The 278731-nt window shown below is 55.7% G+C and overlaps 5 protein-coding genes and 2 long non-coding RNA genes across 17 annotated transcripts in view; 3 read left to right on the top strand and 4 right to left on the bottom strand.

Moving 5' to 3' along the window:
- The window catches only part of UNC13A (unc-13 homolog A), a 37926-nt gene extending 6573 nt beyond the window's left edge, over window positions 1–31353 (top strand). The window contains exons 8-42 of the mRNA XM_050986056.1: window positions 636–671; window positions 1206–1416; window positions 3364–3981; window positions 5595–5688; window positions 6655–6701; window positions 7786–7864; window positions 9350–9421; window positions 9724–9943; window positions 10470–10697; window positions 10880–11021; window positions 11394–11563; window positions 11954–12069; window positions 12173–12336; window positions 13072–13222; window positions 16049–16117; window positions 16229–16318; window positions 16467–16601; window positions 16873–17006; window positions 17448–17533; window positions 17770–17896; window positions 17977–18073; window positions 18197–18340; window positions 19491–19574; window positions 19792–19869; window positions 20151–20239; window positions 20357–20509; window positions 20628–20751; window positions 23934–23972; window positions 24937–24966; window positions 26053–26109; window positions 26252–26332; window positions 26454–26601; window positions 28952–29044; window positions 29121–29280; window positions 29539–31353. Of these exons, the coding sequence (XP_050842013.1) occupies window positions 636–671; window positions 1206–1416; window positions 3364–3981; window positions 5595–5688; window positions 6655–6701; window positions 7786–7864; window positions 9350–9421; window positions 9724–9943; window positions 10470–10697; window positions 10880–11021; window positions 11394–11563; window positions 11954–12069; window positions 12173–12336; window positions 13072–13222; window positions 16049–16117; window positions 16229–16318; window positions 16467–16601; window positions 16873–17006; window positions 17448–17533; window positions 17770–17896; window positions 17977–18073; window positions 18197–18340; window positions 19491–19574; window positions 19792–19869; window positions 20151–20239; window positions 20357–20509; window positions 20628–20751; window positions 23934–23972; window positions 24937–24966; window positions 26053–26109; window positions 26252–26332; window positions 26454–26601; window positions 28952–29044; window positions 29121–29280; window positions 29539–29827 (4655 nt within the window). The 3' untranslated portion in view covers window positions 29828–31353. The remainder of the gene's footprint in view (window positions 1–635; window positions 672–1205; window positions 1417–3363; window positions 3982–5594; window positions 5689–6654; window positions 6702–7785; window positions 7865–9349; window positions 9422–9723; window positions 9944–10469; window positions 10698–10879; window positions 11022–11393; window positions 11564–11953; window positions 12070–12172; window positions 12337–13071; window positions 13223–16048; window positions 16118–16228; window positions 16319–16466; window positions 16602–16872; window positions 17007–17447; window positions 17534–17769; window positions 17897–17976; window positions 18074–18196; window positions 18341–19490; window positions 19575–19791; window positions 19870–20150; window positions 20240–20356; window positions 20510–20627; window positions 20752–23933; window positions 23973–24936; window positions 24967–26052; window positions 26110–26251; window positions 26333–26453; window positions 26602–28951; window positions 29045–29120; window positions 29281–29538) is intronic.
- A 14668-nt stretch (window positions 31354–46021) lies between these two features.
- MEX3D (mex-3 RNA binding family member D) lies at window positions 46022–58527 on the bottom strand. Its single transcript, XM_050986048.1, has 2 exons — window positions 58080–58527; window positions 46022–48310 (listed from the first exon to the last, which is right to left on the bottom strand). Exons 1-2 carry the CDS (start codon window positions 58525–58527, stop codon window positions 47058–47060), a joined length of 1701 nt encoding a protein of 566 aa, XP_050842005.1. The 3' UTR covers window positions 46022–47057.
- Window positions 58528–59950: 1423 nt separating this feature from the next.
- On the top strand, window positions 59951–67963 carry LOC127060922 (uncharacterized). Its single transcript, XR_007780276.1, has 2 exons — window positions 59951–60249; window positions 66777–67963. It is a non-coding gene; the product is annotated as an uncharacterized LOC127060922 (long non-coding RNA).
- MBD3 (methyl-CpG binding domain protein 3) lies at window positions 67822–83937 on the bottom strand. 4 transcript variants are annotated; one of them, XM_009096842.4, is made up of 8 exons: window positions 83866–83937; window positions 79592–79648; window positions 77524–77683; window positions 75350–75487; window positions 72652–72742; window positions 71581–71758; window positions 70196–70393; window positions 67822–69054 (listed from the first exon to the last, which is right to left on the bottom strand). In XM_009096842.4, the coding sequence occupies exons 1-7, from the start codon at window positions 83919–83921 to the stop codon at window positions 70201–70203; spliced, it is 873 nt and encodes a 290-aa protein (XP_009095090.2). In that variant the 5' UTR covers window positions 83922–83937; the 3' UTR covers window positions 67822–69054; window positions 70196–70200. The 4 variants fall into 4 exon arrangements, with proteins under 4 accessions (XP_009095090.2, XP_030089477.1, XP_018777195.1 ...); XM_030233617.2 differs by lacking the exon at window positions 83866–83937 and adding an exon at window positions 83485–83626; XM_018921650.3 differs by lacking the exon at window positions 83866–83937 and adding an exon at window positions 80011–81024.
- A 5203-nt stretch (window positions 83938–89140) lies between these two features.
- LOC103821991 (cytochrome b-c1 complex subunit 10) lies at window positions 89141–92837 on the bottom strand. The gene is made up of 3 exons (XM_050986055.1): window positions 92716–92837; window positions 91439–91573; window positions 89141–89368 (listed from the first exon to the last, which is right to left on the bottom strand). The coding sequence occupies exons 1-2, from the start codon at window positions 92763–92765 to the stop codon at window positions 91453–91455; spliced, it is 171 nt and encodes a 56-aa protein (XP_050842012.1). The 5' UTR covers window positions 92766–92837; the 3' UTR covers window positions 89141–89368; window positions 91439–91452.
- A 2658-nt stretch (window positions 92838–95495) lies between these two features.
- On the bottom strand, window positions 95496–177687 carry TCF3 (transcription factor 3). Of its 8 annotated transcripts, none has more exons than XM_050986040.1 (20): window positions 177546–177687; window positions 175386–175487; window positions 168288–168360; window positions 135273–135346; window positions 134172–134268; window positions 124879–124946; window positions 121861–121990; window positions 120231–120280; window positions 114341–114443; window positions 113656–113795; window positions 113403–113529; window positions 112507–112565; window positions 111760–111838; window positions 110958–111031; window positions 110133–110336; window positions 108620–108743; window positions 107753–107900; window positions 106588–106826; window positions 102709–102853; window positions 95496–101754 (listed from the first exon to the last, which is right to left on the bottom strand). In XM_050986040.1, the coding sequence occupies exons 2-19, from the start codon at window positions 175458–175460 to the stop codon at window positions 102711–102713; spliced, it is 2007 nt and encodes a 668-aa protein (XP_050841997.1). In that variant the 5' UTR covers window positions 175461–175487; window positions 177546–177687; the 3' UTR covers window positions 95496–101754; window positions 102709–102710. The 8 variants fall into 8 exon arrangements, with proteins under 8 accessions (XP_050841997.1, XP_050841999.1, XP_050842000.1 ...); XM_050986042.1 differs by lacking the exon at window positions 106588–106826 and adding an exon at window positions 103546–103772; XM_050986043.1 differs by lacking the exon at window positions 106588–106826 and adding an exon at window positions 103546–103769.
- A 294-nt stretch (window positions 177688–177981) lies between these two features.
- On the top strand, window positions 177982–182000 carry LOC127060921 (uncharacterized). The gene is made up of 3 exons (XR_007780275.1): window positions 177982–178818; window positions 181312–181409; window positions 181539–182000. It is a non-coding gene; the product is annotated as an uncharacterized LOC127060921 (long non-coding RNA).
- The last annotated feature ends 96731 nt before the right edge of the window (window positions 182001–278731 follow it).

The raw sequence follows: 278731 nt of genomic DNA, 5'->3' as shown, positions 1-278731 counted from the left end.
TAAGGGGTGGGCTCCACATCTGCTTTGGGGCATTGGATCCCAGCCCAAGTGGGGTTCAACTTCACCCCATACCCTGTCCCCATCCCCATTCCTGTTGTCCTTCCTGTGTTTGCCAGTGTTTCTCTGCTGTCTCCCGGCTCCACAGTGGCTGAGCTTTACTGTGGGTGGAGGGGAGCAATAGAAGCAATGGGGCTGATGAGGACAGTTCCACTGGGGCAAGGGGCAGCAGGCTGGTGTTGGGGGCTGCTGGATAGGGGCCCTGCAGAGGCACTTGGGGTGGCAGCTCAGTTTGTCCCAACACATGCCTCAGTTCCCCCTTCTGTATCCACCCCAGGGGCATGTATGGTTCAGTGCCCCTGTGCCCAACCCCAGGCCCCGTCCCCTGTCAGTGCCACCATGCCTGGCCATAGCATTGTCCCCAGCCTGGGTCAGTGACACTATGCCCACCTCGGGCACTGTCTGCAGTCCAGCTTGGTACCATCATGTTCAGGCCCAGGCAGTGTCCAGTGCCAGTGTGCCCTATCCTGGATGCTGTCCCCAGGCAGTGTCCCCAACCCAGTGTGCCCTCTGGGGAGATGCTGGTTCCTTCCAACCAGCTGCCTCCATCTTTATTGTCTCTGCCCCTTTCTTTGTAGGCAACTGGAATTATTTTGGCTGGGGAGAACAGCAGAGTAAGTATCCTGCCCACTCCTCTCTTCCCAGCCTGAGGGTTCCCAGCACACCCCTCTTTGCCTGGCCCAGGGCTCAGAGAACCTGGAGCTTGAGTCTAGCCTGTGGCCTTGTGCCATGACTGTACTGGGTGAGGACAGTGTCACCAAGTGCCCTGTCCTGGGCACGGCTGTCCCCATGAGCTGGTGGGGATATGGCACCATGGAGCTCTGTGCTCTTGGGGTGTCCCAGTGGCAATGAGCAGCTCGGGCTTTGCCTCTGTGGTGGAACATTGGTGGGGTGGGGCAGAGGGAGGGTTCCTGCCCCCATCCTCTTCCCCCTACTGTATGTCCCAAATTCCCCCTCCACCTTCCCCTCATCCCCCCAAACCCTTCCTGTGCTGACAACATGTCAGCTTGCCCCTCATCCTGCCCTGGGCCCACCTCCCCAGCACGGTCCCACAGCGGTGGGGACATAGTGGTGGGACTAAAGGGTCTGTGCAGGGTGGGGGGCAGATTTGGGCCATTCCCTGCCCCACTCACTGTGGCCCCTTGCAGATGATGACCCTGACAGTACCGTGGATGACCGGGACAGTGACTACCGCAGCGAGACCAGCAACAGCATTCCCCCACCCTACTACACCACGTCCCAGCCCAACGCCTCCGTGCATCAGTACCCTATGAGGCACCAGCAGCAGAGCTCCCGCAACTCCTACACTGACTCCATGCAGAGCTACGAGATGGACTACTCGGACCAGGCTCCCATCAGGTAGAGTGGCCACAACCAATTCATCCTGGGCCCGGCTCTCTCAACCTCCCCCGCAGGTGACAGAGGCCAGCAGGTCCCCACGGTGACGCCAGGGATGGCGCTCCCAGTGCGGTGGGTGACAGAGGGAAGGATGAGGTGAGGAAGAGCGGGGTGGTGCTAGCCCCATCCAAGCCTTTCCTTCTCTCTGGGAAGTTTTCAGACTCTTTTGGGTCACTGCCCTCCTCTGTCCTCACTGGGTTTGGGGCCCCCCACCCCTGGCTGTCCCTGCTGGGAGCTGGACAGTGGAGTGTGGGGTGGCTGGGGACACAGACGTGGCAGAGCCCACTTTGAGCCCAGCCCAAAGTGCCAGCCCCATCCAGGTGGACAGAGCCTCCCTGCCAGTGTCCCCATGGCAGCAGGGGGTGGCGGGTGGCGGTGGGACCTCGCTGACCATGTTCCTCTCCTCCCCTGGCAGACGCTATGGTAGCGTAGACTCTGCCGCAATCGGACGCAGCGACGCTGAGTCCGGTTCTGAGTCGAGCAGGCGGACCAGCCGCCAGCCTTCCCTTGAGAGCAGGCGGTCCCTAGACCTATCGGATAGGTGGGTCGCTACCTGTGTGTGCCGTGTGCCGTCGCAGAGTGCTGTGGTCGGTCCTTGCAGCCATGGTGAGGCCAACACCAGTCCTGGCAAGGGCGGCCTTGTGCCACCCTCCCCGCCCTGAATCAGCCTCCTACGGGGCAGCTTTGGGATGCTCCAGGTGCCCAGGGACAGCTTTGGGATGCTCCCCCCAGCCCCTCTTGCAGCTGTACCCCAGTTCATGGGGTGACATCCCGGCATCCTGGTCCTGCTTGCTGGCACTGTGACTGTCTGGCAGCACTGCTGCCTGTTCCTGTTGTGTCAGCAGGTGTGGGACTGGGCCCTTGGGGACTCAAATGCTACTCCCTGTTCCTGGTCACCTGGCAGGGCGTGACTGCCTGGGCAAAAGCTTCATGCAGTGATTTGGAATCCTGCAATGTGCCTCTCCCAGCTCTGGCCAGGATCAGGATGGGGAAGTGTGGGGTTTCCAAGCGTGAACTGTGTCTCCTGCATCCCTGTGCCCCAAGTGCTCCTTCCCCAGGTACCTGGATGATGCCAGTACCCCTCCCAGCTGGGACCAGCCTGAGCCACCCCCCAGCACTCTCCTCCCTGTGGTGTCCCCTGGCTTCCCATAGCCTGGCTCAGCCACTCTGGGCTCTGCCCAGCCCAGCCCCTCACCTTTGTCCTCTCACGCACCCCTTGAGCCCTGGCTGCCAGTGCTGGAGACATGGTGTCGGCCTCTTCCTCGGCATGTCCCTGTCCTGTCTGCATGTCTGCTTCTGTCAGCCTGTCCCCACGGAGCCACGGGGCTGCCCTGTCCCTGGCAGCCTCCCGGGCCACAGGGCCTCTGCGGGCCTCCAGTGCAGGCAGCTGTGAGAGGAGGGGGCTGGGAGGGCAGCTGGGGTGGGGGAAGGAGTCTGGCCTGGCAGCAAGAGCAGGAAGGGGCCCCCTGGGTAGGGGTGGTGTCAAGAGGAGTGAGGGGGTTGAGGGGGTGTCCTGGGGTGGGGGTGCCTGGGAGGGCTGTGCGGAGCACAGGTGACAGATCTGTGTGTCAGGGGCAGGACAGGGTGAATGGCAGCAGCAGGAGGCAGGATCTGGCTGGGGCTGCTGCTGCCCCCGCCCCTGGCTGGGATGAGCCTAGGAGACAGACACTGTCAGCCCATCCCCACTGTCAGCCCAGGCATAGGCAGGGAGCTCGGAGTGCCCCTGCTGAGGGGCTGGTTCCAGCCGATGGAATTTCCTGGTTCTGTGCCTTTGGCTCCCAGGACGAGGAGCCCAATGCTCCCAGTGGGAGCTGCACATCCTCCTGCCCCTGGTGCAGGTCCTGGGGCTCTGCCTGGGGTGACACGGACCCACGGGAGCCCTGTCCTTGTGTCCCCTCGCCCCCTCAGCCCCACAGGGAGCAGCCGCTATGCCTCGTCGGCCGAGCTGAGCCAGGGCAGCTCCCAGTTGAGCGAGGACTTCGAGAACGAGAGCCTGAGGGACTCGGAGCTGGACGAGAGGGACGGGGACTCCTACCACTCCTGCCACAGCTCCGTCAGCTACCGCAAGGACTCGCCCCGCTGGGAGGAGGAGGATGATGATGATCTCTACCTGGAGGAGGAGGAGGAAGAGTTCATTGAGGACTACAGTGAGACTGAGGAAGGCTACCCCAAGGAAGAGGAGTTGGAAGAGGAGGAGGAGGAGGAGGAACTGCGGGAGCCGGACACCTATGAATCCCCTGAGCATGAAACATACCCACCACCACAGAAACCTCTGCCACAGCAGCCACAGCAGCAGCAGCAACAGCAGCAGCAACAGCAGCAGCAACCCCAGCTGGTCCCACAGCAGAAGCCTCAGCAGCAGGAAAGGAAGGAGGAGAGGAAAGAGGAAAGGAAAGAGGAAAGGAAGGAGGAGGACACCTCTGCTCCCCAGGAAGCCCCTGAGGCCCTCCAGGCCCAGCGGGCAGAGGAGGAAGTTCCCCTGCAAGAGGCAGCCCTGGAGACTGAGCCCCCAAAACCAGCTGAGAGGTACGAGGGGAAGCTGTCCTGTGGTGTCTCTGGGATGGCACTGTGCCTGGAGGCACTAAGGATGCTCTGGAGGTGGCTCAGGGATGGTGCTGGTGCTTGGCGCAGGACCAGGGACCTCCTGCTGTGTCTGGAGCTTTTCCAGGTGCCTGAGCCATCGAGGTGGGGGAAGCCCACCTTGTGCCACCCAGGCAAGAGCCAGCACCCTTGGCATGCTGCCTGGGCCCAGCCACCCCCTGTGCTAAGCATGGCTCAAAGTGTTCAAGAACCTGCTGGGGCTGCAGGTTTATAACCTGGGATCTCGAGGCTGTGATTCCTCTCCTCTGGCACAGGCTCTTGGCACCCTGGGTGTAGCTTGGTCAGAGGAGGAGATTTGCTTTACAGAAGTGAGTCCTCTCCCTAGGCCTGGTAGAAGCTTATCCATGGCCTCCTCTGCTGTACAAGTGAATGAATTGGTGGTCAGGTTCCTGATGCAGCATGTGAATAATTCATGTCTTGGGGACAGATAATTCAAATATCATTATTGATCATTTCCATTTTCAGTGAGTGTCACTCCTCTGTGCAGAGGTGAACTGCTGTGATGGGCTTTTTCAGCCTTTTATTTAGTTTAAATTACACACCAGGAATGGAGAATCTCAAATTTAAACTAATGTGTAATGAGCTGTTTTTAAAAAAACTGGATATTTAGGCCCAAGACCTAGCAGGAACCTGAGGGCCTCAGGTCATGTCTGCCTGCATTACCCACTGGGCAGGGGACTTAGGGGTCCTGTGCTAGGATTTGGAGACTGTGGATTAGTGCTGGGGACCATGGATTGTGCTGAGAACCCCAAATTGTGTTGGGACCCCCAGATTAGTGCTGAGGGCCTCAAATTAGCACTGATGACCCCAAATTAGCTTTTGGGACCCCAGAGTAGCACTGGAGACTGTGGATTACTGCTGGGAACCACAGGTTAATTCTGAGGATCCCAGGTTTGCTCTGAGGATCCCAGATTAGCACAGACAGAGCCCCCAGGTCTGAGCAGGTTCATCTTCTGAGAGGCCCATGGCCTCTTCCCAGAGCGGTTCTGGGTACTTCTCTCCAGTGTTGCATCACACCAGGCTCTCCAGGAGACTGGTATGTTTGGAGCATTTCTTTGCTTTTCCTCCATGTCTTGATTTTGTAGGAGAGGAGAAAAAAACCCACAACACTTAGAATGTCCAGGCAGACACTTTTCCCTGGGCTTGGAACCATTTGGTGTTGAGTGCTCCTTACTCAGGAAGCTGTGGTGGGAAGTGGCCAGAGAACATTGTGCTGGGGAGATGGGGGTCAAAGGATGTTTAGTTCACATGCTTGTGTCACCTACTGTCACTTAGGTGCCTAGGGCAGGGTCTCCTGAGGGTGGGGAAGCTTCTGGCTTCTCCCCAGTGCTCTGCCCTGATTGTGGCTGCCCTTTGCAGCAGGAGCTGCTGCATTTTCAGTCCTTCCTGGTACCAAGAGGCAGTTTTGCCATGGCCACACTGTCTCAAGGCACATCAGGAGCCCCCATTTGCAGCCTCAGACCTGCTGGGGGTGTGGGGGCTGCTCCCCACTCCGTGGTGCTGTGCTGGGAGGTGACAGGGGATGTGTGTGCTTGCAGGGAGCCAGCAGAAGAGGAGGTGCAGGACCCCAAAGCACGAGCCAAAGCCAACTGGCTGAGAGCCTTCAACAAGGTCTGCATGCAGCTGCAGGAGGTGAGGACCCCCTGGTCACTGCCACGGCTCAGGGCTGGGGGCACAGCCTCTTTACACACCTGGGCAGCTTCCAGGGACATCCACAGACTTGGTGGTGCCAACAGTGGTGCCCATAACCCCATTGCCACCAAGTGGGATGCCCCAGAGGGGCTGGGAGTGCTGAGGATCCCCCGTGTGTGCTGCATGTGTGTGCTGGTGCGAGACCTCCCCCCTCCCCTCTGCTGAGTTGACAATATTTTGTTTTGTTTTTAGACTCCATCCTCCATCTTTTCTTTTTGTTTTGGCTCTGGATTCGCTCCCCGGGGTCTCGGTCCCCCTCCCCACCGCTTCTCTTTTCAGTTGTCCACCACCATGGCCCTTGTACCCGCGTCTCCCCTTCCTGCAGGGAAGGGGTGTAGCCTGCCTGCAGGTAAGCATGTCCACCTGGTACCTCCCAGCCTTGTGTGTGCCTTCCCTGTGTGTGTGTGTATGCTCAGGGATTGCCCATGAAGGAGGGGTAATGGTGTCTGTCTGCCTTTCTCCTCTAAAACAATCCCCTGCCTGCAGGGGTAGCTGACACTGCTGGGTGATCCCTGCACACACACCCTCTTCCATGTGCTTTGGCTTTTCCCTGCTCTTTTTCCCAACTGCTGTGGGTCCCTGAGGACCTGCTGAGCTTTTGTGATGCTTCTTCACTCCCCCAAGCCCTGAATTTTCACACAGTGTAGCCATGTCCCCTGCTTTGCCAGCCTCATCCCCTTTTCTGAAGCCCACCCACTTGCTCACCCAGGTCAGCCTCCCAAAGAGATTTATTCCCAGTTCTGGCTCTTTGCAGGGAAGAGCCCTCTTGGTTTTGGAGCACAATTTCTCTGCCCACCCTGCTCATCCTTCCACGCTCCCCCAGTGCTGTGAGCATTCACTGCCCTGGGGGGCTGTCCCCATGCTGGTGGCTCTTGCTGTGCCCTGACACTGTCCCTTGTTTTCCAGGCCCGCGGGGAAGGTGATGGAGAAAAATCCCTGTGGTTCAAAGGCGGGTGAGTACAAGGGGAAGCTGGGTGCACTCTGTCCCCTGGGATCTCAGCCCCCCTCCTTATTAGGATGTGATTAATGAGCTCAGCATCAAGGGGCTTGTGTGGGGAAGGGCTGCCAAGCTGTGGGCATTCAGGGAGGCCAGTCTTTTGGAGCTGAATTTTGGGGCTGGTCAGTGCTTTTGGAGCAGCCAGCAGACATGACATTGCTCTGTGACCCCAAGAGCTGCTGCTGAGGAGGAGAGTGAGATGGTGAGTTGAGATGGGGATGAGGAGGGGTGGCAACTCCTGCTTCCCTCATGGAGTAGTGTCATGGGGAATCCAGAGCCTCTCACCTGGACAGGCTGGAGTTCTCAGTCCTGTCTTGCCCTCACAGACAGCCCTGCCATGGACATAGACATGCAGAAGCTGGTAGGTTGCCTGAGAACCCTCAGATAACTCCAGGGATTTCTTTCCAGCAGGGCTGTGAAGTTCCATTCCTGCCTTGGATTCCCTTGCAGCAAAACTTGAAGCTTACCTGCTTAGTGCTCCTCTTTGGGGTCCCAGAGGGAACCCCGGCTCTCCAGCCTCACACTGCAAAGCCAAAGCTGACTAAACCAAATGGGCAGGTTTTCTCCTGGGTTTCACTTCATGGTTAAGCTTCATGTGGCAAAAAATCAGTTTTTTACCAAAATCCCTTTCCTCTTAGTTTTTAGTTCAGTCATCCCTACCCTGGCTGGGGTGGTGGTGGGGATGGGGATGCCATGGGTGGGACCCTGGCCACACAGGGGTTGCTTTGCAGCCATATTCACCAAGTCCTAGATATTGAGAAGAAATCCTTTCCTGTGAGGGTGGTGAAGCCCTGGCATAGGTTGTTCAGAGCAGCTGTGGCTGCCCCATCCCTGGAAGTATCCAAGGCCAGGTTGGCAACCTGATCTAGTGGAAAGTGTCCCTGCCCTTAGCAGGGCATGGAACGAGATGGGCTTCAAGGTCCCTTCCAACCCGAACCATTCCGTGATTCTCTGAAGTGCTGAGTGACCATGGGGCAACAGCAGGAGGCCCCTTCCTGCCTCAGTTTCCCCTTGCCCGCTGACTCTCCTCTCTCTTGCAGGCCTGGTGGTGGGCTGATCATTATAGACAGCATGCCGGACATTCGCAAGCGAAAACCCATCCCCCTAGTTAGCGATTTGGTGAGGTTCCTCCCAAGGCACGCCCCCACAGCTGCCAGCTTTGCTCCTGCTGCGCCCCACCAGACTGCGCCGCCCGTGCCCCGCTCCCCAGCTGCCTCTAACATGGCTTGTGTTCTCTGTTTTCTTTCCTGTGGCCTGGCTGGGCCTTCCCTGCGGCAGGGGGGCGGCTGTAAGGTTTCTGCGCTGCATTAACAGCATGCCCGACATTAAGCCTGGACGCAAATCTCTCCCTCTAGTCAGCGATCTGGTGAGCGCGGTGCGAGGGGTTAAAGAGACAGCGCTCTTGGGGCTGCCGGCCAGCCCTCCTGCCCCCAGCCCTGCCAAAGGGGGGCGGGGGCGTCCCACACTGCCCAGGGGGCTCCTGCCCCTCATTGCAGTGGGGAGCTGGGCTCTCCCTACCCGAGGGTGCTTCTCTTTAACGGAGCTCTGGTCCCTACCCCAAGCATCAGCCTGAGGTTTCCCAGGGCTGTATCTGGTTTCCCATTTTCCTCACTGATGCTGGACAGACAGACCCCTGTACCAGGGGAGGGCTGGCAATGGCTTTTCCAAGTTGCCCAGACCCTGTGCTCCTGTCCCCACTGTCCCAGTGTATGGGGCTGGAGACCCCCAGTGTATGGCCCCCCCATGACGGGGTCCCCTCCAGTCCCTGGGCTCTATTGCACAGGGTCACTCTGCTGGTCCCCCCTTCCACTCCTGATGACAAGAGACAGCAATTTTGGAAACAAAGATACCCTTGTCCCCCAGAATTATGTGCCCTTCCCCTCCTTCCCCCTCTCTTTACACCTTGTCATCTCCACTGTGTGCCCTCCCTGGGGTGCCACCCTTCTGTTCCCAACCTGTCTCCCTACATTCCCCCATCCCCTTGCTGTCCCCAACCTGGTGCCCCACCCCAGCCCTCTTGGGCAGCTGCTGATGCTTCTGCACTGTGCTGTGTTGGTGTTTTGAGGGTGGGGGTTTATGGGGTGGGCAGTGTGTGGGGTTTGGGGGTCTGTTGCCTTTCCCTGCTGGGATTCGCAGGCTGTAACAAGTGCTGTGGCTTGGGGACACAGTCTCCCCCCACCACAGACTGCTCAGTGCTGGATGAGGGGGTATTTCCCCAATTCCCACTGGTTCTGGCAGGGAAGGGGCTCTCCTGGGAAGTGTTTGCAGTAATGGCTTTTTATTCCCCCCTTGCTGGCCCTGGCTGCCCACAGGCCATGGTAAGTGCCCCCCACCCCATCTCCCCAGGGGTCTCACATACGTGGTGAGAGGCTCTGCCTCACTGGCGCTGAACTGGGAATGTCATAGGCTGCTGCACTGGTTTCAGTCCCACTGCACAGCAGTGCTGGCATCAGTGGGGGCTGGGATGTCCCCACTGCCCCCCATGCAGTAGGGTCCTTCCCTGTCTGGGTTTGGGGTATGTTCTGGGTGTCTCACAGCCTCTGGGGGTGTAGGAGGGAGCTCTCATCGTCTGGTGGATCTGGGAACTCTCTTTCTTCCTCACAGTCCCTGGTCCAGTCCAGGAAAGCGGGAATCACATCCGCACTGGCCTCGAGCACCTTGAACAATGAGGAGCTGGTAGGTGCTGGGGTGGGCTGGGTTGGGGATGGTGGGGAGGGGGAAACTGAGCCTGGGGGGCCTGGCCAGCAGTGGAGGTGCAGAGTGTGCTCCACCAACATCCTCTGGTGATGCCTGAGCATCCGGGATGCTCATGGCAGCCCCTGGGGATAGAATCATGGGATCATTAGAGTTGGAAAGAACCTATAAGATCATCAAGTCCTACCATCAACCCAACACCACCACCATTAAATCAATGTCCCCAAGTGCATCCTCTGCCCGGCTTCAGCGTTTCTCCCCCTCTCTCCCCTGTCCCTGCACAGAAAAACCATGTTTACAAGAAGACCCTGCAAGCCTTAGTGTACCCCATCTCCTGCACAACGCCCCACAACTTTGAGGTGTGGACGGCCACCACCCCCACATACTGCTACGAGTGTGAGGGGCTGCTGTGGGGCATTGCCCGCCAGGGCATGCGCTGCGCCGAGTGTGGTGTCAAGTGCCACGAGAAGTGCCAGGACCTGCTCAACGCTGACTGCCTGCAGAGTAAGGACCTGGGGCCCACAGCCTTGTCCCTTCTCACCTTGCAGAGGGAGGAGGGAGCAGCCCCAGAGAGCTCCGCTCCTGACTTGGGCATGGGAGAAGTGGTAGGCAGAGCAGACTCATCCTGGGCGGGGGATAGATCCCTCCAGGTTTGGATTAATTCATGCATGGAATCGTAGAATTGTGGAATTCTTAAGGCTGGAAAAGACCTTTAAGATTATCAGGTCCAACCATCAACTCATCACCCTTGTGATTACCACTAAACAGTGTCCTCGAGTGCCACAGCCGTGTGTGTTTTGCTCACTTCCAAGGGTGACTCCACCACTGCTTGGGCAGCCTGGCCCAGGGCTGGACAACCCTTTTGGGGAAGAAGTTTCCCCTGATACCCAACATAAACCTTCCCTCGTGCAATTTGAGGCCATTTCCTCCTGTCCCTGTCCTCAGGCCCACCATGCCAACCTATCTCTTGTCTCTCTCCTGGGTACCACCAGCCCACCAGCCCATCTCACCCATGCCTGTCCTCTCCCAGGAGCAGCAGAGAAGAGCTCCAAGCATGGAGCAGAGGACCGGACCCAGAACATCATCATGGTGCTCAAGGACCGTATGAAGATCCGGGAGCGCAACAAACCAGAGATATTTGAGCTGATCCAGGAGGTGTTTGGGGTCAACAAGACCACACACACACAGCAGATGAAGGCGGTCAAGCAGAGCGTCCTGGATGGCACCTCCAAATGGTCAGCCAAGATCAGCATCACAGGTAGGCAGCTTGTCACCTTCAGTCTTGGGGACCATAGGAATGTCCCCATTGCTCAGCCTCTCATTCTGCCAGGCAGCTTCAGCCCGTGGGGGGACACAGGTGCCTGTTTTGGGGATCTTCGTGTGGCCGTGGCACTGACATCTCTCTGTCTGTTCTCTCTGCTGTGTTGTGCTGTGCTGCAGTGGTCTGTGCCCAGGGACTGCAAGCAAAGGATAAGACAGGTTCCAGTGACCCCTATGTCACTGTCCAGGTTGGAAAGACAAAAAAAAGGACTAAAACTATCTACGGCAATCTCAACCCAGTCTGGGAGGAGAATTTCCATTTGTAAGTTCATCCCCGGTCTCCCCATTCCCCTCCCTGACCACTCGTGGTTGTGCCAGGCTGTGCTAGCTCTTGCCATGTCCCAGTAGGGTGGGGGGAGCAAGCTGGGCCTCGTCCTGCCCCCATTGAGGTGCTGGGGTCCCTTGGGGTTCTGTTTTATGCCATGAGGATGTGACTCCAGGAGCTGATACAGCTGTGCTGTAGCTGCCAGGGTGTGGCATAGAGCCTGCTGGGAGGGGATTGGTGCCCCTGCATCTGCTCTCTTCCCTGGTTCCTGCTTTGTACTAGTCCCTTTTGTTTTGGGAAGCAGTGATGGAGAGTAGCTGGAAAGATTTCACTGCTCATGCTGGGGCTTGCCCTTTGTCACCTCCCCAGCGAGTGCCACAACTCCTCTGACCGTATCAAGGTCCGTGTGTGGGACGAGGATGATGACATCAAGTCCCGCGTCAAGCAGCGCTTCAAGAGGGAATCTGATGACTTCCTGGGCCAGACCATCATCGAGGTCCGGACCCTGAGCGGGGAGATGGACGTCTGGTACAACCTCGGTGAGCAGCACAGCCTGGGACCCTTGCCCTGGGCTCAGGGGGTGCCACATCCTGCTCAGCCTGGGACCCCGTGCCCTGGACTCCAAGGGAGAAGTGCTGCCAGCCATAGGCTGAAGGCTATTGCAGTAGGGTCTGCTCTTAGAAATATTTAATATCAAAAGCCATCAGGATAAAGTGTTCTCCCAGAGTCATTTTCAGAACCCTCTACCCAGGAGGTTCTAGAACAGCAGCCTCCTGCAGAAGGGAAACCAAGGCACAGAAAGGCCAAGTCTCTAGCGGCTGGAAATGCGGCCAAATCACACCGCAGCATGACTGCACACCCTGCTGGGGTGTGATTTCCCTGCTGCCCCAGGGAAGCCTCACACCTTATCTCTCTCCCTGCACCCACAGACAAGCGCACAGACAAGTCAGCAGTGTCAGGAGCCATCCGGCTGCACATCAGCGTGGAGATCAAGGGCGAGGAGAAGGTGGCTCCCTATCACGTTCAGTACACCTGCCTGCATGAGGTGAGCAGCCCAGACAGGCACAGGGGGCATGGCCCCCTCCCCAGCAGTGCCACCCTACCACCACCTGCCCTGGGGAGCTGATGGGACTCATTTGTACCTCCAGAACCTGTTCCACTTTGTGACGGATTTGCAAAACAACGGGGTGGTGAAGATCCCTGATGCCAAGGGGGACGATGCCTGGAAAGTTTACTTTGATGAGACAGCACAGGAGATCGTGGATGAGTTTGCCATGCGCTATGGGGTGGAGTCCATCTACCAGGCCATGACGTGAGTCCTGTGCCCCAGTCTGGTTCAGAGGGGCTGCACCCACCCCCCAGTTGGAGGGTTACTGTCCCCATCTTCCTCTCCTGCTGCCATTGGCACTCACCTCCCTGCCATGGGTGCAGACTAGCCCCAAACCTGTGCACCCATCCTTCCCCTTCCCAGCGCACTCTGGCACAGCCTCATCTCAAGTCCTGTGTCCAGTTTGGGCACCACAAAATCAGAAGGATCCAAAGCTGTTGGAGAGTGCCCAAAGGAGAGACATGGAGCTGGGGAAGGGGCTGAGGAGCTGCTGAGGGCACTTGGCTCCTTCAGCCTCGAGCACAGGAGACTGAGGGGAGGCTCCTCAGGGGCTGCAGCTCCTCCCCAGGGGAGGCACAGGGGCAGGGGCTGAGCTCTGGGACAGGGACAGGGACAGAAGGCCAGGAAGGGCTGGAGCTGGGCCAGGGCTTGGCATGGAGCTCAGGGCAAGGTTCTTTCCCCCGAGGTTGCTGGGCACTGCCCAGGCTCCCCAGGGAATGGTCCCAGAGCTCCAGGAGCATTTGGACGGCACTCTCAGGGCTGCTCAGGGTGGGGGTGTTGGGGTGGCTGTGCAGGGACAGGGGCTGCACTGATGATCCCTGTGGGTCCCTTCCAATTTGGGATGCTCTGGGATTCAATGGGATTCAATGACTTATGCACCCCAAACCCTGCATTCCCTTCCCATGGCCCTAAACCCTCTGCTGCCACCTCTCTCCATAGGCATTTTGCTTGCCTCTCCTCCAAGTACATGTGCCCTGGTGTGCCTGCGGTGATGAGCACCCTGCTGGCCAACATCAATGCCTACTATGCCCACACCACGGCCTCCAGCAATGCCAATGCCTCTGACCGCTTCGCCGCCTCCAATTTCGGGGTAAGTCCCATGGTACGTAAACGCTCTTTTTTTCTTCTCTCCTTTCTTTGGGAGGGGGTGGGGGGCTCGAGAAGCAAAACGAGCTGTGCAAAACACCCCGCTCCAAACTGCAGCCAGGCAGCAGTGGGGTCAGCCCCTGCTTGCCCCAAAAGTCATCCTGCTCCTGTACTTCAGGAAGGAAAAGAGCCACCACCTTCCCAGGAGAAGGGCTAAATTTGCTCCCCTATTTATTATGGGAGCCTGAACAAACTGAGTGGCAGCCTTCCAGGAGGGGGGGCCACCTTGGTGGCAAAATCAGAAGCATGTGACCATGACCCACGTCTACACTTCCTGGGAGGTCTTGCACAGCCTCGTGGGCTTTGGGGGACCCCAGCCTGCTGCAAACTCAGCCGGTTGTGCCAGCACCACTGTGTGCCAAGTGGGACGAGTTTGTGGCAGGGCTGGGTGCCCCTCGGGGACGTGGGCGACGAGGGGCTGAGCCCTCACCTCGGCTCCCCCAGCCGTGCCATTCCAGAAGCCGGAAATGGTTGCTCTGGATGTGCATGGGTCGAGCCAGGGTCAGTGCCCAGCCCCGGGTGCAGCAAGGTGCTGGGTAGCCAGGGACACAGCCAGGACCAAGCACAGCTCCGGGCAGCTCTGGCTCACCTCCCCGTTCCTGTTGCAGGGGGTAGCTAGAGCCGAGAGAGCTGTGCCTCCGGATCATGCAGGAGAAGGAAACCAAAAACCCGCCTTTTCTCTGACATGGAGAATTTTAAAAACTTGTCTCTTTCTCTTTTTTAGAGAGCCTAAGGTTGGGTCCTAAAGTGCCCGGCCGTGTTGCTTTAACCCTGAGTACCGTCGTGTCCAGTGTTAGAGTGCTGCAGCCACTCCTTGGGTGTTGGGGACGCACGGCCCGGCCCAGGGCCCGGCTGGGCCATCCCCGCCAGCGCCAGAGGTTTGCAGTGTCCAGCACAGGCTGTGGCCATGGCCGAGCCATGGGCTCGCTGCCCATCCCACCCCTGTGCTCTTGTCCAGGACTCAGACGCTGCTCCGGACTCTCCAGAGCCCTGCGGGTCAGCCCTGACCTGTATAGCCAGTGCTGAGGGGGGAGCCCAGGGCTCTTATGGCAGGCCCACATGGCTGTCCAAAGCCTCTCCACCAGCAGGAACGCAAAGGGAAATGCTCCCCAACAACATTTTGGGGCCAATATTGGGAAGAAATTCTTCCCTGTGAGGGAGTAAGGACTGAGGTTGACCTGAGAGCAGCCATGGCTGTTTCATCTCTGGAAATGTTCAAGACTAGACTGGACAGGACTTGGAGCAACCTGGGCTAGTGGAAGGTGTCCTTGCCCATAGCAGGGGGTGGGACAAGGTGTTCCTTAAGGTCCCTTTCAACCCAAACTAGTCTGGGACTCTGTGATGAGTTGCTTTGCCATCAGCTGTGACCCCTGATCCAATCCACAACCCAAGATGGAATTTGCATCCTTCTGCTCTGTGCTCCCTGGGTGGGAATTGGGCTGAGCTGAACTACAGCCCCTCAGCCCCAGTGGAGAACCCCCACACGGGGTGTTCCCTGCCCATGTCCCTTGATGCAGCCCAGTGGGGTGAGTGAGGAGTCATGGAAATGTCCAACTCCTGGGGCCACCCTCAAGATGGGCCACCACTGCACATCCTTTCCCTGCCCCTTTTCCTGAGCTCTTGGAAAGCCCCAGTCGAGGGGCTACTGATCCTGCAGCCCCTCTCCCAGCTCTTGTCCTGAGTGCAGGCTCAGGAGTGTTCTAGTGGGCAGGGCAGACAGAGCAGCCTGTCAGCCTCCCAGCAAAGACAGTGGTGTCGCCTCTCCATCCTGAACCTCACCTGGCACGTCCACATGTGCCCCAGGAGCTGCTGAGGGCTTCAAATGAGCCCCAGCCACCAGCAAGGAGGTGCTCTTCTCTGCAGACATGTCCTGCCCTGCCCATTCAGGGGGAAGGAAGGAAGGAAGGAAGGAAGGAAGGAAGGAAGGAAGGAAGGAAGGAAGGAAGGAAGACGATCCAGGAAAGCTAACGGGAAATAGGGCACATCAAGCAGTTAAGGGAAGCGCGAGGAGGAGAGACAAGAAGGAAGAAAAGAGGAAATATTCAGGCTAACGGAAGGTAGGCCCGGACTCCACCCCGGAGGACCCAAAGGAACGGAAAGGAAAGGAAAGCAAAAGGAAGAGAAGGAAGGCAGGGACTAGGAAAGGGAAGGAAGGAAGAAGGGATAGAATCATGCAGCGGAAGGAATGGAGGAGGAGGAAAGCGACAGGAAGGAAGCAGGAACGGAAGAGGGGAAGGACATGAGAAAGCGAAGGAAGGAAGGAAGGAGGAGGAACGGAAGGAAGGAAGGAAGGAAGGAACTGCGAAGCGCGATACGGAAGGGAAGGAAGGAAAAGGAAAAGGAAGGGAAGGAAACGGAAGAAGGACCCCCAGGAAGGCAAGTGAAGGAGGGAAAGGGAAGGAGGGAAGGAGGGGAGGAACGGGAAGGAGGGAGCGGGAGAGGCAGGAGGGAAGGAGGACGGAGGGAAGGAGGGAAGGAAGGACGGCAGGAAGGAAGGCAAGGACGGACGGAAGGAAGGACGGACGGAGGGGAAGGAAGGCAGGCAGGACGGAAGGACTGGACGGGAAGGACGGAAGGCAGGACGGCCGGAAGGAAGGGGCAGGAACGGAAGGACAGGCCGGCAGGACGGAGGAAGGAAGGAAGGAAGGAAGGAAGGAAGGAAGGAGAGGGATGAGTGAGGGCTGAGCTGAGAGCAGAGAGAGACAAGGGTGGGGGATCGGTCCCTGCCGCCTTTCCCCTGCTCATCTGCCCCCGGGGCGTCTCTCCACAGAAAGATCGCTTTGTCAAGCTCCTGGACCAGCTGCACAACTCCCTGCGCATCGACCTCTCCATGTACCGGGTAAGGTGCCTGCCCTGCCTCAGTGTCCCCACCTGAAGCAGCAGGTGGCTGCTCCCTCGCCCTCACTTGCCCTTGTGAATTTTGAGGGCAAGTCCCCTGTTTCCTTTCCAGAACAACTTCCCTGCCAGCAGCCCCGAACGGCTACAGGACCTGAAGTCCACAGTGGATTTGCTGACCAGCATCACCTTCTTTCGGATGAAGGTACTGCTGGGGCCCTGCTTTCCCGGTCCCTCAGGGGATCTGACTCCCTTTGGCCCTGGTTCTCTGTGGGTTGGGGTTGTGCTGGCCTGTGGTGCTCCTGGGTGGGGTGTGGGGGTGCTCTAAACACCATGCCCACTCTGCACACCAGGTCCAGGAGCTGCAGAGCCCCCCACGAGCCAGCCAGGTGGTGAAGGACTGTGTGAAGGCCTGTCTCAACTCCACCTATGAGTACATCTTCAACAACTGCCACGAGCTCTACAGCCGCGAGTACCAGACAGACCCGGTGCGTGGGCAGGGGGATGCTGGGCACTGACCTCCCCATCCCATGCCCATCTCCTTTTCCTCATGCTCCTGCTCCCTCTCCAGAGTGCTCAGTCCTGTGCAGAATGATCCCCAGGCCTTGGAGTTGGAGCTGTGGGGTTGAGATCAGGACAGACAAAGGGGGTTGCATGGGACCTCCAGGGTATTCCCTCCTGCTCCCTTGTTAGCCCCAACACAAAGTTGATCCCTGCACTGGGGTGACCAAATTTTCCACTATGTCCCTACCCCTCCAGACTAAGAAAGGTGAGGTGCCCCCCGAGGAGCAGGGCCCCAGCATCAAAAACCTGGATTTCTGGTCAAAGCTCATCACCCTGATTGTCTCCATTATTGAGGAAGACAAGAACTCCTACACACCCTGCCTGAACCAGTGAGTAGGTGCTGGGGAAGGGGACACTGCTGTGCCCACAAAGGGTGCCCATGTGGAGGCAGTAGGATCTTGAGGCCTTTGGAACTGGTTATGACATCTATTCTATAGATGGAAAAGCTGAGACTGCTGGGAGGTGTGTGAGGGATGTCTGTCCACATGGAGGGCTCATTCACCCTGTGTTCATAACCTCGAGCTGTGCTGGGGAGGTTCAGGTCAAACATAAGGAAGAATTCATGGAAAGGGTGGTCAGGCATTGAATGGGGCTGCCCAAAGAAGTTTGGAGTCCCTATCTCTGGAGTTGTCCAAGGAAGGCCTGGATCTGGCGCTCAGTGCTTTGGGCTAGGTGGCAACAGGGGGATCATTCACAGGTTGGACTCGATGACCTTGGAGGTCTTTTCCACCCTCAGTGATTCTGTGATTCACACTCTCCCCTCGCCCCAGGTTCCCCCAGGAACTGAACGTGGGGAAGATCAGTGCTGAGGTGATGTGGAACCTCTTTGCTCAGGACATGAAGTACGCCATGGAGGGTGAGTCCCACCTGCCACTCTCAGCCAGGGGGAGGAAACCAGGCAGGAGCTGTCCTCAGCTCACACCTCACCTGTTCCCTGGGCAAACCCATTTCATCTCCTCATCAACACCATGCATAGCTTACCACCACCCCCCCCCCCCAAGCACTTCAACCTTTTTACACTGGAGCTGCCCCTGGGGAGCCACGCCCCAGATTTGGGACTCAGAGTGAGCCCCAGGCTCTTTCCCCATGCAGAGCACGAGAAGCACCGCCTGTGCAAGAGTGCAGACTACATGAACCTGCATTTCAAGGTGAAGTGGCTATACAACGAGTACGTCACGGAGCTGCCCTCCTTCAAGAGCCGCGTGCCCGAGTACCCCGCGTGAGTGCAGCCCTGGGGCCGGACAGGGGACTGGCACCACGAAGGCTGCTGGCCTCACCACGGGTGGGTCTCTCTTCCAGCTGGTTCGAGCCCTTTGTCATCCAGTGGCTGGATGAGAATGAAGAGGTGTCACGGGATTTCCTGCACGGAGCACTGGAGCGGGACAAGAAGGATGGGGTATGAGCAGGACTAGGGGTGCAGTCTCAGAGGAGAAGGCTTGTCCCTTGATACCCAGTATGTCCTGACTGGGGCCAAAATCTCCCCCACACATCCTGCTGACACCTCGTCTCACTCCTACAGTTCCAGCAGACCTCGGAGCATGCGCTCTTCTCCTGCTCTGTGGTGGATGTTTTCTCCCAGCTCAACCAGAGCTTTGAGATCATCAAGAAGCTGGAGTGCCCTGACCCCCAGATTGTGGGGCACTACATGCGACGGTTTGCCAAGGTGGGCACCTGCCAGGGTAGGGGTCAGCACCATCCCTGGGACCCCAGTGCCAGGCCTGCCAGGGGCTCCTGGGCTACCTGTGCCCCCTCCATCCAGCTATGGGCAGCCAGTATGCTACCAACACACACCAGAACACTCCCAGCTCTGCTAGCACAGGATATTAGTTAATTAATTATGAGATAATTGATAAGTTATTTGCTTAATTAATATAGATTAATTAAATCTAATCTTGCTGCAATGTAGGAGGGAGTTGCATGCAGGCTTGGTGGCTGTTGCCTTCGCAGCTGTGCTGGAGCAGCCCATGGAGACCAGCTGTGCTGGATCTGACTTCCAGTGGCTGTGCCCATGTGGCTCCTGAACTACAGGAGCTGCATGAACATGAGTCATGTGTGCCCAGGTGGGCAAGAAGGCCAATGGCACCTGGTCTGTACTAGCAGTGGTGTGGCCAGTAGGACCAGGGCAGTGATTACCCCCCTGTGCTGGGCACTGCTGAGGCCCTACCTCACATCCTGGGGTCAGTTTGGGGTGCCTCATTACAAGAAGGACATTGAAGAGCTGAAGCATGTCCAGAGAAGGGAACGGAGCTGGGTAAGGGTCTGGAGCACCAGGAGCAGCTGAGGGACCTGGGGAGTCTCAGCCTGGAGGAAAGGAGGCTCAGGGGGGACCTTCTGGCTCTGCACAACTCTCTGACAAGAGGGGACAGCCAGGGGGGGTCAGGCTCTGTCCCCAGAGAACAGGGACAGGAGGAGAGGAAACGGCCACAAGTTGTGCCAGGGGAAATTTGGGTTGGATGTTGGTAAAATTTCTTCACTGAAAGGTTTGTCCAGCCCTGGTACGGGCTGCCCAGGGCAGCAGTGAAGTCCCCATCCCTGGAAGTGTTTAAAAAACATGTGGATGTGGCACTTGAGGATATGGTTTAGTGGCGAACATGATGGTCGTGCTGAGGTGATGGTTGGACTTGAATTTATAGGGCTTTTCCAACCTTAATGATTCCATGATTCTGTGATCCATGAGGCCAGAGGGTCTGGGGGCTCCCTGTATGTATCCAGAGGTTGTTTCACTGCTGTTGGACTCACGGTTTCCTTCTCTCCCTTCTTACCCTTTGCTGCTGCTGTCTGGGTGTCTTCCTTGGTGCCCTGTTTGGCTGCAGACCATCAGCAATGTGCTGCTCCAGTATGCTGAGATCATCTCCAAGGATTTTGCCTCCTACTGCTCCAAGGAAAAGGAGAAAGTGGTGATGTACCTCCCTTTTGCTGTCCCCACATGTCACCTCAACCCCAGGGTGGATCGGTCCCTTGCTGATGGCAGTTCTTGACAGACTGCCAGGGTGGCTTCCGTGCCATCCCTGTCCTCACAACCCCCAGTGCAAGGTGGGAGGGTCCTGGGGCTGTGGGCAGCTGTCCCAGCCTTATTTATTGGTGCTGACCTCCCCCTCCATCCCATCCCTCCAGCCCTGCATCCTGATGAACAACATCCAGCAGCTCCGTGTCCAGCTTGAGAAGATGTTTGAAGCCATGGGTGGGAAGGATGTGAGTATGGGGAGGGAGGCCGCAGGAGGGAGCCCTCTGGGGAGTTGGATCATTCCCTTTCCCCCTGAGGTAGCCCCGTGTCCAGTTCCCCAGTGTTGGGAGCAGACCCCTTTCTCACTCTTGTGTGGGGTCACACTGTCCCACCCCATGGCACCCTGCTCTCTCACCATATCAGACTGGGAATGGCTTCACCCTGCCCAGGGATGCATTTGGGATGCAGAAACTTCCCTGAGGGCTGATTCAGGAGGCCTGTTAGCTTCAACAACCTGTTCCTCCTGCAGCTGGACACAGAAGCCAGTGATATCCTTAAAGAACTGCAGGTGAAACTTAACAACGTCCTGGATGATCTGAGCCGAGTCTTTGCCACCAGGTACAGCTGGGTGAGAGGGCAGGGGCAGTGGGCAAAGGAGAGCTCTGGGGGTCCAGAAGCTGTGTCCAGGGGCTCTGGGGGGGATATGCTGAGCTGCCTGCGTGTTGTGGTCCCCAGTTTCCAGCCACACATTGAGGAGTGTGTGAAGCAGATGGGTGATATCCTGAGCCAGGTGAAGGGCACCGGCAACGTCCCCGCCAGCACCTGCAGCAGTGTCGCGCAGGACGCCGACAATGTCCTGCAGCCCATCATGGACCTGCTGGACAGCAAGTGAGCGTGGAAGCAGCTGGAACCTCCACCCTGCCCCTCCTGGCCTTGTCAGGCAGTGTGGGGGACCTCCAGAGTCTGAGTGCACGGGAGGGGTGACACATGGGATCTCCTCTCGCAGCCTGACGCTCTTTGCCAAGATCTGTGAGAAGACGGTGCTGAAGCGGGTGCTGAAGGAGCTCTGGAAGCTGGTGATGAACACCATGGAGAAGACCATCGTCCTACCCCCACTCACAGACCAGACGGTGAGTGATGGGCAGAGGGACCAGGGACCCTGAAACACAGGTGACTGACTGGGGCCAGTGTGGGACATGGCTGGCCAGGTGCCCTCATGGCATGTGAGAGGGTGGGGACTTCACTGATGTCTCCAAACCCATGTCCAGCTCCTGGCCAGGGAAAGGATGGAAGAGAGATAGGTCATCCTTGCTCCATAACCTTCTTGATTGGCTTTGGCGAAGGACCTTCCTGCCACCTCTGTTGTGGCATCAAGAGGGGACACTGGCCCTTTCTTATCCATCCTTCCCTCAGAGCTGGGACAGCATCCCATGCCACACTGATCTACACTGGCTGTGGGCATGCTCCCTGTGCCAGGAGGTGAATCCAGGGGCTCCTGGAGTGTGGGGAGATGCTGTCTGTTTGCCTTGTTGAGGGGCTGGGGGTTTCATGAGGATGGGGAGACATATTCTCCAGCAGGGCTGAGCTGTTCCTTGCTCCTGGGGGGTTTAGGAAAGCAGAGCAAGAATGATCCCTTTCTGAGGCCATATCACATTGCTGTTTGTCTGCCCTCCCCCCTGCAACTGAAGCCTTCTGAGGTGGTTCCTTCGAAGTCAGACAGGAAAGGGTGACACTGAATGCTCTCAACCAGCCACACACCTGTCACTCTTTGGTGGCTTTTGTCACCATTACAAAGCTGGGCTCAGGCTCCTTCTTGGAGTTCCTGGAGCTGTCAGCCTTTATGTCACCTTTCTGGGACTGTGGAGCTCCTGTGCTGTGTCTGTGAGGGACGGCACAGTGGTGACATGTCAGCCCTCAGTGGTGCCACTTCACTGTCACCGTGTCACAGCCCTGAGCCTGGCTCAGGTCAGCCCCGTGTCACTTCTGACTGGGCTCACACACCCTTGGCCAAAGGTGGCCAAATTTCATAGGGATGCTGGTGCCACTGAGTCTCAGTCCCCATCCCAGTCTCTTTCCAGCCAGGCTGTCAAGACAGCGGGGTCTGTCCTAGGGCAGAGGAGGGGACATGGACATGTGGCTCTGTTGGGTGATTTTCCTGAGGGCAGAGAGTCCCTGGAGAAAGCTGTGCTGGGAGTGGCTCCTTGGGCAGGGGATATCCTGCCCAGGTGTCCCTGGGTGCCAGCCCACAGGGTGGCTGGACAGGTTTGTGTTTTGGGAGTCCATGTCAGAGCCAGGTGTTGACTGGGGTCCCTGGAACTGAGCCCCCCTGGGCTAAAGCTCCCTGCCCACAGTCAGGAGGGACTGGGCAGGTGAGTCTGGGGCTCCTCGGGGGCTGTGCAGGGCCTGCGGTGCAGTGGCAGGGCAGTGGTACTCAGTGCTGCGGCCGGGGAACAGCCGTGGCGCTGCTGGGGGTGGGGGGCAGCCAGGGCTGGCGCTGGGGAGGATGGAGGAGGCGGGGGCCGACACTCACGTCACGGTTGTTCTCTCCAATTGCTCCTCTCGCCTCTCAATGGCAGATGATTGTAAGTACGGCAGCTCCCTGTCTGTCTGTCTGTCTGTCTGCTCTGTGTCGGTCCTGGCCTCGCCGGTTCTTGTCTTGTGTGGCTGCCCGTGCCCTCCCCACACCCTCCTTTGGCTCCTGACCTGGTCCAGCTCCTGGTCCCCGCCCCTGCCTGGCACTGGCTCCTGGCCGGCACATGCCAGCCCCTCCGGGATGTGGTGGGTGGAGAGGCCTTGGACAGATTGGCAGTGCCGGGATGTGGAGAGGGACAAGGGGGAGTGATGGGGTGGGAGGGGACGGTGATGGCAGTGCCATGTCATCGGGGACTGCCAAACCTGGGCTCCGTGCTGAGGGGAGGAATACCGCGGGAGGCACGAGCAGGGAGCGTGTGTGCCTGCAATCAGGGCTGCTCGTCCTTTCCCTCGTGCCTCAGTTTCCCCTCGAGGCCCTGGCTGGGGTCTGGCTTTGATGGGGGTGAGGGCAGAGGTTTTCCCTGCCAGGAGGAGGAGGAGGAGTCTCTCGGGGGACGCGGCGGTCCCTGGCCCGGGGGCTCGGTGTTGGGGCAGGCTGCTGGCACGAGTCGTGAGACTCCTTCCCTGGTCGGGATGTGACCCTGGGAACCCAGACTGCTGGTTCCCTTCTCGGCATTGCTGCTGGGTCCTTGCATGGCTTTGACTGAGCAGTTTCCTTCTGTCCTCTTCTGACCAGTCTGTGGCTGTGGGTTTATGCCCCTGGGGGCAAGGGAAGGGCAATTCCTCTCCACTCCAGTCTTGTCCCCACCCCTGTTGTGACCCAGGACCTGTGCAGGAAGAGCACTGGGAGCCAGCTGCTGGGTGCTGGTGTCAATCCCTGCAGGGACAAACACCCCTCTGCGGTCCCCCAACACTTTTTGTGTCCAACAGCAGCATTTGGGGAAGTCTTGGGGGCAGCCTGTGGCTGAGTATCCCCTCAGATCTCATGGGAACCTCATGAGGACCTCATGGGGACCTTGTAGGAGCCCCATGTCCCAGCTTTGCTGAGGCTCTGGGCTACAGAGCAGTGTCAGCTCTGTGTGGGACATGCTCCTCTTGTTCACCCATCACCCTGTGCCAGGGCCAGAACCCCTCCTGGCAGCCCTATTTGGCTGTACTTGTGCTGCTTGTTCCTTCTGAGGCTTTCCAGCCAGCTGACTCCATGCTCCCTTTTCCTGACTCCAGCAGTCGGTGCTGAGAGCCGAGCTCATCCCCACATGGCACTGTGGCTCATTTCACACAGTTCCTCTTGCCTGGGCCAGTGTGGGGCTGACACTGGACCCAGCTCCACAAACCAGAGCTCTGCGTGCCAAAGCCAAATCCCAGCTACTCCCTCCCTGCTCCCTCCCCAGTGCTGGAAGCACCTGCCAGAGCTGAAGCAGGATGTGTGGGGGCACCAGAGCCTGCCCACACACAGCTGGATCCTGTATTCCAGCAAGGATCATCCCTCACGGATTCAGCATCTCTGTATCCCAGCAAGGCTCATCCTCATAGGTTCAGCATCCCTGCATCCCAGCAGTGTCCCAGTGTGAGGACAAGTTCTCCAGCAGTGCAACATCCTGCTTTCCAGTGGTGATCCAGCACCCTGATGACACCGGGCCCTCACTGAGTATCCCGGTGGGGACCAATCCCCCACTGGCTATCCTTCAGGAGCTTGTGATGTCTCTGCCACCTGTGCCCCTGTGTCCTGTCCCATGCTGTCCCCCCACCCCACACTCAACCTCTGACATTGCTTCTACAGGGCACGCTCTTGAGAAAACATGGCAAGGGGACAGAGAAGGTAAATAGCTGTGGGCTCCGTGTGTGTCACCACCCCGGGGCCACACTCGTGGTCTCACACCCGCCTGCTGTGCAGGTCCAGGCTTGTCCGTGCTTCCTCTGTTGTGCTGTCTGGATGTGCTGTTGCCTGCGTGGTGTTGTGGTGAGGTGTGCTGTGCTGTGTGCTGGGGACAGCCCCAGTTCTGTGTGTCCCCGGGGTAGGGAGTGGGGGCTCTGTGGTGTTCAGTCCCCGTGGGGCAGATGTGGGGTGTCACCCATCCCCGTGGGGAACAGTGCCCCACAGCCCTCAGCACCAGCTGCCTGGTGGGACAGCAAGGGGGTGAGACCCTGTGCATGGCAGACCCTCCACACACCCCCATCCCACTGTGGGAGGCTCAGGAAGAGGGGACCCCCTGTGCTGGGCCTTGCTGGGCACAGTGAGGGCCCTGGGGCTGCTGGGATCCCCTGGATCTCTGAGCCTGCTCCCCCTTCCTTTGCTGAGCCCCAGCCCTGCTCCAAGGGCTTTCCTCCAGCACATGGGCTCTTGCCCTGGCTGAGGCGGGGGCAGCAGTGACCCCAGCCTGCTCCCCAGATCCTGGTTCCTGGGAAGAGCCATGCCAGCATCCATCTGGGCAATGCCTGCGGCTCCCCCTCCTCTCCTGGGGGACACTGGCTCCTGCCCAGTTTGCTGAGTGTGCTGGGTGAGCTGATTCCCTCTGATCTCCCAGCCCCAACTGGGGTGGGGAGCAAACCTGCCCATCCTCAGAAGAGACCTGGCACACTCATCTCAGTTCCACCAGCGCGGGCAGGGGCTGAGCCTTTGCAGCTGTGAACTGGTGCCCAACCAGTGCCACCAGCAGAGAGCTGGGCAGAGCCAGACGAGAGTACAGGGCCAGAGCCCTCCTGGCCAGGGGATGGGGGGGCCTGGAGCCGCGGCCAAATGCTGCTGGGGCCACCAGTAACTGTCCCTTGCTGTTCTCTTCCAGAGCAGGGTGAAGCTGCCCAGTCACACTGAAGTAAGGACATGGCTCTTCTGCTCCCCACTTGGCACTGCTCTCTCCTCTTCCCTCCCCTTGTCCCTTGTCCCTTGTGCTCTGGGTTGGGGACTCTGAGCTCAGTACCGTGTCCTCTTGTGCTCTGTTTTGGGGACACCAGTGTCCCCTGCTCCCAGACTGTCCACTGGCTGGGAGAGATGGGAACAGTGAGGGTGGAATTAATGGGACAGAACTGGGTGGGCAGAGGGGTGGGCACAAAGGGTTAATGGGAGCATACCAGATGTGGGCATGGAGGGGGCAGACCTCTGTAGAAGGTACTGGTTAATGGGAGAGATGCTGAGGTTCCTGTGTTGGGAGGGACTGGAGCTACTGGTGCTGGGAGAGGGAAGATAGTGGAGGTCTCTGGGCCCCAGTTTATCCAGTTGCATTTGCACACTGGAGGAGCTGAGGAGGAGAGCTTGTGCTCAGCCCAGTCAGAGATGCCAGCCCAGGGCAGCGAGCACAGTCTGCCCATTCAGGGAGCTGCTGTGCCTGTGGGCCCCACAGAATGGTCCCATGGCCCCTGCCATGGTGGGGGCACAGGTCAGGCAGAGGTCTCCCACCTGGGGGAAGGGGCTGGGAACATCCCTGGGTCTGCTGGGGCTGGGCAGGGCTCCATGTGGCCAGGGGCTGTTTGGTGGCTGTGGGGTCCAGGCCACGTCCTCCTGTGCCCGCTGTCCCTCGCTCTCGTGCTCTGCTCCCACTGGGTCTGACATCCGAGTAGTCAGTTCCCTGCTGTGCCAGGCCCTGCTGGATGCTGGAGCAGGTGCCTGGAGCACAGGAAGCAGGATGGGACTCTTGGGTCAAGCTGCTTGTGCTGAGCAGAGCCAAGGGTGATGCCAGGGTGGCGTCCTGCCCTGGGGTCCCCAAGCCTGCAGCCTCACAGCTGTGCTGAGAACTTGGGGCTGCCAGCCTGGTACCTGTGTCACCTTCCTGGCTGCTGTCCCCTGGAGCCTGGAGGAGCCCCTGGATCTGCAGGAAGCTTCTGGCAGGATGTGCCCAGCCTGGCCATGCTACCCCCCGCCCGGCTGCTCACTGTGGCTGTCCCTGTTTCTTTGCTCTCTGCAGGGCACACAGATGATTTTCAACGCGGCCAAGGAGCTGGGGCAGCTTTCCAAGCTGAAGGTGAGGGCTGGGGGGCTGGCTCTGTTCCAGGGTGAGTGCCAGTACCACTGCTGCCAGGACCCCAGCACTGCCCCCTTGCTGGCTGGGCTGGGGTCGGCAAGGGTCCTGGTGCTGTGCTGAGAGCAGGATCTGTGTCCCCCAGGACCACATGGTGCGTGAGGAAGCCAAGAGCCTGACCCCGAAGCAGTGTGCCGTCGTGGAGCTGGCACTGGACACCATCAAGGTGAGGGCACTCTGGGGCATTTGGTGTGCCCACGAGGCTCTGACCCTGAGGCCCAGGCATGGGGACAACCAGGGGGACCCTCACAGAACTTGTGAGCATCCTGAAGCCTTTCCCCCTCCAGCAATACTTCCATGCTGGTGGCGTGGGGCTGAAGAAAACGTTCCTGGAGAAGAGCCCTGACCTGCAGTCCCTGCGCTACGCCCTGTCCCTCTACACCCAGGCCACAGACCTCCTCATCAAAACTTTCGTGCAGACCCAGTCGTCACAGGGTAGGACATGCTGCCCTTGTCCTCCCCAGCCTGCCCCATGGCCAGGACCACCTTGGCTCTGTCCCAGTGGGCTGGGGGCCCCAGCCAGGCCTATGGTGGGGAAGAGAAGGGTGGGGAAGGAAAGGGCTTTTTTCTCCCGTGCCTTGCAGGTGAAGAGGGGCCCGTGGTGCCCAGCAGCAGCCTGGCACTCCCCAGCTCCCCACCAGCAAGAGCAGTGGGTCCCCATGGAAATGGGGCCTGTGGGTGGGGGGAAGGTCACCCTCTGGCCAGGTGTCACAGTGTTTGTCCCCTCTGGATGGCCCCAGGCACCCAGCACAGACCAGTCACAGGGTCCATGGGATCTGGATGCTGTGCCAGGGCCTGTCCTGGGCGTGCTGGGTGCCCAAGCCCCTGATCTGGGCTCTGGTGTGCAGTGCAGGATGCTGGGCACCTTCCAGGGTAGGATCAGCCCTCAACTCTAAATTCTGCCCTTTATTCTATTCCTTGGCTGCTGGAGGTGGGCCCTGAGCTGCTCGGTGGTGGTCATGGGCCACCGCAGGGTGCCCCAGCCAGGCTTGTCTGCGTCCTCGGGGAGTGGGACGTGCGTTTGCTGTCCGTGAGTCTCCTTCAAGGGACGTCTGTCCTGTCTGTGCCTCCTGTGCCAGCCATGTTGGGGGCGTGGGGTTGGGTCTGGTGGGTGCCAGCACCCCTGGGTGTACCCTGTCCCCAGGAGCCCACACTCGGAGCTGGGGGTGCCTGGCACTCCTGTGTCGCTGCAGTGTTGTCCGGGTGCTTGGCCGTCAGTCTGTCTGCGAGATCTGATCTCTCTTTCTCTTTGTTCCCCCCCCCCCACCGCACTGTTCCTGTTCCCCACATATATCATCTCCTTTGTCCTGTCTTCCTCATCTCTCTTCTTCATCTCTTCTCTCCTCCATTCTTTTGCATCTCTTCCCTCCTCTCTTTGTTGTCATCTCCTTCCTCCTTCATCTCCTTCCTCCTCTCTTTGTGTACTCTGTGCCGTCTCTGTCTCTTTCTCTCTCCTTCCCACTAGTTCATGGTGGGAAAGGGATTAGGTTTACCCTTAGTGAAGAGGTTTATCCTGAGAAGGGTACGTGTGCTCCTCACCCGCCCCTGCACCTGCCTGCCGCCGGCCTGGGCTAGTAACAGTCCCAGCACTGCGGGCTGGGCTGGCCTGGGGACCCCCCAGCATCGCCGGCCTTGGGGACCCCCAGAATGGGCAAACTGCCACTCCTGGGGCTGCTCTGGGGGAGTTTGGAGGAACTGTGCTCAGCCATATTGACCATCCCCCAGAGCGGGTCAGGGGCTGTCCCTGTCTGCCCGCACGCTCTGGCCACCCCACATTTTCCCCAGTACTGCTGCCTGGTGCAGCACATTTGCACCCACTGTGACCTCCCCCTGGGACATGTGGCCCTAGGGGAGGCCATGCCACGTCCTGTGCCCTTCCTGCCCACCCTGCTGCCCTAAGGACCATTACTAGCCCTGCTCCGGCGCGCTCCGCCTGCCTGTCCTGGGGCGCAGGGAATGAGCCCCCCGCGGGCCCTGCTTGGCCTCCATCACACCCTGCTGGGGCCGGGGCTGCACTCCCGCTTGGCCTTCCATGCCCAGCCCCCCTCCCCACCCACCATCCCCTCCATCCCGGCTCAGCATGCGGGGGCAGGGCTGGGGAATGGAGGGGAATGTGCCATTGCCAGCCCTGGCCCGGCCTGGCACCCTCAGTGACATGTGGGGACATGTCCTCCTTCCACTGCTCTTCCCACCCTGAGAGCTGCCCACTGAGCCTTGTTGGATCTCTGTCGCCCCATCAGACCCACAGAGTTCCTCTGCCTTGCACCCCCATCCTTCACCCATGGGTGCATGCACAGCTCTGGGGTGGTGTGGGGTGGGCTGACCTGTTGGTCCCCAGGCTCAGGGACCCCTGGGCTTGGTGTGGTCCCTGGGATGGAGGGGTACAAGGGGGCGGGTCAGCCTCGAGACACTGCTAGGGCTCTGGGTGCCTCCTGTCCAGGGCTGTGCCCATGACAACGTCACCCCTCTGTGGCCAGAGCATGAGGAGCCGGGCCACTGTCCTCTGCCCCATCCTGGACAGGCCCCTCAGCCCTGCCTGAGCAAGGGGGGTTCACAGGGGTGGGGTAGCAGAGGCAGTGTGCTGCTGGGGGTGTCCTGCCATGACCATCACAGCTGCTGCACCCACAGTGCTGTGCCCACAACCCTTTGGGACACACCCTAAGTGCCCACCCCTTTCCACCCCACGGTGGGTGACCTGCTTCCTCAGAGGGGTTAGTGTTGGGCAGGGCATGTCAGGAACATTGGGAAAACAGGCACTTCCATCTCCTCCCTCTGTCCGTCACAGGCTCTGGCGTGGATGACCCAGTTGGGGAGGTGTCCATCCACGTGGAGCTCCTGACCCACCCCAGCAGTGGCGAGCACAAAGTCACTGTCAAAGGTGGGTCCTGCTGGCCAGGTGCTGGGGTCTGGCAGGTGACAGTGCTCTGTGAGCCTCACCTGTCCCCTCCTTGCAGTGGTGGCTGCCAATGACCTCAAGTGGCAGACCTCGGGCATCTTCCGGCCCTTCATTGAGGTCAACATCATCGGGCCCCACCTCAGTGACAAGAAGAGGAAATTCGCCACCAAATCCAAGAACAACAGCTGGGCCCCCAAGTACAACGAGAGCTTCCAGTTGTGAGTGGCACCACGGGCTGGGGATGTGGGGACAGGCTGGGGGAAGTGACCCCAGTGCATGGGGACCTCCTGGGGTTTGCCATGGAGTTTGTTCATCCCCGATGGGATGTTTTAGGTATTTTCTCATTGGTAGAAGCAGGGAGAGGGGAGCAGGAGTAAGAAGGAAAAGGCTTTTCTATAGGTGGGGACAGCAGCCACGTAGGGGCTGTTAGATGGCCAGGCTAGAGGTGAAGTGTGACCCCATCTTGCCCCCCTCAGCACACTGGGGACGGAGACGGGCCCCGAGTGCTACGAGCTGCAGGTGTGTGTGAAGGATTACTGCTTCGCCCGGGAGGACCGCACCGTGGGCATCGCCGTGCTGCAGCTGCGGGACATCCTGCAGCGCCCCGGCTGCGCCTGCTGGCTGCCCCTGGGACGCCGCATCCACATGGACGACACCGGGCTCACTGTGCTCCGCATCCTCTCGCAGCGCAACAACGACGAGGTGGCCAAGGAGTTTGTCAAGCTCAAGTCGGACACGCGCTCGGCCGAGGAGGGCAGCAGTTAAAGTCCTTTGGCCCCCCAGCCCTCGCCCCCCACTCCCGGCCCCTGACAGGATCCTCCAGCCGTGTATAAGCCATAGGAGTGGCCACAGAGGCGTCGCTGCCCCGGCGCTGGGGAGGGCGTGCTGTGGCTGCACTGACAGACCCTCCTCTCCCTCCCCCCGCCACCATGGCTGGCTGACAGCGGTGCTGAGCACAGCCGGGCCCCGGCACACCCCGCAGGAAGGTGCTGGTGTTGGGGGGGCTGCAGGGAGGGACTGGAGCCGAGCCTGGCTGAGGGGTGTAGTCTGCCCTTCCCCAGCCTGTCTGAGATGGAGGAACCCCAGTGGCTCATTTCTGAACCTCCACTGTCCCACCCAGCCCCACACCTCACCGAGTGACATGAGGAAAGGGCTGTGGGGGGTGTGTGTGTGTCTTGTGCCATATGTGGGTGTTGGTGAGTGGCTGGCGCAGTGTGATGGCCCCTTGTCCCCATCCCTGAGCGTGCTGATGTGTCCTGAGGGCAGGGCAGCTGTCAGCCCTGAGCACATACGTGTACATATGTAAATACCTGTACATACAGGGCAGCTGGACAGGCTGTGTCCTGCCCCTGGAAGGGCTATTGGGGCTGTTGGGTTGGTGGGTGCAGCCCCCACAGGCCCTGCACAGGGTCCCCTCCCTGGCTGGCAGCAGCATCACCAGGGTCGGGAGCAGCCCCCGGCCCATATCCTGTCTTCCCTGTCTTGCTGCCACCGTGGGGGCTACCCCACTGCCCCCCACAAGGTGCCAGGGCTTGGGGAGGCAGGGGCTGAGGGCACCTGAGCAGAGGGACTCGTTCCTCTTTGCTCTGGCCAGTGGGGACCGGCATCCCTGAGCAGTGCAGCTCATGGGATCTCTTTGGCGCAAGCAAAACCCTTCCCACCCCACCCCAGAGAAGCCCTCCCTCCAGTCCCCCAGTAAGCACCAGTTCTGTGCCCCCCAGTTCCCCAGTGAGCACCATTTCTGTGTGCTAAGTGGTGTGCATGTCTCGTGCGAGTGCGTGGGAGGCTGGGTGTGTGGTGTTGGGGTGGCCACCCCGGCTGGCCAGTTTGCTCCGAGTCTGGGGCAGGCAGAGGCCTCATGACCCCACAAATCAGTACAGCTCTCTCAGCCCCCTCCCACCCCAAAACAGGGTACCCCAAACTGCCCCCACGCTCCTTTGTCTCGAGGGTTTGCCTGGGACCAGAGGGTTTCACTTTGCTCTCTCGTTTCTGTTCAATGTTTACACCCTTTTCTAGCGGCTGCTCCTGCACGGCCGGGCTGGGGCTCGGCCCCGCAGCCCCACCGTGGTGCCCTGGCCCTGTGCCCCCTCCCCAGAGCGTCCTGTTTGGCATGTGATTGAACTGACCAATCCTGCTCCTGTAGCACAGTGTCACCGATGCCTGTGTGTCTGTCCCGCCCACCGCGGCGGCTCCCATGGATGCATGACAGTGAGATGTTTTGCACTATTTTGAATTTTTTGGGCTCTGTAAAAATATTTTATTATAACTGACATTAAAAAGCACACCCTTCACTGTGGCTCCTGTGGGGAGTTGCGAGGGGATGGGCACCTGGGGGCATTCCTCAGTGCAGCACTTCCACCTTTAAAGGGAAAACCAGGGATATCCAACCTGAAGGTTAACCAGCTCCAGGATTAACCAGCTCCAGGGTTAACCAGCTCCAAGGATAACCAGCTCCAAGATTAATCAGCTCCAAGGACCAATAGCCCAGGGATGATCCTTGTTGCCACTCAGCCTCCCTGAGGGCACCTTTGCAAAACCAAGGATAGGTGTTAAATGGAACTTCAGGAACACAGAATGCTGGGATCTCCTGAGCTCGAAGGGACCCTCAGGGATCATTGATCCCAGGCCCTGTCCCTGCACAGCCACCCCAACACTCCCACCCTGAGCAGCCCTGAGAGTGCTGTCCAAACGCTCCTGGAGCTCTGGGACCATTCCCTGGGGAGCCTGGGCAGTGCCCAGCACCCTCGGGGGGAAGAACTCCATGCCAAACCCTGGCCCAGCTCCAGCCCTTCCTGGCCTCCTGTCCCTGTCCCTGTCCCAGAGCGCAGCCCCTGCCCCTGTGCCTCCCTGGGGAGGAGCTGCAGAGCTGGTACAGTTGTGTCCTCTGAGGTTGCACAGTGCTGATAATTGCTAGGCATGGGAGTGATCAGGGATAGCCAGCACAGCCTCATGGAGGGCAAAGACCCCTCACTGGTCTTGTGGCCTTCCCTGATGGGGTGACTCCATCAGCAGATAAAGGGTGAGCTGTTGATGGCACCTGCCCAGACTTCTGTGAGACTTTTGACACAGTCCATCAAAACACTTTCCCCAGTAAATTGGATTGATGTGGATTTGATGAATGCAGGGCCCTGATGACCTGCAGAAGAGCTGGAGCTGTTCCTGGGCTCTGGCAGAGTCCTGCTTCACCCTTGAGAATTGTGGCGCAGCCACCAGGCTTTGCTAGAATCATGGAATGGCTTAGGCTGAAAAGGACTTTAAAGCTCAAGTCCAACCCCACCCTTGTTCTTGGGCTCTTGTATTTTTTTCCAGTGATCCCTGATGGATACACCATTTCTTAGGGTTTTCTAGATTAATTACTTTAATCATCATAGTTTCACATGGGGCTCCTGTGCCTATGTGAAAAGAGAGCAGAGGTTCCCTGGGAGGCCCGGGTAACACAGGCTGTGCCCCTGCAGCCCAGGGAGGTGCACAGGGAGCAGGGATGGACCTGCAGCCCCCGCAGGAGCCTGAGCAGAGCAGGGGATGTGCCCTGAGGGAGCTCTGAGCCTGTGCAAAGGCTGTGCTAGAGCAAGCCCCTGGGGCTGGAGCAGCTCATGCAGAACCTCAGGGATCCGTCCATGGTGGAGGCTCCTGAAGGGCTGGACCCATGGGAGGAACTCCAGGCTAGAGCAGGGGAAGAGGAAGAGGAGGAGGAAGAGGAAGGAGCAGCAAAGACAAGGGGTGATGGACTGAGCAAAACCCCCATTGCCCATCCCCCTGCACAGCTGTGGGGGAGGAGGTGGAGAATTTGGGATGGAAGTTGAGCCTGGGGAGAAGAGAGAGGTGAGGGGAAGATGTTTTATGATTTACTTTTATTTCCCATGATCCTCACAGGAGTTGATTAACAGCAATTTAAACAGTATAATAATTTATGCACCAGCTGCCCACTGTAAACAGGATAATAAATCCAGTCCATGAGAGAGCTGCCCTCAAACCCTGTTCAGGAAGTCCAGGTGAAGCTCTGAGTGAGCCTGGTCTTGGTCTGTGAGCTCTGGGATGCAATGCTGAGCACTGGAAAACCCAAACCCACCTCAAGTGGGAAAATTGAATCCCTCCCAGCCAGCAGGACCTGGTGTAACCAAAACCCTTTAAGCCTGGAGAAGAGAAGGATCCAGGGAGATCTCAGAGCCCCTTTTAGTGCCTAAAGGGGCTCCAGGAGAGCTGGAGAGGCACTTTGGACCAGGGCCTGCAGGGACAGGACAAGGTGAAATGGCTTCCCAGAGGGCAGGATTGGCTATTACTGGTCCATCTTCCCACCATCAAATCTCACCTCAGTCACAGAGTGGAAAATAGTTGGTGTCTTGGTTTTGGACTGGGCACATTGCCAGTGCCTCCATGAAAACACATCCACGTAGTGCCTACTGTGAGATGTGACCAGAAACAGAGCAAGCAAACACCAATTTAGGAATAAAAGGAAAAAAAAACTTTATTAACACACACACACACACACACACACACACAAAGAACAGAATGGAAATCTTTCAAACACATTTCTCCTCCCCCTCTCAACCCACATTACAACATACAATACAAATTCCAATCTTCCTTCAGTCCCCATCTCTCAGGTGTTAATTCTCAGTCCATTATCCTTCTTCTAACAATCAATACATTCTATTAAAGAGGAAGGAGTCTTCTCCTTGTGCCATTTCTTGACTAACCCCTTTCCATATTCCATGCTCTCACCATGGAAATGGACCAGAAGATTGCTTTTGGGGTTTCTCTTTTTAAGGATACTTTGGTCAGTTCCACAAAACGACAGTCTCTCCATTTTTGGGATAACAAAATCCCCCCCATTTCCCCCGGGGCAAGGGCTTCACGACAGAAATCTTCTCATTTCTGATTTCTGCCTACCACTACTCTTCACTGCCTTTCTTGGGTCTGAGCCATTGCTTTCCCCCCAAAACCGCAGTCTCTGTGTTACAATAGAAAGTTAGTCCATCCACAGCCGAAAAAAACCTGCTCCTCCGTTTATCTCTTCCCAAGTAAATTCTTCTCATTAACTCCACTACTCCCTACTCACACAAACCTCTCATTTCACTTGTCCATTTCTTCTTGTTCTTATCTCTGTCCTCCGGGAGGATCAACGTCTGGAAGGTTTCCATCGTGAAGGAAAAAAAGTTAAAATCATCTCTAGGTGTCGGACTCTCTTCTCACTCTTGGCCGACTTCCAGGAGCTGCCCGGCGCGTCTTATCTCTTTCCTCTCTTCTCTCTCTCCAAGGTCCAAGGCCTCCGGCCTAGCTCACGGCGCCTCGTGGCCTTTTCCCCTCCCTCACCCGGCCTACAGCCGGAGGGGGAGAGAGAACTGACCTGATCCCTTTGCTGACCGACAAGCAAGAGAGCGTCACTTCCTGGGAGTTCTACCTTTATACCCTGTGTTCTCAGAGGCGGAACCATCTCCTCATTGGTCCAAACAGGTGCCAATATTCACACCTGAGCCCCCACTGGGCTAACCACTGTCTCCAAAAAAAAACCACTTCCAAACCACGACAGTTGGGTTCTTGAATTTAAATCCAAATCCCTCTGAGGAACTTGAGGGACTCTCATGACACTTCATCCTACAACCTTCATGCAGCTCTCAGTCCTAAGGCTCCCAAAGCCATTATAACTCAAGACCAGGACACAGCATTTTCATGGGATTTTTTCATCTGCTCCTGAAATAGATCCTGTTTATGAGGAAAGGGGAGGTTAGTTTCAGGAGATTCTGCAATTCCTCAGAGGAATACCTTGAGAAAGGATGCTGTGGGACAGTGTCTAACTGGAGCTGCACAGGTGGTTCAGGGAGGAGTGTACAATTCTTCACTCCTGCTCAAGAGAAGCTCAGCTGTGATTAACTGCACCATACCTTTCTAGAAATGCTCCTGTTCCAGCTGGTGACATTATGCTGCCAGCACTCCTAACCCTAACAGGCTGAGAGTTAAAGTCTGATGTCATCAGCTAAGCCAGGTCATTCAAATAAATCCTCCCTGTCTTGATAGGAAGCAGGTAAGTCTGTCCCAAGCCTGTTGACCACCCCTTCTCTAGGGGCTAAAGAGCTCCATCACACCTCCCTCCCTCCTTGAACTCCCTCCCAGCATCTTGCAAACAGCCTCAAGGCCAGAGTTACATGGAAAGAACTCTTTTAGCTTCAAAGGATTAAAAGGTGGGCAAACAACCCACTGAAAACTCAAAAGGTGCTGAACCCCCACCCTCACAGCCTTCCCAAGCTTCAGAGGTTCAGACCCCTCGAAATGGGACAGTGGCAGCAGCCCAGGGGCAGCACAGGCTCAGAGGCAGCCAGGGAAGGCCAGGCTGAGGGTCACAGGGCCGTGGAGCTCCCCAGGGGCAGTGGGGAGGGGGTGAGGGGCAGCTCACAGGGAGGATGAGGCTGGTGTCCCCCAGGAGTTGCTCAGGTCCCTCCCCACCGGGTCCTGCAGCTGCCTTTGAGGGGACAATGGTGAGAGGGACTGCCCCAAGGTGGAAGCAGCCTCTCCTCACTCCCTGCTGAGGAGACTGAGAAGTGCTACTCCAGCCCCAAGGCCGGGGTGTGCCCGGGGGATCTTCACAGCCTGGAGCAGAGCGTGGGGACACGGACAGGGACAGGGACAGGCTGGGCACACCCTGCCATGTCTGGGTGCAGCCCCAGCCCAGGGCAGCCGAGGAAGGGGCTGCCTGGAGTTTCCCTGCCAGGCCCTGTGGAAGAACCTCATCCCACAGGTTCTCCTAGTCCTGCTCCAGGTGGGGATATTTCTGCACCAGGCTCCAGCAGCAGCCTCTGCCTCTGCTGCTGGTGCAGCTCTGTGGAGACAGAGAGCCCACGTGGGGACAGCTACAGCTCTGTGGGAAGAGCCACACCGTGACCCCTCGGGAGGGGCTGTGCAGAGACACACCCAGCCTGCAGGACCTGCCCTTACCCAGGGGGATGAGGGGGTCAGACCCCCTTTTTCCCTTTCCGACTCTGGGACTGCTCCAAGGTGTGCTGGATCAGGGCTCTCCTTCCCCAGCTGGATCCATCTCCCAGCCTCCATCTCCACCAAGCGCTGCAGGTAGGCAGAAGGGAGGCACAGCCTGAGCCCTGCCCAGTGCCCTCCCCCAAGGGACCACCACATGTGCCCAGGAGAGCCCTGTGGAGCCCCAGAAGAGCAGGAGCATCCCCCAACAGACCTGCCCAAGCTCCTTGACCTCCTGGCCCAGGCAGCTGTGCCTCTCCAGCTGTGCCTCTCCATCTGTGCCAGCTGCTGGACCTGGGCATCACAGGCTGTGTCCTCCTGCAGCTGCTGCATCTCATCCCACAGCCCCTGCAGCTCCTCAGCCCCAGGAGCTGCTCCTGCAGCTGCTGCTTCTCCTGGGCCTGAGGAGAGGGGCTGAGCTGGGGCCGTTTAGTTTTGCCTCTTTTTTCTTTTCTACCTTATCTGTATTTGTCCTACAAATATCTGTAACTCTGTAGCCTATTGTATTACTGACTCGTTTTCCCAGTACTTTTCCATGGCCTTTCCCTAAGCAGAAAGACAAAACAAATTCCAGAGTTCTGAGCCCCTCTGTGCTATCTTGGTCCTTCCTGGGAACCAAGGCCGAGAACAACTCTGAGATACATTTCATGGACAAAGCACAGCTGGTACCAAGGCAGGGGCTCCAGAGGAAGGGTTTGAATTGAATCACCACTTGTCTTCCTAATTGGTGCTTTTTATCAATTATGCTAACTTCCTAAAATCTACAAATATGTACTCATCCCTGTGGTGTTGGGCTTTTGTAGACAACTTTCCATGACTCCCTCTGAAGGCCTTTGTGATGGAATAGAGAAAATAAAGATCTGCTCTTGTATTACGTCCTTACTAAAATGATCTCGAATTTCATTTCCGGGTTGGGAAAAAGGCAACAGAGCATCAGGCAGGGCTGGGAACAGGGGCAGGGACACACCCCCGTGTGTCACATCACCGAGAGCGCCATGGACTCAGAGCCTGCCTCTCTGTAATGAGAGCCTATTTCCCACCATCTCTTTGGAGTTCTGAGCCTGGGGATGCCCCCACACAGAGCTCAGGCCTGGGAGAGCAGCTCTCCCGGACCTGCCACCACCTCGGGCTCTAAAGCCGTGGCAAAGGGTCCCTTCCCCAGCCCCAGGCTGATCCCCACAGCAGGATTACCCTGCCCTGTTTCCTCCAAGTCCCAGACAAGATTACACCACCCCCCTCATGCCCCAGAGACACCCCCGGAACTGGAGAGGTGACAGAGCAGAGAAACCCAAATGGTGAAAAGGGACACTGCCAGCACAGCAGAGTGGAATGTGTCACACTAGAACAGTCCCTGGCACACAGGGACATGCCAGAACTGTCCCTGGCACATGGCACTGCTGCGAGGCTGCACCCGGGAGGGTGCCCCAGCCACCCCCATGTCACAGAGGAGCACAGAGATCCAGGAGCACAGAGGCACAGAGGTCCTGGGGACCCACATCAGGCAGCCAGCTCCTGCCCCAGGCCCAGGAGGCAGCTGGGACAGGGCCAGATAAGAGGTGCTCAAAGCCCCTGCAGCAGCATCACCTCCATCTCCGTGCCCTGGTGCAGCGCTGGACCAAGAGAGGGGCCTGGACCACCACGGCCCTGTGCTGCCACCTGTGGGGACAGAGACAGCACTGGCACTCCCAGAGGGGACCCAGGCACTCCCAGCCCTGCTGGGCTCCCACCTCTGGGTGCTGGCCCTGAGCAAAGGCTGGGATGGTGACGGTGGCCTGGCACAGGGGCAGGAACAGGCCCCAGGACCATTCCCAAGGTCTTCTGCAGCATCACGGCAGCCCTCGGCCTCTGCAGCATCCCCAGAAAGCTGCAGGGAGCAGGGCAGGGATCACGGAGCCAAGAGGGGGAACAGGGAGCTGGGCAGGAGGTGGCAGAGCCTGGAGGGGGAACAGAGCTGAGCAAGGGGCGGCAGAGCCCAGAGAAGGGACAGCAAGGGCTGACAGAAAGGGCAGAGAGCAGAGCAAGGGGGGTCTCCCTGGGCAGAGGGAGGACAAAGCCCTGGGCACAGCCTGCCCCCATCCCACGGGGCCACCTGTGCCCAGAGCTGGCAGCACTGCCATCTGTCCCCAGCCCTGTCCCTGCTCCCCTGCAGGCACAGCAGGGCCCGAGGAGCTGCTGCAGCCGGGTGCTCCTCCAACACAGCCATCTGGTGGAAAAGACAGGTGTGTGCCAAGGAAGGCAGGAACCTCCCTGAAATGGAGAATATAAACCCTTTCTCTCCAAATTATTATAAATTTGAAATTAAGGGGCTCTCAGGCAAAGATATGGCAATAGGAATAACAGTTCTTTAGTAGGAAAATTAAAATACAAATGCAATAGTACAAAACCACCACTGCCAGAGTCAGAGCAGGCCCTGACCCCTGTGTGTCAGGGTGGTGGCACAGTCCCATCCCAGGGGGGCTCAGGGTGGTGGCACAGTCCCATCCCAAGGGGGCTCAGGGAGGTGGCACAGTCCCATCCCAGGGTGGCTCAGGGTGGTGGCACAGTCCCATCCCAGGGGGGCTCAGGGTGGTGGCACAGTCCCATCCCAGGGGGCTCAGGGTGGTGGCACAGTCCCATCCCAGGGGGGCTCAGGGTGGTGGCACAGTCCCATCCCAGGGGGGCTCAGGGTGGTGGCACAGTCCCATCCCAGGGGGGCTCAGCCCTCCTGCAGTGCCAGCTGTGGTTCTGCTGGAGCAGGGATCCTGCCCAAGGGGGGAGTTTTCCTCTGCAGCTCCAGGGCTGCTGGAGATGGGCCTGCTCTCCCTCTGGGAATGCAGGGCAGCAGAAAGCTGCTCCTCTGGGAATGCAGTGGGCAAAGGCTGCTGGGCTGTTCCCAGGGCAGATTGGATCCAGGTAGGAATGCTTGGCTCCTCCCCTGGGCAGAGCATCTCCCATGGGATGGTGGAATTTGATCAGCCCTGCAGGGACACTCAGTGGCCATGGACAGCAGAGATCTCCTGGAGGGAGGGTTGTCTGTGGGAGAGACAAAGAAAAAACTGCCCAATGGACAGGAGAGAACTGCCCAGCTCTGACAGATGGGAATAGAACACACACAGCCCCACTAACATCTTCCAGCCTAAGACACCTGGCCAGCCCACAAAATCACCTTGGGCTTCCCACACCTGTACTTGCTGGGGTCCTGCAGCACAGGGAGAGTGAGTGCCAGGACAGCACCCCCAGGCTCCTCCAGGAGGGATCCTTCCCATCCAGGCTCCCTAGAGGCAGAGCTCATCCCCAGCTCACCCAGTTCTGTGCCTCACGGGGCACCAGCACACAGGGAAACCACCTGCAGGGGATGCTCTGCTGCCACAGCTGCACCCCCAAAGCAGGAGCTTCACTTGAAGCAGTCTCCCAGGGACAGTGCTGCAGGTTCATGCTGGTGCCCTTCAGCTCCTCTCTGCTCACCACAGACCTGTCCCTCTCCAAGAACTCTGGTACATCCATCTGTGGGGGCAGAGGGGGGGTCAGTGGTGTCACAGCTGCAGACAGGGCAGCACCAGGGTGCTCTGGAGGGTGTCCTAAGGTGCTGATCTGAATGGTCCCCAGGACCCTACAGGCTCAGAGCTGCTCCACCCCTTGCCTGGAGTCAAACCTGGGGCACAGAGGTGCTGATCCAGAGCAGGTCCTGGCCAGCCTGGCACACTCCAAACCATGCAGGGCAAGAGAGACAGAGAGTGAAGGGGCTGCAGGGCCCCAGCAGTTCCCCATCCCTGCCACCAGGCTCTCACACAAGGGGCTCTTTCCCACTGTGGGCGTTGATGCTGTGGATGTAGGGGTGGTGCTGCCCAGCTCCTCCATCAGCCCCCTCAGGGAGGCTTTGAGCTGCAGGGGACAAGGCACAGGGGGCTGAGGGCCAGCAGGAACCCCTGGGGGCTCAAGGAGCTCTCCAGGGCACACAGAGCTCCTGGTGGAGAGGGACTTCTTGCTCTTCTGGCTCCTGGGCAGGGACTTGTGGCCAGAGCAGCCTGACCAGGACATGGGAACATCCCTGTCCTCTAGGAAGAGCTTGGTGAGGAGGGCAGAGTGCCCAGACAGAGCTGTGGGAGCCAGGCAGTCCCTGCAGAGCCACCACCAAGATCCACAGCCCCACAACCCACCCACCCAGAGACAAGCCCAGATGTGCTGCATCCAGCTGTGCCCCACCTGCTCCCTGCCCCAGGAAGAGCCCTGTGCACCTTCCCAGGTGAGCTCCAGAACCTTCCCAGGTGTTCTTTACCTTCTGCCAGGTGCAAGGAGGGTGGAGGGGAGAAACACCACCTTACAGACATGGAAGCAGCAAGAACCTTGAGGGCTCTGAGCAGGGACATGGACAAGGTGGATCCCAAAATGGGGGAGGCAAAGCAAGGGGAATGCAGTAGGGAACACCCACAGCTCCTGACACACACACAGATGGCTGGAGCTGTGCCAGGGCTTGGCATGGAGCTCGGGGAAAGGCTCTTCCCCCCGAGGGAGCTGGGCACTGCCCAGGCTCCCCAGGGAATGGTCCTGGCCCCAAGGCTGGGAGCTCCCCCAGGAGCTCTTGGGGTGGATTGTTGGGGTGGCTGTGCAGGGCCAGGGGCTGCACTCGATGCCATTGGTCCCTTCCCAACCAGGACATTCAAGGACTCTGCTCTCAGGGTACCCTGACCAAGGCCAGCTCTGCGTGGGGCTGCACACAGGGATTTACCTCCTGCCCTGTCAGTCCCTGCCAGGCTCCCACAGCCCAGCCAGCTTTGCCTGCTCAGCACCTGCCCAGGAGATCCCACCTGGCTGGGATCCCACCTGGCTGGGATCTCACCTGGCTGGGATCTCACCTGGCTCACAGCAGCCCCACCAGCTCCTGGGGAGCAGCATCCCTGTTCTCCTCCACAAACCATCACAGTGCTGTTCACTGGCAGCACACAGCACCCTCACAGCCCCAGCCTGCAGCTTTCCAGGGCAGTTTGGTGCAGAACTCTGCTCAGACACAGCCCAAGCACCTGGGAAATGTCCCTGCAGTCAGAAGTGGTGCTGGCCACACGGCTTCTCTTGCCCTGCTGTGAGGCTGCTGATGGGAAGCAGCTCACAGTTTCCATAGTTTTACCCTCAGATGAGGAGTTTCAGCCCAGCAGGATCCACCTCCCAGCCTGGGAGGGTACAGAAGGTGCCACCACGGTCTTCAGACAGGGCACCACTTGTGTAGAGCCTCTGCCCAGCCCACCATACCCACAGCATTCCCTGCCTGTCCAGCAAAGTGGGACACAAGGAAAGCATCCATGAGGCACTTGTGTTTCTGGAAGTGGGAGCTGCTGAGGAGGGTCTGGGAAAGCTCCTGGGCCCAGCTCCCATCACTGCCTTGAGGCATCTGGAAAGCAAACGGGTCAGAGGGGGCCCTGGGGGGCTCTGGGTGGTCACAGCAGCCCTCACCCCCCTTGCTCTCCCCATTCAGCAGGTCCAGGATGCCAGGCTGGCCCTGGAGGAGCTCCAGGCACGGCTGTCCCAGAAGGTGACAAACGCCAAGGGATCCCCTCGGTTACATTCTCCTCCTGATCCAGCTGGAAGGCAGAGACAGGAAATCAGAAGTGCCAGGAAGGGACAAAGGTGCTCAGCCCCCAAGCAGCACCTTGATTTCCACAGGAGCCCTGAGCAGCCCTTTGTGTAGAGCACTCTGGGGAGAGCAGTGAGTGCTGAGCCCTGGGCTTGCAGGGGCTGAAGCACAGCCACGATGGACACAGAGCACAAAATCAGCAGGGACATGCAAGGCTCTCCCTCAGTGGCTCACAGCAAAGGGACACACCTGGGGACACGCCTGGGTGATTCCCACCAGGTTAAAGTGCTCCTGGAGGTTCTCGTTAGTGCAGCTGATGCAGAACTGCCCAAAGCTGTTGTGCTCACACATCTCAAAGCTGCAGGCAGCAGAGACCAGAGTAAGGCACCTCCCAGGCAGAGCCACCCCAGGCACCCAGCTGTCCCCTCTGCAGGGACAGGCATGGCTGAGTTCCAGCTGGAGCAGGACAGGGACCAAGTCCTCCCAGGCAGCCCAGGAGAGGGGAGCTGCTCTTGCCCACAGACTTCCAGGAGGCCAGTGGAGGTGTGGTGACCCTTCAGTGACCACAGGGCAGGGCTGACCCTCCTGTTGGAGATGAGTGACGAGCTGGTGGCTCTCACAGTGAAGGGTGAACATTGTGTGTGTGTTCAGAGAAGTTTTGTATGGTTGTGTTACTGCAATGTGTCCTCCCCCTCATTGCTGTCATGGGATGGCCTTGGTCCTTGGGGCATTTGGGAGGGTTGGCTCGTTACTATGGCAACACCTGAGCTCTAATCCAGGTGTAAGAAAGGGATCTGCACCCCTGGACAGCGAGGAAGGACCTGACTGACAAGACTTTAGGATGAGCTAGAAGTACAAAAGGCAGAGCATCCATCTTGAAGAGGAGCACATGGCTGATGGTCACGGGGGCTCCCAACACTGTAATTTTCCCTTATTTAGTCCTTTTGTTGAATTTTTGTTAAGTTTTAATAAACCTTTATGATTTTTCAAAGTGAGCAGTCGTTTCTCACCCTCCTCACCATCCAGCTGAAGACCTGATTGTGCCTGTCCTTGGCCAGGGCACCCTGGGCATGCAGCACCTGCTGCCTGGACAGTGGTGTCACCTGGTCAGTGACACTTTGGGGTGGCAGAGCCAGCCTGGGACACCTCCAGCAGAGCACAGAGTAGCCCCAGGGCCTCGCTGCCTGGCTGCAAAGGGACAGTCCTGGTCACTGAGGCCTGGCCTGGCTGCAGCTTTGGGGACAGTTTAGGGTGGCATCAAGTCCTCTCCTCCCTCCAGGCACAGCTGTCCCCACGCTGGTGCTGCCCTCTGGTCACTGTGTGTCCCAAGGACAGGATGGCAGCAGGATCCTGAACAGCTCCAGCTGCTCAGACTCAGTGACACCTGTGGGCAGGAGAGGGCTCCCTCTGATGCCTCAGGTTTGAGCTTTTCTATTTTTCAGGTTCTGTGCTGCTTTAGTGTTTGGGTCTGGGTTCACATTATGGGATGGTGAGCTCTGTGCACAGAGCAGGGAGACAAAACAATTCCTGCTCCAGCTGGGCACCAAGGACAAATGATCCAAATCTCAGCCCAGGAGCACAAACCCCGTGGGCTGGAGAGAGAAAAACAAGGGTGGGACTGGATGGGCTGGGGCTGGAATGGGACAATGAACTGCAAGGTGCAAATGGAGCAGAACTGATCAAAGTGAGAGACTGTCACCGACATAGTTCATGAAAAATCCTTTACTTAGGAATTTTCCTCTCCTGAGAGCTGAGAAGCCTCAGGAACGGACTGTAAACAATTCTTATCTGCTGCTGTGGAATGCAACAGGGAGAAATCTGTGATTGGCCCCGTCAGACTGTTTTCAATTAAGAGCCTATCACAATTCACCTGTTCGGCCCGTCTCGGGCTGAGAAGACTTCAGTTTACACATTCTTTTCTATTCTGAGCATAGCCTTGTAGTGAAATCCTTCTCTTTATTCTTTTAGTATAGTTTTTATATCTTATATATCATATCATAATAAATCAAGCCTTCTGATGCATGGAGTCTACAATCTTGTCTCTTCCCTCATCCTGGGACCCCAGAAAACCACTGTAATAAGAGACCTCGTGCCTGGTCGAGCATTTTGGGACCATTTTGGTTCATCTTGGGAGCAGCCCTGGCTGGGCTCTTGTGCTGCCCAAGGTGGGTCCATTGAGGCCTTCTAATAAATCCCTGCTTTATTCTTTAGCTCTGTCCAGTTTCAGTTCTAGCTCAGCCCTCACAAGGCATCCCTCATCTCTGGCCACACCAGCACAAGGGCAGAGCCAGGCCCCATCCTGTGCCTGCTCTTGGTCCATGGTGGGCAGAGCTGGAGCAGCTCCAGCCCAGCCCCAGGGCGGAGGGTGAGCAGGGCAAGCAGCAGCACAGGTGGGTGCTCAGGTGACACAAGACTCTCTTCTCACCTGTGTTAAACCCCCTGCAAGGTGCCGCAGGCCACCAGGCTGAGCAGCCCAGAGGTGACCCAGGGGACACCCAAGCCCCACAGCCCCTACAGCTGCAGGGTGTGGAGACCCCCCAGGTCAGAAATGAATGCCCCAGACCCACAGGAAGGGGTGAAGCCCCTCCAGCTCCCTCCAGGGCACCATGGGTGGGAGCCCTGAGCCCCTCAGAGCCATGGGGTCTGACCCCCCCACTGCTGCTGCCAGTGCTCCTGATGCCTTTTCTCTGCCCCTAAAAACACAACTCAGACACAACCAGAGGGATCAAAGGGTGCCTTTGTATGAGGAACCTCAGGTGCACAAACTCAGCAAAGGTGGAAAAGGTTGAAGATGCACACTGGGCCTGACCCATGGACAGTTTTTGGATTCTACAATTAGCATATCTGACAAGAACCCTCCAATTAGAAACCCCTGGTGAAGTAATTCCCCAGATCTAGCACCTTGGAGGTTCCCCCCTTAGGATAAGGGTTTCCCTGTTTGGGTTTCAACCTTCTAAGTAAAACCAAGACAGCCAAACCAACAGGTGTTGGGTTTTTTTTTGTTTCTTTTCTGCCTGGGTTAGGGTTGGGAGTGGAAGCATTTGAGATGCTATTTTGTGTTTGGACTCAGATGTTTATTAGTTCTCATCTATATTACAGACTTGTGAGTTCTACAGTATTTCATAAACAAGCTGTAAAATGGCTCTGTATTTATTTCTGCAAGGTCTTTTAAGGAAAAACTATCTAATTAAGAAATAACACTTAAATTATTTTTAATTTTTTACTTTTACTTTTAATCTAATAACTAATCATCTATGTGGACTTTTCTATCTAATTACACAAAACCACCCAAACCCATGAAGAAGAAGGTTAAGAAGAAGGACTGGCTACTGACTTAAAACTTTTATCTTAGTTCTATATATATATTACTATATTCTAAAACTTCAAGTTTTCTATCACATAATATTACCCACTTCTATTCAAACTATGTACTCATAATCTTAGTTCTAGCATTGAATTTTGGAAGCCTTCTCCACAGCCTGAGGTCAAATGCAATGTTCTCCTGGGGGTCTGTGCCTTTGAACACAGAAAGTCTGTGATTCTCAGCAGCCAGGGTTCCAGCACAGGGGTCCTGGAAGTTTTGTCTTTCTGCCTGGGAAAAGCGTGAAACTAAGCTACAGCATGAAGCTGCAGATCAGCAGCTGAGCGTGCAAAGGATATAGAGAATATATAAAAGCAAAAAAGGGTAAACCCCAAAGGCCATCACTCCCCCTGCCCCGCCTGCCGCCCTTTAATTAGCCGTTAATTGCCGCTAATTGGAGGCGGAGGGGATTATGTTCCCCACCCTGGGGGTGCTGGGGTTGGACCCCCCAAGACCCCTCCCAACTCGGGCACCTCGGTGCCCCGGATTCGGGACACCACAAGAGCTCCCTCGGGGTGTACAAAGAAGCCTCATCAGGCACCCCCGACTCTGGTCACCCCAAACTCTCCGTCCCTCCCGCCTGGGACACCCCAAGTTCCCCTCGAGGCCAGCCAAAGACCTCTCCTGTTTGGGATCCCCCAAATCTGTCCCCACTGAAGGGCACCCAGGGCCCCTCCAGGTCCCTCCAGGGGTGCAGGACACCCCAAGGCCCCCAGAGCACGGCCCCCTCCCCTCATGGCAGGGACTCCAGGTCACCCTCGCCCTGCTGGGGCTCCAGGACCCCGACTGTCCCCACTGCCCGTGGGTGCCACTCTCCAGGGGTGTCACTGTGTGCAGATCCCTGTTTGCCATGGCCCCTGTGTCCCCTCAGCCCTGGCTGCTGCTGGCAGCAGGTCTCTGCTGCCCCACACAGGGCCTGAGGGGCCTGGCCAGCCCTGCAGGGCCAGAGTGAAACCCTGGTGCCACAGAGAGTGGGGACAGCTGGGACAGAGTGACAGGCTGGCACCTTCTCCCTGGGCCCAAGGAAATGTGAACAGGTACCAAGAGGCTCCAGGCAGGGAGACACTGGCTAGCACAAGGATTCATATATAGTAAAAAGTCTTTATTAAGAAGGCTTTGAAGTCAAAAAATAAAACTCTTGATACAATTTTCATAACCGTCAAGTCAGCTCAGCAAATATATAATCAGTACTTTAGCCATGTAAGGTTAAAGGTCCGTTATTTTCTTTTTAAAATAAAATATATTTTAGTTTTTAAAATTTATTCAATAAAGTACATATTTTCCTATAAATTCCCTACATATACATAAAGAGGTAAAAAAATAAAAAAATAAAACAAAAACAAAGAAACCTAAAAAAAAAAAAAGAAAAAGAAAAAAACAGCCCCAAAAGAACCCTCCAAAGTAACCCCAAAATAAAATAGAGATAGAAATCTGTCTGTTCTTTGTGACATGATGTGTTAACTGTGCCCCCTCCATTCCATGACCTCCTGACCTCACATCACACATTTCTGGGCAGTTTTCACATTGGCAAAATACAAGATAGACCTGCATTTGGAAAAAAAAAAAATTATAGAACCACTGAGAATCATCAAAAAAAAAAACCAAAAAAAAAACCTACATACAAAAAGAACCACAAAAAATTATTATAATAATAATAGAATGATTTTAAAAAAATAAAAGACAACCCTTGCGTGTCCTAAAATAAAAAGTGCAACCGGACCTTTTCTTTCTGGTTATTTCAGTTTGCAAACGGAATACTGGTATTTGGGAAGGACTGGTGGAGAACAGCCGGGCTCCCTCCCCAGCCCCACAGCCAGGTGAAGAGTTAAAGCTATTCTGTAAACATCGGAGTTTCCTCCTCGCGGAATTCACGCCCCTCTTTCCTCATCCTCATCTTCTTCTTCTTCTTCTTCGGCCCCTTGGCCCCCACCCTCCCGACCCCCCGCTCGGCCTCCCCCCGCCCCGCCGCGCCCTCTGCGCCTCCAGCTGCCGCCGCCTCTCCCCCCTCCCGCCCCTGCGCCCATCGCATCTGGTATTAAATAAAAAGCTCGATTTCAACAGTAGAAAGTCCTTAAAACGCCGTGGTGTTGGGGTGGAGGGGGGGCCCCGGGCGAGCCCCCGGGCTAGGAGAAGATGTGGATGGCTTGGGTGGCGGGCACGTGGCACGCGGGGCACTGCGGCTGCGCCCGGCCGCAGATGCGCAGGGCGCACTCCATGCAGAACAGGTTGTGGCCGCAGGGCACCAGCGCGGCCATCACCTCGCTCTCCAGGCACACCATGCACTCCCGGGAGCTCTTGCGGTGCCCGTCCGAGCTGCTGGAGTCGGTGGGCGAGCCCGAGGCGGCCGAGATGCTGCCGGGCAGCGAGGAGGAGGAGGAGTAGCCGGTGCTGTTGGAGAAGGAGGAGAGCGAGCCCTGGGCGGGCAGCCAGGCCAGGGCGCCGCTGGGGTCGCTGGGGATGCGCCGCGCCGAGGGGTGCTCCAGCCCCGCCGCCCCGCTCTCAGGCAGCGTGGGCGAGTGGCGCGGCGTGGCGGGGCCGCTGTTGCGTCTCTGCGAGCTGTTGATGGAGGAGCAGCTGCTGAAGGCCTGCAGGGGGTTGCCCGAGCGCTCGAAGGGCGACCAGATGGTGGTGGTGGGCGTGGTGAGGTCGAGGGCCAAGAAGTCGAAGCCGAAGTCGCACTCGTCGGAGCCCAGCGGGGCTGGGGGCTCGCTGAAGGTGCTGTAGGGGCTGGTGGGGCTGGCGGCTGCCACGCGCCCACTGTAGAAGGACTCGGTGGAGCCGCTGCCCAGGGAGCTGAGGCTGTCGTTGCGCAGCGCGGCCGAGGGGCGCTGGGCAGGGTGCGGGGCCTTGGCCCACGGGGCGGCCGCGCCGCCCTGCAGGTCGAGGCAGACGTCGGTGCCGTTGGAGTGGAAGTCGTTGTCGGCGTTGACGTCGATGAAGGAGCCTGTCCTCATGGTGATGTGCGCCTCGATCTCCTCGCGCGCCCGGTCCACGTTCTCGGGCATGCCCGTCACCTCAAACACGGGCTCCTTGTCCCGGCTGGGCGTCACGATGTAGGTGTGCGTCTGCTGCTGGATGCGCTTGATGGTGGCACCCTTGGGTCCCACCACCAGCCCCACCACGCGGTAGGGGACCCTCACCTGGATGGTGGTCTGGCCCGGCAGGTTGGGGGGCCCCTGCAAGGCCCCCGTCAGCCCGTTGACTTTGTTGCGCGTGGCCCGGATCATGGAGAAGTGCTCGGCGGCCGAGAGGATCTCGCGCTTGGCCATCTCCACGTCCTCCTTCCTGCCGGTGACGATGAACACGGGCTCCTCGCCCCTGACCGGCGTCTTGATGTACGTGTTGGTCTTGGCACGCAGGGCTTTGATTTTGCAGCCTGCAGGGCAAGGAGAAGGGGGAAAAATGACACATCGCCTCACGGCAACCCTCTGCTCACCCAGGGTGAGGACTCAGTGGACCAGCAGGAACCAGCAGGTCCCTCTGGCTCTGCACCTGCAGCATGGACACCATTGGAGAACAGGGTCCCTCCTGCCTCCAAGGCAGATGGGGGCTCATAGTTCAGTGCTGGGGGGCTGCCCTGGCTTCTCCCAGCTCCTGGCACTGCTCTGAGCCTCAGAGGTTGGGGATCAGCAGGATGCAGCCCGCAGCCCTGCTCCAGAGGGCTGGGACAGCCATGGGCAGAGGTGCCAAGGCAGGCAACCATGGGGCACCATCAGGGCCACTGAGCAGGTGAGAAGCTGGATTCACTCCAGAGGTGTTTAAGGAGGTACAAAGAGAATAAAGATGTCAAGATGGAAAGAAAGGAAAAGGCTGTTTGGATCCTGCAGGTCCTGAGCCTGACACCTCTGAGCCAGCAGCTGAATCTGAGGAACAGCCCTGGATGCACTCCTGGAGGGACAGGGGAGCTTGACCTTCCCCAGGTGGGGGACACGGCCACCCCCTCCTCTCCCTGTCCCACGGGAGGGATCCCCCGTGCCTGGGCTGGGGCAGGGGTGCTCCCAGGGCTCCTGCTCTGCCTGTTCTGGGAAGTCCTGCTTCCTCTGCAGGAGGAACGTGATTCAGCAGGCAGAGCTGCCCACAGCTGGCTGTGGGATTGCAAGATGGGGCTGCAGCTCTGCCTCGGCCCCATGCAGCCCTGAGCACAGCCCTGGGCTCTGGCCTTGGTCCTGGCAGCATCGTCCAGCCAAAGGCTCCTGCTCTCCTCTGGGGCTGCAAAAGGCTCAGCTCTCCTCCAGGGCCCCTTTGCTCTGCCCCACTGAGGAGCAGTCTGTGGCTGCCAGCCAGCCCCACTCCCTGCACCCCCAGCCCTAATTGCATCCACTCTCAATTAAGTCCCTGCAAACCAGGCACAGCTTAACCAAGCTGAGCTCAGTGACCACTGGCACACAGCAGTGAGGGACCACTCTGTCCCCTGCCAGCCCTGAGCTTTGTAGGGCATCCAGCACAAAGCTGGGAGCCAGCAGGGATGGAGGGGGCTCCACTGGAGCCCTGGGCTTGTCCCTGGCCATGGCAAAGGCTGCTGCAGATCCCTGTGGATAAACAGCTCGGCTCCTCCGGGCACAGCCAAGCAGCTGCAAGGGCCTGGCTGGCTCAGGGCACTCCTTCCCCTCCTCCTCTTCCCAGATGCTCCCTGAGGAAGGGCAGGGCTGCTCTTCCAGCTGTGAGGCTGGAGAAGGAAAGGCCTAGAAGGCTGAAGGGCCTCAGTATATGAAAGATGCAGAGCTGCTGGAGAGAGTCCAGAGATGCTGCCAGGGCTGGAGCCCCTCTGCTCTGGAGTCAGGCTGGGAGAGCTGGGGCTGCTCCCCTGGACAAGAGAAAGCTCCAGAGAGAGCTCAGAGCCCCTGGCAGGGCCTGAAGAGGCTCCAGGAGAGCTGGAGAGGGACTGGGGACAAGGCCTGGAGGGACAGGACCCAGGGAATGGCTCCCACTGCCAGAGGGCAGGGCTGGATGGGATCTTGGGAATTGGGAATTGTTCCCTTGGAGGGTGAGGAGTTGGGTTTTTGTAGCCAGGCTTTGGTAGCAGCGAGGTTAGAGGGGTGGTTTCTGTAAGCCAGAAGCTTCCCATCTCCAGCAGAGGCAATTCCAGCCAGCTCCAGCATGGACCTGCCACTGGCCAAGGCCCAGCCCAGCGAAGATGGTAGAGACACCTTGGGATCATGGGTTTAAGAAGGAAGAAAGGTCTTGAGCAGCTGTAATTGGGTCTGGAGCAGAGCAGGGTTAGAAGCTGATAGAAGCAGCTCTGCAGACGCCCAGGGCAGGGCAGGAGGAGGGGCAGGAGCTGAGATTCCCCTGCGGCCTCCAGAGAAAACCATGGTGAAGGCCATGGAAGTCCACAGGGGTGTAGATGCACCTGCAGCCCCAGGAGGAGCCCACAGGGAGCAGGGGCATGCCCAAGGAAGGCTGTGAGCCTGAGGGAAGCCTGAGCTGGAGCAGGGTCTTGGCAGGGACTGCAGACCCCTGGAGAGAGGAGCCAACGCTGGAGCAGCTCTGCTGGAAGCACTTGGGAGCCTGAGGGTGCCCAGACTGGGACAGGGTGTGGAGACCTGTGTCCCCTGGGAGGGACCCCACATTGGGGCAGGGGCAGTGCTCCAACTCTTCTCCCTGAGCAGCAGCAGGAACAATTTGGGATGAAATGACTATGATCCCCATTCCCACCTCCCTGCACTGCTGGAGGGCAGAGGAAGAGCCCAGGAAGGAGAGAGGGGTAAGGGGAAGGTATTTTAAAGATTCGTTTTCTCATGGTCCTGCTCTGATTTTGTTAATAATAAATTCAATTAGTACCTCCAAGTTGAGTCTGTTTTGCCCTTGTCCATACTGGGTGAGGGATTTCTCCCTGCCCTTATCTCAACCCATGAACCCTCTCCTGTATTTTCTCTCCCCTGCCCACTTGTGGAGGGCAGTGATGGAGCAGCTTTGGTGGGGGCCTGGAACCAGCCAGAGGAAACCCACTACAGTGAAAGAGGCTGCCCAGAGCAGCTGGGGCTGCCCCTGGATCCCTGGCAGTGCCCAAGGCCAGGCTGGACAGAGCTTGGAGCAGCCTGGGACAGTGGAAGGTGTCCCTGCCATGGCAGGGGTGGCACTGGATGAGCTTTAACATCCCCTCCAACCCGAACCATTCTGGGATTCTGTAACTCAGCCAGGGCTGGAATGGCACAAGAAGTTGAATCATGTCTGTCCCAAGCAGGCAAATCAATCCAGGCTCTCCAGCAGAGCAGAGGGGGAACAGGAGCTCTCCGGGCGCCAAGCCTTGGGGATGACAAGAAAAAAACTGTCACAGTAAGTGGTGTCAAACTGGGTGGTGTCACAGCCAGGCTCTTTGGCACCACCAAGCCCAGACAGGTGGATTTCTGGCTGGGACACACAGTACAGCAATGGCCCAGGGACTGGGGCAGGGCAGAACCATCAAAGGTGACATTTACTGAAGCCATTACCATGTGCCAACTCCTACAGGGCTGTCCTGGGAGAGGCACCTGCAACTCCCACGTTCCCCTCCCAGATTTATCCTGGTGCCTGCTGTAGGATCTGCCCCTGCTCCACTGCTGGGCAAAGCAGGACAAGCCCAGGGCAGTGGGAGGAGGCTCTGCTGTGCCTCCCACAGGCACCACCCTCATGCCCAAGGTCCCTTCATCCTCTGCAGCATCACAGAACCATGGAATATCTCAGCTTGGAAGGGACTCACAGGGACCATTGATCCCAGCCCCAGTCCCTGCACAGGCACCCCAACACCCCCACCCTGAGCAGCCCTGAGAGCTCCTGGAGCTCTGGCAGCCTTGGGACCATTCCCTGGGGAGCCTGGGCAGTGCCCAGCCCTTTCCCTGAGATCCAAACCCAGCCCTCAGCAAGTGGCAGTTTCAGGATGCAAAGCCACTGGCAGCTCCAGGAGCTGCTCACAGAAGCCACTCAGGAGCCACATCCCACGGGGACATGGCCCAGTGAGGCTCCTGTTCACCCCACTCCATCCCACCAGCAGCACCAGAGGGACCCAAACCATGCCATGGCAGCACCAAAGAGAGGAAGAGTTTGTCTGGCTGCTCCTGTGAGCTCTTCACATAGACAAAGCCAGAAACCTTGGACAGAAATCAAAGGGTGCCTGGCTTGGCCAGTTCCACCCTCCTCAAACCAGGAGCACAGGAAAAATGCCCCCAGCTCGTGGCTGCTGCATGCTGCCAGGGTCATGGATGGCACCAAACACAGCTGAGGTGGGAGATGGGTTTCCCAGGGGAGGGCAAGGAGAGGACGTGGCAGGTCTGGGAGGGGTGGGGGGATCACCCCTGCCTGTCCCAGAACCATGGCAGGAAAGGCTGGAAAGGGAGGCACTGCCTGAGGCTGTGCTGGCACCAGCACCAGGAACTGCCCGAGACTATCCCCAGCAGTGGGACACACCAAGGGGCCAATCTGTCCCGCCCTGTCCCCAGGCCCAAACTCCTCCTGAGACATCCCTGGCCACAGGGACTCCCCAAAGGTCCCAGACTCAGAGCAGGCAGGATGGGCACTGCCCACGCTGCATCCAGGGCAGTGTTTAACACTGGCACAGCGAGTGATGGCTCTGAGACACTGGGGACAGGTGACACCAGCTCTCAGCAGGACACCCCTGTCCTGCAGCACAGGCTCATGGCTGAGCTCCCAGAGCCAGATGGACTTGAACTGCAAACTGGGATTTAACCAGCAACTGCAGCTGGGGAATCATGGAATGGGTTGGGCTGGAAAGGACCTTAGAGCTGATCTTGTTCCACCTGTGCCATGGCCAGGGACACCTCCCTCAGTCCCAGGCTGCTCCAAAACCCATCCAGCCTGGCAGTGGGCACTGCCAGGGATCCAGGGGCAGCCCCAGCTGCTCTGGGCACCCTGGGCCAGGGCCTGCCCACCCTGCCAGGGAACAATTCCTCATTCCCAAGATCCCATCCAGCCCTGCCCTCTGGCAGTGGGAGCCATTCCCTGGCTCCTGTCCCTCCAGGCCTTGTCCCCAGTCCCTCTCCAGCTCTCCTGGAGCCTCTTCAGGCCCTGCCAGGGGCTCTGAGGTGTCCCTGGAGCCTTCTCTTGTCCAGGTGAGCACCCCCAGCTCTGCCAGCCTGGCTTCAGAGCAGAGGGGCTCCAGCCCTGGCAGCATCTCCGTGGCCTCCTCTGGCCTGGCTCCAGCAGCTCCACATCTTTCTTGTCCTTGGAACGATCTGGACCAGCACAAGACATTTTAGATGAGCCCCTGCAAACCTCCATCTCCCTTTACCCCAGCACACTGTCACTCCACCCTGGGTGGCACATCGCTGTGAAGCTGCTGCAGGACTAGGGTCATGCCCGAGGGGGCTGTGGAAAGGACCTGGAGCTGCCTGCAAGTGCCAGTGAGCTCCCAGCCCAGGCAGTGCCAGGGCTCAGCCCAGCAGCAGCAGGTGGCACCCACACATTCCCCTGGCCAAGGGCTGCAGAGCAGAACTAAGTGCCAGACTGCTGCAAGTCTCCACCCAAGTGGCTCTAAAGATCCAAATAAAACCAGCCCCAAACCAGAGGACACAGGGGACAGACCCAGGGATGCTTTAGCCCCAGCAGCCCTTTGTGAACACCAGAGCCTGGCTGAGAGTGGCTCAGCTGCAGTTACATCTCTGGTGGAGCTCTGAGTCCCTGAGGGCACAAACTCGTCCTGACACCCAATGGCCACACTCAGCTGCTAGGAAACCCCAGCATTCCAGAGGTGTCCCCCAAGTGACAGCCCCCTGTGCCACTACACCCAGCTGTGCCTGCAGGAACAGCCCCACTGGGGGATGAGCAGGACACTCCTCCCAAACTCTGTCTCAGCTCCATGCCCTCCTCCTCTTTCACCCTCTCCCCATCCCATACAGCTCCCATTTCTTTTCACTCTGCAGAACTTCCCTGGATGAACCCATCCCACCAGCCCTTGGGATGGGACGTGGGTAATTTCTGACAAGGACCAGAACCCAGGGAATTCTCCCCAGGATAATGTGCTGATGGAGGCAGGAAAGGCAGCTGCTTTCCCTGGACATCCTCACTTGGCATCACCACAGAAAACTTGGCTCTCTGTGAGAAGCCCCAGACAGATCAGGGCTGAGACCACTGCAAGAGCCCATGAGAAGCAGTACAACCCTGGGAGAGAGGGCTGGGAAGGGCCTCTCCATCCTCTGGGCTCTGGTGATGGATCCCACGCAGCTCATCCATGCCCTGATCCCAGCTCAGCCCGGGCAGCCTCTGCTCCCACATCAGGTGCCTCCTGCCACGAGGAGGACAGAGCCAGCTCATCCCCTTCCAGACCACACCTCTGCTTGACCAAGGAGGTCTGTGCTGGCAGTGCCCAGCTCTCAGCTGGTAAAACCCAAAATGCACCAGCAGAGCTTTTTTGGAGCAGCCTCTGATGGCACCAGGCAGGAGGATGGTGTCTGTCACAAACTCAGGAACCCTCTGGTGCCTCACCCATGGCTCTTCCTCTTCCCCAGCTCTGCAGCATCTCCTGGCCTCTGATCCAGAGTTCTGGAGCTCCTGGTCCCCTTGGTCCCCAGTGGATGGCACAGGATGGGTAAGGAGAGGGGCCAGGTGTGGAGGAGTAAAGGCTGCACCTCCAGCTCAGCTCCTGTCCCCTTGCTGAGTGCTCCTTCCCAAATCTGCACACAGGAACGAGATCATCCCTGCAGCCCTGCTGCAGGAAGCCAGCATATCACACCTTGGCTTCTTCTGCAGACACTGAAGAGAGGGACGGGGAAACTGGGCTCCTCTCCTTGGGACACAGTGTGCAGCCAGTGCCAGCTCTCAGATGCACAGGCAGATCCTTCAGCAACCACATCCATCTGTGTGACCAAGCTTAGGATTTCCCAGCTCTGCTATGACCCAGCTGGGAGGAGACAGCCAGGAAGATGTGCCAGGTGCCTCCAGGGACATGGCACCTGGCAGGAGAAAACAGAGAGCAGCAACCCAAGGCTCTGAAATGAGAGGATTCCTTGCACCCCTGTGACCCATGGCAAGGTTACAGGTGCCCAGGCTGGCACAGAGGGGCCCACGGTCACCCTGTGCATCCTCTCAGCACTGGCATGCCAGCCACACTCCAGCAGTGAGGAGAGGTGCCATGTGCCATCCTTCCCTGGATTTACCCTTTGAGCATCCCAGCATCTTCTATAAACAGCAACTTTCCTTCTGTAGAGCTGTGACAGTCCCCAGGTGTTACAGATGGGGAGAGGAGCTGTGGCTCCATCCATTGGGAGGCACCTGGTGTGGGAGGGAAGAGCAGACATTGCTGGAAATGCCCCTCCAAAGCTGGAGCAGCAGGAACCCACAGCAGCTGGCACAGCAGGAATCCACAGCAGCACAGAGCCCCCATGCCAGAGTCAGGGCAGCTCCAACACCTGCCCAGTGCTCCTGGTGACTCCTGTTATCCCCAAGGCTCTCTCTGCTGGATGGCAAGAGGAGCCCACGCTGCTCCAGTCAGTGCCACAGCACTTTTTCCAGTCTCTCCCACAGCAGGAGTCATGACTAGGCTGGCAGGTAAAGGCACAGCCAGGGAATCCCACCCCAGCCATGTGGACAGGGGGAGAGGAGCCCCAGATCCCAGCTGGAAGTGGAGCCCCAGATCCTGGCAGGCAGATTCTGCTCCGTGGTGGCACCGATGCCAATCCAGACATGGGCTCATGACAAAACCTCCTCCAGCTCAGGGAAGAAAACACCAATTTAGAGAGATTTAGAGAACAAAGATTTACCTGATGGGCTGCTGCTGCTCCTTTGTGAAAGGGTTAAATTAGGGCATCTGAAGGGGAGAAACTGAAGAAAAGAAGTAGGAGAAGTTGTGCCCAAGTGCCTGTGTCCCACCTGAGCCTGCACAGGACAGGACATCTGTGTGCTGGTCCTGGCTGCCAGGACCTCCCTGGTCCCCACTTGCCACAGCAGCCAGGTCTGGGCAAAGCAGGACGGGTCCCAACAGAACCCCAAGTTGAGATCCTGAGCCTTGTCCCGACTCCAGCCCCTTCCATGGCACCCAAGATGCACATCTTCATCCCTTCCCATGTTCCAGGCGTGGCAGCACCACAAATTTCTGTTCCCTGGGTCACAACCAGGCTGGGCAGTGAGGGAAAAGACAAGAGTGACAGGAACATGGTCTGGGTGACCCAACTCAGCCCTGCAGTGTCACCAGCAGGGCACATTTTGTCACCACGATGGTGATGGTGCAGCCAAACACCCCAAGGCTCAGCTCTACAGCCAGACCTCACTGCCATGGGGCTCCCAAAACTGAGGGAGACTCGCAGGGAGGCCCTGGGAACCAGAAGGTCTGGAGGGGGAGAGCAGCACAGGGTGAGTGAGAAGGGCTCTACTCAAATGAACTCAATATTGCTCAGGCTATACCTGAGCAATATACCTGAGCATCCCTGCTGTGCTCCAGCTGCCAGTGGCACAGAGAGCAGCTGGAGCACAAAGCCACTGCTGCCAGCCCCGTGCTGCCCACTGCCCGTCCCACAGTGGGACCAAGGGTGCCGAGTGCCCTTCCTCAGCAAAAACCCAGAGCAAGGCCCCCAGACTGGGGGGGTCTCCCAGCATCCCGGAAGGCCAAGAGAGGAGAGGGGTAGGAAACACAAGGGGAAGCCCCAGTTCCTGCCCAGGGGCTGCGGCTGCAGCAGGGAGCTCCAGCTCACAGCTGGCCCCAGGTCACCTCCAGGCCCACACGATGCCCCTCCAGCAGCCCTCCTCAAGCCAATATAATAATTTCTTTGGCAGTATTTTTTTCCGTAAGTTTCATAAGCCCGTGAAGCTTAGCGAGCACCCAAACTCCACCGAGATGTTTGGGCAGGTACCTAGCTGAGCCCCGAACTCCTCGGGGTGCTGGAAGGGCAGCACCGGGGTCTCACAACACCGAAAAACACCCAGGGCAAGGAAGGCACCGACCGGCAGCTCCAGAGCCAAACGCAGCCCTTCCCCGGCAGAACCAGCGGGCTCCCAGCAGAACCCAGCTCCGGCACAGGCTCTGCTTCACCCCGCGGCTCGGCTGAACCCGGCGGCGAGGCCACCAAATCCAGGTCTCATCCAGCCCGGGAGGAGGAGGAAGAGGAGGAGGAGGAGGAGAATCCCCGGGAGCAGGGCGCGGTGCCACGCTCCGCTCCCCGGCTCTGCCCCGGCGCTCGCCCGGCCCGGCGGGGTCCGGCAGCCCGGGGGGACCCCTGGCCGGGGCGGCGGGACCGCAGAGGGGTGCACGGAAAGTTGGGAGGCCGGGAAGCGGGGCCGGCTGGGAAGCAGCGCAGGCCAATGGGAAGCGCAGAGCATGATGTCACCGCGCTCATCACAGCATGGCTCTGGCTAACAAAGAGAACAATGAGGCTGCCCAGTTCCCCGCTTCCCCCCTGGAAAAAAAAAAACCCCGACCCCCAACCCGCAGCCCCCCCGGGCACGGAGGGCTGGGAGCCGCCGGGCAAGGGCAGGGCTGGGGTGCCAGACCCCACAAGGGCAAAACAGCCCGGAGGTCACGCTCCCTGCCAGGGGATTCCTGCCGGGATCCCTGCGGGCAGCAGCTCCCTTCCTTTTCCTTTTTTTCCCCTTAAATCCTCCGCCCTGGGTCTTTTCTTTTTGATTTTTCCAGGTGAAAGTTTGGTTTATTTGGTACGTCCTGAAGACAAAGCCCACTCCAGGCACACCCACCCGACGGGGGTTGGGGCGTCCCTTTGTGACAGGTGGGTGCGAGGGGCTCCAGGGCCACCTGCGGTGCTCCGGCCACCACAAACGAGCGGGTTAATGACCGTTTATATCGGATTTATCAGTAGGATTTGTAAACGAAGTCTGAGATAAGGGGCACCGTTTACACGCCGGGTCTGAGATACGGAGCTGGAGGGGAGGGGGCAGAGGCACAACTACAATGAAAGCGAAGCTCTCGCCTCGCTCCGTGTCCTGGCAGCTCCCACGGACTCGCGTGGCTCCCGGGAACTTTCCGTGGGCAGCCGGCGTTATCCCACCCGGGCCGATGGAGTTTAATTGCTATTTCCAGGCAGTTCGCCGGGACCGGAGGGGAGCGCTGCTCCCGGGACCCGCGGCCGACTTTCGGGGCCGCGGATCAGTCGCCGTTAAGGTTCCGCCTCCGCAGGGAGACAAAGCCCCGAGACTGCCCCAAATCGCGGCGGGCGGCGCGAGGGAGGAGGGTGCCCGTGTCCCGCCGTGTCCCCACGCCGCGTTACCTTGCCGGCCCACGATCTCGGCGACGTGCTCGGAGCTGGGCACGGGCACGCACTCGGTCATGTTCACGCTCTTCTTCCTGCTCGCCGGCGGTTCGGGCAGCAGCGCGGGCGGCCCCAGCGGCGGGGCCAGGCTGCCGAAGGCGCCCGCGGCCGGGGCGGGGGCCGGCACCGGGGAGCCGCCGCCGCGCTCCCGCTCCCTTAGGCCGCCCGGCCCCGCGCCCCCCGCCGGCTCCTCCGCGCCCTCCAGCCCCAGCAGCGAGAGCTGGTCCAGGGTGAACCTCAGCGCGGCGGCTTCGCCCTGCGCCGGCGGCCCCTCCCGCTCCCGGCCGGGCTCGGGCTCCGGCGGCGGGTCCTGCCCGGCGGGCGGCGGCGGGCTGAGCAGGGTGAGGCAGCGCGGCGGGCCGCGGGCCGGCTGCCCGGGCTCGGGCTGGTACATGGAGCCGGGCATGGCGCGGAGCGGGCGCGGAGCGCAGCGGGCCGGGGCCGGGGCGGTGCCGCTGCCCGGGGCCGCCGCCGCCGCCTCCCTGCGCCCCCCGCCCCGCCCGGCGATGGGCCGGGCCGCACCCGCCGCGCGCATGCGCGCCACAGCCCCGCCCTCCGGCCTGGGGCCCTCCCCGCCGGAGCCACGCCCACCGGGCCACGCCCTTCCGCGCCACGCCCTCCCCGCGGAGCCGCGACCCGGGCGATGGGTCCGGGAATTTGGGGGGGGTCCGAACATTTGGGGGGTTCTGAGCAGCCCGGAGGGGTCCGAGCATTCGGGGGAGGTCCGAGCGTGGGGGGAAGGGGGCCCTTAGCATCGCAGGGGGAGAGGAGCGGTCCAAGCATCGCTGGGGCGTTCTGTGCATCCCAGGGGAGCTCTGAACATCCCGAGCGTGCCCGGAGGGGGTCTCCTAAAATTGCAGGGGGTACTGAGCATTCCAGAGACACTCCAGCAACGCAGATGGTTCCAAGCATCCCGAGAGCGTCCGGGTATCCGAAGGGGATCTCGACCAATACGGGGTGTCGATCATCCCGAGGGGTTCGAGCAGCCCCGGGGCCACGAGCGTTCCCGGGGCACGGCACCGCCGCCCTCCCCCATGCGCAGCTCAGACACGGCTGTTCCCATCGCGGAGCGGGGCTGAGTGCCTGAAAAGCGCCGCCGAAACCGAGGGAGGCGGGAAGCACTGGGCGCGGAAGGAACAGCCCGGCAGTACCACCGCTGCCGCCGTCCCTCGGTCGGTGGGTACCGCTCGGCACCGCAGGGACCGGAGCGGCGGCAGCTCCTCCCGGCACCGAGCAGCCGCTCCCCCCGCCCCTCCCAGGCACTCGGGGACAGAGCTATGGCACAGCCCCGCACCAGGACCGCTGGATTCCTCCTTCTCGCCGAGTTACTAAACTTAGAAAAACATCAACTCTGTCTTTCCCCCCACCCTTTCCCCTTGGATCTTCAGCTTATTTCACAGGGTTATTCCGCAGGGTCCCAGAGCACTCCGGGGTGGAAGGAACCGTCCGGTTCCAAGCCCCCGTTCTGCAGCTCCCCTCAGGAGCGTCACCAGGTTCTGCCTGACAGAACCACAAACCCCTCAGCTGCCTGGACACCCCGAGTCCAGGGATCTCCATCACCCTCCCAACCAGGTCACCACAGCAGGTCCCTGCTGCCGTGGATGTCCCCCCATGGCTCACTGCCAAGCAGTCTCCAACCGCTTTGTCCCCGCTTTGTCCCAGGGCTTTACAGGGCCCTTCCACAGCCAGGACTTCAGAAAACCTTCCCTAAGAGTGCTGGGCCAGCACACTCCTTCCCTGGAAAAACCACAGACCAATTCCCAGCTCCCCCAAGACCCCACATGCCCAGACATTCCCACTCCACATCACATTCAAGTTTAATTTTCTCCATTTACACAGAATTGTCTTTCCCAATCACTGTCTTTGGGATTAATTCAACCGTTTGGCTTGGGATTGTTTTTAATTGCAGGAACCATCAGTGTCTGGGCTAGAAACCCCCCCCTTCAATCCACCCACTCTGTTCCCATTTCAGATCCCAGGAAACTTTAACTCTTGCTTCTCCATGGCCCCAAAACAAGCCACATGGGCTGGCTCTGTGCTTCCAAGCTGGTGACTCTTCTATGGACAGACACACATTCTGATACTTTGAAAAGGACACCTGAAACTTCTGTGGGATCTTTCCAACAAGGTAACAGCCACCAGGAACTGTCTCCTTAATTCTTTCCCCTCCTCTCACCTGACAACTAACTCATCATCTTCCAGATGCTAGAAAGTTTAATGAAAACAGTTAACAAGCTGCTTCTCTTCCTGCTTTGCCTCTTCTTCCTCTTCTCCTGCTTTCTCTCCAGAGGACTCAGCTGTGAACTCCCACCAGCTCTTTCCTTCTGTGCTGTTGCAGAGAAAGCTAAATAACTTCTGCTTTCCCCCAAAAAGCTCAATTTCATGGAGATGTGTCCATATCCATCCCAATTCCTCTGTTTACACAGACCCAACAGCATCAGCACAGCCTTGGGAATCCTCCCACTCCAGACCTGCCTTCTCCATGCCATGAGCTGTTCAGAGAGATGGCAGGCTCCAGTATTATTGCTGGAATCCTTGAAAATCCCAGCTTGGAATGGACTCACAGGGAACCCTGGCCCTGCACAGCCACCCCAACAACCCCACCCGGAGCAGCCCTGAGAGCTCCTGCAGCTCTGGCAGCCTTGGGGCCAGGACCATTCCCTGGGGAGCCTGGGCAGTGCCCAGCGCCCTCGTGGCTAAGAACCTTACCCTGAGCTCCATGCCAAGCCCTGGCCCAGCTCCATGCCAATTTTGGCAAGAGGGTTTGCACCTATTGAGAGAAGCTTCTCCTCCAGGGACAGACGCAGGAAATCCAAGTCGGAGCTTGAGGCATCCCCCCTCCTATCCCTTCCCAAAATATTTAACATAGTAAGTTGAAACAACTAAAACTTGTGGGGTCTCCATAACTTGAGACAGAAGGGTACAGCCCCTCCTGTCTGAGCTCCTTTTGTTCCCAGATAATGGAGGAAACTCAGACATGACCAACACTGGCTCTGGTAACTCCACCAGGCAGCCTTGAGCAAGCCAAGAGGACTTCACAGGGACCTGAATGGCTCCTCAGGGATGTCCTTGCTGCAGTTCCAACACCAAACACACTCCTGGCACCACAGGCCACCAGCAGCAGCTCTGAAGCCAATGACAAATCCCTTTCAAAACCCCCTCAGGAGCTGCATGCCCAACACTGCCCTTTCGGTCTCTGCTCTCTCAGTCCTTTTGGGAAATTTCTACATCAAGTCCAACAACACTCAGGGAAGCTGTCAGTTGTTATTTTAAGCACTTTGGCAAACCTGGTTTGTAGATGTTGTGCCGCTGATCTGTTCCATTTTCAGCAGAACTAGCTCACACTTTCTTCTGAGAGTCTTACTTCCACACATGACACCCAGCGGCCTTTGGGGTTTTTTTAACCTGAGCAATTAGCAGTTCTTAAAGAGACTTGTGTCTCCCATTAACAGAGGAAACGAGTCTACAAAGCAGGGAATTTGTTCACCACGACTCTATTTCTTTACCAAAACGTGACCATGCAGAAGAACCAACTTCACTGAACACAAGAGGAAAGAGAAGGCACTTGTTTGCTGCTTCCAAGCCTATCTGTCTAGGTGCTTCCCCATCTCCCAGCAGAACTCATTCCCAAAAGTTTGTACCACCTGTAACAATTTGGTGTCTGACCATTAAAGCAGTAGCTGTCCCATCCCTTGCAGTGTCCAAGGCCAGGCTGGACAGGGCTTGGAGCAGCCTGGGATAGTGGAAGGTGTCCCTGTTATGAGAGGGGTGGCACTGGATGGGCTTTGAGGTCCTTTCCAACACAAATCATTGTAGGATTGTGTAATCTCCAGAATCAAGATATCCCTAAAAAGAACAGAATCCCACGTACAGACAGGGGGTTCCAGAACACTGGACTGAAGCACACTGGGTGTCACAGCCCATTAAGGGGTTTCCTATACAGAGAAAAAACAACACAAGTTCAGCAGAACATCAGTGCCACCACAGCTCCAGCTCCCTCAGGAGCAACTCTGCAGCTGCTGCTTCTCCAGGCCAAGTGTGCAATGGCAGAAGTGACAATATTTGAGCTGGAACATTTATTCTGCATAGAGAGTATCCTTTGTAGATGCACCCATAAAGATGGGATTAGTGAACACAGACAGGGGAACCCTTGGGCTCTCCCTCCAAAAACCCCCACATTTGCCATTGAATCATCCCAGAATGATTTGGGTTGGAAGGGAGGCTAAAGCCATCCAGTGCCACCCCTGCCATGGCAGGGACACCTCCCACTGTCCCAGGCTGCTCCCAGCCCTGTCCAGCCTGGCCTTGGGCACTGCCGGGGATCCAGGGGCAGCCCCAGCTGCTCTGGGCACCCTGTGCCAGGGCCTGCCCACCCTCCCAGCCAACAATTCCTGCCCAAGATCCCATCCAGCCCTGCCCTCTGGCAGTGGGAGCCATTCCCTGGGTCCTGTCCCTCCAGGCCTTGTCCCCAGTCCCTCTCCAGCTCTCCTGGAGCCCCTTCAGGCCCTGCCAGGGGCTCTGAGCTCTCCCTGGATCCTTCTCTTGTCCAGGGGAGCACCCCCAGCTCTCCCAGCCTGGCTCCAGAGCAGAGGGGCTCCAGCCCTGGCAGCGTCTCCGTGGCCTCCTCTGGCCTGGCTCCAGCAGCTCCACTGCTCCTGCTGTTGTTGCCCAGGGCTGGGGCAGTTCTGCAGGTGGGGTCTCACCTGAGCACAGGGGCAGAGGGGCAGAATTCCCCCCTCCCCTGCTGCCCACGGTGGGGGCTCAGCCCAGCACAGGGGGGTTTCTGGGTCAGTGCCCATGGCCGGGGCAGGCTGAGCCTCTCACCCACCAACACCCTGAGTCCTTCTCCTCAGGGCTGCTCTCTGTACTTTACCATTTGTCTAAATCACAGCACATTGGCCAAATCCTATAAAATGGGATCCAAAATTTAGAGGAAAAAATACTTTTAAAGAACAATTATAGCTGCTCTTCTCGTCTTTAGGAGGTCAAACTCTGCTTTCTGCAGCTCTCCAAGCACAGAAAGCACAGGCTTGGAGCACAGCACAGAAGAGGTGCTGCAGCTCCGAGCAGAATCACAAAAAAGCCCTTACTCTGTGTGGGAAGGCTAAAGGGAATATTTCAGCACATCAGGAGCTGAATCACTGCATGTGGGTGGAGCCAGACAGATTGACAAGATGTGGAACTTGAAAGATGACCTCAGCCTGAGATCAATCATCCCACAAAGTCGCTGACTGAGGGAACAGCACAGGGGGACAGCTCAAGGTGAGGAGGCTCAGTGTCACTGTGGTGCCACAGCTGCAGTAGAAGCACAAGCTGAGGTCACCCGGAGTCTGGCCCACTGTGAACCCTCAGTGCAACCAGGCCCAGCAGCCCTTTCTCTGTCACTCTTGGCATCCCTGGCACAGCACCTTCAGAGACTTCCTCCCTACAGCAGGATATGAAAGAGGCACCTTGGGGGAAGCCATTAGCAGAGGGCTCTTTTTCATGCATTAGATGAATGAGGAATTGAGCTGTCAGATAATGACTTTGGAGTTGTGGAGAAGCCAACTTGATGGAAAGCTAAGAATTAATCGCAGATCAGACAAAAGCATGAAAAAATAAAAGCTGGTACACCATGCTTTCAGGTTTTACAGCCCTTCAGATCACTAAGGCCCACAAAATGTGCCCAGCAAACTAATCCAGGACATGGAACTGAGCTCATCTTGCAAACAGAAACACGCAGGAACTTCTTAGGATTCAACTTTTCCCAGAAGCTCAAGGCTGAGGGTCCAAAGCCCACCTTGAGGACCATGTCCAGCTCTGGGCCCCCATTCACCATCAGGAGGATGTGGAGCTGCTGGAGCCAGGCCAGAGGAGGCCATGGAGATGCTGCCAGGGCTGGAGCCCCTCTGCTCTGGAGTCAGGCTGGGAGAGCTGGGGGTGCTCCCCTGGACAAGAGAAGGCTCCAGGCAGAGCTCAGAGCCCCTGGCAGGGCCTGAAGGGGCTCCAGGAGAGCTGGAGACGGACTGGGGACAAGGCCTGGAGGGACAGGACCCAGGGAACGGCTCCCACTGCCAGAGGGCAGGGCTGGATGGGATCTTGGGCAGGAATTGCTCCCTGGCAGGGTGGGCAGGCCCTGGCCCAGGGTGCCCAGAGCAGCTGGGGCTGCCCCTGGATCCCTGGCAGTGCCCAAGGCCAGGCTGGACAGGGCTGGGAGCAGCCTGGGACAGTGGGAGGTGTCCCTGCCACGGCAGAGGTGGCACTGGATGGGCTTTAGTCTCTCCAACCCAAACCATTCTGGGATTCTGTGTATCACAAAACTTGTCATTTGTAAATGCAAATGAAACCTGATTTCTTTAGCAAAGCCTTTCTGAATTTTGCCACTGAAGACAAACCTGTTCAGGTCACTCATTGCCCAGCTCTGTGCAGCCTCCAACTGCTGCTTTTGTGACTCTGCAAGGTAAGAAAAATCCAATCTGAGACTTATTTAATGAATTGACTAAAAGCTTTCCCTTTAGAGGCCAGTATTATTTCTTACTAGGAGTTATTGTTATTAGCTAGTCAGCAGTAGTTATGGATATTGGTAAAAAATCAGCAATACTAAATGAGATTGCTAAGCAATGCCCTGACAATTCCAAGTGCATTTGGTGGGTCATTCTGGAGTTCAAAACGTTTTTCTCACCCCACCCTCCCAAATGTTCTGTCACTGTAAATACCATTTAGCACACACTGTTCTGTGCTGTTCTCTCCTACACTCCAGCTACTCACGGGATCAGCCTGAGGAGGAGGGGGAGAAAGGTTTTCCCTCATTAATTCAAGTTGATCCCTGCTAATCTGAGAACAAATCCAAATTTTCAACTCACTACAGCCCATAGAGGACATTATTTTCTGTGCTGCAGAATTAGGACACCACCTTCCCATGGCTGTTTCATTAAAGCAGGAAGGTAAAATAGGCAACACTGGGATCCTCAATCGACCCCAAAGTCTGGAGCAATTCCAGCAGATGCAGAAATTCCTGTTCAGAGTGACACCAGTGAGGAATATGCATTTTATGTGATAGGGAAGAAGCAGTATTATCCAAGTATTTGCATGGGCATCTGGACTCTTGGAGATTGTTCTTATGCACATAATCCAAATAACTAGGATTTCCTGACTGGAGAGTTATTACCAAAAAACTTCTTTTTTCTCCATTAAGCATTCTTCTGCCTCCTCCCCCTTTAAACATTATCCCACATTCTTCCCAAGGACCAGGACAATCAGTCCAGACAGAATGGTCCCTCCTTAAAGCAAGACAAAAGCACATGACTCAGGAGTCCTTCCAGGTGTCCTGCTTCATTCATATCCCACAGAGCAGCAATGAGAATTTAGATGGATATTGGGAAGGAATTCCTGGCTGTGAGGGTGGGTAGGCCCTGGCACAGGGTGCCCAGAGCAGCTGGGGCTGCCTCTGGAGCCCTGGCAGTGCCCAAGGCCATAGTGAAGGTGTCCCTGCCATGGCAGGGGGTGGCACTGGATGAGCTTTAAGGTCCTTTCCAACCCAAACTCCAGCCATGACATCAGAGCCTCCCCAGGCAGGGTTTAACATGCCTGCACTCCCAGAGTCCAGCCATGTCATCCCTGACTCTCTTCTCTTCCTGCTGGGCTGAGTTTACAAGCAAGAAAACTCGTCCCTTTCCTTGCTCAACAGCCAGTTCAGCAAGTTCAATTTCAGATGTGAATCGAGCCAACTTTTCCTGGGCAGAACCACCTCCAAGAGCTCTGCTGGCCAAATCCAGACTGCACCAATATCCTTTCCAATTCATTCCATGGTCTGCACAAAATTTAATCCAGCTAGAATTCAGGAAAAATAACACTCTCCAAACAGCAGGAAAATGACATTCCCTTTGATTCTTGAAGGTTTGTAAAACAAAGTGGAGAGGAAAAAAACTGTAGCCATCAACACCCTGTGCAGCAGAGAATATTAATGAATGAAGTATAAGCATTGCCTCAATTCCACTCAATTGCTCTTAAGTACATTATTTACTAATCATATGGCTAACAAGTCCTCCCTCAAAGCAGCTTTCTCCACCCTGGGGATAGATCTGATGATGGCAGACACTTTATGCCCGTCAGTCACGTCCAGGGCTGAGATAACACCAACTAATCCAGTTGTTATTGCAGCAACATGAAACAGACATCATGGTCAGTGAAAACAAACACTTGATTTCCTCACCTTGGTAAGCAGGTAAAGTTATTTCACTTTCACTGGCTGTGAGAGGAGTCCTGGGTCCCTTTTTGGCACTTTGCACAAGAAACTCCTCCATATCAATGAAAACATCATAAACTTTGTAAACTGAAGGAAAGAGCTGAACTGGAAAAGGGGAGGGGGGATGAAACAAGAGAGTTGGCAGCAATTTAAATTGATATTCAGTGCATCAAAATATGAGTGTCAACATTTCAATCACCTGTGGTATGGTGCCTCAATGGTACGTTTAGATCCAAGTAAAAGTAGGTAAAGACATCACCAGATATTAAACAGGTTTTCAAAAAGCCAGTGTCAGAATAAGACTGCTCTGGTCACAAGGAGACCTCTGGGGTGGGATATGAACTGCTGGAGCTGAGATTCTATGGAAAGAGACTCAAGTTGAGCCAGGGATGTTCACATTTGATATTACGGATATTTTTTTTTTTCCACAGAAGGCGTAGTTCAGCCCTGGCACAGGCTGCCCAAGGCAATGGTGGAGCCATCATCCCTGGGAGTGTTCAAAAGCAGTGTGGATGTGACACCTGGGGACAGGGTTTAGTGGTGAGTGTGGTGGTGCTGGGCTGATGGTTGGACTTATCTTAAAGATCTTTTTTCCCACCTTAACAATTCTGTGACTCTATCAGCAACCTGCCCAAGAGATGGGACACCCTGGCAGCCTCTCCCCCTTGGTGGGGACACAGGAGAGGATTCTGCAACAAGATTGAACTGCTTTCCACAAATTTCCCTCCACGTTTCCCTCTGCCAGGCTCCAGATGTCCAGATCCAAATCTCAGACTGGAGCCCCCAACTGAACCCCCAGAGCACCTCCGCTGTGAGAAGTGGAAAGGGCAGAGCACAAAACTTCAGGCTGGGGCTTGAGGCAGACTAGAAGAACTTCTTCTTTGTGAGAAACATTTAATTCAACACCATGACTTACAAGAGGACAGATTTACAGAGTAGTAACTGTAACAGACTGTTCAGAAAGGAAAATAATGGTCGCTGCCTGCAGTGCCAGGTAAAGCTCCCCAAAGCAGCACCTGGCAGAGCATCAGCAAAGTACAATTCAGTCTCCTTGCAGTACTCAAATGAGCAATATCAACCAATTTTGTGTTTTCAAACCTTTAAGAAAAGAGTGAATAAAGGATCAATCACTTTGGCATGGGCTATTTTTCAGGGATCACTAAGCTGCACTACTCCCAAAGGCAATTTCCTGGCCCCTGGCTGTCCCTGCTAATCTTTCTCACACAATAAAGGCTCTGGGAGCTACTTTCTTCCCCAAGTTTTGGGATACCAACAACTTGTACAATTGGTTGGTGGCACAATATTTAATGCACCACTTTGTAGTGTTCTCTCAGCTGAGACGTCCACGCACGGTTATGCAATGGATACCCCTAAGACTAAAATAATTCTGCAACCCAGTCAACACATTCCCCAAGCTATCAACTCTCATCTTCCTCCCCTCTCCTTGTCTCCCTTCCCAGAGAAATCCATTTTTAGCCACAAGTTACCCCAATATGCTCAAAGATGTACTGGAAGAGACTGAGGGATCAATCAAGGTACCCATGGTGAAGCCCAATACTTATAAACACATTAAGGCAGGTTTCACATAGTCCAATTGTTGACACAAAATGCTGGTCACTTCACTGCACATGCAAATAAGAAAGATTCAATACTTAATAAAAAGCTTTAAATTCCTTTTTCAGATATCAATTATAGAAAAATCAACATTTTACTTTTTTTTTTTTTAAGAGGTCAGAACATTACTGCACACAAAAGCAGGTGTGTAGCCACACCTGTTGGAATGGATCCCCTTCCCTCCACACTGAGAAACAGAGGGCAGGTTCTTGGCACCAGAAGAGAAAAAGGAGGAAGTTTTCCTCATTATCAGTCAGAAATGAGTCATCCTTCCATCCCCAGTTGAGAAAGTCCTACTGACTGGACTTAAACCAAAGTAAAATATACCTCAGGCTGGGTATATTCTGAACAGAGTCTTGGAGGCAAATGTCTGGACACACAGAGCTCTGGATCCAAACTGGTGTGGAATAACCAAATACCCAAATTCCCAGAGCTGGCAGCCCAAGTCCTCGAGTGCAGCTTCCCCTCCTCACCGCAGCACAGGTGGGAGAGGCACTGGCAGCTCAGCTCTGAGACTACACTTCCAAACACTTCCAAGACCAATGTGGTCTTGTGAGGAAACAGCAATTCACACATGGAATGAACCATTCACAACATGAAATGACCTCACTACAGTCAGGTACAAACAGGTAGCCCACAGCAGAGTAGCCAAGGAGTGAAACATCATCTCCCTCCCTCGGGTTAGAGAGAAAATTGTTTCTGTGGGTCATTAAAAGTACTTTGATAGAAAAGCTTAAAAATGTATCACCCAGCACTGACCCACAAAAAGTAATACCAAAAAATAAAAAACAAAAAAAAGAGCCAGCAAATTCAGTTCCTAGGATTTTCCCTCCCACCATGTGATATTCTTTATCCCCTCCCATTTTTGCATTCCCAGTAACCCTACCCCTTTAGAAAAAGGAAGGGGATTAGAGTTTAGTCAAGTTCCATCTGCAGAACTCCCCTGCAGTGAATGAACCATCAGCTTTCACGTTTCCTGAAGTCCATCCAAAGGCTCTGGGGTACACTTGGACTGATGGTGCACTCTTGGCTCTGCAGATGGTTGTGCTGACCCTGCTGAATGGGTTTATACTGGGAATTCTTAGATGGAACTCCCTGAAAGAGTAAAAACAAAGACCTTGTAAGTCAAAAAGAATTTTTGTATCTTTTCTTAAAAGGAGAAATCCCACTGTCTTAACACACTCATGTCTTTATCTCCTGGGTTTTACCTGCAGCAGTCAGTTTGTTCTGGCTCCTGCCTGTTGCCAGACCTCTATAGAGAAAGGAATTCAAGGTATTCACTGTCCAAATACAGCTACTGCTGGTGATAGGGGAAAATGGGAAAAAAGAGCCCAGACAAAAGATGTGACCTCCCAAAGGCCAAGCAGATTGCACGTTAGAATCAATCCTCCAGCTTCAAGGATTGCTTAACAAAATCAATCTTCCTCCCACCTGAAATCCCCATTCCCTCCCAAGGAGCTCTTCTGCTATTCATCCTAAAAAGTCCATTTTTTCCCCCACCACATTCTTGATTCTTGTCTCAGAGGCTCCAGAGGAGGCCACTAAGTTGATCTTAATGCTGGAGAACCTTTCCTATGGAGACAGGCTGAGACAACTGGGGCTAAACCCTGAGCCTCCTCTCCTCCAGCCCCCCCAGTTCCCTCAGCCACTCCTGGTGCTCCACAGCCTTCCAGCCCTGTCCAGCCTGGCCTTGGGCACTGCCAGGGATCCAGGGGCAGCCCCAGCTGCTCTGGGCACCCTGGGCCAGGGCCTGTCCACCCTGCCAGGGAACAAGTCCCAATTCCCAAGATCCCATCCAGCCCTGCCCTCTGGCAGTGGGAGCCATTCCCTGGCTCCTGTCCCTCCAGGCCTTGTCCCCAGTCCCTCTCCAGCTCTCCTGGAGCCCCTTCAGGCCCTGCCAGGGGCTCTGAGCTCTGCCTGGAGCCTTCTCTTGTCCAGGGGAGCAGCCCCAGCTCTCCCAGCCTGGTTCCAGAGCAGAGGGGCTCCAGCCCTGGCAGCATCTCCATGGCCTCCTCTGGCCTGGCTCCAGCAGCTCCACGTCCTCCTGCTGTTGTTGCCCAGGGCTGGGGCAGCTCTGCAGGTGGGGTCTCATGCCCACCTCCCCCATTCCTGGCCCAAGGCCCCCACATCTTTCAAAGCCCAGGCTAAAAAGTGAAGATTCATCAATATTTAAGGTTCCTCCTGAAAACCTTCCTGTCCCCAGTGTTTTAGCTGAGACCCAGCACAATCATCCTACCTGGACTATACATTTTCCATCTCCTGGTCATGGTCCTGCTCCTCCTCCTCCTCTTCTTCTTCTCCTTCCTCCTCTGCTCCTTCTTTCTCCGAGGGAGGCTCCCCATCCCTGGCGATCTCCTCCACATGGGCCAGCATGTCAGCCATCAGGGCCTCCTCCAGCCTCTTCCTCACCTGCTGCACCAGCTCCTCCTGCTTCCTGCCCAACACAAGGACACCCAACATCAGCCCCCTGGGCTGCCCCCGTCAAGGGAAAAGAGTCTCCAATCCCTCCAACATGAGACAAGCACGGACTGGAAAAGTCCTCTAAGGACTCCATTGTATCAGGAAAAAAAAAACACCAAGAAACCCCACCTGGCATTGTTCTCTGAGCGAAGATGAAAAACGTTTGAAGAATTTGTCCAGTATTTATATTATGTGTCCTGCACCTGTTGATGTCTAGCTGAAATTTGGCTGACCTAGCAGCTGACTTTTTTTTTTTTAGCCTAATGCTGATTTTTGACTCATACTACTAATATCTAACAAGTCAGCCTACCCTGAACAGACTTTCAAAAACGTGACTGGAGAAAATTAAGTTTCAGGCCATTTCTTTCTGCTCATTTTCCTTTTGAGTCCCAACCCTAAGAAGTCAAACCACAACAAAGTGATCAACAATCAGTGGCTCATGGGGCTCCTATTTCAGCTCAGCCACAGGACATCAAAGTTACAAACAGACTCTTTTTCCTGGCCATTTATGTCTCAATCAAGCCCAGAAAAGTCATCCTGCAATTCCAAAAGATTTATCAAGCAGTCAAAGCAAGGATTGCCTTTAAACACTTAATGAATGCAAATTGCATGCTGGAGGGCTTTGGTATATTCAGTTCTCAATCAAAAGCTTAAAGCTGAGTTTGACCAATCCTGATTTATCAAGATTTCATTACTAAAGCAGAATAAGCTGCATCCTTGTTCCCTGTCACCACAGCAGGCATGGTTTGGGTTTGGTCAAGCCATAAATTTTATTTAATTCATTAACTGACACAGAAGAAGGTGAAGAGAATCCAATCCCCCTGTACAGATTTCTCCAATGCCATCTCTGCTCAGAGGTGTCTCAGTCAAGGTTCCCCCAACTCAGACACTTCTGTAATAAAAGGAAACTTGACATGAAAAACAAGCATGAACCTGAAACTAATAATTTAGTAACTGAGCATGACCAAAATAAAAAACAGTGAGCTTTAAGCACATGACAGAGCTTAATGTAACTACTTTTGTCTACTCTCTTGCTAGAGAGCCATTCCAATTAATTCCCAAAGCACAGTGTTCCATCAGACATTCAGAAAGAAAAGCAAAGCACTGACTGAGCACAAGGAACCTCTTTCCAGAACAGCAAGTGCTATTTCCAGCTCCTACCTGATATCTTCATCTGTCACCATGAAGGCTTTGCAGAGAGGCTGGGAGGTGTTCAGCCAGACCCCAGGGTTCTTCTCCACAGCTGCAGAGAGCTGGCCAGTGATGGGCATGGTGCTGGTGTGCAGGGCGCTGGCGATGGCAGAGAGCAGAGTCTCGTCCGTGCAGCCGGGGCCAACCCCTGCAAGGGGGAGGGAAATCCATGAGCAGCACTGCCCCAGGCAGGGAGCAGGAAATCAGGACAATGGGAATTAAATTTTAATGGCAAAGCACAGGCTGTCAGTTGGAAAGCTCACATGACATAAATCTCAGACCTAAATGCTTCTAACAGCACCTTTGCAGCTCTCTGAGGGTATTGAAACTTAGCAATTTGTCATTGTTAGAACCAAAAAGATAATAAAAATCACCAAACTGGGAAAGGAAGATGTTTCCATTCTGCTTGAACAAGGTTTAGAGGAATGGAGGTGCTCCCCTGGACAAGAGAAGGCTCCAGGCAGAGCTCAGAGCCCCTGGCAGGGCCTGAAGGGGCTCCAGGAGAGCTGGAGAGGGACTGGGGACAAGGCCTGGAGGGACAGGAGCCAGGGAATGGCTCCCACTGCCAGAGGGCAGGGCTGGATGGGATACTGGGCAGAAATTGTTCCCTTGGAGGGTGGACAGGCCCTGGCCCAGGGTGCCCAGAGGAGCTGGGGCTGCCCCTGGATCCCTGGCAGTGCCCAAGGCCAGGTTGGATGGATTGTGGAGCCACCTGGGACAATGGAAGGTGTCCATACTATGGTAGAGGGTGGAATGGGATGAGCTTTAAGGTCCCTTCCAACCCAAACCCAAACAGCAATCTGAGATGCTCCGCTGTTTCTGGAAAATGAATCCCCCAAAAGGCTGAGAGGCTTTGCTTCAGTGTCCTCTCAGAACAAAGGGCACTGGGACCCCAGGCAAGCACTACAGCTCCTGCTGCAGCAGAAATGGCCAAGGCCCTGACAGGCTCTGGGAACAGGGAGCTCACCCCCAGCACCTTCACTCCCTCCCTGCTGCCAGGTGCCAAATGCCAGCCCCGAGTGAAGGGCACCCTCTGATTACCTTGCAGCCCTTTGGGAAGGTCCATTGTCTTCACCAGCTCCTCTGCAATGTCAAAGGCATTCAGTCCACTCAACTTCTTCTCCCAGAAGAGCTGCAGTCAAAGCAGGTGGTTATTGGTGCTTACTGGCACAACCAGGAATGCAACTGACAGCTCCACACAATCCCTGCTTCCTCTGCAGACAGGGAACAGCAGGGCTGAGGACACTTTAATGTGGATTTACCACAGAAGGGATCTGCCACCTCCAACAGCAGGAACAATCCTCATTGCCAATCAGCCCTGTCCAGTCTTAACTTCTTTTTGTCAGGGATGGGATTAAATGTGTGAGATGGTATTTCTTGTTGGGACTCAGACGTTTATTAGTTCTTATCTATGTTACAGTCTCACAAACCCTGAGTTCTAGAGCACTTCAACAAACTAAAAATGGAGCCCTATCTCTCTCTCTACAAGGACTTTTAAGGATAAACTGTCAAATTACAAAATGACACCTAAATTATTTTTGCATTTTACCCAATAACCAAGCATCCGTGGACTTTTTTATCCAATTACACAAAACCACCAAACCCATGGAGTAGAAGCTGAAGAAGAAGGACCAGCCTCCACTCTAAAACCTCCATCTTGCTTTAGATCTATTACTATATTTTAAAACCTTAAACTCCAAGTTTCCCACCCTGTGCTATCACACACTTCTATTCAAATTTCACACCCACAATCCCAGTTCTGTCATTCCATTTTGGAAGCCTTCTCCACAGCCCCAGGTCAATGAAGTGTTCTCTTGGGGGTCACCACAGAAAGTCTGAAATTCCCAGCAGCCAGGGCTCCAACACAGCCCCACAACTCCTCTATCCCAATCTGCTGCCTTGGAAAACTCACTTTTCTTCCAGGGCCTGGAATTTTCACTGCTCTGAGCTGCAGCAGCAAGGCCAGGCTTGCTGACGTTCAGCTACGAGCCCACAGTGTGAGACAGCCTTGTTTACACCCTATTTTTCTCCTATGTATCACACAGAAAGTTAAGGAATGCAAGAACTGTATTCTAGGTAAAGCATTATTTTCTTCCTGTCCAGCAGTTTGGTCCTTTCCCCCATGCCTGGTCCTTTACCAGACTGAGTCACAGGCTCTGCCCAGGCTTAAAAGGCTGAATGTGTGGTGTGGTAGACATTCAAATACATCACTCTGATACACCTTTAACTTTGCAGCTGGTGCAGGAGAGGTATAAGGAGGATAGCAATGCCTAGCTGGATGATCAACTATCTTGCAAAAAATCCCATTTTTATCAAGGTTTTGAGAAATCAAGAATTCACCTCAAACAGACAATGCATATCCCACCCCTTTTTCCTGCCTGTCAAAATCCAAGTGCAACTGACCCCATGTGACTTTTCCAAAAAGGAGAATGAGGCAGTCACAGCCCAAACACAGGCTGGATATTCCCTAGCCTACAAATAGGTGATTTTTTTTTTTTTTCTTTCTGTTACCCAGAAAAGCTGTGGCTGCCCCAGTCCTGGAATTGTCCAAGGCCAGGTTAGATGGGACTTGGAGCAACCTGGGATAGTGCAAGGTGTCTCTACCATGAGAGGAGGGTGGAATGGGATCATCTTTAAGATCTCTTCCAGCCCCCAAGAATTCTGGGATTTTTAAGTCAGTGCATGATGGGACTTGGCACTGCTTTCAAATTTTGCAGAAGCATCTGGAGTCTGCTGATAAAAAGTCAAAATATTCTGCAATTCTGTAAAATATCTTACACAGGAACACAAATCCAGCTCAGAACTGGGAGAGGGAATTTTATCTTTAGTGTTCTCTTTTATTGCCTTAACTATAAAAGCTGCAGGAATAGCAACAACACTGTAAACATACAGGATCTGCTTCCTCAGAAGACCATGGTAAGACCTTGCCAACCTGCTTAAAAAACAAAAAACCCACCCCAACCACCAAAAAAACCACCCATTTCAGCTAAGTTCTATCCATCTCCCACCTGGATGTTCTAGTTGAATTGGGTTTATGAAGTTCTTAAAATCTGTCTTCAAAAAGGGGTTTTTGAAGTTTTCAGAAAAGGTTTTCAGTGTTCCAACAGCTACAGCTTATTTTACCTTCCCTTGTCCTGAGCACCCTTTCCTTTAATTCTGGTGTGTTCTCTTCCTTGCTAATACACATTATGGTAAGAAAACCACTTTGATTTTGTATTAACAGTAACATTCTAAGTGAATTTATGATCTTATAGTGGCAGAGTTTACTCCTACTAATGTACAGTCTTGCACTGCAACAAACACCACAGTGGATGTGATCCCTGCAGGAACAAGGATTTAATGGAACATGCAATTCTTACACAACTGCAACATTTGACAGTGACTCTAAACCCAAGTGTCCTCTGAAGTGGCTACAATGTCTGATTAGTTTTGCACATAATGCTTAATTTCAGCATGAAGGAAATTCAGGTTTAGCTACAACAGAATTAGGATCTAGCCAAAGGCTGGAGTTTGTAAATCTCAGTGTGCAGAGTCCATAACTAGAGATTGGGAATGGGATTTGTTCTGATTTTAAGAGCTGGGAGCACTGCAAGCCACTGCTTCTGAAACATCAGAAGCATCTGAATTCTGAATTGCCAGAGATCAGGAATTGCCAGGGAGTATTTATTCAGCGTCACAAAATAAAGTAGATTATTTTGGGATCCTCCCAGCAGGAAATCCAGGAGTTTCTCAGCCTTACCTGCCTGGGCTGGTCCACAGCTTTCTGGGGGTCACTCTTCACCTTGTTGCTGGGGTGGTTTGTGATCTTGGTGACAGGCTGTTTGAAGATAGAGGCTGTCTGTCTCACGGGCAGGGCTGTGTTCAAATCAGGCTTGCCCTGTTTCACACAAAAGGAAAACCCACAAAAATATTTTCAGTTTGCTAAAATGCTACTACAGCCACAAAGAAGTGCAGCAGGGAACAGTTCCTGGGCTTCAAATGTTGTCTAATCTCAAGTTATACAAGTTGGGCTGCTAAAAATACATAACTAAATTCAAATCTTGCCTTAGACCTATCAAAGTTTTCCACTCATTCTGTTTAACATAGCAGCCTCCTCCCATGTGAGTTCACACACATCAGTTTTACTCCCATTTTTAATGACTTTAGGGGTCAGAACAAACCATGTGGAATCACTAAAAGAGAGGATTACAACCCAATATTTGTAATAAATAAAAAAAATGACAAGCAGGGCTTTTGGCTGGTTTCTGAATCCAGAAACCACTCCAAACCATTCCTTCTAAATCTAGTTGTGACCAATAAACAAACCAACACCACTGAAAGCTGAATCCCTTTTTTTACCTTTGGTTCTGCACAAAGCTCAGCTTTTAAGTGAAGCTCATAATCAGTTTTGCACTACATGACTGCATTTGCTGTTAGGGGAAGCATAGGAAGGCTGTTCCTTATTCCCAAAATCCAACACACAACTCTTGGAATGGCTGTAGGACATGCTTTGTTCTCAGGGATGCAAACACTGTCTGCTTCACAGATTTATTCATGAGATGTAGAAAAGATGTATTCAGGACAAATATAATTCTGAACCATCTGGATGCTAATCCTTTCAGAAGCCAGTGATAACATTTGTACATTTATTGAGAGTTTTGGGCAGAATTTTTAGCCTGAGAGGTGTGTGAGCTTCTGGTCTCTGCCTCAAGGCAGGTCTCAAAATATCACTGCAGCACCAGGACTGTAAGAAATGTTCCCAGCACTCTCATGATGATGATCCTTGACTGGCTGATGTATTTCAAAAATGAGCATTGTGCCTTTTCCACATTCAGTGTTTAGGTGCATACACAGCAGCTGTTGGGTTCTGGGAAAGATTTTAGCATCTGATGAAGATCCTTAGGAATGACTTGGGACAATCAAACCAGACAGGGAGCCTGTCACTGCCATCCTGACACCTCGACAATCTGAATTAGCAGCTAGAGAATCTTTTCTTTTGTTCTACAAATAGGCCTCACAGTCCTCCTCCCTCTTACACCTTTTGCCCCAAATGCCACCTCCCCTTCCATCAGCGCCAAAGCTGGGTCAGCAGCACAGCACTGGCAGGAGCTGCAGCATCTCCTCATCCCTGTGGACCCAAATCCCTCCTCTCCTCTCAAACCAAAGGCAAGGGCAAGGCAGAGCTGCTGCATAGCTCCAGGAAATGTGGGGCTCTGGAGCAGATTGTGCCGGAGGAGGTGAGCTCTCACAATCCTGGAATGGTTTAGATTGGAAGGGACCCTGAAGCCCATCCCATCCCACCCCTGCCATGGCAGAGACACCTCCCATCATCCCAGGTCGCTCCACAGCCCTGTCCAGCCTGGCCTTGGGCACTGCCAGGGATCCAGGGGCAGCCCCAGCTGCTCTGGGCACCCTGGGCCAGGGCCTGTTTACCCTGCCAGGGAACAATTTCTGCCCAGTATCCCAGCCAGCCCTGCCCTCTGGCAGTGGAAACCATTCCCTGGGTCCTGTCTGTCCATGCCCCAGTCCCTCTCCAGCTCTTCTGGAACCCCTTCAGGCCCTGCCAGGGGCTCTGAGCTCTGCCCGGAGCCTTCTCTTGTCCAGGGGAGCACCCCCAGCTCTCCCAGCCTGGCTCCAGAGCAGAGGGGCTCCTCTGCACTCATTCCCATAGGGCAATGCCTTTCTTGTTCTGGGAATTGAAGAAGGTGAGAGTCTCTTCCCTGCCCTCCTCCACAGAAGACTGAGCAGTGACACAACTCTCCTCCACAGCACCAACCCCCTGGGAGCAGCATTTGTCCAACCCCCACCACCAGAGCTGTTCTGACACAGCTCCAATTCACACTCCAGCTATGAACTGCTGCATTTCCCTCTCTCCCAGACTGTTCTGGCAGTTCCTAAGCAGGGAGGGGGAGCAGCAGTGCCTCTCACTCTTACTTTGGCTTGGTTGGAGCAGTCATAGCGCATCCTCTGTCTGTTCTTGTTCATTTTGTTCATCAGCATCTTCCCGGTGCGGAAGTCGAAGGTGCCCAGGTCCATGGAGCTGCCCAGGTACCGCGCCAGCTGCGGCTTGCTGCGGAACTTCTTCCCACTGGGGCTGCAAAACAAACACCAGGCACATGCAGGGACACCTCCACCCTCTGCACCTCCTCTGCAACTCAGGAGGGAGAATTTTTATTGCCATCCTGAAAAACACATGCTGGACTTCCCAGAATGAAGCTCATGTTCAACTCTAAAATGTTTTGATATTGACTGCTTCTCATGTGGAACACACAAATTAAGTTAAAATGGTTTTGTATGTCAAGAGGAAGATTCAGATCAGATAAACAAATGTAGCATAATGCACACAATAACCATCAGGGGAGATCTCAGCACAGATGCACTTTTCATTCAGCTGTCTCTCACAGCAAATGCACATTTTCAAGTATAATTTCTTCTCCCAGGACTGTTGCATTTGACCAGCACCAAAAATGCTCCTTGTCTCCTCTCCCTACCCCTTCAACAGCACATTCAGGTTTGATTTTATGTCTTTTGTAGCATCCTGAAGACTTCAGAAAAAGAGAAAACCAGAAGTTAACTACTGACGAGCTGCAAAACAAAGAATCACAAAGTGATGCAAAGACAAATGTCAAAACCTTGTAAAACTTTCTATTAATGGCAAAAGAGAAGAGAGATTATTCTATAACACCTGGGTTTCCACAAAGACTCAACCTGGAGAGCAGGCACTAATTATTCCAAATCTTTACTGATGTTTTCTTTGGGGATTTTTTGGGGATTTTGTGGCTTGTTTTTTTTTTTTTTAATAATCCATCATAAGCTATTTTTTTATTCATAAAGCAAAAATAACCCAGTGTCTTATGGCTGCAGTGTAGGACTGTAAATACAATAAACACCAAGTATTCTTCACCTGCTCACTGAGCATCAAAACACCTCTTTATTCTGTCAATTACTCTCACTTCTGGTTTTCTCCACTTTGCAACTTGCATATTCAATCCTAGTTCACATCCAGAAGAAGCTCATTTCCTGTATATCCATCCCAGTATCACAGTTAATGGGCTAGAAGGCATATTAAGACCAAATATGCCAGTTACCACCTTATCTCATACTGGTGAGATACTGATAACCTTACCAAGGTCTTAACAACAAAACAAAACAAAAGGAAAAGTCTATTTTCACATATTGTCTCCTGCCCTGAAGCTTTATTAGGGAAAAACCAGCCTAAGCAGAGAATTTGGTGAATTTGAAACTGGAAAGTACCGAAGTATTAAAAGATCTCTGAGATCAATTTAATATAAGTTACACTAAAACTGAAATTAGAAAAAGTCTCTCGAAGGAGTTAAGACTGAAAGGTTGTGGTGATCCCACACAGCATCTGCTGAGGAAGCTCCTGGCTCCAACTGCTCCCAGGCTGCTTATCCTGCCTGGATCTCCTCCCTGCCACCACCACTGCTCACACAGCCCAGTGTTCATGCAAATGAACCAGCTGAGGAAAATAATCCATCTTTGGAGGGCAGGGGAGGAGGAGGAAACACTCCTCCACTGGTTATTCCTCAGATGGACCAGCTCCCTGTGGAGCTGCACTTGGGCCAGGAGACAACACAGGGTAGGACCAAGGAACAGAGGCTGTGTCCAGCCCCAAATTTGAGAATCACTTTTTCAAACTATAAAGGGAGTTATTTGCCTCAATCCAGAGAGAGGAATAACCAACTCCAGCAGCTTTAGGGCAGAGCTGTCGCTGCCAGTGAAGCCAGGAAGAAAAACTCCTGCTACATGAAGAACATGGCACTGCTTCCTCTTCCAAGATCTGCCGCTCTAATTTAGGGTTTAGTGTCTTAGCAGGTTTAAAAATAATGCATTAAAGTGCAGAGTAACTTCCAGAACAGTCAGTACAGTCAAAGACAGGATTTTAAGTGAACAGAGCCCTTCATCTCTGTGTGTTTAGTATGTGCTGTGGTCATTTTGCAAGGAAGAACTGAAAAGCTGCTCAGAGTCTCAAAAAACCCACCTGAAATGACTGAGAGTCCTGTCTCTTCCTGGGGAAGCTTGGCCCAAAGGAAAAGCACTGAAATGTTCAGAAGAAAAACTTTTATTCTGATTAGGTCTTGCAAAAGGCAGGATCATCCCCAGACTCTCTAGGACAACAGCAGACCAGGGAGCAAAGCTATGACCAAAAGGTGACAGTGAACTGAGAAAGGAAGGGATGGGGTGCCCTGGAGCTCCTGGGGACCCTCTGGCAGGACCATGCAGGACATTGGGGTACCTACACACACCTGGGAGGGTCAGAGGTGTGGGGGGGAGCCAGAGGAACCCAAAACTCGAGCAGGATTCCTGATGCACACCAGGACACACAGAAACTCCCCAAGTACCACAGAACTCTGAGCTCTGTTGAAGTGCTCTTTAAATGTCACAAAATACAGAATTTACCTCCTTTTGCTCCTCCTGCACTCCTGATTTTGCACAGAGGCTCAGAAACGAGACATTTTGGTACAAAGCTGCAAAGCTCAAGATCTGCTCTGTAACACCCCCCCAGGCAGCGACGCTGAGAGCCCCGATTGATCCCAGGCTCCCAAATCAGGCTCTGCCACAGTTCCCCCTGTGTGAAAGGCAAGGATACGGCCGAGTTGCAAAGGAGTTTACAAGTTGCAAAGGATTTTCCACGCTCGTCCATCACCAGCTCCGGGGCTTTATTCGCCTGGCTCCCGCTAACAAAACAGACCTGGCTGCCGGAGCCACCCCGGGCCACCCCCGGCTCTCATTCCCAGACTTCTCCGGGCAGATTAAGCCGCGTTCGGGGCAGCCCATTGAAGGGCCAGGCGTGCCAGGTGCCCCTGCTCTCCATGTGCAGCTCACCCTTTGTTTCCTGCCTTATATCCTTAAGGAGAGAGCGGCTGCCCAGGCCCTCTCCCCTCCTCCCTCATCAGAGTCTCCTCCCCTCCGCTCTCCCATTTAGCCTGCACAGGATCTGCACAACTTGGGAAGCAAGGGACAAAAGACAAAAAAAAACCCAAAAAACCCTGAGCAAACCCAGCCACAGCTTGCCTCTGGAAGGAATGGAGGCAGGAACAGCCCAGGGAAAACGGGTCACTGAAAGCAGAGCCTTGTGTCCTCGCTGGAGGGGGCAAGGGAAGAATACAAAATGATTCTCTTCCTTGCCTTCCATCGTGCTCCCTCCCTCACTCCGCTCCCGAGCACTGCTCCAGGCAAATCCCGGCAGCAGGGGCTCCTGGAGGGCTGCAGGAGCTCCCGATGTCCTCGCAGGTAGATGGGGACCCCAAAAACACCGCACAACCACCAGTGCCAGCGCCTCTGTCGCAGCATCCCCACGGCAGCCCTGGATGCAGCGTCCACACCCAGCCCTGCCCCGGGGTCCCACGCTCCAGCTGGGCCATCCTGGAATGGGCTGGCATGGCCATGAACACCACGCCAGGTGGGTGACACCTCTAGCTGCCACACCCCACACCCCTACACATCCACAGCCCCACCCCAGGGAGCAGCCTAGGGGACCAGACCTGTCCCTGTCCCCGTGGGGTTGTCCCAAGGGAGGATGCTCCCAAGAGATGATGTCCCCTACCCCGCAGGGCAACAGCGGGGTCTTTGTTCAGCAACTTGGACTCCAACCATACCAAAATAATCCCCCCCCCCAAAAAAAAAAAAACCTCAAAGAAAGCACTTGGAGACACACAAAATCTCCCAAATTTCCAGAAGCATCACGTCCCTAAAGAAGTGCTTGGGACAAACACAATTACAACCAGATGATTTTTTTAGGGCTCAACTTGGGCATCATGGAATTGTTTATGATGGAAAAGACCTTTAAGATCATCAGATCCAACCGTCACACCAGCACCACCACCATATTCACCATTAAACCATGTCCCAAGTGTCACACCCACATGTTTTTTTGAATATTTCCAGGGATGACAACAATGACTCCATCACTGCCTTGGGCAACCTGTTCTAATCCTTTACAACCCTTTCCATTAAAAAAAATCTCCCCAATACCCAACCTAAACGTCCCCTGGTGCCACTTGAGGCTGTTTCCTTCTCATGTGAGAAATGATGAGTTTCCCTGCAGGCAAACCAGAGCAACAGAGGAAAAGCAAAGCACAGACTCAGTGAAAGCATTTTGCTCCACAATTTTTTTTTGGAAAAGACTGTACCGATCAAAATATCCTTGGAGGAACGTTAAAAACATTCCCTTTCAACTTCTTACATTTGTGCTGCAAAGGTAAGGAATTCTCAACAAAGTAAGTTTCACACAAGAGTGTGAAGTTTCCCAGCACAGTGATGTCAATATCCTGAGGCACAGATGAACAGCAATCCCAAATTTCTGACATTTGGTCATCAAACCTTCAGGAGAAAAACACTCTGAAGAAAAAAGTCCCATAAAGCAGCACTAAATTCTCCTTCTCCCATGTGAGAACCCTGAGTTTGAAGAGAGCCAGAACTCTCTCAAAGACAACCTGCCACTCTGACAAAATCCCTGACACGATTTTCTTCCTGAAATCCTCCATCCCTGCAGTCCAGCCCAGAAGTCTCACCCTATCAGCAAGAAACCCTCCTAAGGATGAGGTCCAAGGACTGGCTGTAAAAACCTGCCCACGTACTCAGACTTCGAGGAAGGTGGAATTTCCAGCCAGAGGCTGGCTCACACACACATCTCACGGGGGGTTTTCCACAAACCCTCCCAGCAGCTGTACCCTGGGAGCTGGACAGAACAATCACCCAGGTAAACAACAGGCAGAACTCTCACAGGTATTACTGAACTGCCACACCTGTATTTGCCACTCTGAGGTAATGCAAAATGTAACAGAAACCAAAAATTAGTGCAACAAAGCTCTACTCTACCTTTGATCTCTGTCCAAATTGATACAAAGGGAAAACCCATAATAGTTTGTGAATAAAAACATGCTACTTATCCTCTCTCCCCCTTTTTTTAAAGTTCATCTCCGACACTGCAAATTAACAAACAAGTTCTGGGAAAAACAGAATCTCTGAAGCCTTCAGCTGCTGCTGGTGGTCTCATCCTGCCCTCAGCCTCTGAGCTGTGGCAGCAGAATCGGCTTCACATTCTCGAGGATGGCACTTTCTGGTTTACTCCCTCTTTTCTCACAACCATAACCTGATTCTAAAAATGAAACCTGGAGCTAAAGCTGTGTCTGTCCCATCCCTGGAAGTGTTCAAGGCCAGGTTGGACAGGGCTGGGAGCCACCTGGTCCAGTGGAAGGTGTCCCTGCCCCATGGCAGGGGGTGGAATAAGATGGGCTTTAAGGTCCCTCCCAACCCAAACCATCCTGGGAAGATTCTGTGTCAGAGGCAGAAGTTGATGGTATGGATTTTCCCGATAGGCAGGGCCAGGTGAGGACACAGGGACAGCTCCTGCTGCGTTCCCAGCTCCCGCTGGACCCGAGTTTCACACCTCAGCCCGCGGGTGCCTCGTGGGTGCGGGGAGGATCCATATGGCCACCTACAGCCATATGAGCCATGCAGGGCTATAAATAGAAACCCTCCGGCTCCCGGGCCATGTGCTCCCCCCGCAGACACACTCCCGGGAAGGCGCATCCCGAGCCCGCCCCAGGGCCAGCACCGCGAGCAGCCGAGGCTCCCTCCCCACAATTCCTAAGTACACGCCAAAGGCAGCCGAGCGAGCCCCGAGGAAAGAGGAACACCCCCCCGCGCTGCTCCTTCGAGAATAAAGAGCCCCGAGTGCTCGCAGGGCAGAAGCCGCTCTGAGGGGACGCGGGGGCTCCTCACGGCGCTCCCCGATCCCTGAGGAGGGCCGAGCATCCCCGACCCCCCGCGGCCGCCCCGGGCCAGCTCCAGGCTCTCTTCCCCTCCACCTGTGGCTGCAGCCCCGGCCCGGCCCCCCGCGACCGGGGCGGCCCCGCCGAGCGCTCCCACCTCTTCCGCTCCATGGCGGCTCCTCCCGGCCCGCTCCCGCCTGGCTCCGGCCGCCTCCCGCCGGCTCCTCCCGGCCGCCGCGCTCTCCTGCCGCCGCCGGCCCTTCCGCGTTCCCGCTGCCCCCGGGAGGCGGCGCCGCGGCCCGGCTCGCCCCGCTCCCGCTGCGCTCCCGGTGCCGGTCCCGGCCCTGGCCCCGCTCCCGCCGTCCGGTGCGCGCCGCTCCCTCCGCCCGCCCCTTCCACCCACCGAGCCGCCTCCCAGCGCCCGCCGCGCCCGGATCCCTCCGCCCGCATATAGTCCCTCCCCCCGCCGCCCCCGCGTGGTGCTCCCCCCTCGTCCCACCCCGCTCCCCTCGGCGAACCCCCACGGTCCCAGCCTTACCCTGGCGCCGAGCGCCGCGGGCCCCCGCGCTGTCCCGGCAGCGCCGCTTTGGGCATCTTCCCCCGCGCCCGCCCCGGCCGCACTGGTCGCCCCGCGACCCCCGGCCCCGCCCCTCTCCCCAGGGACGCGGACCCGCCCGGACCCCCGGGCAGAACCGGCCCCTTGCCGTGGGGCTGCCCCCGGCGGGGCTCGAGAGTTCCTTCGGAGCAACAGAAGCATACCAAAAAAAAAAAAAAAAAAAAAAAAAAAAAAAAAACCCCCAACACAACAAAAAAAAAAAAAAAAGGGGGGGCGGAAATCTGCACACGAGGAACTGGAGTGAAGACAAAGCAATGAAAAGTTTTTCAGAAAAGCGTGTAAACCAACACCTACTGCAGCTGCAGTGGCAAATTCCCGGCTGTGGTACCGCCAGGAGAGGTGTCTGCCTCCCGCTGCCGAGGAACAGCCACCTGGGAACCCCAGCTTTGGGAATGAGACACCACCCAGTACCTGAATTCCAGCTGCTGGGTTCCTCACCATTCCATTCCAGTATCCACATGCTGAGAAACACCACAAGGCAACCTCCTTCCCAAAGCAAGTCAGAGAAATCAATTTTCCTTTAATGAATGAGGTATTAGCTTTTTGTTAAGAATCCTACTTGGAGCAGCAGTTGGAAGGGATCAGTGCCGGACACTACAGCAGGGGTGTCCATAGCAGTGTGTCCACTCTCTCTGGCCACCGCTCTGGTCTGACATCAAACCCTATTTGTGCCAATAACCAGTACTTCCTCCAGTCCTCAGCTGGCAGTAACTTAGAATCCTGGAATATCCTGAGCTGGAAGGGACCCTCAGGGATCATTGATCCCAACCCCTGTCCCTGCACAGCCACCCCAACACCCCCACCCTGAGAGCTCCTGGAGCTCTGGCAGCCTTGCGGCCGGGACCATTCCCTGGGGAGCCTGGGCAGTGCCCAGCACCCTCGGGGGGAAGAACCTTGCCCTGAGCTCCATGCCAAGCCCTGGCCCAGCTCCAGCCCTTCCTGGCCCCCTGTCCCTGTCCCAGAGCTCAGCCCCTGCCCCTGTGCCTCCCCTGGGGAGGAGCTGCAGCCCCCGAGGAGCCTCCCCTCAGTCTCCTGTGCTCCAGCTGAAGGAGCCAAGTGCCCTCAGCTGCTCCTCAGCCCCTTCCCCAGCTCTGTGTCCCTCCTTTGGGTACTCTCCACCAGCTTTGGATCCTTCTGATCTTGTGGTGCCCAAAGTGCCCCCAGCACTGGAGGTGAGGCTGCCCCAGGGCAGAGCAGAGTGGGACAATCCAATCCCTCCCTGGGCCTGGTGCCCCCCAGGACAGGGTGGCCCTTTGGGCTGCCAGGACACAGCAGTGACTCAGATCCAACTTGCCTCTGACCAGAACCCCCAGGTCCCCTCCCAAGGCGCTGCTCTCCAGCCTCTCATTGCCAGTCTGTCCCAAGGGCAGGGACCTGCACTGGCCATCGTTAAACATCACATGGTTGGGGATTACTTACTGCCTTTTTTTTTTTTCCAAGTCGTGCCTCACTCGTTTCAAACTCCCTCGTTTGAAAAGCAGCAGGAGATTGAGGGAGGATGTGAGACTTATCAGGGATGCGAGGGAAGCCCACACCCCCACAACGGGCTGCAAATTGTCCAGACTCGGGAGTAGAAACTGGAAACAATCTCCAAGAGCCAGTAGCACCTGTAGGTGCTGGGTTACATTTACTTTGTTTTGAAAGGTTTAAGATCCGTGCGGGTGGAGGTGGTGTCTTTAATGTGATCGATGCTGAGCTTTGCCCTGAAGGCATTCCAGCTCCCCAGGGACCAGGTGTAGTAGTTTATGTTGTCTCCTCTGGGCTCACAGGTAGGAAACGTCTCACTCTGCCATTGCTGTTATTTCCTATAATCTTGCACAAAAGAGAGGGAAAACTTCCAATTCCCACTATTGATCAAACCCACACTAATTTCCATAAATGCACCTCCCTGTTTTTTGTAATAAAAACACTCCAAACCTCAAATCCAACTCAATGTATGGTGTTGTAACCAAAAACTTGTACTGATGTGGAGCTCTGGAGTGCAAAAGGGAAACTGAAGCATGATGAAACCTTCAGTGGTGTTTTTTAAGAATGAACTGGCAGAGCTGGGAGCAAGTGAAACTGTGGGTTTGGATGTGGAAGAGTGTCACAGCTAGTCTGTGGGAGGATCCCTGCATGTCCTTTGGACCTCGAGCTGAGGGTATCAGGAGGTAGAAAATCAGTTTTCACTGGCAGCTGGCACTGGTTTGTGGAACGGAAACATTTACTCTCTCCTAGGTCTGTGTGAAATTTTTTGGGTAGAAATAAACTCTTGAGCTGAAGGGAAAATATTCCAGTGTTCCTCTGGGAACACTGCCAAGGTGAGGTATTTGCAGGTAGAACCACCAGCTGAAAGTGGATTCAGCTGCCAGAGACTCTGTGTTGCCCGAGATGAGCAGATAATCCCCAAAATCACCAAAATCAGTTGTCAGACATGGAAGGAAGCAGCAGGATATCCTGACAGAAAAACTCTTGATTTCACTCTACAGGTACCCCTGGTTTGAAGCTTCCTACTCTGCATTCCCAGAGCCAATTGAGGAGCTTACTCCAGAGCAGGATTTGCCACAGAATTCCCAGGCCAGGAGCCCCAGCAGAGGCTCCTCCAGGAGCAGAGACCACCAGGGGCTGTGTGGGCTCCCAGTGCTGAGGTGGCTGCAGTGAATGAAAAAACCCTATCCCGCCTCCACTTGCACATTCCAGGAGGGAAGTGAAGTGGGGCACCACCACAAGGGCAAACACTTGGAAGAGGCAGGCAGGAATGCAAAGCCTCCCTTTTCTTAGGGGCTGTTTCAAAGTTACATCATCAACCCACAGCTGTAAATCCAAAGCTACCTCTGTGCCCTCTCCAGGTTTGGAAGGGAAAGCTTTTTCCCCCTCTGTCATGTCATTGTTTTTATTTTGTTCCAAACATATCTGGCATTCATAGCTCATTATGAAAACAATTAACTGTTAAAGAGAGGCAATGCAAGGATAGTAAAAATTAGAAAGACCACCCATGCCACTTGAACAGTAATTATTTGAATTTTAACAGACACTTGCCCAAGAATGCAAAAGGTATTTTCAAGAGTGTGTTTCTTGCTCTTGTAGAAATACAGCAATTAAATCAGTTATACACTAATTCTAGGGTTAATTAGCAATAAATCCATCACTGGAAATGCTGCACAAAAACAAGGAGCTGAACAATCCCCAAACAAATCCAAGGTCTGTACACTCCTTGCAGAGCTGCCTGTGCACACAGCTGGGATTTTAAATATGTTTTATTCCTTTCAGTATCTCATCTCACTTGCTGGGCACACCTCTGTCACTGGGGCTGTGTAAAGGTGACTGTCACCAGTGACTGGCAGCTCGGGGACCCTGGGGTTCTCAGGGGGATGGACATCACACATCCCCAGCTTCAGGTTTCCCAAAGATCTCCAAGCCATGGGAACAAGGCAAAACCAGGGAATTTCTGAAGCAGTAGGTTACACCCATCCTGCCCAGGTGTGTCACACAGGTAAAGTAAGAGCAGGGACTGAGCTGTCCATACCTGACAATCCTGAGGTTACAATCCTGCTGCTGTGCAAGGGCAGGCTGACAGAACATCCACTTCCCAAGAATATCCACTTTCCAGGCATAATTTGGCTGGAAATGGATCAGTATCAGCAGCCCTACATAAGGCAGAGGGCTGCTGCTGTCAAACCTGCACTCGCAGTACCCTGAGGCTCTGGCCTCCTGCAGGTCAGTCAGGAGCACGGCTGGAGCAGGGATGGGACAGCCTGAGCAATCAGCCCTGTTATCCCCTTATTCCATAACGGGTGAAACTGCCCCAAGGCTGCCAGAACTCCAGGAGCTCTCAGGGTGGGGTTGTTGGGGTGGCTGTGCAGGGACAGGGGCTGCCCTGATGATCCCTTTGAGTCCCTTCCCACTCAGGATATTCCAGGATTCAGTGATTGTATCTTAAGGAACACAGCAGAGCAGCAAAGGCAGTTTTTGCATGTGAAAATGATATTCTTTGCCCCCAATAAATTAACAATGATAATGCTGAAGCAACACTAAGAAATTTTACTGTTAATTAAGTAATCCAAGTGTCCTGCATAGTGCCACTGTTGGGCAGGTTTTCCACCAGCTTTTCATAGAAACATCCTTGAGGATGACACAGCCCTGACAGCGACACATGGGCAGCACAGCTACAACTGGGATTTTCTCCTAAAGAGATTCAAACCTTGCATTACAGCCAAAGATTCTAGTAAGATGAAATTGGGCACTAAGCAGAGAGAAAACAGTGACCCTGTTCTCACACAGAGGAAGTTTGTTTGTAAATTCTGGTCTTTGTGAAAAGGGATGAACTTTTCCCCCCGAGTCTGAGTCATCTGTGGGTGAATGGAAGAGACCAGAGCAAAATAATCCTTGTTCTTTCTTTTTCTAACAGCTAGAAACTCTCATCTAAAGGCTTGTGTTTGGGGGTTGTTTCACCACCAAATTAATTTCACAAATAAATAGATCTATGAATTGATAATATAGATTCTTTTTCTACTTAAACCCCAAATTAAGAACTGAGCAGCTCTCTAAACATCTGTTTTTCATCCTGGTACAAAGAAAAACAGCCAGGATTTGGGGCCTGCCTTCCTCAAACCTCTAGATTAAGCCAGAAAAGCTTAAAAAAAAGACCATTTAAGGTGTCCGTGAATTGATGTCAAAACCCCCAAATCCTTTCTTTAATCCAAATTTGAGGAATCTGCTAGCATGAAACTCTGCAATATTGGCTATGAAAAGTTAACTGCATCCATGAGACCACAGTGATCCAGGAATGATGAGCCTAAAATCAACACATCCCTAAGAGTAGCTCAAGAGCTGTAACTCTTAAATAAAGAGTTATTAAAAACTGATATAAATAAATCATCAAGCCCAGTATCCTAGCAGCCAGTGCTTGATTCCTGAGGAACCTGCATAGGAAAAAGAGGCAAACATGTGGCAGACCTGCCTTAGGACACACAGTCCAAGAATCTGAAGACATAACACAGTGCCCAGAGCAGCACTTCCCTGGATCCCTGCAAGTGTCCAAGGCCAGGCTGCACAAGGCTTGGAGCAACCTGGGATAGTGCTAGCTGTCCCAACCCAAACCAGTCTGTGATTCCATGATTCTATAACCCAAAACCAAACCAGGAGTCTGGTCTTAAGAATGTGGACTAAGAAGGTAAGACACACACACCCACAAAATCCTAAAAAGCCAAGTCCCCCAGATCATTCACTTGGTTTATTTTGTACACCAGGTTTATAACCTACTCCCATCAAGGCAAGATGTGCTGGGAAAGTGCTCAGAGGAAGTGGTCAATGAGGGCGAATTTGCTCACAGCTGTTCATGGAGAGACAGACAGACACACAGACAGACCACAGCTTGCTGCAGAATCTGTACTGATTTCAGGATCACAGGGACGGATGGCTGCAGACACTCTCCAGCAACAGAATCCTACAACAAACACAGAGCAGTGGTTAAGCAGAGCTTCCTGCACAGAGCCACAGCAGTGAAACAGGGGTCTCCTCGAGCCACATCTCATAAGCTCTTGGGAGATCTATTTCACACCCAAGATAGCTGAGCTACCTTAGAAGGCATAAAATCAGCAGGATGGCTTCTGTGGTAGTGTTGGAAACAGAAAAGGTTTAATAAAAGGCAAACTAACAAAGTCTTTACCAAGAAAAACCGAGCTAAGGGCAAGAGGTTCTTGCTCCTGGTAAAACACCCCACAAAAGCGATTAGTTTCTTTGTTCTCTTCTTTTTCTAGTAAATTGCTCAGGCTGGACTTTTTGGCTTTTGTCCAATTACCTATCCTTAAGTTTATGGTGAAATCTCCTAAATCCTATGAGGTGTCTTTTCTCCTAATTGAGGAGAGAAATTTCTAGACTCTTTTCCTTTTTAAGGAGACAAAAGATAGTTTTGTCACTCTATCAACAAAGGGCACATTTCTATACAGCAGCCAATGGGAGAGATTTCAGGATCCTCCAGGATCCAGGCAGGAAATTTCAGGTACAAGAGCTGATCCAGGTGTGGGTGGGCAGGCCTGGAGTCCCTGTGGAAGGGAGCACAGGCCACCACAGACACACCTTTCTCTGATGCTCTTCTCAGACACACAAAGTTCTTACTTCAAAATGGGAAACACAGGCTGCTGGCTCAGAAATAGAGCTGTGTTCCTACTACTGACACTTTTTAAGGAAGGAAAGCCCTTAGAAGGTAATTAAATTGCCTCTACATAACTTAAGAGCTTTTCCACATGAAAACTTTTCTCCATCCAGATTGGACAGGGCTTGAAGCAGCCTGGGACAGTGGAAGGTGTCTCTGCCCATGGCAGGGGTGGGACTGAATGGGCTCTGAGGACCCTTCCCACCCCAAACCATTGGGTGATTTTATGGTTCTATGACTTGACTGTAAACATCCCAATGACCCAAAATGCCCCCAGTTCAGCTGATTTCCAAGACAAGTTTCATTCCTCTCTTGGTTACAGAAGGATCTGCACAACACGAAGTTTGCAAACAGTAAATTGTTTAAACTGCCACAACTATTGCTGAAAAAAGACTTAAAAAGTCCTTTGTGTGCTTTCCAAACTGACTGACTTCCCTACAAAATACTGTGTAGCTGGAACACAAATAGCTGACTTTCATTAACCAACATTTAGATGTAACTGTTATTCTGACCAGAAGAAACAAACCCTGAGGTGGACAGCTTCCTCTGGACTCAGAGTTTCTCCATTAGCATCCTTTAACGAATGGAAAAATCTTCCTGACTCCCTTCTATCTGCAGCAAGGAATAAAGAAATCCAAAGCCTGCCTACTAGAAAGAATATGCAGTTAGAGCCCCTACAGAAGGATTGTCTAATTGCTGCTCCAGCTTAGGAATGGTCAGACTTTCAGAATATTCAGAACAGCACTTCTGATATGCATTTAAAGAAGGAAAAGAACCAAAACCTTGAGAAAGCTAATCTTCCAAGGCATTTGTGGAATACAATAACCAGCTCTGAAAATTCAATTTACTTTTAATATCAGTAACAAGGAGCAGAAAGGAGTCTGAATTTGCCTAGTCACAAAACTAGCCCTGAGCTTGTAGCTCTTCTGCTCAGGAACAGAAGTAAACAGATAAGTCAAAAGTTCCAAATTAGCTTGATTTGACCTCTTAAGAACTGCATTATGTTGTGGAAAACCTGCTGCTTGCAAAATAATCACTTGAAAAACATATTCTAATGAATATTTCATCCTTCTGGTGCTCTGTGAAGCTCCATTAAAAAAACAGAAAAAAAAAAAAAGATTGTGCCCCAGGCAAAGAGGAAATATCCACTGTCACACCAACACAGGGTTATTGTGTTCAAGTGTTCCAGGCTAGGTTGTCCTGGACAGGGCTTGGAGCAACCTGGGATAGTGGAAGGTGTCCCTGCCCGTGGCAGGGGCTGAGCAGGGTGAGCTTTAAGGTCCTTCCAACTCAAACCCATCTGGGATTCTGTGATTTTATAATTCTACTGATTAAGCCAAGAGATGCACAAACAAAACTCACCATTAGAGGGAAGCTCAGTCTTCAGTTTTGAACTTGCCGCCGATGTAGGGAACGTACTGCAAGACCAGCTTCCAGTCTGTGGCCCAGATCACGCCAACGCCAGCCACACCACCCCATGTCACCAGGGTGGGGGTCCTAAAAGGAGAGACACACCCAGGGAAACAACAAATTACCACTGTGAAAGGCCTGGCAGATGCTCGTGGCTGAGGTACCTGAGAAAGGCACTTCAATCAGGAAAAGAGCTTAGAATTCCAGAGTATCCTGCGTGGGAAGGGACCCTCAGGGATTATCAGCCCAGCCCCTGTCCCTGCACAGCCACCCCAACACCCCCTCCCTGAGCAGCCCTGAGAGCTCCTGGGGCTCTGGCAGCCTTGGGGCCATTCCCTGGGGAGCCTGGGCAGTGCCCAGCACCCTCGGGGGGAAGAACCTTGCCCTGAGCTCCATGCCAAGCCCTGGCCCAGCTCCAGCTCTTCCTGGCCCCCTGTCCCTGTCCCAGAGCTCAGCCTCTGTCCCTGTGCCTCCCCTGGGGAGGAGCTGCAGCCCCCCAGGAGCCTCCCCTCAGTCTCCTGTGCTCCAGCTGAAGGAGCCAAGTGCCCTCAGCTGCTCCTCAGCCCCTTCCCCAGCTCCATGTCTCTCCTTTGGGCACTCTCCACCAGCTTTGGATCCTTCTGGTATTGTGGTGACCAAGCTGGACACAGAAATACTGAAATAACCTCACAGACACGGAACGGTATTAGTCCTCAGGGCAGCCAAGATATTTGACAGCAGAAAGCTCATAGTCGTTTACTTAAAAAAACTACTGCAGAGCTCAGAGAAGACACACTGCCATACATGGCTGCTGCCACATCCCGTCGGTTCTGCCCCGTCGTTTTGCCTCCCTCAGCCCGGCAAAGGGCACCCACGGCACTGCCGTATTACCGTACGTGAAACAGCCAGCGCCGGTGGGCCGTAAGCCCTTTCCTCGCTTCCTCAGGCCCCTCAGCCCGGCCCGAGCGCTGCTCCGCACCCCAGCACCGTCCCCAGCGACCCTCACAGGGCGGGGAGGGAGCGGGGAGGCCTCGGGCAGGGGCCGGGCTGCCCTTCGGGCTCCCACAGAGCGCGCTGAGTGCGCGGCCGTGCCCCGAGGACGCGGTGTGCGGAGCGCGGAGCCCCGGGCCGGGCGGACAGACCCGGGCGGGGCGAACAGAGTGCGGCTCGGAGCGGACAGTACGCCCTGGGTGGATGCGGGCAGGTCCGGGCAGCCCCAGCGCGGCGTGGGCAGCCCGGCAGCTCCTCACCAGGTCCGCAGCAGTTGCGCGTAGCGCGGGCCCAGCAGCTGGCTCAACATGGCGATGGCGCCGCCTCACTCAAAGTGACCCCGAGCGGCGGCGGGCCCGCTCCGAGCACGCGCGGGGCTGCAGCTGGGCGGGGCTGCGGCCGAACCGCCCCCGCTCAGGGCTGTGCGCGGCCGTGAGGGGGCACGGGCGGCCGTGAGGGACACGGACCACGCTGAGGGGACACGGACCACGCTGAGGAGACACGGGCACTGAGGGGACAGGGGCACTAAGGAAACACCAGCCAGCCCAGATGGGACATGGGGCTTGATGGGACACGAGCCCTGAGAGGACGAGCTTGTCTCTGTGCTGGAGGGGGACGCGAGCCCTGAGGGGACACGGGCCGAGGGGACGGGCCGGTGGACAGGTGGGATGGATGGACAGGTGGACAAGTGGGATGGATGGACAGGTGGAACACGTGGACAGGGGCAGTTTTGGAGGCCATCACCTGCAGCTCCACCTGCACCTCACGGCTCCGTGGACAGGTGGGATAGAGATGGAGAGGTGAGATGGAGACGGATGGACAGTGAGATGGATGGACAGGCTGTCCCCACACCGGACAGGGGACACGAGCCCTGAAGGGATGGTCTGTCCCCGTGCTGGGGAGTGACAAGAGCCCTGACACCAGCCCTGAGAGGACATGAGCCCTGAGGGGACACGGGCCGAGGGGACAGGCTGTCCCCAGAGCAGAGGGAGGACAGCAGCTGCCCCTGCACTGCAGAGGGGACATGAGGCCTGTCTTCACACCAGAGAGGGGACACGGGCCCTGAGGGCACAGGATGTCTCCACTTTGGAGAGGGGACACAGGCCCTGAGGGGACAGGATTTCCCCAGGCTGGAGAGGGGACACGGGCCCTGAGGGGTGGCAGTGTCCCTGCACTGAGCTGGGACTGTTTCCCAGCCTCTTGTGCGGGAGGGAAGTGCCCTCTTCCCAAAGTGGTGTCCCCAGAGCTCATCAGTGCCCCTTCAAACTCTCCTGTTGCGGCCGCTCAGTCTCTCCCAACAGGAGAGGGAGTTTCCAGTTGGGATTTTCAGGAGAGGGTCATAAAATCACCATCAATTCCATAATGTTCCCCAGGCTCTTCTCAGAGCCTGCTCAGCCTCTTGGGAACATGCAGGAGGAGCTCTGGAACAAACACTCCAAAGCAGCTGTGGCAACTCCTGGATCCCTGGAAGTGCCCAAGGCCAGGCTGGACCAGGCTTGAGCAGCCTGGGATGGTGAAAGCCCAGGGGATGAGCTTTAAGATCCCTTAGAACCCAAAAGATTCCATGATTCTGGCGGTGTGGGCATGACATGACATTTGCCACAGAATCTGGTAGTCTCATCCCAGCTCATCTCCAGCTTCTAGTGACTCATCTCCAGGGAGGGAGTGCTGGCAGGAGCTCACTTGGTGGCCACTGCTCAGATCTTGGGAAATTGTATGCTTCCAGCAGCTCCTCTCTGCTGCTCCTTGCTCCTGTCCTCTCCCAGCACAAGCCTGCTCTGGACACTGGCACTCTCCTGCTTTATGCTCCACCTTGTGCATTTGTTGAGCATCCATCTTCCAGGCTGCTCCCAAGCACACACTTCTCCCTCACCTGGATCTGAGCTGTAAACAGCTGGCACGGGCTGCCCGGGGCAGTGGTGGAGTCACCATCCCTAGAAGCATTGAAAAAATGCGTGGGTGTGGCTCTTGAGGACATTTTTAGTGGTGGACATGGCAGTGCTGCTGGGTTAATGATTGGACTGGGTGATCTTCAGTCTTTCCCAATTTTAATGGTTCCATGGTTTTATGATGCAGTCTAAGGAAGGACTGTCATTCCATGCACCCAGAGAGCTCGGGAAGGGCAGAGCTGCCTCACTGCTGAGAGAAGGCACCCAAGGCTAAGGGAGATTTAACCAGGCACTGCCAGAGCCACTTCTCAGTCTGGACTGTTTGTCCTGCTCTGTACGGACAAACCTTGAGCCGGAGCAGCACAGTGAGAGCACAGGCAGCAAACCTGGGGAAGGAAGGCTGCTTCCAGGCAGAGGCCTCGGCTCTGGAAGTGTCCAAGGCCAGGTTGGATGGAGCTTGTGGTCCAGTGGAAGGTGTCCCCACTTGTGGCAGGGAGTGGAATGAGATGGGCTTTGTCGTCCTTTCCAGCCCAAATCAATCTGTAATTCTGTGACAGTCCTGGGGGACCTTGGAGCCTGAAGGGCAGGAGAATGGAGCCAGTTGGGGGTCAGGCTCTGTTCCCAGGGAGCAAGAGACAGGAGAAGAGGAAATGGCCCCAGGTTGTGCCAGGGAAGGCTTAGGTTGGATATTAGGAATAATTTCTTCCCAAAGAGGGTTGCCAGGTACTGGCACCAGCTGCCTGCAGCAGAAGGGTGAAGTTACCATCCCTGAAAGTGTTCAAACATGATGTGGTGCTTGGGGCATGGGTTAGTGCTGAACTGACTGTTGGACTTGATGATCTGAAAGGTCTTTTTCAACCTTAATGACTTTGATTTGATGAATTTCTCCCATCACCAGTCTCTACTGGGCTCCTGCATGGGCTGGGGGCATTTTACTGCATTTAAGTGGATATTTTGTGGGTGCTCCCCAGGGGCAGAGGCAAGAAAACAGCGATGCAGGGGGCAGCATCCACACCCAGAGCAAGTGTCTGAAAACCTGTCTGGTGTTTTCTTTTGTTTTTTTTTTTCAGTACAAGGCAAAGCCTTTATTCCAACTTTTCATTCCTAGGGGTACAACATCTGAAGGACACACAAGGGGATAAAAAAAGTAATATTGTTATAAAATGTCACATTTATTGCTACATTACTGTTATATACAGGACAGTTCTCAAAATCTACTTTAAAAAAGTTAGGATTATTTAAAAATTCCAAATAATCCAGCCAGCTGTTTTGACACTTGTATAAAATTATTTAAAAAAATGAAAACAATTCATATCTTGAGGCACTCAGAAACACAATTTCATCCCCCAATTGTGATTCATTTCAAAGAGCAACGCATTTCCCACCCCCAAATACTTTATTTTTTTTTTTTTTTGCTGGGTTAGGCATATATATATATATATTTACTATATATATAGTTCAAAACTATAATGTGTATCTGATTTAAGAACAAGGATTTCAGCCACTTAAGTACATCTGGATTTACAGGTAGGCAGCATAAACATCAAAAGCAAGGACCATTTTTTATTTTAAAGGCCAAAAACCAAAAACAACCCATAACTTTCTACAGGGTTAAAAATAAACAACTTCCACAGGCATTTCCCATCTGCTCTCCCACCCCCCATTCCTACAAAAATATAAAGAACATCCCAGGAATGCTTTGTTTCCCCAGAGAGCTGGAGCCCTCTGCACCCAACAGGTCATTCCCAGCGCTGGGATCCTCCCTGTCCTGCCTCTGTCCCCTCTCCTAGCACAGGAGCAGTGGCTGCTGCAGGGCTTCCAAGGCTCCTTCCCTCCCAGTGGCTCCATGGTACAAGGTTTGCTCAAAAGCTGGTGGCTTCTGGTGGTTTGGGAAGACGTGGCCCTGGCAAGGGGGACCCGTGGTGTCCCTGCTCGCTGCCTCCAGGAACTCCACAGCTCCCCGGGCACAGCCCAGGGGTGCAGGGCACAGGAATGCTCTTTGGCCAAAGGCCTCGGTACCAGAACACCCTCTTTGGAAGCAGAAACCCTTTTGCTCTCCTGGGCTGGTGTTGCAGCCACGCTGAGCTGAGACGTCCCAGGCTGAGTGTTTGAGCCTTGCCCTCCACCACAGCATGGGCTTGGGTGGGCCAGGGTGGGAACGGGGAGCCCTGAGGAGCAGGAGGGGTACAAAACCAGGGGAACAGAGATATCAATGTGGACACCCACGACAGGAGTGCCCTTGGCCCAGAGTTGGGCTGCAGATGGATGCACAAAGTTTGGCAGAAGGTCACAAGGAACCTGCACCAGCCTCCTAACCACAGCCCCCCTCCCCATGGGAGTCCTGCAGGCCAAGGCACACAGCAGTGCTGGCTCCCCAAAAGGGCTGAATTGTCCTGGAAATCAAAGTACAGACCACCAGGTCCCCAAGGGCAGGGAGAGGCAGCTGTGCTGTGGGACACTGGCAGCACCCCCAAAATCCTCCTGCCAGCACCCCAGCCGATGGGCAGCTGCTGGCATGGGCTGTCCCTCTGCAAAGGGAAACAGCTCAGAGATGCTGGCTGGAGAGATTGGGGAGCATGGGAGGAAGGCAAACACCCCTTCAGGCTCGGGGTGGCTGAAGGAAGAGCAGCCCCAGCCAAGCCTGAGGCTCAGGTGTTAGGACAGGGTGGTCTGGGCAGCAGCAAGGTGGAACAGAGCTTCTCCTTTCAGGGGGCTGGGGGATGAGAGATGCTGGCAGAGCCCCACCAGCATCGAGCAGAAGGCACAGGAGGATGAAGGGTGCATGAAGGAGCTGCAGGACCAGGCCCTGCCCCCTCCAGTTCAGTGCTCAGTATGAGCTGGGTGCTCCTACAGTCTCATCTGCCCCCTCCCAGCTCCAGAGCACAGGTCTCAAAATGCTTTTGGAGCTGCCAGGAATGAAGCTGGACCCCGAGGGCAGCAGGGAGCAGAAATCACGGACAAGAGCAGAGGGAATGAGCTGGGCTGGGATCTGCAGAGCCCCGGGAGAGGGGAGAGTGCTAAGATTTGCATAGGATTTTTAACAGGGCAAAGACCTTGTGCAAGCTTGGGGTACAGAAAACAGGCCTTGCTATTGCTGGTGTTGGGCAGGAATGGGGGAGTCCAGTGGCCAGGGCTTGCTCTGGGCTTGCCAGCACTGCAGGCGGGGGCTGAAGGCTTCTTCTGGCCCAGCTTTGCTTCACCTCCCAGAGCCCAGGGATGGAACTGGAGCTGGCCCAGGCTCCTCACTACAGCACAGCAGGGCCTGCAAGAAGAACTCGGGTTCCACTGGCCACAAAGTTAGCAGCAAAGCTCAAGGGGTGCAGGGCACTGGGGGTTTCCAAAGCCTCCTGTTTCTCAAGCCCCCACAACTGGAACCACCCAGCAAGGGCCCAAAGGCTCTGCTGGCTTCAGTGGGGACACTGGTGAGACACAAAGGACCTTGGAGAGCAGTTTCTGCCCTGACTCTGGAATTACAGCCTCCTGAGGCAACCACAGCTTGAGTCCATCCTTCCTGCAGCACAGCTCTGGGGGTAGCTGTGAAAACAGAGGAGCGGAGAGCCCCAAGAACTGCTGGCTGGGGCTGTGAGGGCATCTGAGGGGTCAGGGCAGGGGTGACTGCCACACAGCTGGAATTCTGCTCCCTGAGCTGTGGGCAGGAGCAGCCACCACTGCCTGAGCACCAACCCACGGGAGGCTGCAGATGCTTTGCTATGGGGAAAAAGCAGGTGAAAAGGGAGAAAAAACAACAATCTGCAGTTTTTCTGTTCATAGACTGGATTCCAGATGCTCCCCAATCCTGTGGCATGCACAGCTTGTGTGCAGGGAGGCAGAGGGCTGGCTGAGTGGGATAGCAGCAGGCCCCTGGGCTGGGGACACAGGAAATGTCCCATGGCAGTGTCCCAGTTCTGCTGCTTCATTGATGCAGCCTGGGGAAAGAGGAACTAGAAGCTGCACAGAAGGCAAGGCAGCTCCCCCATCTGATGAAGGAAGCTTTGGGAGGGCTCAATGGCCCCCAAAGAGGAGGGCACATGCCCCCCAGACCAGCCATGCAAGCAAAGGCTGAGAGAGGAAGGAGAAAATGGAATAAATGGCACCATACAGCATGTCACCCCCCCTGTGACACCTCTCCTGGCAGCACCACTGCTGTGGGGGACACACAAACAGGCAGAGGAGCAGGTCTGGGGATCTGTAAGATCCCAAGTGGAATGGAGCAGAGCTGTGGGCTGGGGAGGGTGCAGACCTGGCCCTCGCTGACCACAACACCTAAAGACAAGAGTTTCATTGCTAGAGGGTGACATTTCAGGGCTGGTGGTATTTTGGGGACAGCACCTGGCAGTGGTTGTTTTTAGAAAAGCCACTTTCCCTGGCAGGTTACAGGCACCATGTTCACACTGAGCCAAACACACTGGCAAGACAAAAGAATTTTTCCTTGCTGCTCTTCCCAATTGTTCCCTGAGCACCTGAAAGCAGAGATGCCACTGAGGCCTCACTGGGCTGGCACACAAAGCTGTCACCCTGTGCCACTGAGGCAGCTCCAGGGACAGCACTGCCACCCCCTACATTGTGCTTTTGAGATGCTCTCTCCAAACCCTGGCTCTGAGGGCTTGTGCTCAAGGATCTTCACTCAAGCCTTGCCATGGAAGGATGATGGCTGGATTTGCTGTCAAAATAACATTTTAAACCACCTAAAAAGCCCCATTTTTGTTGCAATGCCTGGGGATTCAGGGATGGTGAGAAAGGCTCTGGCTCATCAGGATTCCTCTTTGGCCTGCAGGACTCGGAGGGGATAAAAAAGTTCAGCAAATTTGTGAACAACTCATAAATTTTCTCAGGTTTCCAATTTTGTCAAATTTATGGATTTTTCTTGACTAGTTCCTTTAAGTCCAGTTGTCCATTACTGCCACCTCCAATTCTTGGGGCAAAATCAAAGGGTTTGTGAACCACTTTTAAATATTTTTTTGTAGGGTTTCAAGCTTTCCAGGGCTAGGACACTGCTCCAGCCCTCCTGGCCCTGGGACAGGGGCACTGAGCCAGCCAAGACCCCTGAGCAGTGGGTACTTTGCAGCCCCAGCACTCTCACCAGTGGAGCAGGAACTCTCATGGATGAAACAGAAAGCAGCTGCTGAGCCCTCCAGTTTGCACACCAGAGCATGAATGGGAGTCAAGGCTGTCACACAGGGAGGAAAACCTCATCCATCTCCCTGCCCACTGCTTCAGCACCCAGAAGAGCCCCAGGGAGGGAAGTGCTGTAACCTGATGAGCTGATTAGGCTAAAATGTGTCTGTTGACACAGGCAAGAAGCACCTGGGTTACTGGAACCACTGAGTTTCCTGCCCTTCCCAGGGTCAGAGCTGGGGCTGCTGAGGTCTCACCATGCAGAAGGAATGGTGGGAGCACCCAAAAGCTTCAGAGTGATGGCTGGATGATGGGGAGCCCCAGGGCAGGGCCAGGGGCAGCAGGGACAGTGCCATCCTGCCGTGGCACTTGGAGTGGCTCAGTTTGGAGCTGCCACAGGGGCTGAGGCCACAGTGCCCAGGTGTGGGTGGGAGATAAGCACTGCCCTGAGCACTTCCAGCAGGGCTTGCCAGAGCACAAAGCACATGGAGGAGCACCAGGTTATGCCAAGAGCCTGAGGTTGCTGGGAAGTGCCACAGGACCTAATCCTGTTTGCCAGTCCCTCCCTTTCCCTGTGCCAAAGCAACACAGTTTCCCAGGAGCCCAGGCTGGAGCAGCATAGGGAGAGATGGAATCTCAGGAGAGAGGGGAGTTGCCCACATCCCCCCAGACCAACAGCCATGTCTCATGCACCATCCTGCCTGACTGGGCTCTGCAGAGCTGGGAAGAGCCAGGCACAAAGTGTTTCACAAGGGAAAGGAGAGGGAAGGAACAAGAGTGAATTCCATGGTGGATGACCATCTCCAGACCGGCTGCTGCAGCTCAGCACTGTCCAGCACCTCTTTGCTCCACACCTCCAGGGCACCCAGAGGGGCTGCCAGGGATCCTCCTCCTGCTGGGCATACCAGTGGTCTGGAGTGACTGGGAATCCCTTGGAATGAAGGGATAGCTGGCCCAGCTTGGCTGCTGGAGCACACAGACAGGAGCTCCTGCTGCCCTCCTTCCCAGTGCCAAGAGAGAAGCCCATGTGCAGGTGAGGTGGCCACTCCCATCCCGTGGCAGTGCTGAGCTCAGTCTGCCTCCAAGGATGCCTGGTAGATGTGACAGCAGGTGACAGCGGGGTGTGAAGCCACCCCTCTCCCCGAGCCAGCATTTGGCAATTCTGATGGCTCCAGTGCCAGAAGGGATCCTGCAGCTGCTCAGGGCTTTGCCCAGGCTGGCGTGGCTGCTCCTTCCCTGCCTCCAGCACCCTCTGCTGCTTCTGCCTGGCTTCCTGGCCCTGTGTCCCACTGCTGCTCCAGCTGCCTCTGCTTCTTCCCAGTGCTCCAGCTTTGTTCACTTGGTCTTTGTTCAGCGCTGCTCCTGGAAGTGCTTCTGGCAGCTCTGGCCTGTGGGAACAGGCGCTTTCCTTGTGCATCCCTCGCTGCTCTGCTCACCTGGCAGTGCCTCGGTCCCTTGGTTCTCCTCCACCCGGGGCTGCTCTCTCCCAGCCGCGGTCACATCCTCTGCCCCGGGGGCATCTCCGGAACAAAGAAACCTCACCGAGCACCTCAGTCACTGCTGGGGAGCGAGAGCACGGCTGCCACTCGCTTTGCTGTTTAACTTCCTTTTCCCAAATCAGAAGTGGCCGAAGAAAAGAGATGGTGAATTCAGCACGTGAGTTTGTTTGTTGTCATGGAAAGTACAAGCCAGGCAAGGAAGAACATTCCCTCACTGTGGCTACATTCGCTTTTAGTGGCTTTCCGAGCCGAATCTGAGAATTCCTCTCTTTATATCCAGTCTCTCTTAATACAATTTTAATATTCTGGTTGATCCTAAAGATGCAACGTTAACTATAGAAACAGCAGCAGAAAAGCGGAGGGTACAAGACATGTTTTTATACAAAAAAAATTTTTTTCGTTGCTTACAAAACATATGCAAAAGAAGCTAAAAAAACCAAAAGGCATTGCTATTTGTTCTACATAAAAAATCTCATAACTAATGTTCTTTTTTTTAAAAAAAGAAATATCAAGCTTAGGCACAATTTTGCTGCTGGCTGCTTGTGAACAAGCCAAGAGAACACGCCACCCCCTCCTAACTGAGTGATATGTATTGACTGTTCTGCACTTTATACTTAAGGCAATTTTTTGTTTCTGTTTTGTTTCTGACAAAGTGTTTTTCCACCCCTTACGTCATGCCAGGATCCGGCTGCGTGTGTCAGTATGAGCAGTACTACAGTTTATGGTTCAACAGGGTTGCAGGTCACACCGAGGGTTTTCTTCCTACAGATCTCCATATCCAGAGGAACCAAAAGATCTACAAATAAAATAAAATAAAATAAAATAAAATAAAATAAAATAAAATAAAATAAAATAAAATAAAATAAAATAAAATAAAATAAAATAAAATAAAAAAGAAAAGTCTGAAGATATAGAAACCCAAATGAGAATAAAACTGTGCTCCTTGCACAGGGGGGCCCAGGGCTCCTGCTGCTGTTTGTCCCTGCAGGGCTGGGCAAGGCTGCAGCTGAGCTTTGCCTTTGTTTTGGTCAGGCCATCCCCAGGCACCCACTGGGGCAGGGGACACCAAGGGACTGTGTCCTCTCCATGCACTGCATGGGATCAGCCCCTGACCTATCACTCCTGGATCTGCTCAATCCCCCCACCATCTCTGCACTGCTCAGACGCTCCCTTAAAAGTGGGAACAGCCCATTGGAGCCTGTGCCTGCCACAGCCTCACCAGGGGATTTTCACCTTCTCTGACTCTCTCGGCATTTCTGGGACCTGCCCATTCCCTCCCATAGAGCCCCAAGGAAAAGGAATTGCTGGTTTCCAGTAGCAATTGGGGCAGGACTGGGAGGTGCAGAGCAGAGCTGAGCCCCCCCAGAGAGCTCCAAACCCCCCATCCCAGCTATGGGGCTGCACTCTTCTGTGGGCCAGAGGCTCTGGGTGTCCATGGAGCAAGTGACACAGAGAGAGAGAAATTCATGGAATGGCTTAGGCTGGAAGGGACCTTAAAGTTCATCTTAGTCCACGCCAGCTCAGGTTGCTCCAAGCCCCTCCAACCTGGCCTTGGACACTTCAGGGATGGGGCAGCCATAGCTGCTCTGGGCACCCTGTGCCAGGCCTCGCACACATGCAATCATTGATTTCAGGGAAATGAAGCAAGGCCGCTGCTGAGGGAGCGGGGCTGACCAGCCAGAGCAGAGCAGGGCATGGGCACAGGGCTGGACCCACCCTGGGATGTGGGATCAAAGGTGGGGAACAGTACCTTTACATGTGTCCAACAGGGTTGTGACCATCTCCTAGGCCAGGATGGGAAGCTGACAATGTCATCTGGGGGTCTCCTACCACTCCAGACACTTTCTCCTCTTCTCGACGCTTCAAGCAGGCCGCTTTTGGGTTCAGATTGCGCTCTGTGCCCAAAACAGCAAGGGAGGGGAGCAACCTCAGTCTGGTCAACAGCATCACCTCTGGCAGCAGCATCCCAGAGGAACAGTGGGGACCATGCCAGGCAGGCCTGTGTGAGGAGATGAGCTCCGTGCAGCGCTCGCTGCTGCCCAAGTCCCTGCAGGATCCTGCCAGGCCCCTGCTCGAGCAGAACCCCAGGCCCAGCTGCACCCCCCAATTCAACATGGAATCATGGAATGGTTTGGGTTGGAAGGAATAATAAAGTCTATTGTTCCAACCTCCTGCCATGGGCAGGGACACATCTCACTGTCCCAGGCTGCTCCAAGCCCTGGGCAACCTGGCCTTGGACACTTCCAGGAATCCAGGGGCAGCCACAGCTGCGCCCCTGTGCCAGGGCATCTCCATGTGCTTGTTACAGGAACCCCCAAGTGACTCAGCCAGCACTCAGAGTTGAAAATTGAATTTTCCAAAGCTGCTTAATGGGATCCAGGTGCAAAATTATATTAAGCATGAGCAGAGAGAGAGCAGCCTCAAATCCACCTCAGGCCATGGCAGGGGAGAGCTCAGCAGCCAAAGGTGCTGCTGGCGCTGCAAACACACAGCTCAGACTGAAAGCAGAGTCAGGAGAGAGAAGCAGGAGCATGCAGAGACAGGGGGAGAGACAGGCCCCGAAATGCACCTGCCAGCGGTACCATACCTCGTACTTGCTGCTCCAGGCCCAGAATGACCTGCACGGCCTGCTGCAGGATGATCAGTTTGGTCTGTGCTTTGTCCGTTTTTAAGTGCATCTGGCACATGCGTCCCAGCTCTTTAAAGGCCTCGTTAATGTCCCGCACTCGCACCCTTTCCCTGGCGTTATTGGCCATTCGCCTCTCCCGGTCCCTCAGATCTTTGTCCTCCAGTGACAAGGCCTCGTCTGTACTGCTGGGTTCATAGCACCACAGGGGTTAGTCAGGGGGTGCCACCGAGGGGGGCTCTATGTTGCCGTGCTGGAAGTGCTCCGGGTGTCCACTGGAAATGGCCCAAACGGCCTCACTTTGCAAAGCCAATTCCTCCGGGTGCTTCCCAGAGCAGCTCAGGCTGTGTCACCTCTGCAAGCCCAGGGAAGGTGCTGCCAGCACAGGGCCAGGTGACCAGGGGGCTGGACGGGCCACTGGGGGCAAGGGTGCGCATTGATGCAGCATCACCCACCAACACCTTCTACCCTCTGCAAAATTTTGCCTTCCTGTTTGTTTTCAACTGAAAACTCGAAGACTGGGGGATGCTCTCTCCCAAAAACGTCAGGTTTGTCCCCCATGGAAAGATTTTGGCAGGAAGCAAATCCTTCTTTGTAAGATTTCCTTCCCAAATTCCATCTGCAGCTTCCAATGCTGGTGTTTGGAGCAGTGGTGCTGCAGCAACAGGAGCAACCTGGCCTGGCACCCTCTTAGGGGCCAGGGCAGCATTCGGAGCAGGAGCCAGGGCTGCTCTGAGGATCAGACTTGGATGCAGACACTGAATCCAGATCTTTCCACACAGCCAAAAGCCTGCCAGAAGGGGTGATTTTTTTTTTCCAGGCACAGTCAGAAGCTCAGGGAGAGCCCCCACTCCTGACAGCACCCCAGGGATGCCTGACACAGGCAGGGATGGGAGAAGTAAAGTTGTGCTGGCAGCATCTTGAACCGTGGCCTTGCCCATCCCCTCTAAAGCCCCAATTTAAATACAGACGACCTTCTCCCCCAGAGCAAAACTTCATGCAGGAAGACACCTATCTGAGGAGGGTCTTCGGGTGAGACCTGACACTGGGACAGCCTGTGGCCTTGGGCTCCTGGGGAGCCATGTGGTGATAAGCCTTTAGCAAAGAGGGGCTACAGAGTCAGAGCCATCCTGGAGAGCCTCCAGACAGTGCAGGGCCATGTGAAGGTGGAGCAGGGGCTCCCCAGGCAAGCACTGCCTGTGTGGGACAGAGGGCTGTCCACTGGCCCTGCTACACGCTCTCCTCGCTGCCCGGTCCCTGCCTGTGTCCCCTCCTCACTGCCCCAGCTGGCACTGCCACCTCCTCTCCACACGCCCAGCACAGGTGGGGGGACGCGGCCATCCTGGCACCCGTGCCCTCACAAAGGACCCCAGATCCTTCCTCCTGCACAGGCTGGTGGCTGCAGGTCCTTGCTGGTGGCCAGTCCTGTCTGGTGGCTCCCCCAGCAGGGACAAGGCTTGGATGTCACACCAGGGCAGGACAGAGCCGTGTCCCCAGCACCAGCATGTACCACTGGCAGCTTGCACTTTGTGAGGACGGGATGCTTTGGCTGCCTTGTGCCCCTGCGGGTCACCAGCCAGCCTAAAACTCCTCAGTCTCCTCCTTTCCCTTCCTGCAGCTGCTGTGGCAGCAGGAGGATCCTGGCAGCCCCCCTGGGCACACAGGGACCTGATGGAAGTGCTGCCAGAGGGGGTGGGAGGGTGGGATTCTCTCCTGGAAAGCAGCACAAACCCAAGGAGGGGACACTGCCTGTCTGCACTATCTGCTGAGGGAGCCTGCAGGGCTCAGCCACCTCTGGCCGCCTCCAGGAATGGTTTAAAAAGGGACAAGCGTGGGAGACCAAAGTGAACACGGTGCCAATTCTGCCTAAGCCCTGCCCCACCCTCGGTCCTGCCTGGGATCCGTGAGCAGCAAGTACAAGGTAGAGTGGGACCACCGAGAGGTCACGGCTGGGGCATGTCTGTAGGAGATTGGAAAGAACAGAACCAAAAAGTAAAAACTTGAAATAAAAAAAAAAATCAAAAGGAAGGGGAAATTAAAAAAGAAGACAGGAAAAATATACATGTTATGAAAGGCAAAAAATTACAAACTGAAGAGAGGCACAAAGGACTCCAACATCAAGGCACAGCAAGGCCAGCAGAGAGGAGCACAGGCAGGCACAGCCCCCGACGCGTGTTACACAGCTCTGCAGAGAGAAAGGGGTTAACCTGCCCGGACCGCGCTGCAGGCGGAGCAGGAGCGGGGCAGGAGCGCATGCACTGCAGGATGCGGGACAAAGCAGCCACGGCCTGGGGCGGGACAGCAGGGACAGCCACCCTCGCTTCCCTCCCTGCGATGGGATGGGTGTGTGCACGCCGTGGTGCGCGCATGTGGAAGGAAGCGAGCGTGCCCTGAGGGTGTCCCGGTGAGGGCAGAGGCTGCAGGACCCCGCTGGCAGCTCCTGGCTCAGAATGCACGGTGCTCCCGGCCTGTGTTGGACACCAGTGCAGGCAGAGAGGGCTGCTCAGCCCGGGCATCCCGCTGCTCTTGCACAGCTCCTGTGGCCCCAGGGCTCTGCCAGGCGCCAGACTGGGGGACAGGAGCACAGAGCCCCATCAGGCACACCGGAGGGAAAGGAATGGGCTCTGTGTTCAGAGCAGCCCTTGGAGATGGCAGAGCTGGACCCCTCTGGGAGATTCTCTAGTGGGGTTCCTGTCACTTTGCTGGCCAAGCACTGAGCACTCCTGGCTGCGGGGAAGCAGGACATGGCACAGGCGTCCCCACAGGGACCAGCATGCAGCACACGCAATGGCAGCGGGGGACAAAGGAGAGAACAGCAGGGATGGATGCAAAAAAAGGCAAAAAAAAAAATTAAGAGGACATCAACAGCCTTGGGTTGGTCCCCAAGGCCACAGGGGAGAGAGACAGTGCGAGGCACAACAGCACGTCACAAGAGACAGACAGACAGACAGCCCCGTGCCGATCAGGTACGTAAAATATCACCACTCCGGGACCCTCACTGACCTCTAACTTGTTGCTCCAGGTTCAGTATGACTGATACGGCCTGGTGTAGGATTAGCAGTTTGGTCTGCGGTTTTTCGCTGTTTAGGTGCAGCTGGCACATGCGTCCGAGCTCCTTAAAGGCCTCGTTGATGTCACGAACCCGCAGGCGCTCACGGGCATTATTGGCGACCCTCCTTTCTCTCTCTCTCTCGGCTTTTTGCTCTGGGGGAAGAAGATCGTCCTCCTCATCCTCATCTTGACTAATGGTTTAAAATAAGAACGAGACAGGGACATTCCTCGTGTGCACTCTCAGCACTGGTCAACTCACAGACAAGAAACACACGGTGACGCACCGCGACGCCGAGCCCCCCGTGTGCCCTGCCAGGGCCTGCTGGCCCGTGCCATGCGCAGGGACATGCAGGGGCTTCGGAGACAACCAGTTACAGCTCTTCTTCTGCCTCTTTTTTGTTTTCTTTTGGTTTTAAACAGCAAAGAAAGAAACCACAATGTGATTAAGGCCTGAGCTTGTTGCCAGGAGTGTGCAGGATGGCCCAGACAAGGTGAAGGCCACCACTGGAATCCCCAGCTGGAATTTGGGAAGATGCAGCCCTCTGCCTTCAGGACAGGAGTGGGGCTGGTGCTGCCTCTCTGAGCACCATCACCCTGCTGAGATCTCCGAGCTGGTGGCAAGGCCGCAGAGCAGCCAACATGCTGAAGGACTCCACCTGAGCTACTGCCACTCCTCTGGCTGGATGTGACAGAGGATACAGGAGCCCAAAGCAGACAGCAGAGATGCCCCAAGTCAGGGAAGGGGTCAAACTGTGTCTGACTGGGGCTGAGCACTGGCTCCTTCCCTGCATGGACCCAAGTGCCCACACAGGCAGGTGGGGGATGAGGTGCATCCCTCTGCTTTAGGAGCATGAGGATGCCCTGAGGCCACAGGGACAGGAGCCAGCAGGAGGGTGGCAGGGACCCTTCCCCCTGGGGCAGTAGCAGGAGCCCAGGCTGTGTGAGACCAGACCAGGCTCCAGGGTGGGCAGGGGCTGGGGAGTCTTTGCCACAGGCTGACCCCAGGCCAAACTGGGCCAAGCCCAGTGCTTGGCAGGTCCTGGCAGCTGGACCCCAGCCAAAACACCCCTGGCCTGGGAACACAGAAAGCAAAGGGAGAGACCTGTTCAAAGAGCACCTTGTTCTGTTCCGGGAGGGTTTCAGCTCCTTCTTCTCCTCTTCTGAGTTATCTGCCACTGATGTGTTCTCCTCATCCTCCTTCTCTTCCCTCTTTATCTCACTCGTTCCTGAGGAGACGCTGCTCCGGCCCAGCCCCCCGGACAAACCTGCAGAGAGAGCAGAGCCATGTGCAGAGCTTGAGGGCCCTGACCCACAGAGAAGGCTGGGGGGGGTCCCCGGGCTCTGATCCTGCAGTGGCATCCCAAACTCATCCTGCGTTGCTGCTCCACACTTGGGGAAGATGTGTGGGTGCTGCCTCTGCCCAGCTGATGCTCCCTGTTCTCCCTCTTACTTCCAATTTGGGAACCCAACCTACACAGCAGAGCACTGGGAACTGTGCACCCACACCTGGCAGGGGGAATGGGAAAATACAGGTCAGACATTTAGGGTTAGATGGGATATTGGGCAGGAATTGTTCCCTGGGAGGGTAGACAGGCCCTGGCACAGGGTGCCCAGAGCAGCTCTGGCTGCCCCTGGATCCCTGGCAGTGCCCAAGGCCAGGCTGGATGGGGCTTGGAGCAACCTGGGACAGTGAAGGTGTCCCTGCACGTCGGAGGGGGTGAAAGGGGATGAGCTTTAAGGTCCCTTCCAAGCCAGAACATTCTGGGACTCTGTGAAACCTCTGGAAAAGGCTTCAGGTGGAAACTGCCCTGTGATGCTGCAAGGAAGCACCAGCCTTGCAGAGACATCCATCTCCTCTCAGGCTGCACAGGCCTGGGCCCAAGCCCCACAGGTGACTCCCCACAGCCCCCAGAAGGTGACCTTGAGCACAGGTGAACCCTGAGAACAGGTGAGTCCCATCTGCACCTGTGCAGAGCTGCCTTACCACTGTAGGTGTCCTGCTGCCTGCTGAGGTCTGGCAGCGAGCTGGGCTGGGATGGAAGTGTGACATGGTTGTGGAGCAAGCTGGGGTTGCTGGACAGCCCATCTTCAGGGTGGCCTCCTCCCACCTGCAGCACAAGGAGCAGAGTGAGCTTCAGGGAGGGATGTGTCACGGCCAGCAGGCAGTGGGGACATTCACCTGAGCTGTCACCCTCAGGCTCTGTGGACTGGACTGAGGCACAGCTGGGTGCTCCCCTCGCCCTCCAACCCCCGGAGCTCTGGAATGCAGGAGGGAAGAGCCAGCAGCAGCAGCTCCTCTCTGGGACTGTGCTGGGGCCACTGCAGCTCCCTGCTCTGAGCAGGAGCTGCACCCAGCCCAGAGCCCCTGTCACTGCTGTCCCCCACCCTGAGGAAAGCCCCTCTGTGCCCAGAGGGGCAAGGCCAGCACAGCAGAGAGGACATGTGTCCTGTGTCATTGACCACCACCGGGTCTGCTACCTTCCCAGTGCCACCAGAGCAAGGGACATGCCAGGAACATGAACTTGGCTCTAAAAGGGCTGGAGGCAAAGGGTGAGGGGCCCTTCTGAGCCCACAGCGCTGAGGCAGTGCCACACAGGCTGGGGACTGACAGGACAGAGCCAGCCCTGTTGGCTCCCCAGCTGGCAGCAGCCTACAGAGGACACATTCCCTGCTCAGGGAGCCTGGAAGGGGATCCCAGCGGCTTCTCTGGAGACTGGAGATGTGTCACTGTTTGCTGCAGCAGGCAGGCAGCTCTGCCAAAAATGTGCTGCTGTGGTCACCAACCTCTAGACAAGGGGGGACCCAGGTGACCTTGCATGGGACCCCAGCATCCACCTGCCCAGGGTGCCCTGGATCCATCACAGTCCCTGGAACTGGAATGAGCCCTCACACACCACAGAGGGACGTGGTGCCTGCCCAAACCATTCAGAGCTCCTGGTGACACCTGGCGCTCCTGTACCCACTGGATCCCTCTTCTCCCTGCATATCCCAGGGATGCCTTGAAGTTGTTTTGAGGGATTTTCAATCATGTTGCAGGAAAAGAAGAGCAGCTCTCTCACCACCTCTGCCTGCCCTGAGAACGGGCACAAGGGAAGGGCATGCAGAGCTTGTGCCAAGGCTGAACTCAATGTCCCCAGAGCAGCTGTGGCTGCCCCTGGATCCCTGGCAGTGTCCAAGGCCAGGCTGGATGGGGCTTGGAGCAGCCTGGGACAGTGGAAGGTGTCCCTGCCATGGCAGGGGGTAGAACAAGATGAACTTTGAGGTCACTCCAATCCAAACCACTCTGGGATTCTGTGACTCAGCTCTCCCTTGCAGGAACATGGGAAGTGACTTCTGTGCCTGTTACCCATGCAACGCTGCCAGCACCTGACTCAGGCCGGACCCCACTGAGCTATTCCTGCACCAAAGGCGATGTCCCCCTGAATGCCACGTCACACCACATGTGACACGTGTCCCCAGCGTGTCCCTGCCAGCTGCCACACTGCTCCCACACTCACCAGACTCGGGTGCCTGTTCCCCAGGGCCATGACTGAGGCAGGGAAGGCCTGGCCCAGGCTGCCCACAGCAGCAGTGTGTGCTGGTGCTGAGCCCAGCAGCCCGTGCATGTCCCCGTGGTTGCTGGGCATGGCAGAGGTCTGGCCCACGGCGTGGTTCCTCAGCACGTGGATGGCTTCATCCAACCTGTCTTCCATTTTGTTTTGCTGGAAGGGCAGGACAGAGACAGGTCTGTGTTAAGTGCCCCATCCCTGGAAGTGTCCAAGGTTGGATGGAGCTTGGAGCACCCTGGTCTAACAGGTGTCCCTGCCCATGGCAAGGGGTGGAACTTTATGAGCTTTAAGATCTCTCCCAACCCAAACAATTCCATGATTCCAATCCAGTTCCATAACTGCAATCCTACAAAGCCAGCAGCCCCCTGCTGCTCTGCGCTACAGAATGGCTGGTGGCAACCCTGGACTCAGGTGCCACAGGGCAGGGATGGGGAGAAATAACACCCCCAGCCAGTGCCATTCCCCAAAGGCACGATGGGTCACATGAGTGGAACTGCTCAGGGCAGGGAGAAACCTGCCAGGAATCCCTTGGGCTGGGCCAGACCCCCGGGATGGGCCTGGGCTGCGGCAGGGGAGGGTGCCAGGCTGCCAGGGGACTCCAGGTCAGGGATGCAGCACTCGGCTCTGTTCAGCTGCTGCTACCCAAATATCCATCCCTGGCACCCAGCTGATTCCAGGCGTTCAGGGGAGAGGGAGCCACCCAAAAATCCTTCACCACCAAGCCCAGAAGGAAGATAGAGAAAAGGAGAACCCGGAATTTTTGGTACCACTCACCAAAGTGTGGAGGCTCCCTTCGTAACTGGGAGATAAGGCACCCGCTCCGCCCGCCCGCGGCCACTGCGACGAGCCTGGGGACAAACGCAGAGCTGGGGAGCGGCCATGGCCACGGCTGCCGCTAGATGGGGCTGGAAGCCGGAACACCGCGGCAGCGCAGCGGCCACGGAGCCACGCAGGGCACTGCTCGGCACTGCTCAGCACGGCTCGGGCCACAGCAGCAACAGCCGGCCCTGCACAGGCAGGTGCCACTGCGGCACTGCAGGGCACTGCATGAGACACCATGGCCCCACATGGGCCACTGCAGCACCTCGTGGGCTACCACAGGGCTGTGAGGCACTGCATGGAGACTGTGGCACTGCGTGGCACTACGAGCTCTGCTCTGGCTCAGCTCTTCAGGCCTCGAGAGGTGTCCCCAATGTCCCTGGGCTCAGTGACTCGCTGTGACCTCAGGGCCAGGTTATGCTGCACCCTGGGCACAGGGAGCCTGGGCACCAGCTCTGCTGGGCACAAGGGACCTGTCCTGCCTGAGGGGACCAGGAAAGGGCTTTCAGCAGGTGCTGAACAGGGTTTGAACCACTGGCTGCTTCCCCGGTCCCACTGCACTTCTCCCATGGGAGGCAAGTCTAGCCACAGCCTCTCTGAGATGGGACGTGCAGGGACAGTGTCAGGAAGGGCAGGAGAAGGTCCCGGGGTTGCTGCCAGCCCTGGACTGAGGTTTTGGGGCTGACCTGGGAAATTCACTGCCTGGGAGCTCCCCAAAGCAAACCCCACCCCACTTATTCTTCACATTGTCACTCACCTGCGAGGCCCTGCGGGGACCCGACCGGGGTGGAGGGGTTGGAGGAGAAGTTATTGCTAGAGTGGTCAGGGGAGTAAATCTGCAGGGACAGAAGGGGGATGGTCAGCAACGCCACCTGAGCTAGCTGTCCCTTCCCAGTGGCAGCCACCACCTGCTGGGACCTCCCTTCCCAAACCCACAGCCAGCACAATGACCGAGCCCAGTTCCCCCATTAACCCCAGGGTCTCTCTCTGTCCCCACTGTCACGACCCCTGAGTACAGCCTCTGCTCTTCAGGATCCCTCTCAGGAGGAAGCAGGAGCTCTCAGGAATTGTTGCAGGGCCACTGTCAGCATGCCTCTGCCACCATGCAAAGATCACTGAATGGGGCAGAGGAAACTCTCTGGTGACCCAGTGAGACCAGTGCCTTCCAGTTTGAACCAGCACACACAGGGCAAAGACTACTGGGACCTGCAAGTCCTGCCACAAGGTCTGTGTAGGGTGGTCTTGGCAGAGCAGCCACCAGGCTGGGAGGGCACAGAGAAGCAGATGGGGCTGCAGGGCCACCACAACCTGCAGTGCATCAGTTTCCCCATCCACCAAAAGGTGCCAGGACTGAGATGACAGCACATGGAGAGGGGAAAACCCTCCCTCAGAGGCTGCTGTGGATTTGGGGTGCGTTTACCAAATGTGTGCATGCTCCCTGCTGGGTAGAGGGTCCCTGCAGCAGCAGGACTGGGATTGGGTCAGGACCATCCCAAACTCTCACCGAGGCCAGAGCCTTCCCAAGCGCGTCTCCGGAGCTCCCAGCTGTGGTTCCTCTGTTACCTGCCAAGAAAGACACAGATGCCACTGCCAAGTCCCCAGACTGCAGCAGGACACAGCACCCTACAGGACCTTCTTTGGGGTCACCTGCTCTGGGCTGGAAATCTTCTGCATTTAGTGCTTTGCTTGAAAATTAATTGTTTGTCCAGCTCAGAGCAGCTCGGACATGGGGCACCTTCCCTTGCAAGCCATCAAGGGACTGCAGGGACATCTCTCCAAGCCCTGGGCTGGAGGTGTAGTGCCAGCAACAGCAATCAGACATCTCTGCTGCAGCACAGCCATTGCCATGGGGCATCTCAAACCCCAACAACCACCAATGCACTGGATGAGCCCAGAGGTCTCTTCCAACCTTAATGATATTTTCATTCTGTGAATCCCAAACTTCCTTCTCCATAGAAAAACAAGTTTTTTTCTACAAATCTGTGTCAGGATCCTCATTTCCTGGGGAGCACGTGCTCATTTCAGTAACAGCTTCAGCAGGGTCAGAGATTAAAGCACTCAGGGGTTAATGTGGTACCCAAACCCAGCAGGAACATTCCCATTCTGGATCTAGGGGAGCAGCTTCTCACAGCTGTAAATCCATCCCACAACTCATCTAAGCCACAGCACCTCCAGGAGATAATACCAGAGCTGCTGGGCTTCTCCCAGATCCACCCCATGAGGTGTAAACCCCCAGACCAGCACCCAGAACCTCCCTGTGTCTCTTCCCCATGTAGGGACTTCAGGAACAGGTGAAGGACCCAAGGTGCCTGGGTGTGTTGAATGCCTCAGGCAGCAGGTCTGCACAAGCCCTGGTTTTCCAGGCTGTGGGGCGAGGGGTCACTGAGTGACTGGCCATACCCATGATGGTGTCGGTGCCGCTGATTGGGGGGGTGTGACTGGACACTCCGTACGCCGTGGGGGCCGAGGAGAAGCCGGGCACGGAGGGGAGTCCGCCGTTCACCTCTCCTGAATGCAGCTGGTAGTTCTGGCAGGGAGGGGGAGCAGGGTGAGAGGGGCTCTGGAAAAGCTGTAGGGTTCAGCGGCTGGGGCCTGGGCCCACAGCCAGGGGAGAAGGTGCCAGGGAGGTGACACGGCCACGGGGACACGTTACCATGCGTTCGTGCTGGTGTAAACTGTTGAAGCCGCTGGACTGCGGGAGCGGGGACGAGGAGCTGCTCAGCATGGCACCATAACTCGACTGGCTCATGGCACCCGGGGAACTCCACAGGTCTGGAGAGTTATGGAGTCCATCTGCAAGGAACCCAGAGCTGAGTGGGGCAGGGACAGCAGCAGGCAGCCCCCAGCCCCCAGGGGGGAACAGGTCAGCCCTGGCTGAGGGGCTGGGACCGTCCCCACCATGTCCTGCCTGTGCTGAGCATCACCCTCTGAGCAAATCAGGACAATCTCTCTGGGACAGGGACAGGAAGCCAGGAAGGGCTGGAGCTGTGCCAGGGATTGGCATGGAGCTCAGGGCAAGGTTCTTCCCCCTGCGGGTGCTGGGCACTGCCCAGGCTCCCCAGGGAATGGTCCCAGAGCTGCAGGAGCGTTTGGACAGCGCTCTCAGGGCTGCTCAGGGTGGTGCTGTTGGGGTGGCTGTGCAGGGACAGGGGCTGCACTGATGATCCCCCAGGGTCCCATTCCACTCTGGATATTGGATGATTTTGGGGCTGAATTGTGTCTCATGCACTCCTGCCCTGAGCTCCCTCCAGATGTGCAATCCCTCCCATGGTCCATAAGGGGCAAGGCTGCCCCTGCTCTGCCTGGACTGTGGAATCACAGGGCTGGCAATAACTCACCTGTCATGTAAAAGGCTCCAGGATACACAGTGTTGGGAGGTTTTGAGGGAGTATATCCAGCTGGATCCCTGCTGTAGTCATCACCTGAGTTGGATGGATACACCTGTGGGGCAGGAAAGGGGTTGAAGAGAAGGCTTTGGTGAGTCCATGGCCCCACATCCTCACCGTGGCTGCCCCCAACCCTGCACCGCTTAAACTTCAAATCTCAAACTTCAGCAGTGTTTGACCACCTCTCCCAAGGCAACAGAGCAGCAAGTGCTTCCCTCAACTGACCTTTCAAGGCCTGGAGGGACAGGACCCAGGGAATGGCTCCCACTGCCAGAGGGCAGGGCTGGATGGGATATTGGGAATTGGAAATTGTTCCCTGGGAGGGTAGACAGGCCCTGGCACAGGGTGCCCAGAGCAGCTGGGGCTGCCCCTGGATCCCTGGCAGTGCCCAAGGCCAGGCTGGATGGGGCTTTGAGCAGCCTGGGACAATGGAAGGTGTCCCTGCCATGGCAGGAGGTGGCACTGGATGGGCTTTAAGGTCCCTTCCATCCCAAACCATCTGATGAGTCCAGGAGCTTTGCTTTGATTCATCCCACAGCAGATCTGGGAGGGGAACTGGAGTAGTTCAGCCAAAGTCCTCAAAGGGCACAGCCCCATATGGAGCAGAGCAGGGAATGGGGCACACAGGACAGGGCAGAGGGTACAGGGGGCAGAGGTGAGGGCACAGTGGACAGGGCAGAGGGCATAGAGGACAAAAAGGACAGGGCACAGGGCTCTTCTCAGAGCCTGTCACCCTCCTTGGTCCTGTCACCCTCCTTGGTCCCCAGAACCTGCTCAGCTCCAGCAGAAGTTTCGACTCTGCTCCAGTTCCGTTTTCCATGGTTATAACTTTTTTCTGGGTAACCACAAAAGCCACCACTGCTGCAGTGACCCCACACTGGGGGGAATAGGCTGGGCAGTGGCAGTGGGCACCTGTGTGGCCTTGGGACCCCCCTGTGCCAACCCTGCCCTGTGCCAGGCAGGGCTGGCACAGCTCCTACTCAAAGCCCTCAGGTAAACCAGGCTGAGGGGAAACTGAGGCATGTGGGGCTGAGCAGCCCCTCACAGCCATTGTCACAGGGGAGGGACAAATCTCAGACAGCCAGCCCTCACACAGCTCTTGGGTCAGATTTCTGCAGCACTGCTCAGCTCTGTGATTTAACAGCACATTAAGCAGAAGAAAAAGCTTTTCCTTCCCTTCTAAATTAACCAAACCCATCCTAGAAAGCCCTGACCGAAAATCAGCTTCTGCCAGGACGAAAACAGACTTTTCTTTTTTTAAAGAAGAAATTCGACATGCAAAGAAACCGAAATGGCATTCAAAGAAACTGAAATAGCTCTCAGATGATGTGAGAACTTTTGTCACAGGTTATTTTCATCTCCTTTGATTCATTCTGAAACTGATAATCTTTTTTTTTTAATCCAGACGAAAGCAGAGGTGGGGCAGGGGCCAGGCTCTGCCTGGCACACACAGTTCTCTTTGGGAAGGAAACTTGCCTGAGTTTCTTTTTCCCCACAGCCAGCTGCTCCCTTCCAGCCCTTGTCCTCACCAGTAAAAAGGGACAAAATTGATGGTGGGGAATAAAAGCCACAATCAGAGAATCCTTAAGGTTGGAAGAGACCTTTAAGATCATGAAAGCAGCAGCACCACCAACCATGAAAGCAGCAGCACCACCATGTTCACCACTAACCCATGTCCTCAGGTGCCACATCCACATGTTTTTTGAACAATTCCAAGATGGTGACTCCACCACAGCCCTGGACAACCTGCACCAGACTTCTTTTTGCTTAAAAAAACAACCCCAAAGCCCCCCAGAAATCCAACAAGGGTCAGTGGGGCTGGGGAAGGGTCTGGAGCACCAGGAGAGGCTGAGGGAGCTGGGAAAGGGCTCAGCCTGGAGCAAAGGAGGCTCAGTGGGGACCTTGTGGCTCTGCACAACTCCTGACAGGAGGGGACAGCCAGGGGGGGTCGGGCTGTGCTCCAGGGAACTCCCTCCAGAGAGAACGGCCTCAGGCTGGGCCAGGGGAGGTTTAGATTGGATATTGGGGAAATTTCTACACAGAAAATGTTGTGAAGCATTGGAACAGACTGCCCAGGGTAGGAGTGGAGTCACCATCCCTGAAGTGTTCAAACAATGTGTGAATGTGGCACTTGGGGACACATGTCAGCAGTGGCCTTGGCAGTGCTGAGGAACAATTGGACTCTGTGACCCTTAGAGGGCTTTTCCAACCTTAATGACTCTGTGAGTCTACAGAGAACTCGTAAAATAAAGACAAAAAAAAGAGAGAGGGGGAAGGGTGAATTCTGACAGACACTGGCAGCTGCCCTTTGTCCCTTGCTCAAAAAAGAGAATTCCAGGCCCTGGTCCCCAGGATGCTGTGGGCAGAGGGAGCCGTGCATGGGCTGGGGGGGTGGGGGAGGCACTGCAGAACGGGAATGCAGCAAATTGACTTTTCCTATAATTTGATTAAATAGCGGGAGCAGGACAGGGAATGGAGTGCAGCACGTCTGAGAGCCCCACACCATCTGGCAGGGGCTGGCTCGGGGCCAGCGCCCGGCAGCTGCACCAACAGCCTGGCCAGGAACCCACGGAGAAAACAACGGCCAGAAAATGGCTGGGATGGAGGGACCAGGGCGGCAAAGCAGGAGAAATTCACCTTGCTGTGTGCCCACCCTGCTCCAGCACCCCTGGAACATCTCCTGCTGGATCCTGGGGGGCCAAGTTTCAGCACATTCCTGGCCCTGACCTCCTTGTTCCTTTTGCAGTCCAGCACAGGGGAGGCTGTGAAAAGCCAACTCTGAGCACAGAGCCAGGAGCCGTGTGCGGGCATGGCGGGGCCAGGCTGGGCGCTGCAGGCAGCTGGAAATCAGGGCCAGGCCCCGCTCCCAGCCCCAGCCCCCGGCCCCAGCCCTCAGGCCGGCGGCCCCGGGGACCTCCAGGTGAGGTCATTTCCTCCGGTGAAAATTTGCCAGCGTGGCGAGAGCCGCTCGAAAAGCCCCAGTGCTGGGATTCGCAGCACTTTGTGGTCTGGGGTTGTTTTTCCCTCCCTGTTTTTCTTGCTTAAATGCAGGAGCTGGGGTGGGACTTTGGCCACACTGAGGCTAAACAGAGCAGTGACCAGACAGGGAATGCACAGCCTGAAACAGCTCCCAGGCACTGAACTCGCTGTGGCAACAAAATCCTGCAGGAACCAACTTGCACAAAAACCCTGCCCAGGTTCCTCTGGCACCGCAGCCGATGTGGGGCCACATCCAGCCCTGGATCCTGGGCCCAGACACAGCAGCCCATGGTCAGGAGCCCGAGAGATGCAGGGAGGCTCCAAGGGGTTCCATGTCTTGAGGGCAGTCCCAAGCCAGCACCTACTGCATAGAATCATGGAATGATTTGGGTTCAGAGGGACCTCAAAGCCCACCCAGTGCCATACCTGCCATGGCAGGGACACCTCCCACTGTCCCAGGCTGCTCCCAGCCCTGTCCAGCCTGGCCTTGGGCACTGCCAGGGATCCAGGGGCAGCCCCAGATGCTCTGGGCACCCTGTGCCAGAGCCTCTCCACCCTCCCAGGGAACAATTCCTGCCCAAGATCCCATCCAGCCCTGCCCTTCAACTCCTTGAGCCCCTTTGGGCCCTGCCAGGGGCTCTGAGCTCTCCCTGGAGCCTTCTCTTGTCCAGGTGAGCACCCCCAGCTCTGCCAGCCTGGCTCCAGAGCAGAGGGGCTCCAGCCCTCGGAGCAGCTCTGTGGCCTCCTTGAGACAGAAGCACTGAGCCCAAGGGCCCTGGCCTCCCAGCACAGCTCCTCTGTGCCCGTCCCTGCCTGGCATCGCTGCTCACACCCCCTGAACCGCTCTCACTGCCTTTGGCATCACTCCCTGCTCACCCACCCACCCTCAGCTCCTGCAGCCGCTGACCTCGGCGAGTTTTCAAAGCAGCTCGGGAATTACAGATTAAAGCACTTCATTTGAATAAGATGCTGATTAACCTATTTATTTTGCACCGGGTCCAGCGATAACACGGGGCGGGCTCCTGCATGGGTGAGTCAGACAAGAAAGAGCCTTTGATCCGCTGCCTTTGAGGCCACTCCTGCCTCACACTTCTCCTGCTGCCTAGGCACAGATCTGTCTCCCCAGGTGTGAAAGTTCAAAAACAAACCAGGAAGCTGCAGCTCCCAGCACAGGGAGGGTGAGGGAAAGAGGCAGAACCAGACCGTGCTCTGAAAACTGGAGCTTTGGCATCAAGGGGCAGCTGAGGCAACAGCCAGGGCAGAGACAGAGATTTAGGTTGGATGTTGGGGAAAAATTCCTTCCTGGCAGAGGTTTCCCACAGAAGCTGTGGCTGCCCCTGGAAGTGTCCAAGGCCAGGCTGGATGGGGCTTTAACACCCTAGGACAGTGGAGGGTGCCTCTGGCCATGGCAGAGGTGGCACTGGATGAACTTTAATGTCCCTGCCAAGCCAAACCATTCCACAATCCTATGAAAGGCTGGAGTGCAGGAGTCACTCAGACACAGGGAAGGGGCTGAACTGTGGCAAATGCCAAGCAGCTCTTCCTGTGGGAATCAGGGCCCTCCAGGGCTCTGCCAGCAGGATGGGCCAAGCCTCAGTACTTTGAAATTTGAGGCCAATAAAGGCCATTTGTTGGGGCGATGTTTTCCCCACATCGACTGGGGTTTAAAGCTCCAAATTTCCCACAGAAACTCGAGGCAGTGACACAGATTGTGACTCAAGCAGGTTTTCCCTGTCAAAACACACACTCTTGGAGCAGGTTTCTGCCTCACGTGGATCCACACAGACCCTCCAACACTCCCAGGTCTGCGAGCCCAAGCTGGCAAGGCCTTCCCTCCCTCTATCCTCCAGAACCAGCACATCGGGGTCCAATCCCAAAGGCAGAGCCTGTGGTGCAGGTTCCAGCTGTGCACCAGCAGCCAGGGAATGCCACAGCAGGGATTTCCCCCAGGGATGGGGGTGTTCCCTGGGGAATGGGGCAGCGTCACACCGGCTTTGGCAGAGACTGAGGGCACGTCTCCAGCACAGCCCCGGGCTGGGGACGGAGCCCAATGGGACAGAGCCGTCCTCCTCCAAGCACGCAAACATTCCAACCAGGAATGCAGCCCCGGCCGCCAGACAGCTCCCGTGTTCCTGCAGGAACCCTGCAGCCCGCTCCAATTAGCTTTCCTGGAGATCCCATTACTTGCAGCCACAAAGACATTGTTCAGTTTATTCCCCTGGAACACCCGCGGGAGCAGGGATAGTGTATTCCTGCAGGCTGCTCAGCTTTCCTATAAAGCAGCGCACACCTGGAGCGGGCTCAGCTGCCTGCCCCCAGCGCAAGTGCGAAACCCGAGCCCGCGGTGTCTCCTTTCACCCGGACATAGCGGCAAACACAGCCCGGGCTGCGGGCCACGGGCCACGGCTCCTTCCCGGGAGGTCCCCATCGCTTCCCTGTTCTCCCGCACGGGAATTCCCTTCCCCATCCCGCTGCAATCCCAGCCCGCGATGCATGCAGGGTCCTGGTTGCCGGCGTCTTTAGTTTGGGAGAAATCCTGCAAAGTTTGTGAATTTTTAGATTGGCACCCCAGTGTGGGCCAGTGCGAGTGGCCCCAAATTGAGGCCATTTTCCATGGGAAAAAGGATAATTTCCCCAGGGTCTGGGTATCAGCTCAGAGGTGGCTTTTGGGGCTCTAACAGCAGGCAGGGTCCTAGCTGCTGGCAGCTTTGGTTTGGGAGAAATCCTGCAAAGTTTGCAGATGTTGCCATCAGCAGCCCACTCTTGGCCAGTTTGGGGCTGCAGGCACCCAGCAGTTTTGGGGCACAGGGAGCAGGGATGGTTCCCAGGGCACGGGGAATGGGAACACCCTGCTGCCACTTACCGAGGAGGGGAGTCCAGGAGGCACCTTCCGAACCTTTTTGGGCTGTCCATCTGCGGCAGACAAGAGAGGATCTGAGTTTTCAAGGGGGTTAGAGGGTGGGGAAACGAGCTGCAGCAAGTCTCTGGGGTTGGAAACTGCAGGTACAGAGAGGGCTGAGATCCCAAATGTCCCATGGCCGAGGAAGCACCAACACTGAAAATGTCCAAATCCTCTCCAAATCCTGCCCGCTCCCTTTGGGGGCAGGTTTCACACCCACACAGATCCCAGGACAGGAAGGGTTTGTTGGGAGAGACTGAGCCCATAAATATAACAACATTTAATGTTATAACCCCTCATTGGGTTTTTTTTTTGGAAACACTTTTAACTTGAAGTGGGTTTGTGGAGAGAAGATGCAGAAAGGGAACACATACAGGGCTGGGCTGTATTTTCATTTGCTTCCTACACAGGGATAGACTTGAGAAAGCTTTACTGCTGCAGGAGGCAGGAATGTGCTTCCCAGGGACAGACCCCAGCCCATCCCTCCAGTTCCAGCTCTAGAGGGGACACAGGGTCCTGGGGGAAGGGGACAGTTCAGGGAGGTGGTGGGGAAACATCCAGAAATGGCTCAAGGGGATGCACTGGCTAAATTTTTTTAAAACATCTGTTTTTCATAATTATTATTTTTATAACAATTTCCATAATTAATTTTTATTAATTTTCATAATTAATTTTTAATTTTTTTCATAATTAAGGAAAGCCCTGGCTGAGGGTGCAGGGTGCTAACACAGCAACCTGCCAAGCCAGGAACTCTGCTGAGATGTATCTCCAGAGCAGAAATTCATCCCACAGAATCATTTTCTAGGCTGAAGTGGCAGCACCAGAGTAGGTGCCCTTTTCTGAAAAGCACTGAAAAATGCACCCATCACTGGGTCACTTCTGGTTTCACTCGTTGGGGAAAGCCCAAAATAGCAGCAGGAAAGTGGCTCTGGAGGGTGCAGGGGGAACTGTGACGAGAAACAGCAGTTCTGGGGAACTGGAGCTTGTGTTCCCTCTGAAGTTAAACTCACACCTGACTCCAGCCTTTGGTAAAAGCTTATTCCCAGCTCGGAATAAGACACGGGCAAGCCCTGCTTGGGAACAGCAGAGCGGGGAGGGAGAGCTCCTGGAGCAAACAATCCCTGGGTCCCAGGCACAGCTCCAGCACCTCCTGCTGCCTCCTACACCCTGCTCCTGCCAGTCCTGCCTGCTGCAGCTCCAGGAGGGCCAACAGCCACAGAAACAGCCTCCTCAGCAGCCCAGGGTTTGCTAGGAAGGACTAGTGATGTGCAGTGTGGCTGGAGGTGTTTTTACAAGAACCTCAAGCCATTTGCTGCTTTCAGCTAATCTGGCATTTTCCAGAAAGAGGGAAATTGTACCTGACTCTGAGCTCCCCTTTTCTGAGGTTAGATATCTCTCTCTATATATAAAAGAGATATTTATATGCATTCCCTCCTCAAAAAAGAGCAAGCACCAGATTCATGCCAGGGCCACACATGGCAACATCAGTCCCTCATTCCCAGCATCAATGTCCTCATTCTTAAAGGCAGGTCTGACGAGGGCACCTGCCCAGGTGGCATGGTGGCACCCAGGGGACACACAGTCAGTCACTCACCTATGCTGCTCTCAGCACCTCTCCTGCGAGGATTGTTGGGGTAAGAAAAATACTGAGACCCCCCTTTGCCCCCAGTGGGGGAAAGCGTGCTCGGGCTGGCGATTCCCATCTCGCTGGGCAGGAAACCAGGCTGCAAACAAGGAGAGAGAAAAGCCCTTCCATGGAATTACACTGGAAAACGACTCACTGGGAGAGAACAGAGCTGCTTTGAGCCACCTTCACACCAATTCAGCTGAGGGGAAAAATAAACACGAGCCAAGGGGCCAGGAGGGAAAGTAAATCCGTAAATATGGGGGTGGAGGTGTGGGAATAGGTGTGGAGGAACAAAAGAGGCTTTGAGCTTGTGCTTTCCTGCTGGACCCCAGCAAGGAACCTCTGCAAATCAGGGATGCAAACCAGCAGGTGCCATGGTGGGGGACATTGTGGTCCTACAGTCACCTTGTAGGTGCCATGGTGGGGGACATTGTGGTCCTATGGTCACCTTGCAGGTGCCATGGTAGGACCAGTGTGGTCCCATGGTCACCTTGCAGGTGCCATGGTAGGACCAGTGTGGTCCCATGCTCATCTTGGTGTCCAGGAGCACAGCATGAGCCCCATGTCACCAGCCCATGTGGTGGCCAGTGCCGTGGAATGGCGCTGCCACTGCTCAGGGTGGTTTTCTCATGAGTTTAATCAGGGAAAAGCCAAATCCCTCTTTGTAAAGCCAGGAAACTCCTCCCTCTGTTTATCCCAGCTGACCTTGGGCACGCTGGGAAGCAGCAGAGCCAGAGCCCAGGGTGCTCCCTCCTGGGATGGAGCCTCTCTTCCAGCACTGCCTCTCTCACCTCAGGAGGAAGTTCAGTGTATTTACATGGAATTGCACAGGGCTGCCAAAGGGCCCTCAAGTCCCAAAAGCTCAGCTTTGACCCATCTTCCGAGGGCAACACATGGAAATAAAGGAGGATTTCAGGCTTTTGAGAAACTGGAAAAAAACCCCTTTGCTTTCAAACTCTGTCTCCTCCAGAAAGGGGTCAGGGAGGGAAAGAGGAGCTCGTGTGTTCACAGCTGGTGACATTCCTGCAATCTGTTCCACTGCTCAGGTTTCCTCTGCTCCGGAGCCGCTCTGTGCGCGGCCAAGGAAAGCACCCGGAGGGATCCCGGGAGCTGCTGCCCTGCTCCTCCTGCAGACACACTGGGACTTTGAGCAATTTCCCAGAGAAAGGGGTTTTCTTCTCATTTCCTCTGCCTGGGGATGCCCCAGGAGATGGTTCGGGGTTAAACAAAGGGGAAATGCCCTGCCAGCTCTACCCTGCCAGAGCAGGGCATTTTTGGGCAAGAACCTGATCCGCATCCAGGGCATCTCCACCAGACAATTTTTCATCTTTTCAAAAACAAAACAAAAAAAAAGAAGTCAACCCCCCCCTTAGTCCTCCAAACTGGAGCCAGAAGCGACAACTGCTCTGGGGGCCACAGAGGCTCCATTGGCCTCCCCCCACCCCCACAAGGGGGTTTTGTCTCCTCTCCACCTCAAGTGGGATTTGCCACCCGATCCCAAGCCCTGTGTCCGCCTCTCCCGGGGCCTCTCCCGGCCATTTGCCCCCCCATTTCTGTTACCTTATATTCCCCCTCCTCCACGAAAGCCCAGCAAAACCATCACATCCAAAAGCAACACTTGGCACCAGGCCCAGTTTTCTTTGAGCAGCTTCAGTGGTAAATGAAATCCACTCTGGCACAGCCAGCACAGCTGCTCCAGCAAAGGAAACATCCTCACTTCAGAGAGGAGGAAATTATGACAAATTTGTGTAAAATTAAAACATGTAATATGTGTGTGTGTACATGGATAAAATAAAAGCTGTCCAGCCAAAAGCTCCTCCCTTGGCTCTAGTGCTGGGACTGCTTCCCCAGGGCCAGGCTGGGCACTGAGGGGGCACTTGGAGCCACACATCAAAGGGAGGTGCTCACTCCTTCCCGAAAAACTATTTCTGGATGCTGCTGGCAGCAGGGGAGGTTATCTCAGGGCTGCTCTGCTGTGTTCCAAGCTCAGATTGACACCTTTGGTATTCCCCACAGGAAGCAAAGCTGTTGCCCCCAGCAGAGCCCTGGGGTTCACATGGGGTGACCCAACAGGGCTGGGCTGTGTCTGCAAGAGGTGGCTCTGGTGTGCTGGGTCCCTTCCAGGATTGTGGAGATCATGGAGTGCCAGAAGGATTTGTGTTGGGAGAGACAAAGTTCATCCAGTTCCATCCCCTGCCATGGCCAGGGACACCTTCCATCATCCCAGGCTGCTCCCAGCCCTGTCCAGCCTGGCTTTGGGCACTGCCAGGGATCCAGGGGCAGCCCCAGCTGCTCTGGGCACCCTGGGCCAGGGCCTGCCCACCCTCCCAGCCAACAATTCCTGCCCAAGATCCCATCCAGCCCTGCCCTCTGGCAGTGGGAGCCATTCCCTGGCTCCTGTCCCTCCATGCCTTGTCCCCAGTCCCTCTCCAGCTCTCCTGGAGCCCCTTCAGGCCCTGCCAGGGGCTCTGAGCTCTCCCTGGAGCCTTTTCTTGTCCAGGTGAGCATCCCGAGCTCTCCCAGCCTGGCTCCAGAGCAGAGGGGCTCCAGCCCTGGCAGCATCTCCATGGCCTCCTCTGGCCTGGCTCCAGCAGCTCCACGTCCTCCTGATGCTGGCCCAAGGCTGGACAGAGCTCCTGCTGCATGCAGGTCCTGCACCAACAGCCCCACCATAAAACCAAAGCTCCACCTGACAGTCACTCAAATGAGGAGTAACATTAACAAAATGAGTGAGGCTGAAGAAGATTGGGAAAGAAGTGAGAGGCTGCTACAACCAACATTTTCCAACCTCTGACAACTCCTCTGAGCCAGCAGCACACAACAATATGAGCCCCCAACACTCCACAGAGGTTTTGGAGCAGAGCAGAGGCTCCCAGGACCTCGTGCAAGGAGATGAGATGGAAATCCAGGCTGGTTTCATTACCAGACTCTCACTCTCGGGAGCCAGTAAATGAAGCAGAAAATCTCACTGCATTTTATCATTACCTGATTTAGTCCTGGCATCCCTGTGTCTCTTCCAAACGTGGAGTATGAGGCTCTTTCACTGCTCTTCCCTGCAGAAGGGGAAGAGAAAAGACAAGGTTTGGGGTAAGAAGGAAGTGAAGGGTTTTTTTTTTTGCCCTCAGGCACCTGGATCCTGCCAAGGGACAAATCCTGTTCCCATAAGGCAGCTCACCCTGCCCTCCCATGAAGGGACAGCCTGAAAAGCTTGTAGTAAAGCAGGAGCTGCTTTAAGTTCACGGAGAGCAGGTCCAAAACCACCAAAAACCCAGAGCTGCAGTGGCACAGAAGAGTGTTTGTGGCCATGGAAAGTGGCAGTGTCAGCCCCCAGCCAAAAGCTCCCTGCAGACACCGAGGCCTGGCTGGACTTGGCAGGGGCAGGGGCAGGGCCAGAGCACACCAAGGGCCAGGACAAGTGACAGACTCTGGGGGTCCTTTCCAGACAGCAGGAAATGCAATCCCAGCCAATGAGAGCTGAACTGCTCTGCACAGGGCACTGGGCACCTTCTGCCCCTCTCCTGGGGGAGGTTCAACTTCCCAAAACCTGCTGCTCCTCACAGCCAGCTGGGATCTGTGGGCACAGCCCCATGCCACCAGTGTCCCTGTGAAGTTATCCCAGAAGGATTTGGGTTGGAAAGAAACCTAAAGCCCATCCAGTGCCACCCACTTCCATGGCAGGGACACCTTCCACTGTCCCATGCTGCTCCAAGTCTCATCCAACATGGCCTGGAACACTTCCAGGGATCCAGGGGCAGCCCCAGCTGCTCTGGGCACCCTGTGCCAGGGCCTGCCCACCCTGCCAGGGAACAATTCCTGCCCAAGATCCCATCCAGCCCCACCCTCTGGCAGTGGGAAGCCATTCTGCCTTGTCCAGGCACTCAGGATCAAAGAGGGCTTCTCTCACAACCACCTCACCCTGCACACATACAGCTGAAAATAAAGTTTTGAAGGGCCAAAAAAAAAAGGAGCCCAGACACTGTCTGGGATGTTCCCTCTCCAAAACATCCTGGCACTCTCCTGCCTCGTGGTCACTGCCCTGGGCACAGCATGGCCCCAGCCAGCAGCACCCAGAGGTGCCAGGGCAGCAAAGGACACAAGGAAGGGAGAAGGGAATGGTTCAGTGCTGTGCCTACAGTGTCCTTTGGGATTCTCTCCATCCCTCTAAAGCAAAACCAGACACTCTTCTAGTGGGGAACAGGCACTCCACCAGCCCTCACCCCCAGACCCATCCTGAAAAGGGGATCACAGATCACATCCTGCCTCTGCTCTGGCTTAGTGAGCAAAATTGGGAGGGGCAGGATTTTGGCAATCTGCTTAGTCTAAAGGCAGCCCCAAGGCCACTAAGATGAAGGTTAATGCACTAGGGCGATGCTGGGCTGGCAGGACCCTCCCCACACCACTAAGAGGTTTTGGGGGGCAGATCAACAGGGGAGGGGAAGCAAAAATGCCTCAAACCATCCCCCCTGAAGCCCAGGGCCCAGAGACCAGAGAATGCCAGAGTGATTTGGTTTGAAAGGGATTTTAAAGCCCATTTCATTCCAGCCCCTGCCATGGCAGAGATACCTTCCACCATCCCAGGTTCCTCCAAGCCCCATCCAGCCTGGCCTTGGACACTTCCAGGGATCCAGGGGCAGCCACAGCTGGAACCCCTGGGCAGGGGCTGGACTCATGGACCTGTGGGTCCCTTCCAGCTCAGGATATTCCAGGATTCTATAATTCCTGTGCCAGATGGGAAGAGAGAGGAGGCTGCTCATTTTGCAACCTTACCATGGAGGTCATGAACTCAGCCCAAAAATTTTAGAGTGGATTCCCCCACTATCACCCCCAAACCCCAGACCCCCATTCCTGCTGGGAAGGTCCTGGCACAGCTCAGCCTCCCCTCCCTCCATGCAGTGACAGCAGGAGGCTCTGGGTGCTGCTGCATTTCCTTTCAGAGGCTTAAATGTTAAGTAAACAAAGGTCAGAATGTCAGAGGATGGATCTCCTAAATGACCTAATTTCTAAAAGAGCTTAAGAGCTCGATCCACTGCAGCACCAGCTACGGACACAAAGGACACAGCAGGCTGTGGCATCAGGCAGGTACTGATTACTCCTAAAGCAGAGGAAAAGCAGGGTAATGCCAGGAGGGGTTGGCTGGACAGCAGCAGCCAGGTCTCACATTGGATAACACACTGCAGCTTCCATGTGTGACTGCACTGGGGAATCACAGAATGCTTTGGGTTGGAAGGGACCTTGAAGCTCATCCAGTTCCACCCCTGCCATGGGTAGGGGCACCTTCCACTGTCCAGGGTGCTCCAAACTCCATCTAGCAGCCTCTGCCATCACCTGAGAACTTGGGCTGGACCAGGGGGCTCCTGGATGTGTGTGGGAAAGTGAAGGGACACTGGGCAATCCCCAGCCGTGTGATGTTTAACAGGGCAAGTGTTGGATCCTGCCCAGGGATGGGGCAGCCCTGGATGCAGGGACAGACTGGCAATGAGAGGCTGGAGAGCAGCGCCGTCGGAAGGGCCCTGGGGGTCCTGGTCAGTGGCAAGTTGGATCTGAGTCACTGCTGTGTCCTGGCAGCCCAAAGGGCCACCCTGTCCTGGGGGGCACCAGGCCCAGGGAGGGATTGGATTGTCCCACTCTGCTCTGCCCTGGAGCAGCCTCACCTCCAGGGCTGGGGGCACTTTGGGCACCACAAGATCAGAAGGATCCAAAGCTGTTGGAGGGTGCCCAAAGGAGGGACACAGAGCTGGGGAAGGGGCTGAGGAGCAGCTGAGGGCACTTGGCTCCTTCAGCTGGAGCACAGGAGACTGAGGGGAGGCTCCTCGGGGGCTGCAGCTCCTCCCCAGGGGAGGCACAGGGGCAGGGGCTGAGCTCTGGGACAGGGACAGGGGGCCAGGAAGGGCTGGAGCTGGGCCAGGGCTTGGCATGGAGCTCAGGGCAAGGTTCTTCCCCCCGAGGGTGCTGGGCACTGCCCAGGCTCCCCAGGGAATGGTCCCAAGGCTGCCAGAGCTGCAGGAGCTCTCAGGGCTGCTCAGGGTGGGGGTGTTGGGGTGGCTGGGCAGGGACAGGGGCTGGGCTGATAATCTCTGGGACACTTCCAGCTCAGAATATTCCAGGATTTTGTGAACCCACTGCAGCTCTGCACTGGTCCAAACCCACAACCTTTTCTGGATGTGTCTCATTCCTCACTCAGCATCTGCTGCACCCTTGGGTCTGTGGGTGCCCCATGGGATGGGGGACATTGGCAAAGAGAGGGCAGCCCTGGCCAGTCCCACCTCCTGCACCCTCCATCATCACATAACAAGGGAAAAAAAAAGCAGTAAAACTCAGCACAAGAGATTTTACATTTAACTGTCTATGAAAACAAGGCAGAAGGAAGAATGGCACCTTTCTGGATTGGAATGTACCTAAGCCTGCTGAAATTCAAAAGGTGCACAAGCTAGGCAAGGAAAGGCTGACCTTGCCAGCAGAAGGAGCTGTGTCTGTGGGCATGCAGATGGCACAGGTGGCAAGCCCAGACCCACCCTGTCACCCCTTGGCAGCCACAGCCCAAGGCACTGACCAGGAAAGGTGGCAAAGCCCCAGGAAGGAGGAAAAGGACCAGGATGGAGACAAGTCTCAGTAACTTGGGAAAAACCTACCAGGAATCTCCCCAAACCCCACCTTGCTCCCAGCAGAATTACTGAAATCCTGCAGATGGACGTGAAGGGATCTTGTGGGAGGAAGAGGAGAAGACAGAGGGAATAGATCCTCAAAGAGGAAAGGGATTTCCTTTGGAAAGGAGGTGAAGCACAGTGGAGGCACCTAGAGTCATTGCACCCACACACTGGCTGAGAGCATTCAGCATTTCCAGATCTTCCTGGCCTCCCCCTCCTGCCTTTCCCCCTGCCAGCTCCTTCTCCTGCCCCCCATCTGCTTGTGCTGCCTCCAGTCCTGCCTAAGGAGCCTTTCCCAGCCTTCCTGCTCTCCCAGCATGTTCCCTCTTGCAGGATCTGGCTGTGTGGGGCTCTGGGAAGCCTCCCCCAGCCCTGCCTTCACCCAGGGCTTTTCCAGAGGAACCCCCCACGCTGTTTGTGCCACTCCTCCAGTGCGCATCTGCTTCTGAGCTTGGAGATGAGGTGGAAAAATATAAACTGCTCTCCCCAGAGGTTCCCACCCACTCTGGCAGTGTCAGGGATTGGCTTTGGCACCCTGGATCAGGGCAGCATTTCACCTCCACTGGAGCAAACTGCTTTTAAATAATAATAAATCATGGGTTTGCCATTTCTCTCACAGACCACAGAATCACAGAACAGCCCGAGTTGGAAGGGATCCACAGGGATCATCGAAGTCCAACTCCTGGCCCTGCCCTTGACAGGCCAAGAAAAGCTATTTAAATGCTGCCTACAAGTTTTTCCAGCACCCACTGGCAGAACCAGTGCCCCCACATCACCCCAGCCCCAGCACAGCCACCACCCACCATGCACCTCCCCCAGCCCCACACTGCTAATTCCATTAGAATTCCATTAGAATTCTGGCCTGGGGGAAAAGGGGAGGCAAAACACAGCCAGAGATTAAAAAGGGGGAGGAAAAAAAGAAGTTAAAAAACCAGGAGCAGCGACCACCCCCTGATTAAACCCATTGTCCAGGAAGACCCCAGTCTACAGGCACTGACAATACCACCCGATTAGGAACACTGCTCTGAAAGGCAGCTAATTACTAGAAATAATTACTAGAAAGAAATCTGTTATGGCTTATCAGTTTCCTTGCTGTTTAACCACCCCACTCCCCGCCTGTCCCTGCTGAAGATGAATGGTAAATTGTGAAATTGGTGACTAAGAAAAGCCCTCTTCACCCTCCTCATCCTCTGGGATGAGCTGAGCTGGTTTGTCACTGTGTGGTGTCCTGGCCCCGACCTGGGACAGCCAGGGATGCTCCGGTCACCTCTCCCCACTCCAGGCTGGGCAGCTCAGAACTCCCCAGGAGGTTCCTTGTCCTCCAGGAGCAGCACCAAAGGCTCAAAGATGGGAAACTTGGAGGAGAGAGCAATGGAGGGCTCAGACATTGGTCCTGCACCTGCTCACCTGGTTCAAAGAACCCAACCCAGCAGCCTGGGATGCTTCTCATTCAGAGCACTGATGGTGTTTCCATTCAGGGCTTTAGAATCATGGAATCCTGGAATATCCTGAGCTGGAAGGGACCCTCGGGGATGATCAGCCCAGCCCCTGTCCCTGCACAGCCACCCCAACACCCCCACCCTGAGCAGCCCTGAGAGCTCCTGGAGCTCTGGCAGCCTTGGGGCCATTCCCTGGGGAGCCTGGGCAGTGCCCAGCACCCTCGGGGGGAAGAACCTTGCCCTGAGCTCCATGCCAAGCCCTGGCCCAGCTCCAGCCCTTCCTGGCCTCCTGTCCCTGTCCCAGAGCTCAGCCCCTGTCCCTGTGCCTCCCCTGGGGAGGAGCTGCAGCCCCCCAGGAGCCTCCCCTCAGTCTCCTGTGCTCCAGCTGAAGGAGCCAAGTGCCCTCAGCTGCTCCTCAGCCCCTTCCCCAGCTCTGTGTCCCTCCTTTGAACACTTTCTAATTTATTTTCTTATTGTTTTGACAAATTTAGGTTATTCCATCCAGTGCAACACAGCCCAGATGTCCCTGCCCAGTCCATCCTGAGGGGCTCTGGTTTTCCCCATCACCTGTGGAGCTGAAGCTGTGGCAGTAACTGAAGGTTCCCCTCACACTGTGCCTTTAATGAGAGCAGGAGGGGCATCACCCACAGCCTGGGGGAGCCCTGGCTGGGGGGAGCATCTCCCCCAGGAGCTGTGTCAGTGCAGCCCCTCCTGGCTCTGTGCTGAAGGTGCCTCCTAAAGCCAAGCTCCCATCGTGTCCCACGTTCATCCAAAGAACATCCATGAGCTTAAACTCAACAGCTGAGCAGAACTCAGTGCTTTGCCTTTCAAACTGCTTCTGGATCAGGTGTGCACCCTGTGATCCACAAGGTCACCACTCTGAGACTAGGCCGGACTGGGGTGAGGAGCAGTGACAGGGATTAAATCAGAGCTTTGTACTCCCCCAGCTCCACCCCAGGGGCTGAGCAGCCCCTTCCTCACTGCCCCTGGGAGGGGACTCGGGCTGGGGAGGGGGACCCTGAACAGGGGCAGAGGGCTTGGGCTGGGGTGACACCAAAGGGCTGAACCAGGACAGGAGCAAAGGGCAGGGATGCAGCCTGCAGGGGTTTCAGGGATGTGCTGGCAGTGTCCTGCTTCCCTCAAACTCAGACCTGCCTTCCTTCTCTCCTGGGCCAGGCAGATCCCTCCAGCCCTGCCTATCCCACAGAGTTTGCTGCCTATCATGGAGTTTGTGACACCAGCTCCCAGCAAGGAAGGACAGAAATCTGGATGGACACATTCCATAGCTCCCTTACCCAAAGGGCCACTCCACCCTGCAGCCTCCCAGTTTCTCTCCTTGCTCCCTGCTCCTGTCAAATCAGTCTGAGTGGTGACAGGACTTGTGCAGGAGGGTGAGCACTGGCTGCATCTGGGATCCCCGTTAGGATCTCCAGGGCCTCAAAGTGCACCAGACTGCAGGGACAGGGGAAGACTCCACCCTGGAAGGGATGTGATCACAGCTTCAAAGCTCAGGCTGGCAGGAGCTCCTCAACCCACCAAAGACTAATCAGAGCACAGCCTCCTTTTCCACGTGGAAAAATGAGACAAGAAATCACCATTTGCTCAATTTCTTCAACAAGTGCTGCCTGCTGTAGTGTCCCTTTGCTGGGGAAAGATGCTCCCTGTCCCTAAAGGCCATCCCCAGAGGATAGGGGGCTGTAGCCTGGCCCTGGGACATGCACAGACTGCAGGAACACAAAATCCAAAGGATGGGGTCCCAGGAGGAACCATCATCACCCTGAGTGCTCAGAGCCCCAGCGCTGACTTTGGGGGGCCCCTTCAGCTCAGCCTTCCTCTCTACTGGCCCAACCCACCATTGCCAACAGAGAGCATCCAGGCTGCTCCCAAAATGATTCTTCTCACAGCTCCTGATCCTCCTTGAAGAAATAGAGGTTGAGTGGGAAAGAGATAAAAATTCTGATCTTGGAGAAGGGCTTAGATGTTTCACATGCCTTTCATCCATCAACAACCCAAACATGTTCATCCTCATCTGCTCCCTCCACCTCCTTAGATTTTACTCCATTAACATGAAATTCCCTCCCTGAGGGGCACCTTGCTGGCAACCAGGGCCCAGCAGACAGGGGGACACATTTCCAGAACCACCCTTTCCCTCCCATTTTTCCTCTGCTTCTACAGAAGCACTATTTTATTTTCCTGCCTGTCCTCTCCCTTATCCCTTTGCATTTTGCCACTCTAAAAGTTTTCAGAAGCAGCTTGGAGAAGAGGAAGAGAAAATCCCACCCCTGCACTTCCCCATGCCCTTCCTTCCCACACATGAACAAAGAGGTAAATTTAGATTGGATATTGGGAAGAAATTGCTGGCTCTGAGGGTGGGCAGGCCCTGGCACAGGGTGCCCAGAGCAGCTGGGGCTGCCCTTGGAACGCTGGCAGTGCCTAAGGCCAGGCTGGACAGGGCTGGGAGCAACCTGGAACGGTGGAAGGTATCCCTGCCATGGCAGGGGTGGCACTGGATGAGATTTGAGGTCCCTTCCCACCCAAAGCACTCTGTGATTCTTTGATTATACAAAGAAAATTGATTAATGTATTTTGGAACCTGCTCCCAGAATTGATGCTTTCTACTCTAACCACATTCAATTTTAGAAACAAAAGGGACTTGGAAATGTGAGGAACCCTTCCCCCCTGCTTGTTCCCTACCTTAGTGGTGGAGCTTCTGGTGCTGCCCCTGACCTCCCTGGGGAGACACAGCCCCTTGAGCCTGGGGTCAGAGTGGGGCCACAGTCCTGCTGGTCATAGGGCCAGTGCTCACCCTGGGCCCCAGAGCCACTGGAATCCCCCAGGGAGGCCCCATGTGCCAGGAACAGGTCGGGCTCGCAGGGAGCCTTGGCTTGGAGAGGCAACCAGAGGCGTCTTCCCTGCATACATCAAAGGGGAAACCTCCGTGTTCCTCCCCAGGCAGCTCCTTCTCAGCTGGAAACTCTCAGGGCTGCCTTGGCCCCAGGTGTGGGATGAGATGGGCTGGGATGGGTCCCCCCACCCACATCCCCCCAAGCCCCGCTGAGCTGCAGCGAGGCTCCCCTGTCCTACCCAAAAACTTCTCTGTGCTCCATTTACATCCTCCTGGGGCACAGAGGGAGAAGGAAGATCCTCCCTTGCAGAGGGAAAGGGGGAGCTGCTCAGAAAGGCTCTTCCCCTGCACAGATCCCCAAGGGACACCCAAACGCTGTCCCCAACAGCACAAAGGGTGAAAGGGGGAGGCAGAGCTCACAGCGAGCCCCAAGCCCTGACCCAGGCCAGGAGGGGCCAACGTGTGGCTGCTCCTGTCCCAGCAGAACCCTGCTCTGCTCTTCCCCTTTGCCACAACATCCACAGCGGGGATTTTGTGTTGGGGAATTTTCTGTTTCAAACACAATTCCCTTTTCTTACCCCTCTCTTTCAACCATGAGCAAGCCCTGCCCTGGCCCCACTCCTTCCACATGTGCTGGAACATTTTAACCACCCCTGCGTGGGCAAAGATGGGGAGGACTAACCCCAATTCCTGACCTAATGCCATTAGAGCTCTCTAAGCCCTCCAAGAGGGATATTTTCTGCTCTTAATCTCCCCTCCCACCCCTGAGCTGGGAGAGGTGACTGGGTGAATGGTCACACGCGTCCGGTCATGCGGGATCACCATCCCTGAGCTCCTCATGCTGCCTGCCTGGAGCTGGGGATGGGGGGGCCATACAAGGCTGCTGGAGCCTGGCAGGATATGGGAAGAGGCCCCTCCAAGCCCTACTGCAGCAAAGGGAGCACCCCCAGCTCTCTGGGAAGTGACAGCCACCAGCCCCTTGCATGTCACAGTCACCCAGGGGGGTCTGGGTGGAAGTGATCATCTGGTGCCACCTCCCCACACAAGCAGGGTCATCCCAAATCCTTAAATCCTCAACAATAAGCATCTCTTCCACCCCTAATTCCCAGCTCCCAGGAGCACACTCAGCCTATCCTGGAAGGCATCGACCTGGAGGGGACACCCCTGCCTCAGGGTGCTACCATACACAAAAAACAGCTGGCACAGCTGGCACTGATGGAACCCTCTGGGTACCACCTCCCTGGACCACAGCTTGGAGAACACCTGGAGCAGGTCCAGCACAGGGAACAGCAACTCCCCCAGCAGGTGTCCCCTGGCCTGGGGAGCTGGCAGGCAGCTGCAGGCACTCACCCACGAGTCCAGCTCCCAGGAACGGTGACGAGGAGATGCTGTTGTGGGATGGCAGGTCCCGGTGCTCTCCGTAGTGGGGGCCTTCACCATAGCTCTGCTGGGACAACAGGGGACAGTCACACACAGCAGGGGGGCAAAACACGAGGCTGGCAGGGCCCAGTCTCCCCCAGGAAGGGGCAAAGCCAAAGGCTCCTTGTGAAAAAGGCACGGGAATGATTTTATCCTTGTGCCAAGGAAGAGCTGGGCAGTGCAGAGGCCATTGGGAGGGAAAATGGCAAGAGGGGACATGGAACCGTGCTTTGCTCCATGCTGGCAGCTCTTTGGCACCCACCAGGTAAGAGCCAGGCAGCCCCTCCCTGAACCAGGGGGGTGAAGGGGAAAGGAAAAGGCTGGATAAATATAAATATGTATTTTTAGCTATATTTATATAAATACATAAATTCTAAATATACAAATGAGAGTTGACATGACATCCCAAGCTCTGCTGCTGATGGGAGGGGAGGGAAAGGTGCCATTGCAAAAATGAATCACACAAACCCATTAAAACAAAAATTACACAATTTCCATGAAGTTTGTGACATTTCTGTCTTCCCATACTCAGGCCCCAGTTTTGAGTGTTGCAGCCTCAACTCCTGCAAAACCTTCCCAAGTTCTCCATACCCCAGACAATGTGGCGGATTGCAGGGATTCCCTCCTCAGGTTCCCCAAGTTTTGTGGGGTGGATCCTCAGGAAGCTTTGCCATCAGATGAGATCACTCAACCCTCTCAGATCCCTTGACCCACCCATCTTTGTTTCCTTTGGGGACCTGTCCCACCCCCTGGGTCTCCTCTCCCCACACCAACACTGGGTGCAGGGAGGGAGATGCCTGAGCAGCCACAGGAGCCCATCCCAGTGCAGGTCTGGGAGAGGTTTTTGGAGGAGAAAACTTCAAGGCAGCAAAGCCTGGAGAGAATGGGATGGGGAACACCCTAGAGAGTTCTCAGAACCCATGTCCAAAATGGGGCAAGAAAAGCTGTTCCAGGGTTAGATCTGGCTCTGAAAGGCCTGGGAAAGACCCCGTTTGTTTTGGTTGGAGCTTGGTGTTTGTGCTTTGTCCTTACCCTTCCTTGGTCAAACGTGGAGCTGTTTTGATCTGCCGTTCCCCAGGAACCTGATCCCGGCCTTTCATCCAAGCCTACCGAAAAACAGGAAGAACAAAGGTTACTCTTTGCTTTATCAGCAAAGCCTCAAAGGTGTTCTCGTAAAATTAACTCTTCCTTCTACAAACAAAACAATATTTTCATTAATAAACCACTTCCACTTGGCGTGACCGAGCCTCCCCTCTGCCTCCTCACCTTCCCACTCCCACTGGGAGTTATTCCACTAACTTCAAAGCACATCCCACCACAGCCTGGAAATGGTTCAAAACATGGGACAGTGGGAAGAGGAGAAACAAGTATTTTAACTCCTTTATTCCTGAGAGCACCCACGAACCTCCTTCCCCCAGAGAGCAGCAGTGAAAGGGACTGAGCTATAAATCAAAACCACATTGCATCCATTTGATTGCTCCAGCAGGACCTGAATTTTGCCCACGGTGGTACAAGATCATGGGCCACACTATTCAACCTGGGCAGAGTGAAAGAGTGCCCAGAGGTGAAATCCTCAGATGGGAATTGCTGGGGGTCCAACATTACAGAGTCACCTGTCCGGGGCTGCTCTTTCAGCCCCCCAAGGTCCCCCTGAGGAAGTGGGGCTATCAGAGCACACCCCCACCCAGCCTTCTCAGCTTTAGCCCTCCCCGAGTATCCTCAGCACAAAGGGATCCAGCCCAAAGCAGCAGAGCAGCAGGCAGAAGTTTTTGCAATGTTTCTGCACCGGCCGCGGTGGGAGCTCGGCTCCTTTCATCCCCTGCCAAGTCCACGCAGGCGGCACCTCCGGGGCTGCACCCAGGGCACAGGGAGAACATGGAATGGTTTGGGCTGGGACCTCACTCAGCTCATCACACCCCTGCCACGGGCAGGAACACCTTTCACCATCCAGCCTGCCCTTGGGCACTGCCAGGGATCCAGGGGCAGCCCCAGCTGCTCTGGGCACCCTGGGCCAGGGCCTGCCCACCCTCCCAGCCAACAATTCCCAATTCCCAAGATCCCATCCAGCCCTGCCCTCTGGCAATGGGAGCCATTCCCTGGGTCCTGTCCCTCCAGGCCTTGTCCCCAGTCCCTCTCCAGCTCTCCTGGAGCCCCTTCAGTGAGTTGGGAATGTCCACCATGACACAAAAACCTTGGGATGTTGCATCAGCACAGCTCCCACAGTTCCAGCTGATACCACAACCACACAGAAGGAACCTTCTGGAAAACAGCCTCAACCTGACTCAGCTGCAGGATCTCTGACTGTGCTGCTCCATCTCCCGCTCCAGTGGGTGACCAGGGGTTGGGGAGCAGCAGTTGGTGTTCTAAGGGGGCAAATCCAGATATTTGAGAGGGTCTGGGCAGGGTGGGGGCATCCATCATCTTTTGAGTGCTGCACAAACACTGTGAACTCTGCTGGGTTGGACAGAAGAAATTCCAGATCTGCAGAAGGCTGAGAGTGAGGGTGGACCAGCCATGGACACTTCCCAACCCATGGACACTTCCCAACCCATGGACACCCCCTGTCCCCACCAGGGGCATACTGAGTGACACCACACTCTCCCAGCAGCATTGCCATGTGGCAGCGCCAGGGCCCTGTGGCTCTCTGGGGACCCGTCCTGTGATGGTTCTTCCAACGGGGATGGCACCTCCAGGAGCCCCAGGATGCCCTTTTGAGAGCAGGGAGCTGAGTGGCAGCAAGGATAGGGGGACAGGGGGGCAGGGCTCACCTGCCCCATTTTGCTTGGCAAAGCTGATTATTATGGCAAACATGCCTCAGATTTGTCTCCTCCGCTCCCCTCACTGTTCATTTAACCAGAAACTTCTTTCAAATTACATCCTTCTATTTCTGTGCCTTTGTGTTAATCATTTCCCCAGAGAACTGGTGTTTAATTGCTGTCTAATTTGCATAATTATGCATATTAATCTTCACACCTAATGAATATTCATAATTCTCATTTAGATTTTGTTTTCTAATCAAAAATTTCCAATGTGATTACTGTGCAGAGCAGGGATAAGCCTCTAATAATACCTTGGATACTAGGGAGAATTACTGCCAATTCTCCCACCTCCTACTTCCTAGAATAAACTTTTGCTTTGCTAATGTGTTTTTCCAAAGCAATTCATCTGCAATCCCTGCAAACCCTGGCAAGGCAGGAGGCAGAAATGCTCCTTTGAGTTATTTTGCTGTCACCGGTGATTTTAAAGCTCCCCAAGGGTCGGGGAGAAGACATGAGCAGGATCAGCAGCCTTGGACATGGTTGGAAAAATGGTCCCTTCAGGCTGGAAGGACAAGGACTGCAGCACCACAGTCCCCATGAGGAACCCCAGGAGCCTCAGAGGCAGAGGGGAAGCCAAGGCATGGGGGTCCAGACCCTCACACCCACCCCTGCCCCATACAGGATGGGCTTTGGGGGTCCTGGGTCACCTGGATCACCCTGACCTCTCCCACAGCCCTCAGTCCTGCCACCACCCCAACACCAGAGCAGCATTCCCAGAGTATGCCTGGAGAGGATGTTCAGGAGGCTCTGGAGAGAGATAGGGGGCCTGGAAGACCAGGGAAATTTTCCTCATGTTGTGGAGTCTCCCTCCCTTGAATGTCCCTCCAGATATTCTCTTGAGTTATGCCAAAACAGTCTGGACACAATCCTGTGCCCTGTGAGATGGGCCCAGATGAGCCACTGTGGTCCTTCCAACCTCCTCCTCTCTGGGATTCTGTGCCAAAATTCCTGAAAAATAAAAGTAAACCCTTGCATGGTCCCCCCAAGGAGGGGAGGAGAGGAGACAGCGAGTGGCACAGGGGGCAAAGGCTGAGGGTCACACATCCCCTGGACAAGGACACACCCCTGGCAGGAGCTGCTGCACCCTGTGGTGCCACCACCATGGCACAGAGCCTGGGGAGGGGCAAACCCCTGAGTGCTCCAACAGCAACTGCAGAGGATGAGCCACTCATCTGGAGCAAGGGCAGGTCCCCAGCCCCTCCTTGGCCCCTTTCTGACCCCAAATGGGGTCCCAGCAAACCAAGCCTTTCTTTCAGGAATAAATTCCTCCCTGTGAAGGTGGGGAGGCCCTGGCACAGGGTGCCCAGAGCAGCTGTGGCTGCCTCTGGATCCCAAGGCCAGCTGGGGGTGGGGGGCTTGCAGCAACCTGGGCGAGTGGAAAGCGTCCCTGCCATGGCAGGGGGTGGAACTGGGTGGGCTTTAAGGTCCCTCCCAACCCAAACCAGTCTGGGGTTCTGTGATTCTATAACCCCCAAGGAAACCCAAAAGGTTTCTTGTACCCTTCCAGGTAGTTCCTGTGGCTGCTAAGGTGAAGTGAGGTTCCACTCTCCCACCAAAGCAGTAAGAGCATCCCAAGGTTCTGGAAGTATCTCTGAAGGTGCCCGTGCCAGCTCTGTCTGATGTCTCCTGGAAAATAAAGTCTTGCACCTTCCCCAAGCTGCAGCTACTGGCTCGAAAAGTGACAGCAAAAAATCTCCCTATTTTCAGCACCTGCAGGTGTTTTAGGAATTCAGGGATTTCTGGGATGAAGCCAGGAAAAAGCAGACTGCCCTCTTTCAACGTCTGGCATCTGTCCTACATTCCCTGTCAGCCCACTCTCCCCTCCCTTCGTATTCCTAAGGATCTACAATTTGGCAGCAAATGCCCTCAGCCAGCCCTGCAAAACCCCAGTGTCTGGCCATGGGCAGGTGTGTCTGGCAAAGCTCCCATCAGCAGGGTTTGCTCCACTCACAAAGCCCCTGGGCACAAAGTCACCCAAACACAGTCCCACAGTCTTGCTCTGGGAACACAGAGCAGCCAGGCTGGACACGAGTGGAGGGAGAGGAAGGAGAAGGGGGGGCAAGAGAGGGAAGTTGGGGTGGGAAGGACAGGGCTTAGCAGCCCCAGGGCTCATCCAAGGGCACCCCAGCATCTGCAGAGGTGACCCAGGTACCCAGGAAAGGTCAGAGGCGCTTTGGGGCACCTGGGAATGTGTTTCCTACCTCTGGGCATTGCCCAGGAGCTGCTCCAGGTGAGATGGAGATCCCCTGAGAATCTTCTGGACCCAACTGCTCCATAGTTGTGGATGCGTCTGCTGTCTTAAAACCCACAGGGCTGGCAAAAACCGCCATAAATCCTAGTCACCAAAGACAGATTGTGGCCAAAGGGCCACCGAGATGCTCTGAGAGCGGGAGCCCCTCTGCTCTGGAGCCAGGCTTGGAGAGCTGGGGGTGCTCCCCTGGAGAAGGGAAGGCTCCAGGGAGAGCTCAGAGCCCCTGGCAGGGCCTGAAGGGGCTCCAGGAGAGCTGGAGAGGGACTGGGGACAAGGCATGGAGGGACAGGACCCAGGGAATGGCTCCCACTGCCAGAGGGCAGGGCTGGATGGGATCTTGGGAATGAGGAATTGTTGGCTGGGAGGGTGGGCAGGCCCTGGCCCAGGGTGCCCAGAGCAGCTGGGGCTGCCCCTGGATCCCTGGCAGTGCCCAAGGCCAGGCTGGACAGGGCTGGGAGCAGCCTGGGACAGTGGAAGGTGTCCCTTCCAAAGCAGGGGGTGGCACTGGATGAGCTTTAAGGTCTTTCCCAACCCAAACCTTTCTGGAATTTTGTGATTCTGTGGCTGAAAACTCCATTGGCACTGAGCTGAATTCTGTCTGCATGAGCTCCATCCTGGCAGGGCTTGGCTTTGCCACCCTTCCAGTGCTCTCCCACCCTGAGGTGTGTGAATTTTGGAGACACCCACGTGCCCATGCTGCTGGCAGGAGCCAAGCTGATTTTAAAATAACCCTATTTCCCAGCTACCCAAGTTAAGGCACACTTTCCAACTGAGAAATGACAAAAATAGGACCTACCTCCTCTCTCCATTAATACAGTTATTAAACTGAGTACAGATTAATTGTGCATTTTAATAACCCTGAGCATGAATATTCATAACACATTTCTTGCTCATGTTCTAATTAAAACATACTAATAGAATAAGATGTAGCTGTCAGACAGACATTTTTTTTTCCCTCACGGTTTTCCTGCCACAGCCAAGAAGAGCTGATAGACAAGAGCTGTCCTAAGCTTCAGCAGGGATAAAAATAATTTAACCACATTTAGGCTCAGAAAAAGCATCCTTAGTGCAGCAATGAGCCCTAGTAAAGGCTATGGACAAGTGTCCAGTGACACAGAGCCATGGCAGCTGTTCCCATCCAGGAGGAATGGAACCACTTTGGACACACAGCTCCGACAAGAAAGCACAGGAGAGTGACAGGAAAGGGGACCTGTTTTACCTAAAAGAGGACAGATTTACCTCAGATACTGGGAGGAAATTCTCCCCTGGGAGGGTGGGCAGGCTCTGGCCCCAGGTGCCCAGAGCAGCTGTGGCTGCCCCTGGATCCCTGAAAGTGTCCCAGACCAGGCTGGACAGGGCTTGGAGCAGTCTAGGACAGTGGGAGGTGTCCCTGCCATAGCAGGGGTGACACTGGAAGGCCTTTAATGTCTCTCCACCCCAAACAGGATTCTATGTAAAAGCATTAAAAGGGGGCAGGGTTTTGTGATCCATCCCACATCCCACATCCTTCCAGCTCAGTTCCCAGCCTGTGCCTTCCAGCTGCCCTGGAGAGCCTGCCCAATTTCAACAACCAGAGCCCCCAGACCCACCTGGGCAGAGGTGCTGGTCCTTGAGCCCTGAGCTCTGAAGCCCAGTCTGAGCACAGCACTTGGAGATGGTGTGGGAGGGAATGTGGCCCTGGAGGCTCTGACCACCCGGACACAGGCAAGGACCCCCACAACCTTTGTGTGAATGGGACAGGGTCAGGAGTTAGACTCCATGGTCCTTGTGTGTCCCCAGCTCAGGATATTCCAGGATTCTGTGAAAGGTCTTTTAGAATAAGCTCAGTCCCTAACAATTGCCTTGCTCAAAGCAAAGCTCAAGGGGTGTGCAGCCATCTCTCTGGATCCAGAGGACATGCAGGGATGGAGAATGGCATGTTTTGCTCCTGAACCCTCTCAGATATCATTTGTAAAGCAAATACTGAGGTTTTGCTCTTAAATCCTGTACCAAGAGATACCCTGAGGAGAACATGCAGTGCTGGAAAGCTGCAGTGCTGGAAAGCTGCAGTGCTGGAAAGCTGCAGTGCTTGCTGCAGGCTCAAATCATGGAATGGTTGGGTGGGAAGGGACCCCAAAGCCCACACAGTGCCACCCCTGCCATGGCCAGGGACACTTTCCACTATCCCAAGCCCTGTCCAGCCTGGCCTGGAACACTTCCAGGAATCCAGGGGCAGCCCCAGCTGCTCTGGGCACCCTGTGCCAGGGCCTGCCCACCCTCCCAGGGAGGAATTTCTGGGATTTCTTCCTGTGACTCGAAATGTCTCAAAGGCACCTTGTTTTCACTTGTCAGGAGCAGGAGGCAGCGAGGGACCCTCCCAGCAGCCCCAGCAGTGACACTGGGGGACACTGCTGGTGTCTCTGTGCTCCTGGAGCTGTGACTGAGCCAGGCTCAGCCTTTCCCTCCCCCTGGCCTCCACAATCTGCCCTCCCTAATCTGATTCCAGCAAAAGGACTGGGCCAGGCTTGCTTTTTTTTTTTTTTTTTTTTTTTTTTTTTTTTTTTTTTTTTTTTTTTTTTGTTTGTTTGTTTTGTTTTGTTTTGTTTTTAAATTCTATTAGAAATATTTAGGCCAAATCCCTCCTGTGGCTGGAGGAGGTTTGGAAGCAGCTGTGGCTGCCATGAAGGTGCATCTTCCATCCTCAAGAGAGACCACACAATGCCCATGGTGGGGATTTGAGGGCCAGGAGGGAAATTCCACTCTGTAACCACAGACCGAGGGTTGGAGCAGGACAAGGATGTGGTGGCAGCTGGGAGTAAAAACCCCAGAGCCAGCAGCTTTTCCAGCTCATGGAATACTTAGATCCATGGAATGGTTTGGGTTGGAAGGAGCCTTAAAGACCACCTAGTTCCAAACAGCCTGCCATGGTTATTTAAGGCAGAGAAGCCCTACTCCCCACCTGCCTCCCTCAGGGGTGGGACAGCACAAGCCACCACAGACAGTGCCACCGGTGCCACTGTAATTTATTTTGAAGCAGAGGTGACAGAAGGCTGCTTGATAAACACTTCCAAATTAAGCAGCTTTGTGTGCTAATCGCTCTGGCAATCAGCCCCACAGCAAAATCTCTGCTAAAAGGGATTGGAAATCAATAAAATTAGTTGACTAGTAATTAGCTTTAGTCTCAGGAAAACCAGCAAAGTTGTTTTTCCTGAGGAGAGTTTGCTCCACTCAGTGAGGAACAACCCACCCTGGCACCTCCCAGGAACAGCTCTGAGGTGCTGGCACAGCCCCTGCGAGGGAGAAGGGGGTGCTGGAAGCAGCTCCCAGAATTCCTATTTATTTACCAGCCCCATCCACCCCCAAATAGGAAAAAACAGCTGTGAGTGGAAGGCAGCCGGGAGCTGTTTACAGGACGTCGATTGTAGAGGGGACCATACAATTTGTTCACTTCCTTTTCCCGGTGCACAACAAAACAATGAAAATAAAAATAAGGGGGGGTTGGATAAAAAAACCCACCCTGAACACCTGGAGGGCAGCGCGAGGTCCCTGGCAATGCCACCCTGGAGGGCTCTGCTCATGGGGCAGGTCAGGAGATGTTTTATCCCCTCCACTGCTGTGAAATGTGAGGTTGGACCAGAGCTGACTGTTGGGACAGTGAGGCTCAGCTGTTCTGCTGCCCTGGAAGCGTCCAAGGCCAGGCTGGATGGGGCTGGGACACTGGAAGGTGTCCCTGCCACGGCAGGGGGCTGGAATGCACTGCCACCCCCTGACCTGTCCAGGGGCACCAAATGGGAGAGGTGGCATTTCCCTCTGGGACAGGGACAGGGGGCCAGGAAGGGCTGGAGCTGGGCCAGGGCTTGGCATGGAGCTCAGGGCAAGGTTCTTCCCCCCGAGGGTGCTGGGCACTGCCCAGGCTCCCCAGGGAATGGTCCCAAGGCTGCCAGAGCTGCAGGAGCTCTCAGGGCTGCTCAGGGTGGGGATGTTGGGGTGGCTGTGCAGGGACAGACACTGATGATCCCTGAGGGTCCCTTCCAGCTCAGGATATTCCAGGATTCCATAAACAGATGCTCTGGCGCAGGAGAGCCTGTTGACATCACCATCCCCCACTGGGGACACACAGCACCCACAATAAACTCACAGATCCCTGCACGATTTCTGGGGCAGATTCCACCCCTTTATCTTTGTGATGATCAATCAACCCAGCACCCAAACCATGGCAGGCCCATCCACCCCACACACAGCTCTGATCCAGGGAAGCACCTGCTGCTGCCACCCCCTCCCCAAATGTGCACTCAGGGATAATTTTTGACTTCAAAAAGCTGATGCCACCACTTTGGTGATTGTTAATTCCTCTGCTCAGCATCTCCTGCACTGTATTCCAGTTCAGCAGTTTCTGCACACATAGATGGGGTTTAGGAAATGTTTGGGGCTGGGGAAAAATAGGAGGGAACCAGGGAAGGAGTGGGGGAAAATGATCTACTCCCCATTGGCTTTCCATGAGGGATAACAATGGGGAGAAACTGAACCTACACCAAAAACAAACAAAGCCAGAAAGAGGGGAAAAAAGTCAAAGAAGCTCTTTAGCAACTCTTTTTAACTGCTCTTTTGGAAGATGCTCTGGCATCACTGAACCTACTCTCAAAATCTCTGCTAAAAGGGATTGGAAATCAATAAAATTAGTTGACTAGTAATTAGCTTTAGTCTCAGGAAAACCAGCAAAATTGTTTTTTGGCAGCCCCTGGGCTGGTTTTGGGGTGCTGGTGTGGCATCCCAGAAGCAGAATCCTGGAATGTCCTGAGCCAGAAGGGATCCACAAGGATCACCAAGTGCAACTCCTGTCCCTGCTCAGGACACGCCAACAATCCCACCATGTGCAAAACCAGTAATAATTATAGGCAATAATAAATGTACAAACCAGTGCCCAGCACAGGGGTGAGGAACCCTCGGAAAAACCAACAAAACCCAATCAGCAAATCTGGCCATCCCTCACTTTAGACATGAATCATATTTGAAGATGTAAAGGAAGGTCCCCACTGCATTTCACAGAGTGATTTTATGGTAATCAAAATAAAAGCTTGCCTCTATTTAAGTCATCATTAAGGAAATACATGACTTGGGCCAGTCCAAGTCTCATCAAAGCCTTGCAAAATGACTGCAGAGGATGCCCATGGTGGCACTGGGTCACAACCACCATTCCCTGTGTCCAGAACATGGCCAAGGACCTGACTCAGGGTGCCAAGGTTCAGACCAGTAGTGAATTGTTGGGCTGTGCTCCTCTTGGAGAATGGATGGAAATCAGCCCTGAGGAGAAGGACTCAGGGTGTTGGTGGGTGAGAGGCTCAGCCTGCCCCGGCCATGGGCACTGACCCAGAAACCCCCCTGTGCTGGGCTGAGCCCCCACCGTGGGCAGCAGGGGAGGGGGGAATTCTGCCCCTCTGCCCCTGTGCTCAGGTGAGACCCCACCTGGAGAGCTGCCCCAGCCCTGGGCAACAACAGCAGGAGCAGTGGAGCTGCTGGAGCCAGGCCAGAGGAGGCCACGGAGACGCTGCCAGGGCTGGAGCCCCTCTGCTCTGGAGCCAGGCTGGCAGAGCTGGGGCTGCTCCCCTGGACAAGAGAAAGCTCCAGGGAGAGCTCAGAGCCCCTGGCAGGGCCTGAAGGGGCTCCAGGAGAGCTGGAGAGGGACTGGGGACAAGGCATGGAGGGACAGGAGCCAGGGAATGGCTCCCACTGCCAGAGGGCAGGGCTGGATGGGATCTTGGGAATGAGGAATTGTTGGCTGGGAGGGTGGGCAGGCCCTGGCCCAGGGTGCCCAGAGCAGCTGGGGCTGCCCCTGGATCCCTGGCAGTGCCCAAGGTCAGGCTGGACAGGGCTGGGAGCAGCCTGGGACAGTGGGAGGTGTCCCTGCCATGGCAGGGGTGGCGCTGGATGGGCTTTCGCCTCCCTTCCAACCCAAACCTCTCTGTGATTCTGTAATGACAGACATTGTGCTGTGTGACACCTGTGGTAAAGGGGGTACCACAAGTTTGGGTCTGGCCATCTCCTTGTGGCGGAGCTACTTTCAGAGCTTTGGGACATCCCCTTGTGCTCTCCCTGGTCCTGTCACCCTGTCACAGTGCAGGGCTGGCAGCCTGGCTGTGGTCCCCACTGTCATCTCACCCTGAGTCTCTGTGTCTATTGCATGAAGGGACCAGGGCTGCCCCTCCAGAACAGAACTGATCCAAGGGACAGTGAGGAACAGCGACTCCTCTGACACCTGTTGTGGGTCTGACCCAGCCCAGTGTTATTCTTGGTCTGTTTCCCTGCACTATTGCCCCTTGGACCCTCACTGACATCCTGCTTCTTGCAGGGCTGTCAGGCTTGGATGGAGGCTGGGGATGAGGGACAGGGATAGGTTTGTCCTGAAGAGTCTGGGGACAAGGGACATGGTGGGTTCATCCCGCAGGCTGATGACCTTTAGAAAGCCCTGACCGTGTTATCCTCCATCCCCTTCTCCTGCCTCTCCTTTGTGCTCGTGTTTGGTCACTGCTGGCCTTTGTTTTTACAGCTGGGGGAAGTGTTTTGAGCTTTAAAGTTTATTTTCTTCCCTCTGGTTGTCGTCACAGGTTTGTTTTCTTTCTCCGTGTGGCATCTTGCTGGCTCTCCCAGGGGCTGGGAGAGGGACTGGCTGCTGCTCCCGGAGTTTTCCTGCTGGAGGGAGCAGGATCTTCCCTGCATTTGGGAGGCCCCAAAGCCTCTCTGCCTTCACTTCTCTTACTGAATTTTTATCACAGAATCCCAGAATGGCTTGGGCTGCAAAGGACCTCAAAGCTCATCCCATTCCACCCCTGCCATGGCAGGGAAACCTCCCACTGTCCCAGGCTGCTCCCAGCCCTGTCCAGCCTGGCCTTGGGCACTGCCAGGGATCCAGGGGCAGCCCCAGCTGCTCTGGGCACCCTGGGCCAGGGCCTGCCCACCCTGCCAGGGAACAATTCCTGCCCAAGATCCCATCCAGCCCTGCCCTCTGGCAGTGGGAGCCATTCCCTGGGTCCTGTCCCTCCAGGCCTTGTCCCCAGTCCCTCTCCAGCTCTCCTGGAGCCCCTTCAGGCCCTGCCAGGGGCTCTGAGCTCTCCCTGGAGCTTTCTCTTGTCCAGGGGAGCAGCCCCAGCTCTGCCAGCCTGGCTCCAGAGCAGAGGGGCTCCAGCCCTGGCAGCATCTCCGTGGCCTCCTCTGGCCTGGCTCCAGCAGCTCCACATCCTCCTGCTGTTGTTGCCCAGGGCTGGGGCAGCTCTCCAGGTGGGGTCTCACCTGAGCACAGGGGCAGAGGGGCAGAATCCCCCCCTCCCCTGCTGCCCACGGTGGGGGCTCAGCCCAGCACAGGGGGGTTTCTGGGTCAGTGCCCATGGCCGGGGCAGGCTGAGCCTCTCACCCACCAACACCCTGAGTCCTTCCCTCAGGGCTGCTCCTGATCTGCTCTCCTATAAACACACAGACAGCCCCATGGAGAAGCTTCCCCATTTCTGCCTCACACGCACTCAATAAGATCAACACATTTGCTATCACAAAACAATTGAAATTCAGGAGATATGGGGTAATTCCCAAAGCCAGGGGTTATATTCCATTAAACAGCAAGCTTCAGGGAGAAGACTGAGTGTAAATCCACATCTGGTTTTTCCAGGTCATTTATTGTACACAGAGTTGCACACTCATGGCAGGGCAGACACTGCACACTCACACATGGATTGCTGTCCAAAGAGACAAAACTCATTCTGCTGAGTGAACAAGGGAAATCAGCAGCCTGAAGGCAGCGAGGAGTGAAACACACCGAGTCCCCTGGGACACTCTCAGTGACCTCTTGTGTTCCTCCAGCCATGGGGTGTTTTGCACACCCCCACAGATGCACAGAGGAGCTGCAACACCCCCGCTTACTCCACTTAGCAGCAGCCACCTCTACTTCCGCTGTGATTTGCATCTTTCCAAGTATTGTTTAATTTGCAATGTAAAATCAAATTACAGCCACAGAGATGCAACCAGAACACTGGGGAACAGAAATCTTCTCCCACTTGGTTTCCATTACTCACCAAGAAGACAAATGGGGACAGAAGCTTGTTTACTTACAAGTGACCAGAAAAACCCCCAGAAGTTTGCTAGAGAGGCATTTGAGATCAAACAGGCAGGCAGTGCCAGCCGTGTGTACGTGAGCCCTCCCAGCCCTGCACTGCTGCAGCCCTACAGGTAGGGAGGCCAGGGGCTGTTAAAAATTAGACAAATTAAGGATGGCTTCCAAATAATGTGGAAATTACGCGAGGAAGTGGCCAAACACACGTACACCCCACCAGGGTGGCCTTGGCAGTTTGTTTGTGAGCCTCCTCTCAGTGGGGAGAGGGATGGTGAGGAATGACTTGTGCACTAAGGCATGAGTCCCTGTGAGCTTCCTTGGGGAAAACAGACCCCAAAGGCTGATGGAGACAGTCAGGGGTGGTTATTCCAACCCAGGGGCTGTGATCCTGTGATCCTGGGGGGTGCTGGGCCCCTGTGGATGCCCCCAGGTCGCAGGATGCGGCCGCAGCCCGAGAGCCAGCACTGGCCCAGACGATGATTCAGCCCACAGGAAGGATCATCTCAGAAGAATTGCTGGACACAATGAGGAAAACTTTCCCAAACAAAGCATTCTCAGCACCACCTGCCTCCCTCCCTCAGCCCGGCTCCTGCTCGCGAGTAACCTCGAGGCTCTGGTCACCACAACAAAAGTTGGTGTTTTTGTTTTCCCCTTTCCCGAGGTGAGCGTTCCTGGGGCACAGCGGGCTCAGAATTCCATCCTGGCCCCTGAGAGCAACACAGAGGCTGCCAACAAAGCCCCTGGCCTTGTCCAGTTACAGCCAGCAACCTCAGGGCTGCAAACTTCGGGAGCTGGATAACCCAAAATATACGAGGCCAGCCTTCCTAAGGAATCCCTAAAGTAAATCCATGGGTCAGAGCACACCAGGTGCAGAGTTTTGGGGATAACTGCATGTACAGCCAAGGAGTCCTCCCTCCCAGACAGCAGCTCTTACAGAATTTGGTCCATGTGACACCACACAGTGAGGTATTTACCTGAAGAACAATTTAAAGACAGATGTGACCTATTTAGAGCTCTGCCAAATATTTCTGTAATTGAATAGACCATTGATTATTTAAATTGCATTAAAAAGGGCTGAATTCAATCCACTTGCTCCTACAAAGCACCATTTCCATGAACAACTCTTTTTCCCCCTCTTTAAACATAAACACTTCAAGATGTTCACTTGTCCCTTGCCCTGAAAGGATCCACATCTTTGTATAACCATACCCCATGCCCTAAATTCCCCTTGTATCCCTAAAGCCAAAAGGACAAGTCACTGGAAGAATTTACCTGAAGACAAATCCCAACCCAGCTTTAGGGCTACCAAGGCCTATGGTGTGTATGGGGCAGGGCCTTCAGCCCCCATGACCTCGGCAGGAGTCACTGATACATGGCACTGTGGCTTTAGGTTGCCAATCAGCCCTCCAGACCTTGTCTGCCACACACTGCTCAGAGGACAACAAAAAGTTGCTCCAGCCCCTTGTGCCCTCATCCCCTTGCCCCTAAATCCAGCTCCAACACACATCTCCAAACAATGCCTAAACACTGGTGGGGGGATTAAGGCACTGAGCTGGTGGGGAGGGTTTATAAATGTCCATGTGTCACCTGGGATGTAGAGAAGTGCTTGGGGCAGCCCCAGGGGGAGGACAGGACAGAGCCAAGGGCAGCCTAGATCTAGCCTGTGTGTGATGGATCCTGGTGGCACCAGCTCTGGCTGGCACATGCCACCCTCAGCAGGGTGCTGCTGGGCTCCTCCTGCCCTACGAGGGGCAGGGAGTGCAGGGCTGGAGGAGCAAAGGGAGCCCACCCTCACCATCCCTGCAGGCTGGGCACTGACTGCCCCTGGGCAAACGGTGGCACGGGTTGGGTGCCAGTAGATGGCAGTCAATAAGTAGCACGGATCCTGCTCTTTCCCAGGACTAACCAGCACCTTTCTCCTGCCTGCACATTTCAAACCACTTCGTGGATGCAGCTTTGGCATCACTCAACAGCAGCCGGCAGGAGCTGGTGCTCCTTGGTCTCATCCCTTGTGCTGGGCAACAAAAAATGCCCTGAAAAATCCCCACGGCCCAGCCCCTTGGAAGCCCCAGAGATGTCAGGAAAGCAGATTTTATCTCTGACGTTACCCTGGGCACACACTGACCACTGTTTGGGTTGTGGATAGGTGACCCAGGGAATGGGGGAGGCAGTTTCCCCTCCCTGCTCCACAGCCAGTGTGGCAAACCCCCAGCAGCATCAGCCTGGCCTCACAGCCCATCCCAGCCCCTCCAGGGCTCTCTGCTGCTCAGAACAAGCTGGAGACAAAAAGAGACCCATTAGATTATCTTGTCTGTGTCTCCTCTACATGAGCCTTCGATTTCTAGTGCTTTTGTTAAGCCAAGCACTAACACTCCTTATCAGGAATCCTAACACAACTGTCTAGGAAAATTGACCATTAACAAGCTCCTCTGATATTTTGCTCAAAGATTGCTTTCTTTTAACTATCAGAAGCTCAAAGAAATGTTTTTCTACATGAACAAAAAGAGCTGCAGCTGTTAAAAACCTGGAGCTGCAGTTTGCTGGGATGTGAGAGCTGAGCTCACCACTGTGGATGAGAAGCTGCTGTTTTGAAGGAAAGTGGCTGCATTTTGCAAATGCAAGTTTGAAACAAAAAAAAATTTAAAATTATGTGTATAAAAATGAGAATGGGAAAAAAATTGACACCATTCTCAGACTCTAGTGCTTCAAGGAAAACAAAGACCAAATCCCTAGACTGCCTCCAGCACGTGAGCTCTGCTGGCAGCTCCCACCTCTGCTCTGGGGACACCCAGGGCCATACTGGCCCCTGACAGAGCTCCCTCCAGATGCTCACTGCACCAGTTTCCTGAGGGCATGGCAGCACTGGCTGCTGTGGGAGGAAAGGGCCCTTCCCACCCTGCATTTCTCTTGAGTGAGTTCTGGGCTTGCTGGACTTTCCAGGGGCTGCTGAACACGTAAGGCAGCAGGAAACCCAAAGAAAATCAGTTCCCCATTTGGAGCACAACGTGCCCCAGAAGCCCCCAAGATGGGGCAGGCCAGGATGGACAGGAAGAGGAAGATCTCAGCTGGCAGCTGGTTTGCAAAACCACAGCCCCACACCTTCTCCTCTCAGAGCCCCAGCGCTGGTGCCACCATGGCACAGGGAGCAGGGACAGGCTGGAGGGAATTAACTGCCCTGGCTGCTCCCACCAGAGCCCTCATCTCCCAACAGAATCAAGGGGAAACAAGCTGATATCAATGTCTCTGGTGCCCAGGATCCTCCACACTCTGGGCTTGTTCATCCAGCTTCTGCCCACACTGCTGTGGTCAGGGAGAGGAGCCCACACCAACCTCTGCTCACCTCGGGCACAGACCTTGAACTCTCTCAGAGAGTCCCACAATTGTTTGGGTTGGAAGGGACCTTAAAGCTCATCTTGTTCCACCCCTTCCCATGGGTAGGGACACCTTCCACTATCCCAGGGTGCTCATTGGAACCTGTTCCTGGGCTTGTACAGCTCTGTCCACACTGCAATTCCCCCTGATTTTGCAGCATCCCAAAGCCTCAGCTGCTCCCTGGCACCCCAGAGAGCCCAGTCTGCACCCAGGATGCTGCCTCACCTACACACAAGCTCATTTAAAAGTTTATTTAAAACTCAGATTTCTCAAGGTGCCCCTGTACCCCACCTCAGTTCAAAGCAGGCACCACATGCAGCAGTGATTCAGACTAAATGGTTCCTCTTAAGTTACAACTAGAAGATTCAGACTAAATCGTTCCTCTTAAGGTACACACACAAGAAACTCCAATCAAAGCCAGACCACCTCCAGGGAGCAGTGCCTTATTTGACTCATATCTAAAACCACCTGAAATAAAAAACCATCCCACGAGCCCCTTGTAGGGCAAGGAAGCCCCACACCCAGGCCATGTCACCACAGCAATTAACAATACAGCAATTAACTGTGCCAGAGATGGGCTCACGGGGTGGGAGCCATGGGTGACCCTACACAGGACACCCTCAGCTGGCACCTGAACTTGGTGCTGTGTCCCCAGCCTACAGACCCCTCTCCTCCTGCAGTCCTGCCCTGGTCACACCTGTAACAGGTTTAGGGGACTTGGGCACTAACAGGGCGGAGGAAGCAGACAAAGCTGAGCTGTTCCCGCTCCCAAAAAGGGTCGGGTGTCCTCAAGCAGCTTTAAGGCTCTCAGTTCCTGCCCAACAGCACCAAAAAGTACCCAGAACGAGAGGAAGAAGATCCCTGCACATTTCCAGCCTGCCCCTCCACAGCCCAACCAATCCCTCGAGAGTCCAACTCCCAACTGACCCACTACAAACCACCCCTTCCCACTCCATCCTTCCAGCCTTTACCCAAACATCCTGCCAGCTGTGTGGCAGGAGCACATACCCCTGGACAGCTTGTTCTGGGCTGCCATGTCCCCGAGCCGCCGGCAGTCAGGAGCCCCGTCCCTGCGCTGAACGCTCCAGCCCAGCCCTAGGAGGGAGGAGCAGCTCCCGGTGCCTCTGTCCTGTCCTGCCCACCACTGCCTGCCTTTGTCTGGGGACTGTAGAGAGTTCCCTGCTAGGACAGGCAGAGGCAGGGAAAGGAAAGTTAATGAAGTTTATGGGGTGGATCAAGTTTACCAGGGTGTTTATGAAGTGCTGCCTGGAGAGCAAAGAGCAAATGGACAGCATCTCTTCCAGAGCAGGATTGTTCCTAGGGAGCCCTGGGAAAAAAATCACCCAAGTGCTTCAGTCATGCTCTGACCTACAGATGAGGGTGGGCAGGCCCTGGCACAGGGTGCCCAGAAGAGCTGTGGCTGCTCCTGGATCCCTGGCAGTGTCCAACGCCAGGTTGGACGGGGCTTGGAGCAGCCTGGGACAGTGGAAGGTGTCCGTGCCCATGGCAGGAGTGGCACTGCATGATCCCTAAGGTCTTTTCCAGCCCAAAGCACTCTGTGATCCCACAATGTTCTCGTTATCTCCTTGCCAGGAGCCCTTTAAAGGCCAGGTCAGCACCAGCGCTGCAGCTGGAGCAGTTTTTGCCCTCTCACAAAAGCCATCTCCACCCAACCCTGCACAGCTCTGCCATGGTGATCCAGAGACTCCTTTGGCACAACCCTGGGCACTTGTTATTGTTTGGCTTTCCTTTATCTGCAAATCTCAAAGCATTTTGTAAATATTAAACCTTGAAGCCTCTCCAGGGAACAAAATTCTTTCTGCTATTGTACAGATGGAGAGACTTGCCCAAAAATGAGGGCAGAGCTAAGGGAGGCAGCAGAGCCCAGAGCTGAGCCAGCTCAGCTTTTTATTGGCACAAAGTACAGTGGCACACATTATCCCTGGAAGAGCTGCATGGACAAACAAAGCTCCTGGGAGGAGCACTCACTCTCCAGGTGGGAAAGCCTGGCAAGCTGGAGCACCCAAAAATTTATTTACAACTGGTGCTCCTAACCACAACATCTCACTCATCTTTCAGTTTTCTTTTTTGGGTTAAAAAAAAAAAAACAACAAAAAAACCCCAAAAACAACTAAAAAAACCACCCCAGTTCTATAGTATCAAAAGAAAACTTTTTAGAAAATTATTTAAAGAATACAGAACAAAAAACCACAATGATTTTAAAAATACAAAGCAAGCTGGGGGAGAACGACTCTTCTCTATTTCTGAGCTGACCCAGGAGGGCTGGGCAGGGCAGGGAGCTGGGGGAGATGCTCCTGCCTGGCTCCCAGGTCCTGCTGGCCGTGGGGGCTGTAGGGAGCTCCCCATCTTTTCACCCAGCTTTATTTTCCACGCATTTCAATCTAAAGGAACCTGAGGGCCAGCAGGACTTGGGAATTCAGTGCCACCCAGTACTTTGCCTAGTGCTGCAGGGAAATCCTGCAGTGAGCCAGATGGGATGGAACTGTACCAGCCTTCACTTGGGACATCACCCAGTGCCTGTAAGCTCCAGTTCAGGGAGAAACCCCAAATCACTGAGTGTCTGGGATGGGAAGGAGCCAGCACAAGAGTGCTCTGGCAGCTGGAAAACCTCACAGGAATGAAGACAAGCAGCAGGAGGAGCAGCCCAGCACAGGCACCCTCTGGGATGCACACACCTGCTCTGCTTGGGCTGCAAGGGTGTCGGGAGCTGCTCCCACGGGAAGCAAGTGAAGTGCCCGGCCTAAGGAACCTCCAGTGGTGACTGAAACAGGAACCAAAGAGAACCCCAGAAGTTTATGATTCCAGACATCACATCCCTGAGATGCCTCAGTTCTCAGACTCTTCTCAGAGCATCATCTCTCCCCCAAGCCCAGGATCTCAGGCGACAGACACTCCCCCAGTTTCTGACCTACACCTGGTGGTCTGGTGATGGCTTCTGGGCTTCATTATACCAACAGTGAATCAGGTGGGTGGGCAAAGAGAAGGGGGACAACAATGAGGAGAGCTCAAGGGTTTGGGGCAAACACTGCCCAGATGGGATCACTGCCACGGGGAGAGCAGCCACACACCTGAGGACAGGGCTCAGGACCCACTCCTTCCATGCCCACCCCTGCCACATCCCCAAGACTGGCTGTGCCAGGATGAAGATGGCTTTTGCTCTGCACAACCCTGGGCTCAGGGGATACCTTTGGATTGTCCTAAGTGACCCTTCAGAGAGGCAAAGACAACAAGGCTGACCCAGAGCTCGATGGTGCAATCGCAGACCAGACCAACCCTGCTCCTGGGATGCACCTCCCATGCCAAAGCATCCACAGGGTACAGAGGTGACAGTCCTCCCATTAATGGCACAGCCAGAGCCTCCTGCCTCAGTGCCCAGCACCCATGGGGCCAAAGAGCCTCTCATGCCATGGGAAGGTGCCCCAGCCCTCCTGGGGGACAGCCCCCAGCCTTTCCTGGGAGAGATTTTAGAGTTAAAGCAACACCGGTAGTGGGATTGTCAGCAGCACAAATGCACAATCAGGAGGGGAAGATGTGGGGGGAAAGCATCCAACTGGCAAATATAATACTTGGAAGGAAAAGTAGATTTTTAAAAAAATAAAAAATGAGGGGGTGGCAAAAAAAAAAATCTCAGGAAGTCATCTAGTCATTCCTGCTCTTTGCAGAAACAATAGACTCGGGATGCTGGCTAAGTTATAAATAATCCTGCTGGCTACACAACACAAATACAAGACAGGAGCAGGGTAACTATCAGCTCCATGGAAAGTGAGTCACAACCTTCTTACAGCATTCCCAAAAAGGGAAAACACCATGGCCCCATTCCTGCTCTGTTCCACTGGCCAGCACCCCATCCCAAGGGCAGGAGCAGCTCGGTGACACAAGGTGGTGACACAACGTGTGACACCCTGAGCCACAGTGAACTCCAGCAGTGGTGAGGCTGAGCCCAGAGCAGAGCAGGACACACAACCTGACACTCACAGAATCACAGAATCCTGGAATATCCTGAGCTGGAAGGGACCCACAGGAATCATCCAACACCCCCATCCTGAGAGCTCCTGCAGCTCTGGCAGCCTCAGGACCATTCCCTGGGGAGCCTGGGCAGTGCCCAGCACCCTTGGGGGGAAGAACCTTGCCCTGAGCTCCATGCCAAGCCCTGGCCCAGCTCCAGCCCTTCCTGGCCCCCTGTCCCAGAGCTCAGCCCCTGCCCCTGTGCCTCCCCTGGGGAGGAGCTGCAGCCCCCAGGAGCCTCCCCTCAGTCTCCTGTGCTCCAGCTGAAGGAGCCAAGTGCCCTCAGCTGCTCCTCAGCCCCTTCCCCAGCTCCGTGTCCCTCCTTTGGGCATTCTCCAACAGCTTTGGATCCTTCTGACACTGAGGGATCAGTGGCAAGAAAGCTCAAATTGGGGAAAATAATGGGAAGTCACCAACTCCACAACATCCTTCTCTTTTTAGAAAGGAAGTTGCCATTGTGAGATGCTTTGGCTGAGCTGTTTTCCAGATCTCTCCTCTGAACCTGAGAGCAAGTACAGAGATGAGCAAAGCCAACATGCCTCAAGATGCTGATGGAACTGCCCCAGGAAGGGTGGGTGTGTCAGGGCCTCTGCCCCAAGCACAGCCCTGCTGGAGGGACACTGCTCCTCTGGCCTGGCAGCTCTCAGGGCAAAGGGAAGATGCATCTTTTTCCAGGACCAGGGTGTCCCTGCATGGTCACAGCCCCCAGGAGCCCTCATGTCAAGAGCAGAATATGGGATCAAGGAATGGTTTGGGTGGAAAGAAACCTCAAAGCCCACCTCATTCCACCCCTTCCACTATCCCAGGGTGCTCCAAGCCCTGTCCAACCTAGCCTTGGAAACTTCTAGGGATGGAGAGCCCCCAATCTCTCTGAGTTACTGATAAAGAGCTTCCCAACTGGGGACTTGGAAGTGACATAAGTTCTCCTTTCTTAAAAAGAAAAAGAAAAAAAAAGAAAAAAAAAAAGAAAAAAAAGCTTCCTGACTTGTTATTCCATTACCCAAATCTGGAAATGTAATCATATTAGTTCAGCTGCATTAACACAACAAAAAACCTCAACAAAAACTGTCTTAAAAATTGAATTGATCTCCAAGGAGTGAAGAGAAAGGAGAACAAAAGTCAGAAATGCAAAGCAAGCAGCTCCCCCTGTGAGCATCATGGCCAGCCCGACACCAAGACACTGTCTGACGACAGATTCACAGAGGATGTGAAATAATCAGGATGTGATGTGATTTTTAAGAGCTCTTTTTGCCAGGTAGGTGAGGTAAAAGGTCAGTAAGAGCCATGTGAGCACACCCAGCTCAGCAACGTAATGCTGAGTTTGTCACAGAGCTTAACTCAGCTTAAACAGACCTCAGCCAAGGGGAAAAATCCAGCCTCGAGCCAAGGGGGAAGTCCAGGCAGCTCTGAGGGACTGTGCGGATGTGCAGAGTTGGCTCAGCAATCCTCTGGCTCCCAAAGTCTTCAGCAGCCCAAGCAGCAGCAAAGCCCTGCTCCTGTTCTCTGGTATCTGGGGAGCACTGCCCAAACCATGGCCCTGTGTGGGAGGGGGCTTGGAGCAGCCACTGCTCCAACTGAAGCGAAAAACCAGAAAGCCTCAATCCCCAGCCTGGGGGCTGCAGCCAGGGCCCTTGCAGGGAGCAGCAGGAGCAACATCAGGGGCTCCTGCACAAACCCACCCAATGGGCTGGGAAAATGTACTGAATCCCACCTGGTTTGGGCTGAAAGGGACCTCAAAGCTTATCCAGTGCCACCCCCTGCCATAGGCAGGGACACCTTCCATCATTCCAGATCACTGCAAGCCCCAATGTCCAACCTGGCTTTGGGCACTGCCAGGGATCCAGGGGCAGCCCCAGCTGCTCTGGGCACCCTGTGACAGGGCCTGCCCACCCTCCCAGCCAACAATTCCTGCACAAGATCCCATCCAGCCCTGCCCTCTGGCAGTGGGAGCCGTTCCCTGGGTCCTGTCCCTCCAGGCCTTGTCCCCAGTCCCTCTCCAGCTCTCCTGGAGCCCCTTCAGGCCCTGCCAGGGGCTCTGAGCTCTCCCTGGATCCTTCTCTTGTCCAGGGGAGCACCCCCAGCTCTGCCAGCCTGGCTCCAGAGCAGAGGGGCTCCAGCCCTGGCAGCATCTCCGTGGCCTCCTCTGGCCTGGCTCCAGCAGCTCCACGTCCTCCTGCTGTTGTTGCCCAGGGCTGGGGCAGCTCTGCAGGTGGGGTCTCACCTGAGCACAGGAGCAGAGGGGCAGAATCCCCCCCCCCCGCTGCCCATGCTGGGGGCTCAGGACAAGCCAGGAGTGGAGTTGCCACCAAAAACAAGTTTCTAAGAGTAAATCTAATCCCTCTCCCTTGTGGGGCTGGAGCTCAAGCACCTCACAGGCCTTGCAATGCACCCAGCCAGACAAATCCAGTTTGGGAGGAAAGGTGTGAACACTTTGAACCACAGGACAAGAAATGAAGGAACCCTGCTTTAAAATTTTTTCTTCAAAAAGAAATAAAAACAACCAACCAACCATATGTGATGGGGAGGCACATCCACCTTCCCACAGCTTTTTGGGCCATTCATCATTTGGATAAAATCCAGTTTCACATTGAAATTCAGCTGGACTTTCAAATGCAAATCCGAGGAGGAGAGCAACATATGGTAGAGGTTAGTGCGTATTTTTCCTAATTAGATGGCAAACTGCTGCTTTGTATAACAATGTTAACAGGGCAGGAGGAGCCTTTGCAAGGGAGACCACATCACTGCAGAATAAAATGTCCCAGAAAGCAGAAGGGCCCCAGGCCACCCCCGCTCTCAGGGAAGGTCACGCACTCACCGCCACCAGGATGGGTTTCGTCACTTGTCAAAAGTGATATTTTTCCCCCCAGCTTGGCAAGGATGAGGCAGAAAGGTAAGAGAGGGGTTGGAAACAGCAGTGACCCCAAGGTTTGTCTTGAAGGACTTTGGCTTCTTCCAGGTCAGGTTGTCCCTGGGTGCCACACGCACACATCTGCGAGGGCTTTTGGAGAGGGAAAACGTTACCAACTCCTCACCCCAGGGGTGAGGGATGGAGCAATGATGGGCAGAAGATGCTTCAGAACTCCCTGAGAAGGGGAGGAACAGCTCTGCTTTCAGCAGTGCCCAGCAGCCACCAGCAAACCTGCCCCAGGAGAGGCAGGTGCCACCACCAGAGGTGACCCCAGAGCTTGCTGGCCACATCCAGTGCCCACCCACTGTCCTGGAAGGTTATTCCCAGCTAGGACAAGTCAAGGCTTATAGATGATTGTCCCTTGCCCTCCTTGGTCCCAAAAAAGCCACCTCCTCATGTCCCTGTGTGCTGGAGGCTGCCCTCCCTCCCAGCCTTGGCCCCAGAGGCTCTGACATGAAGCTCATTTATTTATTTTCAGTCCCTGTCTAACCAGGCAAACTCCCCTGCTAGAAAAAGCTTATGCCACATTAACTTCACCTCCTTCTTACTCCTGACGCAATCCCCAGCTAAATTTAGAGGAAGACATTGCCTGAGGTCACTTTGGAGGTGGGGATGTGCTTCCCAGGTTTCACAGGCAGATGGACAGTGTTTTTTAGATTTTTCTCCCTGCTGGCTTTGGAGCTGGGCCTACCTGGTGAGTTAATTGAAAAATTCAGGATTAAAAAATGAGGGCTGATGTCCTGGAGTGCCTCTTTCCCTTCTTTACTGGGGGAGTGAGGCACTGGAGGCAACTTTCCACCAGAAACATTAATCAGGGAAGGGAGAGGAGCATCCAAACAGCCACTGCAGAAACTCTCAAAAGCTGAACCAAGAAATCTCCTCTCATGGCTCAGATTTTCCCTTTCTGATGTTTGTTCAGATGTACTTCCACCTGCAAGACAGGGACAGACAGACCAGGATCCTTGCAACCCATTGGCAAAATCCCCACCCTCCATCCTCCCCCAAACCTGAGGCAAATCCCTGTTTGGATGGCAAAGACAGAATGGCCACAGTGGCTGCTCCTGGGGGGACACACCTGGGGACACTGCCACCAGTTTGAATCCTGCCCAGGAATTTGATCTTCTGGCAGAAAACCCCAAACAGTGCCACACCTGTAGACACAATGACATCTTTGCTGTGATGGGGGGTTGGCCTGGTCCCCACTGGGGAGCACTATGGGAGTTCCAACCTCTGTCTGTCCCCCAGATGGGCTCTCTGCTGTCACACTACCCCATTTTGGGGCCACGAGAGCTCCGTTCCTGGCTTGCCTCAGGTGATCCCTGATCCTCAGCCATGCTCCCAGGCCCCTGTACAATTACACATTCAGCACCACAATGTATTTCAAACTGTATTTCATGCCTCATTTGGCAACAAAATTAATTAAACTCTAAGTCACCACTGAAGGAGTGCAGCACCTCTTCCCTCCGTGGGTGTATAACTCAATTTGTTTAAGCTAATGTGCTAATCAAAGCTTGCCAGGTATTTGGGGACCTCCTGGCAGAGGGGGCTGTGAAGTGTGCACAGGATGGGCTCTGCTTGGAGGGGACCGTCCCTGTCCAAGCGCAGGGAAAGCCACGAGCCTCTGAAAGAGCTCAGATTTCCTAAAATGCAACCCCTCCTCCACCAGCACCAGGCACCTGCAGTGAGGCCAACTCATCATCCCAGGGCTTTGAGGGTATGGGAGCTGCCCACTAGCTGGAAAACACAGAATCCTGGAATATCCTGAGCTGGAAGGGACCCACAGGGATCACTGATCGCAGCCCCAGTCCCTGCACAGCCACCCCAACACCCCCACCCTGAGAGCTCCTGGAGCTCTGGCAGCCTTGGGACCATTCCCTGGGGAGCCTGGGCAGTGCCCAGCACCCTCGGGGGGAAGAACCTTGCCCTGAGCTCCATGCCAAGCCCTGGCCCAGCTCCAGCCCTTCCTGGCCCCCTGTCCCTGTCCCTGTCCCAGAGCTCAGCCCCTACCCCTGTGCCTCCCTCAGGAGCAGGGGCACCCAGAGGATCACTGCCATCCTGCCTTCCCAGGCTGATCAGATTGAGGCTGCTGCACAGATCCAGCTGGGCTTGGGATATGCCAGGGAAATCATGGCACCCATCCCTGGCACTGACCAAGCCCCTTGTCCTGGCCACACAGGGACTGGTGGGCAATTCAGTGCCCCCACTCCCAGCTGTTGGAGGTGCTGGGAGAAGGCAGGATATCCCAGCCCAGACAGATGGGAATCCAACAGGCAGAGAGAACCATAGAGTGATTAGAGTTGGAAGGGACCTCAAAGCTCATTCCCACCCCCTGCCATAGGCAGGGACACCTCCCACTGTCCCAGACTGCTCCAAGCCCCCTCCATCCTGACTTTGGGCACTGCCAGGGATCCAGGGGCAGCCCCAGCTGCTCTGGGCACCCTGTGACAGGGCCTGCCCACCCTCCCAGCCAACAATTCCTGCCCAAGATCCCATCCAGCCCTGCCCTCTGGCAGTGGGAGCCATTCCCTGGGTCCTGTCCCTCCAGGCCTTGTCCCCAGTCCCTCTCCAGCTCTCCTGGAGCCCCTTCAGGCCCTGCCAGGGGCTCTGAGCTCTCCCTGGAGCCTTCTCTTGTCCAGGTGAGCACCCCCAGCCCTCCCAGCCAGGCTCAAGAGCAGAGGGGCTCCAGCCCTTGCAGCATCTCCGTGGCCTCCTCTCAACCTGATGTGGGTAAACTTTGTGACATCTCTGAGACAGCAGTATTGTCCCTACATCCACCACTGGCTCCTTCTGGGCTCCCTCCCTTCTCATGATAGAAATGGCCCTGGGTGAATTCCTCCAACCTGCACCCTGAGCAGGGAGCACAGGCTGGGCAAGAGCAAAGAGGATCCTCTCTGGGCCACCAGGACAACAGTGACAACAGTCAGGTATTTACAGTGTCCTTCAGCTGTATGCACTGGGGAATGTAGTGCCAGGTGAGAGATGAGGCCCTCCAGAGTAACAAAATAGCACTTTGCATGAAATCCACCCCCTGAAGACACCCATTTGTTGTCTCTAATTAAAAATACTACTAATAATTGCAGTTTGAGCGTCACTGCACACAACCATTAACAATGGAGATGTACCAGGCTGAGGAGCTGGTCACACGTGGGACACGTGCTGCAGCAGGGCACCCCACAGGGCATGAGGAATTGCAAATTAGCAGCAGCCAGGTCCAGCAGTAACACTTGCCAGACCTGCTGGGCCCCTTCCAAAGCCATCTCTCCCCTTTGGAAAGGGCACAAGGAGCACGGAGGCCTGGAGCTGGAAAGCTGAGCCAACATGTGCTGCTCAGGCAGCCCCGGGCTGGGGCAGGATTGGAGGTGAGCTCAGGCAGAGCTGCACCAAACCCCAGAGTCCTGTCCCACAAGAGACCATCTAAGAGCTCAGAATGGAGATGAGAGCCCTGAGGAACAGGGCAGGGAAAGAGGGAATTCACAGAATCCCATACAGGTTTGGATTAGAAGAGACCTCAAAACCCATCCAGTTCCATCCCTGCCATGGCAGGGACACCTTCCACTATCCCAGGGTGCTCCAAGCCCCTTCCAGCCTGGCCTTGGGCACTGACAGAGATCCAGGAGCAGCCACAGCTGCTCTGGGCATCCTGTGCTAGGCCCCCCCCCCCGACCTTCACAGGGCAGAATTTCTTCCCAATATCTAAGCTGAACTTACTCTCTTTACTTACTAATTGCTGCCCACCAGCTCCTCTTGTTAAAGACAGGGCAGTGCTGGAGCTTGTACCTGTTTTTTTAGAGGGTGCACACAAGCCCAGCTTCCCCTCACCCCCTCAGATTTTTACACAAGACACACTGATCCCATCAGAGCCCCTTGAGCCTCACTGCCTGCAACTGCCTCATCCATGGGAGGAAAGAGCTCTGCTGGGAAGAGAGCCCTGCACTGCCTCAGCAATTCTGGCAAAGTTAAAACTGTGCTTAAACAAGGTCTGTGGCAAACTGGCAGTTTCTAAACAAAAGCTGTCACTTATCTCAGTACAGCTTTGGCTCTGGCACACCCAGCATTCTCTGTACTCTTTCCCAGTTAAAGATCTTAAATCCAGACAGAAGAATTCTTCTCAAGGTGGGAAATGAACAAAAAACCACAAAAGAACCCCCCTAAACCTTCCCTTAAAAACATGTACCCTTCACCTCTCAAGTTAAACACACACTGAGACAGGGACTAGGTTATATTTGCCTCTCCCCAGCTGCCAGAGGAGCCCTGAGCTGCTGCCAGAGCATCCCCACAGCACTGTCACCATGTTCCTGCTCTTCCCAGACTTGCTCCTTGTGTGTCCATTAGAAACCAGCTGTCCTCTGGCAGGACAATACACCCTTACTCCCTCCCAGCAGTGAAATAAAATTCAAGGGGAAGCAATTAATTGCAAGAAAGAGAGAGCCCTTCATATTTCAAGCCAGGCTGGACAAGGCTTGGAGCAACCTGGGATAGTGGAAGATGCCCCTGCCCATGTCAGGAGATGGAATGAGATGGGTCCAAATCATTCTGGGATTGTGTTTCAACATCACTGCAAAGGCACAGGAGAAGCGTCTGAGCAGGTGGGGAATCCCTGGGAGCAGAAACATGCACCCCAGGACACGAGGATCAGAGATGGGCTGTGACCCTGGGTTAAGGCACACAGGTGTGAAGACCTTCCCCTGACATTTATTGCCCCAAACATGTTGTTTCCTGCTGACCTGCACTCCCTGCCCCCAGCTTTTGGGCCCTCCAACTCTTTTCCTCCAGACTTTGCTTTCCATATCCTGGTAAATGGGATGTGCCCCATGGGAAAAACAAGGAGCAAAAAGGGGAGAGGGAGAAGAACAGGAGCTTCCCAAGGGCAAAGACAGAACCAAAGCCGAAAGCCCGACTGGCACAGAGGAGATGAATTCACTGAGAGTGCCCAGGCTTTGTTAGCAGCACACAGGTGTGTCCCTGCCATAGCTGGAACATCCTCCTGCATCCCAGGAGTGGGCTCTGCCAGCAGCAGCAATGGAAAGGTTCCAGCACTGTGGAGAGCAGGGGGTGGCAGGGAGTGTACTTGGAGAAATGAGACTGCATGGCTTTGCAAGGTGGACCTGGCCATGGCAAGGATTTTCCAAGAAATCACAGAATGGTTTTTGGGTTGGAAGAGACCTTAATGCTCCTCTCTTTCCAAACACCTGCTGTGGCCAGGTTCACTTCCCACTGTCCCAGGCTGCTCCCAGCCCTGTCCAGCCTGGCCTTGGGCACTGCCAGGGATCCAGGGGCAGCCACAGCTGTGCCAGGGCCTGCCCACCCTCCCAGGGAACAATTCCTGCCCAATGTCCCACCCAGCCCTGCCCTCTGGCAGTGGAAAGCCATTCCCTGGCTCCTGTCCCTCCATGCCTTGTCCTCAGTCCCTCTCCAGCTCTCCTGGAGCCCCTTCAGGCCCTACAAGGGGCTCTGAGCTCTCCCTGGATCCTTCTGTTCTCCAGGTGACACTCCCAGCTCTCCTTTGAGTTCAGTTGATAATGGCTAAACAATAACATTTACTTGGAAACAAATGGTCATACCAACAGCCTGGCAAGTGAATTTTCCTGCTTTGCCTTTTTCTGTTGTGGTGGCTTTGTGTTTGGTGTGTTTGGTGACAGTTTGCACGGGCATGCCACAAAAACACGCGGCCCAGATCCCAAACTTGAACGGGAAGTGCCAGTTCTAAATATCAAGTCCCATATTGCACACCTCATGTCTGCCTTTCATCATCCATCAAAATAGCAAGCGGAGCCCAGCACTCCCACTTCAGCATAAGCAAAACATGTGGGAACTCGAGGCAGTTAGTAGGAAAACGTGATACAGACTTGCTAATAAAAGCTCCTGCTTTCCTCACTATGGAAAACAGTTGCAAATGGGTTTCTGCAGCCTGGGACTCGACTGCTGACAGCACGGTGACAGAAAGGCTGTGCTTGGCTCTTCCCAGCCCTGCCTGCCATGGTGTCCCAGCAAACCACCCAGCTCCAGGAGCAGAGGGGAGCCCAGCACCATCCTGCTGTACCAGACCCTGCCCATCCCGCTTGGCGCTTCCCAACGCAGGGCTGCCTGCACACTCGAAAGAACTAAATCTTCAAACAGCTCCCCCATAGCACCAATTAAAGAGACAGCCACAGCTTTCAGAGAATTTATGACTCTCGGTGCTGTTGCCACAGGTATCCAAGTTTGTACGTTGTTTAAAGAGAGTTTCAAAGGGGATCCGGGCTCACCTCCCTCCAGGGAGAATCCATTTGCTTTGTTCACCAGACTATAACTTAAAATTTGTTACATGCACCAGCTTGTAAGCCTTTGAAAAACTCCCTGCTCCACCAGCTTCAAATGGACTTGATGAACTTCCCCCGATCAAAGCAATTCCCTCACAGGGAGCCTCAGCTCACGAGCAAGGAAGCACCCAACGAATTTTGGGGGTGGGAATCACAGCATGGGCCAGGAGAGGACTCTCCCCCCGAAACCCACCTGAGAGCCCAAGCAAAGAGCCCCACCCACTCTGGCACAAAGCTCGAAGAAAAAGGCATTAATGCTGAATTTGCTTATTTAAATGGGGAGGAAAAGAAAAAAAAATTAACAGAGGTTTTTCTTGCTGAAAGCAGAATAATTTGTCAGCAGGAGACCCCATGGCTCCCGTCTCATCAGGACCCAGTCCTGGCACCCCACAACATTTGAGAAGGGAAGGGAGATGGTTGCACACCCTCCACACTACCACAAGTGGAAGTGCTGCTTGTGTGCTACTCCAGGAGATGTTTTACTTCACACACAACCACACGCCTTGGGTTTATTTCCCTGCTCTGCAGAGCCCAAACCCCTTTACTGGAGCAAAGGTGCAGCCGGCACGCACCAGCCCTGCCGAAAAACTCAGCAGCCACGAGGCCACAGCACAACTCTGCTGCCTCCAGACACTCCCACTGCCTCGATGTCAATTAAAATGGTCATTTCCATGTGAAATTCAGCCCCTGTGGTTTCCTGCTTGAGGCAGGGCTCGATGAAGCACTGGGAGGGAGCTTGCTGCAGCTCAGATTAGTCATTTATGAACTATGATACGACGGGGGACACGCTTTGAGATGTTTTGCTACTGCAAGTAACAAACACACTTCGGGGAGGGGAAGGTGAACCCCTTTGAGGAGCAGGACAACAGGCACAGGCTGAGCACCCTGGCTAAAATAAAACCCCATCAGAAAACAGCCCATGCTGGCAAACACTGGTTGCAGCTTCCAGCCCCAGGAAGACCAACTTCCCGCGGTGACCTATATGTGCTATAAATGCTGCAGCCACGGGCTGGGTGACGTCAGCTCCATCCTTGTGGCAATTGTTGGGTCTGTCCTTGCCAAGAAAAGGCAAAGCGGAGGTGCTGAATTGTCCATGTGGCGGGGGAGCGAAACCAGTTCCTCCCCGGAGCATTTGAGGACAGAAATGAGGGAAACAGTGGCAGGGCTTAAAATAAAAGCAGGAGGCAAATAGGAAAGCAAAGGGATGTCAGAGCTGGAGGGTTTGCATGAACACTTTGAATTGTTTTGGCCTCAGGGAGAAAAAGAGATTCCCTTGGTAAAGGGGCCACCAGCAGCTCGGTCAGGGCAGTTATTAGAAACACAGAATTGTTAAGGTTGGATAAGATCTTTAGGACGTTCAAGTGCAACTGTCAGCCCAGCATCATGTTCACCACTAAAGCATGTCCTCAAGCGCCACATCAACACCTGTTCTGAACACTTCCAGAGATGGTGATTCCATCCCTGCTCTGGGCAGCCAATGGTTAACAACACTTCTGGTAAAGAAATTTTGAATTTGAAAAGGATTTGTATTTGGGACAATTTTATCACTGGAACTGCCTGTTTCAAATGCTTCTGTTCCTTTATTTACCAGCTGGGCTTTGGAAGCAAAAATCTCATTTTGGCCAGGACTGATCAGTCAGTGCTTTGCTCCCTTCCCTCCTTCCCTCCTCACTTCCCTGGGGAGGAAAGAGCCTGGAGATAACAGTTCTTTTGGAGGGAAAAAGCATAAAAGCTGCACACTGCCCCAGCATTTCCACAAGGAGATGGGAAGAGGGAGATCATGAATTCCCATGTCCAACCCGATTACACCAACCCAGTGACAGGCTCCCATCCTGAGGGAAGGATAAAACACCAATATTTCTTGGCACACAAGACAGCATCAGTTTGTTATCTTGAGGTTACCACAACAAGCCCAAATAAAGAGATTCTGGTGCAGTGGTGCACTGCACCAAGCTAAGACTCAGACAAATCAGTGTTTGCTTCTTCTTTGCAGACAGAGTGGAAATGCTGTACTGCCTTCACTGCTGGTCGAGGCCCCTGACAAAGAAGTGCTTGGAACACATGGGGTACATTAAAGAAGAAGCCCAGGCCTTCCTGCATGGCAAGATCTAGGGTTATCACCTCCAGGTCCAGGTTATGGTGTGGCTGTGAGGTGCTCAGCTCCCCCTGCAAGTCCAGATCCCCAAATCCAAGGACCATCTGCTCTCCACCCTCTGACCACATCAAGGTTAATGATGACTCCACTTCAAATCAAATTTTGAGCTGGACGACTGCCTGTGTCTTAGAGGATGAACTACCTTGGGGGATGACCAAGGCCAGGTTGGAAGGGGCTTGGAGCAGCCTGGTCTAGTGGAAGGTGTCCCTGACCATGGCAGGAGGTGGAAAAAGATGAGCTTTAAGGTCCCTTCCAACCCAAAGCCTTCCATGATTCTGCAATTCTAACTAGTATCTGATTATATGTGTGAATAAAGCTAAACCAACAAACCAACAGTGTCTGAGAACAACCTCTTGCCATTCTCTAGGGCCTTGTTTAGACACCTTGGATCCTTCTAACAGGCAGAGCACAGCCTTCTGCATGGCACAGCTTGCTGATGTCTTACTGCAGTTATTCACCCACTGGCAAAAAGCCAAAGATGCAGGAGCAGGAAGAAGTCCCAAAGCTGACACTCAGATGAAATTTGTCCCCTGAACTCCAGGCGAGGCCAAGGATGGCTGGACCAAGGGATAAATCTGCTGTTGGAGCAAAGCTCTTGCCCTACACCCAGCCCTGAGCTGCATTCCCAAGGCAGGGTGCCCGTAGCTGGATGAGGGAGCATCTGCTGTGTCTGAGGCTGGGACAGCAGGGATTGTGCAATGTCCCTCAGTGCAGTTGTATAACATCAGTGCTCTGTTTTTATGAACTGCTCCCAGTCAGGCCCAGTGAGCAGCAGCCCAGAGGAAGGGTGGTGTCAACATTACCTTTCACTCACCCGAAAGAAAAGAAGGGGTGGGGGGAGAATCAAAGATTTGGTGTCGTTTGGGCTGGAGGGGGGTCTGGCTGTGCCGCAGGGCCTCGCTCCAAGCTCTGCTCCTGGCCACCACCACGAAGCTGGCAGCCAAGGTAGGCTCTGAGCAGGAAACAGGTTAATGGGAGCTCCTGCACTGCTCTACTCCCCCCAGTGTGCAGCACGTCTTTTGTGGATTGTTTTAACAGCAGAAGGCACACAAGGAACACTCGCTGAAGAGATCAGCTTCCATCTGGGCTAACCCGAGAGTTTTCTCCCCTCCAATTTCCTCCAGCACCCACTCAACAGCTTCCCTCCCTGCCAAAGTGTTTGCTCAAAACCATCTTGACACGCAGCTAAACAGCTCAGTCAGGGAGCATCACGTTTGCCTGCTCCAGGAGGGCAGGAGCAGGGCAGGGCAAGGCAGGGCAGAGCTCCCACCTTGCTGCTAGAGGGTGCTCAGTGCCTGACTGGGGTATCAAAGCTGCTCTCCAGAAATCCCAGCCTAGTCTCTGAGATGCTCCCAGTGTCACAGCACAGCCAGGAGTTTCCCTGCACAGCTGGAGGCAGTCCAGGACAGGGAAGGTCGAGTTTTAACCATCCACAAAGTATTCAGCAAGGAGGGCAGATTAGCTGAACTTCCCTCCTGCCAGGGGCTGTGTGAGCCCTGCACAGAGCAGCTTCCCTAGGCATTAAAACCGTGGCCCAGCACTGTCCAGCAATCCTCCCCCTGATCCTCAAACCAACCAGCCCATTCTCAGCCTCCAACTGCAGCCACTTCTCCAGACACTCCTTCCCACTGCCCTGCTCCCAAATCCCTTGGATGCTGGCATCCTTGGTCCCCTCCTGGCACTCTGGAAGGCTTTGCAAGATCCCTTTGGGAATGCTGAGATCCCACCCAATAGCAGCAAGCTGCTGGAGGGGCTGCATGAAGCAGACCCTCAAAGTGTGCCAGGAATGAGCCACCAGCACCTGTCTTCAGAGGGGAGCAGCAAAAATCTTCCAGGGCAGTGCAGACACATCTAAGCAGCTTAGAGAGCAGCCCTGTCTGCTCCCAGGCTCCTGGAGCAGTGGGACAACAACCTCCAGCTCAGGCAGCCACATCCTAATGGGAGACAGCTCGGCGAGAGCAGCTTTGCCCACCCAGAGACAAATGGAACAACAAGGAAACCATCCAGAGAAACAGCAGCAGAGCACCACCCGAAAAATACATCACCAAAATACAGAACCCCCTCCCCTACGGCATCTCTGGAACCAAACACAAATTTATTGCAAGAAACATTATGGTATAAAGGGAAAAAAAAATGACAGTACCTGATCCTCCAAACTGAGTGCTCGCAAGGGTCGTGGGTCTGTTTTTTCCATTAGCCACTGGCAAGGGAAACATCTAGAAAAACAAGAAGATGAGAGAGAAAGGAAGAGAAAAGAGATTTCAGTATGTTGGTTTTACTGTGCTGCTGCAAAGGGGTCACACTGGGAGAGGGGAGGGGGAAGGCAGCCCATTATTGATGCAAAAACCTTTCCTTTCGTTCCTGCTCCATCGCTCAGGAGGGCCAGGAGGGAGGCACAGCCCTGCTCTCACACACATCCCCACGTGTACAACCCCTGCTTCTGCAGGGGCAGCTGGAAACCAGCCAAGGAGCATCCCTGCCGTGGTCCAAACCACCAGTTTCATCCCAAAGCTGCTCACCCTGGCCACAGGCGAGTCCTGGGGAAAGGCTGACTCCATTGATAAAAACCCAGCAGGATAATGACAGCAAAGCTGTTTTATCCCTCACTATCCCAGCTCCCACAGGAGTCCTGGTCCCATCCCACACTTCCAGCCACGTGCACTGCCTGGGCAGGACAAGGGCTGCCTGTGGGTCTGGCTCACAGATGAGCCCCCAGCCTCATGGAGCAGCTCCCACCCTCCTGCTCCAGCAGCACCAGGACCTGACACAGCCCCAGGGCCTGGGGAGAGGAAGCTGCTCCAAGGGCAAATACAGTTACTCATGATTTAAAAAATTAATATATTTCACAGAATCGGTCACTCTGGGGACTTATTTGCTCTATCACTACAGCTTCATTATCACAAGTGAGCGTCTCCTGCCAGGAGCTTCCTCAAAAACATGCCTCGTCACCTAACCTGTATAAATATTTTTAATAAAAGTTGGGAGAGTTTCAGAGGCTGCTATTTAATAATTTACATGCACCTGCGTGCAGCAGAAAAGAAAACTAATTCTTCAGCACACAAATGGAACTCCAGCCAATAAAACAACTGGTGGGAAAACGCTTAGTGAATTAACATTTTAATATCCTTTTTCTACTCAAGATACTTTCACCACCAAGTCATTTGAATTTTTATTATTTTTAGCTTTGTAATGTCTGAATAACTCAAAAGTTTAATGCTTTGAAGATTAAACAATGTAATGGCACAAGAGCCTACAGAAAGGCAGCATTTCATGCCCTGACATAGCTGATGTCTGGCTGTGGTCAGAAACATTCCTTTGTACAGAATTGTCTGCCCAGCTTTGTTTTCACAAATACTGGGGAGGAGAAAAAAACCAACAAAAAACAGTTAAATGTGGTAGAGATGCAAAGAGAGCAGTTAAGGAACCAACTGCCATTCATAAAGAGCACAAATTTGGGATCATATATATGCATGTGCAGGGTGTAGATGTTTTATACACGGATTTAAATGAAGGTGTAAACAGTGTTTAGTGTTCATCCCAGCTGCCTGCACACACCTGCCCTCACCTGCCTACACACAGCCCCCTGGCCCCCTCAGATGTGCCCCAAGGCTGCTGCTCACCCCAGGGGCTCCCAAGGTGTTTGGGGTGGCCCGGCAGCCCCACCATTGGATGAGCTTTGTTTCCTCAGGAAGTTGGGCTAGAAAATAAAAACAAACCCCAAAGATTGCAGCTCACCTTCCTCTGCACTGCTGCAGGGCTTCCCTGCATCCCCTCCCCCTTGCAGGGCAGGAGGGGGGCTCTGCAAACATCTCTAATCGTGCTGATTGAAAATTGAACTTAGGTGGCTGATCCCACCCTGCCTGTGCTCACTCCCTCTTCTCAAGGTAGGGAAGATTGAGATCAAACTCCCTTTTTGCCAAGTGGCAAGGGGCAGGTCTGCATGTGTGAGCAGGGGGGAAGGGATGCACCATGAACCGACTAGCAAAAAACCCACTCACACAACAAAAAAAAAAACCAAACCAAACAAACAAAACTCCCCAAAACCAGCACTGCTGGCTCTTTTCATGAGCATTTCTGCTCAGCACTCGCTGAGGCTGAAAAATACAAGGTTTGAGCAGCAAACATGAACGGAGAAAAGGAACAGCCTTGTTCCATTGTGCACCCAGCACCTTCTGCATCTGCAGAACAGGAGTGTCCCCTCAGGACAGCAATGCCCAGCACCCTCAAAACACCCCCACAAAGCCCAAGGAACCCCTCCCCTCCTACAACTGCTTGCAGAGAGATTTTGAGGCTGATGCAACACCTTCCTGCTCTCCCTCCTCTGGGGATTTAGGAGTCATGGACCCCTTCCTGCAGCAGGGCAAGTAGAGATGCTAAAGGAAAGAATCCCGGAATATCCTGAGCTGGAAGGGACCCTGGGGGATCATCAGTGCAGCCCCTGTCCCTGCACAGCCACCCCAACACTCCCACCCTGAGTAGCCCTGAGAGGGCTGTCCAAACACTCCTGGAGCTCTGGCAGCCTTGGGGCCGGGACCATTCCCTGGGGAGCCTGGGCAGTGCCCAGCGCCCTCAGGGGGAAGAACCTTGCCCTGAGCTCCATGGCAAGCCCTGACACAACCTCATGCTGTCAAAGAAGGGTGATGGGGAGCACAGAACCCCAGGTTACCACTCCACACCTATCACTTGCCAACCACATGAGGCGTTTTGGGCTGTTTTCTTGCTCCCAGCCTCTTTTTCCACTGTGGTGTGGGCTGAAGCTGCCCCGAGGAGCTCGGCACAAGTCATACATGAAGTGCCTTCACTGGCGTGTGTTGCTCAGAGGCAAAGTTCATCCACCCACTGCAAATTTCCTTTCTGCTTTTAAATGCTGCTTTAAAAATAAACTGGGGGGAGGGAGGAGATGAACCGGAGCTGGCACCTACCAGGGGACCCAGGCATTGAGGGACCTAGGCATGTGCTCTCAAGAGTTGTAACTGGGTCATTACTTGGCCTTTGTTAGATTTGAATAATGTAGATTTGAATGGTTATGTAAAATCCCCTATCTTAAATTGCTGTGTTTGGTTTTTCAAGTCCTATCTCCAGCCTCCCTGAGAGCTGACAACAACTTCTTCGTTCCCTCCTAGCTCAATTTCCACCCCTTCCAAAGAATTTATTCTCCTTTCATTTCTCCCTGGGTAAAAGAGGCAAATCCAGAGAATGAGAAGATCCAAGTGCCTGCACCCACCCCTGAGGAGATTATAGCCAAGAGACCCCACACTTCATACAGTAAACTCCTAAGAAAGAAAGGGAATTTGCCAGAAACGAGGAACATCAAGCAGCATATCATTTATTGTGCACATCAAGAAGTGTACTTCTATTCAAATTAAATCAGTGCTCATTCTCTCTCCTCTCCCACCTGATGAACTCCAGGCTGAACCAACCTCAGGCCTGAACTCTAAACCCAAAATCTATTTTGCAGCAGGCAAAGCATCCAGCTGTTAATTTGGGGAGAAGAGGGAATTTGACTCAAAATACATTGCCAGCAGGACATTTAATACATGTTCCCTTAATACAGACCTTCCTGACTACAGTCCCAAATGCCCACTGTGTGTGTAGTCAAACTTTAAACTCCACAGTTGCTTTACTCTGAACAAAACTCCGACTTTTACCATGGAAATGCAGGCTCTGGGCCTTGGCCGGAGCAGGGCACGGCTTCAGCATCCTCCAGAGGAGCAGCAGGAGCTGCTCCAGCCCTGTTTGATGCCAACACTTTGGCTCCCACCCCCAGATGCAGGGCTGGAGCTGCAGGAGTCACAGTGCAGCAGGAGCAGCCGCGGGCGCAGCAATGAGCGGCAGGTCCTGTGTGACTGCTCAAGCCCCTGCCCACCCTGCAGTGAGCCAGAATCCCCCTCTGCCAGGCAGCTCCCCGCAGCATATGGTTAATACTCTGCTAATAATCATGGCTGTTAACAGCACCTCGCTCCTGCCAGAGCCCTTGGCTGGCACTGGCACACGGCCGCTCCCAACTCGGCTGGCGCTCGGTGGCACCAACACACCCAGGGCTGCTCTGCTCCTCTATCCCCTGCCTGGGGTGTCCCTGTCCTCCAGAGCAGCCCAGCCCAGCCAGGACACCTGTGTGGCACCTTCCCACTGCACACCAGCACTGGCACAGCTGAGACACTGCCTGGGATAACCAGTAACCACAAAAAGTCCTAGAATCCTGGGATACTCTGAGCTGGAAGGGACCCACAAAGATCATCCAGCCCAGCCCCTGTCCCTGCACAGCCACCCCAACACTCCCACCCTGAGCAGCCCAGAGAGCGCTGTCCAAATGCTCCTGGAGCTCTGGCAGCCTTGGGGCTGGGGCCATTCCCTGGGGAGCCTGGGCAGTGTCCAGCACCCTCGGGGGGAAGAACCTTTTCCTCATATCTAAGTCCTTATGGTTGAGCATCTCTGGACAGCAGAGGCCAAGGGCAGTCCCCCCATACACAGCCTGTACCCATCAGGCAGAGCTGCAAAGCCTGGCAGCCACCAAAGCCCAGCCTAATCAATAGGCTGAGCTGCCCACTTGGGTCTATAAGGCAGGATGTTTTCTCGAAAGCTCCTCTCCAGATTTGGCAGCCCATCTGGGCCTGCTGCCAGGGAGCAGTGGTGAAGGCAAGCTTACAAATTACCTGCACTTTGGGGTAATTAGAAAAGGCAATTTATCTGGGGATAGAGGCAAGTGTGCTCCCATGCACATCCCAAACCATCACTGGGCCTTTCCTTTGACTCCTGCTCACCTACATGTTCCTTTGATTTTTGCCCTTTTTGGCAAATTACAGTGGCACAAAGCTTTTGGAGAGTGCTTTGGAGTTCAATACCTACCCAACAGATTTATTTATTAAACAGGGGTGAGTCTCTTTTTTCAGGACTGCAATCCCAGTTTGCAGCATCTCACACAACCCCGTCATTTACTGACCCCAGGAACTCATGGCAGGCCATGCCAGCTCCTTAGGGCCTTAAAATTCTCTCCTTGCACAGCAAAACACATTGCAGGGCTGGACCACAGACTGCTGGGGCTGAACACATTTTCCCTAGAAAAAAGGAATCAAAATACTGATCTGAAGCAAATGCTTCCAGCTGCTCTGAGTATCTCGGCTTTTCCCTCCCCTCTACTCTCCTGGAGAGGATTACTGAACCAATGCTCCACTCCTGGTTATTCAAAGAAAAATATAAATACACTTGAAAGAGCAAGCTTTGTGGTCAAAAATCCTGTATCCCAAGGACACAGAGAAGAGCAAACCATGGAGCACCTCTTCAACAGACCCATCTACTGTCTAGGAAGCTTTCCATTTCAGCTCCTCATCCTTGAGGAGAGCTGTTAATATTCCCTTTATGCAAAGAGAGGAGAAGGGTGTGTGGAGATGAGGGTTTGTGAAACAGAGCTGGCTGCAGTCCAGGCTGTGCCGGAGCCCATCGGCCAACGGATCCTGCAGGGAACGTCTTCAAGTCATTTGCTGGCAAATGACATTCCCAGGCCCTGGTGTTGTGAGCAGCAACCCCCAGCACCTCCACACCAGCCTTGAAGAGCACAAGATGAGTTCTGGTCCTTCCCAGAATTGCACAGGTGGAAGAGCATTGAATCCAACCCCAAATTTAACCTTTTTGGTGTGGATACACCTCCAAGGACAGAAATATTTGTGGACAGAGGGACCAGGTCAAGACTCCTCCTGGGAATACAGCTCTAGGCATGCAAATGAGGATGGTTGGTTACATTGGAAAAAATAAGGTCTTGGGGTTTTTTTAAAGCTCTAAAGGGTGAATGGGATTTGATTTTTTTTCCAAGGAGGAGAAAAAGCAAAGCAGGAGCTGCTGCAGCCCCTGTCAGGGAGCAGATTCTGGGTTACTGACCCAAAGTGCAGTTGATGGAAAGCCCCAGGGCTCCTGCCAACCTGCAGGATCTCTGAGAGGGACAAAAAACCACAGGAAGCCCTGAACAGATTCCTGGTTTTACAGGGATACCATCACTGCAGTCCCTTTACCCACTTTAAAACATTCTGCCAGAAAAGCCCATTACCAGCAATTTAATAGAACCAACCTCCCAGCAGAAGTATGAAACTGGGAGAACTGGGCCTCCTCTGCAGGAGAATTGCTCTTGGGGGGGCTGAGAGATACTCCCCTGCCTCCTCCAGCACAGAGCCCTGTCAGGACAGGCACAATCCCCAGGTGTAGAAAAAAGTTTATTTCCCAGGGCTGAACCTCAGCATGTGGATGCAGAAAAGCAGATGAGCCTCAGCACAAGCCCAGGTGCCACAGCCACCGGGACAGCAGGTGACCCTAGGCTCTGCCACCACTTCTTGTCCCTTCTCCTCCACAGGGCAGGAACATCAGCCCAGCAGGGCTGTGGGCTGGGTGACCCAGGCTGGGGTGACTCTCACGGCCATTCCCCCTGCTGGAGCTGTTGTTTCTATCTCTGCAGCACGTTTGCTTATCTCGACAGCAAGACACACTCTTGGAGTGCCATGAGGGTGCAGCACACAACACAGGAACCCAACAGACAGTTATTTGCCTTTGAACACCAGCTCTGCCCTCCACGAGTCACCTGCCAAGGAGAGGCAGCACCGCTGGCAGTGCCACAGCGGGATGTGCCAGGGACTAACCCCGCTCTGCTGTGACTAAAGGGACTTCTCCTCCCTCTGAGCTGTGCACACCCTTCATGGAGAACTCTTAGGTCCTGTTTCTTTGAAAATAAACAGCTCCTAAATGCAGCTCAAGGTTTCCAGGATACAGAAGAGCAGAGCATGGGGCGCACAAGTGCCCGACTCCTGCAAAAATAACGCGCTGGGGATCTTGGACACATTTCAAACTGTGACAAAATAACCTGTGGAAGCAAAAGTTTAATAGTCTGGATCTAGGGAGAGGAAAAAAGCTTGATTAATCAGCTACTGAAGTTACCACTCTGCATGGCTGCAGAAACAGTCACCCAGTGAGCATTTAAACAGAGAACACACAACTCTGTTAATTCCCCCAAAATTTCCCATCCAGAAAAGAAATATCTCTGCCTTCCCTGAAAGGGAACAACACACGTTTGAGGGGAAGAGGGGGAGAGGAGGGGCAGAGGCTTTGCTTTAACTTGAAAATAAACAAGTTGCAGCACATGTGCACGCACACAAACACGGCACATCTGAAACCCATCATGTCCAATTTACAGGCTCACATTTCCTCCCCTGTGCAGCTCCCAGCCCCGGGGCTGCACAGCCCCCCGGCCGCGCTCGCTCACCATACTGAAGTCCAGCAGGTCACTGAGCTCTTTGTCTGTCCCAACTGCAGCCATTCTCTGCTGCTGCTGATTCATATTCCCACAGACTCAACAGTGGCAGTCCTGGAGAAAGCGAGGGGGAGGGGAGATATTTTAATGACTACAGCAAACTACCCACCCCATTGATGAATATTTTAAAGACAGAGTGGAGGGGCAAGAAAAGAAAAACCCTGAGCGTGTCAGCAGCGTCCAACTCCGGGGCCAGAGCACAGTCGGAGTCCTCACACAGCACCCAGCGGCAGGAACAAGCGCTCTATTGACCAGACACACTTGTATGTTAGTTTTTTGCTGCCAATTCCACTAGTTCAGGCCAATTCTGTTCCTGGCGTGTGGCGAATGAAGGGGGGAAAAGGAGAAAAAAAATGGGGGGGGTGGTGGGAAGAGTGAACTCATTTATCAAAGGGTTCAGGCAAGTTATCACTCAGGCGCTTGTCTGGCTCAGCTCGCCCCCTCGCCTTCCCCCACACTTGCTCCCCGCAGGAGGCTTTCTTGTCCTTGCTGAGTTTTGTTTAAAAAAAAAAAAAAAAAAAAAAAAAAAAGTCTGATGTTACAGCTCTTTCCTTCGGGTCGCCGAGCACCTGCAGCTGCTTTTTCAGGGGCTGTGTTTGGGGATGCCCAGCCAGGCCGTGCTCAGTGAGAACTGAACCTCTCCACTCCCAAAAGGGGCTGGAAACAAAAAAAATTTGTTTTCGGAGTGTTTTTACAAAAATGAAGCCCTACAGGCAACCTTGCAAGATAGGTAAATATTATTCTTCCTAATTTTACAGATTATTTTTTTTCAAAAGGGAGATTGATCTTTTTGGCCAGCTTGCTACGATAGAAAAATATTTCTTTGGGAGGGAGGAAGAGAGGCCTGGGATGAGATAAAAGATTCCTTTTTTTTTTTTTTTTTTAGGAACTCATTCATGGTTACAAAGGGCAGCTGGCCAATAAATTTAACTCATTAATCGTAAGGTTAAAAAAAAGAAAGGAAAAAAAAAAAGAAAAAAAGAAAACTCCACACGATCCAAAGTGTTTGTAGGCTCAGCCACTTCATTTCAATGAAGTTTCATTAAAAAAAGCCTGAAATCAGCCCAGCGTGTAAAAAGCCTTCACCACTATGAAAAACAGCCAGGGAATTTTCTTTTTTTTTTTTTCTTATTTTCATTTTCTTTGAAAAGCCTTTTTCAAAGTGTCATCAGTGCATCTGGTCAGTGTTTTTAAAGCCACTTTCCCAACCTTCTGCCCCGGTGCCTAAAGTGGGGCTGGAGGACACGAGACCCTGGAAAACCCGTGGAAGGAGGAGGGTACATCTCTTCCCAGCCCCAAAAACCCTGCACCCCCAAAGAAGCCGGGGACAACGTGAACAAAACCCTTAGCCTCCCCAAAGCCAGGCTGGGAGGGTTATTTTTATTTATTCCACACACACTTTCTGACCCCGAAACAGCCCGAGGGGCCGGGGCGCCGGGCCAGGACCCCCTCCCAGATGTCTCCGCGCCCCCGGGGTCCCTCCCCAGACCGGACAAAGGCTCGGCTGCTCCAGGACGGGCGCGGGCTGGGGGTGCTTCACCCACACCCGCGACCCCCGTGCCGTAGGGAGGGGGTCCCGGCCGGCAGCCCCCGCCCAGACCGGGGAGCGCAGAAGGGAGAAGCGGCCCCTACGAGCCTTCATCCTGCCGGGGGGGGAAGCCGAAGCTGCCGCCCCCGCGCTGGGTCCCGCGGCTCCTGCAGCCCCCGAGCCGGGAAGGGGCTCTGGGACGCCCAGGGGGCCGCGGCGGGCCGGAGGGCTGTGCTCGGCTGAAGTTCGCAGCAGGACCGAGCACCGGGCCCCCCATCCCCGGAGGGGACCGCGCACCCCCTCCCCGTGGCCCGCACGCCCCCCGAGCCCGCCCCGCCGTTGCCGCCCCCCTTCTCCCGGCCCCGGCAAACTTTGCCGAGGGGACAATAGCGACGAGCCCGTCCCGTCCCGCTCCGCGCCCGCACCCCGAGCGCTTCGAGCCCCGCCACACCGGCACCCACAGCTCCGGCAGCCCCGCGCCCGCTGCGCCGGGACCCCGCTCCGCGCAGCCCCAAGGCGTCGCGGCCGGCTTGGCTTGGTTATTATTTTATTATTCCTACATTTTATTTTATTTTATTTTTTACCTGTTCCAGGCCCGGCGCGCCCGGGGCAGGGGAAGCGCATGAAGGGTGTCGGGGGTCGCGGCGGGGGCGGGGGCGGCCGCGGCGCCCAGGCCCGGGGGCGGCGGCGGCGCCTATTGTTCTCCGCCGCCGGCGGATACAATGTAGCGAAGCGGCGCGATCGCCCCGCACCGGGCGGCGCGTGCGCCCCGGCCCGCCCCGCGGCCCCGCCCCGCGCCGGGCCGGGCCCTAACGCTGCTGCTGCTGCTGCCGCCGGGGCCGCCGCTGCCGCTCCGCCTCCCGCCGCTGTTCCGCCCGCCCGCCCCGCGGTCCCTGCATAGTTCCCCGCGCGGCGGCGGCAGCAGCGTCGGCGGCACCCCCCGCACGCCCTCACGACTCGAGGCCGCACGCCCCGCCCCCGCCGTATCGCTCCGCCGCCCTCACAAACAGCGGGGAGCCGGGGGGGTGATGGCGCTACGCGAGGCCCTCGCGGAACTGGCACGAGCGTGGCGGCGCCCGGGAGGGCGGAACGGGGCCGCGGTGGTGCGGCGGCGGCACCGCCGTGGCGGGGACTATATTTCTTAGCGGAGGGGGACGCGTGGCTGGTCAAGCCGCGACGGTGACGACACCGGAGCTCCGCGAGATGGACTGATAAGCAGCGGGATCCCAACCAATGATAATGCTCTATTGCTTTGATTGGCATATGATGCGGCAAACCTGAGCGCGGGTGGTCGTGGTCCCCGCCCACCGAGCGGGGGGCGGGCCGGCGGGCCGGGGGAGGCCGCTAGTTACCGTCACCGCCCACAGCTCCCCCTGCACTGCCGACGCGGCCCCCGGGGAGGCAGGGTGCGCAGGGCTGGGGTCCCGGGGGGGTCCCGCCGCGGGAGCCCTCGCCCGCCAGCTGCTGCCTCGCAGCCGCCGCCCCCCAGAACCCCCGCCGAGAGGCCGCAGGAGCGCGGCGGGACCTGGATGGCAGTCCTGGCCCGGGCGCACCGCCCCCGCGAGGGCCCCCGGAGCACCTTCCGCGCCGCTGGGCCTGGCGTTCCCCCCGGCACAGCGCAGCCCCGGGGGTGGTTGGGCCGGTGCAGCCCCGCTGTGGGGGCTCCCAGGAGCACCGAGGCCTGGACCGGCCTGCGCGGCTGCCAACCGACCTCGGCCGGGCCCTGCAGTGCAGCGGGCTGGGATGGAGAGTTCGTGTGTGACATCCTGGAGTCGCCTCGGAGCGCGTTGGGAGAGGCCTCAAATTTCGTCTAGTTCCACCCCGTGCCATGGCAGGGACAACCTTCCACTATCCCAGGTCACTGCAAGCCCTGTCCAGCCTGGCCTTGGGCACTGCCAGGGATCCAGGGGCAGCCCCAGCTGCTCTGGGCACCCTGTGACAGGGCCTGCCCACCCTCCCAGCCAACAATTCCTGCCCAAGATCCCATCCAGCCCTGCCCTCTGGCAGTGGGAGCCATTCCCTGGCTCCTGTCCCTCCAGGCCTTGTCCCCAGTCCCTCTCCAGCTCTCCTGGAGCCCCTTCAGGCCCTGCCAGGGGCTCTGAGCTCTCCCTGGAGCCTTCTCTTGTCCAGGTGAGCGCCCCCAGCTCTGCCAGCCTGGCTCCAGAGCAGAGGGGCTCCAGCCCTGGCAGCATCTCCGTGGCCTCCTCTGGCCTGGCTCCAGCAGCTCCACGTCCTCCTGCTGTTGTTGCCCAGGGCTGGGGCAGCTCTGCAGGTGGGGTCTCACCTGAGCCCAGGGGCAGAGGGGCAGAATCCCCCCCTCCCCTGCTGCCCACGGTGGGGGCTCAGCCCAGCACAGGGGGGTTTCTGGGTCAGTGCCCATGGCCGGGGCAGGCTGAGCCTCTCACCCATGACCACCCCAAGTCCTTCCCTCTAGGGCTGCTCCTGATCTGTTCTTTATCCAGTCTGTGCTTTTGCTTGGGATTGCCCTGACCCACGTGCAGAATGTTGCCCTTGAACTGGTTGAACTCCATTATTTGGTACTATCCCTCCTCTCCAGCCCATCTAGGCCCCTGTGCTTCCCCCTCCCTTCTCTCCAGCGTGTGACCCCACAACACAGCTCTGTTTCCCCAAGTGTCCTATATCCCACTTTCATGTCACCCATAGAACTCCACACCTCCCCACCCATTTCCCTGCCCACTTTGCTGTTGTAGCCAGTGCTGGAACTTGGAAGCAGCTGGCAGGTGCTTGGTATCAAAGGTGCCAATGGGACGGTGGAATGTGTGTCAGCCTGGCCCTCTGGGGTGAGGGAGTTTGTATCATTCCTCAGGTCTTGGGAGCTGTTTCCCCCACCTCCTCTCCGGTGGGTTTTTAGCTGAGGAGCTGGGATTCAGTGTGGGGGTGGAGAGATGGTGCTTTGCCCAGTTACACGAGGTGCAGGAGCAGAGGCACAAACATGTGCAGCAAGTGTGGGCTGGGGTTCACCTCCTCTCCCTGCATCCACCCTGGATCCCAACACAAGGACCTTGGAGGAGCTGGGCTGTACTCCCTAGCAAAAGCTGCTTCTCCTGCCCTGCCCAGGCAGCTCCAGGCTCATCTGTAAGCAGTGCTGTTTTGGGTTTCCCTGTGCCTGACCCCTCTGCAGCCAGATCTGGGGCCAGCTGTCACTTGCAGCTTTGGGCCATTTGGCTTTTATTTTCTTTTTTTTTAAGTGGAAAGAATTGCCTGTGTTTAAATGGGGTCACTGACCAAAGTCATCTCCTGTCATCAGGAATGGATCATTGCAGGGGTGAGGATGGCCCCTGCCCCAGTTCAGCAAGGATGGGGCTGTGGGCTGGCAGCGAGGTGCTGGTCCAAGGCACACAGAATCATAAAATCATGGAACAGTTTGGGTGGAGAGGACCTTAGACTTCATCTTGTTCCATCCTCATGCGCTGGGGAGGGACGTTTTTTCACTGTCCAACCTGGCCTTGGGCACTGCCAGGGATCCAGGGGCAGCCCCAGCTGCTCTGGGCACCCTGGGCCAGGGCCTGCCCACCCTCCTAGCCAACAATTCCTGCCCAAGATCCCATCCAGCCCTGCCCTCTGGCAGTGGGAGCCATTCCCTGGCTCCTGTCCCTCCAGGCCTTGTCCCCAGTCCCTCTCCAGCTCTGGGCAAAGGAAGGCGAGCGTTGCCTCATTGCTGCTGCTCTATAAAAAGGAGCCATTCACCACCTTCTGCCACATTTCCTCTGGGCCCAGTGGCCCTTGGGACTGGTGTCACCCCCCAGCACACCCAGCCCTGTCACTCCCCCCACTGTGAGGCCTCCTGCCAACCTCATCCCTCTCCTGCTGCTTCCCCTCCGCCTTCCGCTCCTGGGGATGACAGGGAGAAGATGAAACATTTCCCTAACACAATTATATTCTAATTTTGCATCTGTGGCCATAATTTCCCTGTCAACAATTGTAATTAAACCTTTGAGCTTCGCTCTGCTGCTGCTGGTGGCTCAGCAAAGCCATGGGATGGGATGGGATGGGATGGGATGGGATGGGATGGGATGGGATGGGATGGGATGGGATGGGATGGGATGGGATGGGATGGGATGGGATGGGATGGGATGGGATGGGATGGGATGGGATGGGATGGGATGGGATGGGATGGGATGGGATGGGATGGGATGGGATGGGATGGGATGGGATGGGATGGGATGGGATGGGATGGGATGGGATGGGATGGGGTGGGCCGGGCCTTGCTGGTTTTCTGTTGGCATTCATGGCCAGGACAGTGTGGGATAAAAGCTGAGAGGAGATTTTCTTGCTCTGAGCTGTTTTGGTCACTTGGTCTATGTTGAAAATAGAATTTGTGTTTCACAGAATGGTTGGACTTGGATTGGACCTCTGGAGATCATCCAGAGTTCAGCTCCCTGCCAAGGCAGGATCTCCCAGAGTAGGTGACACAGGAACACATCCAGGTGGGTTTTGGAGTCTCCCTCTCTTGGGCAGAGACTACACAGGCTCTTTGTGCAGCCTGTTTCAGGGCTCTGCCACCCTAATGGAAAGAAGTTCTTCCTCATGTTGAGGTGGGACTTCTGGTGGTTTAGTTTACGGACACTGCTCCTTGTCCTGTGTCTGGGCACCAGAACAGAGTCTGGCACATCCTCTGACACCCCTCGGAGATACTTGTATGTATTGGTAAGATCCTGTCTCAGTCTTCTCTGGATTAATCAAGCCCAGCTCCCACGGCCTCTCCTCATCAGAGAGAAGCTCCAGACCCCAAATCATCTTTGGGACCTCCACTGGACCCTCCCCAGTAGCTCCTTGTCCTTGTCCCAGAACTGGATACAGCAGCCCAGATGTGCCCCCCGCCCCCCCCGCCCCCCAGCAGAGGGGCAGGCTCCCTCCCTGCCCTGCTGGCCACGCTTTTCCCACTGCCCCCAGGGTCCCAGTGTCCCCCCTGGTCCCAGGGCACTCTGCTGTCTCAGGGACAGTTTGCCATCCACCAGCTCCCCCAGGTCCTTCTCTGCAGAGCTGCTCTCCAGTGGGTCACCCCCAGCCCGTGCTGGTCCCTGGGGTTGTTTCTCCCCGGTGCAGGACCCTGCTCTTGCCCTTGTTGAACCTCCTTAGGCTTCTCTCCACCCAGCTCTGCAGCCTGTAATTAATTAGTCTATAATTAATAATGTCTCCTTCCTGGTGGGTGGCAGCATCGTGGCAAAAAGTGTGTCCCCAGGCCTGCTCCTGGGGACCCAGGAAGGCTTAAAATTCCTTGGACATCGTGGGGGTTTTTCTTGAAGCTGAGAAGTTCCCCCTTCCAGTTCACAGCATGCCCGCCTCAATTTCCCATTTCAGGCTATTTTGGTTGGGCAGGAGGAAGCAGAGGGGATGAGGGGATGCACAAGGGGCACCACGGGGATGCTCTGCAGACACGTCCATCCAGAGGTGATACCAGAGGAGCTCCAGTGACATTCTCCACCTGGAGAAGTGCTGGAGCCTCAGGCTCAGGAGCTACTTCAACATCCCCTGGGCCCCTCATGAGGTGGGGTAGGGGCACAAAACACAGCATGGGCAACACAGAACCACAGACTCCTGGGACCTCCTGACTGGGAAGGGACCCACAAGGATCATCAGAGTCCAGCTCCTGGCCTTGCACAGCCCCAGGAACCGTCAAGATTCTCCCAAGAACCCCAAGAACAGCTCGAGTTCTCATTGTTTCCATCCCCTGGACCTTTGGGATGGGGGTAGCAGTTTTCACCATCTTCATAATTGGTTGTGCTGATAAATAAAATAATGCTGAGGTTGTGTCCAAGTGCTGGGAGCTGTGGCTGAAATGAAGCAGCTTCACAGCAGCTCTTGCAATGCTCAGAGCTGGCTATGCCGGGGGAGAAAAGTGGAGTGGAGGCTCCAAAGGCAGCGCTGACCAAAGGAGAACAGGGAAAACTTCCTCCACAGACAGGTCATCCTCCACAATGTCATCCTCAGCTCAGCTGCACAGAGCAGCTGTGGCTGCCCCTTGATCCCTGGAAGGCTGGATGGGGCTTGGAGCAGCCTGGGATAGTGGAAGGTGCCCCTACCCCTGTCAAGGGGTGCAGCTGGACAGGCTTTGAGGTTCCTCCCAACCCAAACCATCCCAGGACTCTGTGATCTCCCCTGCAAGAGGACCAGTTCGTCTGGCTGGGCTTTTACCTCTATCTCTGGTGCCTCAGTTTCCCCTCTGTGTGATGACATCAGGGCCACACTCTGCTCACCTGGAGCCCTTGGAGACCGTGGTAGGTGTTGTTGGGTGTGAGCCCAGCATTCCTGGGCAGGGGAGCCCTGAACAAGCCTCAGGCAGAACCTGCCTGACCCAGGGGGGCTGAATGAGGTGTCCTGGGCCCATTCCTGGAGCCAAAAACCAGTTGAGGTCACTGAGATCAGCAAGGAGGTGCAGATTCCATTTATGTCTTCAGAGCTGCTGGTCCAGAAGGAAAGACTGAGACCTGAGGATGGATGGATGGATGGATGGATGGATGGATGGATGGATGGATGGATGGATGGATGGATGGATGGATGGATGGATAGATGGATGGATGGATGGATGGATGGATGGATGGATGGATGGATGGATGGATGGATGGATGGATGGATCCATGGATCCATGGATCCATGGATGGATGGATGGATGGATGGATCCATGGATCCATGGATTGTTCAAAGGCAGCTTTGGGGCAGGCTGCCTCTAACCCCCCACCTTGGCCTGTCAATGTCCCCAGGGCACATTCCAGGGGTTCATGAGGGTCTGGGGAAGGCTGGGTCAGTCCTTGGCCAGGAGAGCTTGGGAATGCTGAGCAGGTCCAGCCTCTGTACAGTGGAAATGGGTGGGGGAAGCTGTGTCCCCAGTGGGAGCTGTGACACCAGCAACTGCCCTCAGAGCCTCCCACCCCCTCTTACAAAACTGGAAATTAATAAAGTACAAGTCAGTGCCAGGCAACAAAATATGCTTTAGAAAAAATCATATATATACTAGAGAAAAATCCCCATTTCCCTGGAATTTTTTTCGAGCTGGGCTGGGTTCTCACCCTGTGATTCCCTGACCGTGGCACTGCCCCCTCCAGGGACCCAGACCCTTTTTCCTTCTGTTAGTGACTGGGGACACTGTGACAGCCTAAGTCAGGGACCTGGTGCCTGGTCAGGAGATGGGCCAGGACCGCCCAGCGAGGCTGGTGGCTGCACTGAGCCCCCCACGGCCCGAGGAAGTCCCCTCAGCGTGAGGACAGCAAGGGACACAAGCAGGCGAGCGTGTCCCACCCAGAGCCGAGGTGTGGCAGCCCCATCCTGCCCCGGGCTCCCTCTCAGCCCTGCTCAGAGACGTGGAACAGAGCGGGACTGTGGGGCACTGTTCGCTGCAGTGCCCATCATGGAACGGCACTGCCCATCATGGAATGGCACTGCCCATCGTGGAATGGCACTGCCCATCATGGAATGGCACTGTCCCGCCGGGCTGGGCCACTGGTGAGGGGCCGGTGCGAGCTCAGGGCTCCTCGCTGGATCCCAAGGACTTTAAGGAGCAGGTTTGAGTTCATATTTGCATTTAGTCACAGTGTGAGTCAGACATTCCAGCCCCGGCTGCCGAAATGCCTCAGCTCTGACTTCTGATTTCCCACTGCAGCCTTAGGTTGGTTTTATTTTCTTTTTTGTTTGGGTTTTTTTTTCCCTCCTCTTTTCTCTTTTCCTTTCCCTTTCTCTTCTTTTTCTTCCCTTTCTCTGACCTTTCTGGCCAGCCCCAGTTCAAAGGCAGGTCACTGGCACAGGGCACAGGTGGATGGGGCAGAGGGGTGGGCAGGGGCATCCCGCAGAATTTATTCTTCCCTGGAGCAGTGGGAAGTCAAGGGAGAGTTAAACCCTGCCGGGTGGAGGGGGTTGAGCCAGGGGGCCCCCACGCCCCCCCCCAGCAGTGGGGGGGAGGACACGGGGGTGGCACTGAAGCCACCAGCAGCTTTTGGCTCCCCTGGCCATTGTGGAGGTGCCAGGGCAGGGCAAAAGTTGGGGGGAGGAGTGGGAGGAAAGGGGACAAACTGCCAGGACAAGCCCAGCAGAGCCTCCCTGTGCTTCGGGGTACGGGGTCAGGCTTGTGCAGGTTTGTTTGTCCTCGGCAAAAAACCAGTTCTTGATTTGTGAAGTTTTTCATTAAAACTGACCTGGAGCTCGGCTGGCTGGGAGCAGGAGCTGCCTCCCCCTTGTGTCCCCCCCCTTGCTGTCCCCCTGCACCCAGAGCCGGCTCCCACGGGGACATCAAAGTGTCCAGCCCAGACGTGGGGGCTGCGGGACCCCCGCACCGGGGGCTGGGGGCAGGAGCCGTGCCGAGCTCCTGGCCAGAAAGGCGATTTTGTTTTTGGTTTCCTGGATGATGCATTCCACATGGCGTTGCATCACGCACAGCTGTTACATCACTTTAGCCAGGAAATTTAAAACAAGTGGCCTGAGCTGGAAATGGTGGTTTAATTATTATTTATGGATAACAACAACAACAGTGAGAGAGAAGAAAGGCCTCAAAACCCTTTTCTTCTTTTTTTTTTTTTTTTTTTCCCTCTTTTTAAAGCCCGCCCATCTCTCACATTACAGCAACTTTGTCCCCAGCTCTCTCCCAGCCTCTGTGCTGGGTTTGGCTGCTTTGGCCACACTGTACCCCTCCCCGCAAGGGTGTCCCCTCCTTCCTGGCCACCCCCGCAGAGCTGGGACACCCTCCTGGCACCCCCGGGACACTTCCTGCACCTAAGGGTGAGCCCAGCACGGGCCACAGCAGCTCCCTCGGAGCATCCTCGGCTCCACTTGCCATCCTCCCTTCAGGTGCCATTTGTCACCAGCAGCCCCTGCTCCGAGCTGCCAGCTAAGCTGTGACAGTCACTGTCCCCCGTGGGACACTGGAAACAACAACAGATCCAGTTCATCCCTGCTTGCTGGGGCTGCCCCACAAGGCACCTGAGGGGCATTGGTGACAGGGATGGTGACATCCATTAGGATACTGATGACAGGGATGGCTCCCTCTCTCCAACCTCTTTCACTCCTTTCCTTCCAGCTGTGGGGACAGAAGCGATGCTGAGAGCATTGCCATCCTCATTGTACTCCCTGCCAGGAGGCATCGGGGACCCTCTTCTTCCTCTCTCCCTTTGGGCATGGCATAGAGGAGGGACAGCAGTGGCTCTGCTTCCCCACTGCCACCACCTGGGGGTCCCTGTCGCCGGGCAGGACACCCCCCTCCATCGGGCTCTGCTCCTGGCGGTGTGACCGATGGCTGCACATGGCCAGGGCCACGTGTGTCCCCAGGGACCCGGGCTGGGCAGGGGACAGCCCTGGTGTGAACTGCCCAGGGGGTTTGCACAGCCCCCAGCCCCATTTACAGCTGGGGAAACCAAGGCAAGGCCAGTGGGATGGGCACTGAGCATCCACAGGCACCGGCCAGGCAGGGCCACGTCCCCTTCCGTGGCATGGAGAGGACACAGTGAGGGGGCAGGCCTGGAATCCTCTCTTGAGACCCAGCCCCCAGCCCGGGCAGAGCTGGAATGGAAACTCCTCCACCCCACGTCAGGCTCTCGGGGCAGCTCGTTGGAAAGTTCTCGGGGGAGTTCTGAGTGCAAGCCCTGTGTTTTGTGCCAAGTGTTGAAAAATGTAGCAGCGCTCCTTTGCTGTGCTGCTGCTGTGACAAAACCACTCCAGCCCCTCCCACGGTCACCACGGGGCTGCTCACCCTCCTCATTCCCACCAGGATCATCCCATCTCCCTTCATCTGCTGATGGGAGCTCTGCAGAGCACACCCCAGCCCTGAGGACACTCACGGGGCTCGAGGAAAGTGGTCCCCAAATTGCCACATTCAGATGATCTGGTTGTACAGAAATCCCATCCTGGGTGACTGTGGGAAATGGATTTGTAGAGAATTTTTTAAGTTAGATTTAAAAAAAAAAAATTAAAATTTTATTTCTCTACAAATCCATCTCCCCCAGGTGACCCAGGTGAGGACCAAGTCCTGCTCTATTTTCCCGGAGCAGTGGGATATCATCCCACACAGGCACACCAGAGCCTGGGGATCCTTGGGGAGCTGCTTTGGGGGCTCGATCCTGCCCAGGGAGCTTGGAAAACGACTTTAAAATCGACCAAAAACGAGCTGGGCTGATGAGAGCGCCCTGGCAATGGTGTGGAGGAGGAGGAGGAAACGCGGCATCCCCGGCCCAGGTGGGGTCCTCCGGAGCGGCTGCAGCCCAAGATAGAATCCGCCCACGGGCAGGAAACCCTCAGTGCGTGTTCACGGGGCGGGGAAATCTCCTCAGAATGGAAAGGAAAGGCGCCCTCGCCCCCAGAAACCATCTCAGCGCCACCCCCGAGGCCGGGGGATCTCCAGGGCTGCCCCATGTTCCCCCAGCAGGGCTGGGGTGAAGGCTGGCTGAGGCAGAGGGTGGTGTGAGAAACCCAGAAAGGGTTGGGGGAACCTGGTCTGAGCACAGGCAGGAAGCTCTGGAAAAGGGGATGGGGACAGGAGGAAGGAGAGGAGGGAAGGAAGGAGAAGGAAAGTGAGAGATGGAGCAAAGGAGATGGCTGTCATAGGAGTTAGACATGGAGCAGGGGACAGGGACAGGGAGCCTTGCCCACAGAGGCTGTCCAAGATACCAGATGGGGCATCCAGCACCTTCGCAGGTGAAAACAGCAGGGGCTGAGGCAGCTGTCACACCTGAGGGCAAATACTGCCCAAGGAAGGGGACAGCATCCAGGACTGCCCATGTATTCCCTGCCAGCTGGACAAGTCCACAGCAGGGATGGGTGCCCCACAGTGAGGAAGGCACAGGAGAGCTTTTGCTGGCTGAGCTGGAGTTTTGGATGTCACTGGGATGTGAATGTGCCATTCTTGGGGCACTTTTCCTGGTTCTTCAAGCTAGAACAGCTCAGTGAATCCATTGTTCCCACGGGAGAGGATCAGGAAGTTTCAGCCTGCAAAGGTGCCCTGAAGTGGAGCTGATCCAAGCCCTGGGACACCGGGACCACGGTGGCATTTGTGCCTTTGCGTCAGGGGAAGGGAGAGGACACCGTGGTGCCTTTTTGGGACCCAGCGGGGGATTTCCCCTCCCTCCCCAGATTTCTTCACTTAGTGGGTTTTGTGATCTGATGTCAGGTCTCAGCTTCATGTGAGGAGTAATAGAAACCACCCAGTGAGGTGAGTCCCTGCTCCAGGCTCTGTCCCCAATCCATGGCAAGGGCTCACCAGATCCCAGTGACAGCTCTGCTGCAGCAGGAGAGGCCTCAGCTAGGAAAGGGGAGTCCCATTTCCCATCCCAGCCCCATGTTCCCATCCCAGCCCCATTTCCCATCCCAGCCCCATGTTCCCATCCCAGCCCCATTTCCCATCCCAGCCCCATTTCCCATCCATTTCCCATCCCAGCCCCATTTCCCATCTCAGCCCCATTTCCCATCTTCCTTTCTCGTGGTCTCAGCCCAGGGGTGTTGTGGGCACCACCTGCCCCGTCTGCTGAATTTTCCCACTGCAGGATCCAGCCCTGCTGGCTTTGGGAACATCCTCTGACTCTGTCCTGTTCCACACTGCACCATGTCCTTGTCCCCACTGCATGGGACTCTGGCATGGGTGGAATCCTCGAATATCCTGAGCTGGAAAGAACCCTCAGGGATGATCAGCCCAGCCCCTGGCCCTGCCCAGCCACCCCAACACTCCCACCCTGAGCAGCCCTGAGAGCTCCTGCAGCTCTGGCAGCCTTGGGACCATTCCCTGGGGAGCCTGGGCAGTGCCCAGCACACTCGGGGGGAAGAACCTTCAGTGCTGAAACTGCCCGTGGGTGATCCCTGAGTGACCTAAATCCATCTCCCCAGCAAGGGGCTCGGGGCTGGGTGTGCTTCTCTGGGGACACAGCCCCACGTCCCCCCTTAGGACAACCCCAAATCCATCCCTGTGTCCGGGAAGGGCTGGGCACAGGGTGCTGTGGCTGCTGCAGCCCCTGCCCCTCCTGCAGCTGTGTCTCTGCCGGGTCTGAGCGCGGCTCAGCTCGGCTCTCACTTCCCCAGGCTCAGATGCTGCGGGGGAACCGAGCCCCAGGAAGTCAAGGGAGAGTTAAACCCTGCCGGGTGGAGGGGGTTGAGCCAGGGGGCCCCCACACCCCCCCCAGCAGTGGTGGGGGGACACGGGGGTGGCACTGAAGCCACCAGCAGCTTTTGGCTCCCCTGGCCATTGTGGAGGTGCCAGGGCAGGGCAAAAGTTGGGGGGAGGAGTGGGAGAAAAGGGGACAAACTGCCAGGACAAGCCCAGCAGAGCCTCCCTGTGCTTCGGGGTACGGGGTCAGGCTTGTGCAGGTTTGTTTGACCTCAGCAAAACACCAGTTCTTGATTTGTGAAGCTTTTCATTAAAACTGTCCTGGAGCTCGGGGCACTGAGGGCACCGAGAGCAGCGGGAGCACCTGGCAGGGCTGGGCAGGGGCTGCCAAGGGGAGCAGGGCAGCCCCCTTCGAGCTGTGCCCTGTGCCCAGCAGGGCTGGGGCTGTGCCAGGGCAGTGGCACAGGGCAGCGGGTACCAGCCTGGCCCTGGGTGCCCGCTCTGTGGGTGAGGCTGTCGGGTCCTGTGGGAAATGGCAAAGGAAAGGAGATTTTTAGGAAGCAGAAAAAACAAACCTTAAAAACCCAAAAACCAAAAAACTGACTACAGTACAAAATCTAAAAATAGAAAAAGATACAATGATATTACAAACAAAAATTACAGTTCAACTCAAAAATTATCAACTACAAAATCGAAACATAGAAAAAAGACAATAATATAACAAACAAAAATTACAATAAACCGCAAAAAATTAACTACAACTACGAAATCTAAAATTAGAAAGTATACAATAATATAACAAACAAAACCATTAAACAATAACTTACATTTTAAACTTAACTAAAGCAAAGCTTAAAACTACATAAAATAGATGTAAGAAAATAATAAAAATTTTAAACTTAATGATAATATTTTATGTATTATTAATAAAAACTTCCTAAAATATAAAAATACACATATACTTTTAATAATTAACTAAAATAATAATCTATAAACTTTAACAATACACTATTAACTAAAAAGTTTTTTAAACATAGCAAAAAAATCTTAAACTATTACTAAATATACATAAACTTTACCATCTTCCTATTATCTTTACCATGTAATAAAACCACAAATAAAACTCAGAAAACCAGACCCCAACAATCCCATCCCACTCAGAAAATAATAAATAACCCCCCCAGCACAGGGTGCCCTCCCTGGCATTTTTAGGGTGCTGCTCCTGCCCTGGACTCGGGGTTTTGTGGGAGGTTGGCACGGAGGGGATGTGGGATGAAACCCCCACGGGGTTAAGGGATGCTGGAGGAGGAGGAGGCTGAAGAGACGCTCAGCCCTGGGCATGCAAAGGAGCCAGCAGCACAACCCCAGTGCCCCAGCTGAGCCCAGGATTTGTCCCTGGGGGGCAGGAGGACTTGGATTAAGGTTTTTCTAAATCTTACTGCAATGTATCTGTGATAAGTCGATTTTTGCTAAAAATGTCGAAATATTTGCATAACGAGTCGTTTGACAAACTCATTATATTTCGATTTTTCTGCGTAAGTGAAGATCGGATCCGACGGAGAGGGTCGAAAGCAATGCCCTGTGCGGAGTCGGAAAAGGGAGCGAAAAAGAAGAGCAGAGGAGGGAGAAGAGGAGTCCGAGACTCCAAAGACAGAAAAGGGAGCAGGGAGAGGAGAGAGAGGAGAGAGGAGGGGATTTCCGAAATGGAGAAGGATGTAAGTAGTGAAGATGAGCGGAGAGGCGAAGAGTAATAAAGGGAAGAGAAGAGAAGAGGAATAGAAGAGCAGGAAGAAGAGGAAGAGAAGAGAGCGTAGACTGTAGAAGAGACGAGATAGAGATAAGCAGTAGAAGAGAAGAGAAGAGAAGAGGACGAGAAGATTAAGAGAAGATAAGAGAAGCGAAGAGTGAAGAGAAGAGCAGTAGAAGCTAAATATATTGTTAAAACATTTGGTGAATAATATTAAATGTAATTAATTGTTCGATGAATTAAGGAGGAATAATATCTATGAAAATTTACTAGTTACAAACTAAGAATGTAATCATTCTGTTAAACTTTAAACATTTCCCACGAGGAGGGGCCATGGGCACCCCGGGGCTGGGCTGGGGCTGTGCCCGAGGGACGCTCAGGGTTTAGGGGGTGCTGTGCCCATGGCTGGAAGGTTCCCACGGGCTGGGGGCACCTGGCCCCCCTGGCACCCCCTGGCACCCCCTGGCACCCCCTGGCAGAGGGGAGCTGGGGGAGGTGCAGGAAGCAGAATAACGAAATGTGAAATGTAGGGCAGCCCCAGCTGGCAGCTCCCGGCTGCGGGGCCTCCCCCTCCCGCAGCCCCTCCCCACCCTGCCCGCCCACATCCGGGGGGGCTGCCGCGGCGTCCTCGGGGGCACCGGGGGTTCCAGGGGGTTTTACCTTCCCTGAACCCTGGGTGTGCCCTCCTTCCCACCCGGCCTGGGCACCCAACTCACCTCCAACCCAGGGCTTGGGCACCCGAGAGTTTCCTCCTCTTAATGAAGATAATATTTGAGACAGACATACAGACATATATAGATATATGTATTTAGTTATGTAGTTAGTGTATTTAGTTAGTTATTTATTCTAGTTATGATATATGTTATATATATTTATTTGTATATAATCTTATATCCTCCTCTGATACAAAGTATTTATTCTATTCAGTTTATTCTATCATTAATATTTATTCTATTTATTATATATTTTAGATATATATAAAGACTTATTTATCTGTAATCTTATATCCTCCTCTTATATATAAGAATTATTCTAGTCTATTTATTCTATTTATTATATATTTAAGATATATATATAAAGATTTATATATGTATAATCTTATCTCCTCCTCTTATGCATAATATATTTTGTATTACTAATAAAACCCCAAACATTATATAAAACAAACATGCATATACTTTTAATAATGAATTAAACAACTCTCTATCAAAACAAAAAATTTTTTTCGAGGTCTCCCAAAAGCTGCCCTGAAGGGGTCAGGGGGTTTCAGGAGAGTTTTATTTCAAATCAGGAGTTTCAGAAGACAAAAGTCCATGTGGAGGTGGGAGGGGCAGGGAGGAGGGTGACCTTGGCTGAGACCCTGCACTGCCACTGCTGGGCTGGCTCTGGAGCTGCTGGGGGCACCTGCCCGTCCTGCCAGCCCCAGGAGGTGCCAGGGGAGCACAGAGGGACCAGGACGGGCTGATAGCTGCCCTGCCTGCCCCAGGGAGAGCCCTCCACCCCTCGCTGAAACTCGGAAATACAAAAACCCCGCCTGCCCCAGAAGTGCCCCTCTCCCACAGAGTGTCTTGCTCAGATCTTGAGCAAAACCAGGCAAAAAGCAGCTTGGGACCCCCTGGCCCTGCCATCAGCTCTGCTTGGTGTTTGGCACTGCAGGAAAAGGTGCAAGGAGAGGAGAGAAGGGACAAAAATCAGCCCAAAATGAAAATAGACACCCAGATATTGCCTAGAGATACCGAGTGCTCAGAGATGCTGTGGCTGCCCCATCCCTAGAGGTTTTGGAGAGGTTGGGCAGGGCTTGGGGCAATTTGGGCTGTTGGAAGGGGTCCTGCCCATGGCAGGGGGGACAGGATGGGCTGTAGGGTCCCTTCTACCCAAGCCAGGGTGCAGAACCTGGGGCTGTGGGATGGATTCACCTGCTGGGCTTTGCAGTGACCTCAGCTCACCTTGGCAGCCTCAGACACCTTTATCTCATCTCATCTCATCTCATCTCATCTCATCTCATCTCATCTCATCTCATCTCATCTCATCTCATCTCATCTCATCTCTGCATCGAGCTGTGCTGCAGTGAGAGTGCCAAGGGCCTGGGCTTCCCCTGCTCCTGCCTGCCAGGGCACCCAAATCACCCCTGGGTGACACCCATGGCACCCATGGGACATCCCCAGCACCCAAGGGACACCCCCAGCACCCCTGGGTGACACCCCCAGCACCCGTGGGACACCCATGGCACCCGTGGGACACCCAGCCCACCGAGGCACAGCTCCCAGAGCTCATCACAGGGACGGGAGACGCACACGGGGAGCATCTGCGGGGATGTTCCCTACGCTCAAACTCCCCCTCCAGCCCCAGGACCCAGAGCTGCCAGCCCCAGCACCCCAGGAAGGGATCAGGATGAGCTGCCTGGCACCAGCCCTGTCTCTGCTCCCCCCTCTCTGGTTTTTGGCTGTGCTGCAGCTCTGCAGGTGCCCAATCCCTCTGGGTGCTGAGCTCTGGGGCACAGCCTGGGCTTTACCCCTGATCCTGCCCCCCAGCAGAATAAACTGCAAAAGGCTTCAGCTGCTGCAGCCTCTCCTCAGCAGGACATCCCCGGCACTCAGACCTTGCTCTTGTCCTTGCCTGCTCCTTTATAAACCCAAATATTGCATGGTTTTCCCAGAACGGTGGCAGGAGCAGGGATGGGGTGCTCAGCAAAGGAAGCTGAGAGCCCTTCACCCCCCAGGATGGGCAAGGAGGGTGGGTGTTGAGTTCTAATTTTTTTTTGTATTTCTTGTTCAGACCTAGATGTTTGTTAGTTTTTACTTATATTACAATCTCATAAACTGTGAGTTTTACAGTACTGTATTCAAACTAAAAAATGGAGATCTATCTTTTTCTTATAAGGCTTTTTAAGGATAAAATATCTAATTAAGAAACGACACTTAAATTATTTTTATTTTTAACCCAATAACTAACTACCTGAGTCTTGTAATGTGGACTTTTTTATCTAATTATATAGTATCACTTAAACTCATGAAGAAGGTAAAGAGAAAGGATTAGCTTCTGTCTTAAAGCTTCTAGTTTGCTTTATCTATATTACTGTATTCTAAAACTATAAACTCTAAGTTTTCTACTAGGTGATATCACACACTTCTATTCAAACTCCACACCCACAATCTCAGTTTTGTTATTCGGTTTTGGAAGCTTTCTCCACGGCCTCAGGTCAATGCGGTGTTCTCCGGGGGGTCGGTGCCTGGCAGCACAGAAAGTCTGAAATTCCCAGCAGCCAGGGTTCCAGCAGGGCTTTGCTGTGAATAATTTCCATTTTCCCAGGGGGACCCGCGCCCCCAGCCCTGCCTGCGCTGCCGCTGCGGTTCCTGGGCCCCCCGGCAAGGTGACAGCGACACGCAGAAGGCAGGATGTCACCTCAAACCTCAAGAGGAGCTGCTGCCGAGGGGGAGGGCGGCCGGGATGCTGGAGGGGGTTTCGAGGCACTCAGTGGAAACACGGCTGCTCCTCTCCCAGCCGGCTCCTTGCGCTGCCCCCGCCGTGCTGGACGGGTCCTCTGTCCCCGGGGGGCAGGGCATGGCCAGCGGGGTGGGGACACCGCCCTGGGCAGGGCTGGGGGGTCTGTGACTGGAGGAAATGTTCTGTTGCCCTCAGGGCTCCTTCTGGGCCGTGAGGGTGTCCCCCCCTCTCGAGTCCGCACAGCGCCCCGGCCTCTCGAATCCACCGGGAAATGGATTTGGCAGCTTTGGGACCATGGGTGGGGACCCTGCAAGCCCCTAAGCTCCTGGCGGAGGGGAGCATAAATGGGGCAGCTCTGCCCTCAGCCCTCTCTGCCTCCGGGCTCCCCAGGAGCTGGTTTGATACCCATTTATTGCCCATCACCACCACAAATCCCTTCTGTTCATCCGTAATCCACGAATCCCTCCCCAGCCCACCTGAGGCACAGGAACCCTGAAAGCTGGACCGGAACCCTCGAGCACATCAGGGTCTGCGACCCCCCGGGTGTGGGACCGGGACACAGCAAGGAGGAGGCCACGAGTCATCCCTAAGTTCCTGAAACTGCCCCAGAGCCCTGCTGTCACCCTCTGACCCTAACGGGGCTCAGGGGGGTGCTGGGGAGGGGGTGGCAGTGCCCGCTGCGGTTCCCCAGCTACGATGCTCCTCGGTGGAGCTGTCACCCACCTGTGCAGGTGTCCCCAGAGCAGCCACAACACTCACCCGCCCAGGGATGGAGCAGCCTGGCTTTGAGCTTCCCTCGGGAAAAGGCGGCGATTTCCCGCTGCTCGCCATTCAGAGGGAGAGCAGGGGCTGCAGGAACCGAGGCACGGCCGGTGCTGCCCCCCCTGCTCTCCCCCAGTGCCCCCCTGCCAGCCCCCCGTGCCCCACTGCCCGCCCCCAGTGCCCCCCTGCCCGTCCCCCGTGCCCGGCTCCAGTGGGAGCTGCGGCTCCGCAGGTGGGGCTGGCTGGGGGTGGGAGAGGGGGAACCGGGCAGGGGGGGCACGGGGACCGGCGGGCTGTGCCTGCCACCCTGGGGACACGGGGACCGGCGGGCTGTGCCTGCCACCCTGGGGACACGGGGACCGGGGGACTGTGTCTGCCACCCTGGGGACACGGGGACCGGCGGGCTGTGTCTGCCACCCTGGGGACACAGGGACCCGGGGGCTGTGTCTGCCACCCTGGGGACACGGGGACCCCGGGGGCTGTGTCTGCCACCCTGGGGACACGGGGACCGGCGGGCTGTGTCTGCCACCCTGGGGACACAGGGACCCGGGGGCTGTGTCTGCCACCCTGGGGACACAGGGACCCGGGGGCTGTGTCTGCCACCCTGGGGACACGGGGACCCCGGGGGCTGTGTCTGCCACCCTGGGGACACGGGGACCGGGGGGCTGTGTCTGCCACCCTGGAGACACAGGGACAGGGAGGCTGTGTCTGCCACCCTGGGGACACGGGGACCCCGGGGGCTGTGTCTGCCACCCTGGGGGCTGTGTCTGCCACCCTGGGGACACGGGGACCGGGGGGCTGTGTCTGCGACCGGCAGGGCACGCGGCTGTGCACGAGGCTTGTCCTGCTGGGGACAGCTCCGCCCGTCCCGTGTCCCCTGCCAGCCCCGAGCATTGGGCAGGGCAGGGAGGACCCATCCCTGTGAGCGAGCCAGGGGGATGCCCGGGCTGGGAATGAGCTCAGCTTCGGATCCTCAGAGAGCCAGCGAGGCTCCAGCCCCCGGCCGCAGCTGCCGGGCCACCCTCGCCACCACAGCATGGGGCAGGGGGACCGCGGGAGGGGGTCCCGAGCCTGCGAGCAGCAACTTCTGCGGCTTTGAAAGCCAAAAAAAAAGAGCCCAGGATCCCCAGGAGCAGCTGTTCCTGTTTGCCTGTCTCCTTTCCTGCTTTTATTCCCTTTTTTTCTTTAATCATCTTCTCTCGCCTCGACCGCACCGACGCTAAGATGGAGCCGCTTCCCTCCCCTCCAGCGCGGCTCCCTGCGCCTCCCCCAGCCCGCACCGCACCTCGGGGGTGACAACGACAGCTGCGAGGGTGGCGGGTGTCCCTTCCCCCTCTCGCACACCCCTTCCCGTCCCCCTCCTGTCCCCAGCCCCCCGCCAGTGCCGAGCCCCCGAGCCGGGCGGCCCCGCAGCCTTTTGCCTTGACATTTGAAAAATGCCAGGCTGAGCCGGAGCCGGCAGCTGCAGCCTGGCATGCTGCCAACTATTTCGTTTTGGGTGGGTTTCGGTTTGTTTTCCGTGGCGGACGCCGCTGGCGGGAATGAAAGGGGAAGGCTGAGCCCCAGCGCTCGCCCGCCAGGTTTGGAGGCTGCCCAGGGCGGCTCGGTGGGGCGCTGACCCCACGGCGGAGCACCGGTGGCTCTGGGGCTGGGGCATCACCTGCGTGTCTCGCAGGTCTGGCTGACAGCTCCCCAAATCCTGGGGGTACCCGTGGGTCGCCCCCCGCCTTGGAGTCCCCACATTCCCGGGTTCCCTGTGTCCCTGTGCCAGCCTTGGCCGGGTCCTGGCCCCCAACGCAGGGCGGGGTGAGAGGAGAGGGATGAAGCAGGCGGTGACCCAGCGCGCAGGGGAGCAGCACGACAGGATCCCGATGTGTTCAGAGCCCGGCTCCGTCAGAGCTGTGTCACCAGCCAGCCCAGGGTGTCACTGGGAGAGCCCCACCACGCTGGGACCCCGCAGGGAAGAGTCACCTCCTGGCTCGGGTGTTCCCAGTCCCTCCGTGGGCCCCGGGCAACCGGCATGGCCCTGGCACTGGGGGTTTGCCGGGGGCTGTGGCACGGAGGGAAGGGAAGGAAGGAGTTGTTTTGTTGTTTCTCCTCTGCCCTGTTGCAGGTACCCAAGTCCCCGGCTGCTGCTGTGCCTCGGCGACAGGCAGTGCCAGTCGGGATGGCACAAGGGATGGAGACCCCCTCAGTTCCCCGTGCCCTCCTCGGCCGGGGACCCGGAATTGTGCCCCGTGCCCTCCTCCGCTGGGGCAGGGTACAGCAGCAAGGACACCACTTGGAAACTCATATTTTTTATTCATGTAAGCACCATAAATCTGCCTGGCTGCTCTTTCCCTGACAATAGAATTCATTATGATGGAAATATCCTCCGGAGGACTGCAGCTTAATTACCTCCTCATTTGCATTTTTGCATATTAATGACTGCAGAGCTGCTAATTTTGCTGCATTATTTTAAAGGCAAAGCAGCCTCGCTCCTCCGTTGTCTCTACTGCCATTTTCTGTTCCCTCACTTTGTCCCCTCTGGGGCCGGAGGCGGCTCAGCCCCGGGCTGGCCGGGTGTCCCCGGGAGTGTGCCCGGCGCGATGTCCCCTCTCTGACCCAGTGCCACCCTCGGGAATCGCAGCCCTTCCCCGCGGTGCCTCCGTCACCCCTTTGGGCCACCCAGCCCCGTGCCTGGGGTGTCCCTCGGCTGGGACGCCCAGGCCAGGTGCCCGTGCAATGTCCCCAGGATGTCCCCGGCTCTTGGCGAGCGTTGGGGGCGGCGTGGCCGCCTGCGTCCTCCGCGCTCCCGCCCATTGTTCTGGTGGCGGTTTTTGGGCAGCGGTGTCACCGCCTGTTACTTCCAGTCCATGGCTCCAACCGCAGCTCGGGGAGGGGCGGGGGGGCTTTGCCTCGCTGGCTCCCGCTGGCCCTGGGATGTGCAGAGGTCACTCCCCGGAATCTCTGACGGGTCCCGGAGGGCGCCGGGGGTGGGGGATGCTGAGCCCTCTGCTGCCTCTCCTCGGGCCGCTGTGCCCCTCCTCCGCCCGCCCCTCTGTCGCTGTCCCGGTGGTGTTTGGGGCCCGTCCCGCCTGCCGGGATTCGGCTGAGCCCCCGCAGGTGCCCAGATGTGGTGCCCAGATGTGCCCCGACCCCAGCCCCTGGCGGGGTCTCTGCTCCCTTCCCGTGTCCCACCCACGCCACAGGGGCCGAAGCAGAACCGAGAGTTTCCCGTTCGCGGCCCGAGGTGTGGCCGCGTGTCCCGCCCGCCGAGTGACCCAGGTGCCACCAAGCCTGGGCTGCCCAGCGTGACTCAGCCTGGCCGGTGCCACCAAGAGACACAGAGACACCCCCTCGTGGGATGCTGAGCACCAGCGCCAGGGTTGCTGTGGGCAGGGACGGGGCTGGAGACACGGGCAGGAGAGGGGGCCGGGCTTAGGGACAAAGCCAGGCCAGGGGCTGGACACAGGGACAGGGCTGAGGACAGGGGCTGGAGATGGGACTGAGCACAGGGGAAGGGACAGAGCTGGGCTCAGGGACGGGGACAGGACAGGGACAGGACTGGGGACAGGGCTGGGGACAGGCTTGGAGATGGGGCTGGGGACAGGGACAGGGCTGGGGACGGGGCTGGAGGCCCGAACAGGAATCGAGTCGGGGCTGAAGACAGGGACAGGACAGGGTGCAGGGACAGACACGACATCGGGGACAGGGCTGGGGACAGGCACAGGGGCAGGGCTGGGAACAAGGCAATGCACGAGAGCAGGGCTGGTGACAAGGACAAGGAGAGTTACAGAACGGGGACAGGGACAGGACACAGGGACAGACATACAGACACAGGAACAGAAATACAGGGACAGAACAAGGACTGACACGGGGACAATCGCGGACAGTACACAGGGACAGACACACGGGCAGGACAGGAACAGACACACGGACAGGATAGGGACAGACACACAGACAGATACACAGGAAGGACAGGAACAGACACACGGACAGGATAGGGACAGACACACAGACAGATACACAGGAAGGACAGGAACAGACACACGGACAGGATAGGGACAGACACACAGACAGATACACGGACAGGACAGGGACAGACACAGAAACACAGACAGGACACGGCCGGAGAGGGCTCGTGACGCCACCTGGCGGCTGCTGGGGGCCCTGCAGGACCGCGGGCTCGCGGCTCGGGGGGTCCCGGGAGGCGCGGAGGGACTGAGGGGACACAGGGAACCCCGCGCTGACCCGGGGCCCCATGGGGGATCCCCGAGGATGGCTTGGGTGGCTTTAACTCCAGAGCCTCTCGCAGCTCCCCCGTCCCTTCACCCCGGGACCTGTCCCCGACGTGTCCCCACGGGGGACGGCAGTGGTCCCACGCGGGATCCTGGGGAGAGGGCACAGGGACCCCCAGGAGAGGGGACAGCTCTGGGACAGCGCGGAGACATCGCAGCCGGGAGGGGCAGGACCTGCCCGCTAGAGGGCAGCGGAGCCCAGGAATTGGGGTCCCCGGGCGGGACCTGCATCCTGCACCCCTCCCCTTGTACTGCTGCAACTCTCACAGCACCCCCCACAACCCCGCGCACTTCACCCCTCCCTCCTGTCCTTCCTCCCTGCACCCTTCATCCTGCACCCCTGCACCCCACCACTCCTCCTGCACCCCAGAACCCCTCACACTGCATCCCTGCACCCTCCGTGCTGCCCTACATGCCTCCACCTTCCATCCTACACTCCCCACCCAAACCACCTCCCCTGACCCCTTCCTGCTCCCCCGCTTCCACACACCCGTACCTGTCCCTTCCAGTCCGGCCCTTCCCCGTCCATGACCGTCCCGTCCCGGCCACTGACACGTCCCTTCCCGGCCCGTCCCTTCCCTGCCCTTCACGGTACCTCCCTTCCCTGCCTTGCCCTTCCCTTCCCTTCCCTGCCCTTCCCTTCCCTTCCCTTCCCTTCCCTTCCCTTCCCTTCCCTTCTTTTTCCCACTCCTCACTGGCTCCCATCTCTCCTGGGTTCCTGCTGTGTCACCCAGGTGTTCCTCTCTGCCTCAGTTTCCCCAGAGAACACCACACCCACCCTCACAGGTGATCTGGCACCCCCTGGCACCCCTCGGGTCCCACCTGGGCTGGCAATTTAACCCTCACCCTCCCCAAACCAGCAGCATCCCACTAACGCAGCAGCCTTGACACTGTGACCTGCCCAGCAGCCCCCTGCATCCCAGAGCCCCCCACCCCTCCCTGGGGACCCCTGGTGTCACCGTGGCAACCGGAGCTGGTCAGCAGCCGGTGACCCGGGTGCCCTGGAGGGAGCCCCGGGCCTGGCCGGGGTCAGGGGGTCAATCAATCTCATTGCTATGCACAGAGCCCTTCCCCAGCTCCAGAGTGCCAAGGCTGGCAGCCCGGGAAGGGGGGGAAAGGGACAAAACGGAGCAGAACGACAGAAAAGCAGCTCAGAGGTGTTTTCCCAAAGCCTGTGCCAGTGTCCCCCTAGATGGGTCCCTCCGGGGCTCTGCAGGGACCTCAGCACAGAGGGGTGTGCTGGGGTGGGGGTCCTGGGCGGGGTGGGGGGGACTTCCAGTTCCCAAACCCCTCTGCCCATGTGGGTGACCCAGCACTCCCCCCAGGCTCCCCCATCCTGCCAGACAATATCAGGAAGGCCTGTGGGGAGAGGGGGCTTTGCTGTACCCCAGCAGCTCCCCCAGCCATGGAGGGGAGGGGGGCAGACAGCCCTGCAGCCCACCGAAATGGGGAAGGCCCTGGGAAGGGGGGCTCTGACTGCTGAACAGGGGAGCTGATGGCAACCTTCCTCCATCCCCCTGCTCTGAGCCTTCCTCACTTCCTCCATCCCCCTGCTCTGGGCCTTCTGAGCCTTTCTCACCCTCCTCCACCCCCGCGCTCTAAGCCTTCCTCCCCTTCCTCACCCTCTCCATGCCCCCGTGGGTCCGGGTTCCATCCCGGCCGCGGGCCGTCCTGGGCTGCCCGGGGCCCAGCAGCGCCATCTCCCAGCGGATCCCTGCCCGCAGCTCCTGCCCGCCCTGCCGGGCTGAACCGGGCTGAGCCGGGCTGATCCAGGCTGAGCCGGGCCGGGCCGGGCCGGGCTGAGCCAGACTGGACCAGGCAGCAGAGCCGGGGGGATGGGATGGAACAGGATGGGATGGGGCACCCAAACCTCCCCCAGCCGGCTGCTGCTCCTGGGGAGCCCCCGGGCTGCCAGGGCAGGGGACACCCCTCAGGGAGGCCAGCGGGGCGGGAACCCCGACTTCCTCTGCAATTCCCATCTCAGGATGCTCCACAGCTCAGGGGTGCAGCCAACCCGGACGAGGTCCCAGCCCAAAAAGCCACCAGGTCCCAGCAGAGGCTGCTCGGGTCCTGCACTGCCACCCCCTGTCCCCCAGCCCGAACCCCTGAGGGACCACCGGAGCTGGGGGATGACTTTGGGGCGGGGGCAGGGGCTGTCCCCAGAACTCTGCCGCTGCTCCCCCAGCCTCGCACTCTCCCCAGCGCTGCTCGGGGGCTGGAGCCTGCGGAGGACAGACTCGGTGTCTCCAGCACAACCACACTGCCCCGGGGAGGGGAGGGGGCTGCTGGGAAGAGGCTCCCCCCGCCCCGCGGGGCACGTCCGGCATTTACCGGTACTGGGCCGGCAGCCCCGGCTCTGGGCCCTCCCAGCTCCCCCAGCTCCTCCCCAGTGAGGCAGCGGCTCCGAGCCCGCTGGGGTCCCGTGTCCTCGGTGCGGTGACAGTCCCTCGATGTCCCTGGGGTCCCTCTGCAGGACAACCCCACACTGGGGGGCGCCGGCTGCTCCTGCGCTCTCCGGACACGGTCCCAGGTTCCCCTTTGGGCTCCAGCCCCCGAGGGCATCCCGGGCACCCCGGGGACCCCCCAGGTGCTGCCGTTCCTGCTCCCCCCACCCCTGCATCCCGCCCGGAGCCGCCTGTGGCCGGCCCTAAAGGGCAGATTGCAGCTGACGGCTGGAAGATGGATTTATTGCAATAATGCAAAAATTAGTTTATAGAATATATATAAATAAAGATTTCCTTCCTTGATGGGCAAACTCAGCACAGCAGCAGCTCTTCTGGCAGGATTTATTAATCACCCCGCTGCTGCCTCTGAGGTGGCAAGTTTCCCAGGGCAAACTGGTCCAGTGGTGCTCCGAGAAGGGGCAAAATTCTTCAATTTTAGCTTCTCCTGGCTCCAGAACCAGTTAATGCTGCTGTGGACAGGCCTGGCAGAGCATCGCCCAGCCCTGGAACTGGCTGGAAGGGGAACATCCTTCCAGCTGCCTTGGGCATCAGTGGCAGGACAAGGGGGAAACGCTGAAGGAATGTAGATTTAAATGGGATATTGGGCAGAAATTGTTCCCTGGGAGGGCAGTGAGGCCCTGGCACAGGGTGCCCAGAGCAGCTGGGGCTGCCCCTGCATCCCTGGCAGTGCCCAAGGCCAGGCTGGACAGGGCTTGGAGCAGCCTGGGACAGTGGAAGGGGTGGAAGGAGATGCACCCTCCATCAACCCCGGGCACCCGAATAATGCTGGGATTCTGGGATTCACCCTGCTGGATAAACACAGGGAAACTGAGGCACGGCTGCAGCGTGACCTGGCTGAAGCTGTGCGAACCAAAGGGAGCATCAAAGGGGGCTGGAGCATCAAAGGGGGCAGAGCTTCCTCTTGGACCGGGGGGAGGCGGCAGCGACCCCGGCGGGACCCTCCCCTACACCTGCCCCAGGTGGAGCAGGAAACCCCCGAGACGGCTGTCCCCTGTCACCAGCATCCCTCGGGGGGCCGTGGCACGCAGGGGCTGCCAGCGGGACCCCCCTGCCCCCGGGCAGGCTGGCGGGGCGCCGGGCAGCGGCGGGGTCCGGGCTGCTGCTCTCTGTGTCTCCTTGCTGGGCGGTCGATCCCCAGACAGACTCCTCGCCTTGCTGCGTGTGCTCTTTCGAGCCCATTGATTTCCCTGAGTAAGTGAGTTTGTATGGATCATGCAGCATGCAGGCTGGGCTGCCCAGCGGTGCAGCAGCCGGCGGGGGGGAGGGCTGCGAGGGGGGGCACCGGGGAGAGAGCAGAGCCGATCAATACGGACAGTGTGAAGTGAATTAATGGAAGACGTAGAGCCTGGCTGACAGCGCTGCCGGGGCCGCGCTGCCCTTCGGGGGCTGCTGGAAGGCAGCTGGCCGTGCCGAGAGGGCTCCCCGGGGGCTCCAGCCCTGCCCGGGGATGCCGCTGGGCCAGGGGACGGCTGCAGGGACCTGGTGGCCCTAGAGCTTGTCCCCAGACCGAGGTTTGGTTCTTGAGGCTGTGCCCGAGGGTTCCCCCTGTGCGAGGTCACCCGTGCCCACCGGCAGGCAGCTCGGGGGTTAAAGTGTGGCAAACACAAAGCTCTCAGGGAGGGTGTTTGGTCAGGGTTTCTTCGAAAACATTCTGGGGATGGGATGAAATGAAAGGGGAGAAAAATCCCCGGTTTTCTATGAAAATCTGTTGGCTTTTCTTTCAACAGGACTCCCCGTGCTCAGAGGAGCGGGGTGCTGCCTACACCCAGCTCACACATCTCCTTTGCCTGTACAGAGTGATTTGTTGTGAGCTTGGAAAAAAGCAGAGCCCCAAAATCCCCCCCAAAGTGTTTCCCGCGGTGCCGAGGGGGCAGGAGCAGCCTGGCACAGGCGCTGGCAGCAGCGGCCTCAGCTCATTCCCAGGTCGGGAATGCTCAGCTCGGGGTGCAGGGCAGGAGAGTCCGATTTCTGGCAATGCCAATCAAACAGGAGCACGTGCTCAGAGCAGAACCCTCCTAAACTCCACCCAAAATGAGGCACTTTGCGGCCCGTGCTTTTGCTGAGGCTTATTAGGATCTTATTAATTGTCACAGAATCCCAGAATGGTTTCAATGGAAGGGACCTCAAAGCCCATCCAGTGACACCCCTGCCATGGCAGGGACACCTCCCACCATCCCAGGCTGCTCCAAGCCCTGTTCAGCCTGGCCTTGGGCACTGCCAGGGATGCAGGGGCATCCACAGCTGCTCTGGGCACCCTGGGCCCCCTCACAGCCAAGAATCTTTTCCTAATATCTGATCCAAACCCCTCTCTCAGTGTGAACTCATTCCCCCTTTCCCGTCACTCCAGCTCCTGCTGAAGATCCCCTCTCCCAGTGATTATCCTTCTCTTCCTGCCTTGTCCTTGCTGGAATTGAGCCATGGAAGAGGGGACCTCGCTGGCATCGCTGCCTCTCGGTGCTCAGGGATTTAGGAACGGGCGGGTTCCCCTGCAGGGCTCGGGGCTCGTTCTGCCCGGGCTGCGCAGGGCGGAGCCGCCGCGGCCACCTGAGAGAGCGGCTCCGGGTGCTGTCACCTCTTTGTCACTCTTCGAGCGGGACCGCGAGCGCCGGAGGGGAGGCGGGCACAGCCCTGGGGTGGAAATCCGGGACGCACGGTGGGTTTTGCCTGGAGTGCAGAGCAGCGGCTCTTGGGATGCTTTTCCCTGCTCCAGGGAGGGCTGCAGGGAAGCCATCACCACTTTGGGGGCTTTGGGAGCTTTTCCCCCTGGATTTTGAGCTGGAGGAGAAGCTATTCCCCCCTTCTGAGCAGGAGGAGAAGCTGTTGCCAGCAGTGCTTTGGGAGCCAGGCTGGAAACACACTCCAGGTGCTCTGGAGGCTCCCAGTGAGAGCCCTCTGAACTCCAGACAAAGTGGGATCTCTGCTTGTACCCCCTTTCTTTCCCTTTTACTTTTTTAGATGTGAATTTAGACGTGAATTCTGTGTCCTGGCTGGCTCCAAGGGCTGGAAGAGAATTAAAATTAATTGTTGCACGTCTGGAGCCAGGCTGGGAGAGCCGGGGGTGCTCCCCTGGACAAGAGAAGGCTCCAGGCAGAGCTCAGAGCCCCTGGCAGGGCCTGAAGGGGCTCCAGGAGAGCTGGAGAGGGACTGGGGACAAGGCCTGGAGGGACAGGAGCCAGGGAATGGCTTCCACTGCTGGCAGGGCTGGGCATCCTCTGCTCCCTGGAACCTGAGGAACCCTGGGGGGGATGAGGGAGAGCTGGGATGCTGAGGAGGGGAAAGTTGTGTCCATACAGAGCCGCAGAGCAGGGAGGAAGCTGCTGGTGGTGGCAGAGATGTGCCTTGGGGATGGCACCCACGTGTCCCTCGCACTGTGGCACAGGGATGTGGCACAGGGGGATGTGATGGGTGCAGGGTGTCACCACCAGCCTGGCGTGGTGTCCTGCCTGGGAGGTGACACCTGGGGACATGAGGCTCCTCTGGGCCCTGACACGAGGCAGATGGGCCTGGGGAGGGGGAGGAAGAGGAGCTCTGGCCCTTTAAGAGAATAATTTCGGAGCTGGCCTACTGAGTTATTGATTGGCGCTATGGTAACGTATATTAGATTATGTATGGCTGGAAATGTGTTGTGGACTGGGAGCCTTGTTTGGGAAGCCAGCACTCCTCTTCTTGTAAACCAGCTCCCCGCAGAGGTTTGGGCTCTGCTGGGTCTGTGGAGTGGCAGCTCCAAAGGAGCTAAGCACAGGCAGGAGCTGAGCACGTGGGAGATCCTTGGAGTTCTGCCCCTGGGGGCTCCTTGGGGCACAGGGACCCCGAAAGGGTCTGGTTCAAAGGCTGTTGTAGACAGGGAGGGATAGCTGTGGAATTGCTCAGAAGTGGTGAAATCCCAGAGCAAAACCTTTCCTCCCAAAGCAGTCACAGCTTTCCCCACCTCTGGTCTTCCTTGGGGAAGGAAGGAGCCAGTCCCATGACAGGGCAGGTGAAGAGTCTGGGCTCACCCCAGGCTCTCCCTCTGCCAGGGCTTTGCCTTTGGAGCTGGCCAAACACAGCTTTTCCCTGTGGCTGTGGCACAGGGGGTTGTGGGCAGGTGGGGGCCTGCTGGAGGGGTTTTGGGTTTGCCAGAATCCTTTTCCAGCCAAGTGCTCCTGCTCCAGGTCCTGTGGTGAGCCAGAGCCCTGCAGCTCTGTGGGCTGGGTGTACTCTGGCATTGCACAGGAGGCTGCTGCAGCCCCACTCCTGGATCTGCACAGACCCTGGGAGCAGGGGAGGAGCTGGTCTTCCACAAAACCCCTCTGCAGCAGTGCCAGGGGGAGCAGCTCCTGTCCAGGCAGCAAAGCTCCCAAATCCTTCAGAGCCCACTGTGCCCCTTCCCTCAGCAGGAACAGGACAGGATGGGGCTCATCCTGCTCCTGCTGGGGTGGCTCTGGAGCCAGGTGAGAGCTGGGGTTGCTCACCTGGACAAGAGAAGGTTCCAGCGAGAGCTCAGAGCCCCTGGCAGGGCCTGAAGGGGCTCCAGGAGAGCTGGAGAGGGACTGGGGACAAGGCCTGGAGGGACAGGAGCCAGGGAATGGCTCCCACTGCCAGAGGGCAGGGCTGGATGGGATCTTGGGCAGGAATTGTTGGCTGGGAGGGTGGGCAGGCCCTGGCCCAGGGTGCCCAGAGCAGCTGGGGCTGCCCCTGTGTCCCTGGCAGTGCCCAAGGCCAGGCTGGACAGGGCTGGGAGCAGCCTGGGACAGTGGGAGGTGTCCCTGCCATGGCAGGGGTGGGATGAGATGAAGTTTAAGGTCCCTTATGCCTCATGTCCTGCTGGGCTGTCCTGCCCTGCAGAGCCTGGGGCTGTGGGACCCCCGGTGCTCCTCGGGGGATGAAGGCTCCCCCTGGATCCCAGGCTCTCTGTCTCCCAGCCAGGGAGCTGTGCTGGGGTAATTGGGCAGTGAGAGACCTCGGGGTGGTTCCAAAGTGGGGAGGGAGGGGAAGGACACAGGGAGAGGCAGAGGCAGTGCTGGAGGGGCTGAGGGAAGCAGGGTCAGCCTAGGGAAGGTCAGGAGCCACCAGAGGAGTGGGCGGGACTTTGGGGTGTCCCCACAGCAGCCTTGGTGCGAGCTGTGCCTGCTCCCTGCTCTGCTCTTTTTCCTCCCTATTTGCCCTGGAGCCTTTCTGGGTCCTGGTGCTGCTGGATCTGGGGGAGCAGCTGCTCCATGAGGGGCCTCGACAGGGTGGGGGTCCCCAAACACCCCCACTGGGACTGATGGTGCCGTGTTTGGGGTCAGGGCAGCAAACCCAGGCAGTGACTGGGATGCACTAGGGACAGGGAGCCAGGGGACAGGGACAGGGAGCTGAGGGAAGGGACAGGGATCCAAAGGAAAGGGACAGGACCCTTGGTAGTGTCCATGAGCGATGCTGGGGCAGTGGGAGACTGGTTAGAGATGGGACAAGGGACTCTGGGGGACAAAGCAAGGTTATTTGTGGCACCTTGTAGGGCTTCCTTTACATCTGGCCCCATGCTCACAGCTGGAGATTCAGGCATGGGAACTCTGGGACCCACCAGGGTGGAGATGCTGCCCTCCAGGCACTTCTCAGCCCCTGCTCCAGTGCCAAACACCCTGCCTGCTCCTCCATCCTCTCCCCCCTCACTTCCCCATTTATTTTCACCTTCCTCCTCCCTGTGTGAGATCAAATCCCATTGATCCCTCAGCCAGGTGCTGTGCAGAGGGGAGGGGGGAATCTTGTCATTGGTGGGAGGGACTGACCCCAAAATGCCAGCAGCTGAGGCACCTGTGCCACCTGCCCCTGGGGTGCCCAGCAGCACCTCCCAGCTCTCTGGGACAGCAGGGATGGCCTGGGGCAGAGCCATGGAGCTGCAGGGCTGGAGCTGGGGCTGAGGTCCTGGCAGTCCTGAGCTGCTCCAGGAGCTGCATGGACAGACATTGCCTGTGGCCAGGCTGGGGATTGGTTTTAAAAGCCTCAGGCCCTGAGTTTTGGGAGGGATTCAAGTGCATTTCTTGTTTTCCAAGTAGTTGCTTGAAGGTCTGGAAGTTCTGGGGAAGCCTCTCCGTGGGTTCTGGGAGCTGTGAGGTCCTGGGTACCCCAACCCCAGCAGTGCTGGGTGTGGGACACCCCCAGGTCCCAGCTCTTCCCTGGGCTGGTGGCTCTGGAGGCTCTCAGTGAGTCTCTTTGAACTACAGACAAAGTGGGGATCCCTGCTTGTTCCCCCTTTCTTTTCCTTTTACTTTTTCAGGGGTAAATTCTTGTTCCTGAGCCCTGGCTGGCTCCAAGGGTTGGAAGAGAATTAAAATGAATTATTGCACCTCTGGAGCCAGGCTGGGAGAGCTGGGGGTGCTCACCTGGACAAGAGAAGGCTCCAGGCAGAGCTCAGAGCCCCTGGCAGGGCCTGAAGGGGCTCCAGGAGAGCTGGAGAGGGACTGGGGACAAGGCCTGGAGGGACAGGACCCAGGGAATGGCTCCCACTGCCAGAGGGCAGGGCTGGATGGGATCTTGGGAATGAGGAATTGTTCCCTGTGAGGGTGGGCAGGCCCTGGCCCAGGGTGCCCAGAGCAGCTGGGGCAGCCCCTGGATCCCTGGCAGTGCCCAAGGCCAGGCTGGACAGGGCTGGGAGCAGCCTGGGACAGTGGGAGGTGTCCCTGCCATGGCAGGGGTGGGATGAGATGAAGTTTAAGGTCCCTTATTTAAGGTGTTTGCCTGGGAGAAGCTGCTATAACTTCCCTTCCCTTCCCTTCCCTTCCCTTCCCTTCCCTTCCCTTCCCTTCCCTTCCCTTCCCGTCCCTTCCCTTCCCTTCCCTTCCCTTCCCTTCCCTTCCCTTCCCTTCCCTTCCCTTCCCTTCCCTTCCCTTCCCTTCCCTTCCCTTCCCTTCCCTTCCCTTCCCTTCCCTTCCCTTCCCTTCCCTTCCCTTCCCTTCCCTTCCCTTTTTTTCTCTCTTCCCTTTTCTCCTCTTCCCCATTTTTTACCCACTTTCTCATTTTCGGCATTCCCAGAGGCGCTGCCAGCTCAGACCCATCCGGCCGTGAGGGAGAACAAACGGCCGGGAGGGGAGGGGAGGGGAGGGGAGGGGAGGGGAGGGGAGGGGAGGGCAGAGGCCGCGCTCGGGCCGCGCCTGTCAGACCCGAACGGGCGCGCGGCCATGGCTCAGCGCCCGCTGGCCCCGTGGCCACCCTCAGGGCCCCGTTAGACCCATGGCCACCGTCAGGGTCCCGCTGGCCCCGTGGCCATCCCTCAGGGCCCCGCTGGCCCCCTGGCCATCCCTCAGGGCCCCGCTGGCCCCATGGCCATCTCTCAGCCCCCCTCTAGCCCTGCTAGCCCTGTGGCCATCTCTCACCGTGCTGTCCCTGTGGCCATCCCTCACCCTGCTGGCCCTGTGGCCATCTCTCAGGCCCCCTCTAGCCCTGCTAGCCCTGTGGCCATCCCTCACCGTGCTGTCCCCGTGGCCATCCCTCACCCTGCAGGCCCCGTGGCCATCTCAGCACCCCTCTAGCCCTGCTAGTCCTGTGGCCATCCCCCAGTGCCCCGCTGGCCCCATGGCTATCCCTCAGCACCCCTCTAGCCCTGCTAGCCCTGTGGCCATCCCTCACCGTGCTGTCCCCGTGGCCATCCCTCACCCTGCTGGCCCTGTGGCCATCCCTCAGCAGCCCTGTGGTATTTTCTGGGTCCCCCGTGGTCGGGAGGAAAGATGAATCTGACTCCATGTTCTTAGAAGGCTAATTTATTATTTTATGCACTTACATTACACTAAAGAATGCTATACTAATACTAAAGAATCGAGAAAGGATACTTACAGAAGGCTTACAAGATACTCATGAAAAACTCGTGGCTCTCCAGAGCTTGGACACAGCCTGACTGGGATTGGTCATTAAGTCAAAACAATTCACATGAAACCAATCCAACAATGTGCAGTTGGTAAAAAATGCCCAAACCACATTCCAAAGCAGCAAAACACAGGAGAAGCAAATCACATAATTATTGTTTTCATTTATCTCTGAGGCTTCTCAGGAAAAGAAATTCTGGCAAAGAGATTTTTCAGAAAATATGATGGCGACACAGCCCATTAGCCCCGTTAGCCTCAGAGGCAGGAACGGGGAGCAGAGAGGAAGAGGAGGAGGAAGGAGAGGCACGAGGTACTCAAGGACATCCCAGTATGGGGCTGAGCTGCCATGGGGAGGGCAGGATCTATCCCCTGGAGCAGAGCCTTGTGCTAGGAGGTTCCAAGGATGTGGGAAATGGATTTGTAGGGAATTCTTGAAGCCTGGCAGAAGGCTCACCCAGTGTGCACCTGTGTGCAAACCTCGAGATAAGAGATGCTGGCTTAGAAATGTTGTGGAATAGGACAGACATTGCTGAGAGAGAAATGGAACCAGATAGTTTCAAAGGGTGGCCTTGCAAATAAGACTGGATACTTTGGAGAAATAGAGCTGTGAAAGATGCATTGTAGTGGGACCCACGAGGGGTAATTTTAGATGATTGGCTTTAAGGCATCTACAGCATGGTGTGGCTAAAGCTGATAGGCCAGGAAATGTTTATAATGAATTGTAATTAGGAAATACTTGGCTTCTGATGATGATGGCATGAATTATAACATCTGTATTGTCTCACCCTTCACATGAGAGTGAAAATGGAATAAAAGGTTTTAAAACCCCTCTCAGCTGCCCCACCTCTGGGTCAGAAAAGGGCCTAATCCAACACAAGGACGCTCCCAGTCACAGCAGTGCCACCACACCAGAGTAGCTTCCATCTCCAGGATCCATCCTGGATCCCTCCTTCACCCCACAGGTCTCTGGTGTGGGTCCTGCCTGGGGATTTCTGGGCTGGAGTGAGACCATTCCTGCAGTGGGGGGAATGTGGCAGCACTGCCCTGCACCCAGACCTGGTGGCACTGGGGTGGCCCTGTCAGGAGGCAGCTGGGGACCTGCAGCAGGTGCCAGCAGGGCTGACCCCAGGTGCCAGAACAAGGGGAGGGGTGACAGCCCTGCTGGCTTCTCACAGCATGGAGCAGAGCCAGGGATGCCACCAAGCTGCCTTTGGTGGTATAAATGGAAAAGGAGCAGGAGGAGGAAGGAGCTGTGGGGGTACAGGGGGGTTCCATCAGGGTTTGTCCAGATTTCCCACCCCTGGAAGTGCCCAGGGCCAGGCTGGATGGAGCTTGGAGCAACCTGGTCTAGTGGAAGTTGTCCTTGCCCATGACAAAGAGCATTTAATGTGAGCTTTAAGGTCTCTTCCAGCCTAAATAATTCTGTGATTCTGTGGTTTTTCAGCCCAGGAGTGAGGAGGAGGATGGGTGATGCTTCCTGAGCATCCAGCCTTCCTGGGAGCAGGCTGCTCTGTCCTGGGGCTTCTCTCTCACCTGCCCCAAGGAGAGGGGGACAAACCCTCCCCTCTCAGGGCAGGAGGACTGCTGAGGCCATTGTCCCACTACACTGCACTTCAGGGACAAACACAGAGGAGGCCACACAGGGGCAATGGGGGTTTTAAATCCTTCTTTCGCTTTAAGTGTTCCTGGGGTCACCCATGGCCAAAGTGGGCACAGACCAAGAGCCTCGGAGGAGCCCAGTGCTCCCAGCACTCCTTGGCACAGCTCCAGCTGCCCTCTCCTGATCCCCTCATTAGCTGCAACATGGAAAGTGTTTTGAAACCTTTGCAGAGGGGTTTGTGTCCCCCCCCCTCCTCCCCCTGCCACTTTTCCCGTCACGCTCATTAGAGCCCTGAGTATCAATCAGGGGGAGATGAAAGCCAGCTGGGGATACATTACAACACCTTGGGAAGGGATGAAAGCGCCTCTTTAGTCCTAACAAACCTCTCCAAGCCCCATTGCATATGGATGTGAGCCTGGCTCTTGCTGCCTTTCATCTCAGGTTTTGCCTTTTGGGCTCTTTGGCTTCTGCCCCCACAGCAGCGACCCAATGACACCACGAGTGTGACCAGCATGGTGGCCTGGGGACCCCGGCATGGGTGGCACAGCCTGCTGGACACACCACAAAGATTCTTAGGGGGTTTCAGAGGTCTCAATTTGCCCATTTGTCCGCTCTGATATCTGAGGGCTGAGAGGATGACCCAAAATATGCCCAGCAGAAGGAATTTCCATGGACACCTCCAGGTGCACATCGGTCCCATCCCAGCTCTGGCTGGTTGTCACTGAGGGAGGGGGCCAGGATCAGGCTGCCTTGCAATGGATTTTAAATTTAGAAATTGTTCAGATTTGTACTTTGGAAAAAAAAAATCCATGGGGCATTAAATATTTACAGAAAATCAGCAGCTGCGTAAATAATAGAAAAATCCAATATTCGGCGAGTGGACCGGTTTTCAATAAATTTGAAAATTTTATGATATTGTTATTATTATTTATTGCCTATTTTATTTGCTGGTGTCTCTCCTCACAGACTGCATGGATCTGGGTGTTGGACCACCCCGTGCCAGGCCAGGGGTCAAACTCCTCCTGCCCAGAGCTCTGCTGCTGAGCCCATCCTGCTCGCTGCACAGATGGGATGTGCCCGCAGCAGCAGGCAGGGACAGGATCTCTCTGCCACCCCCTGCCCTGCTGATGCCCACCCTGGCATGACCCCACAGTGCCACAGGGGTCCCTCAGGGCCCCGGGAGCCCCGTGGGAGCAGAGGGCTGTGGAGGGTGACAGCGACGTAGCACCTCCTCTAATGGGATCCTCTCCACAAGTAATTAAGCTCCGGCTAATGCTAACCGTAATGTGATGTATGTATGCCTTTAACTAATCATTTATTAGCCTCGTTGATGGTTTGTCAATATTAATTCATTTATTTAAACAACTCCGAGCTGTAATGAAGATGTTTGCTTTAAGGGGGGAAAAAAGAGATGGAGCTGCCAGGAGATTTTTTTGTTGACTCGATGTGTGTCGCCCTGCCCCGGGTGACGAGGAGCCGCTGCCACCGCTCAGCCCAGGGCTGGTGGCCTGTCCTGGCTGTCACTGCTGGAACTGGGAACCAGGGGGAGCACAGGGGGCTCCAAGCTTCCTGCACCAGCCAGGGCAGCAGGATCAGGCACCCCTTCCTGCCCCGGGAGATGGGAGCACGCCGGGGTTGCGGGGCTCCGGCACAGCCCGGTTGTGCCAGCTCACATGGGAGCAGCTCCAGAGCCAGGCAGTTCTGGAGAAACTTTGGAAGAATTTCCCTTGCTTTGACCTTAAAATGTTCGAGCTGTGCCTCAAAGCCTGAAACCAAACCCAAACGTGCTGCCTGACCCAGAACTATTGGTTTTTGCTTGACTTTCGATTTCTTAATGATTTTGGACCAGTTTTCATTTCAAATCAAAGTACTTCTATTTTTTTTTTTTTTTGAGCTGGGGAGTGGGAAACTGCTGATAAACTGGAAAAAAAGTACTTTTGGTCCTGTTTGATAAACTCAGGTTGGAGCAGATTTGGTGCTTGTTTTGTGCCCTCGGGGTGCTGCCCTGGCTCTGGGCTCGGCAGATCCTTAGGCAGAGCCTCTGGCCAGACGTTGGATCAGCTGCTTCCAGCTCTCCTTGGCAGCTTCTTAATATCAACTAGATCACCATATTAAAGTTAAGTTTCTCTTAAACAGGCTTAATTAGCGTCCTTCAGACGAACATAAATTAATCCTGGGCTGCTCAGGCGGATATAGTTTCCCCTTGATCAATCGCCAGTCCTGGCTGGAGACAAACTCCTTGGAGAGCCGGGGCATCCCTGAGGCTGCACCCAGAGCTGGGAGCTGGCTGCTCCTTGTGTCCTGCCCCAGGCTGTGGGCACAGAGAGCTGACTCTGATGTCACCACTGCCACGTGGGACTGTGTGTGACTACGTGTGACCACGTGTAACCATGGTGTGCAGGACAGTGTATGACCGTGTTCAAGCACACCTGAGCATTCCTGACTATTCCTCATCATCCATGAGCACACACAACCCAACATTGCCATGTCTGACCACTCACCATCGTGTGTGACCTCGTACAACTACAGATGACAACGCACGACCACTCACCACCACACAGAGCCATGCACAACCAAATGTCACCGTGCACAACTGGGCATGACCACGCATGACCACTCACCACCATGGATGACCACCCACAACCACTCGCCACCATCCATGACCATGTACAAACCTGGACGACCACGTACAACCACAGATGACCCCACATGACTACTCACCATCATGGCTGACCATGGATGACAACACATGACCACACATGACCACACACAACCACTCATCACCATGGCTGATCATGTAAAACCATGAATGACCACACATGACCACTCCCCACCATCCATGACCACACACCACCACTCACCACTGTCCATGACCATGTGCAACCATGAATGACCATGTGCGATCATTCCTTACCACCCATGACCACACAAATCCACACACAACATTGTACAACCAAATGTCCCCTCAAACAACCATGTATAACCACACACAACCACTTGCCACCACAGCTGACCATGTACAACCATGGCTGACCATGTACAACCATGGATGGCCATGCATGACCATTCACCACTGTTCATGACCACACAAAACCACACATGATCACGGACACTTCTGTATTCCCATGCACAACTCTGTATAACCACCACAACCCCCTCACCACCATCTGTGACCACACACCACCACACTTGACCACGCATGACCACAGTCAACCCTATATTTCCATGTATGGCCACTCACTGTCATGTATGACCATAAACAATCATGGATGATCGCACATGACCACTCACCACCATCCATGAGCACACACTATCATGCACAACCAAAGATTGCCTTGCACAGTTGTGTATGACCACACGTGACCACTCGCCACCATGGCTGACCATGTATGACCATGGGTGACCACGCATGACCATTCACCACCATCCATGACTACACACAGCCACAGAGGACCACAGACAGCCCTGTATCACTGCCCAGCTGTGTACAACCATGCATGACTACTCGCCACCATCCAGGCCCACACACAACTGTGGATGACCACGTATGGCTATGAAATGTCCTCCCTACCACAGATGCAGCCCCGGCTACTCCTGCAGCCCTCAGGTGCAGGTTTGGTGTCTTGGCTGTGCATGGCCATGGATAGTTTGTCTTCCATGGAAATTTTCCTTGTTCCTGACCACCCTTGCAATATCTGCAGCATCTTGCTGTTGCAGGGGATATTCCCATGGAGAAGGACCTTCACCCACATGGTTTGATCCTGCTGCCTGCTCTTTTCCTTTGGTGCCCTTCATTGTGTTCAAGAGGGACCAGAAAGCAGGCTCCTGCTCTAGGGAAAAATATGGGAAAGAAAGATGGAGATTTGATAGGAGGTCAAAGGAACCTGGGGGTGAAAATCACAGTGTTTTGGGAAACTGCTGAAAGGCTTCCAGCAGAGCAGGAACCTGCATGGATCCCTCCAGAAACAGGGATGGAAGAAACCAGGTTAATTCCTTTCAAATCGTTGGTGGTATTTGCCTGTGTTGATAAAAGCAACAACTAAAACTACTCGAGACTTCAGTGGCCCTCTGTCTGGAATCCTGTTGGAAAAGGGGGTGAAGATCCTTCCCTTTGGAGGCAGGGAAACTGAGGCACTGAGGGTTTGACAGCCTTTTGGGGGTGCCACACCCATCTCAGCCCCAAGCTCCTCATGCAGTGGGCTCAGAGCCTTGGCAGCCCCCCAGAGCAGAGCGGGGTTTTCCCTTGGGAATCACCCAGCTCTGTGCACAGAGCAGCTCTGGGTGGCTCAGCACCCCCTGGGGGGAGGCGATGGGGGAGATAAAGGACCCGTGGGGGGACACGGGGGCCGGGTCTCCTGAGGGTAAAGGCGCACAGGGAGCCAGGGAGCCGATCCCAGCCCCGGGATGAGCAGAGGGATGGGAGCGGCGAGGGGGAGGCGCGGGGCGGCCGGAGCTGCCCAGCCTGACACCGGGTCACGGAGCCGGGAGCGGGGCGAGGTGCCGAAGGGATCAATAGCAATTCTAATATCATACGAGTCAATTCTGACCTGCCATGGGCAGCGCGGCAGGCTGACTCCAGAGCTGCAGGACCTGATAAATGGGCTCTCAAAACCATATTTATAGCAAGAAAAAGCTCATAAAATGGAAACAGGGGCAGGGCGAGGGAGGAGGAGGAGGAGGAGGAGGAGGAGGAGGAGGAGGCTGCAGCCTGGCCGCACTCCGGCCATTATGTTGGCTGCGGGAAGGGGAGAGGGATGTGGGAAGCTGCCCGCCCTGGGGGGCTCTTTAGGGGCTGAGGTTTGGTGCTGGAGGGGTTGTGGGGTGGAGGCTCTACCCATGGAGCAGGGGAGCAGCAAATGATAGGGTGGGTGGGCGACAGGCATGAGCATGGAGGGACACATGGCTGGGGGGGAGTGTGGGGTTGTTAACCCAGCAAACTCCTGCCCCAACCCTCTACAAACCCCGTTCAGCCCCACACTGCAGGGACACAGCTGTCTGAGAGCTCTGGGGCCACCTCAAACCCCACTGCGGGGTCCTGACCTAATTCTGGGGGACACACCTGAGCTGTTCCCCCTCATCCCCTCCCCAGGCAAAACAAGACCTGCAGCTGCTCATCCCTGCTCCCCTCTGCTCCCATCCTGTCTCTCCTGCTTCCCCCCCTGAAGAGCAAATCCTGCCTGACATTTCCAGGAGCAGTAATTTTCCTCCAGGCCTTGCTGAGGAAAGAAAAATTGGGGAAAATGAAAACAGGCAGGTAGGTGTGTGAAGGGCATCAGCTCACCCATGCTCTGAGGTTTGTCCCCTCTCCTCTGTCCCAGCCAGCAGGACAGCCAGGGGTGACTCCTCATTCCAGGAGAGGTGTGGTTCCCCTGCCTTGATTTGCTCCTTCATCCCATCTTGCCTCTTTATCCTCCTCCCTGTGGATCAAACCCCACACAGTGCTGCACTGTTTCTCTTCTCCACCGTTTTGGGCATTTTTCCTGCTGTAAATCCTCCCCAAATGTTGATCCCCGTTAACCAGGGCGATTTATCACCCTCAAAGGCCCCTCCCAGGAGGTGGGCAGGGGGAGCAGAGGGAGGTGATCTCCTCTCCATCCTCTCTGGGCCTTCCCGGCTCCTGTGGATGCCTGTGGGCACTCAAGGAAAACCAAAGCACCCAGACATGGTGTCTCATGATTTATTCCATATTCCGTTCCATGTTTTCATGTGGATTTAACCAGGCTGGCTGGAGCCCACCTGTGTTACAGGTGTGATGAGTTTGCTGGGCTCAGCTCAGGTCTTCTGAAGGGGGGGTCTGTAAAGAGGTCTTGGGAGGAGGAGGAGGAGAAGGTGCTGAGGGAGGGTGTGACATGAAAAGAGGTTGGATTTGTCATCCAAGGTATTCCCACAGCTAAGACTGATCCTCTGGGCTGTGTTCTCCATGTGCCTTATGGCATTTTTGGGATGCTCTATGCTGGCACTGGGATGGAACTGACAGGAATTTGGGATCTGTTACTTTGCCTTCATCCGGAGCAATAAAAGGGACAGGAAAACTCCCACTTTCAGATTTCCCATCCTTGTTATTTTCATCCCCTTGGAGCTTCTCTCCCCCCTCCCCTGTGCAGCAAATACAAAGTTCTGATCAGACCTGGATCGATGCACCCTGAGCCAATCACCCTGAGAGGAACCTGCTGCAAACCCAGCCCTCTTCTTGCTGCTCCTTCCTCCTTTCCCTCCTCACCCTCCCCCTCCCAGCACCCTCACACTCTCCTCCTGCTCCCTTCTGTGCCCTTGGCAGCAGCCTGGGGTGGCTTTGTCCCTTAATACCAGATTGTGTGACACTGTGTGGCTGCTGTTTCATGGCCATGCCCTGCCCAGCTCCAGCTGCTGACTGCAGGGGGATTATGGGGTGAGGAGGTGATGCACCCCCAGGCTGGTGCCACATCCCAAAATCCCAGACAAGCCCTGTCCAGCCTGGCCTTGGGCACTGCCAGGGATCCAGGGGCAGCCCCAGCTGCTCTGGGCACCCTGGGCCAGGGCCTGCCCACCCTCCCAGCCAACAATTCCTGCCCAAGATCCCATCCAGCCCTGCCCTCTGGCAGTGGGAGCCATTCCCTGGCTCCTGTCCCTCCAGGCCTTGTCCCCAGTCCCTCTCCAACTCTCCTGGAGCCCCTTCAGGCCCTGCCAGGGGCTCTGAGCTCTCCCTGGAGCCTTCTCTTGTCCAGGGGAGCACCCCCAGCTCTGCCAGCCTGGCTCCAGAGCAGAGGGGCTCCAGCCCTGGCAGCGTCTCCGTGGCCTCCTCTGGCCTGGCTCCAGCAGCTCCTCCTGCTGTTGTTGCCCAGGGCTGGGGCAGCTCTGCAGGTGGGGTCTCACCTGAGCCCAGGGGCAGAGGGGCAGAATCGCCCCCTCCCCTGCTGCCCACGGTGGGGGCTCAGCCCAGCACAGGGGGGTTTCTGGGTCAGTGCCCATGGCCAGGGCAGGCTGAGCCTCTCACACCCCAGGGCTCTCAGTAGTTTGGGAATCCTGGGGAGCTGCTCCTCTGCTCTGTGCCCCTCTCAAGAGGACCATGGACTTTCCTTCCTTCCAACCTCTGCTGGGTCAAGGTAGGACCCAGCTGTGCCGGGGTAAAATTCCCCCGGGAACATCCCCGGGGAATTCCTGCTCCAGGGGCAGCACGGCAAGCTGACATCCCCCTGGGACTGGTCCAGGCAGATTTCACACAAACCAGCAGCTGACACCAAACGGGTCGAGTCCCGAATGAATAAAATAACCCCCAAATCAGAGGATTTCTGGCTGAGGAGGAGACAGAGCCGCTGCTGCCGCTGCGCTCCCGCTCCTGGCCAGGAGGAGGGCTGGGAGCTCGCACGGGCAGCGGCGATCGTGGGGAAGGAATCAGTTCTTTCTTCGGGTTTTGGTTCATGTATTCTCATAAAATGTGAAGTCTTCTGCTTCAAAAAGGAAAGGAGAGAAGAAAGATCGGTGTGTTAGAACAGACAATTCTGGTCCTGTCTTCCTTCCACCTTTCCAAGAAAATCCACTGGTTTATTTATGAATTAGGCTCACAAAAACCGCTGGGTTTTTTTTTTCTGTTAAAAATGCAATATTTCCCAAAAAAATTTTATGTATGGATTTTTATTTTTTAAATAAATATCTATGGAAAAAAACCAATGTCTTTGAAGCCCCATTTCTCACTGTGAGGGGGAGTTTATCAAGGAGCTTGGTTACAGGGATCTTGGTGAGGGTGAGACATTTTCTCCAAGTTCCCTGCTGGCAACAGGGAGGGAAAGGGATTTCCAAAAGGCAGCGGTGCTGGGGGCAGCCTTTTGGGATGGAGCACGGTGGGGAGCAGGGTATAGGGCTGGATGTAATGATTTGGTCCAGCTCAGAGCATTTGTTGCACTGCAAAAGCTCCCCGGGTGGGGGAAGAGAAAGTCACAGAATCATGGAATTGTTAAGGTTGGAAAAGACCTCCAAGATCTTTGAGTCCAGCTCTTTAACCCAGCTTTGTTTCTGCACTGAACCTCATCCACATGGCTTTTGAACACTTCCAGGGATGGTCACTCCCAGGGGAAGCTGTGCCAGTGCCTGACCACATTTCCGGTGAAGAAATGTTTCACAGCCAATCTGAATGCCCTGCTGGAAGGATTTTCTAGAGGCTCAATTGCCACAGATGCTTTTGCAGAAGGAGCTCTGGAACTCTGTTTTTTCCCTCTGGTGAGGAAAGCATCTGAGCAAAAGTTGGCCCATCAGGACTTGGTTTCCCCTTTTCCTCTTGGTGGGGCCTTGAGGACCTGCAAAAGGCTGCTGGCTGGGTGGGACATGGAGGATTTCCACCCCTCTGCTGTTGGGGTCCAACAAGAGCAGGAGCCTCACAGAAATCAGGAATATGAGGCCACCAAGAGCTGACAACCTGCAGGGACCAGTGCCCTGCCATGTCCTGCCCTCCCTTCACCACATGGCCACCACTGACATGTCCCAAAGGCTCCCAACCACCCTGCCCCATTCCCATCTTCATCTCCCACCTTCCTCATGTCCCAAAGTCATCCTGCCCCAACTTCATCCTGCCCCATAGGCCTTCCTGATGTCAGGAAGGGTATTTTTGCATGGGAGAAGGCAGGAAATACCAGCTTGGAGCTGGTGTCTGGAGAGCCACCACTGTGGTGGGAGGTGAGCTCGTGACCAGCACCTGCTGGTCGTGATTGGAGCAGAACAGCTTCTGGGTGAGCCCTGTTTCTGTGCTCATGGGCACTTTTGGGAATTCATGGTGTTGGGCAGGGGTGACCCTGTGTCCACCACCAGCTGCACCATCTCCTGCATGAAGGGTCTCCTGCCACCACCCCAAGGACTGAGCATCCCAGCTCAGCTCCTGTCCCCAGGGATGGACACACAAAGCCCAAGGCAGCCTATGGCCAGGAAAAAAGAGTTTTCTGTAGTGCTGAGAAGCTGAGCCCAAGCTCCTGAGTGTGCTCCACATTCCAGCTGGGGCACATTCCCTTGCTGATGGGGACAGATGTGTACCAGAGGTTCTGCTCCATCCCTTCTGCTCCTTGGCCACCTGGGAGAGCCCCTCCATGGGTCCAGACTGGTGCTCCAGCCCAGCTTGTTGGCCACAGCTCAACCACCACCATCCCAGGCCTACCTCCTTCACGAGCCCCATGGCTCCCCAGGCCTCCATTCCCCCCACCACCCACTACTGGGCCAACTCTGGAAAAACAAGCTGCTTGTGTGGAGAACCCAAGCGTGGCAAACAGCGATGAGCCCGGGAGAGGACACCTCCCCATCCATCTCCTCTGCCAGGCCTTATCTCGGAGGGAAGGCGCATCCGGAGGGAACGAGGAAGAGCTGAAGGGGACATCTGGCTCCTGGAACCCTTGGCCCCCATCTCCATGTAGCCGGTGAAGATCCTGGCGTCCTCTTGACGGAAGCTAGGCTGCATCCCCGGCCTTCCTATCTCCTTGCAGAGCATGGCAGTTCCTGAATTGCCTGCCCGTGGCGGGCCCTAATGGCCCAGAGCTGATGTTTTATTGTCGGGTTTAAAAGTGTAATTAGTTCAAGTGTAAACAAAAAAACCTTGCTTAATTAAGAATTTTTAAACAGGGCACAGAGAGATTCCGGAAACATTAATGAACCCCAGGCAAGCACCATAAAATTGATCGAGGGAAGAGAGACGGTGAGGGCTGGGGGAGGGCTGGGGTGGGATGGGGGAGTGAGGAGAGGGTTTTACCGCAGGAGTCGCCTCAGTTTACGTTGGCCACTTTAGTGCCGGAGTGCATTTGGAGGCTGCGTTTATGGCGATGGGTCTCCATAGAAATGCCTAATGATTTTTGATGCATTAATGGGAGAGATGGACGGCAGCAATGCATTGTTTAAGGAGATGGAGAGGATCCTTTTAAGGCTGACATGTTATAGATCAAGAGTGACGAGGCAGGCCCTGCTGTGAGGTTCCCTCTGCCATGGCCTGGTGGGGCCCTCACCTGAACAAGGAGCCAGTCTCAGGCTGGGCCTCTAAGAGTCCATTCAAACAACAAGTAAAATCAAAATGCTGTTTTCCCACCATCCCAATCCTGCTTTCAAAGCTCTTTTTGGTTGGTCCCAAGACAAGTTAAATAAATCTGCCTTTCCCATCCATGGGCAGTGGGTGGGAAGAGGGTCTGACCCTTTGCCATCCAGGCACTTCCAGGTGCATCTCCATGCTCTGTGTAGGTTGAAACACTTGAAGCAGGAGAAGATGCCTGAAAGAGCTTCTTCTTCCTGCTGACTGGGAGGCAGCCACAGGCTCTGCTGGGCTCTGCTCGAGGCCAGCCAGCCTCCCTCTGGACAGCTGGGTTGTGTGGTGGGAGGTGCTGGTGAAGGTCAGCCTTGAAGACTCTGTGCATGGGTGTCCCATTGAATGGCGGGTGAGAGAACTGGAAGGGCCAAGAAGAAAATGAAAGAGGAAGAAAAGTGACCTTCAGGCTTGGGAAAGGTCATCCCTCTTATTCCACAGGCAGGGATGAGGAGCCTTTTGCCCATGGAAGGGTCCTGCTGCCTCTGTCTTGGCTTGAGAGCCCAACTCTGCTCCAAGGGTAGAGCAGCCCCTGCTGTGGGCATCTGAAGGACTTTGAAGGTCAAGACATGTCTTGGCTTTTCCCTCCCTGGCCCAGCATAAGGCCCCAGGGATGCTGTGCCCAGCACTTTGGAGTAGCCAAGTCCTGGAGAAGTTCAGCAATTTTCTGTTCTTCTGGTCAAAGTTCCCTTTGGAGACCTCTGTACCACATGCAGTATCTCTTGGAGTTCTGCAGGTATGTCCACCTTGTCCTCCCCCAGACCTCTGTAGCAATCATGTTCAGGGCCACCAAAGGCCACCAAAATCCTCAGAGAGAAGCTGGCTGCTGCCCAGGAGCCCATCTTCAGCCTGGCTTGGTTTCTTTTGTCCTCCCCTTATCTGAGATGGAGAAGAAACCAGCCAATGTCCTGTCCTGGATTTGCTGCTCTCTTGTCCCTTCTGGAGCACATGAACTCACTGCCTTCTACTCTTCCTCAAAGGCCAAACCTCCTATTCCTGTCCATTCCCTTCATGGTTCTCCAGCTTGTCCACATTTTCCTTGTAAACCTGGTGCCCCACCTAGGGGAGAGGCTCTGGTGGGGCCCTCACTGAAGCTGATTGGAACAAGGGTGTGGCCAGGTCTGGTACCTCACCTGGCCTCTGTGCCCTCCCCAACCTGCTCAGGGCTTCTCCCAATATATCAGGGCCCTGTGGGCTCTGCTGAGCACTCAAAACTTGCTCTTTCAAGGGACTGGAGTAAGCTGGGCCACCAGGTGACACACCTGGACTCAGTGGGACCCGGCCCTGTGAGCTGGGTTGGCAGGGTTGGGCAGAGACCAAGGAGAGAAAACAAGTCACAGAATCATAAAATCCCAGACTGGTTTGGTTTTTGAGAGACCTTAAAGACCTCATTCCAAGCCCTTTCTTGGGCTATCTAAACCAGCCGCTGTCTAGAGCAGCTTCACTGGCTGAGCTGAGCTCAAACTCAGCCTTCCAACAGCTCTGGGAGGCATTAGCAGAGGCTGGGGAGAGAGGTTTGGGGAGCTCAGCACATCCCTAGAGGCAGATACAGCACATGGGACAGGCTGTACTGTATTGCTTTCTCTTGAGCTAAAAGTGGCTACTGGGGATATTTCTCCTCAGAGACACCTTCGAAAAGAGCGTAGCATGTTTCTTCTGTTGGCAGTTGGTTATATGGAGGAGCCTCTTCAGCCTGTGTCACTGGTTCTGGTTCTTCATCTGTGACACCGAAATTCTCACCTTCGGGCCAAGTTTTAATCACCTCCAAAATCCCAGGGCGATTCAGTTTACCTATACGGGCGCGCTGAGTGATAAGGGCAATCCACTTGCTCCATGTAGCATCAGCGGCATGGTGAGTGGAAGGAACCTTGCCTTTGAACAGGCAGGTTCAAAGGTGCCAGGAGGAGTTGTGCTACTGGGGATATTTCTCCTCAGAGACACCTTCGGCTCGCAAGCCGTTACTATTAAGCACTCGAGATAGGCCCATGCAAAGCAGAACTCAGTTTACCTCTAGTAGAAAAGTCCAGGCGATAGTGAAGAGATAGAGAGTGTGTTCTGCCGGAGAGTTAAATCCAGAGTTTATTCCAAGGTATTACAGTTCCGAATCTCAGTACTGCTCCGAACAGACCCCGACCGCATGGCCCCAACGCCTTTTAAGCTCACAGGAAGGTGGGGGGGGGAGGACAGGTGAGCTACCAACCAGGTGGGAGGGGGAGGGTCTCAGGGAACAATGACATCTGGACAGGCCAATGACCGCAGGCATGAAGGGCATCTTTTGAACTTCTGCCAATCTCATGATGCCCTTCCTGAAATGTGGATCTTGATACAGTAATCCGGAACTGGGCAGGGGACAGGCAAGGAGGAAGTAGTCACAGCTGAGGGGAAGAACCTAGCTTTACACCACAACATCACTGCCTCGAGAGGGACACACAGGGAGGAGGAGCTACACCCCGAGCTGGTGGCAGAGATCCCGGGCCAGCAGGCTGTTCCCTGGGCGCTGTTGGGGTCTCCTGGAGGTGCTTCTGTCACTGGAGCCACACTCATGGCTTGTTCCTCTCCCGACGATGGTGAGCAAGCAGGGACATCTGGCAGTGCTGGCCCTGGGCACTTGGCTGTGCTGAGGGTGCCCAGCGGAGGACAGAGCCCTCACCTTGCTCACAAGGAGGCTGTGATACCCACGGGACAGTCCCTGGCACGCTGTCACCGCTGCTGTCCCGCCGCCGTCGGGCTGGAGCCGCTCCTAGGGCAGAGCTCCCGCGGGGCACACCGCGCTCCGGGGGCTCCCCGGCCTCTCTGCCTCTTCCTTCATTATTTCCCTGCTCCTCCCACCCTCTCCCTGCCTCTCCTCCTTTCCCTGGCTTTTGTTCCTTCTCTCCTCTTCCCCTCCCTCCTCCCAGAAGCCTTTCCCCATCTCCAATCCCTGCTCCGGCTGCCCAGCCTGTGTCAATTAAGTATCGATCCCCTGTTCTCTATCAGTGGTCAGCTGAGCTAACCAGTCCTGCTCGCTGCTTTTCACCGGGATGAATAATAACAATAATAATAAAGGGGTAGGGGGGAGGCAGCTGCACTTCGTGCCTGCAGCCCTTCACCTCTCCCTACCCCGCACACGCCCGCCCTCGCCCCCTCCACAGCTACAGGCAAAATCGATAGCTCGCGGAGTCAGGAATGGAATATTTTTATCCTCTAATTGGGAAATGTACTTTGACAAAGCCCGAGGAGCAGGGAGGGGGCCGGCAGATACTGTACCGAGAGCCAGGCGAGGCGGCAGAGCCTGGCCAGGGCAGGGACGCCGGGGATTTTCTGCGCAGCTGGGAGGAGGTGGAGGCCGTGGGCGTCTCCAGTGGGTCCGGGGCACAGCTCTGCAGGGCTGGTCCCGTGGAAGAGCCACTCTTGACCCAGGAGATGTCAGTGCCAAGATGAAAGGAGGACAAAAAAGCCCATCCTCCCCCTCAGCTCCTTGCCACTGCTTTGCTGCTGCAGCTGCAAGGAAGGAAGGAAGGAAAGGTGTTCCCTGCTCCTGGCTGCATCCCAAACTCCACAGCCCGTGGCACCTGTGCCTGCCCAGGCCAGGGGGGACAGCGAGGTGTCCCAGGAAGCCACCAGCCCTCCCCTGTAGTCCCTGGCAGATCCTGACCCTGCCAGGCCCAAGCCTGTCCTGCTGTGGCTGCAGAGATGTGGGTTGGACTCCAGGATGTTAAATCTCTTTTCCAGCCTGAACGATTCCATGACCCAGAATGACTCTGTGCCTGCCCAGGTGGCAGTCCTGCCACCAGCCTCATGTGCAGCTCCAAGTTTGTCCCACCTGGCAGCACCTTCCTGTCTCCAGCTGTGCCAGGGGAGATATGGTGTCTTTGCCCATGGCAGGGCTTGGGATGTGATGATCCTAAAGGTCCCTTCTGACCCAAACCACTCTAATTCTTTAGGTTATCCCCTTCCTCAGGTCAAATCAGCTCTGGCAGGTTCTCAGGTGGGTTTTTCACCACTGAAACCCCACAAGGCCATGGAAAAACACCAAGACACAAAGCCCAACCTCTGGAGGGATTTAAAGGAGATGTGGATTAGAGACACAGTTTAGTGCTGGGTTAATTGTTGATGATTTTGGAATCATAGAATCATTTAGGATGGAAAAGACTCCCTGGAGCTGCTCCAGCCTGAATATTAGGGCTACCCTGGGCCCTATTAGGGGGCCAAATCTCCATCTCCCATTCTAGAGATGGAGATTTGGGTCTTTTCTCCCAGGTAAAAAGTGACAGAGAGAGAGGAAATGGCCTCAAGCTGCCCCAGAGGAGGTTTAGTTTGGAGTTTAGGAAAAATTTCTTCCTGGAAAGGGTGGCCAGGCATTGGCACAAACTTCCCAAAGCAGTGGTACAGTCACCATCACTCAGAGGGTCCATAAAAAAGTGTGGGTGTGCTGCCTGGGGAGGGGTTTAGTGGTGATCACAGGGCTGGGTTAATGGCAGGGCCTGATGAGCTCAGAGGGCTTTTCCAAAATTAACGGTGATTCCACTGAGTCCTGGCTCTGCAGCCCAGACCTGCTCCCTCCCTCAGGAGTTTGGAGGAGTTTGTTGTCTCTGAATTGGTTTCCAGTCCTCAAACTGGGAGCATGTGGCCCCTGCTGGCTCTTCCTGAGAGTGCCCAGGCAATGCCAGGGTGGCAGGGCTGGAGAGGAATCCAGCTGGTAACGTGCCAGGACCTCAGGCTTTCCACAGCTCTGAGGCAGGAGCCTGGCTGCTCCCTTGGAGGAAAGCTGAAAATCAGAGCAGAGATGAGCAGAAATGGAACCTGTGATGTGACAAGTCCTTCATCAGACAAACACCAGGAGCTGTGTTGACTTCAGCTGAATGAAGTGGGTGAGGGAAAGCTCCGGAAGGAAATGCTATTTAAAAGCTGAAATTAAATACTTTGACCTGCCAATGCAGGATGTTTCAAATGGTACTTAATTTCCATGTGTAAGGTGCCTCTAATGCTCCTGAGTAAGTGAAGAAGTTACTCGGGTTTAATCCAATTGTATCTTCCCTGGGTTTATTTCAGGGGAGATGTTGACAAGCTGTAGCTTCAGGGGGAAAAAAATAAAGGCTGAGAATGATTTTTTTTCCTCATGACTCTGGACCAGACATGGAGGTTCCTGCTCCCACTCAGCCCTGTATGTGGGACCTCAGCAGAAGGGCTGGATGTGGCTTTCCTGCTCTGAAGGAAACTGAGTGTGACCCAAAAATGTGGCTCACCTGCAGGTTCTGGGATGTTCAAACCTACAGGAATTCTGTCTGTCCTCAGCAACAAATGGCAGAAAAGGAGCAGCAGAGCCCTCCAGGGCCGGTGCTGCTTTGGGGCATTTCAGATGAGCTCAAGAGGATTTGGGTAAAGACCAAAGCTTGAAACCCAAAGCTTGAAACCCAAAACCAGCACTAACAAATCTCCTCATGCAGCTTGTGAGCAAGGTCTTGGCTCCCCCAGAGAGGGGAGGAGACGGGGCTGGGCTGGCCAAGGAACCAGAGGGGCAGAGCTGCTGATGGAAGAGGAGGGGTGCTCGGGCAGCCCAAACCTCCCCATGCCATTTACTCCAGCCTCAAGCCACCACCTCCTTGAGGAGTCTGAAATGATCTGGAAAAGCCTGAGGGGTTTTTACACCATGCAGTGCCTGTCTTTTTGATCTGGCTTTAGGTTTGCTTTCAAACCTTTTAAACATCTCATCCTCTCACATCCAGCCCGTGCTGTCTCCCTAAGAGCACTCTCTGGCTGCCCTTGGCTGGGTTATTTTTATTTTTAAGCATCTCTGCCTTGTTGTGGCTGTGCTCATGAAACCTTTGCAAGGATGGAGGGGGAGACCCAGCGCAGAAACCACAACTCTGCTCTTTTCCACCCTCTTCCAAACACTTGCAGCCCCCAGGTACAGTGGATATTTTTGCCCCTGAAGAAGGGGAGAAATGACGAGGAGGACTCCATTGATATCAGAAGGCGAATTAATTACTTTATTATACTGTATTATTCTATATTATATTACACTATGTTACATTACATCTAAACCAAATCTGCCCAGCACTCGACTCTGCACAACTGCCCAGAATCTCGTGACTGTCAGTGACAGTCCTGACACACACACCTGGCCCTGACAGGAGCCAAAACACCACTGTGGGTAAACAATCCCCACACTGCATTCTGCTTTGGCACAACACAGGCACAGCAAATGAGATAAGAATTGTTTTTCCTTTCTCTGAGGTTCAGAGAATATGAATCTCAGAAATATTCTTGGGAAGAATTGTGCCTTGCTTTTCTCTGTGAAGAGAAATGTGGTGACACCCAGGTTTTATTTTTTTGTTTGCTCCTGGCTGTCCTTCACCAGCCCAGCAGTGCCCAGTAGGTGAGGTGCCAGTTTGCCCACCCAAAGAGAGACTGGCTCGGGGCATGCCTGGGGCTGGGGCTGAGCCAATCTTCTGGGGAATAGAGACAAGTGTGCAGCTCTGCCTCCTCAGCAGGGCAGGCAGTGATGGCAGTTGCCATAGCAGTGGCCTCTCCCTCCAGCCCTCCCTGCCAGCCTGGTTATTTTTGGCTATTGTTTTCCAAGCTGTTTTGAATGGAAACAAGAGTGAACTGGAGGGAGGAACAAAGTGAAGTTGGATTCCTCTGCTTCTCCCCTTCTCAAGGGGTGCACAGAGGAAAGCTGCTGGCCAAACTGAGGTGGTTGTGGGTCTGCTGCAGCCTTGGGGACACAACGAGGCTGAAAGCCAAGGGGAGGGAATGCAGCATCTCCATGGCTTGGTTGGAATCACAGAATCCTGGAATATCCTGAGCTGGAAGGGACCCCCAAGGATCGAGTCCAACCCTGCCCAGACACCCCAACAGTTCCACCCTGAGCATCCCTGGGAGTGGTGTCCAAACACTGAAATTAAATTAAATACTACTGAAATGAAATACTTTGACCTACCAAGGCTGTTTCAAATGGTTCCTTATTTCCATGTGTGAGGTGCCTCTAGTGCTCCTGAGTAAGTGAAGAAGTTACTTGGGTTAATCTAATTTCATCTTGGGTTTCCTTGGGTTTAATCTAATTTAATCCTGGAGCTCTGGCAGCCTTGAGGACCATTGGGAGGAGCCTGGGCAGTGCCCAGCACCCTTGGGAGGAAGATCCTTTCCCTGATGGCCACCCCTGCACTATCTCAGGAGAAAAACGGGGCTGTCCAGTGGGCGTCATCCCTGCCCATGGCAGGGACTGGAACCAGGGGGTCTTTGAGGTCCCATCCAACCCAAACGAGTCTGGGATTCTCTGATTCTATGAAAATCCAGCTCTGCAGAATTGCTCCATGGGATCCCAGGCCAGGGGATGAACAGACTGGACAGACCTGAGGACAGGCATGCACATACAGGACAGAACAAGGGCTTGAAGAGAACCCCTCCATGGAGAAGCCTCTTGCAGGGTGGAGGATCTTCCTCAACACTCCTGTTGATCTTACAGGACCTGTTGCTTCTTCAAAGCAGACCCCCTCTTACTCAGGTTGGCTTCTCCTGGAGAGCCTGGGACCAGGAATGTGACACCAACCCCCATGGAGGATTTCCATGTGAGGTTTGCAGGGATCAGTTCTGGGACCCACCCTGGTCCACACAGTCTTAAATAATTCAGGAAAACCAGCAGAAAATTCAGTGGTAATTTGTGGGGAGGCAGGAATTGTCATGGAAGTTGCTGCAAAGAATGATTGGGAAAGTTTGCAGGAGGATCTAAGGGTATGAGGAGTGTGGGCAAGGAAAGGGCAGGTGAAACACAATGTGGGTGTGGGGAAAACAACCTTAAACCCTCAGTGGGCTCCAAACTGGCTCCTGCTGCTGCTCAGGGAGGAGCTCTGGGAATTAATGTCATCTCAGTGCTCAGCTGCAGACAAACAGGCAAAAGGGAGGTTGGGAGAGGAGCAGAGGAGAAATCAGAGCAGATCCTTGTAGTCCTGTGTCAGTCCATAGTCAATGACCTGCCAGCTGTGCCCTGGGAGCTGAGCAAGGAGAGGCACCGAGCTGGGACCTACTGCAGGGACATGAGGGGCACGTAAGGAGCCCTAAAGACTGAGATCAGCCTGCAGAAGAGGGGACATGGTTATTTTCTTGCTTTCCTAAGAGAACGTGGAGGTTTCCAGCTCTCTCTGAGGGCAGGCTCAGGGCAAACCAGAATGAATCCTTTTATCCTTTTCTCTCTGTGCTTCCTCATGTTGAGGAACTCCCTGAATTCATTTGGAGGGGCTGCATTAACCCCTGAGGGCACTGCACGAGGTCCGTGGGGCCACTCAGGTACCTGAGGTTGAGGAGAAGTGCTTCAGAGTGACAAGGGCACCTTATCTGTCACCAGCTTCCCTCTGGCCTCAGCCCCAGGGCACAGGGAGGGTCCCAAAGCTCTCCCCGGGCTCAGGAGAGCTGTGGGGCGGCAGGAGGGTGGCAGAAGGAAAGGCTTCACCTCCTGAGTCAGGCTCATCCTGACCCTGACCCTGAGCCTGGCCTGGCCTGGTCCTGGTGCTGGGCTCTGCTGGGTTTGGTCTGTGCTGCCTGAAGCCAACTCCAGACCAGGAGACCTGGCCCTTCTTCCCCTTCCTGATGCCAGACTGGGAAATTGGGGAATCTTTTCAGCTCAAATGCAGTGTTCACTTGGGGGTTGGTGCAGAAAGTCCAAAATTCTCTCCCTGTAGCCAGGGTTCCAACAGGAGCAATCAAACAGGGTTCCAACACTGAACAATCCCACATTTCTCTCCTTCCCAAGCAGGAGCAGGGAGGGTTCCCTGCACCCAAACTCCTGTGGGAACCCCTGGGCAGGGGCTGAGGGCCATCCCTCCTTCCCAGCCTCCCAGAGCATCCTTCAGCTTCTCTCCTCAGCTCAGCTGAACCATTTGTGAGACAGAGGAGGGGCACAGGAGGCTCCTGGGGAGAGAAGGGTTCTGGGGAGCCCAAGATTCCCTCCCCAAAAAATCCCAAAAATCTCAAAAATTTCCCCCCCTAAAAAAAAAAAAAAACAAAACAAAAAAACAGCAAAATTCTCAAAGAATTAAAAAAAAGTCAGAAAATTCCCAAAAATTCCCCCCCAAAAATTCCAAAAAAATTCTCAGAAAATTCCAAAAAAAGTCACAAAATTCTCCAAAATGTCCCCCTAAAATTAAAAAAAAAATCTCAAAGAATTCCCAAAAAAGTCAGAAAAGTTCTCCAAAAATTCCCCAAATATCCCCCAACCCCAGAACTCATCCACAGGGAGGAGTGTGCAGGCTGCAGAGCCACTCCCACCCTCAGCACTGCCCTTCTTGCCTCCACACTCCCTTGTCTGGCAGTGGCAAACAAAAAAGCTCAAGGTGAGCATCACCTCTGCCCTATCTCTCAGATTTGCCTCTCTCCTGTCCATCCATCACCCCCTGCTCTCCTGCAGCCGATTGCAGCCAACCTGCATCAGCTATTGATTTATTGACACAGCCAGGGCTGGAAGATTCAGGGAAGCAGCTCCCCACAGAAACGCTTTTCAGAAGTAGAGATTTGATTTTTTATTTATTCTTCTCTTCAATGTATGGATTTAACAAGCTCTAGGCAACAAAGAACTTACTTCTCCAGCACGCAGGCTCTCACACTCCCTCCATCTCCTTCCCTTCTCTGGCACAAAAGTCATTTTTAAGGGATTACTGTTTAAGGGCAGAATGCAGCCCTGTGGATGGAGCAGCTCCCCAGGGCTCAGATGCTCCATAACCTCTGTGCTGACCTCTCTCACAGGGGTAAATGTCTCCCTGGCTCTCTGTGTTTGTCATGCATTTGCCTTGGTGTCAGCCTGGGACCAAAAGTCCCTGGGCTTTTTTCCTGTATCCTGGTGATGAACTTCCAGCCCAAGTAGGTGCTGTGGGCCAGGGGTACCTGAGGGAGAATGGTGTGAAAAAACCCACAGTCAATGCATGAGGTGATGTATTCCCACCATCAATGAGAAAATATGTGTGGGAATATCCTAAAAACCCTGGTTTGGGAGGCTGCACACAGCTCCTGTGCTCGGGGTGTCCGGCAAGGCAGGGCACAGCTGGCAACATCTGCACCTCCCCCTTTCCCGTGGCTGCTGCTGAGTTCAACACTTGGGTTGTTTTTTTTCCCCAGGAATTCACTGGCCAGGAGTTTGGAGAGATCAAAGCCAGGAGGAAAAGGCCCTTTGAGCTTTTTCTCAGCCCCAAAGCAGCAGTGTGTCACTCAGCTGAAACCCCAGGGATTCTCCTCTGCCCCAGCCGGGGGTCACTGCAGGCTCTGGGCATGTCCCAGGACATCCCAGCACATTCCATGGCCCACGACCCTCCAGCACCTCTGGGTGCTGTGGGGCCACCCCAGGACAGTGAGATGGGTGGGCAGGGGGTGTGAGGAGGAGGAGGAGGAGGATGAGGATGAGGATGAGGATGAGGATGAGGATGAGGATGAGGACGAGAACGGGGACGAGGATGAGGATGAGGATGAGGATGAGGACGAGGACGAGGATGACGATGAGGGTGAGGATGAGGATGAGGATGAGGATGAGGATGAGGATGAGGACGAGAACGGGGACGAGGATGAGGATGAGGATGAGGATGAGAATGAGGACGAGGACGAGGACGAGAATGAGGACGAGGACGAGGATGAGGATGAGGATGAGGATGAGGATGAGGATGAGGATGAGGATGAGGAGGAGGAGGATGAGGAGGATGAGGAGGAGGATGAGGAGGAGGATGAGGAGGAGGAGGAGGAGGATGAGGAGGATGAGGATGAGGATGAGGATGAGGATGAGGATGAGGATGAGGATGAGGATGAGGATGAGGATGAGGATGAGGATGAGGATGAGGCCAGTGCTGCCTCTCCAAAGTGATTCCCAAGCCCAGCCCTGAGCTGACGGGGCAGCAGAACCCATGGGCCTGGGGAGGTGCTGCCTTAGCAAACTGGAAGTCAGTTCCTGGGACAGCAGCAGGTTCTGAGACCTCCCCTCAGCCCCACCTGGTCCTTCACAAAGCTGAGTTTTTCTGGTTCAAATCTCTGGTTTTGCTCCAAATACCCCATCTGGGCTTTGGCTCCTCAGAGCCATCCTTCAGAGGCTTTCCAGGCAGGTGGAGCCTCATGATCAGGTGGCTCCATTGCCCCCATCCCAAAATCATGGCACCAGCCCCTCCCCAGCTCCCCCTGCCCTCGGTCCAGGGCGATTTGTAGGTCCAGCCCTTCACAGACCTCTTGGTTTGAATAGTTAATGATGGGTGATTTCATTTGTGGCTGCATTAAACATCTGATTACTCTCCTGTGGAAGACTAATTTGCAGGCAATGGAGACAGATGCTTCCCAAACTATCAGCCAAAAGACCTAATTCCTGCATAGCCAACTTTTTTAATTTGCTTCCTGGCTGATTAAAAAAAAAAAAAAAAGTGTTTTACACAATAGCAGGGTCAAGGTGATGCAAATCCTGTCAGAGACACTTCAGTGCCACCTCTGCCCACGGGCTGCCAGCACCTGCACTGCTGCCCTGGGAAGCAGCTCTGCTGCTCCAAGGGTGAGATGGCAGAGAATTCCAGAATCCCAGAACTCATTTGGAAGGGACCTCAAAGCCCACCCAGTGCCATCCCTGCCATGGCAGGGACACCTCCCACTGTCCCAGGCTGCTCCCAGCCCTGTCCAGCCTGGCCTTGGGCACTGCCAGGGATCCAGGGGCAGCCCCAGCTGCTCTGGGCACCCTGGGCCAGGGCCTGCCCACCCTCCCAGCCAACAATTCCTGCCCAAGATCCCATCCAGCCCTGCCCTCTGGCAGTGGGAGCCATTCCCTGGCTCCTGTCCCTCCAGGCCTTGTCCCCAGTCCCTCTCCAGCTCTCCTGGAGCCTCTTCAGGCCCTGCCAGGGGCTCTGAGCTCTCCCTGGATCCTTCTCTTGTCCAGGGGAGCACCCCCAGCTCTGCCAGCCTGGCTCCAGAGCAGAGGGGCTCCAGCCCTGGCAGCATCTCCGTGGCCTCCTCTGGCCTGGCTCCAGCAGCTCCACGTCCTCCTGCTGTTGTTACCCAGGGCTGGGGCAGCTCTGCAGGTGGGGTCTCACCTGAGCCCAGGGGCAGAGGGGCAGAATCCCCCCCTCCCCTGCTGCCCACGGTGGGGGCTCAGCCCAGCACAGGGGGGTTTCTGGGGGCCAACACTCATGGCTGGGGCAGCCTCTCATCCACAAGTGTCCCAGGAGAAGCACGGAGGACAACTGCTCACCTTCAGGGATGTGTAGGTGATATTCCAGAGCTCCAGCTGAGACTCCAAGGGCTTCCAGCCCATCCCACCTCCACCATCTCCTCCCCATCTCCTCCCACCACCCTGCTCCCTTTTCTCCCTGAAGGAGGGACACTGGGTTGGCCACTGTGGCCACCAGGAGCCCTTTGAGTCCTGGCCAGGGGTCTCCCTTGCAGTGATATCCCATCCCCAAATGGGGAGGGGGTCTGGCTGTGCCTGGCCAAGGTCAGCTGCTGCCTGCAAGGACATCTGCAGCAGAGCCTGGCTCGTGCTCTCCCCCAGCTCCACACGAGCTGCACTGCTCGTAAGGGCTTAATGATTACCCTTAGATAACTTTATTGGCTGGGAATTATTGGCTGCCTCCGCTGCAGCTCCAACCTCCCTCCTCTCTGCAGCCAGGCATGAGTGAGACCTGGCAGGGAAGGTGGGCCAGAAACCCCCAGGCTCCCCTGGCCTGGGCTCATTTGGGGGGGATTGTGGCTCAGGAGCCCTTTCCTTGCATGAGAACAAAGCAGGGGATGTCCACCCTTGGCTAGGCAAGCTCAGGTTCCATTCAGCTTTCTGAGCACTTTTCTCCAGTGTTTTTCATGGCCAGACCACTTTAGAGACAGGGTCTGATGAATTCCTGGGAGCCCCGGGGCAGGTGGGGGGCTGGAGCCAGATCCACACGGGCCCCCGGGCACTTGGGAGCTGGGGTTTCACCCTGGCCTGTGGGAATGAGGAAAACCAGGATGAGGGTCTTCTCTGGTGCTGGGGGTGTGATGGTGACACTTCATTGTCACAGAGCCAGCCTGAGGGGGCTGAGCCCCTTCCTGAGGCTGAGAGGGCAGCAGGACCCCCTGGGCAGGGGGAGCTCCCTGTGGGATGGCCCTGGGTGCTGAGAGGGGTCCCCAGCAGGGTGCAGGGTGGTGGGAGAGCAGCCCATCGCCATGGAAACAGAAGATCCTGTGGCCAGGCTCATCCTGCCAGGGTGGGTTTGCTCTCCCCTCCCTCCCCTCCCTCCCCTGGCTGTGCGAGCCCTCGGCATTGATCCGGGAACGTGCTCTTGGCATGTATGATCCATGCAAACACCGTGTTCCTATTGATCAGCTCCTCTGCTGCCTGGGCTCTGTGCTGCCAGCAGAAACAAAGGAAGGAGGGGAGGAAATCACCCAACCCCACACCGAGCCAGCAGCCTTGGCAGCACCCACGGGGTCTCTCTGGGGCTGCCTCCTCAGCCTTGACCATTCCTCCCATCTGCCTTTGGATTTCCCCTCCTTCATCCCTTCTCCATCTTCCCCCTTGTTCCTGCATGCCAAACATGGGCCAAATTCCCCCCTTGGCTCCTTTTGGGGCTGTTTCCAAGAACCAAGGAGCCCACAGGTCCCTGTCCCACTCCTGGGGATGTGGGGGGGCACTCTGAGTGTGGGGGGGTCCCAAACCCACCTCCTTTGCCAGCCCAGCTCTGTGTAAGCCTTAATAATTACAGTGAGGAGTCAATAACAATTAGGCCTAACAGCCACTCAGCAGAATTGACGCAAATTATTTTAATTTTATGTTTCTATCGATGAACTTTTCCAGGTTGGCACCTTCTCCCCCATTCCCAGCCCCCTACTTCCTGGGCACACTCCCAAAATTGGGGATCAGTGCTGGGTTCTCCTCTTCCCACATCCTTGCTGCACAAATCCAGAACTGTGTGCAGGAGAGGGAGTTTTGAAAAATACTGACAATATACTGAAAAAATACTGAAAGCTGCATGGGCAGATTTCTTCTCTCAGGAGAAAAACCTCTGCTCTTCCAGGGAAGGGGGTTCCCAGGTGCTCCAGAGGGACCAGATGGGAGAGGATGGGTTCAGGCTTTGTCCCAGAGAGCTGAGTGCAGCCTCCTTCCCACAACACGACTTTTAGGATATTTTACACACATATTTCCTCATTCATGGTGGGGATTCATCACCTCAGCTTTGGTGATACCGTGTCAGATTTTTTGTGTCATTCTGTACAATTGATACATTTCTATTACACAGAAATTATGATGAGTCTAATCCACATGATGCCTCAAAAGTAAAGCTTTTCATGTCTAAGGCTGTCTGAAGTGGCCTCGTCTGGGAAATGCAGGCACAGTCCTGCAGGTTCAGGCTCTGTGCTGGGTGTTTTCAGCTCCTCCAGCCCTCCCAACAGCCAGAACCAAACTCTGGCCTGGGAAAAAAGCCCAGGCCATTTTTTTGCCATGCTGGCTGATGCTCAGTGAATGATTCCTGGGACTTTTTCTTTCCTATTTACAGGGCTGAGCTCTTAATGGCACATCCCCAGGGGTGCTGCAGAACTCCACATCCGAGCAGTGCCCCCCGAGCTGTGCTCACCGAGCCTCCCACCCATCCTGGGGAGGCTGATCCCGGTCCCTTCCCTCCTCCTGCCTCTCGGGGTGTTTTTCCCCTGTCTCTGCGCCGGGAGCTGGCCCTGCTCGCTGTAAATTGCCGGCATCCCGGCACTGCTGACCTGCAGCTTTTCTCCTCTCCTGTCATTAGGGCGAGGCAGCCCATTCAGTGGGTGACAGGTGCTCAATTGCTCTTAAGTGGCTCCCAGATAATTGGGGAGGTCTTTAGCTACTTGTAACTTCCAATAATAAACAATGGAGAGAGGGGGAAATATCCACACGGAGCACTTAACTGATGGCCTCGTTGTCAAAAGTGCATTAGGGCTCTTCTCCTTGCCCTAGGCCAGCCCCAGGCCATCGCCCGAGTGACACTGTGCCACCCTGAGGAGCAGAGCCGCCTTCTCGCTGTCACCTGGAGGTGCTGGATGACCAAGGGTGAGAGCCCCGGCTCAGCCCCAGCGCTGCTGGCACCGGGGGGGGCTGTGTGGGGAGGTTTGGAGCTTCGTGCAGCCCTGCGGGAGGTTTGTTTGGGTGGAGGGGTGCGGGTGCAGATCTCAGATGCAAAAGCCAAGTTTTACATCACAGGAATTGCTGCTGCGGCAAAAGCTGATCCCAGACCCGCTGTGGCCAGCACAGGCTGCACCTGGCTGAGCACGATCAGATTCTGCCCCAGCCCTGGAGCTCTCCCAGGCAGGCTGGACAAGCTGGTCCAGTGGAAGTGTCCCTGCCTGTGAAAAGGGGTGGAATTAGATGGGCTTTAAGGTCCCTTCCAAACCAAACCATTCCACCATTCCATCATTGATTAAGAATGTGTTTTAATGTTTGACGTGGGTTTTTTTAACAATTCTTTGATTTGTGGGAGAATGAGGAATATTAAAGATGTGATGAACACTCTAATTTTTAAATTTTTGAGATATATATGTGGGACTTCCATGATCTGTTCTTGAAATCCAAACCAGGGAGCTGCTTCTGCCCACTCTGAGCCAGCTGCAGTGAGTCCCGTGGGAGGTCCCTCTGCTCTGAGCAAGGATCTTCCATCCCTAGAGCAGCTCAGAAAGGGCCTTTCCCCAGAGCTCCTCAGTGGCTCTGCAGGGAGAGCTGCCCATGGAGCTTCCACCCTCTGCCGGGAGCTCACCCCTGGCAGGGGAAAGGCAGAAAGATGGGATGGACCCTGCAAAGCTTCTCAGTTCAGGTTTAAAACTGCAATTCCCTCACAAAAATGTGCTCAAAACCATTTCTCTGTCTCCTGGGATGGGATGGGATGGGACGGGGTGGGACGGGGTGGGGTGGGATGGGATGGGGTGGGATGGGGTGGGATGGGATGGGATGGGATGGGATGGGATGGAGTGGGATGGGATGGGATGGGATGGGATGGGACGGGACAGGACGGGACGGGGTGGGATGGGGTGGGATGGGATGGGATGGGATGGGATGGGATGGGATGGAATGGGACGGGACGGGACGAGACGGGACGGGATGGGATGGGGTGGGATGGGATGGGATGGGATGGGATGGGATGGGATGGGATGGGATGGGATGGGATGGGATGGGATGGGATGGGATGGGATGGGATGGAACGGGACGGGACGGGACGGGACGGGGACGGGATGGGGATGGGATGGGATGGGATGGGATGGGATGGGATGGGATGGGATGGGGTGGGATGGGATGGGGTGGGATGGGATGGGATGGATGGGATGGGATGGGATGGGATGGGGTGGGATGGGATGGGGTGGGATGGGATGGGGTGGGATGGGGTGGGATGGGGTGGGATGGGATGGGGTGGGATGGGATGGGATGGGGTGGGATGGGGTGGGGTGGGATGGGGTGGGATGGAATGGGATGGGGTGGGATGGGATGGGATGGGGTGGGATGGGGTGGGGTGGGATGGGATGGATGGGGTGGGATGGGATGGATGGGATGGGATGGGATGGGATGGGATGGGATGGGATGGGATGGGATGGGATGGGATGGGATGGGATGGGATGGGGTGGGGTGGGATGGGGTGGGATGGGGTTGTTTGGGGTTGTTTGGGGTGGGATGGGGTGGGATGGGGTTGTTTGGGGTTGTTTGGGGTGGGATGGGGTTGTTTGGGGTGGGATGGGATCAATGGGAAGCAGTGGGAAGCAGTGGAAAGCAGGGCTCATGGCAGCATTAGCTGCCCATGCAGATGCAGAAATGTGATTTCCCCTTTCCCTGCTCTGGGTTAAGGGGGGACTCAGAGCCAGCAGGAAAGGCGGGAAGAGGGTCCAGGTCCTCTTCTGGAGCTTTCCTTGGTTTCCCACTCTGCAGTTCCCTGTAGCCCTGGGGTGGCTGCACTGGACCTTCCCTGGGAGCACCATCTGCTCCCAATTTCTCCCCAGGTGGAGCCCCTGCTCCAGGCTGCTCCAGGAGGAGCCAGAGGGGGTTGAGGAGACACCTCAGACACTGTCCTGCCCTGCCAGGGGACCTCTGTGACACTGTCCCTGTCCATGGGGGGCTTCCATGCGGCTCAGGTGGAGCTGGGGGGCCTGGAGTCACCCCTCACACATGGACTCTGGTTTGAACTGTGGATCCTGTTTGGATTGTTGTTAAACTTTTGTTGGATGTATTAAAGTAGATAGGTATAAAGGTATAATTATTATTATAATATAATGTATAAATATTATAGTTAATATATATATTATTTATATTTTTATACTATTATTTATATATTTATACATTTATTTAATATATATTTTAATTTTTAATATAGAAATTATATTATGATTAAATAAGGTATAAATGCTCTATTTAAATATCTATTTTTATCTTTACATATCTATATTTATTTTTATATTTAGACTATTTATTTTATATATTCATTTAGTATATACTTTTTATATATTTATCTTTATTTAGATAACTCTTATATCATGATTATATCAGGTATCACTATTCTGATCATTAGTAGATATAGGTTTATTTTTACCCGTTTTTTTTACTTGGTGTAAGGTTTCATTACTTAAATAGATTTTATTTTTTAAATTTGAGTCTGGTTATACTTTTTTGTAATTGTTGTATGTTTTTATGTATAGATATTGAATGGTTAGAATGATTCGAATAACACATTTTATTAAAATCTTCATTCTTATGTTTATATATTAATAAAAGTATATTAATTGTTGTTCTGTTTTGTAGAATTGTATGTCTTACACTTTGAATATTAGTTAATAACTGTTTAGTGTAAGAGAAATGGTGTGATATTGTTTGCTTAGCTAACAATTGAGTTGATTTAATTGTTTTAAGACTGTTTTTGGAATAGTTTGAGGTAGAAGGAGGGTTGTTGTGAATATTTAAGTCCTAAAATTATTATTATATTCAGGTCTATATTCTTCCTGATTTAAGGTACCTTTCTTTGGGTTTTTTTTTGTCTTTTTAAATTCTATTTTGGGATAGTCTAATTAAAACTTCAGTGGAATTATACCTTGTACAGAATTTGGAATCATAACACGATTTCCACTGTGCTTTCATTGACAAGGCCCTGTGATATTAAGGGCAATTACATTTTTTTTGTATTAATATTAAAAACCATCCTCCCCTTGTGCTGCTGTGCCTCCCCCAGGCAAGGCCAGGCTCGACTTTGGCCACCAAGCAGCGAGATCCCCGTGCCTGGGGTTGGGATCTTTCTGCCAAATTCCCACGAGTGTTTCATGAGTATCAGGTTAAACCTTCTGCAAGTATCCTCTCTCTATTCTTTAGTGTAGTTTTAGTATTCTTTTATATAATATCATGAAATAATAAATTAGCCTTCCAAAAACATGGAGTCAGATTGATCAAATCCTCCTTCGTCCTGGGGACCCAGCAAATACCTCAGCTGTCCCACAGCCAGGGGGATGGCGCTCTCCAGGAGGTCAGATGTCCCCACCCAGTGCCACAGCCACCCCACACTCGTCCCTGCCAGGGGGTGGGAGATGGATCCTGGCAGAAAGGGTGATGGATCCCTAAACCCATCATCATCATCACCATCATCCTCCCCAATTTCTGGCAAGATCTGCTGTCCCCACAGCCAGTGGCCCCCCAGCAGTGGGATCCTCGCCCATAAATTCTCCATTGATTCACCACCAGAAGGAAAAGGCCACAAATATTATTCCTGATGAATAATTCAGGCAGCTCCAAGCCCTGCCTTGCGCCTTCATTACCCTCCACGAGGACCTGGGGGATACGGCTTGAAAGGCCCTGGCAAAGGAAGAGGGGAAGATTTATTTTTAGGGATGGGCAAATCCCGAGGAGCCGCGGTGGGAGGGGGCGCGCCCGGCGCTGCTGGGGCCGCTCCGCGCTCGCTCCGCGCTCCCCTGGCCGGGGCTTTGTTCAAAAAGGAAAGCACTTACCGGGCTCAGGCCGCTCGCCTTTCTTCCTGCCGAAGCTTTCAGGGATGAAAGCATCTGAAGTGCGGGGAGCTGGCGAGGGAATCGTGCCCCTCCTGCAGCCCCTGCCTGCTGCGAGGTGGCGGCAGGGTCACAGGGGAGGATGCTCACTGCGGCCTTAGGGCCCTGGGAGCCGCCCGGTGCCACCAGGAACTGGGCTCCAGACCAGGGAATGGGGACAGGCATGAGCAGATCTGTTGGGTTGTGATTTCAGGGTTTACCCCAGAACCTCGGGTCCCTCCCCTGATAATTTCCTCCCAGGTGTGTCAGTCACCTCTCCTTTCCCCTCCCAGCACTGTCTGTCAGTCCTGGCATTCCAGAAGGGCATCAGTGACTGGCAGATCCAAAGGATGCCCTCTACCCCCGGGGGGCACTGGGCCATCCAGGTGTCCTCTGTCCCTTGAGACCTCCCCTCCTGTCCCTGGCTGGTGGCTCCCTGTCCCTTCCCTCCCCTCTCCCCGGGGTTAAAAGGAGCAGCACCCACAGGGTCAGGAGTTCTGTGGGGCCAGGTCCTGCTGGGGCAGGGGCACCAGGGGTGCTGCAGTGCTGCCCTTTTTGCAGGACCCCTTTCACCACCCCAAACCCCTCCCAGGGGAAGCCACTACACCTTTGAAAGGTGAGGTGGCTTCCCACCAGTTTGATTTTTGCTGGCTGAAGCTGCATGGAAAGAGAGGCACTTTTCTTGGAAAATTGCCTTTTATCTTCCAGGAAAGGTACAGGGGTTTTGCTTTTTTATTTTTAGGAAATAAACAAAGGGAGAGTCAAGGTTTTGACGTGAGTCAGATGCTGCTGAGGTTTGGAGTTGGGTGTTGGCTCTCCCCCAGGATCACCTCATCTCTCAGTACAGAATCCTGCAGTGGTTTGGGGTGGAAGGGACATGAAAGCCCATCCAGTGCCACCCCTGCACCTCCCACTGTCCCAGGCTGCTCCCAGCCCTGTTCAGCCTGGCCTTGGGCACTGCCAGGGATCCAGGGGTAGCCCCAGCTGCTCTGGGCACCCTGTGCCAGGGCCTCACTGCCCTCCCAGGGAACAATTTCCCCCAACATTCCCTGTATCCCAGCTTTCTTTCTCTTTAAACCCACTGCCTGTCCATGCTGCTGAGCTCTTTGGAGCAGGCTCTGTCCCTGTCCATAACCCCCCTGTTCCCCCATTGCAGGGATGCTCCTGTAACAAATGCCACCTTCTGCTGACCCCACACGTCCCTGCTCATCCCAAAAGCAGCTGCATTTCACCAGTGCTGTGCCCATGAACCTCCTGGGCTGGGAGACTTCAACCCCCCTGGCTGGCACTGCCCTCTCTGTTACCCCTGCCAATAAAACCTGCTCAGAGGCTGAGCCCTGCATCCATCTCCCACCCCCTGGCAAGGACGAGTGTGGGGTGGCTGTGGCACTGGGTGGGGACATCTGACCTCCTGGAGAGCGCCATCCCCCTGGCTGTGGGACAGCTGAGGTATTTGCTGGGTCCCCAGGACGAAGGAGGATTTGATCAATCTGACTCCATGTTTTTGGAAGGCTAATTTATTATTTCATGATATTATATAAAAGAATACTCTACTAAAACTACACTAAAGAATAGAGAGAGGATACTTGCAGAAGGTTTAACCTGATACTCATGAAAAATTCATGACTGACTCCTCAGAGTCTGTGATTGGTTGTTAAGAAAAAACAATTCACATGTCGGATAAACAATCTCCAACCACATTCCAAAGCAACAAAACACAAGAGAAGCAGATCAGATAATTATTGTTTTCATTTTCTCTGAGGCTTCTTAGCTTCCCAGGAGAAGAAATCCTGGTGAAGGGATTTTTGCAGAAAATATGACAGTGACAGGACAGCAGCCCTCAGAGGGGACACAGGGCTTTCTGAGGGTGCAGATCCTCCTCTGGTGACCTCAGCCTGGTGACTGCTCTGGATTTAACACCTTCTCTTTGGGCAGATGAAGACTTGGGAAAGCTGCTGCTGGCCTGGGCTGGCAGAGCCTCCTTCCACCAGCTCTCCAGGGATGCCAGGGACAAGTGACACCCAAGGGCTCAGCTCGAGGGGTTTCAGTGCCGACATCCTGGGCAGGAGGAGGGTTCTGCTGCCCTGCTCTGGGCCCAGCCAGTGCCTCTGATGTGTTTTGTTAAGGCAGGAAATATCTCTGGTTGCTCCCCTGTGCTTTGGCCCCTCGTCTGTCAGAGGGGAGATTCCCCCTGGCTCTCCAGGCTCAGCAGGGTGAAGGTCACCAGGAGCATCCCAAGGGACCTTGGTGGAATCACAGAACAAAAGAATCACTGAGGTGGGAAAATTCTTCCAAAATCAGCCTTTGACTGAATGCCTCCCTGCCCACGGAGCCATGTGGCACTTTGCCACATCTGCTCTGCTTTCTGAGCACTTCCAGGGCTGGTGATTCCATCACTGCCCTGGGCAGCCTGTGCCAATGCTTGATTGTGCTTTCAGTGAAGAAATTTTCTCCAAAATCCAATCTCAACCTCCCCTGGCACAGCTTCCATTTCCTCTCCTCCTGTCCCTGTTCCCTGGAGCACAGCCCAACCCCTGGCTGTCCCCTCCTGTCAGGAGCTGTGCAGAGCCACAAGGTCCCCCCTGAGCCTCCTTTGCTCCAGGCTGAGCCCCTTCCCAGCTCCTTCAGCCTCTCCTGCTGCTCCAGACCCTTCCCCAGCTCTGTTCCCTCCACTGGACACCCCCAGCCCCTCAGTGTCTCTTGCAGTGAGAGGCTCAGAACTGGACACAGGATTCCAGGTGGGGCCTCAGCAGTGCCAAGATTTTGTCTTTCTCTCTCATGCCATAATTTCCAGGGCACTCTCAGCAGGAAGATGCCCAGTGGCAACTCAGAGTGCAGGTGATGGAACACCCATCTCTGGAGCTTGATAACTGATGGTGATTAATTACCCTGGCTATGGAGAGCCTCTGCCTGGCTCCCAGCTCCAATCCAGCAGCATCAGAGTCTCATTAGGTCCCTATCCCACAGCCCCCGTGCTGGTATTTGAACAAATCCCCCTTTTAACCTCCTCATGTGCCTGTGGAACAGCCTCAGAGCAGCAGTGTGGGCAGCAGCCTTGGTCAAAAGGTGCTCCAGTGGTGCCAGCCCTGATCCCAGGCAGAAGAGGAGGGAGGTGGAGGCTCCGTGGGTGTGTTGGGACAGGCACAACAGGAGAAAAAATGTGCACGAGGGGGGCTTTGCCATGGCCAGGAGGCTCAGCAGGGGACAGGGACACCCATCCCTCCCCTAAAGTCCAGGTGCTGGTGCCAAAGCTGTGCCCCCAAAGGAACCTGGGCTTGCCTGCTCCCAGATCTGCACACTGCACTGCTTGGGATGCTCCTCAGAGCCTGCCTCCACCCCTGCTCCCCCCAAAGAGCACGGCACGGACAGGCCCGTCAAGTGAAAGGTGGAAAAAGGTAATTAATCTACAGAGAAAAAAGTGTTAATACCTCTAAGACACCGGGGACACTGGCTGTCAGCTTCCACCAATTAGTCACCTAAAACCCTGCCTGTATGATCTCTGTGGTACAGCTGAGTTGATTACTCTAATTAATTTTGCATTGATCTGCATGGATCTGCAGCAGCAGGGCCTATCAGGGCCGAAGGAGGAGATGGATGCGGGAGCCCTGCCCGAGTGTGGAGGAGGGAGCACAGCCCGGCTCCCATGGCTGCTCCCGGTCCCTCCCTGCCCCGAGGCTCCCACAGGCAGAGGTGACACAGCTGTCCCCAAAGCAGGGCCAGGGAAAGTGGCAGTGACTCATTTTGGGACGTCCTGGTGGCTGCTGTCCCACCCTGTGCACATTCCTTCACCCCTTGCCTTCTCCCTGTCTCCTAAATTGTACCTCAGGGGTTTTTTGAGCAAGGGTCCCTTTTGCCATCTCATACCCAACAAATACTGTGGGGCACCCATAACAGCCTCAGGGCTGCTGCTTTCATGGAATCATGGAGTGGTTTGGTTTGGAAGGGATTTTAAAGAGTCCCTGTGCCTTGCCAAGGAGAATCTCACTCCTCCTGCTGACTCCCCCTCTGCAACAGGCCCAAATGCTGAGTCTGATCCACCTCAGGCAGGCTCAGCCTCCCCTTTTTGGGGATTCTGTGTTTACTCTCAGGAGTGTTTTGTGACAATGGAAAGCCAAGTGTTTGGTGTTTCCTAATTTTGCTTTTTCCCCACACACATTTTCCCCTCCTTACTTGGCTGAAATTTGACCTAAATTTCCCAGCCTGCTCTGAACATGCCCCAAACCCAAACTCCAGGTGGCACTGGCAGAACCTGTGTGGAGCAGGATCCCTCACCATCCTCCTGTTTAGGGATTAATTTCTCCCCTCCCCAGCCATCTCCTGAAGCCTCTCAGCAGGAGGGATCCCTGGCAGCCCTGAGGAGGATCCGTGGCTCATCTCCCAGCACTTTGTGCATCCCATGCTCCAGCTGGGATCCCCCTCCAGCCCTGGTGGGCTGCACATCCCCAGCCTGGCTGGCTGGGGGAGCCAGGACGAGCTGTGGGGTCCCTGAAGAGCCCTGTCTCAGGAACCTCCTGCTTCCTCCCATGGGGATTTTGCCACTTCCCAGGAGTGCCACTGCTCCTCAGACCTTTGACCTATTCTTAGCCCTTCAGAAGGCTGTGTGTCCCCACCAGCCATGGTTTTGGGACACACAGCTCCTGCTCTGTCTCCTCCCAGAGCAGGAACCTGCAGCTGGGATGCAATCCCTCCTGGAGCGAGCCTATCCTTGCACTGAGACTCTGCAGGACCCCAGCAGCTCCCTGAGCCTGCTGCTCCCCCTGCTCATCCCAACCACATCCCTGGCTGTGCATTCAAGGTCTGGCTCTCATGAGTTCCTCTCTCAGTGCTTTAACCAGTGCCACTTCTAGCTCTGGGTTTACCCATCTTGGAAAAGGAAAATTGAGGCACAGAGGGATTTAAACCACCCAAAGATGGAATGAGGCAAGCGAGCAGGGAATCCTCCTTGCACAGTCCTAACAGGCAAAGGGCTGGCCTTCATCAGCATAATTTCCTGAGATTAATATTAAAAATGTTTATAATGGCTCCCACCTGTTTATTAAATACCCAGTATGGAGATAAGTTATCAGCCCTGGCTAGAATCGCTATTAATCAAATATTCAAATCCGTGCTGCAGTTGGCCACAATGGGACACACACATAATTCTCCAGCTCTGGTAATAATTAATCTTTTTTTTCCCCTTTTCTTCCCTTCTACTTTGGACTCCTGCAAATATCTTTTGGTGTTAAGAGGTCCCCAGAGAGACCTGCCTCTAAATGAGGTGTAAAAATCTAAGCCGCACAAAAAATAGCATGAGGCTGGAATCGATATTCTCTTCACAGCTACATCGATTAACAACAATATTCTTCATTTATTAATTATGAAGGGGAATTTTCCATCCTTGCATCTCTTTCTCTGTTTGTTGCTTGGGTGGGTTCGTGAGGCCTCAGCAGACCCTCCCTGAGCATCCTCTGGGTGCCAGCCAAGCCAAGGAGGAGCTGGAATCTGCCAGGATGGAGGGGCTGGAGGGGTGCAGGGACAGGGAGCAGAGTTTGTCTGGCAGGGAGCTCTGGGCAGCTCGAGGCAGCCCTGCCTGGGACTGAGACCTGGTGAGATCTGTGAGGAGATGGGGAGAGGGGCTGGGGATGGGGCTGGGATGGATGGATGGATGGATGGATGGATGGATGGATGGATGGATGGATGGATGGATGGATGGATGGATGGATGGATGGATGGATGGATGGATGGATGGATGGATGGAGCTGGGATGGATGGGGGAAGAATGGATGGATAGAGCTGGGATGGATGGATGGATGGATGGATGGATGGATGGATGGATGGATGGATGGATGGATGGAGGGAGGGAAGGATGGATGGATGGATCCATGGATGGATGGATGGATGGATGGATGGATGGATGGATGGATGATGGATGAATGGATGGATGATGGATGGATGGAGGGATGATGGATGAATGGATGGATGATGGATGGATGGATGGATGGATGGATGGATGGATGGATGATGGATGGATGGATGGATGGAGGGATGGATGGAGGGATGGATGGATGATGGATGGATGGATGGAGGGATGGATGTATGATGGATGGATGGATGGATGGATGGATGGATGGATGGATGGATGGATGGATGGATGGATGGATGGATGGATGGATGGATGGATGGAGGGATGGATGGATGGATGGATGGATGGATGGATGGATGGATGGATGGATGGATGGATGGAACTGAGAACTGGGTGGAGGTCAGCAATGGTTGGAGGTCAAGGCTGAATGGACCTGAAGACTGGATGGAGCTGGATGGAGCTGAGAGCTGGGTGGAGCTCAGGGCTGGATGGACCTGAGGGATGGATGGAGCTCTGGGATGGATGGAACTGAGGGATGGGTGGAGCTGAGGGATGGATGGAGCTCTGGGATGCAGAGTGGCTCAGGAGATGAGAATGGGAGAGTGAAGAAAGGCTCCAGAGCAGTTCCTGTGCTCGGAGGTTTCATTTGGGTTTTTTTGTTTGTTTGGGTTTTTTTTTTCATTTTTGTTGTGTTAGGATTGAAGATGTTACTTGAGATGATAGTTTATGTTTAGACTTAGGTGTTTATTGTTTTTGTCAGTGTTATAGTTTTATAGTTGTGAGTTCTGTAGTCTTTAATTAGTAAGGTACGAAATGGTTAACTATCTCTTGTTATAAAGTCTTTTAAGGCTAAACTATCTAATAAAGAAATGATATTTAAATTATTTTCTCTTTTAACTCAATAACTGATCACTTGAAGCTGGCAATGTGGACTTTTTGGCTAATTACAAACTACCACTTAAACTCATGAAGGAGAAGGAAGAAGAAGGTAAAGAAGAACTACTTGTCTCTGCTGTAAAACCTCTATCTTGTTTCATATTTATTGCTATATTTTAAAACTCCAAACTCTATGTTTTCTACCTTCTGATATTATACACTTCTAGTAACTACACATTCGTAATCTCAGTGCTATTAATCCATTTTGGAAGTCTTCTCCACAGCTTCAGCTCAAATGTAGTGCTCTCTTGTGAGTCTGTCCCCTTAGTACAGAATTCTCAGCATCCAGGGTTCCAACACTTCCCAAAGGCCCTGTGTGAGCAGAGATGGAGTTTGTGTCACCACCTCAGTCAAGAGCTGCCTCAGGCCTGATATCAGCACTTCCCAAGGAAAGGTTTTCCCCAGATCCCTCCTTCTCAATCAGGGGTGCAAACAGGAGCTGTTTGTGGAGCACTGGGCAGCATCTCTGGGTTCTGCCCAGAGGGAAGGGAGCAGCAGGTCCCGCTGCTCACTTCTGCCAGGGCACTCAGGCCCACCTTGTACTTCCAAGTGTGTAATCGTTATTTAAAGTGAAAATTAGCACCGTGCTCCATTAGACTCTAAAATAAAAATTAGAGGTTTTTAGAATGGATTTTCCCTAACGAGGAGCGTGACAGATGGGCCCCTTGGAGAGCGTGTCAGCCAAGTGCTGCAGGGTGAAATGAAATGGCATCAGTGGCATCCCCCACTGCTCCCCTCCCTCAAAAATCCATAGCAGCCCCATCCTGCCAGAGTGGCACTGGGACAGGGGCCAGACACGTCCTCCCCTCCAGCTTAAAGTGAGCAAAGACATTTCCTTCCTCTCCAGAGACAGACATTTCCCTTCCTCCTAAATCAAAGACAGCCAGTGGCCCATCTCTTTTCCCCTAAATGCATTTGCAGCCTGGATGGTCTCCCATTCCCTTCAGCACTCACTCCAAAACGCCCTCAATTTGGGAGCAGAATTCAGCTTAGATGGCAAATTTCTATCACAAATCTAGCAGGTTTGAAATGTGGGGTTTTTTTTCCCCTTAGGTGACCAAAAGCTGAACCCCTGAGCTCTGTGAGAGTGATAATACTCAAACCTGGGGTTGTGGGACAAGGTTTTGTGTTTGGTTCCTGCTGCTTTTCTGGCTCAAAGCTCATTTTGCAGATGTGGAGCTTTCATCTCTGTTCCAAAGCCAAAGCGTTTTCACAGGGAACATGGAAATGAGGTCTCTGCAATTCCAACCAAATACAATTGACGTTTTCCCAGCTTCATTAAATGTGCTATTTTTACCTCACAAGGTGTAATGTCCCTCCGTGCTCGGTAGCGAAGGGGCTGGGACAGGTTTAAAGCAGCAGCTCTTCACATGAAGTTCTGTTCAATCTCTGTGTTATCTTTCCCAGCACCTAATCAGCCTCTCGGGGCTATCTGCCTCCCCCACCCCTCCCCTCGTGGCTGTCAGCGAGCCAGGGATGCTCAGTGTGAAAATCCTTTTCCATCAGAACCTGAGGGGCTGTGCCCAGACCCTGAGGCAGGAGTGCATCCCGTGGGCTCCTGCTGGGAGCTGCAGCCCAGAGCAGCCAGCCAGGGCTTCCAGAGGGCCCTTCCAGAGGCATCTCCTGCCAGGCCAGGCAGCAAGGGCTGTGTCTGTGATCATCCTACATTTTCCATCCAAGCACTACTGGGAGGTTTGAGCTGCTGGAGGGTTCCCCCCTCCCACTTGGGTTCAGCTCGAAGCTGTGGATGGTTCTCGGAGAATCCCAGGAGGGTTTGAGGAACAAGGGACCACAAAGCCCACCCTATTCCACCCCTGCCATGGCAGGGACACCTCCAACTGTCCCAGGCTTCTCCCAGCCCTGTCCAGCCTGGCCTTGGGCACTGCCAGGGATCCAGGGGCAGCCCCAGCTGCTCTGGGCACCCTGGGCCAGGGCCTGCCCACCCTCCCAGCCAACAATTCCTGCCCAAGATCCCATCCAGCCCTGCCCTCTGGCAGTGGGAGCCATTCCCTGGGTCCTGTCCCTCCAGGCCTTGTCCCCAGTCCCTCTCCAGCTCTCCTGGAGCCCCTTCAGGCCCTGCCAGGGGCTCTGAGCTCTGCCTGGAGCCTTCTCTTGTCCAGGTGAACATCCCCAGCTCTGCCAGCCTGGCTCCAGAGCAGAGGGGCTCCAGCCCTGGCAGCATCTCCGTGGCCTCCTCTGGCCTGGCTCCAGCAGCTCCACGTCCTCCTGCTGTTGTTGCCCAGGGCTGGGGCAGCTCTGCAGGTGGGGTCTCACCTGAGCACAGGGGCAGAGGGGCAGAATCTCTCACGCTTTGGTCAAGGTCAGCCTGAGGTAGTTCCTTTCTTCTTCCCACCATCAGAATGACCCCAACTCCTCCAACCCCATCCTGGGGAAGGTCACAACTTGGATGCACCTGTCCAAGAGTCCCTGAACCCCATGAACAAGGTGATCCCCAAGACCCTGCCCTGAAGCCATTGTGCAGAAATGCCCCTTGGAGCTGCTCACTGTCCCCTCTCCCTCCAGCTCCAAGTGCCACCAGCGCCTCGAGCCTGCAAGGTCTCAGCTTCCTCCCTGGAGCTGTCCCCAGAGGACACGTGCTGGCAGAGGGTGGCCCAGCCAGGACTGGGGTGACGGTGCCGGGGGAGAAGAGGCAGCTCGGGGCTCTGGTTAGCCCTGAATCTGCAAAACTCAGCGTCCCTTGAACAGTGCTCAATACTCCTATTGATCAGTGCTGTGCCTTGATCAGTTTGCTGTGCTGCTGCCGCAGTGCTGCTTTGGGGAGGGAGGGAGGGAGGGAGCGGCCCTGGAGGGGGCAGGGAGCCCAGAATGCGTCTGCGCCGCGGATGCTCCAACTTCCCAAGGCCAACTTTGCCTGGTCCTGCTGGGCTCGGGGCCTCCCCACCCTTCTGAGGGAGGCAGGCTGGGCTCTGGCCTGAGGCCTTGGCTCAGGGGGTGTTTTTGAGGCAGGAGGGTGGAGGAGAAGTGCAAAAATCTCCTCGCTCCTGCCCAGCCCCCTTCTTGCCAAAGCCTCCTCAGACACCTAATGCTGGGCGTCCAAGAGCAGAAGCCAAGAGCCAAAGGAGGGAGGGGGAGATGTGGTCTCTGTCCTGGCTGGGAGCACCCAAAGGAGGGTGGGAAGCTGTGGTGGGACCCCATCCTGCTGAGTCTCTCTACAGGGAAGTGGCTGTGTCAGAGCAGAGGTGGGGTTGGGGTGTCCCATGCTGCCCAAGGACCTGTGTGTAGCCAGGGTGGCCAAGAAGGCCAATGGCACCTGGCTCGTCTCAAAAGCAGGGTGGGCAGCAGGGACACAGGGATTGTCCCTCTGTGCTGGGCACAGCTGAGGACAAACCTGGAGCAAGTCTCCAGTACTGACCCCTCACTGCAGGAGAGACATCGAGTCTGGAGAGTGTCCAGGGCAGGGAACAGAGCTGGGGAAGGGTCTGGAGCAGCAGGAGAGGCTGAGGGAGCTGGGAAAGGGGCTCAGCCTGGAGCAAAGGAGGCTCAGGGGGGACCCTGTGGATCTGTACAGCTCCTGACAGGTGGGCACAGTAAGGGGTTGAGCTCTGCTCCCAAGGAACAGGGACAGGAGGAGAGGGAACGGCCTCAGGCTGGGCCAGGGGAGATTCAAGTTCTACATCAGGAGGAATTTCTTCATGGAAAGGATGGTCAGGCCTTGGAACTGCCCAGGGAGGTTTGGAGTCCCCATCCCTGGAGGTGTCCAAGGAAGGCCTCTCAGTGCTCGGAGCTGGGGACAAGGTGGGGATGGGGCACAGCTTGACCTCGATGACCTCAGAGGGCTTTTCCAAGCAGGTGACTCTGTGTGAGCAGAGGCACTGAGGAAGGTGTGGTGGGATGGAGCAGAGCAGGACAGGTGGATCCACAGCCTTGACCTGGTTTGGGCTCAGGTTGGCAGTGCATGGGGTGGGTGTGAACACCAGCCTGACTCTGGATGTCCCCATAGCCCACGGTAGCAGCCCCATTTCTTCTGAGAGAACTGGGAACACGTGCTGGGCTCAGGAGTGGAGGGAGGCAGGGAGCCAAAACCCCACCCCCAAAGGTCACAGAGTTAATTCCAGCTCGTGCCCCCCTCTCACACCTCACTGATTAATAATTGAAGAAAATGTATTTCTTTTTCAGCTTGGCATAAATCAAAAATAAACACAGCATCCATATTCTGCCCCAGGGAGGGAGCAGGAGCATGGGCTGGGAGCTGCCTTGGAGCAGGGGGAGGCTGGGATGGCAGTAGGGCTCTTTGGCAGAGGCTGATGTTGACTTCGAGCTTCTCCCATTGAACCCAGCACTAAAAGGCTCCTTGAGAGACCTGAAAGGGGCCAGTGGAGCTGGGCTGTCAGTCTGCTGCCACCAGGAAAGCCTGAAGGGTTTGTGGGCATTTCCCAGTGCCCAGGTTCTCCATCCCTTTGGTTCCCAGGTCCTCCATTCCTCCTCATCCCAGGTTCTCCATTTCTCCTGCTCCCAGGTCCCCCACCCATCCTGCTCCCTGGTCTTCCTCCTCTCAGATCCTCCACCCTTCTTGCTCTCAAGTCCTGCATCTCCTCCTGCTCCCAGCCATGGCTCACCTGAGCTGCTGGCAGCCTCTGGAGACACAATTTTGGATTGCTGGAATGGTGTTGGGAGAATTCACCAGCCTGGCACCAACACAGTCCAGGGAAGCCTGGAAAAGGAGGAGGAATGGCAGGGACGTGTCCCTGCTTCACCCAGGGCCACCTGCCTGAGCAGGTCTGGAGCACCAACCAACCCTCTGTGCCACTGGCTCCTTCTCCCATCTCTCAAGATCCTTGTCCAGGAGGGTTTGCCCATCCTGTTCTCTCCCTCCCGGCTCCCAGGGGTGACCCCACGCTCAGCTGCTTCTCTCCTGCTCTGTCTCTGCTTCCAGCCCCCCAGGCTGCTGGCAGGAGCTGAATCCCAGCGCTCCGGAGCGCCGTGCCATCGATTTGCATTGATGGATCCTCGAGGAACGCCCCTGGAAGACGCAGGCATCCCTAACCGGACCCGGCTCCTCCATATTCATCTCGCAGCTGTCCGGGGTGTACGTGTCGTCTGTAACCTCACATCTGGGCCCTGGGGCGGCGGCAGAACTCCCACACGAGTTATTCTGCAGTCCCCGCTAAGGTGGAGCCGCGTTTTGCCTTTCTGGCCGCTGCTGGAGCCCTTTGTTCGGGACAGGGAGCGGGCAGGTACAGCCAGCACGGGCTGCGCTGGGAACAGGAGGTGGCAGCGGCGCTGGAGAGCCGGGTGCTGCTACCGACACCCGGAGCAGCCTCTCCTCAGGGCTGTGGGGGCACCCACATCCCCCAAAACACCCAGAGAACTTCTCCTGGGAGCTGGGAGGGATCCAGCGGAGCCGGCTGTGTCCGGGCAGGCACCCGGGACTGGCCGCTCCGATTTCTGGCAGCCGCCTGCCGTTCCCTCCCCTCTGGGTTAAATAAAGCTTTGGGCTGTGCTGGAGCCCATTAAAGTCAGAGGCGAAGGTGTGGGATTGAAATGTAGGACAGCAGCCGCTGCAGAATGTGGTTGCATGGGATCAATGGGAAATCGATACCCGGCTCTGCTCCGTGGGCTCCCCCCGGGCCCTGCTGCTGCTGCTGCGCTCCCCGGGCCCTTCCCAACTCCTGCACCCTCTGGAATGGCCCCGGACAGACGCCCAGAAGTGGGAAAGGAGGAATTTCGGCATGCGGACAAAGTCTGCAGCTGCGAAGGGCTCGGAGTTTTGCAGAGGGCTCGGATGGGGCTGGATCCCCGTGGGGTGGGAGGGATGGAGCTGAGCCTCGGGCGCTGCACCTCTCCAGCTGCTTGCGGAGGGTGCTGATGAAGCAGCCGCGACCCACACGGGGTCAGGATTGGAGCCAGTGCCACCCCTGATCCCGGCAGAGGGAGCATCCCTCGGGAAGTGGGGCTGCTCCGGGCGGGGAGAGAACACCGGCAGGGCATCCCTGTGCTCCCCCAGCTGCATCTGCACCTCGGCAGAAAACTGCAGGGGCTCCCCAGGGCTCATCCACTCCCCAGTTGCCAACCCGAGCGAGTCCCCGCATCCCCCCGTGCCCGCGGCCAGGAGAAGGGAGCGTCCCCACTACCACTGTCACCACGGCCACTGTCACCACGGCCCAGGGCGGCACAAAGGGATCTCTCAGGAACGATGGTTTAACCGGGCCGAGGTGAGCACGGCGCTGTTTAAGCCCCTCTGCGCATTGATGGATTGATCCGAGCCGGGTTACTGCGGGTTTGTGCCTGGGCGCCCCGCCAGCGATTGGGGCTGGGCAGAGCCCGGCAGGGCTGGGGGCTGTTCTGGGGGTGCCGAGCTGGGCAAGGAGCTCCCCACACCCCCAGGTGCTGCTTGTAGCACCCAGCGGTGACACCCCGGCCGCGGTGCCCTCCGCTGGGGCAGTGTGCCCAGCCCAGCCCGGCTCAGCCCTGCCCGGCCCAGCTCAGCCCCTTCGCCCCTCTCTCCCAGTGGCTCTTTGGGTCCCTTGGGGTCATCCCAGTCCCTCCTGTCGGGGAGGGGACACCCTGGGGACTGGGAAGGGGAAGGGATGTGCAAAAGCGCCATTAAACAGTCGGGTTTATCATCCCGGCTCACGTGAGCACGGCAGAACCATGACAGGATCCATCAGGGATGAACATTAATTGTGATTGCACCTTGGGATCTTGATTGCCATCGATTTATCGATTGCTCGGCCCCTGGCAGAGCCCCACTCCGCAGGAATTGCACAGCGGGGAGGCGCCGGGGCCGGCCCTTGCTGGGGTTTGGGGTTGGGGCCTCCAGGGACCCTCGAGAGGAGAGGGTATGATGCTCCGGGGGGGAAGAGAGGAGGAGAAGAGGGATGAGGAGGCAGCACCGGCTGCACCGCGCCACCTCCTCCGTGGCACAGAGGGGAGGCGCAGCAGCCGTGGATCCCGAGAAGAGGCCGGGAGCCGGTCCCGGAGCAGATCCCCTCGAGCCCCAGGATGAGGAAGCCTCTTTGTGGCGGGGTCTGTCCCCCCCCGGAGCCTCCCTGCTGCTGATCCCATCGAGCGGCGATCGGATCAATGCTGGCCGTACCAAGCCCCGCTCGGGCGGGGAGGAGGGACGGGCTGCAGCACTTCCGAGGGGTTTTTCCATCGTCTCCTCTCGGAGAAGACGCCTCTGGGCTGCTCAGGCTTGGTACATCCAGCAGCGATTAGCCAGGGTGGGAGAACAAAGCCCGTGGTGCCCCGATGTGTCCGAGCTGGGAATGCCGGGGGGCAGGACCTCGCTCCAGCTCTGGTGGCTGCAGGGATGGGGTCCGGAGTCCTTCTCAGCTTTCGGGGCATCCTTCCCTCTCAGCATCTCATCAAACCACCCAAACCAGCCGTTCACCATCTAAGCTGCTCCAGGCTGGCGCTCAGCAGGCTCCAGGCTGCTCCCAAAGCTGGAGCAGCCCTGGATAACCGCGGGTGTGGGCAGCAGCAGCAGGAATGCTTGCTGAGTGACCCAGCTGCTGTCCCTGGCCCTCACCAGCTCACTGGCCCCTTCCAGCAAACCCAATCATACCCAGGGAGGTGCCAGCCACAGAGCTGAGCCCATCACTGCTGGGAGACAGCTCAAGCAGTGAGAGAATAAATTATTTCAAATAAACTGGCTGTAATAGGATATTGATAACCAGACCAGGACAGCATTGAGAGAAAACAACCTGGGAAAAACCTTCCCGGTGAATCTCCAAAGAAAAATTTTTTTAAAGGTTAAAAAGAAAGAAAAAAAACCTCAAAAAAAGCCTGCTGTACAATTAATTCCTTCTGATGGTCATTTCTCTGGCTGCCATTTGAGGCAGACACTTGGGAAGTGCTGGGATATCGATGGAGAGGAGGAGGAGGTGGCAGAACCTCATCCCCTGCCCCTCTGCACAGGCTGTAAGTGCGGGGCCCTGATTTATTCAGTATCCATGAATACTGAGTGAAATCAGAATAATGGGGCACTTAGCCAAGTTACTGAGAAATCGCTATTGTGATGCAATTTACTTCAATTAATTAAGCCTTTTTTGTTACCATTATTCCTTGTTTTACAATTTGTTTTAAATTTCAAACGATTGGGAGCATTGTGGTGGGAAGCTGATAGCACTGGTTGGAGCCTGCACTCGAGCCATGAATACCCCATAAATACCCCATAAATACCCCGGGCTGCTTGTGCCAGCCCCTGGGCCTGCTGCCCTCCCCAAAACTCAGCAAAGACCACAGAGCTCCCCTGCAGCTCCCCTGCAGTGCCCAGTTTGGAGCTCAGGTGGATTTAATGTGTTTTTTAATGCAGCTCCTGATGATGCTCTAAATTTGACCTGGGAAGGAAAAGCCTGAGCTTCGAGTGCAATGAGTGAAAAGGAGGTGGTTTCTTTTTTTATTGTGTGAAACAGGAAATCACAAACTCACAGAACTGGGTTGGAAAAGACCTCAGAGCCCATCCAGTGCCACCCCTGCCATGGCAGGAACATTTTCCATCATCCCAGGCTGCTCCCAGCCCTGTCCAGCCTGGCCTTGGGCACTGCCAGGGATCCAGGGGCAGCCCCAGCTGCTCTGGGCACCCTGGGCCGGGGCCTGCCCACCCTGCCAGGGAACAATTCCTGCCCAAGATCCCATCCAGCCCTGCCCTCTGGCAGTGTAAAACCATGGCCAGAGGCTGGCCCAGCCCTTGAGAACGGAGGGAAGGATGAACCCCCCTCCTGTGCCTGCAGAAGCTTTCCCAGGGCAGGAAGAGAAGTTTCACCAGGGTTTCTGTGCTGATCCTCCCCAGGAGACCTTGGCCAAGGCCAGAGCTCAGGGAGGAGGATCCCAGAGCAAAGCAGCCCCCACCAGGCCCTGGGGGTGGTTCTCATCTGCCCAGGCCATTTCCAGAGGCACAGCCCTGCAGCAGGTGGGGCCTGGGAGCACCTCCCTGCACAGCTCATGCCAGGAGGGGACACCCAGGTCCCCTGGGACACCAGGAGCTTCACACCTGTCAGGGCTGAGGGGATGAAGCTCCAGCTGGTTCTGCTGTGCAGAGAATGGCTGGGTTTGTTTCCCCAGCTGCTGTGTCTGGGGCAGGATCACAGCCCAGGACACGGCTTTGGGGGCAGGTCCTGAGCCCTGCCTGGCCATGCTCAGCCCTGGGTGCTGCTGGGGCCCCCTGTGGGCTCCTCCTCAGGGTTTAATGTCCAACTCAACCAGGATCTTCCCAGGACCCTGCAGCTCCTGCCTGCCCTGGATCTGTGGTCAGGATGAGCCCCTCTGGCAGATAATGATCCCCCAAGGGAGCTGAGGCTCAGCCACAGAGAGTTGGTTTTGAAAAGAGTTGAAAAGCAAACAGACATTACCAAATATCCATATTTTAGAAAATTTTAAAATATTCATGCACATGAAAGATTTTATATAAAAATTTATATTATATATATAATACAATAGTATTGATATCTATAGATTTAAAAGTTTCTCTAGATACTTTTTCAGGTGCAGTTTTTACTTTTGCACTCACAGGGGAAACAGCCAATCATACCTACCAACATTTTTACAAGCTTTTGCTTCCCTGGATGTACCCCAAGAAGTAAAACCAGCCAATGGCCCCATACACACAGCTCAAAAATTACCCACAGCAGAGGACCCAGATCAGGTGGATCCCAGCCCCACAGAGACCTCAGGTGGACCTGGCAGTGTTGGGGTAGGGATTGGATGCAATGCTCTTGGAAGCCCTTTCCAACTTTAATGGTTGTGTGACTCTGTGATTTTATTCTGCTCCTCCCACATCTCCATCCCTGGGACCTGGTGTCTGAACAGACAAGTGTGTGCTCAGGAGGGCAGCAGCCTCTCTGAAACGGGAACTGTAACCCCCTCTCTCTGAGTTATTGTAATTTTGAAATTAAGGGGGCTCTCCTATGGGAGTAGAAATAACAGATCTTTATTAGGGAAGAAAATAAAAATAAAATACAAAAATACAGTAATACAAACCAACCCTGCCAGAGTCAGAGCAGGCCCTGCCCCCTGTGTGTCAGGGTGGTGGCACAGTCCCATCCCAGGGGGCTCAGGGTGGTGGCACAGTCCCATCCCAGGGGGACTCAGGGTGGTGGCACAGTCCCATCCCAGGGGGCTCAGGGAGGTGGCACAGTCCCATCCCAGGGGGGCTCAGGGTGGTGGCACAGTCCCATCCCAGGGGGCTCAGGGTGGTGGCACAGTCCCATCCCAGGGGGCTCAGGGTGGTGGCACAGTCCCATGCCAGGGGGGCTCAGGGTGGTGGCACAGTCCCATGCCAGGGGGGCTCAGCCCTCCTGCAGTGCCAGCTGTGGTTCTGCTGGAGCAGGGATCCTGCACAAGGGGGGAGTTTTCCTCTGCAGCTCCAGGGCTGCTGGAGATGGGCCTGCTCTCCCTCTGGGAATGCAGGGCAGCAGAAAGCTGCTCCTCTGGGAATGCAGTGGGCAAAGGCTGCTGGGCTGTTCCCAGGGCAGATTGGATCCAGGTAGGAATGCTTGGCTCCTCCCCTGGATGAACAGAGGAGAACTGCCCCAGCTCTGACAGGTGGGAATAGAACACACACCCCCATTTCTAGCCTAAGAACCTGCTCATCATCCCAGCTCCTGCAGCCTCCCTGCCCCTCTCCCTACATTCCCAGCCTCCAGCAGAGCCAAGGGATGCAGGAAGGTCCTGCCATCAGGAGTTCTCCTTCCAGCCCTCCAGGTGATGCCATCTCACCTTCTCCATGTGTCTTGGGCTGGAAATAGGGGTATTCTATTCCTATCTGTCAGAGCTGGGGCAGTTCTCTTCTGAGTGTCCCTGCAGAGCTGATCAAATTCCAGCATCCCATGGGGAGATGCTCCGCCCAGGAGAGGAGCCAAGCATTCCTACCTGGATCCAATCTGCCCTGGGAACAGCCCAGCAGCCTTTGCCCCCTGCATTCCCAGAGGAGCAGCTTTCTGCTGCCCTGCATTCCCAGAGGGAGAGCAGGCCCATCTCCAGCAGCCCTGGAGCTGCAGAGGAAAACTCCCCCCTTGGGCAGGATCCCTGCTCCAGCAGAACCACAGCTGGCACTGCAGGAGGGCTGAGACCCCCGGGATGGGACTGTGCCACCACCCTGAGCCCCCCTGGGATGGGACTGTGCCACCACCCTGAGCCCCCTGGGATGGGACTGTGCCACCACCCTGAGCCCCCCTGGGATGGGACTGTGCCACCACCCTGAGCCCCCTGGGATGGGACTGTGCCACCTCCCTGAGCCCCCCTGGGATGGGACTGTGCCACCACCCTGAGCCCCCCTGGGATGGGACTGTGCCACCACCCTGAGCCCCTCTGGGATGGGACTGTGCCACCACCCTGACACACAGGGGGCAGGGCCTGCTCTGACTCTGGCAGTCATTTGTTTTGTTTGTTTGTACTATTGCATTTGTATTTTTAATTTTCCTACTAAAGAACTGTTATTCGTGCTCCCATGTCTTTGCCTGAGAGCTCCTTAATTTCAAAATTACAATAATTAAGAGGGAGAGGGTTACATTTTCTATTCCAGCGGAGGCTCCTGCCTTCCTGAGCACACACCTGTCTGTTCAAACCCAGAGACCAGGTCACTGCTCCAGCTCCTGCCCTGACACATGAGGGGCTCCTATGTGGGGCTGGGGTTACCCCTTTAATGGAGGGGAGAGGAAATATTGGTGCCTTGGACCCCCCTGGGAATAAATTCATACTACAGGATTGATTTGATCTTTTCCCTCCTTCTGCCTGATTCCTGGAGCCTCCTGGGTAACAAAGATTAAGGTTCAAGCCTTCTGATATTACTTTGAAATGCAGAAACCTTCAGAAAAAGACACTAAATCTTCCTTCATCCTGGAAAATGGCAAATATCTTCGGGAATGGGCGAGTGCTTGGCTATTTGCTCCTTCTCCCACCCCCAGAATCAGGGAGCCCCAGGGCTCACCAACCCCCCAGGGCACCACACAGCCCTGCCCCTGCCCAGAGCTCCCCTTGCTCCCTCTCAGAGCTCAGAATTCAGTCTCACTCCTTTAGCTGTGGCCAGGAGCACGGGCAGCAGCCACCTTCATATCAGATCAATTAATTATCAGCCCTGTTAGGATGAAGCTGCTGAAATGTGGGCTGGGAGAGCTCAGGAGTGCAAGCACAGAGCTCTCATTTCCCCAGTCCCATAATGGCTGGAGACAGCCCTGCCTGTGATCCCAGGCTGCAGTGGCTTTGGTTTGTTAATTTGAGATTTTGGTAATTAATTTTGAGATTTTTCTTTTTAGCTAATGTATTAAAGAGTGTGGTGGGTTTGGTGTTGGTTAATTACTCATGTACTTGCTTTTTGTTGTGAGATAGGATTAGGAGAGAGGTAAAGCAGTGGGGGTACAGGATAACAGAAAAATGCTCTTAATTAGCTCGATGGACTAATAAAACATAACCTTACAATGCAAATAACATAATATTTTCATTTACAATGAAAATAACATGATATTTTTACTGGAGAAATTAAAAAAAGCTATTAAAAGCATATTATGGTTTTTTGTGGGTGCAGGATTTCACATGTAAAACCAAGACTCAGTTACAGCAGGATAAACCTGGAGCAGCCCCAGGTGTTTGATTGGTGCCAGCTGGGCATGGGCAGGCAGAGCAGCACCCAGCCCTTGGGGGGGATCCTGGCCCTCCCTGTGGCAGCAGCTCCTCAGGTGGGAGACAGCAGGGGCTGGAAGCTTTGCTGTGCCTGGAGATGGAGCTGGAAATTCAGGATATTTAGGGAAATTGAGGAGAGAACAGGTAAAGCTGAGGCATGGAGAGTCCTGAGCATGGGGGGCTCCTCACTGCAGGGAGGGGAAGGGAAAGGGGGTGGAGATCCTGCAGGAGGAGGCACAGTGCTGGATTGAGTCCCTTTCTGATTTAGAGATGGGGTAACTGAGAGGTGGTTTAAAACCTTTTATTCTGTTTTCAGTCTGCTGTGAAGGGTGAGACAATGCAGATGTTATCATTCACACCATCACCATCAGAAGATAGTTGTGATAAAAGATTGTGTCTAATCTCTCCCCCCCCCCCCCCGTTCAAGAGAGAGGGGGAAATGTAGGAAATGGATTTGTAGGGAATTCTCAAAGCTCACATAGTGTGCATCTGTATGAAAACTTCCTGTCAAACTTTAAAAATTCTCTACAAATCCATTTCCTACAGCACGGGAGCAATGGAGTGGAGGGGGGACAGGGACAGGGACAGGGCAGCAGGTTTGACATGGCCATGGCCTTTGCTCTCCAGGCTCTCTGGCTGCAGAGGGCTGGGCACTGCAGCCCTGAGTAGAGATCAGCTGGAAAATCCAAGCAATTGAGAGGTTTTGTAAAACTGAGACACTTTTCCCAGTGTCTGGGACCTGCCAAGTCAGTTTTTTGTCACTTGAGTTATTTTGGGCTTTTCCTTGGTCTCAGCCACACATTTCCTTTACAGCCAGGTCCTTCAAGTTTGGTGATGTGTCCCAAAATGCCCCTTCCATCCTGGGGTCCCTTCTTTGACCTCAGAGTCCTCGATCAGCTCGGACTCCCTGCCTGGTTCCACTCCCAGCCTGGGCATCTCCCTTCAGCAAGCAAAGCCTCTCACAGCCAAGGCCTCCTGTGCTGCTTCCTTTTCCTGAGCATCCCACAGCTCTGGACAAGCCCTTCCAGCTCTTTGCCAGCTGTGCTGCCTGCCCTGGCACCTCCCAAGGGTCATTTCCCTGCTCCCAGCCCTTCCCCGAGGCTGGCCTGGGTTACATCTCCCTGCCAGGTTTGAGCTTCCCTTTTCTCCCCTGGAGATCTGGAGGAGATTCCACCTGAAGTCCAAACTCCTGGATGTGCTCACTGCCTCAAATGGGCAGCTCTGGACATGAGGCTGTCCCTGGAAAAACTCCAAGTTTTCCATTATGACTTCCATGCCCCATCCCTGAAAATGTCCAAGGCCAGGCTGGATGGGGCTTGGAACTACCTGGCCTAGTGGAAGGTGTCCATGGCACAGGGATAGAACTGGATGAGCTCTGGTGTCCCTCCCAACCCAAACCAGTCTGGGATTCCATAAAAATCCCCTTTGAAAGACTTTGCTGTTGAGTTTTGGCCATGCCCAGGGAAGCTCAGGGGAGCTGGGAGCCACACTCACCATGTGTGTCCACAGCTCACTGCTCTCCAAAGCCAACCTGGAATTTCCAGGCAGGGATTTCTTCCCCCCTCCAAACCCTCCCAGGCTGAGAAGGAAGTGATATTCTGACTCTGTTTTTCTATCAATAAAGTTTATTGTCCTTTTCTCTCAAACCCTTCAGCAATTAAAAAAAAAAAAAAGAAGAAGAAGAAGAAGAGGAGGAAGAAGAAGACAAAGGGAGTTGATGTTTGACTGCTGGGCTATCACTTAAGTCCTTGTTCCTGTTTACTCAGGACTTATTAGAGCTCATTCAATGCCTATAGCATGGCTGGATCAATACCTGCTGGGAGCAAGAGAGATTCCGCTTGGCCACTGTAGCCCATGTTGCAGAATTGATCTGCTTGGCTGCTGCAATCTGAAAATCCATCTTTTTGCGCTCCCTGCCTCTCTCTGCCGCGGGTTGCTAAGCAACAGGGGCTCCTTGGGATGGCCATTGGCCAGCACTGTGGTCCTCCCTGGTCACTTGGCCACTTTGGGCTGCGAGTCCTCCTCCAAGGCTGGCTCCGGGTGCCGGGGAGGTGGGGAAAGGGCAGGGAGGAAGGGAAGGGGCTGGGGGGTGGTGAGAGGAGGGACAAGGAGAAAAGGGAAATCGATATCACCTCACATTTAACCTTTCTTTAAAAAAAAATCTTTGAGAAAACTCTATTGACCCATTCCTTATCACTTCTCGCCACAGCAGCCTCTGCAGCAGCTCCGCTGGCCAGCGCCGCCTCTTTTTGGGGCTCAGCACACTCATGTCCTCCTTCTCCCTCTGTCCCTCACCTTGGCTGGACACAAAGTTGTGCCAGGTTAGCTAAAGGTGTCTTTTTAAACTGATTTCATTAAACTGGGGCAAAACCTTTGTGCGGATGTACTGGGATCAATGTAAACCCCATTTGCATCGATTTCGCTTCGCTTTGGTAAAGGAATCGAATTATACAAACCAATACCAACCTGCTTTAAAATGATTTAAGAGTGTCTACACAAGACCAATTTTGGCTTGCAATTTTGTGTGTAGACAAGGTCCATCCCTCCTCCCAAAGAGCCCTTCATTAGGCAAATCCTAATGGCCAGGGGAGGCTCGGAGCTCTGGCTCCCATGGCCTCCCCAACAGCAAAGTCTTTGCAACTCATCCTCAAAGTGGTGCCCAGGTTCTGCTGCTCCTCCACCAGATGCAGACTGGGACTGGGGAGGAGCTTTCCCAGGTGCTGCAGAGTGTTTGCTGTGCAGGTATTGATGCTGCTCTGGCTCCACCTGCTCCAGATGGAGGCACCTCGTGTGTGTCTGGTACTGCAGTCCCTGCAGGAGGTGGCATTCAGAGCCCAAACTCTTCCTACCAGGGTTTACAGCCCTTGTTTTGTGGTTATCTCACCCAGCCAGAGGACAGAGGGGTCAGTACTGGACCACAAGTGCTCCCAAGTGGGTGTTTCCCCTTGGGAGGCACCCATGGGAAGTGGCTTCATTCCCACAGGTGCAGTGGGCTCCCACAGGAGCTGGGAAAAGCCACGTTTGTGTGGGGTCATCCAAGCCAACCCCTCTGAGCAGCTCCCACAGGAGCTAACTCACACCCAGAGATGCTCCCCAGGTGGGAAATGAGCTCAGAGCTGGCTCAGGGCAGTTCTGATCCCAGCCCTCAGCCTTGGCACAGCCTCTGACTCCAGTCAAGCCCAGGGTCCCCCACAGTGGCATGTCCACACTGTCACTGGCCATCTGCTCCCTGGGTCACCCCTCTCAATAATTTTGGGGATCAACACTCAACTCTGGGGCTCTGCACCACAACAGTTCCTGGTCAAACTGGGGGGGAGAAGCTTTTTCCTGCTGGATAAGTGAGTCCACAAGGGCCTGCCTCACATCTGGGTGGGCTCTGGCCCTCAGTGGAGACAAGGAATCCCCCTGGGGGAGCTTTGATCTGAACACTCTGGGCAGCTCTATAGACCCTCATCTGACCTTCAGCCCAGGGAAGAAGCAGCAGAGGACATGAGTGTTATTATCCCATCTTAAAGATAGATTATTCTCCTATTTTAAAGATATATTGTGATACTGAAAGATAAATTATTATCTTAATGTAGATTAAAAATTCCAGTAGTTTTTCATCCTGAAGAGCTGAGCATAACTCAGGCCAAGGCAGTTACTGAGGCTTTACACCCAGGCATCCAGGGAGGGATGAATTCCCCATTCTGGGAAGCCAAAGAAAGCAAATCCTTTGTTGTGAGGAGTCCTCCTGACTCTGCTGCTGCAATTTTCTCCTCCTCTGCAGCTGCCTTTTGGAATTTTCTTGTCCTACACTATTTTTTTTCAGCCAGAGGAAGGGCAGGACACAAACCTTGGAGGACAAGCTGAGAGCCCTATTGATGCAGGGTTCTGTCCCCAGGAGCCTCTGAAGACTTTCCACACCAAGCAGAGGTCAGGAATGCTCCAAAAGTTTGGAAAATCAGAAAAAAAGGTCCCTTTGTCAAAAGAAATCATTCTTCCAAAAGAGCCACTGCTTCCTGAAATCTCCCTTTTCAAACATTTCATTTTGAAAGAACAGGAGTCATCAGATTATTTCACTTCAGCATTTCCAAAGGAGTCATTTCCCTCTTCCAGCCCTGTGTGATTTTATTTTTGTTTTAAAATCATGATTAATTTACACTAAAAGGAAATTTGAAAAACCGCCCAAACTTAAATGTAGCTGCTACTCCAAAGCCTGTCAGAACCCCCTGCCTTGATTGACAATGTCTGTAGTGGCTGGGATTTCTTTATTCCCTTTCTTGGGGGTTTTTCCTGTGTGAAGACATTCAAATTCCATAAATCCTCACAGAAGGAGGATCCTGTCAGATCCCAAACTCCTTCTCCAAATTCCCAGTTGGTTGAAGCAGGTACTTAGAGGCTCTGATGAACAGCCGCCTTTCCTCCAATGGGAGCAGTGATTCCCTTCTTCCCACAGGGATTTTGGGGATATTTTCTTTTATACACATGGTAATGGCTGCTGAATGATCACTGTGTAATATTCATGTTTTATTATTGGCTTTTTGCAAATATTCAAATGAATATTATATGTGTTGTGTTAGAAAGTGATGCTGTATTAATTCTCTTAAGAAGTGTGGTAAATATAGTTTGAGGTTATAACAAAATGTTAAAATAGAAACTATGCTATGTAAGATACTTTTTTAAAGAAAGGACTCACACTGAGATGGCAGCCACAGAACACCTGAATCTTTCAGAGAAAGAGAATTTATTGCTCCATTATCAGAAGAAATGAACTTCTTCCCACCTCACTCAGCCCTGAAGACACCATTAGGATTCAGAGGACGATGACACTGCCCAGACAGAATCCTGTGTTTGAATGGAATTTATGCATCATGGATGAGATGTATGAATATGCAACAGGTTATGGTTTTTAAGGGTTAATCCTCTGTTAACGTGGGTCCTTTTTTGTGCTGCCCAGAAAAAGGTACCTGGACATCCATAATTCTTTGTTTCTATTGTCTCATATTGTCCTCATCCAAATTGTCCAAATTATTATTACTCTAGTTATATTACTCTTTTTATAACCATTTTATTACTATTAAACTTTTAAAATCTTAAAAAACAAGTGATTGGCATTTTTCACAATCACTTTTGGTCCAGTCCCTCTGAGTGCCACCGAGGGAACCCCGGCCAGCCCCGAGATGGTGGGCAGGGGTGGGGGCACTGCCCCGTGCCCCGGGGTACAGAGGGCAGCCAGGCTGATCCCTGGGGTACAGAAGGACAGAAGGAGAGAAGGACAGAAGAACAGAAGGACAGAAGGCCAGAAGGACAGAGGGACAGAAGGACAGAAGGAGAGAGGGACAGAAGGACAGAAGGCCAGAAGGACAGAAGGAGAGAAGGACAGAAGGACAGAAGGCCAGAAGGACAGAAGGAGAGAAGGACAGAAGGCAGCCGGGCTGAGGAGACGCTGGAAGGGCGGCAGAAGATGAAGGGCCCGACTCTGTGCAGGGGTTGATCCGAGGGTGATTTCAGGAGCTCCAGGGAGCCCCCACGAGCTCAGGGGGCTCCTGCCGAGACCCCCGGGAGAGGTGCCAAGGTTCCATTTAAAGGGAGGTGGAAACCTAAAGGAGAAAACATTTCCTGACCAATAGCAAAAATGAAGGGATGGGCACTGGGAATGGACATTTGGGACAGTGTGTGGGGTGACACTTGGGGACACTTGGGACAGTGTGTGGGGTGACACTTGGGACAGTGTGTGGGGTGACACTTGGGGACACTTGGGACAGTGTGTGGGGTGACACTTGGGACACTGTGTGTGGGGTGACACTCGGGGACACTTGGGACAGTGTGTGGGGTGACACTTGGGACAGTGTGTGGGGTGACACTTGGGGACACTTGGGACAGTGTGTGGGGTGACACTTGGACAGTGTGTGGGGTGACACTTGGGCACTGACCCCTGGCCTCTGGCTGATCACTCGCTGTCCTGGGTGGAAAGTTCCAGATGGAGGGGATGGGATGTGAGTGACTGACAGAGAGCCAGGGTGGGGATTTGGGGATGATCTCAGCCAAGGAAAGGGATTACACAGGTAGAGGGAGGGGACACAATCTGGGGAAAATAAGGGGATACAAAGACAAAACCATTATAAAACATGAAAACACACTGCACCACACTTTACTGAGCAGCCCCTCACAAATCACCCACCCTGGGTTCTGTGAGGACTCCCCATGCCCAGAGCAGGGCTGGACAAGACCATTAACTGATTTTTGCTTTCACTTAGAGCTGCAGCATTGACGGCCCTGCTCGATATCTGACAGGCTCTGAGCTGGCCCTGAGAGCTGAGCAGCATCTCAGGAAAACATTCCTGGTCCTCCCAGCCACAGAAACCTCCAGGGCTGCTCCTCAGCTGCAGTATCCAGGCAGAGTGGATGCACCCCTGTGTTCCCAACCACCTTTTCCCAGCTCTCTGGGTCTGAACAGCTCCAGCAGCTGCTGGATTCAGATGGATCCCGGGGGCTGGGGCTGGGTTTGGTTCATGGCTCGATCCCCTCGTGGTGTCCCCACTGTGGTCATCCCTGCCCCAGCCTCCCCCTGACTGTCATGGGCACCAACCCAGGTTTCATCAGGGGGAGGGGAAGGAGTCCATGGGCTCAGAAATTGCTGCTGGGTTTGAGCTTGGGATGTGGATTTTGTAGGAAGAGAGGGAGGTGACATCTTGGGACAGAATTCCCCCAGTCCCCTCCAGTGAGACCCATCAGGGGTGAAGCTTGACCAGGGGTTTGGCTTAACAACTGGAAGTGTTCACTGGGGGAGAGCAGGCTCCAGGGAGAGCTCAGAGCCCCTGGCAGGGCCTGAAGAGGCTCCAGGAGAGCTGGAGAGGGACTGGGGACAAGGCCTGGAGGGACAGGACCCAGGGAATGGCTCCCACTGCCAGAGGGCAGGGCTGGATGGGATCTTGGGCAGGAATTGTTCCCTGGCAGGGTGGGCAGGCCCTGGCCCAGGGTGCCCAGAGCAGCTGGGGCTGCCCCTGGATCCCTGGCAGTGCCCAAGGCCAGGCTGGACAGGGCTGGGAGCAGCCTGGGACAGTGGGAGGTGTCCCTGCCATGGCAGGGGTGGCACTGGGTGGTCTTTGAGGTCCCTCCCAGCCCAAACCATTCTGGGATTCTCTGAGAACATCAAGGAGAGGGAGGAAGAGGAGTGCTGCAAGTGGGAAGGGGAGAGAGACCCTTGACAAAGTGAGATTATTGGTTTAGCAGAATAGAAAATTCGTTCGACATTTTTAGGAGTAACATTGAAGGTTTTATTCTCCAGGCCCTGTTTCTAAACGTTCCTGTTTCCTTGCAAAGGCCCTGAATACCTGAGAGATTCCTCTCAAGTTCACTTGGAAGTCTGGAGGAGGAAAGAGTAGCTTCACCCTCCCAAGGTGATGAGTTTGTTGTGGATTAACATGAGACAAGTGCTGAGAAGCTGAGCCCACAGGCAGAGATTCCCCCAGCAGACTGGACAGGTGATGGATGCAGGGAGTGGCACTGCTGGCACTTCATGGAGTCATTGAAGTTGGGAAAGTTCTCCAAGATCTTCGAGTCCAACCATGAACCAGGCCCAGCTCTAAACCATGGCCCTGAGCACATCTGATCAGGTTTTTGGAACACTTTCAGGGTGGTGGCTCCACCACTTCCCTGGGCTCCCCACATCACAGCTGAGCCACCTGATGCCTCAGGTTTGAGCTTTTCTATTTTTCACATTCTGTGCTGCTTTAGTGTTTGGGTCTGGGCTTAATATCAGGGGATGGTGAGCTCTGTGCACAGAGCAGGGAGACAAAACAATTCCTGCTCCAGCTGGGCACCAAGGACAAATGATCCAAATCTCAGCCCAGGAGCACAAACCCCGTGGGCTGGAGAGAGAAAAACAAGGGTGGGACTGGATGGGCTGGGGCTGGAATGGGACAATGAACTGCAAGGTGCAAATGGAGCAGAGCTGATCCCAGGGAGAGACCCTGTGACCTGGTGTCCATTTTGGGACCATTTTGGTTCATCCTGGGAGCAGCCCTGGCTGGGCTCTGGTGCTGCCCAAGGTGGATCCACTGAGGCCTTTTAATAAATCCCTGCTTCATTCTTTAGCTCTGTCCAGTCTCAGTTCCAGCTCAGCCCTCACAAGGCATCACACCCCTGAGAGGCCCTGGGACAGCATCTCCTCAGCAGCTGCCTCTGCCCCCAGTGGGTCAAACCTCCCAGTGCTGGGGGGTCTGAGGGGCTCTGAGGGCTCTGGGGGCTCTGGGGGTTCCACAGAAGATCTCCAGGGTGGTTGGATCTGGAACTTCTCTCCCCCAGCTCAGCTCCCTGTGAACATCAGAGCTCTTGTTCCAGGTCTGTGGTGCTTTTCCAGCTTCTTTTTCCTCTCCACTCTCCTGCAGCTTTTTTTGCAGCCCTCTCCACATGATTTAACTCCCATCCCCTGGGGGTTTTCACCCAGCACCCCCCTTTGCAGTGCCCCGAGGCCTCCCTGAGGTGACCCATGAAGGACCCAGTGCCCAGGGGAGAAGGCAGAGCTGTGGAATAGCCCGGGCAGCCGGGTGGTCCCGGCTCTGTTTGCACACTGGATAAATCAGGCAGGAGCCGCCGTGTCCAGAGCACACGTGGGAGCACAGCCCTTTACAAATGAAGAGCAGGAAACAAAAACTTCATCCATTAACATAATGACAGGTATTTCCCTGTTCTTAAGCCAGGCCTGGCCGAGCAAAACACTTAAGTACATGATTAATTTGAAGTCTAAGAGACTTAAGCACATGCTTAAGTGTTCTGCAGCCCCGGACCTAACGACAGAGGTTTCCACAGAGCGATCCGTGCTCCCGACTTGTTCCAGTGGTGCTCAGATGTATGGATTAAGGGTGCCATAAACAGTTGAGATATTCTGTTTAAACAATCATTTGTTGACAAGACTATTCTAAGCCCATCGAATCCCTAAGTGATAGATGTATGTTGTCTCTCTGAGTCTCATGCTGTATCAGCCATTGATTTTTTCCAGCCTGGATGCTAAGGTAACCTTTACCTGAGAGCTTAGGCAGAAAGCCCTGGGTGTGTGCTCGCCACGCCGGCTGTTTGCACGCCTGGGCTCAGCTTTGCACCCAGGCTCAGCTTTGAGTCCGTGCTGGTGGCACAAAGCTGCCCTGGGGCGCTGCGAGGGCCGGGGATGGAGAAGCAGCCCTGGTGCTGCGCTGAGCCTGGGAATGGCTGTGAGATCTCTCCGCTCCCCCAGAGCTTTTTCCAGGCTCTCCCTCCACCCCAATTCATTGCTCGGGGTGGTTCCTCATCCTCCAGGGAGCAGCGATCTTGTCCTACCGTCCTTGTCTCCACTCGGCAGCCGCTTCAGGAGATGTTTCCTTCCAGAGCTCGCAGGTGCCCCGCTGGCTCCATCCCTGTGTGCCGGGACACCCTTCCTGGAGATCTGTTTTAATCACATTTATACACTTTAACCAGGGGAAGGAATCTATTGACAGTCTGTCTTCACATTTCTGTCAATTCTTCCGGAGACATCATTAAATCCAAGAGTGGATCTTAATTTAACGTGTTAGCTAACGGGTTATTTAATTAGTTTTCAATAACCCCAAAAAAAGTGGGGGGTGGGGAAACGGGCTAAGTATTAAGGGGAGAAAAATCCCAGCAAAGCAGAGAGCAGGATGATGAACACATCCAGGTTTCCCGGATCTGCAGAGAAATTGTCTCCTCAGCCCCTTCGTCCCTTCTCTCTCACAAGAAAGAGCCATGTTGCGTTTTCCCCCTCTCCCCACTGTGTTCAATAATAAATGAAAATGGTAAAAAGCAATTCATACACAGGCTAAGCGTCTGGATTTATTATCAAGACAATTACACCGAGGAGAATTCCCGGAAAATTACTCTTCGAAGTCTTTCTCTGGCACCCCCTCCCAGTTTGGATAAATACAGCAGCAATTACTGCTGCGGGAGAGAGGAGCTCACGGGCAAAGGGGTGCCAGCCCCTCGTGCCCTAATCAGGCTGGCTCTTGGGTGCCATCTGCCACCGGGGGTGGCTTTGTGACCGGGGGGATGGCAGGGTTCGGTGGGAGGGGGGTTGGGGGCATTTCCCTCGGGCGGGTCCGTGCCACGGTGTCGGCTCTGGCTGCTCCGGGTGTAGGGAGCGGCCCCGGCGGGGTCTGAGCCACTCGGGACTATTCTGGTGACCAGCGCTGTGTCCCAGGCAAGCCCGGGTGGGCGAGGGCCATCCTCCCTGCCCTACCTGCAGGGACCCCCTGCCTGTCCCCCGGGGCAGCTGCTTGCTCTGGCTGGGGGTGGCAGCTCCCTGCCTTGTCCCTGCTTCGTCCCCGCTGGCTGTTTCCATTTCTGCTTTCCCTCACCCCCATCCCTGCCTTGTCATCACCCCCGCATCATTTCCCATTTTCCTTACCCCCTCCCTGCCATGTCCCCTTCCATCCTTGCCTTGTCCCTTCCCTGTCTCCTTTCCCATTTTCCCTCACCCTCAGCAGTTCCTGGCTCTGTCCCTGTCCCTGCCTGTCCCTTCCAGCTTCATTTCCCATTTTCCTTCAGCCCAGCCCTTCCTACCCCAGCGCTGCCTCCCTCGGCTCCTCCCGCAGGCCGGGCCGGTCCCCGCAGCCCCGGGAGGGCTATGCCGGTACCCCGGTACCCCGGTACCTGTTGCGGGGCTGAGCCCCTGGACCGGACCGGGGGTGCCGGGCCCGCTCCCCCTCCCCGGGCGCTCTGCAGCTGGCACCAGGCCTTCCCTGCCTTCCCTCTGCCCTCGGAACCGGGAGAGGTGTCCAAACCCGGGATCTCGGCGAAAAAACAGAGACGGCTTCTCCCGAGGCAGGGGAAGGAGCATGAAGAGACAGGAAAATATCTGCGGGAAACAGAGAAACACAAGGGGAAAAATTAAATATGCATGCATGTATTCAAAAAAATTGCATTTCTATAAAATAAATCCTCTCGCTTGCTATGTATATTATGTGTAGGATATAGATTGCCTATATTGTGAATAAAATGACTGCATCAGGCTCGCGTGCTGGAGGTGCACGGGGGATGCGGAGCGGCAGAAAACACCCGGCTCCTCCCGTTCCCTCAATGTTTTACCGGCCCCGACTTCTGCCTCCGACTCCCCGAGCCCCCGAGAGCTTTTGGGGCGCTCGGAGACGCGCGTTTGAAGGGCTCCAAAATGCAGAAGGAGGAAAAAGTGGCAAAAGGCAGAGCAGGGGGAACAAGGGCATCTCGGAGGTCTGGGGGACACCCGCGGTCCCGTCCCGTAGAGCTCGTTCCGTGTGTCCCACTTGGGGACACCCGCACCCCAACCCGGCTCGGGAGTGACCGGGCCTGACCGGGGAAAGGCAGAGAGACAACGGGAGGGAGGGGAAACATTAGGGGGAAAAAATAAAATAAAAAATTCGATTGTATTATTTTTATATCTCGCAGCTGGGCGAAATCCCAGAGATTTTTTCACGCTTTTCCCCCGAAAGCTCCGAAGGGGTAGAGCCCTCTCCGTGCCGGTGCCAGGGTGTAAAGTTCAGCGGTGCTCTGCGGGGAACTTTTGAAAACAAATTGCGGCTGAAAGAGGTTCCCGGAGAGTCCTGGGGATGTTCGAGGCGCGGGGGCAGCGGGGAGGACCCGGGACCCTCTCCCCGGCCCGGGTGGGTGCGGAACCCCGGGGGCGCCCGGCCCGGCCCGGGATGCGCCGCAGCTCCGCGGGGCCGCTCCGTTCGGGGAAAACCTGCGGGGGTCACATCGAAAAGAGACACGGCCCGTCCTCAAACTGCCCCCCCCGGCATGAAATCAGATGGGAACCCCCCCGTCCCCACTCCCCGCCGCCGCCGCCACCCCGCCGCTGCCTCCCGCTGAGTTTCGAGGCCGCCCAAAGTTTCCGGGTAAACGAGAAAAGTCTCCGGAAAAGTCGTGGAGGGGCCGGTTTGCCCCCCAGCTCTCCCTCCCGACCCCCCCGCCTCGCCTCCCCCCGGTGCTGCTGCTTTCTCCCCCCTCCCAGCGAGGCCCAGGCCCGACCCACCGGACCGGGGCGTCCCCCTCCCCGGGCGCTCTGCAGCTGGCACCAGGCCTTCACCTGCCTTCCCTCTGCCTCGGAACCGGGAGAGGTGTCCAAACCCGGGATCTCGCGGAAAAAACAGAGACGGCTTCTCCCGAGGCAGGGGAAGGAGCAATGAAGAGACAGGAAAATATCTGCGGGAAACAGAGAAACACAAGGGAAAAATTAAATATGCATGCATGTATTCAAAAAATTGCATTTCTATAAATAAATCCTCTCGCTTGCTATGTATATTATGTGTAGGATATAGATTGCCTATATTGTGAATAAATGACGCATCAGGCTCGCGGTGCTGGAGGTGCACGGGGGATGCGGAGCGGCAGAAAACACCCGGCTCCTCCCGTTCCCTCAATGTTTTACCGGCCCCGACTTCTGCCTCCGACTCCCCGAGCCCCCGAGAGCTTTTGGGGCGCTCGGAGACGCGCGTTTGAAGGGCTCCAAAATGCAGAAGGAGGAAAAAGTGGCAAAAGGCAGAGCAGGGGAACAAGGGCATCTCGGAGGTCTGGGGACACCCGCGGTCCGTCCGTAGAGCTCGTTCCGTGTGTCCCACTTGGGGACACCCGCACCCCACCCGGCTCGGGAGTGACCGGGCCTGACCGGGGAAAGGCAGAGAGACAACGGGAGGGAGGGGAAACATTAGGGGGAAAAAATAAAATAAAAATAATTCGATTGTATTATTTTTATATCTCGCAGCTGGGCGGAATCCCAGAGATTTTTTCACGCTTTTCCCCCGAAAGCTCCGAAGGGGTAGAGCCCTCTCCGTGCCGGTGCCAGGGTGTAAAGTTCAGCGGTGCTCTGCGGGGAACTTTTGAAAACAAATTGCGGCTGAAAGAGGTTCCCGGAGAGTCCTGGGGATGTTCGAGGCGCGGGGGCAGCGGGGAGGACCCCGGGACCTCTCCCCCGCCGGGTGGGTGCGGAAACCCCGGGGCGCCCGGCCCGGCCCGGGATGCGCCGCAGCTCCGCGGGGCCGCTCCGTTCGGGGAAAACCTGCGGGGGTCACATCGAAAAGAGACACGGCCCGTCCTCAAACTGCCCCCCCCGGCATGAAATCAGATGGGAACCCCCCCGTCCCCACTCCCCGCCGCCGCCGCCACCCCGCCGCTGCCTCCCGCTGAGTTTCGAGGCCGCCCAAAGTTTCCGGGTAAACGAGAAAAGTCTCCGGAAAAGTCGTGGAGGGGCCGGTTTGCCCCCCAGCTCTCCCTCCCGACCCCCCCGCCTCGCCTCCCCCCGGTGCTGCTGCTTTCCCCCCTCCCAGCGAGGCCCAGGCCCGACCCACCGGGACCGGGGCGAGGCGGGCGGCAGAGCCGGGCGGGAGAGGGGGCAAGTCCCAGCCGGAGCCCCGCTCCGCTCCTGGCCCTAAAAACCTCCTGGGCCGGATCTGCAGAGAGAATGAAAAATTTCAAGCGGGTAGGGCATTAAAAAAATTATATTCTATCCCGCCAAAGGGAAAGGGAAAGAAGTCGGGAGGGGTGGGGAAAGGGCCTGATCTGGCAGCTAAAACTGTCTTAAAAATTAAAAAAAAAAAAGAAAGAAAAAGCCTGAGAGGGCGCAGCTCTCGATGATCGGTTGAGGGGGGCCGAAATTTTAAGCAGAGGAAGCGGTCGGTGGGGAAAGTGCCGGAGTTTTTTCTCGGCTGGATTCCTTCCCGGGGCGCAACAAACCACAGTGCAACGCGACTGGGCGCCGCCGGCAGCGTGGGGAAGGGAAAATCGCACCCGAACAGGCGGGACAGGGAGGGAGAGGAGCGGAATAGCGGGGCTGGCCCAGCCCGCGGCCGGCCCGGGGAGAGCAGAGCCCCGCGGAGGGGGCGCGGTGGGGCCGGCGGGGCCGAGGGGCCGCGGTCCCGGCGCTGCTCCCGCGAGCGGCTCTCTCCATATCCCGCTGTAATGACCCCAAATCCAGGCGGAACTTTTCCGGCGTGGCTGGTTTTTTTCCTGCTTTGTTTTGTTTTGGAAGCGAAAGCGTTTGAATCCCCTTCAAAAACCAGTATCAAAGACTCTTTTTTTAAAAGCTATTGATTGCAAAAGTCTTATTTAAACCAACACATTTTAGTTTCTCACATTTTAAAACATCATCTGGGGCCCATTGTATGGAAAATCGATTAGCAGGAATTGCCACGCTCTTTGCCTCCCGCTTGATTGTTGGAAAATCGAGACATCCATAGGCAAAGGCTGGGCTGGGGAAGGTTTGGAACAGAAATGAAAGGGTTTGCGAGGGATCTATAGGCACTAAATAATTCACCTGCCAGGCGATGGTGCTGTTATTTTGAAGCCTTAAAGAACTTTAAGGAACTTTTTGGCTCCCGGCGGGGTGCGTGGAGCCGCTTTCCGGCTCCTTTTCTTCCCTTGCCCGGTAAAACTCGACGGTTTGGCCGGTGCCCGGTGCCTGCTCGGCGGCAGCACCGCCCGCGGTGCGGCCCCTCCGTTGGGGCTGGTCCTGGCCGGGGCGTTTGTGCCTTCGCGCTGTTCCTAAGTGCAATGGAAAAAAGAAAGAAAAAAAAAGAAAAAAAAAAAGAAAAAGAAAAAGAAACCAGATTTGAACTCAAACCAGCCCTAGAGCTGCGCAGCAGCACCGGCGAGCACCGTATCGGCAGGGTACCGGCAGCAATGCTCGATACCTCCCCCGGCTCTGGGGCCGCCCCAAGAGCCCTCACGGCCCGGGGGCAGAGGGGCAGGGACGGGACGCCGAGAGCAGCTCCGGGAAGCTGGGGGGTGGGGGGCTGGGGGCTGCCCCGACCCCCGCTCCCCCTCCCCGCACTTACCGCTCCGCGCCCCCGGTGCCCGCACTGCCCGGCTCTGCTCGGAGCGCTGCCCGGGCGGCTGCGGAGGAGCAGAGGGAAGGGAATTAAATAGAGAGAAGGAGATCAGGAAGAAAGAGGTGGCGAGGGAAGGGATCAATAGCATCCAGCTGGCGAATGGAGCCGGGGCCTCTCCCCCGCGCTGCGTCCCGGCCCATCGCCAGAGCCTCTGGGCGCTCCGAGGGCTTTCCCTGGGCCGGAGCCGCCGCGCAGGCAGCGAACCCCGCGGGCTCACGGAGCCCGGGCCGGACCCTTCTCGGCGGCCCGGGGAGCTCCCGCTGCCTCCCCGCGGCCCGGCCCCGCGTGCCTCGGTGCCTCTCGCCCTAATGATATTGCATCGATCGGGGAAGGGCCGGGGGGGCAGGAGGGGGGCGCGGGGCTACCGCATTACTCAATTATGTGGCACTAATTACTAAAAAAAGTCTCTCTCTTTTTTGCTGTTTGCTCGGTGTGAGGCTCGGCGGAGGGCAGAGTCCAGCGCCAGCCCCGGGGGGCTCCCGGTGCTGCGGGCCAGGCGGAGCTGGGGATGGAGGGGGCGTCGGGAGCCCGGCACGGGGCCGCGGTGCGGGACAGCAGCTGCAGGGATAGATCTATCGATGGGCGGTCGATGCGCTATCGCCATCATTACACTCAATGAAACCCTTCCAGCCGCGGATGCTTCATTCCTGGTTTGTTCCCCACCTCCTCCTCGTCGCTCACCTCGACACCTCGGCACTGCCCGGCTCCAGGCCCCCTGCCCATCTCTGCCCAGCTCCAAGCTTTCCCCTGCCCAGCTCCGAGCCTTCCCTGCCCATCCCTGCCCAGCTCCAAGCCTTCCCTGCCCGTCTCTGCCCAGCTCCAAGCTTTCCTCTGCCCACCTCCGAGCCTTCCCTGCCCATCCCTGCCCAGCTCCAAGCCTTCCCTGCCCATCTCTGCCCAGCTCCGAGCCTTCCCTGCCCATCTCTGCCCAGCTCCGAGCCTTCCCTGCCCATCCCTGTCCAGTTCCGAGCACCCCCTGCCCAGCTCCGAGCCTTCCCCTGCCCATCCCTGCCCGGTTCCAGGCTCCCCTGCCCATTTCTGCCGCCCTGTCCAACTCCTGCCGACCCCTGTCCGGCTCTGGGGCTCCCTGCCCACCCCTGGAACCTCAACTTTGCTCCCCCCCAATCTCCGCTGGACTCCAGACCACCCTGTCCCTCCCTGCCCGGCTCCGGTGGCATTGCCTGCCCGAAAGCCACCCCGCCCCCCTGGTTCCCTCCGTCTCCGAGGTCCTGCTCGCGGCCCCCGGGCCCTCCAGGCAGGCATAAACCGAGGGGGAGGCCAAGGGGGGGCCGGAGTCCTTCCACACCCCGGCTCGGCGGGGCCCGCCCCGGCTCCGGGGGCTGGATCGCGGTGTAAGGGGAAGAAAAGGGGCAGAGGGGAGGACACCCCTCCCCTTCGATCACCATCTATCCCTGCTCTCACGTCCCAGGAATTTGCGGGGCTTTATTTTAATGAACTGGGCGCTTAATTGACTTCCCGGAGAAGGTGCCAGATGAGATAGAAAACTATGGGATGGATGGGATGTGATGCGGTGGATGGAACGGATGGGTTGAGATGGGGTGAGGCGGCTTGAGATGGCTTGTGTTGAAAGCACTGAATTTGGACGAGATTTGGCTGAATGCCCCTGAGCTGGGGAGTGCCGGGTGGGTCACCATGAACACCCCCAGAAGAGCCGGGCCCTGCTGTCCCGTCACTGCCACCCCTCACCGGGGCTCCCGGCTCCTCCCGGCCGTCCCTGGGCTGTGGAAGCCGCCTGGAGCTCGGCAGGGGCCGGGAGCTGAGCAGCCGGCACGGGGCTGGAGGGCCCCACCCGCAGGAAGCTGTGGATTTTATTTTTATTTTTTCGGGCTGTTCAATAAAGCTTGGGAAACCGGCATGTGCCGACCTGGGTGAGCGGACACGGCCGGGAAAGGCCAGAATTGCCCGGGGAGCTCAGCTCGGGGTAACGGGGCCGGGGCCAGCTGAAAACCGTTCTGGAAGGATACCGAGCACCAGCCCCTCCGGCGGCCTAAAACCGGCTCACGTTAGCTCTTCATCCAGTCTTCCTCACGGCCTTTCCTTTACCTTTCCTTTACCTTTCCTTTTCCTTTTCCCCTCTCAATTTTCTCTTTCCATTCTCCATTTTCCCATTTCATTTTCCATTTTCCCTTCGCGTTTTCCATTTTCTATTTCAATTTTTTCTTTCCCTTTCCTTCCTTCTTTTTTTTTCCTCCTCCACCACCGCTGCTCAGGGCCCTGCAGCACCGTGTGTCTCTCCAAGCGTGTCCCTGTCACCTCCCCGTGCCAAGGCCACCTCGCCATTCCCGAGGCAGCGAGGGGAAGGGGACATGCGTAGAAACGGGGAGACACGCGTGGGGAACCCCGGGGGTGCGGGACAGGATATTTGGGGTAGACAGGGACAGCCAGGCCCCTGGGAGGGGCACGGGGTGGACAACGGGGCAGGCAGCGGGGGGCAGGGGGGTGTTGGGGACGCTGGGGACAGGCACAACCAGGGGTGGCTGGCACAGCCAGATGTGTGCACAGGGAGTGGCCTGGGGCCGGCCAGATGAGCGGGGGCGCAGGTGAGCACTCGGCACCTGCAGCGCCGCCGGACGCGCGCTGGGCACCGGGTGCGGCGGGGAGGGCGCGACAGCCGGTCCGGGGAGGGTCAGGCCGGTGGCAGGGGGTCACCCCGGGGCGGCGGTATCACCGCGGGGCGGGGGGAAAGTGACCCCGGCGGGGGTCCGGGTGAAGGCGCTCCCCGCTCCCCGCGGCACCGGGAGAGGGGCGGGGGGGCGGCTCGGTCCGCGGGGGGGCGGAGGGCGGGTGCGGGCGTCTGCGACGTCACGCCGCGTGCCAGAGCGAGGCTGCCGGGAGCCGGCGGCCGAGGCTCCGCAGCCGCCCCGCACCGAAGCCCCGCGCTCCCCCGCGCACAGCCCCGCGCCAGACCGCTCCGCCCCGAGTTGCCCCGCGCCACAGCAGGGCGGGGCGGCGGGGCACCATGCCGGCCTGAACCGCGTGGGGCGGTGACACATCGATCCCCGGGCGCGGAGTCTGAATTAATCCGGGGCCGGGCATCCGGCGCGGGGAGGGGGGCCTGGCGGTGGAGGCAGGAGAGAGGAGTGAGGAGGCGGCGGCGGCTGGCGGCGGCGGGGGGCGTGGGGGGAGGAAAGGCAGCGCGCGATCGGGCGCGGCAAGCGTGCGAGAGCCCGGCGGCCAACCACTGGAGCTGGCGATGGAGAACCTGGGCAGCCTGCAACGAGAGTCCCCGCACGTCGCAGCCCATCCCGAGCTGCTGAGCCCCGCGCACGGGCGGCAGAGCTCGCACAATCCGCCACCTGGTGCCACGCATCGGGCCGGCCGGCCATGGTCCTCGGGTCATGGCGCCTTCCATCCTGAGAGGGGGGCGACTACCGCGCGAGCACAGCTTGGGAGCCCGCTGCATCCCGCCATGAGCATGTCCCTTGCGAGTCGCCCTCCGGCATGAGTCTGAGCACACCTACACCACGCTGACTCCCCTGCAGCACCTGCCGCCCATCTCCACCGTCTCGGAGAAGTTCCATCACCCGCACCACCACCACCCACCACCACCACCCGCACCAGCGCCTGGCCGGCAACGTCGCGGTAGCTTCACCCTCATGCGCGACGAGCGGAGCTTGGCCTCCATGGGCAACCGCTACAGCCACTACCCCAAGGACATGCCGGCCATGGGGCAGCCCCTATCGGCCGCTGCCCAACGGGCTGGTACCTCCACAACGCCCAGCAGCCGCTGGCCCCCTACGGCCCCCCCGCCGGCCACTTGCCCCACGAGAAGATTACCGAGCACCAGCCCCTCCGGCGGCCTAAAACCGGCTCACGTTAGCTCTTCATCCAGTCTTCCTCACGGCCTTTCCTTTACCTTTCCTTTACCTTTCCTTTTCCTTTTCCCCTTTCAATTTTCTCTTTCCATTCTCCATTTTCCCATTTCATTTTCCATTTTCCCTTCGCGTTTTCCATTTTCTATTTCAATTTTTTCTTTCCCTTTCCTTCCTTCTTTTTTTTTCCTCCTCCACCACCGCTGCTCAGGGCCCTGCAGCACCGTGTGTCTCTCCAAGCGTGTCCCTGTCACCTCCCCGTGCCAAGGCCACCTCGCCATTCCCGAGGCAGCGAGGGGAAGGGGACATGCGTAGAAACGGGAGACACGCGTGGGGAACCCCGGGGGTGCGGGACAGGATATTTGGGGTAGACAGGGACAGCCAGGCCCCTGGGAGGGGCACGGGGTGGACAACGGGGCAGGCAGCGGGGGGCAGGGGGGTGTTGGGGACGCTGGGGACAGGCACAACCAGGGGTGGCTGGCACAGCCAGATGTGTGCACAGGGAGTGGCCTGGGGCCGGCCAGATGAGCGGGGGCGCAGGTGAGCACTCGGCACCTGCAGCGCCGCCGGACGCGCGCTGGGCACCGGGTGCGGCGGGGAGGGCGCGACAGCCGGTCCGGGGAGGGTCAGGCCGGTGGCAGGG

This window comes from Serinus canaria, chromosome 28, assembly GCF_022539315.1.
Source record: "Serinus canaria isolate serCan28SL12 chromosome 28, serCan2020, whole genome shotgun sequence".
Classification (NCBI taxonomy): domain Eukaryota; kingdom Metazoa; phylum Chordata; class Aves; order Passeriformes; family Fringillidae; genus Serinus; species Serinus canaria.
Note: the sequence above shows the minus strand (reverse complement) of the source record. Positions and strands in the feature narration are given on the sequence as shown.

Coding starts and splice junctions, on each gene's coding strand:
- MEX3D (XM_050986048.1), bottom strand. CDS start 58,527: ATGCCCGGCTCCATGTACCAGCCCGAGCCCGGGCAGCCGGCCCGCGGC. Junction 48,311..58,079: donor CGAGATCGTGGGCCGGCAAG/GTAACGCGGCGT, acceptor CTTGCCCTGCAG/GCTGCAAAATCAAAGCCCTG.
- MBD3 (XM_009096842.4), bottom strand. CDS start 83,921: ATGCCCAAAGCGGCGCTGCCGGGACAGCGCGGGGGCCCGCGGCGCTCG. Junction 77,684..79,591: donor AGGACTCTCAGTCATTTCAG/GTGGGTTTTTTG, acceptor TTTGTTTTGCAG/CCCCAGTGGGAAGAAGTTCC. Junction 75,488..77,523: donor ACTGCTCCAACCAAGCCAAA/GTAAGAGTGAGA, acceptor TGTGTGAAACAG/GGCAAGCCTGATTTGAACAC.
- TCF3 (XM_050986040.1), bottom strand. CDS start 175,460: ATGAATCAGCAGCAGCAGAGAATGGCTGCAGTTGGGACAGACAAAGAG. Junction 135,347..168,287: donor CACTCAGTTTGGAGGATCAG/GTACTGTCATTT, acceptor GTTTTTCGGTAG/GCTTGGATGAAAGGCCGGGA. Junction 114,444..120,230: donor CTCCTGGACTCCCCTCCTCG/GTAAGTGGCAGC, acceptor CCTGCCCCACAG/GTGTATCCATCCAACTCAGG.
- LOC103821991 (XM_050986055.1), bottom strand. CDS start 92,765: ATGTTGAGCCAGCTGCTGGGCCCGCGCTACGCGCAACTGCTGCGGACC. Junction 91,574..92,715: donor GCGCAACTGCTGCGGACCTG/GTGAGGAGCTGC, acceptor CTCTCCTTTTAG/GACCCCCACCCTGGTGACAT.